Source organism: the organism of the source record quoted next, unplaced genomic scaffold (genome assembly GCF_019419815.1).
Source record: "Pyrus x bretschneideri cultivar Hongxiangsu unplaced genomic scaffold, Pyrus_bretschneideri_v1 Contig14, whole genome shotgun sequence".
Taxonomy (NCBI): Eukaryota; Viridiplantae; Streptophyta; class Magnoliopsida; order Rosales; family Rosaceae; genus Pyrus; species Pyrus x bretschneideri.
In genome coordinates, this window is record NW_025999435.1 from 2,266,791 (window position 1) to 2,552,339 (window position 285,549).

Here is a 285,549-nt window from a genome sequence, read left to right on the forward strand (position 1 = left end):
TCGATGACCATTTGATCTACGCAGCCGCAAAAACCCCTTGCCTCAGACAACTTGTTCTACCAACCTAGAACCCGATTGCAGTGATTGGATTTGAACAAGCCTCATGGCTCAAGCCAATTTGGCAAGATGTCGAGAATGGCACAAAGGTCGAACATAAAAGCAAAGAACAAGAGTGATTACAAAGCAATATGAATTGCAATGCATAGTGATTTGAGGAAGACTGAATGTGCGTGGATTGGCAATAACATTGAATAGATTTATATAGAATTACCATCAAATACGTTTAAGGCACACGTGTTATATGCGGATTGGCAGTAACACGTCAATATCTTTTATAGTATTTGTCCATGTGGTGTATGCAGATTGGCAGTAACACGTCAATATCTCTTATAGTGTTTGTCTATGTGGTGTATGTAGATTGGCAATAACACGTGATATTCCTCAAAATATTTGTCCATGTGGCACATTTAGACAACGGTCATATTTAAATTGGAACCAGCGCACAATGTCAGTAATTTTTGTTTTAAGTGACGTTGTAGGATTTTATTACTTACTTAAAATTCAAATGAATTTGCATTTAAAATGTATCCTAAATTCATTTTGGCCGGGTTTATATCTTTTTTATTTATATTATTTGTTGTTTTACACATAATCCACTTGGCATTACGTAATTGGCTTTGCGGGCCTTATATGGGTGCCCCATCATACACTACCGGATTTCATTAACAAGGTAAGATGGAATGACAACATTGACGACCAAAGCAAGAGATGAAGAACGAAATTGATGAGTTTAGAACATAAAGGACCAAACTAATAAGTTGACATAATATAATGGACCATTTGGGATAAAAACACTAGCATTTGAAAATTCCAACTTTTTTGTTTGTCAAAACTAGAATGCCTTATGATTGGCTTTACAAGTGGATACAGGGAGTGAGAGTGGTTGTTTATTGTTTCAGAATTTTAAATTATTTTAAAAAAAGAAGGATTAGTCACTTAGTATTACAGTTTGGTGTTATTCAACTTCATTTGTAATTGAGAAGTCTTATGTTTGATTCTTGCCAACGGTGAATTTGAATAACATTATTATGACTAGTCCACTTCCCCACCTCTTTAGTATAGAAAATATCGTTTGTTTAAAAAAAAAAAAACACGAATGATTAGTCCATATGGCATCATTATGATTGGCTTTATAGGCCCCTATGGGTCCCACACATCACACTGATCAATTGGAGTAACAGATAAATGACGAAATTGATGAGTTGAAATATAAGGGACCAAATTGATGCATTGACAAAATATAAAGTACCATTTGTGATAAAACTCAAAGAAAAAAAAAATATATATATATAATAAAAGAATGAGGTTGCTAATGATATTCTAACTTTGCTAGGTCTTAATCTGATCTGATTCGATGCTAAATGGGATATGGATTGACAAGTTAGATCTAATGATTTGAATCCATTAATTTGATTATAAATGGATCTGGATATGAATTAAGTTTGATCTGATCCGAATTCGGTCTGTTGATAGTTTTATTTTGTAGTTTTGAGTTCAAATCCCATTGAAGACATTTTGAAATCATGTTTTCTTTCAAAATGGTTTAGGATTGATCTACTGGTCACCAGTCACTGGATAGTTGACCAATCGATCACCGAAAAAGTCGAATGTTGCCATAAAAGTCACCTGAAAGTTGATTGGCCGGCCATGAGTTACCAAAAAAATTAGTGAGATTGAGTAGCAATCATTCCATTATTTTGAAGTACAGTGATATTTATAAGATGATTGGATTGATTTTTCAATTGGTACCTAAACTAAAAATATCCTTTTTTTTTTTGAAGTTTTTCTTAGAAATGGTAATTACACTACAAAGCTCCTAAAAATACTATAAAATGTGTGGAGTCAGTTGGAGTAAAATTGTGAATGAACAAATTTTAGTCGTCAAACCGCGACATAGTTCAACAAACTTATATTTGAAGAGTTACATTTAGAAAACTGTTGGAAATGCTCTACAGTGCAAAATGTTGTTAACCGTTAAATATTTAAGTGATTTTAAATAAAGCATTTAAAGAGCTTGTTTGGATGTACTTTTAAAATGATTGAAAACATTTTTTGAAACAACTCTTAATAAAAATGCTAATAAATCTTGAAAAAAAATACTTAAATATTTCTTGGAAGAAGGATCAGAAATTTCTTTAAAACCGATTTCAGTCAATTTTAAAGACACAGTGTTTTGCTTCCAAATACATGTAAAAGCGCTTTTTAGTCTTTTCAAAACCAGTTTTAAACCCGGCCTGAAAACAAAACCCCAGCATAAACCCTGAAAACAATCACCCGCTCCAAGCTTCTCGCAGCTCAAAAATGAGCAGAAGGCGGTTGAAAACTCTCCTCTGGCAATCAATTTCCGCCATATCTCCGTCCCCTCTGAAGCCCAACCCATTTTTCTCCACAAACCCATCACAACCATTCCCTTCTCCATCCAAATCCTCCCACCAAAGTCTAAAGCTTTGCTTCCCCAGATTACTTTGCGCTTCTTCGCAGGACAATCTCGATGGTCTGGTCGATCCCAACTATTTGTTCAAGCCGGAGAGTTCTGGAGTTGAGTCTATTTCGGCAGAGGAATTCGCCTCTCTGCGCGATTCGGTGTTGGATACCAGTGCTGGTGGTGGGTCTTCGATACCAAAATTTGAATCCGCTAAGTTTTCTAACAATGCCATTTTGATTTCGAATGCTATCAGGAATAATAATGATGAGTTTGATGAACGAAGAAGTTTCTTAGGAAGTTTAGGGATAATCTGAATGAAACTCTGGTGGTGGAGGTGTTGAAGCTTATACAAAATCCTGAATTGGGTGTGAAATTTTTCATATGTGCAGGTAAACAAATTGGGTATAGTCACACTGCTCCCTTGTACAACGCGTTGTTAGAGTTATTGGAGTGTGGTAATAAGAGGGTAGCGGAATATTTTCTGCAAGAAATTAAGGGTGATGATAGAGAGGTGCTTAGGAAGTTGCTTAATGTGTTGATTCGGAAGTACTGCCGAAATGGGTTGTGGAATGTAGCTTTGGAAGAGCTGGGGAGGCTTAAGGATATCGGATACAAGCCAACTCAAGCAACTTACAATGCTTTAGTTCAAGTGTTTCTAGAAGCAGATAAGTTGGACACAGCACACTTGGTCCATGTGGAGATCTTGGATTCAGGGTTTAAGATGGATGAGTATACATTTGGTTCATTTGTTCACACCCTTTGCAAAGCTGGGAGGTGGAAGGAAGCTCTTGCATTGGTTGAGAAGGAAGAGTTTGTGCCCAATACTATTCTTTACACGAAGATGATATCTGGGTTGTGTGAAGCTTCACTTTTTGAGGAAGCTATGGATTTTTTGAACAGAATGTGATGCGATTCTTGCATTCCTAATGTTGTGACCTATTGGACTTTGCTTTGTGGGTGTTTGAAGAAAAGACAGCTCGGTAGGTGCAAGAGAATTCTTAGTATGATGATCACAGAAGGTCGTATTCCAAGCCCTCAGATATTTAGTTCTCTTGTACATGCTTATTGGAGGTCCGGAGATTACTCTTAGGCTCATAAGTTACTTAAGAAAATGGTAAGATGTGAGTGCCAGACAGGCTACGTGGTTTACAATATCTTGATGGATGGTATATGTGGAAACAAGGAATTACCAGGCCCAAATATGTTAGATTTGTCTGAAAAAGCTTATGGTGAGATGCTTGATGCAGGGGTTATGCTAAGTAAGGTCAATGTGAGCAATTTTGCATGGTGTCTTTGCGGTGCTGGAAAATTTAAGAAAGCCTATAAGGTTGTCAGCGAAATGATGAACAGGGGTTTTGTTCCTGACACTAGTACGTATGCTAATGTTATTGGCTTTTTGTGTAATGCCTCCAAGGTAGAACAAGCATTTTTGTTGTTTAAAGAAATGAAAAGGAATAGTATTGTTCCTGATGTCTATACCTATACTATTTTAATTGGTAGTTTTTGTAAAGCTGGTCTTATTGAACAATCTCGGAGCTGGTTTAATGAAATGATACGAAATGGTTGTGCTCCAAACGTGGTGACATGTACTGATCTTATACATGCATACCTTAAAGCAAAGAAGGTGTCTGTTGCTGATCAACTCTTTGAGATGATGTTGACTGAAGGTTGCAGTCCTAATGTTATTACTTATACTGCTTTAATTGATGGTCATTGTAAAGCTGGTAGAATTGAAAAGGCTTGCCAGATATATGAGAGAATGAGAGGTAATGTGGACGTCCCTGATGTTGATAAGTATATTGGAAGTGATGATCAGAGTATTAGACAACCTAATGTCTATACTTATGGGGCTTTGGTGGATAGTTTATGCAAAGCACACAAGGTTAAAGAGGCCCGTGATTTATTGCATGCTATGTCAGAAGAAGGTTGTGAACCTAACCATATTATTATGATGCTCTTATAGATGGATTTTGCAAGTATGGGAAGCTAGATGAAGCACAAGAGGTGTTTGCTAAGATGTCAGAGCAAGGGTACAGTCCAAATGTGTATACGTACAGTTCTTTGATTGATAGGTTGTTTAAGGATAAAAGACTGGATCTCGCTTTAAAAGTCTTGTCCAAAATGTTAGAAAACTCTTGTGCACCAAATGTTGTTATCTACACAGAGATGATTGATGCCCTGTGTAAAGTTGGAAAAACAGATGAAGCCTATAAGCTTGTGCTGATGATGGAAGAAAAAGGGTGTTATCCGAATGTTGTGACTTATACTGCAATGATAGATGGCTTTGGGAAAGCAGGTAATATCGAAAAGTGTGTTGAGCTTTTTAAACAAATGAGCTCTAAGGGTTGTGCTCCAAATTTTATCTCCTACGGGGTTTTGATAAATCATTGCTGTTCAACTGGACTACTGGATGAAGCTCATAAGCTTTTGGATCAAATGAAACAAACACATTGGCCTAAGCATATGGTAGGCTACCGTAATGTTGTTGAAGGTTACAATAGAGAGTTCATGACCTCTCTTGGGCTTTTAAATGAGATGAGTGAATGTGACACAGTGCCAATTACTCACATATACGAAGTTCTGATTGATAATTTTGTAAAGGCTGGAAGGTTGGAAGTGGCTCTTGAGCTGCTTAAAGAGATTTCGTCATCTTCACCGTTTACATCTGTGAACAAGAATATGTACACTTCATTGATTGAGAGTCTTTCACATGCAAATAAGGTCGGTAAGGCACTGGAGATGTTTGCAGACATGATGAGGCATGGTGGTTTTCCAGAGCTGGATACATTCTTTCATCTTATTAAAGGGCTTATTAAAGCTAACAAGTGGGATGAAGCTCTTCAACTACAGATAGCATATGCCACATGGTTTGTCTCTCTAATTCGTCTTTTCTTCCGTACTGTAGTTTTCAACCATTTCTTTTACATGAAAATGTCTTTTTCCTCATTATGTATATTTTCAATCATTTCTTTTCTTTATTTGGTTCTATCTTTTAGGTGGGAATATGATACATTTAATGCCCTAGAAAATGAAAAAAAAAAAAAAAAAAATTCCTATGGCTTTTATTTCTTAGGCCTTTACCTTTATATCCCTAAGCCCCACAATCAAACCCTAACCAAATAAACCTCAATCCAGTGCTCATAAAGAATTGTGCATAGAGAACATCTAATTTGCATTTAAGAAATATTGCATAGATAAAACGTTGAACTACTTCTTCTATACTGGTTTTAATTTGGGAAGTGTGAATTAATGTGACATTTTGTGTGTGCGAGCACATGCACAATTAAGGAGCACGGTAACAAGTCTATTTGTTCTGTATCAGCATGTAAATTTATGAGTGCCATGCATTTTTACATCTGTGCATGGACCTTAAGCATTATTGACTATTAAAGAATGAATTAAGAAAATGTGACAATATTGGAACTCATGGACAACTACTGAATGAATGTTTGTTGTGTATCTTATGTTGAATGGTTTGGCCGACTTGTCTGTAGGAGTCAACCCACTGTCCGGGAGTTCCTCATCATGATGCCCTCTATTTCTTGGAAGCGAATTTTCTTTGTTGTAAAGATCAGGTGGTTACTTGAACAATCTTCATCAGCAGTTTTGTTCTTATCTCTCAACTTTGCCTTACTGTCTCGGTAGCATTTCACATAAGTGCCTTCTGATTTGTTGTGGATGACCTATCTTACTTTGCTGCAGTAATTTACAGTATCTACCTATAAGTTGTCTTTTGTGTTTTTTTTTTTAAGGTTTGTAGAGACCCTTTCTGTAGCATTTAGAGGTTAGTCCAGAATTTTAGATTCATTTTGGAAAGATCTTTGAAACATAATGATCACACAGATCTTTGATACCACAGTAGTAGCCAGTAGGATTGCTTCTGCTCTCTAGTTCTTACGTTGGCTTCTTGTTTTCCTTTTTTTTTTTTTTTAAATAAAAAACAGAACAATTTTTTTTTTCTCCCAAAATTTCTATTTAATGACTTAGATAATATGCTTTATTTATTTTGTTTTATCAAATTTTAAAACTATTATCAAGAGGTAATCTATGCTTGTTTGGTGCAAACTTCAAAAGTATGGGAAGCTGTAATCTGAAACAGTTGGTGTTGCTGATATCTAATTGCCTCTGCTTGTCACTGTAAATTATTTGTTTTTGTTTTTTATTGTTCTTATATATCTCAATTATTTGCACAGGATATCCATTGGCATATGCAAGAAGAGACATCTGACAGAAATTAGTGTGTTTTCTAGACCATCATTGTTTGTTACTCATGCACCATCTGATGACTCACTGGACCTGGTGACCTGGTTGACGGTTCTATTGAGGAGTGGAGCGCATTTCTATCACAGTCCGTGTGCGAGTATATGCAACATGAGGATGTGAATGACTGTTGCTTGCTTAATGAAGTGACTACATTTTTACTCCACTTTGTGAAGCGGCCAGAAATTCAAGAAAACTAGAACTTTTATCTCCTACCTATTCAAAGGAGGTAAGTCATCTTATATAATTTCGTAGCATGGTTACCCCAAAAATCTTGAGAATGCAGGATCCAATACCAATGCATCCCCATGATGCCTTGATGGATATCAGATATTCCAAATCTGTATCTTGTTAATTTCTTGGAAATTTTGATTTTTGGGTATGGGATGGATATGTGTGAGACATATACGATGGATACACAAGGGATACAACCAAGAGTAGAAGGGGTTATTTGTAAAATTTCTATAGAAGAAATGGGGGGTAGGATTGAAAAAGGGCATCTTGGTGGGCATTTTAAGATGTTAAATAAGTTAATATGAAAACAAAACAATTCGTTAGAATCTTATTTGATTGTAATATTCCTTGTGGTCTTCATATCTAGTTTTTGGAAAATTGTGATTTTGCAGTATCAACTCACATTTCCTAAATTGTATCCATACGACATAGTTTCGATGTTCTGCACCAAGGCTTTCAGATGATGCTGCTTAATGAGAATATGCAGCAGGTCTCTGCTGCTAGAATTTTTTTACTGCTCCAAAGCCATTTTCATGGTGAATCATCAGAAGGTCAGAAATTCAGGTTTTTATTATTCATATCTCTGCACTTGTTTAAATGCATCGTTGTTCACATACTTATGTACTAGGTACAGATAATTCACTATGTTATATGGTACTTCAACATGGCAAGAATGATATTGCGCAGGTCTATTACTTACTGCTGTTGTTGCTCGTTGAGTGAGCAGGTTGGTGACGTGGAATTGAGTTCATGGGAAGTTGTATTTGATTTCCAATCAACCATGTCAAGGTAGTAGTGTTATTAAAATATCCATTTCGCAGTTTGTTGGTATCTAGGATATGCATGAAAACAAAACAGTATTGTTCGAAAAACAGTTTACAGGATGAAATTTCTGTATGAGCTTGAACTTATTTTGCTTAGTTACTCTTACAGCAATTACTTATGAGTTATGAATTGAGTGTAATGAGGATTATGTGATCAGAGCTGCGTTTGGAAATTCTCCACAAGATCTCATAGGGTGTCTAATTTCAAATTGCAGGCATTATACAGATGCGAGAAGCTCCAGTCAAACTTCCTCATAATGACAACAATGCCAGAAAAGTATGTCTGGGTGTGTTTGGTGATTATTAAGTGTGCTGGAATTGTATTGAAGATGTTGAAATTGTGAACTTGAATGCAGATAGAGCATGTCTTACCAGCAGGGCTATCAGTTCGATTATATGGCGGATGAAGGGGACATGTCTGATTTTGTCGAGGATGTGGAGGAAGAAAATCAAGGTGGAGATATGGGTCTTGATGAGTATGACATGGTTTGTTTCCATCAACTCTTGGCTCCTATTGTTCAATCCTTTGTTTTTTCCTGTTGTACTAAATGGACTTGAAATCCCTTGTTCTTGAGTTTGAGCAGCTTACCAAAGTGTCAGATACGTCATCTGCACAAGCGAGAAAGGGAAAGGACATTCAAGGTATTCCATGGGACAGATTGAACATAACAAGGGAAAAATACAGATTGACGAGGCTAGAACAGTACAGGAATTATGAGAACATCCCTTTATCTGGGGAAGCTGTGGACAAGGTTTTCTTCTTGTTCTCGAGCATTTTCTTCATTTCATTTCATTTCCCCAATTAGCAAGTCATTATTGAAGTTAGCAGACGTCACTGATAATATGTGTTAACTTTGACCAGGAGTGCAAACAAATGCAGAAAGGTGGAAACTACTATGACTTCTTCCATAATACAAGACTGGTTAAACCTACAATCCTTCATTTCCAGGTTTGTGGACTTGCAATGCCATAACTGTTTATTAGTTTTACATTTTTTGAAGGTATACTTCACCACTATTCCCGCTCTCTTTCTCTCTCTCTCTCTCATGGGTTTTGTGTGTATGAACTTATTGCCTCAGATAATTTTGCTTTAGTTAAATGATACTTTTTTTAATTCTAACAAGATAAAGTTATCCACTCCTTTTAGCTGTTTTCGCAGCTAATGTTCATAAACTTTTGCACGATAATGTTCATGAAGTTTACCTTATATCCTACTTGACATTCTTTATTGATTTTACATGCAGCTGAGAAATTTGGTTTGGACCACTTCAAAGCATGATGTCTACCTCATGTCCAACTTTTCAGTCATGCATTGGTCTTCTCTATCTGGGAATTTGTCTGAGGTTCTCAATTTTGCAGGACATGTTGCCCCAACAGAGGTAGTACAACCTCCTGTACATAATTTGTATGATCTAGTTTCTTTGAAAGAAAATAAAGTAATCAAATGGATTGTTTTTCATTTTTTTCAGCTTTTGTTGGTTTATGCTCTCTCCTTCCCCCTCCCAATTATGTTACATACGTTGTAGTGTTCCTTATAATTGCTATTTGTCCTCTACTTATGTCCATAGTTTAAGTTTGCCAAGTTCTATGGTCTTGCAGAAACATGCAGGAAGTTTGTTGGAGGGTTTTATGCAGACTCAGATAAGCACACTGGCAGTCAAGGACAATTTTCTTGTTGCTGGTGGCTTTCAAGGAGAGCTTACTTGTAAAGTGAGTTTCTAATGTTTACATCTCAATAGCGTGTTGACGGTGCATGGCTGTTTGATGAGAGTTAAGTATTTCCACATTAGACGTATTGTTTGGTAAATCTGACAATTAGACTTGTCTGGGATCCTGCCATTCTGATGATTTTGCTTTGCCATTGACTTGTCAAGAAAAGAGCTAATGCCATTAGCTGGCTGGAAATTTGGTTACCGTATTTGATCTTGGAAAATTACTTCTTTTTGGGGTAGAGATATGACCTCGCTGCCAGAGTTTTAACTCCAGTTTTGTTTGTCCTTTACCAATCAGAACAACTGGCAATAGCGGCTTTCAGGGGAGTCAGACATGAATAGCTTGGTTTTTATATTATGAGCTATGTTGTGTGGTGCTTGTAATTTCTGTCTTGAAATTAATACTTTCTACCTAGGAAAACAAAAATGAATTTTGTAATAATATTATTAACTTTTGTGAAGGGGGTGGTTAATATTTATTTTTTAAACGTTGTATTGAGTGTGAGTACCATTTTGTACACAAGATTGTTGCATGTAGAAGCTGAGATTCTAGTATGGACAGGGAATTGTCTAAATATCTTGTAAAATGTTTGACTGAATTTAAGTTAAATGAAATGTAAGAACCGACTAATATTGGATATCAGTGACAGTGTGCCAGTAAGTGGTGGTTGAAGTATGTGAAAACTTTTTGGAATAGTCTTGAGGTTGAGGGTAATGGAAGCTGTTCTTGGATAGGCAACTTAAGAGACACCTTCCGGACTTGAACCTGGAACAAATGCTGGTTAGGAATTAGATTAGGAAAGTGCATAACTAATCCGGTGTACTAGGATCCGCACTGAGCTCAGTTTTTGGATAAGGAAAGTGGTTTTATTGCTCTTTTGTTGTACTACTACTAAGAATGGTTTGACCTAATCCGTGCATTCATATCTTTGGTTTCCGCAATGGTTTGTTAATGAAATGATTAAGTTCAACTGATGTGGTAGCTACTGATGGCATTTTAGGCGCTCATTTCTTGTTGGATGTAATTTGTTTCTTGTAATTCTATATTTGTCATTATCAAATGCAAACTAGCGCTTTAGTCTGTTAAAGGATTATTTTTCTGGTTAATGTTCAGTTAAGTATTAAATCATATTTTTCTGTCTTCATCTGCAGTCTCTTGATAAACAAGGAGTAAGCCATCACAAATATAGGATAGATTGGGGTATTTTAGCTAGTTCTGAAAATCTGTTCGTCTGAATTTTTTCTTTTAATAAAACACAACTTGATATAGAAACACTTTTTCAGGGGTGGAATGCATTTCATGGCATCCAATAATGACTGCGCATAAGAGAATATAACATGGAGAAGTTTCAGCTTTTGAATCACTTTCGTTTCCTTTGGCCAGTGAATGTGAGTCATCCTAAGACTTAATCATATTGATGGTTTCGGTCAGATAAACTCTACTGCGTTTTCTATTTCTATACTAAGAATCTACATATTTGTCTTTACACTTTCACTTTCTGTGATTTTCATTGACTCCAACCTCCCTAGATATTAATCTTAGGAAGGCTAAGTTGTGCATTGAAGAGTATTATTTCTGATATATTGGAAATTGTTGAGATGTCAATAGGAAGTCAAGCTTTCAAATCAGTTTTATTTTGTTCAATTGGTTGTGCTGAGGACAAGGACAAATTTTAAAATAAAAGGAAAATGGTGACTGGTGTAGGTCACAGACTAATTTCATATTTTGGTTTAGCTTGATGGACATTTCGTTCTTTTATAGATAAATTGAAGCAATTTTCCTTTTCAGCTAATGACATAGGAACAATTTTCCTCTCCAACTAAGGTCGATACCACTTGCCAAAAAATTTCTTCATTGACCGTCTCCTTAAAAGCACCAAATGTTGATTGAGCCAATCCTAGTATTGAAAATATTTTGCAGACTTCAAACAAATTACCTCTTTGAAATAGAAGAGTGCAATATACTTAAGTGCTTGTAAACTGCAAGTGATCTGCAATTGCTTAAACTGGAAGTGATCCGCAATTGCTTAATGTGTTGGTTTCTGTGGTTATTCCTCCCATAACTCTTTTTCTTAACGTGGAGCTGACCTTTTTTGCAGCATACATCAATAAGCCCAGATTGTAGGCTTGTTGCGGTTGTTGGTGATCAAGTAGATGCATTGCTCATGGATTTGCAGAATGGGAAGGTACCAAGATCTTTTTCCTGATCATGATACTCTTGTCTGCAACTTATTTTGTTGCGTTTTTTTCCATAGAAATATTATTGCTAATAAGATGAGGTAAACTGTTTGAAAATTGAACGCGAGACATGTAGACTTTGAGGAAATGGTTAATGGTGGAAAAATACCAATACAAGTGTTATCTTTAATACGATAACAGATTTTTGTTTACACAGTTGTTTTTATAATTTTTCAGCATAGAGATGTCTACCTTATGTTTATTTTTTAGTGTACCTTAACTTCGTGTTAGTAGAGCAGTTGTGCTTCTAAATTCCCAATTTACATCTAAAAACATTTTCCAGGTTTTATTTTCAAAATGGGAACCGTTTACTAACTATATACAACTCTGGTTTTTGTTTTTTTTTTTTTTTTTTTTTTTTTTTTTGTCATTCCGGACTATTGCTAAGGTCGTTGGTCATCTGGATTACTCTTTTGCGTCAGCATGGCATCCTGATGGTCGCATATTTGCCACCGGAAACCAGGACAAAACTTCCCGAGTCTGGGACATAAGAAATCTTTCATTGCCAGTTGCCGTTCTGAAGAATAACTTTGGTGCTGCTAGGTCAATTCGCTTTTCATCAGATGGTCAGTTCATGGTGGTCGCGGAACCTGCATATTTTGTGCATATATATAAGCACAAAGGCAGATTACAAAGTGCGGCAAGGGATTGATTTCTTTGGGGAGATATCCGGTGCATCAATGAGTCCCGATGATGAGTCTCTGTATATAGGAATCTGGGACCGAACATACGCCAGCTTGCTACAGTATAACAGAAGGCATACGTACGGATATCTGGATTCCTATTTTTGATCCTTTTGGCGAAGGGCTGTCCATCAGTGTTGGCAATGTGATTTTCTCAGAAGTTAAAAGCAGAAAGAGTGCTCTGAGGTTGCAGTTTACGAACTCTTTGTTTTTAACTTTTTTTTGTGTGTAGGTTAGTTTGATAAACCAAGTTTAAAGTTGGAATAAGCCACTGATTGATTAGAATTTAGAATTTGTACAGTGATGTGAAACCCTTGTTTGTTAAACCATTTCCTGATGAACCCATTTTTTGCTTTTTCCTAATCTTTTCTTCTTTTTTTTTCGCTCTTCCTTGTGCCTTTTTCTCTCCTGTAGCAGAGTGAAATACAACAATTTTGTTCAATAGTTCCGGACCGCTTAGTAGTCTAGGAAATAAGCGTGAAGGGTTACTTTAAGAAATCTTTTTCATCTTTGTCGTTCATTTTCCGGACTACTCAGTAGTCTCCAATTATTGAAGACAAGCCCGAAATACAGTATGTGATATTGTCAAGTATGTTTGTTAACTGTTTTTGTTTTTATTTTTTATTTTTTGTACTATATATATGAAACATTTTTTGTACTTTTAAGTGTTTTTGTTACAGTGTTTTCAATTATTTAAAAAACACTTCCAAACGAGCTCTTAATCTCAAATGCTTCATGCTCTTAATTTTATACTCTCTTTTTTTATCATTTGTAATAACTAATCATGAATGATTAGAGTTCTACAGTATAATTCTTGGATTGCATTGTTTAAAAGCATTTCCAAGAGAAGCTCTAGATTTTTGTTAAACAAGCTAATGAACAATGTTAAAAAATTAATTTAGCTACCCTACTCAACTTTTCAATTATAGCAACACTCTCTATATTTTAACGAACTTTGAATATTTTACTATTAACAATTCAAACTCAACCCACTTATTTTCGAAAACAGTCTTCTTTCTCTTTCTTTTCTCCTAACTCAAGGCTAGAGTCTTATTATTTTTTTAATATTTAGCTGATGAACGGTTACTCTATAAATTTAAAGAGTGACTGTTCAGTTTGCCATAAGAGAGATTCTTTTATGAAGTTATGTGTTTTTTTTAATTTTGACTCTTTAATTTAAACCACATAACTCCTCCACCCTTCTTAGTGTAGATGCTATATCGTTTGTTCCAAAAAATAGAATTTTGGTTATTTTGCAGCATCTCTTCAAGATGCACTGACACTGAATTTGGACTCGTCTAATTATCATGGTGCAGTCATCATATTTAATTTAAAGATGGTTCATATTTTCATTTAAGTTCATGATTAGTCTTACATTAAGTTTATGCTTAGTAACCTCTTCATGGAAGATAGAAGGTTGTTCCATGCCTAACTATTTAAAACCACTACTTATGTATGGAAATACAATTATTCAGAAATTAAGAATTACTTTTCAACTTGGTTTAGTGAAGAGTGTTTTTCTTCGTATCCATAAACTCTTATCTCTTTGGTGGATTCCTTAGAGTGGCGAGTTGTTTATCTTCGAGTATTCACTTGTGGTTTCTCTTTGATCTCCGTTATCCGGTGTCATGCTCTAATTCATCTGTGGTGCCAATGAACTGTAAAAAGGGTAAGGTTATGAAATTGATGGAACTGCAAATCTATCTGTAAGAGTAAGACTAGTGTGAGTCATCTCTGCACTGTCACAATGGAACTGGAAGCCAAGGTTCTCTTGTAGTAAAAAGACAGAGGAACCCCACTGCTCCAATATCTAGTTAAGACTGTCGGTGGAACAAAAATTCTTGGATGTTACTCCGAATGTTTTACCATTAGATCTTGATTTACTCCTTCCCTCGGCCGTGACACTGACAGCGATGCAAAGTGAGGAGGCGAGTGGGCTGCTTTTGTCTTTGCCCGTGACATGTTTGCTAGCTGCCAAGGGCGTCCCCGTGAACCATACGTTGGTCCATGTGAGTGAGCCCTGCCGGTGTCTTTCTCTCAAGTCACAACCCACCATGCATGCATATGTGTTTCGATTTACTCAATTGCCTACTTGCCTATAGATTCTTCTCATTTCTTTCCCCTTATGTTGGTTGTTAGGTTTGAAATTATTAATACGAGCTCGCACACCAAACGTGTCGATATTCTGCTCAATTTAATCACACTGGTATGAGGTGTTATATGATCGTTTAGACATTTTCTAAATTTTGGAGTTTATTTCCTCACTTTTTTCTTCTTCGTTCGTAGTTAGGTTTGTAAAATTATCATGAATCGGTTTAAGCATTACCTAATTATCTATATACCAATTGTTGGTTCCTGGTAGATTTCAGGAGTGAATGTTTTGTATTTGCTAATTCCCTTATATGTTGTTGGGTTTGAGGGAGTATGATTTTCTCCTCTTCAAATTCTCCTCCTCTCCCCTCATTTCTCATTTGAACAGTCACAATTAAGCCACGTCAACATCTTTGTTGATTGTTTATAGAGAGAGAGAAAGACGAAGAAAAAAGTGAGAGCGAAGAGGAGAGGGGATTGGAGGAGAGAAAGCCCTACTTCGAGTTTGAACAACATTTCAAAATTTCAAATCCAAAAGGTGTTGGGGTCGAAAGTGGCAGAAAGAGGAGAGACAAGAATGTTTTTTATTTAATCATAAACTGTTAAACTTAGGTTCGAAGGACACAAGAAAATGAATAAATCTGTCGTTTGTGTTTCATTAAAATTTAAAAGATGCTTAGAGTGCAGAAAATATTCACTAAAAGTAGGAATTCCTCCTAATATTTTATCAGGCCAAAACAACACACATTCGAAAGGAATCCTCGACCGGTTACGGTTTGATTGAAATTTGGGAATTCAAAGGTAGTAAAAATGACAAATGAATACAAACAAAGAAACAATTATATACAAAATTAGGTAAAACATGAAAATAATGGATTACTAGCTAGCTTTTGGAACTCCTGAAACATGCAAACACAACATATATTTAGTCTCAATCTGGGTTTTATTTTTTATTTTTATTTTTTATTTTATAATACAAGCTACACTAAAGGATGAAGGAATTGAACACAAAATCTTGGGTCCAGACAATGATGCCGGAAAATTTTGGGTGGGTTTGAGCCATTGTGGATGAGGTTCGGGTGGTAATGGAGGTTGGTTGCTGCCTAAAGGGCTTTCCACGGATGCACTCAAGCCACTCTCTAGTTTCATGGCATGAATGCAATCATGTAGCCGTTCCCAGCATATACTTTCCACTACTTAAGTTACAAATACCATTTATATTAATACGTGTTTTTCAAGCATGCAATATTATATTCTTGCATAAAAAGGACTCAAAAGGGGAATATTTTACTACTCACAATGTAATATTTTTATCAAATCGTTCAATCTGCTGATATGCAAACAAGATTATTAGAGTTGGAATTATTATGTCTGAGATTATTAACTCTACCAAGTGGCAAGTGCAAGTGGTACTCAAAGTCTTTGTATTTTTCATCAAAAATATGTTTTTGCATGTATGCAAATTCACTTTCCTTAGCAATAATAGTAAAAAATCATCTTCTGTGGAAAAAATGGATTGCATGCAGATGCAGCTGGTCCTGCATTTGCATTATTAGATATTATTTGGAAACGGAAAGTGAAGTAACGAGGCAACAAAGAAGCTGAAGCAAGCGACAAAGATAAAGAAAATTTGACTTGGTATTCGGTTGGCAGGCACATGTAATTAGAAGGAACCCTTAGACCCACGTTATGGACCCAAACTGTCGTAACCTTGGGGCTTCAAATTTTCAATCTCTTAGGCCATCTCCAACCGGTGGCTGACCAGTTTTAGCTCTCTGACCTTCTAAGATTCTCCAAGATATTAATATTTTAATGAACAGTACAGGGCCATATTTGTCTCCGTCTCCAACCGAGGGCCAGAGGGCCAGATGGCTCGTTTTAGCCCTGTCACAAAAAACCGTCTCCAACCGAGGGCTAAATGGCCATAGGGCCAAACATAATTTATTATTTAAAAACTACAACTTAAATGTTGTTTAAGTTTCATGTTGTTAAATGTTTTTTTTTATGTTGTATAATTTTTATGTTGGTTAATGTTATTAATATTGTTTAATGTTGTTTCATGTTACTTAATTTAATTTAATGTTGTATAATGGCTTAGGAGGTTATAGAAAAAAATAGAATTAAAAAAAAATATGAAACAAATTTTGTGAAATAGAAGTTATAGGAAAAAATGAAATTTAAAAAAAAATATGAAACAAATTTGTAAAATAAAAGTTATAGGAAAAAAAATAGAATTAAAAAAAATATATGAAAAATAGAAGTTATAGGAAAATTTTTGTAAATAAAAAAAAATAATAAAACTGTTAAAAAAAATATTCAAAGAATTCCTGTCGGTTATAACCGACAGGAAATCCAACATAAGCAAAAAAAAAAAGGCTGGCTGGCTGGCTAGCTGCATGCAACCAGCCCTCTAGCCCTCTAGCCCTCTCCGATTCCATGGGGCCCTCTCAGATTCCAGAGCCCTCTGGCCTAGCCCTCGGTTGGAGACGGTTTTTGGATTATTTTCGGCTCTCTGGACCCTTCGGTTGGAGATGGTCTTATCTCTCATCCAACACTTTCTTCTTTCACGTTTAGGGAAATGTAAGATGATTCTGTTGTTAAATGTGTGAATCTTGATTATTAGTAAGACATACTTTTAGATATGTCAATACACTCGACGTAAAATCGCACCTTACCCTCCAATACTCTACTGTGTCTTACTTTACTCCTTGTGCGGTTGTCCTCCATGTCCTATAATATTACTTCATTTCGTCAACGGGTGGAGAGAAAAGTTGGTTTCAGTTTCGTTGATGTGATAAGGGTTGTGTAGTCTTTTTAAGCCGTTAATTTAGGAGTAGATTAATGAAATTGTGTGTTTCAATAACAATCTTGAGAAATTGAGCTATTTAGGGTTGCTAATAATGAAATTTGGGGTAATTATTCTTCTAAAAGTGTTTTGTACGATTTCAGATGTTTTAAATGTGAAAATGAATTAAAAAAACAAAAGAGTCACTCCCACGTAAGTGGAACCAGCAATTCTTTAACCGTGGACGGAATGGGATCATAAATGAGACACAAATAATGAGTGTAAGGGTTAAAGTCAGAGAGAATCAAGTGTAAAGAGTAAAATGTTAGGAATACCATGTTTTTAGACCATAATTTGTAGACCAGATGATGTGTTCGTTAATGGTAAGATACATTCTTTAATAATTTAAATAAATAATCCAACTATCAACCACCATTTCATATAATTTGTAAAATATGATTCAAAATTTCAAATAATGATCTTTCTAGTATCACCTTATTAATAATGTAATTATGCGTGTAAATCTTAGGTGGTACTTCGCACCTCCATTTCTCTCCCAACCAATATTGGTTAAAAATTCCAAAAAATACATGCAATAGTTTTAGCAAAATATAACTAAAAATGTTTTTTTCCCATGGAAATCAAATGCTAACTCAGTTCATGTTAGTTCTTCTTTAAATTTAAGTCGTAAATTCATAGTCTAATAACAAAATACATGTTTTTTTTTTTACCCAAAGCTACACGTCTTCTGAAAATGATGGTAGAAGAATATTATTTTTCACAGTTTTGCCTGCTCACCCACCATTTTCATCTCTTGGGCCTTCACAAGGGACCATACAAACCCTATTTGGTGACGCAAGAAAATACTCTCTCTCTCTCTCTCTCTCTCTCTCTCTCTCTGACGACGACCAGTTTACTCAAAAGTCCCAGTTTCACACTCACATTCTCCCCTTTTCCCCATTTTGGCCTTTACAAAGCAACCATTACGCACTCCATTTGGTATTTGACAACTCTCTCTCTCTCTCTCTCTCGTGAGTTCACAGTAACTAATAATGCAATCGAACAGTCTTTCATGGCGGATTTTTCGTGAAGTACGTACGGTGTTCCACAAGTAAAAGCATCACTCTTTCCCCAACTTCTGAAACCATCAGCATTAGAAACTGTATTCTCGTCAACAATGGCTTCTCTCGGATTCCTCCAACATATGCTGCCATCAATATTGATATTAGCATCTCTTCACGCCTGCATGGGAGACGCCACAGTTCCTTCACAGCTCAACAGCGACGTTCTAGGCCTACTTGTCTTCAAATCCGACATCCATGATCCTTCCTCGTACCTCGCTTCATGGAACGAAGATGAGAACTCCCCTTGTTCTTGGGAATATGTACAATGCAATCCAGCCACCGGAAGAGTCTCTCAGCTGTCACTCGAAGGCCTAGGCCTAAGGGGAAAAATCGGAAAAGGGCTTCAGAACTTGCAAAATTTGAAGGTACTTTCTTTGTCAAGCAACAATTTCAGCGGAGATATTAGTCCGGAGAAGCTTGCTCTGCCTTCGAATCTCGAAAAGCTCAATTTAAGCCACAACAGTTTATCAGGATAATTCCCACTAATCTTTTCAACATGAGCTCCATCAAATTTCTTGATCTTTCCGAGAACTCACTCTCAGGGCCACTCCCTGATAACCTGTTTGATAACTGCTTTTCGCTTCGCTATCTTTCGTTATCTGGTAACTTGCTTGAAGGTCCTTTGCCTAGCACACTGCCTAGATGCTCTTCTTTGAACGGTCTCAATCTCTCAAACAACCATTTCTCCGGTAACCCTGATTTCGCTTCTGGGATTTGGTCTTTGGCAAGATTGCGCACTCTAGATCTTTCGAACAATGCCTTTTCCGGGTCTGTGTCACAAGGGATATCAGCCGTACATAACTTGAAAGAGCTTCTGTTACAAAGCAATCACTTTTCGGGATCTTTGCCGGCAGATATAGGACTATGTCCTCACTTAGAGAAGATTGATTTGAGCTATAATATGTTCACTGATGCATTACAAGACTCACTTCAGAGGTTGAATTCTTTGACATTTTTCAGTCTATCAGATAACATGTTCTCTGGTGATTTCCCTCAGTGGATTGGTAGCATGAGCAGCCTCAAATATTTGGATTTTTCGAACAATGGCTTCACCGGAAGCCTCCCACCTTCAATGAGTGACCTCAGATCACTCAATTATTTGAGTTTGTCAAACAACAAACTTGTTGGTACTATTCCAACTTCTCTTGCATACTGCAATGATTTGTTGGTGATTCGGTTGAGGGGTAACACTTTCACTGGAAGCATACCAGAGGGCTTGTTTAATCTGGGATTGGAGGAAATTGACTTCTCCCACATGGGACTTACAGGTTCTATTCCTCCGGGCTCCAGTAGACTCTTCGAATCTTTAAGGATGTTGGATTTGTCAAGCAACAATCTCAAAGGAAATATTCCAGCAGAAGTGGGACTTTTCTCCAACTTGAGGTACTTGAATTTGTCATGGAACAACCTTCAGTCAAGGATGCCTCCAGAGCTCGGCTTCTTTCAGAACTTAACGGTGCTAGATCTTCGAAACAGCGCCTTGTTCGGTTCTATCCCAGAGGATGTATGTGATTCAGGAAGCCTGGCAATTCTCCAATTGGATGGAAACTCATTGACTGGCTCAATTCCTGATGAAATTGGCAACTGCTCATCTCTCTATTTGATGTAAGTCTATGATCCCATTTTTTTCCCTAAATTTTTCCCATTTGCCTTTTTAATTACTTATGAATTTGAACTAAAAGAAATGTCACATTGTTTTGTTTCAGGAGCTTGTCACATAACAATTTAAGTGGTACTATTCCGAAATCCATTTCAAAGCTAAATAAGCTCAAGATTCTTAAATTGGAGTTCAATGAGTTGAGTGGAGAGATACCCCAAGAACTTGGAAAACTAGAAAATCTACTTGCTGTGAACATATCATATAACAGGTTGGTAGGGAGGCTTCCTGCTGGGAGCGTATTTCAGAGCTTGGATCAAACTGCGCTGCAAGGAAATTTGGGAATTTGCTCACCATTGTTACAGGGACCGTGTACGCTGAATGTGCCTAAGCCTCTTGTTCTTGATCCAACTGCGTACAACAACCAAATGGGCGGTCATAGACACCATAACAAATCTGCAACATCCACAAAAGACCAGCGCCACACCTTCCTTAGCTTATCCGCCATTGTGGCAATTTCAGCAGCTAGCCTGATTGTTTTGGGAGTGATTGTTATAAGTCTTCTGAATGCATCCGCAAGGAGGAGGCCTGCATTTGTGGAAACTGCCTTGGAGAGCATGTGTTCGAGCTCTTCACGATCAGGTAGTTTGGCATCGGGGAAGCTCATTCTCTTCGATTCAAGGTCATCCCCGGAATGGATTAGCAGTCCTGAATCCCTACTCAACAAGGCCTCAGAGATCGGCGAGGGAGTCTTTGGAACAGTTTACAAAATTCCACTTGGAGCTCAAGGAAGAGTAGTTGCTATCAAGAAGCTGGTCACATCAAATATAATCCAGTGCCTCGAAGATTTTGATAGAGAGGTTAGAATTCTGGGGAAAGCAAGACACCCGAATCTAATCGCTCTAAAAGGGTACTATTGGACTCCACGGATGCAGCTGTTGGTAACAGAGTTTGCCACCAATGGCAGCCTTCAATCCAAACTCCATGAAAGACCTCATTCAAGTCCACCTCTTTCATGGGCTAATAGGTTCAAAATCTTGCTTGGAACAGCAAAGGGACTTGCTCATTTGCACCACTCATACCGCCCACCAATCATCCACTACAACATCAAACCTAGTAACATCTTGCTCGATGAGAGTTACAACGCAAAGATATCAGACTTTGCACTGGCAAGGCTCCTGACAAAGATAGACCGGCATGTAGTGAGTAACAGATTTCAGAGTGCACTAGGTTATGTGGCGCCGGAACTGGCATGCCAGAGCCTAAGGGTGAATGAAAAATGTGATGTGTATGGTTTCGGCGTGTTGATTCTTGAGATCGTGACTGGGAGGAGGCCTGTGGAGTATGGGGAGGACAATGTGGTAATACTGAATGACCATGTTAGGGTTTTGCTTGAGCAAGGGAATGCGTTGGGGTGCATTGATGTTAGCATGGGTGACTACCCAGAGGATGAAGTCCTACCAGTGCTTAAGTTGGCTTTGGTTTGCACCTCACAGATTCCATCCTGCAGGCCTACCATGGCAGAAGTTGTTCAAATTATGCAGATTATCAAGACCCCAATTCCACAAACAATGGAGGCTTACTGATTCGAACATGGACGCATGGGTAGAAACCTAACATCTTATCCACTAGGATATTGGACCATATGCAATGTTTGTTTTTTCTTTTGTTTTTTCTGTGTATTTAATGAGTTTTTTCTAAGCTTGAATTGATCTTCCATATGTTTTCAATGTGAATGGTTAGTGTCATTGCAATGTTAACTTTTAAAATCGGTTTAGGAATCTTTTGCCTTGGCGTAGCGGAAAGGTTGCCTCTTTGTGACCGAAAGGTTATGGGTTCAAGTCATGGAAATAGCCTTTTTGCAAAGCAAATATATGACTGCATACGATAGACGTTCCTCTCACCTCCGACCCTTGCTGGGAGCCTTGTTGGCTTGGAGTTTAGGAATCTTGCACCTCAAGGAATTGTAGCACCAGAGGAAGAAATGAAAGTTTTATGTCCATTACATTTGATGGGTTTGTTAGCTGAACTAGACTAGATTTTACCATTCAAGACAGGATATCCGATACAAGATAAAATGCTCTGAACTATGATAGCTACGAGTCTCTTGTATTAAACTAAGACTTGTTTGGTAAAATGTAGTAAAGTGCACTCTTGCACCATTCGGATTTTTTTAAACTCGTTAGCACGATCAAGTTATGACTAATCTTAACCATCGTAAAATTTAGAGTGTTTACTTCAGTTTCATATGATGAGGGACAATCAAGTTTAGTTCAATACAATTCAAAATTTTAGAAAGTGAAACTTCATTTATTTTTTTAATGAACAATTCAATTACACTAAATTCATTTAAACTACAAGAATAAGTTTCAAATTATTGTACTTGTAACATTCGGAGCATCTCCATGATTCATCCACTAGAATTGTAACGCTAAAGACTTGTTCACGGGGTTTATACTGTTATACACGAACATGAGAGAGAGAGAAAGAGAGAGGGAGAGAGGGAGAGAGAGAAGGTTATCACAATGAAAGTGTGAATTTGGTAGATAAAAACAAAATTACATGTCAATATTTGGACGCGTTCGTTGTGGATGTGGGGTAGCCGACATAACGTTTTCTTCACGGGTGACGTTACAGAAATCAATTTATATTATTATATGTTATCATGTGGTATAAAACGACATGAAGCTGTGTATAATCAAGGAATCTTGCATCATCGTTTCATCCCCCGATACAAAAGGAAGAAGATTCTCTATCCTCTATTTTTATACCCTTCCATCATTTCTTCTCACATATTATTTTTTTGTTTTATTATCTTTATAAATAAAAAAAACTAATAAGAAATGTTGACGTGATTTAACCGTAACCGTTCAAATAGGAGGGAATGAAATGGTAGAGAGATTAGGAGGGTAGGAAATCCTCCTCCAATAAAAAACGGAGAACAAGTTGAGCCAATTTGCTTACGTGGCTCGCTCGTGATTATTTTTCATTATTTTCTTTTAGGTAATGTTAAGGCGATTAAATTTGTAAACAAAATTTTAGAAATTAAAGAACGTGAAAGTCGATGATTGGTTTATTACCTAAGTGTTGATACATGTGTTCCTTCCTATTAGTGACATATCATTTAGTTAACAAATTATGTCTTCAAATTTAATTTCCCTAACATTACCCCTTTTCTTTTCTCCATAAAATACTCCAAATATATATCGATGGGTGCAATAATGTGTAGGAGGATTCTCTCCCCTTCTAATCTTTCTTCTCTTCTCTTCCCTCCTACTTGAACGGTTACGGTTAAATCATGTCAACATCTTATATTGATTTTTTTATAGAGACAATAAGACAAAAAGCAATGTGGGAGAGGAGGGGAGGAAAGAGGATAGGAATAGGAGAGGAGAAAATCCTACTCCTAGTAATGTCGTGCCAAAAATGGGTGATAAATAAACATGTCGGTTGCAAGGCACTAATGTCCTGTTTGGTGGGCTGGATGGAACAAGTAGTGACTAAGTTAAGTGAACTTGTGTCTAGTTCATTGTTTGTTATGTCAAAATGTGAAATATACGCACTAGACATAATGTATTATGAATACACAATTGAGTGAGTTATAGCTGCAAGCAATAGGATTTTCCTAATCCTCGGAATAACATGAAATTCTTTTTCCTTTCCTTAGAAACCAGGAGATTGGATCTAGCTATAAGAAGAATGCTTGACTAATAACTAACACACTTCTTGGTCTTTGACCCCCTCAGTCGCTACGAAATGTCCCCGAACAATGCAATGGGATGGGTATTTATCTATCTCATAACTTGAAATAGGAGCAAGTTTGAAAAAGGATCTTAAAGTGTTAGGGTTGAGCCACGAGGGTCTCTTAACGCCCTTTAACGCCCTCTTTTTTCTCCTCATCAGAATTATTTCACAGAGACTTGTCATGGTCAGAACGAAGATAGGAACAAGCACACTTGCAAAACACAGTACAACGGAGATTTGTATGCTACATTCGGGAATGATGAATCACTCCGAAAAGGGTCTCTTTAACCTATTCTCGTACATGAATTACAAGTCTTGTTTGACAAGTTCCTACAAATCTAACCACCCCTAAGGCCCAATCCCATCTAACCCACCAAACCGGCCGATCAAGTTTAAGAATCAGTTTAGTATTGTTGTGGTTTTATAAAAAATAATGCAACGATTAATTTGCAATTACAAACAATTTTCAGAGTAAAGGAAACGGAATCAGATAGAAAACGACCAGCATCATCTTACATCCGGGTTTAAAGGCATAAATATTGCTCAAAACTTGACTGATTCGTAAAATTGAATTCAAGAAAATCTCTAAATGTTCATCATCTTATACAGGTAGAACAACAGAACAGGAAAGTTAATTCTCCTTACGACTAACATTTGAAACACTGCATTACTTCAATTCTCGTGCAACGCCTTCGTCAAATATAATCTGCTGAAGCTCTGGCCAGTAACCCTGTAAATTGCACAATACGTGTTAGAATTGCCAGAAGAAATACTACCATTAAGAATCATGTGTAGTTATGAAAGTGCCATGCAAAACCGCTTCCCCCCTGCCTAAAAATACAAGAGGATAGCATCTGCTTGCAACATACCCATTAATTTGGTTGCAGTAGTTTGAGATCTGATTTGTTATGAGAAAGCTATCCAAACGTGAAGGCTCGGGTAATGGCTTGAAAACGGGGTTTGAAGGATCCTCTCAGGTAGAGGTTCATCTCCTGCGGCCTTTCGTGCCATATTCTCCACTCTATGAAACACAGAAGAGGAAACTGAATGACTAACACAGAAGAGGAAACTACTAGTACACAAAAAACTGTAAAGCCAACGAACACATGCCAATCACATATAATAAAACCATTAAAGAGCAGTGTTGACTGCCAATCAACATGTAAAATCCCAAAAAAAAAAAAGGAAACCAAACACCATAATAACAAATCTATCAAATATCATGAATAAAAGAATCCATTTCAAATGAAATATATTACCTTCTCTTTTGGATCCATGCTTGCTGTTGGGCTTGCTGACGTGACAGGTTCCTGTAATAGTATTGGAACTGGAAGACAAGACACAAATTAAGACATGCAAATGAGCAATCATAACATGAGATCACTCAGATAAGGAGAAGACAAACCTTCTGCTGTTCCATTGACAAATCATCCATGCATTCAATGAGAAATTCCATATTCCTCTCCAGAAATGGGCTTGTGGATAATTGCAGGCGGTCGTAATCACACTAAAACAGCAAATATATATAATTACTAAGATAATTTCAAGACTCATATAGAATTTCTCATAAAAATATCATATACAAACCTGGACAACAGGTGTATCAGCTTCCAGCTCAGTCATAAAGGCACTGATAAGTGCAGAATTTGAAACTTTGATCTGCCAAGTCCAAGCAGCATAAATATCAAAAGAAAATGGTAAATCCGTACACAACCTTCAGACAAACATCAGGCAAAAAAAATAAAGGAAAAAAGAGGCACCAAAAATCACCACCTTTTATTGGGAAAACTGAAGAGCATGAAATATTCATGTTAGACCACATACTTGATAACAAACAATGAACAAATCTGAGATCTTTATTCTGGTTTTTTAAGAGTAGCCCAATAGCGCATCATCCCTTTTTGGTCCTTAAAGTTTTCAATAACTTAAAGAAAAAATTTCTTGGACCCATAACAAGTTCATTTTTTAAAAGCTAAAAGATATGCCAGACCTAACATACTTAAAAAGAACTACTTCTCTTATCAAAAAGAAAAAGTACTACTTCTAACAATTATCTGACTACTTTTCCAGTACAGGTGACTGGCATGACCATCAATAAGTGTCTCTGATTACTAGTTCCGCATATTGAATAAATGATAGGTTAACTGTGATTCATTCAAAAGTTGAAAAGTGATATCATAGAGAAATTATACAAATAGGTCTTGATATAAAACAAAGGATCTATAGACTGTATTATCCTAGTGCACGAAATAATCCAGTTCAACAAACTTACAGGTATTTCTTCAAAAATATCCACCCATGATAGGTTTTTCTCCCTCAACCTAATGCCACAAAACAAATAACAAAATGAGTTTTCATCCATTCGTATAGGTTTGTATAATAGCACTGAAACAAAATGATACCATACTTCTCTCCCATAAAATTGTTAGTGCGGTAGAGATCCATGAATGAATCAGAAAGCTTCAGTGCCTTGAGTGCTAAAACACCTTGATTGGACTTCAATGGATCATAAATTATGCACACACAACGTCTAATATTTTCCTTCAAACACAAAAAATTTATGGAAAGACATAAGTAATTAAGTGAAACAACAGCCATGTTAAAGAAAAAAATACAAAAAGTACGCAGTAGAAACTAAAGCACGCATAATCACTTTTAGCTGCGTTCTTTTTTGGAAGCCCAAGGCTACAGCAGTGCTTATTACAATGCCAAAACAAGAGGTTTGGCCAAAAAAACAAGTCTCCATGATAGAGTTTTTCCAATATTGATATTTTAGTCAAACGCTCTAATTGACTTTCATTCAATGGAGTATGGTATCATTTTCGTACCTAACAAATTTCAAACAAGATCGAAACCAAATTTACATTAGGTTAAAACTAGGGGTATCACATTATAAACTCAAAATATACCAATTAGTATTTAATATGCATATAGGAAACTGTTGAAGTGCAAGAATCAGTGAGCAGATCTGTGATAGGGCTTTCAAATGCTCATACATGAGCATTCAAACTGCCTCACATGTCTGCCTGCATCACACGTTCACCAAAACTGGCTTTATGTGTGTGTTGCATAAAGCCAGTCACACACATAAAGCCAGTTTTGGTGAACATGAGTCACATCAAAGATCTGTTGTCCCTCGTACAAACATACATGAGCATTCAAAGTGCCTCACATGTCTGCCTGCATCACACGTTCACCAAAACTGGCTTTATGTGTGTGTTGCATAAAGCCAGTTTTGTTGAATGTGAGTCACATCAAAGATCTGTTGTCCCTCGTACAAACATACATGAGCATTCAAACTGCCTCACATGTCTGCCTGCATCACACGTTCACCAAAACTGACTTTATGTGTGTGTTGCATAAAGACAGTTTTGGTGAAGATGAGTCGCATCAAAGATCTGTGTCCCTCAAACAAACATCCTTGGATCGTGAGGTTGCTCCTTCACACCACTACCACCCTTATTTCCAATGCCTTGGACATTGCTCATGAAATTAAGACTAGACAAATGGGCTGAAACGTAACAGCAACGAGCCAATTTTTTTTACAAAGGCAGATAACAATCAAACTTTTGATAGCAACAACCACCTCAATACAATCAAAATCTGCAAACAACCAACCAGTCCATTTTCAGAACCTCGCAACATTATTTGGATGCCAAAATAGAGAAACCATCCAACCCCATGGAACTTTTTATTTCTATCACCTAAGCTCCTCCTCAAAGATTACCTCTTCTCCCTACTTTATTCTATTAAAGTCTTTTGGTTTGTTAAAGGCTACTTAGCAGTGTGGCTACTGGGTAGCACTACACTCTTCCTGTCTCTTCTAAAAAAAGAGCAAATGCATTTCACAAGCTTGTCAAAAAATTTCTTCTTTGTCATTTTGCATTCTCAATACCCTATATTCTTCTATATTGAACATCCTCTGATGCAAACTTTCGAAGACTCTACCAGTACAAAATAAAAATAAACTGGCTTTGCTGCTGAATCCTTAACCGGATACAACAAAACCACCTTCAATTCATATGACTGGCCCACGCATCCATGCAAAAATTAACTTACAAATCCTAAAATCCTCCTACAACTAAATGGTTTTAAAACCATCATCAGACTTGAAATCCAACCACAAAAACACTTGGAGGCAGATTTCTAAATCACATAGATGTGCAGCTTCTTAAATTTCAGTAACTCAAATTAGCCATAAACTCTTTTCTGTGGGGTTATGACTGCCACAAACAATGTGAGTAAATGAAAGATGTGAATGTACATACAACTAAAATAATAATTGCAAAATCATTACCTGGTAGTTCATGAATGTCTCAATCAGCTCCACTGTTTGAAAAGAACCCAACAACGTAGACTGGTACCTGAAAAACATCAGTAAAGAGAATTATATATTGCAGAGGACAATAAGAGAATGAGAACCTTATGACCAATATCTTCCCTTTTCACACTTGACTCTGAATACTCAGAGCTTCATACATCACAATGTATACTATACACATGTCGGAGATGAATATTACAAAACACAAAATTTGACCCCTTTTGGCATGCTTTGCTTCTTTAATGAAGTAATAATTTGACAAATCAAAACTACTTACCATCCAACAGTGTTGTTGTCAACATTAACCTCTCTCAAACATCTCATCATCTCAAGCTGGTAATTGGCACCATCGGCTTCAATTTCTTCATCCTCCTCTCTAACCTGAATAAAAAAGTTACACATACAGATATAGCGGCATATTTTGATAACAAGAGAGGAGCGAGAAAGCCATTCAGATATCACAAAAAAAGAAGCTCCTGCATCTACATACCGGGAAGGGGAAACAATTGGTAACTTCGAGAACGCTGCCAACATCTAACCCAAGAAGTTGCCCCGTGACCAAAGCCGGCGAAAACTCCTTGCAGTGTTTGATTATCTTCAAGATAACCTGTTTTTCGAAAAAACCAAAAACCACATTAAACCCAACAATCAGGCAATCCACCAAGTCCAGTTCCAGTAGCAACCAACAGGGATTTCACACAACAAATATTATCTCAAAAATTGACCAATTCGAATGATATTAACAAAATTTGAGCTGGGTTTTTTATTTTTCCCTAAAAATTACAAACAAATTCGATATCATTATTCTATAGCAGTACAGTAGCAGAAGAACAATAAAAAGTCGGAAGCCGTAGAGAGTTACCAGTCCCTCGATCTGAACGACTCTGAGAGGAGAAGCAACCTCTTCTGTCGCCGCCACCTGAAGAAACGATCTTGCCGCCGCTGTACAAATCAACAAAAACCAAACCCAAAATTTACACATACAGCAGAGAAAACAGACATTGAAATTTACAGATAAAATACAGATGGGGAATTGTACTTACGGGTCGCCATGTTGTTAAGTCGCGGAGGCAGCAGAAGAAGCGAAGAGAGCCGGAGACAACGGAGCAGTAAGAAGATGGGAAGCCTTGTGTCTCTCTCTCAAGCGCGGAGGAACCTCTATGTAAATTGAATGTGATATCGAAACCCTAGCTGTCGACGGATTATATTATTGGGCCTTCCTTGCCCATAGGGCCTAATGGGCTCCGAGAAGTCCAAACTCCCATATTGCGATTTTAGTTAATTATTCAACTTATGTATTTTGTAATCAACTTTTGTATTTTATTGTTAGTTTTAGTGACTAACTGTTCATTTTTTATATATATTAATTAAACATACTTGTATAATAAAAATGATAAACATGCTAGTATACCACATAATTAAGCAAATTTACACATAACATACCAAATATTAACAAAGAACAATAAATTGCATGTAAAAAAGTTCGAAAATATTCATAAAACCTATCAAATAAATGAATTCCTTAATTATGTTTCGAAATTTTTGAGATTACTCTAATTTTGAAAATTGTAATATGCATCTAATCCGATCTGATTTCGAAATTTTGGAATGGAAATCTTATCCATCTGAAAATGATATTATTGACCGCTGCCTTCTTAGACCTTTCCCAAGCCATGGAAGATTTTGCATACATAGATACGGACCTCCCAGTTGCCAGCTAAATCCTCCTCACCAACCAAAATGACGCCTAATATAGTGATCACGGCTTGCCGACATGAAGATTCAGTAACTCATGCAGGATTGTCCTTCCTGACCGCTGCAAAACCACCAAGACTATTTGCTCACCGTTTATCCAGCCTCACGCTTCACATGCCCAAGTCACACACCAATCACAAATTCAACTTGGCTACCTTGTTCTTCTCACAATCGATGTATCTTCGAAGCAAAGTAAAGATGATCAGCAATCAACATCATTATGCCAACACAAGGTGCATAATTTGGGAAGCAGAGCATGAAGATTATTGAGTACAAAGTCAACACGAACCTATAGACCTGACAGTTCACTACTTTCCTGTTTCCCACTGATCATTGGGAAAGGGCCACATAAAAATTAAAAAAAAAAAATACCCATGCTTGCACAAGTTGGGGGCAGGTCATAGGTAACAACTCATCCCTAATTTTACAATTTTATTAATTTTATGGAGTGAATTGACGAAAATGCCCTTAATATGAGTTTGTTGATTTTCGTTGACCGTTATTTCATGACACATACGAGCTACTATTTTTTCCGTATTTTTGAAGTACTCGATGGTACAAACATGTAGGCTCAAGCGGAATCGAAATCGGAGCTACAATTAAAATTTTACGAAACTATAATCGTAAAAGGCGTTTTAGTAATTTCACGTTTATGGGAGATAATTTGATTTTTTTTTTTTTTTTGGCCTTGGGCTATGTACCACGTAGGGTTTACACCCCGCATTCATCCCTCACTCATGTGTCTTCCAACTCTCCCAGGCGTCTTACTCTTTCTCTCTCTCTTCTAACTCTCTTTTTCCTTCATCGTTGATTCTCCTCCACATCTTTCTTTCTCAGCCCTCACCATAACTCTCTTTCTCAAACCTTCTCTATCACTCTCCCTATCTACAAATGCAAAGTCGCCGAAGTACCACGACCCTATCAACGTCACGGCAGATCACCACCCATCTGTGAAGTTAAAACCGAAGGGACATAGCCTTGAGCTCGCTCATCTCTCTCTCCTTCTCGTCTCTACACTCTCTATGAATTGTAGTCCTGAACCGCCATCAGTCGTCGACTCCAATGAGCCAAACTATCAAATCACCACCACACCTTGTTATTCCTCATTGGTGTTAAGTTCACACCATGAACATCAAACCCAGACGTGGAACTTGCACTGCACAGTGCATTGCCATTGCCACTGTTCATCATCTTCTTTGATGAGTTATCGTCAATTATGACTAAGGTAAGGTCCGAGAACATTAGATTTAACATCTCTCATTGAAATTATGGATGTGTGACTTAGTTTAGGCATTTTGGTGAAGGGTTGACGTTGAAATACCTCAGAAGAAGAAAATTCTGCAATTTTTCCAACAAGGATCTATGACCATCTGACCACCTTTAGAACATTTTTCTAATCAAGGCCGACCATAGCTTGGCCCTATTTTGGTATGGTTTTGTACATTTCTAGCTTCATATTGACTTTTAAATCATCGAATTTGGTTAAGAATCGATCTCAAAATGAGCTCTAAAAGTTGGGAAGAAAATCTGCAAAATCTGGAAACCACGAAAAAGGTGCATGGTGACCGGCACGTAGCGTGTGTGATGGCCAACGCGTGGCTGCCTGTGCAGCCATCTTGTGGCTACATGTGGAGGAACTCGAGGTCCCTCCTTAAGTTTCTCAACGTGCCGAATCCGAATCTGCCCTCCATTTTTTGAAATTTGATTGTTTTAAAATAGTTCATTAATTAGTTGTACTTTGTACAAAAAACGCGTTTATATGCTAGTACATTATATTTATGTAAATGATTTCATTTCTAGGTGGCGGGTTCGACCCGACGACATGATTTGTGAGTGGATCTTTTCTTTTATGTAGTATTTATTATTTGTTGGTTTCCATTTATATATTTCATAAAGAATTTGCTATGATACACCTAGATTAGCTTAACGTTTATAAGATTTAGCGTGTTGATAGAAACTATGAAATTATTATGAATCATGGGGGATGCATAGGTATGCATACTATTATGGGTTGTCTTAATTATATTTGCAGACATGAATAATATTATGTTGACTAGACTTATCGAATCATTGTGGCATGATTATATTTACGCTATATGCTCATCGTTGCTGCACCAGTGTTAGTACTCGCTCGGGGCCAAGGCTAGTCTTTCACATGTATGTTCACATCGCACCGTACGCTCACTTTGGATCCACTGAAAGTGTCGGTCCTGTCCTAGATTGCCATAGGCAATTAGGACTCGTATGTGATACGCATAACATCAGTCTTCACGTGGTTGTAGTACTAGAATGTATATCATTATTACACACAGTCATGTTCATGTCAGGATATCTTTGCATGAACTCGTGTGTCAGCATGTGTCGATGAGCACTCGATATGATATGTTTGCTTATGTGACATTATGTGATTATGGACGTCATGTTTTATTTATGAAATATTATGACGTATTGAATTCTTGAGATATTGCATGCTACGGTAAGTATTTTCTTACTGTATGTAATATGTATATTTTGAAAACTATACTTGTTTTACGACGATAGGTTTTTACAAAGATTTATTTTTAGGGCCACTCACCCTTATTTTTAGTGCTGAGCTTTCATGTCGAAGATGATTCTTGGAAAATCTTGGTATAGGTGGTTACCTTCAATAGTATGATTCTCATCCTACTTTACTATATTTTACTTATGCTCTGACATCATGTGTGAAATGGGTTCATTCTCGCTCACAAGTGCACTCTTATATTTAGGCACTTTTAGGTTTAAATTTATTCACATTTTCCATGTCACTACACTTTATGGCTTCGTCACCCTCTTAGTATCGGCCAGCACAACTCGATTCGGAGTCTAGGTGGACATTCTGAGTCGAGGTGTGTCATCATATGACTCCATGTGTACAAGGCCCAACAACCATCTATGTTTGCAAAGCTCCTCTAAGCACTTAGAGACATATGCGCCACTTTTCATACTTGAAGTCATGAAGTCCTCGCTCTTTGTAGCTCGATGCAATTCTTTGAGTTTCTTGGTCACCTTAGCACATAGCACGCCAGTCAGCATGCCCACACACCCAACAGACAACATACCAACACTGTGCCTAAACATGCCATGACAATGGACTTACTCACTTTGCTGCTCTAGAAGAAAAGGTGGGCCATGCCCAAAATGAAGGAAAAACTTTATTAAATTAAGATCATTTGAGCAACATATGCATTAAAATTAGTACTAGAGCAAAATTAATGAAAGTATGAACTCAAAATCCAATCGTTATCCCATTGAAAATTCAAAAGTCTAGTGAAACGTAAACCAAAACTAAACACAAATTGAAAGGATAAATGATTGAGCTTCAACAGACTTCTTTCCTTCCTCCTTGGATAGATTTGTTGAATGAGATCTCCAAGTTCTTGGAGCCTCTAAGTTTCCCCACCAAGGTGAAGAAGAGATGGACGATCTAGAAGTGATTTGATGCTAGTGAAATCACCTCTAGGCGGCCGACTATTAGAGAGGATAGGGAGAGAGTTTGGTTTTCTCCTATTTCTTTCTCACAAAGCCCTAATGATGCTTATGCCTTAGTTCTTTGTTTATACCCTCTCTAATTTTGAGTGGTTAAAATTTTCCTTATGTGCGGCGGGCTAACCGCATTGTAGCTCTTATATGTTGACACATATTTTTGATGGCTCGCTTTGTTATGTGTCACGTGTATTTTATGAGACTAGTGGAGAGGTTGAATAGACTTGAGAAGTATGAGACTAATGGTAGATAGAGAGAAGTAAGAAGTAAAGAAAGACAACGAAATTTGCTTTCAGAGCTTATGATCTTAATCATGCAGGTGAGGCTTTCCTTTTACGTTACAGTAATGATGACATGAATGTGAAATGTCAAAGTTGACAAACGTTTAGAAAGGTTATTGGTTACATACACCTAGGAGGCCATAAGTTACATGCAGGTTATACATGAATACTAAAGGATAAAAAGCAAATAAGCAAAACTTTGAACATTATCTCCATTTTTTTCAATATTGAAAATTTAGACTAGTCTTATTTTTCGGAACGTGGGATACCTCGAACTTTGGCAAAAAAAGAAAATTAAGATCTATATTTTAGAAAGGGAATTGTTATTAGCTCTCTAAAAATCTCATCCTACACTCCTCACAAGTGTATTTTTCTTTCTAATTATAGAAAGTTTGGAGTGCTAAATGAGATTTTTTTAGTGCTAATAACAATTCCCTTTAGAAAAAGGAGCATATGTAGTGAAATTAAGTTTCATTTTGCAAAACAAATAAGTAAGAAACACTTTGAACATTATCTTTTTTTTTTTGTCATTCTACATATTTACATCTCTTCTACTTCCACCTTTTTCATTTAACGAATTTTTTCTATATAGATTACATAATTAGAAACGTTCATCTCCTAAATCATCATCATTTCAAGATCATCTTTATAAAAAAAAATCAGCCGAACTCAAAATTGTTTAATCATTTATATGTATAAATTCAATGGAAAGTTCACTATGACGATCTTAATCGTTACCAAAACCATTTATTTGTTTAATACATACATATTACTAAATTATCACTATGTATTTGAAGTTTGCATAGGTAATCTTGAAATGATGATCTAGGAGCTGACCAGTTTCGAATATAACATATGCATAAGAAAATTCGTTAAATAAAATGGGTAGAATGAGGAGGTTTCACCGAGGGCGAGACACAAGTATTATTCAAAATTTAATAAGCACATTGACAGCGCTTTGTGTCGAAGTGCATTTACAGACTTAGTTTGTCAAACATGTAATTGATTTATTTCACACCTAATTATTCTCACGGCACATCAAAACTACTTTTTTTAACCCACAACAATGCCAAACATGTCCTTGTAGGCTTGTAGCCATGGCCATTTCTCCCCCTCTAGAAGTCATTTTTGCCCATTTCGATCTAAATTAACCTCCTTTTAAACCTGCTTTCTTCTAGAAAAACCATATGCTAGATCTCATTCTTCACGATCTCTTGCACTGATGCGGATGAAGTTTGATACCCATTTTCCTAATTTTTTTTAGCCAGTCTAGACATGCATTAGAACCATTTATGTCAAAAAGTAGATGCAGCAATTAAATATGCAGTGCATAAAAGGCACAAACCCTCAGTAGAATCAATTATGCTCTCCAGATCTCCCTAAGTCCGGAGCACGCGGATTAAAAAATTCGGGCCGTTTAAAAAATAAGAGAGAGATTTGAATCCTTAGTTTGTGTGAGGTGAGCCGATGAAATAAACAAATAGACACCGTAGGGTTTTAAATGATTGGTCTGGATTTCTCGGTCCTCGATCCGGACACAAAGATCCGGAGAGGATCTCAACTCCCCACAATTTCCATAAAAATAAGTAGATATCGTAGAATATTTGCTACGCGTTCTAGGCAATATGAATGGTATCATATGTTTTTCTTCTCCAAGCTGCAAGGGGAATGAAGGTTGTTTGGCAGTCGCATCTGGTTCGTTTGGAATCAACTTCCCCTACATATTCTCAGTTAGGTCTTGTCTCATTTTTCAAATAAAAACGTTTTATGGAGGGAAAGGGTAGGCCATGTCACAATTTGATACCTTAATTCGTTTCACATCTTTTTTATTTTTTATTTTTTTGGCATCGTTTTCCTACAAAACTCACTAGTTTATGGAATTCGATTTTAAACAAAAAAGTTATTAGTATTAAGGAGGGAAGAAGGGTTCGAAACTATTACAAAGAGGGAATTTCAAACTCAGGATGCATGAATGGAAACTCAACATCACCATTACAAGAGTTTGGAACCTGTAATGCATGAGTGAAAATCCAATCTGAGATTCATGGGTAGAAATCCAACACACTAGTTATACAATTCGTTATACTTTAAAGATAGCAAACGAATATATACATTGTGAGAATAATGAGTATGAGAAAATTCGCATTCAGCCATACATAGGATTTCTGACTTGAAATTTACCGAAGCTATTGTGTCATCATATTCTTGGTGCTGATGTGAAGGTGCTGATGTGAAGGTACTTGGTGTTGCATGGGACCTAAGGTTTTCAGCCGTTTATGTTATCCCTTGACAATGCTAGTAATGAGTTGCAGCTAGATTGATATAGTCTTCAACTTAAATATGAAAAAAAAAAAATAATGGAATTGTTATTAGCACTCCAAAAATCTCATTTGGCACTCCAAACTTTCTATAATTAAAAAGAAAAATACACTTGTAACGGAGTGTAGAATAAGATTTTTGGAGTGCTAATAACATTTCCTAAAAAAAAAAAAATGTTCATTCATTTAGGTGTAGCGCCTGAGATGCCAATGCAATACACCGAAATTGTATTTGAACTTTGGGCTCGTTTGAAAGTGTTTTTCAAATGACTAAAAACGATTTTGGGGAAAGTGTTTTTTATCAGCTCCAAAAGTACTTAAAGTGCTTCATGCAGGAAGCACCAGTTATGTGCTTCTTGCATGAAGTACTTCAAGTGTTTTTCTATAATTCACTTGCATTTTTACTAAAAATTGGTTTCAAAACACCATCATCAAAAGCGCTTCAATTATTTTAAAAGTACTTTTAAACGAATCCTTAAACACCAAATTAAAAGTACTCATGTATAGATTTCATCATATCTAGGCCGAAAAAGATATTCCACCTGATAACCAATTATTAACGTGGGAAATTTTGTTTGATTCACTTAATTCATGTTGTTAAATTTTTAGTGGAGAATTAACGTTGTGTCTAGCTTTTTCGTTTTCTCTTCTAACGCTATCAACCTTTGAGTAAGATTGTTGTATCGTACATGTTACGCCGGTTCGTGATGTTGCCAAATTGCAAAGGGATTAATTCCTTAATTAAAGGGAGTTAGCTCCTTAATTAAAGGGAGTTAGCCTCGGCATACGAATAATTGTCTATGTGCTTTTTAGGTGCACTTTTCCCGCCAATTAATTGCCGAAATTCAATTTTAATACATGAGTGAAGCACCTTGATCATGATTCACATGCATTCGGTAGATTTGGGAATAGTTATAAGGTCAAGTTGGTTGCGTTAGCAAATTATGTAAGAATGTGAGAATAAAGTTTCACATCGGTGAAGCACCAAACCATGTTAGGGCTTGCAAGATATTGAGCTACTTCTCATTCTCATATTGTTAATTGGTTTTAAAGTGAAACTTCAACTTTCTTTATGGCACGTGCTCCACGTTACCTTGTTTGTGTTGTCCACGTATTAGGCATGAAAATCCTTCACAAATGAGGAAGCTTGTGAGAATGTGAGGATAAAGTCCCACATCGGTGAAGAACCAAAACATGCGAGGGTTTATAAGAGATAGTACTACTCCCCATATCACCAACTTGTTTTATGGTGGAACGTCAACTTTTTTCAAATTGTTCCCTTTGCCAACTTTCCCATTAGCATCAACCTGGTGGACGCCACCAAATTAATTAACTCTCTCTGGGTATCTACCAGGTGAGACATCTTCAAAATTTTAAAGTCAGATTCTAATTGCAAATCGTAATTAAAAATTTAAAGTATACCTGTATAAATTTCATTTTGTTATAAAAATATACCCACTCTTATTCCTCTAGATTTGGAAGATCGCAAACATTTATACATCTTACTTGCTTCTTTCAGATAGTAGTGAGCAGTATAGTACTGTAGGAATATTGCTTCTGTTCATGCATGTGTATATATACCACCCTTTCACTTCTTGTACGAAGCATTCACCAAGTATCTCTTAGCTAGAACCTTTTATTTGCTTAGCTAGAACATGAACATGTGGAACAAATTGTTCGGAACGTCAAGATCAAACTGCCTCCCACACCAGAATCAAGTTCTTGAGAGCGACGCAGTGCAGCGTGCGAATCTGAGCTGCAACGTTTGTCTGGAGGAAAACAAAGTATGTACGTGTGACCAAAGCTTCGAGAGCGGCAAGAGAGTCACGGGTGTTGTTGAGCACCATGCAGAGGCCAACAATTCAGTTATTCAGTCTGTTGTCAACATGAGTGGGATGCTCATAGGTAATGAATTTTTCATGAACTAGAGTTATTTGATCAAAAGGTCTAAGATGTGCATGTAACTTCAGTGCTTAGCTTTGTTTTTGGTTTCGGTTGTGTGTTTATATATACAAGATCGCTTAAGCTTTCTAGGTTATACTAGGGATGTCAACTTGAGAAAGTTGGTACAATTGCCGGGGTACAATCCAAGGACCGTTTATTTTTTAGATACTCTTTCATGCCACAAATTCGCTTAATCAACAATATCTTAGTCATTAAATTGACTGCATTTTCATTTCCACTTTATCTAACAACCCAAAGCTTTTTATTTATTTATTTTTTTTTTTTTGCAAAGATAATCCTTGATCGAGATCGTTATATATATCATTTAGCTTTTCACACCAGTTACACTACAAAAAAAAAAAAAAAAATATTAACTTCAACTTCAACAAATATGTTGTAAATTAATTAGTTTTTGCATACGTTTTGGGTTGCAGGTTTGGGACAGTTATCAACTCCATATGCCTTAGAAAATGGGGGTTGGTCTTCTGCATTCCTATTGATAGGACTTGGGGTGATATGTGCATATTGTTCCCATCTCCTTGGAAAATGTCTGGACAAACATCCCAAGTCAAGAAGCTACACAGATATTGGATACAATGCATTTGGATCCAGAGGAAAAATTATAGCAGCATCCTTCATTTACGTGGAGATTTTCATGGCCCTTGTGTCCTACACCATCGCTCTGCATGACAATCTAGCCACAGTGCTCTCCGGGATTCAACTCAAGATTTCGTGGGCTAAGTTACAGAAATCTCAGCTCTTAACCTTGATTGCTGTCTTCGTAGCTCTCCCTAGTCTTTGGTTGAGAGATCTCTCTTCCATATCTTTCCTTTCCTTCGGCGGAGTTCTCATGTCACTCGTCATTTTTATATCAGTGGCATGCACCGCCATTTTCGGAGGGGTGAAATTGAACCACACCATACCTGCCCTCCAGATTCATAACATTCCTGCAATATCTGGCCTTTATAGCTTCAGCTTTGCAGGACATGTTGTTTTCCCCAATTTATACAAGGCCATGAAAGACCCATCCAAGTTCACCAAGGTATACTTTTTATAGTCTCTCCAATCATATAGATAATAAGTTAATTAACTAATTTCTCCAGTCTATGTAGTACTCCTTCATTCTCTATCTATATTTAGAACATGGTACATAAATAAACTATCATTCCCAATCTCTTGATCGCAGTTAACCATGAAGAAAAATTCAGATCACACAACTGTTGGATAACAATCTAATTACGATGTGAACAAAACTTCAGTAGAAATCATTCTATTTTGATTGAAACTCGGTGATCATGGACTTAAGTTGTTAGAGTATGAGCACAATCTAACCTAAAATGAAATAGTTATGGAACCGCTAGATAACGGTATTGGTAGGTGGGGATTTGGACTAAGTAATAACCCAATGAGCCAATAATAATTAGGTATCGAACTTAAACTACCGAAAGTCAGCAATGACCGAACTAAATACGACCTATATTTTTACTTTGTTTTCTCCAAATTTAACCCTTTATATGTTTTAAATTCTTGCAGGTATCAATAATAAGCTTCACTCTAGTGACAATACTTTACGCATCCCTAGGATTCACGGGAGCCAAGTTGTTTGGTCCTCAGGTGAATCCTCAAATCACTCTGAGCATGCCTCCACATCTTATAGTGACAAAGATTGCACTGTGGGCAACTGTGCTGACACCAATGACCAAATATGCTCTTGAATTTGCACCAATGGCTATCCAGCTTGAGCATAACCTTCCTCCCTCTTTGAGCTCCAGAGCAAAGTTTCTCATCCGGGGCAGCGTCGGTTCAGTCCTACTTCTGGTGATTCTAGCACTAGCTCTCTCTGTTCCGTATTTTGGGTATGTTCTCAGCCTCACTGGATCACTTGTGAGTGTTGGCATTTGTATCATTTTGCCCTGTGCCTTCTACCTCAAGATATGCTGGGGTCAAATTTCAAGGCCTCTCATGGTCCTCAACCTCACCTTAATTGCTTTTGGCACCCTTCTTGGGATAGCTGGAACGATTTCCTCATCAAGGTTGCTCTTTAAAAGCCTGAGCAGAGCTCACTCGGCCTGAAAAAAATGAGCCAACCATCTCACTTTTCTATTCAAATAAAACTATTTACATTTTCATCGTGGGATGGGTGCTGGATCTATATTTTATCCTCTGATTATTTTTTTGGTGTTTTTTTTTTTTTTTTTTTTTTTTTGTAATATTTTTGAGGTCTAAAGCTCTATGGACGTGTTACGTGTATGTATCTGCGGTTGTCATCATATGAATAAAGCTTTTTGAATCAGCTGTTCTTCTTCTCTTCGTTGTATGTTGCCTCCAAAGCTTTTAGAACAAAATAATAAATAAAAAGCCAATGGCTTGGGAATAAAATTGAAATTCTATTCACATGTTTGATAAATACAATAATGGGAAGGCTAATCACGGTTCATGGTATAAAAATTAAAATCACTCATCATGAAACGGGACTAATTTATAAGCTGAGATGTACTTTAATTTGAAAATCGGAAACCATGAGAGTCAAAAGAATATGAGTGCAAAGAAGCAAAAACTTTCAGCGGAGGTGAGTCATGCCACACCAAGGTTTAGGAAGATAAGTTCATGTTAGCAAAGCTATCAATTAATATGAGAGTAATAAAAATTCATCTATCGGATGCTAGTCAAACAAATAAACCAAAGTGTACGACTAGGAGAAGGAGTAACGGAGTTTGAAACTCCAATAGAGAAAGAAGTCCGAAACCTTTGGAGCCCCTTAGTTTGCTTTCCCACACTTGAAAACATTTTAGTTTTGAAATTTATTATGACTAAGTTACCCACATTGCAAACTAAATATAATAATTTTATAAGTAAGTTACCCACATTGAAAACTAAATATTATAATTTTATAAGTGGTGAATTATTCTAGTGATTAGGGTCTTCCTTTTTAGCTTCCTACATTCCTAGTTCAAAGCATCCTCCTCCTTTCCCTTACTATAGATTAGTGTAGACTATCGATTCTACTAAAAAAAACACTAAATATTATAACTTTTGTTTTATCTCTAGCTTATCCATGAACAAAAAGTTAAAAGTTATGAAGTCATATTTGATTCCAAATGTGGTGGTGTAAGTTTAACATCTTATGCATACAGAGTTAAATTTGACTTTTAACTTTTAACTCTTATACATTAGAGAATTATTAAAGTCTTAAATATAACTTTTGAATCTTCTAAAGTGGAGGTCCTACTTTTAACTCTAGAGTAATATCCAAATAAAATATGACTTTGCATATACATAGCACCAAAGTCATATGTTAGGACATAAAATATCTCGACTTGTTAGAGTACATCATGTGTATTATCAGCTCAATATGATTGTCCTTCCCTTGACGGACCATGCAGATGTTATCCGTACCTTGAAGGGCTTACGAGACTCTATTTGGCATAGCGCCTAAAAAGTCTACAATCATTAGGCCCCAAGGCTCATCTCGCTGCCAAGTGGCCTTAACGCGAACAACTTTGATATACTATCAGCGTACCTGTTTTTCCCTGTGGTTAGCGGAACCGCCAAAGCGTACTTAGAAATGAATTAAGTCAAATTTAGATACAAATATAACTTCTAAGTACAAATATTTTTCTCCATTGAAGATAATCTAAAGGTGTGTAAGAAAGAAGTATAGCTATATAAAAATTTCTAGTGGATTTATGATAAGTTCATTTTGTCACTTGAGCTGGATAAATCAATATTATCTATTAAATTATTTACTTAGAAAACGACTTAATTCTTAATATCGATTTATATCTATCAAAAGAAGAATAAAAATGTTATTCTTATTATGTCTGTGGACCTGATCACTATTAGAAAAGTGGTATAACTGTTGTATGAAAAATGTGATAAGTGTTGCATTCCTTAAAAAAAATGACAAGGCTAGCTAGAAAAGGAATGAGAGCAAGGAGAGGTGGCTTGGTCTCAAAGAGAGGCAAGTAAGGAGTGCCCACCATAAAATGATCAAGGTATAATTATTATTATTATAGGAACAGTTGAAAGGTTGGTTTGTGGACCAATCCTACAAATTGGACTTGCTATCACCACAAAAGTAGGTTAAGTTGCAGTTTAACCAACAACTCTAGCACCCACTCCACAATAATCATAACTTTGTTATATATTTTCCTCTTCACGCATCAAACTAGAGCAACAACAACAATATATAAGGTGGATCAATCAAACATTCCACATTTGCATCATTCTATCTTGTTCATAAAGTCAACACCAACTGATCGATATAATAACACCATTACGTTGTTCTTCCATGGTTTGTAAGTCCCACAACAAAACAAAAAAGCTTAGGCTTTGTAGTTTTGTGTCCGAAGGGATGAGGGATCGAATGGAGAGATTTGTTGTTCTTCCTTTTGGCATTGGCTGCGCTTCTCAGTCCAGCGTTGCTATTGGCGCAGCAGCAAGTGCTGATCATCAACAAAGAAAACCTAAAGCACCACCTCCACATACAGCAAGTATATCTCTCTCTCTCTCTCTCTCTCTCTCTCTCTCTCTCTCTCTGTGTCACAAATTAATTAGCTAGTTGGTATTTATTGGGTTTTTTTGATAATGGAAGATGATCCAAAAGCACAAGGAGAAAAAATGAAGAGTGGTACTTTTCACTTCCTGACTCTTAAGAGGACTCAAATATCCAGTGGGATGCAGAGATTGATCAGAAGCATAAAAAGCTTCTCCCAAATATTCGGTAAGTGGATCAATATTTCACTGCCTATAATCCTTATATATGTACATATATATATATATATATATGCATGCTCAAATAGTGAATACAAACCCTAAAATAATGTACCACTAACTGAATTCTTGATGCATGCATGATCAGATAGTGCCCATTTACATTAGTATGATCTTGCAATGAATCAAATCTAGATCTTTTTTGGTCAAATTGTGATTAGATCAACGCATAATTGATAACAGTGTTATCTTACGTGATTCTGATCAAGAGTGGAACGAGGAATTTTTAATGGGGTGGTTAGCTCACTTTTTTGCAAGTGAGATCGGGCTTAGAATATTTTAATTAGTTGATCAAATACTTTAGCGTTGCTATTAGGCGGGCTACTCGGTGGCTTTTTTTTTGAAAAAAAATGCTAGGTTGGTGGGCGGCCACTAAGAAAATTTGAGTGTCAAATACTTGAAAGAGAAACTTGGTTCTGGTCCTTGGTTAACCAAAATGTATAGGATGTTGTTATTCATATACTTATTTTTATTTCTCACATTTTTTAATTTCTGACCTGTCTGATTGAATAAATTAAAAAAAATCAATAGACAAAAATTAACAAGGATATTTAAGAGATAAAAATGAGTGTGAATAGCACTAAACCAAATGATGTGGTTGTTGATGATTGAATTATTCTTTAAGTGTTGATTAACGTACTTATTTCATATTGGTAACACATAATTTGATTTGCAAATTTGATTTAACTTTTGATTCACCTAGTATTATCCTAGTAAAAATGTACAAACGTTGTCTTTAAAAGAGTATACGTTATATGTTGATACGCATATATAAATAGAAATATAAAAAAGGGAATTGGGTTGTTTACCAAGAAGATCCTTTTGTCCCATACCAAGAAAAACTTAATTGTGGTGAATGATATATCTATAAAGATTAAAAAACATATGTTCTTTCTAATTAGTTTTTAATATCTGTACGTTTATGCTTTTGGTAATCCTCTATATGTTTATTTTTTAGTTTACAAGGAAGAGATTGAGGAAGAGGATGAGGAAGGAGAGATGGAAATTGGATTGCCGACGGACGTGAAGCATGTGACACACATAGGACTGGATGGGTCTGCCACTACCAATACCACCGCAAACCCTTAAAAGCTAGCAGCTGGGAAAATAATTTCAACACTCCAGAAATACTTTCTTTCCCTTCAATTTCTTTAAAGCAGTTTGAGCTTGCCATGGCTGCACAGACCACCCACCAACCTGAGCAGCAGCAGCAGCTCGTTGTTGATCTCAAGACGCTGGAAGATCCCAAAGATCTTAGCTAGTTAATATAGTAATTGAAGCTACCTGGTCCGTTTTATCTTTGATCATCCTATATCATGATGTTAATGCCTCTTAACCACAGATTATGCATGCATGCATGCATATAGCTAGGATTTTGAGTTTGAGGAGGTGGCCGGTGGGTGAATTGGTTTACCATGCTGATATATTGATTGAATTGGCGCAAAACCAAGTGCAATGACATTGTAGAATTCATGCACTCAACCCCACTTAGTGAGTAAGATTTGATTATTGTTGTTGTTATTTGTTGTTGCTGATCGATTGAATTGGTGTCATATGTGTTTTAAGTGGTTTGTAGTGGTACTACTATATATATGTAGCAATTTGGTTATTGAGTGGTAGTGCATTTTTTGGAATATAATTTTCTAATGAACAATCTCTCTATATACTACAACTAATCAGTTCTATTTTACACCGAGATTTTTGTGATAAAACTTGCACAATCAAGTTTGATATTATACGAAATGAATGGCCTCGTTAGATAACGACATAAATCTATGATCCAAATTATTCACCAATATATAAAGTAAATGGAAGTTATCAATAACACTAATCATCCAACGTTTATTATTGTTACTTTTTGTATAAACATTCATTGGATGAAAATATTCTATACTCTACTGCACTTTTATCTATGTTCTAATACTGCATGTATTGTAAATTGTAATAGAGATTCATCCCACACTGCGCACTTCAATATAATTTAATTTCACGCTTCAGTTTTAATTTATTCGTATTTTTTACGTATCACTTGCATATTATGGTTTCATCACCTTTTAAGTGTTGGCCAATATACCTCAATTTTAATGTTTACTTAGATATTGTGGTTGGCGTGTGTCATGTTATCCTTGCCCTAAAATCATACCACCTTATAAAAACTATTGTTTGTTAACCCTACCAGTTTTTGTGTTAACCCATTTCTCTGGACGGTAATATTTCAAATCTTAAAAATGTTTTGATTGTTCAAAACATGTTTACTTACAAGGAATGAGATTGAAATCATTTTGATTAGCTTACTTCAAAACTTTCTCTGTGTTTATTGGCACTTAAGAAATCAGAAAAAAAAAAAATATTATGGCATGTTTGGTACTCTATTTGAATCCAACTTTTTAAACTCAAAAACAAATTTCAAGTTTTAGACTTTAAAAACTTGTTTGGTAGGATTATTTTTAAAAACAGAACTCAAGACTAACTAAAAAATATAGTCTATTATCTAAAAACATAAAAAGAGAGTTTTTAGAGATTTTAAACTTACTCATTTCTTTTCTCCCCCATCCCCTCTTACTCCAAATCTATCTCTCTCTTTTCTTCTTTCTCTCTTCTTTTTTTTTTTTTTAACCTTTTTCGTCTCTCTTCCAATCGTTCTATTCATTCTCTCAGTTCTTTCTCTTTCCTTCATTCATCTTTTACTTTCTTTCCTCCTCTCTCCTCTTTCTCCCTCTTCTACGATCCCCTATTTTTAGATATCTTTGTCTAGTTTAAGTCATAATATTTAAAATTTTTAAATTGCAAACCAATCAAGTTTTTAAGTCTTACAGAGAATTGTTTTCAATAAATGTTTTGAGAAATGATAAAAAATTTCAAATAGGATACCAAATAGACCCTTAACTTTACTTTAAATTTGTAGTCCAAAACCTAAGTATCATGGAAAGGCCAGTTGATTTGATTTTCTTTCTGTAAATTTTTATTTTTAAATTGTTACATTCCTACCCTATTTCATTTCTGTCAAGTAAACATAGTACATATGCAAATATAAGAATCTCAGGATAAAAGGTCTTGCATTGCCGATAACCGAATAATAAGCATGTAAGAAAATGTTGGGCTTTTTTTGGGCTTCTTTGAGGTCTAACAGGGAAATTTAGAAAATAAAAGGCCCAATATAACATGCAAGAGGCCCGATAAGGAGCCCAGAGTACAAAAAGTTTAACAAAATAATTATGGTAACTTTAACGAAAATCTCATAGTACTATTCACTTTAACAAAAATAACATTTTACACTAAAAAATCAATCATGATACTATTCACTTTACCCTTTATTTTACCTTAAAACTCCAAATTTTCAAATTTTTTTCGTTAGTTTTCCTAATTATTGAACACATATGGTTGGTAATACCTCCAACGTCAGCCTATGTGCACATCCTCATCGTACGGAATCATCACATGCGTAAAAGATTCGTTGCGTGTGCATACAACGAGATTGATACGGGACTTCAGCTAAATTATAATATGGGTCTAAATCGATTTTACGATTTAATGGTTTTGTATGGAAATATTTTTAAAATAGTAGGTAACATTTTGGTGAAATGTTTATGCAACCGATCTTAATAAAAGTGCACGTGAATTTAAAAAAAAATACTTGAAATGTTTCCTTCAATAAGTACGTAATCAGGACTCCTTATATAAAAATGCTTTTGAAGTCCTAAAATATTTTCTTAAATAATAATTTCAATCATTTTATAAGCACTTATAAACGAGCTCTTAAACTAGTTGAATTTGAAAGGTACTCCTAACCATATTTTATCAAACAAATAGCTTAATAATTGATTTTATTAATTTTTAAGGCCACCGCAAAAGCAAAAGCAGCACGCACTTCCACTTTTCGTTGGAGTAATAGTGTGCACATGTTGCTCATTTTAGGGCTCAGATTTTGGTACCTGCTGGATCCCTCAGAACGTGCTTCATGTTGTAATATAATATGTGTATGATCCACATGAGTAGTTTATTATTATTCATCTGAAGAAAAATCAGATGAATTATTATTCATACGAAGGGATGGATTTCTATTCATGCACAATATTTTACTATTCATTTGGGGAAAGTTTGTAAAGTGAAGGAAGGAAGAGGTGAGAAGAAGAAGAAAGAGATGAGAGAAAAACATACAGGGGAAAGAAAGAGGAGCTATGGAGGAAAGAAGAGAGATGCGGAAGAAATTATCAGTGAGCCAAACTATAGAGAAAATAAAAAATAGTGAGAGTTATTTTGTACTCCTATTATTTCAGATAATGAAAGAAAGTATTACTGCTGTCTCGAGGACATAAGCACCATTGCCGAACCTTGTAAATATTATGTCTTATTTACTTTATATTTTACTGCACACATATTGTCGACTTTACAATACTTAATTTTATATATATACACACACACACACATATATATATATAGTCACTCATGGTGCAGTTAATTTTTTTTTTTTTAGATAAATATGGTACAGTTACTAAATTTGACCAAACCCCTCCTTAAAAAATTTGAACAAAATCAACATGTGCATCTCAAACTCTAAAGGAGATGTCAAATTCTCAAGTGTTACTGTTCATTTTTACATTAAAAAATCCTTCTAACTATATGTCATTTGCTGGATTTGAAACCTTTGTGATTAGAAATCAAATTTAACAATGATGTCAAATTTATTTTTAATTAATTTTAATAGTGAGTGACTTATTCCACTAATATTTCAACAAATAAAAATTTGTTTCAACAACTCCTTAATGAATACAACCATTTAAAATTCTATATTAATAACAAAATAACATTTAACAATTCGGCCAAAGAAGTACAAAAAATATGACATAAGACTTCAAATTATCACATTAGCTATTAATTACAATTTGACTGTTATAATTTGACATTTTCTTTAGAGATGATCTTAAAATTATGAATTACTTCCAAGTTGAAATAACTAGGAATTAATGACTAGGAGATCAACTTTCTCGTCTATAGTCTAAACATTGTATTACAAAAAGCAATCTACTTGTGCATCCTAATGCGAATTTTATCTCGACTAATTATTCCCCTTTTAATAACTAATAAGTTAACCCATTAAAATTATCGCTAACAAATATTAGGGGACAGTTTCAATACCGAAAGTTGAAACTTTATAACTCATGCGAAAAGATCCAGAACCATCCATTTAACTTGATTAGTTGATAAGACTAAACCCCCTACTTGAAGTTTATCCAATATAGAAGGCGGCTGCCGGCCATATAAGTATATTACATCATCTCGCTAATTTTTTGGATTTCGTTGTCTGACAACTAATTAATCGATCTATTAAACTAATATTAAAATAAAAAAAATCAGATAAACTATAATCCATATTCCTAATAATAATTAGGCTAATTGCCACATCCAATCCAATTGGCACTTGCTCATGCATGGTGCGGCCAACCTACACCGAAACATCCCTTTCATTTTAAATCAAAGTTTTTGTGAGTCACCATATATGTTACGTGAATAAGTTCGTACTAAATATTTCATTTATTATACTCGAACTTAAAACTTCACATGGTCGTGTCGTTACATTGTAGGTTTTCTTCATCAAAGTTTTCATTTGATTTTTGGTTTGTTTGATATTTTAGGACCTAAAGTCGTATTTTTAATTTAAATATTTAAATCAACAATTTTAATCGAATCCCATTTGCGCCGTGGATGAAGATTATTGGGTGAAATTGGGTTCATTTTTGCTCAGCATTTTTAAGTTTGTGGTAATGCTCATCACCCTACTTCCTACTATTTGATGAATTTATATTTTAAAATTTGTATTTATCAACTGCACCATACGAAATTAGAATTTATTTAACGTTTATAAATAAGTCGGTGAAAATTGAGTGCCAATAAAGCTATATTTTTAGTAAAGCAATAGTGTTTATGAGTTAAATTGTTAGTTGTTAAAAAAAGAACCAGATAAATAAAACTCATAACAAATGTAAAAACAATTAAACATAATAATTATTAATAAAAATTGAGTAATATTAAAATGCGTCAGCAATAAAGAATAAACACGGTAATTAAGACTTATAATCTGATAATTAAGGGATCGTTTAGATGTGCTTTTAAAATCTTGAAGAAAATGTTTTTGAGTTCCAAAAACACTTTAAGTGCTTCTTACAAGAAGCACCAGTTATATGTTTTTTTCCGTGACGTACTTTAAGTGATTTTTCAGGATTTACTTGCATTTTTATTAAGGATTGTTTTAAAAAATATTTTCACCAAAATTACTTTTAGTCATTTTAAAAGTATATTCAAACGAGCTATAATAAACACGCTTTTAACAAAAATGTTTTTTTGAACCTTGTAAAATTTTAAAAAATAAAAATAAAAATCGAAAAGGTCCAAGTGAGAAGCAGTCGTAAAAGTATTGCTATTTCAACGTCCGTCAGCCATTGGGGATAAAATACAAAACAAAGAACAGAAAGCTTCTCTCCTCTCCCTCTCTCTCCTCTCTCTCTCTCTCTCTCTCTCTCTCTCTGTCAGAAAATCAGAATCAAAGGTGGTTGCTTTCGCCTGATCAAAGTCTTCTCTGCCGTTTCCGTCAACACCAAATTGGTAATTTCGCATAAACGATTATCCTTTTCTTTTTCTCTTGGTCCAAATTCAATCGAATTATCAAATTATCCGTATAAATTCGAGTAATTTGACATTTGGATTTGATTTGGGAACTGACAGCAGTGACTCAGATTTATCCATTATCCTCGAAATCCCCGAAATTCAATTCCAAAAACCACGACGGATCCGACGGCGGAGACACGGAGGGGCCCCGACTGTATGGTGGGGCTGGAGTGCTTTCTGGACGTCGTCAGGGCCCTCGGCATGGGCTCCTGCCTCTCTGCTGATGGCAGCGCTGCCGCCTACGGCTCCGTCCCTTCATCCGACAGCAAGAGGCGGATGAGGAGGGTGGCTGCGATTTCCTCCCCGTCCTCAACGACACCGTCAGCCGATAACGTGGAGATGTGGCTGCACAGAGTCCATGACAGGAAGTTCTTGAATGGGTCCTCTGACTTTACTTCCTTGTTCAGCAAGCAAGGCAAGAAAGGGGTCAATCAGGACGCCATGATTGCTTGGGAGGTGCTTTGCTTTTTCTCTCTACTCAAATGTTTATCCAATCATAATTGTATAGAAATAGATATTTTATCCGACAGTCTGGATTTTAATGTTGCCGGTCTATGATGTTATTGCATGTTATGTTGTCTGCCTATGATATTATGTTGTCAAACTGCGAATCTGGACCATTGATTGCTGCAAAACTGAATATCTTTGTGGTGTTTCGACAGAATTTCGGTTCGGCGGATACCACTTTCTGTGGTGTTTTTGATGGGCATGGTCCTTTTGGCCATGTGGTTGCAAAGAAGGTGAGGGATGCTCTACCTTTGCGGCTGACTTCACAGTGGGTATTGAATGGTAATGCCAGGAACGGGCCTGCTGATGATTCGAGCGAGGCTGTTGCATATCACGAAGGCAAGGATGAGGAGCGCTGTGATCTTTTTATGACATTGAAAGATTCATTTTTGAAGGCTTTTAAGGTCATGGACAAGGAGCTCAAATTACACCCCCGTATTGATTGTTATTGCAGCGGGACAACTGCTGTCACCTTGGTCAAGCAGGTAGTTTTTTTGCGTAGCGTCACAAGATCCTTGTATTAATCTAATAACATTTCAGTTTTCGGATGAAATACAGGCATTAAGATGCTCAGTAGATCGGCTTCTTTTTATTATCTTCGACAAATTGCATCGCAATAGTCCGTATCTGATCCAAGAGCTCAGATGCTATTACTTAAGTTTTGGTACATCAAGAGTGCACCTGTAAAATTTTCTTTTAAATACTTACGGGTGTTTACAGGGTCAGGATCTTGTTATTGCAAATGTTGGGGACTCTAGAGCTGTATTGGGCACAAGAGATAAAGATGGTTCCCTCGTTGCTGTTCAGTTGACTGTAGACCTCAAACCAAATCTTCCAAGTCTCTTTCTTTCTCTCACTCTTTCTAGTCTAGAGTTAAAAGTTAAATAATATGAAGAATTGAACTTTATATTTAACCGCTGCATTTGATTACCGCTTGTCAAATGCACACGTTACTCATAATATCAGTCTCATATTCCTTAAATTGATTATGAACCATTAAATTATTACAATGGGATCCAGATGACGATTTCTATCTTTGATAGTTTCTATAAATCAAGAGCAGTGACCCAATTATAGATTCTGATTTGTCATATATAATTCATTGTGACAACTGAATCCTGATGCACAAAATAAAATATCTCTAATATTAATCTGAAAAGTGACGCGATTTAGGAGTTAGGACTGAATAGTTGTGCTGTGGAAACTTCTGTAGTAAGGGAATGAAAGCCCGCATCCATATCGAAGGCTGAAAAGCCTTAGCTGCATAGTGCTTTACAAGGTCTTTCCTTTGCAGAGGACCATGGTCAATATGTCCTCTTAGATGTTATCTATTGTCTCAGCATGTCATGTTTACTCCATTTCTTGGTAGTTGAGTGCAAATTTGTTTTGAAATGGTTGGGTGCATGGATACAGCTTGTTTGTTTGAATTGGATTATGAAAGTAAGTTCACATGCTGACATGAACACTTGCAGCACCCACCTACACATGGGCATGTGCTCATGCATACACACTTAAAATTTTGGTGTTGCAGTAGTTGATATGGTCAATATACTATTACTACTTGTAGCTTAATTGGTGTTTTAACGTAATCATTCTTTATCATACAATTATAAATCCTGGATTAATAATATGGGGTCATTAAAGTTAGTTTTGAATCCAATTTTTTTGTATCCATCTAGGGGAAGCAGAGAGGATCAGGCTATGCAAGGGACGAGTATTTGCTCTCCAAAATGAGCCTGAGATCGCTCGAGTTTGGTTGCCCAACTGTAATTCACCTGGCCTGGCCATGGCACGGGCTTTTGGAGATTTCTGCCTAAAGGACTTTGGCTTAATCTCTGTCCCTGATTTATCTTATCGTCGCCTCACTGAGAAGGATGAATTTGTAGTGTTAGCTACAGATGGGGTAAGAAATCTCTTTCCTTATATGTTGTGGCCTACAGCTTTTTGTATAGATGCAATTTACCAGCATATATTTTTCTTTTGAGTGTCACACTTATTATGGTCTTTAGTGGAAAACTATAATGCCAATGTATTTATTTATTTTGGTTAGTGGTGGATTAAGCAGTAAACTAAAATTGGACAGAACGGAGACTGTAAGTTCAAAATAAATGCAAGCGGGGGAAGGGATACGACCGGACCCCTCAAATAAAGACGAACCCATCTAGAGGCAAGAAGTCGGAACCATCCAAAGGCCTAAGCTAATACAGATAATGGGAAGAGTATCCACTCAAGGAGCGAATGTATAGGATCAGCAGGCCTCAAAGAAATGGTAGTGGGATGGAACTTTTGAGTATTCACTAGGATAGTATTTGACTTCTTCCATCGCCAATGGAGAAGCAAACACTAATATACTAACCATAACAACTAGAAACTTCAAAGCTGTAAGCACATAAAAACTTAAACCCCAGTGTACCATTTCATAGGCTTTTATCAGGTAAACCTTAAGGAAACATTTTCAGGGTGCCAAGGGTGTTATGCAATTCGTCGTGAGCTTCTAAACTAGGAAGATGTTGTCCCCTATCCTTCTTCAAGCAACAAAGGCATGTTGATTAGCGCTAATAAGGTTGAAGTGCGACAGATTCACCGTTTAGCAATAATCTCTGCATGGTAATAGTGTTAGAACATATGAGGAAGGTTTGACATGTCAAGTCATGCACATAGGGGTATCGGAGCAAGAATGGTGGAATTAATCTGCATAAGAGTGTTCTGTTTAAGCGTTTGAGTCCTGCGCTGGAATTGTAAAAAAGCTTCTATCTTTACCTTTTTTTTTTCCTTGCCAGCAACGAAAAAATTATTTTCGTGTTTGTACATTCTCTCTATAATATTCCTGCTTAGCCTCATCCATTGGAGTCTTAATTTCAGTCTTTAATTCGTCCATTTGTGTAGTTAATCTTCCACCTCTCTAAGCATTCTTCTATTCTTTTTCTTTCTTTGAATTAAAGTACCATGTTCTTGGTCTGGAAAACATGAAAATCCAAAACTCTGAGGTTTCTAACTTTATCTACAATGAAACTGGCTTTGATTACCGGGCAGATGTGTTTTATTTCGTTTGGGGGCAGAAGTGCTGTTTATTTGATCCGCTAGTGGAGATATCTTGATAATTTTTACAAGTCGACTTAACTTAAAAAAACCATATAAATCCAACTGACGTCATAGATTCAAATATGCACATGAAAAGTGTCACTGTACAGATGGTTTAGTATTGGCTTACATGTATTTACTTAGATATTGTCTCCTGTCCTCTGCAGATATGGGATGTCCTCTCAAATGAGGAAGTAGTGGATATAGTAGCATTAGCTCCACGACCATCTGCTGCTCGAGCCCTGGTAGAGTCAGCAACTCGTGCTTGGAGGATAAAATATCCGTATGCCAAGGTTGATGATTGTGCTGTGGTTTGCCTCTTCCTCAACTCCAATTCATCAAACACTACTTCCCATTTCTCGCCAACCGGAGAGGAAATGAGCTCTGGAAAATCGCCTGCAGTATCCGGAAGGGAGTTAGTACAAAAACCAACAGCAGCAGTGGCACACTTTTTTCGACTTGCCTGCTCCTGTGCCTTCTTGATTGTAGGGTGATTAATTTTCTTGTCATTGTCTATATCTCTTTTCATTGTTATAGTGATTGGTTGATTTTTTTTTCTATTTTTCACATAAATCTCGGCGAAAAAAAAAGGATTTCAGGTTCTATTTTCAGATTTGTTTGAAGGGAGACGCGGTATTACATTGTCTCTCTTTAGCGTCGTCGATCTGGGATTTCTGTAAATACAAGTCTTGAACCTGAAGCCTTGTGGTTGTTCAGGCTGCCTTGATTTTGTATGTTGGTGAGTGGTCGGAAATGTTCTCCTTGGGTGAGTATGTTTCTGCTCGTCTTCTTATTTTGTGCTTTTTCTTGTAATCCAAGCTGTCTTTTCTTTCCTGGTTGCCTTGCATTTGATTTCTAATTGCTTTATTAGGCCCTCCAATGGCTTTTTAATGCCTTGCAAAACACGAAATTTTGTCTTTGATGGATGAAAATGCTGGATATAATCAAATTATGTGACGGAAATCCATGAGTAGTACGTATCGTGTTTCATGATATGATAATGATAGGACACACTCGGTAGACTGCATCGATGAGGGATTAACTTGGCTCCTCGAATGAGTAGGAGTTCCGGTATTTGAATAATTCCTCCTCAATTCACTATGTGGCTGATTCACAGAACTTCACTTACGATCCGAATTGTTCATGTGAGAAATACTAAGAAGATTCTTAAAAGTGGGACTCTCCATAGGGATTCTTTGTCATCTCATGTTTTTGCATAATGTTTTATAATGTTAGCAATGCTAATTATGAGTTTCACTTTGAAAAAATCTTCTTAGCATTTATGTTGCTCATATTATAAATTAAAATGTAAAGATCATCTCTCCAAAAAATCAATTAAATATGGGATCGTTTGGTCATCAAACTGTATAAAAACAGGTAAACAAATTCGATAAATGAATTACGAACTGTCTATTTGCATGCTACAATTGTCACATCCCGGCCCGGGCGGGACCACTTCTCGGGCCCGCTCTACCACTGTAGCATGATATTGTCCGTTTTGAGTTTACCATTCCCTCACGATTTTGTTTTTGAGAACTCACGAGCAACTTCCCAGTGGGTCACCCATCATGAGATTGTTCTAGCCCCCCTCTCGCTTAACTTCGAAGTTCCTACGGAACCCGAAGTCAGTGAGCTCCTAAAAGGCCTCGCGCTAGGTAGGGATAGGAATATACATTTAAGGATCACTCCCCTGGGCGATGTGGGATGTCACAATCCACCCCCCTTAGGGGCCCGACGTCCTTGTCGGCATACACGCGACCAGAGTTAGGCTTTGATACCAAATTGTCACATCCCGGCCCGGGCGGGACCACTTCCTGGGCCCGCTCCACACCGTAGCACGATATTGTCTGCTTTGGGCTTACCATTCCATCACGGTTTTGTTTTTGGGAACTCACGAGCAACTTCCCAGTTGGTCACCCATCATAGGATTGTTCTAGCCCCCTTCTCGCTTAACTTCGGAGTTCCTACGGAACCCAAAGCCAGTGAGCTCCCAAAAGGCTTCGCGCTAGGTAGGGATGAGAATATACATTTAAGGATCACTCCTCTAGGCGATGTGGGATGTCACAACAATTGATTGACTAAACGTTAATTTTAATTGTTTTTTATAAAAATAATTTATAGGAAGAGGTGCCGATTTAGTCATTGAATTATCATCTCTATGAAAATTAGGTTCCTAAATTATATTTTAGGTAAATAAGTGCCTAAATTCATTAAAAACTGCTAATTTCATCCCTACTATCAAAGCTATTTTATTCAATTTTTCGTCAACTTAAGTCACTTGACACACTTTAAAGTGTAATACCGTTATTTTTTCGCCTATAAGCCCTTAACATTTCATCGAACCTAACGTCTAAGTTATTATCCAAAGTTAACTTCATAAACTATTTCTTTATAAATAAAAAATTATCAATCTACCCTCTAATGTGTATCACATACAAATAACGTGACTTAAATTGAGAGAAATTGATTATAGTAGCTTCAAATATAATATTAAGGATGTAATTAGCAGAATTTCATAATTTAATGACTAATTTTTTAGGAAAAAAAAAAGTATTGAGATTTAATTTTCACTCCGTGATAATTTAAGAACTAAATTGACAATTCACTCTAATTTATAATTGAATAATTTTAATCACAAGCCCGTGAATCCATATACCCACCAAGTACTAAATTAACAATTCATCCTAATTTATAATTGAACGATTTTAATCATAAACCGGTGAATCCGCCACCTCAACATCCATCCTCACCCCTCAAGTACGAGGAATGAACGACTGAAGAGAACAAAAGTACCATCAGTCCAAAACCTCCACCCAAAAGCATAACTTCCTCCAGATACTCCTTTCCCTCCCTCTTCCCACCAACCTTCCATCTTCTTCCATCCCTTCTTTCTTCTCTCTGTAATCTGTAACAGTTAACAATCACAGGCAGTTCAGATTCCTACTCCTCCACTTTCAATGGCCTCCTCCTCCTCCACGTTTGTCCTCTCAACCATCTTCTCTTCCTGTCCTCCCCAATCCCTAAACCCAAACAAGCCCAAGACCCCCTCCTTTTCATCCACCCGCCAAACCCTCAAAGCTTCTACCTTTCTGAAAGCCAACCAACAACCCACTTTCCACCCCATCCCTCGCAACCAAATTCACTTGTCCCGCAAATTTCGCACCTTCATCACCGTCAGAGACGGCAGCGACGGCGACGGCGACGAGCAGCCGGTGGTGGGGGAGGACTCGGCTGAGTTTGTGTTGTCGAAGCAGAAGCTGTCCTCGTGGATTTATTTCACTGCAATTCTGGGTACTGTTCTGTTCATACTCAATGTTGCTTGGCTGGATAATTCCACCGGACTCGGAAAGCCCTTCGTCGATGCGGTTTCGGAACTTTCCGATAGCCCTGAGGTAAATTTTGTTTCTCAATCTCATTGTGGTAATTTTGATTGAGTACAAATTATTGAGTTAAAAGCTGGTGTCAGGTTGTTTGTATGTTGAGGAATTTAATTAAAGCTATTAATAACATCATTAATCATTCATTAGGGTGTTACTAATTGCTTGTGTGTTGTTATTAAGGAAACAAAGAATTGGATTGAATTAGGATGAAAACGAAATGGGATGATACACCAATATGTTCAAATCAGAATGTAGGTTCGAAACAGCATTACAGTGATGTCTTCTGTTAATTCTCGAGAATAATTACACTAACAGTGGAAGTGAAAAAGGGAAGGGGATGTGTGGTCAGTATGTGGATAGTAAAATTTGTGAATGTTTAGTTGGGAATTGCGGTAAAAGGAATCGTGTTTAAACTTTTAAATGTTGAATACTGTTTATGGAAGCTATGGTATCAATTGTGTTGCTTTTATAATGACGAGGATAATGGGGGTGACAATGTCCATACAGGGCGGTCGTATTTAAATCTGGTTTAACAGTTGTTTCCTGAAAATAGGATAGACTCGATAGAGTGTTCGTTTGGTTGAATTTTTGGAACAAGAGCGTGTGCAACTTCCATTCTGGTTTCCTCTTAGGTGCTTCGCGTGCATTGATTGGGTGCATGCTTCTTTTTAGTGGAATAAATAAATTCCCTTGTGTTTTGGTTTTCTTTTGATCAATTGCTGTATTGAGAGCTGTAAAATGTGATAAGGGTTTTGGTTATAAAATCTGAGGTTTGAAATGGTATTCTGCAGGTTGTGATGTTGATCCTGATTCTAATATTTGCCATTTTCCATAGTGGTTTGGCTAGTCTACGTGATGCAGGTGAGAAACTTATTGGTGAACGTGCTTTCCGTGTTTTGTTTGCGGGGACATCTTTACCACTGGCTGTTACAACTGTTGTGAGTTCCTCACTCTCTATAAGGAACTCTATCCTTCCTTTTCTATATCTAACTTCATTCGCTGCTACTTTTTCTGCGTTAAATTCTTTGTTCGACGGTGTGGAGGGAATTGACTTCTGAGGGTTTGTGATTCAGGTGTTCTTTATTAACCACAGGTACGATGGACTACAGTTATGGGATGTGAAGAATGTATTTGGTGTCCATGAACTTGTGTGGCTCTCAAATTTCGTTTCGTTCTTATTCCTTTATCCCTCAACTTTCAATCTACTAGAGGTAGCAGCCGTTGACAAGCCCAAAATGCATCTTTGGGAAACTGGGATTATGAGAATAACCAGGCATCCACAGGTAACAAGTTCATTTACTGGCATTCGGTTGCCCTTTGGGTCTTTGAATGAACGCTGGTGTCAGTTCTACCATTGAATTGTACAAAATGTGTTATGAACATTTTCAAGTTTCGATGCAATATGATGCCTTCGATTTTTCCAAAATCACCAGGCTGTTGTCAGTTTTTCTTAGGGTTTATTTGCTATTTTGATTATTCTCTAACTAGCATATGGGCACACACAAAGTGTGAGAAAAATTTTTATTTTTGTTTTTGAAATAGAAGGAGAGAGGAAGGGAGTGATAGACAATGTGGGAGTGGGAAGTGTTTTTTTTTTTTTAATTAGAAATATGTTAGGATTACATGTAGGTGAGGCTTTGAAAAAAAAAACAACAAAATTTGATTGTGTAAAATTACATTTCTGCCTCATATTTTTTATTCATGTTATGTTTTAATTAGAGGTTAAACTGATAATTTTATAGGATTTTGGTTGACTGTGAGTATTTTATTAATTAGTAGAGATATAATAATGGTGTTTTATGTTTGCCTGCACCTTCTGTCCTCTTTTCCTTTCTCTTTCTCCCCCTCATTTCTGATTTGTTAAGACAATTTGGTAATGGTTTTGTATTTCCCTTAGCTGGCCGGACAGGTAATATGGTGCCTGGCTCACACGATTTGGATAGGGAACTCCGTGGCGGTGGCAGCTTCTCTTGGTTTAATCGGACACCACCTGTTTGGTGCTTGGAATGGTGACAGGAGATTAGCTGTAAGATACGGGGAGGCCTTTGAAGTTGTTAAGAAACGAACAAGTATCATACCATTTGCAGCGATTCTTGATGGCCGACAAAAGTTGCCCAAAGATTACTACAAGGAATTTATTCGGTTGCCATATTTGTCAATCACTGCGTTGACGTTAGGTGCATACTTTGCACACCCCCTTATGCAGGCAGCCAGTTTTCGGCTCCATTGGTAGGAACAAGATACAAATGCATATGATTTGTACCGGACTGCGAACGGGAAGCTGGAACTGTATATAAACTGTGCAAGAGAGACAGGTTAGGTTCCTCGAGACGTGCTAATCATAGCCACTAGTCGCAAGCATGTTGTATGTCCCTGATATGCACTGGTATCATTAATCAATTTATCAAGAAATTGAGTATATAACATGTTTTATGTACGGGATAAGGCTTCAATGCTACGTATCAGTCAATGTTACAGGTATTTTAAGCCGTTAGATTTGATTTCCACCACTATTTAGATCGTTTTTTTTTTTTTTTTTAATCCTAGCCATTCATTTTCCGTATCCTCTAATACTACCAACAAAAGATTCGGATGACCTGAATGATGGACATAATAGGGGCTCGAAACACGATGGGAAAGAGGAAGAAAAACGAAAATTTCAATGGTGCAGGAAAAACCTACTCTGATGCCATCGTAAAAGATGGGAAATTTCTTATATCATTGATAGGGAATTACGTACGGGCAACGGTTATGGCTGGAGAGTAATCACGGTTATTTATTCATTACTGTTTAAATTATTACCCGCATAACCGTTTATTCGTTGGATAGTTCTGTAAACGAGTATACCAATAACCATAATCGTTTATGAACGAGTAAATGTATCTGTAACCGTGTCTTCGTTTACTTATTTACTGGTTTTTTAAGAAGTTGAAAATCAAAATAGAATTTTTCATAATTTTGTTTAAATTCCATAATTGTATTTTCATTTTTTTTCAACTATTTTCATTTTCAAACTAAAGTATATTATGCAACATACTTTTCAGCTAAATCCAAGGAAGTTTTTAATTAAAACATCTAGACCAAGATTAAAATAAAATCAAAATGTATATGATTACAAAGTTGAAGCTTCCAATCTAAAAGATTCAAAGCTTCAAAAATTAGCCAATCTTGTATGGTTCTGTAAACGAGTATATCAATCTTGTATACTAGAAGATTCAAAGCTTCAAAAATTAGCCTAATCTCCAACACATACCCAAAACTAACCTTCGAACACTCTAATGCTTTGGCATGTTTAATCACAAAGTCTCGTGACTCATTATCACAACAAGAGGCCTACAAAAGAAATGGACCAATTGAATTAGTATCCCAATCAATCAACAACAGCCAAAAAATAAAAAACAAAAATTAAAAGTTATCTTTACCACATTCACATCAGTATCGTCACCAAACGAAAAATCTTCAACACGAATAGTAGAGTTTGAACTTGATTCCACAATAAAAGTTAAAATTAGGCCCAGACGGTAAGTTATGGATATATATATAGATATATACTCCATAACTTACTATATATATATAATGTTTACACAATAAAAGTTAAAATATTAAACTAATATTTTAATATTTTAACCAAAATGTCTCGGATAATAATGTGGGTTAATAATCCTATCACCAGTGCTAAATGAAGTCGACTATAATGTGGGTTAATAATACTATCACCAATGCTAAATGTAGCCTACTATGGATATAAGAATAGCCAAAATGTCTCGGGTTATCTAATGTAAAATAGGGTATTTAATCTTATTTGTCCTCCACCATGACAATATATCAAAATCTTGAGCCTTGCTAAAGACTTTTTCCTCCAAGTACAAGTCTAAATTAAGAACCCCTCAATTTTGAGGAGCCAAGCCTTGCTCTTGTCCATAACTAAAACATATATTTCAATTAAAGATATAGATTTCACCTCATAATTCTTAATATTCATGAAATCAGTTTCAATCCCGCAAACCAAGTCCTTTTTTTTTTTTTTTTTTTTTTTTTTTTTATAGAAGCGATAGAGTTTCGTTATCATAAACAACCAATTACAAGGGTGGCAAATGGGTACATATGCTCCAGTGATCTTTTTTTTTCTTGTTTTTTTTGTTAAACGATAAATTTTGTTAAATAATGTTAGGTTAGCTACCGATACGGTTTGAACCCACGCCGTCATGCAAGGGTTCAACACCTTTTCACCACTGTAGTAAAGGGCCACTTGCTCTAGTGATCAATTTCTTGATCTAGAGGTAATTAGAACGAAACGCAAATAATTTAAAACTCCTATACAGCCACCCCACAAACCACACACTAGAATGAGGAGTCCCAAAGCAGATATGCCACATAGACGAGATGTGACATACCAAGTCTTCTTCTCTTAGACATAAGACTTAGACGCGTATTGTGTAGTCTTAGATGACACACCCTGACCAAAATCAAGGTGTGTTGGCGATTGTCACATCCTCGCCCGGGCCCCCACCACATCCCAGGTTCGACTCTACCGTAGCACGATATTGTCCACTTTGAGCCCCGACCACAGCCTCACGATTTGTTTATGGGAACTCACACGAGAACTTCCAAGTGGGTCACCTATCATGGGATTGCTCTCGCACGCTAGTCGTTTAACTTCGGAGTTCTGATAGAACTCAAAGCAGTGAGCTCCTAAAAGGCATCGTGATAGATAGAGATGGGAATACACATATAAGGCTTCTAGGATCCACTCCCGTGGCCGATGTGAGATGTTACAATTTCCCAAAAACAAAACCGTGAGTGTGTGGTAGGGGCCCAAAGCGGACAATATCGTGTTACGGTGGAGTAGAGCTCGGGATGTGGTGAGGGCCCGGGTCGGGACGTGACATTAGAAATAAGTCAAATTTTCAAAATATATTCTATAGATATCAACCAGCCAACGACAAAAGGCAAAACAGTAATTGTCATTTGAATAGTCTTTGTGGTACATCTAGGGGTTTAAATTTTACATAATTGAAGATAACTTACGTGCAACTAAAATCAAATGTCGCGATATTTCAAACTTATCTTACATTTGTCATATACTTTGTATTTAAAATATCAAATAAAGATAGAAATATCGATATACAAATTTATGAAAATATCGACAGATATATCAATATCAATTGTGTTTGACAGAAATTATAAAATTTACAATGGAATGAGTATATCAACTCATTCAGATTAAGTCGAAATTAGAGAAAAAATAAAAAATAATTCAAAATTTCAAAATTTGCAATGAATTCCGACAAATTTCTGTAGTTAATCGATAAATATCATTAAAATTCATTGATTTTTCTATATTTCGCCAGTATACAATGAAATTTCCATGGTAGTTGATATCGCGTGATTGATATCGAATCCCATCACCTTTGAATACTTGTTCCATGTAAATTCCTCAAGAAGAGGTGAATAGTAATTTAGAAAAAAACTAATAAAAAAAGCTTCAAATCTTTTTTTTTTTTTAAATAAAAAACCATTCAATAATTTTATTTAATAATAAGAAAAAAAAATACATTAAATTGTGAAAATTTTGTGGTGTTGTTTTCCAATAGTAGTCAAGATGACAAGAGATTTTCAATGTGCTCGAAATATAGGGTGGTACACCACGTGTTTATATACAAGTTGCGAAAATTTTATCCAAGATGATGCCAAAGCTTAAGAAATTGGATGGAGAGCTACATTTATTATTGTAGGTATATAAAAAATATGAGAAAATTTAATTTGGTAATTGAAAACTTTTTAAATATAATTACAGAGAACATAATCTTCTAAAGGTTTTGATCTATAGGGTCACTTCTGGGTTTATCGTTTTCAGCGTAATGGGTGCTTTTACAGTACCAAAAATTGTCTAAGTTTCAAATCTTATGAAAGTAAACCAAGAATTAAACATTATTTATAAAACTTGTCCAATAAGTAGACGCTATTCATGAAACTAGACCAATAAGTAAACACTATTTATGAAATTGAACCAATAAGTAGACACTATTTATGAAACGAAAACAAAAATTAGGCACTATTTCCAAAACTAAACCAATAGGTGAAAACTATTTATGAAACTGAAATATACACTATTTATGAAAATGAACCAATAACTATGTACTATTTACGAAACTGGACTAAAAAAGATACATTATTTATGAAACTGCATCAATTACTATATGTTATTGGACAAAAAGTTAGGCACTATGAAAGTCTACTAATAACTAGGCACTATTTACAAACTAGACCAAGAAAGATACACTATTTATGAAACTGCATCAATTACAATATGTTATTTAGGAAACTAGACCTAATAACTAGACACTATTTATGAATATGACCAAGAACTAGACAATATTTTGAAAGTGGAAAAAAAGTTAGACACTATTTATGAAATTGGACCAGTAAATAGTGTAGTATCGTTCAGTGTCTGTGATAGATGCATGAGTCTCGCGCGTCAAGTTTATTTATTTATTTATTAAAATTGTGTCATTTTTATTAGAATTTAAGTTCTTTTGTCATTTTTACTAAAATTTAAGAATTTTCATTAATTTTTAATTTTTTTATTAAATAAAATTATTAGATAATTTTTTATTAAAATAAATTTAGCTCAAATGAAAGTGCCTAAGAATTTAGTTGCGAGCAGAAGGTAAATTACAAAAAAGGATCATGGGAAATGGGTAAATTTGAATTTTCAAATGCCAAACAAAGGACAAGAAAGAAATGAATACAAGGGGAGGCAGTTATTCGTTGGTTTCGCGACTTATACAGTACGCGAGTGGGTGTGGGTCCCACCACTGCTCCTCCCACCAACTTGACTCTCGGCCAACAACGAAACCAAAAAGGCTATACAAATTCCCCCTTCCTTTCTTCTTTCTCGCTTCTGGCCTCTCCGGGTCTCCTCCTCCATGCCATTGCCACCCAACAAGCCATGGCTTCAACGACGGTGTCGATCATGACCGCGGCGGCCACTCTGAGAGGCTCGTGCGCCAGCTTCTCCCTGCTATTCCTGCTCCTGATTTCAACAAAAATCACCACCGCCTTCGCTCTCAACAACGCCTTTCTCAGCGTCAAGTACAAGTACGCCGGCCGCGAGCCTTCCTTGAGCGCCCTTAAAGCTCACGATATCCAGCGGACTCTTCGATTTCTCGCCGACGTTGACCTCCCCTTGGGCGGCTCTGGCCGCCCTGATGCCGTTGGGTACCCATTTCTTCTCTCCCCACCGCAATTCTTCATGTATATTTATATTCCGTGTTGCTTTGAATTGGGTAATTATTAATATGTTTTGCTTGTTTTGGAATTTGTAGTTTATACTATGCCAAAATTGGAATTGGAACACCTACCAAGGACTACTATGTACAAGTTGATACAGGCAGTGATATTATGTGGGTCAACTGTATCCAATGCAGAGATTGCCCAAAGAGAAGCACACTTGGGGTATGAGATTGAGACCTCTCCATCTGATTCTTTGCATCGTTTTCTTTTCGGGTTTTCGTTATTGTTTTGCCCCATGAATTGGTTGTGTTTTGCTTATTTGGGTTGTTTGGCTATGGCAGATTGATCTTACTCTATATGATTTTAAGCAGTCTTCCACTGGTAAATTGGTTCCTTGTAATCAAGATTTTTGCTTGGACGTAAATGACGGTCCGCTGTCTGGATGTACGGCTAATATGACATGCCCTTACCTGCAAATATATGGGGATGGCAGCTCCACTGCCGGTTACTTTGTCAAGGATATTGTGTTTTATGATCGAGTGTCCGGTGATCTTGAAACTACGTCTGCCAATGGGAGCATCATTTTTGGGTAATTTCTTCCTACTTGGTATGATATTTTGTACTTGATTGGAATAAATGCTTCATTGAGACTAATGCTTGGTAAGTTACATGTAACTGTTTGGGGACAAACAAGTCCTCAAATCAGTACTAATTCAGCCATGTTGAGAAGATTAGTGGTCAAAATAGTGATAGGAAACTTGTTCTGTGCATAAAAGACAAAGATATGCAATTTTCAGCTGTAACTATGGACCGATTCTAAATTATGGTACGAGGATAATTTAGTTCAAGGGTGGGAGGGTTGTAAGTTCGGGAAAAAATGGACGGGATAAAACATAATTTTGGGTTAGACTGATGATAAATGAGCTCTTAGTGGATAATTCAATGATATGGTCATCCAAAATCTTCAAGAATTTTGTTCTTCCAACTTAACAAAGTCCTCCTCCCCTAACAAGGAAGTTAGGTTAACTGCTTGAACTTTCCTTTTCTCCTTTTCTGTTCATTTCCCCCATTTAATTCAGCTGAAGTTTTCGTAACTCCTATATGTGTGCAAAACTAAATACTTTTATCATCACAAAAATGGTCAAAGTAAACCATCAGTTGTTATTTTGCATTGAACTGTGTAATTTTGACAGCGTGGTATTTTGTTCTTCTTATAAATTTTGGATGGACTGCTTGTCCCTTGCTGAACAATGATATTCCACCTACTTGCTTGTTGTCATAAATTACTTTTTATTAAAGGAAAAGAAAGTGAATGAACAGTTGCTGATTGATAGGAGAAAACAATCTAACAGTTGTTGATTGATAGGAGAAAACAATCTCTCTCTCTCTCTCTCTCTCTCTCTCGATTGTGAGCCCATATACATGTGCATGTATATGTGTAATATGGTTACCATTCGTATGGTTGTATTGACGTTTGTGAATAGGTGTGGTGCTACACAATCTGGTGACCTAGGCTCATCTGGGGAAGGAGCACTTGATGGAATACTTGGTTTTGGCAAATCAAATTCCTCAATTATTTCACAGCTAGCTTCATCTGGGAAAGTGAAGAAGATGTTTGCTCATTGCTTAGATGGCAAGAATGGAGGTGGTATCTTTGCTATTGGGCGTGTTGTACAACCAAAAGTTAACATGACTCCCTTGGTACCAAACCAGTATGTATTCTATTCTGCATTTTGATATTGTAATGTTTTCATTCATCTGTTTTATGTGCATTTAAGTGGTATTTTGTGGTCGTTTTCTTGCTTGATAAAACTGGTGTTTCATTTTAGTACTTTTTATTCCCATAATTTAGTGGTATTATATGTTTTAATTTTTTTCTTTGCTTGTTAGGTATGTATAAAACTAGACGAGAATCATCGGCTTATAATATGACTCAGATTAAAAGCCAAGCTTCCCAAGAAGTCAAGCAAGCAATGCAAACATTTATTCTTATTAAGTTTTCAAACTTGTAAATAAACTGTAACAGCCATTCGATTCAACCATTCTCTTAGATTGTTGAAGATAATTTTTGATTTTATAGTAATTCAAAAGCAATAAAACAAAGAAGACTGAAAAGGGATAGAAAAACTTATCTATGTACTATATCTTATTCATATTTTCTTTTGAAACATGTCTAGTATCTTCTTATCTTTTGGATTACGACTTTTAACATTATGTTATCCCTGCCTTTTCTTTTCTAAAAATGCTTTCAAGGACCTTATAAGAAGTACCAAATATTATTACTTCTATATTTTCTCAAATGCAGAAGATAATCTAATAATTTCCTATATTTTCGTGCATAAAATTTGCTGTTTCTTTTGCATCTATGAGAATGTCACCAGAAAAAAAAATGCTCTTCTTTTGTTGGAAAATTAAGCTGCAATTTGTTATAAAAATTTAGGTCGCACTACAACGTCAACATGAAAGCAGTTCAAGTTGGCCGTTCTTTTCTAAGTCTTCCAACAGATGTATTTGAATCGGGAGATAGAAAAGGGACAATAATTGACAGTGGTACGACATTGGCTTATCTTCCAGATGTGATTTATCAGCCCTTAGTAAGTAAGGTATGTGCTATGCAATTACTTTCTCTTCTGGAGATTGTCATTAATTTTTTCCATTCATAAATATGATTTTTATTATTATTTTTAATCTGTGAATATTTACGTCAGTATTGAATGAAATGCTTTCTTATTAGATTATCGCTCAGCAGAATGATTTGAATGTTCAAACTGTTCACGGAGAGTATACATGCTTCCAGTATCCAGGAAGGTATGGTGTATTCCGTTGTGAATTTTCTTTTAGGAGTAATAGCAGATAAGAAAGTTTTATATTATTGAATTTTGATTATTTATAATATCTTGAATGTTTGAGTCATTAGATTAAGATTTGTCTGGAGTGATATATTATTCCAGAGAGAAAATGCTGATTGGATCTCTATATAAGGTGCTTAAATGCTAACTGGAATCAGATAAGACGAGCAATCATTGTAAGTTTAGAAGGGATGCAACAGCCGTAAATGTTAAAATGGATATAAGTACATCTGTTTTTGTGTAGATGTAAATCAATATATTCGTTATCTTGAACTTGTTCATTTGGAACAGATATAATTTGGTAAGCGACTGGCAGTTTTTAGCTTTTATATAATGCTTGTCCATTATGTTTGTGTTTCTTATTCAAAATAAATAAATTGTATAGTGCAGGACGCTTCCCTGATATTTGTACCTTTTGCTTTTTATTGCAGTGTTGATGATGGGTTTCCTGTGGTCACCTTTTACTTTGAAAATTCACTTTCTTTGAAGGTTTATCCACATGACTATTTGTTCACTTACGTAAGTATATTAAACTGAATTTTTTTTCAGGCTTTATTGATGAGTTGTTCTTAATTCTTATTCAGGTTTACCCGTATTACTAGCTTGTTTTTGCTTTCATATCTTTGCCAACTAATTGGCTTTGGATTTTAGAATTCTGTGTGTTTATTTATGGGCCCAGCTAGCATACTTATTCCCGTGGTACCAATTATCAAATTTATTGTTATTAATTTATTTCTAAGAAACTGCAATCCTGTAAAAGAAAAGAGTAAAAGGATGCTGAGGAAAACGGACAAGTAGTCCATCTAAGGGAGAGTCCAACTAAAAAATTAAAAAAGGCCAACAATTACTATATTTCTTCAGTTGCTACTATTTTTGTTTTTTAAAATATGATAAATATTGGTTGAGCTATTAATGCAAGTATTGTTACCCTCTCATTTTGATAATTTTTTTATTTCTGTTCCACTATAATCTATTATTCTACAGGAAGGCTTTTGGTGTATTGGTTGGCAAAACAGTGGGATACAATCAAGGGATAGGAAGAACTTGACTCTTTTGGGAGGTAATGTCTCATTCTTAGTTTGTGTTGAGGAGTGACTTTTCAGTTTCTTGAGTAAATATATAACTTCCAAAATATAAGGTCTAGAATCGTTATAGCATATACTCCGAAGTTCAAGGCAAGACTTTCTTAGGTATTGTAAGTAATTGTAATATCAATTCTTCTTTTAAAGATTTATAGTCACGAGAAATCTAGTAAATAGAGGAGCTACGTAGGGGTGTCTTGATATTTTGCTTTTTGATAAGAAACAAATACTTGTTTCGAAAGGGGAATGTAAAAGGAAGGATGGAGAAAAACAAAGTGCCTATAGAAAAAAAAACTTATGAGGAAAATATGGAAATTTTCTCTTTGAAACTTAAGGACTGTAATACAGTTCATGCTGACTCACACCGTTGCTCTAGTATTCATTGATACTTGTGATTCTCATTGTAACATTTACTTTAGGTTAAGATGAGATCATAGATTCAGTGTTGGGATGCCTATGAGGAATTGAGGAGTCTAATGGAACAATTGAACCAAATGTACTATTTAGACCGTATGTCCATTTTTTTAATTTGATGTAAAATTTCGCTTAATAAAGAATAATATTTGGGTTTAGCTCTATACTACGATTCCATGTATCATAAATATAGCCAACTTTCCCACACTTATTGTGTGTGGTATTATAAGTAGTTATGGTTAATATTCAGTATAAGCGACCATAGTCATGTGGCATCAATCTTCAAATGCAACTAAAGACTGGGTAAGCATAGCTATATAAAGTTTAAATGACATGATACATGAGATGAGCAAGACACAAGAGAGTTGCATGAAATTCCTGGTGGACTTGATCATTTAAAGTGTTTCTTGCAGATTTGGTACTTTCAAACAAGCTAGTCCTGTATGATCTTGAGAATCAAGTCATTGGATGGACCGAGTATAACTGTGAGTGTCATGTTATTTTCTGTTCTTAATGTCTGTGTGTTCAAGTAATATGAGTACATCCTAATTAGGCTTACCGGTTACTTACCAGAGACGGTTTTAGACACTTTTCAAATGTGAGTTTCTCTTCTTTTTACTAATCTGAACTTTTCTATGGTCAATTTCAGGCTCATCGAGTATTAAAGTACAGGATGAACAGAGTGGAACAGTGCACTTAGTAGGTTCCCACTATATTTCTTCCTCTTCTGCTTCCTATTTGAATACCCGATGGGCTATAATCTTCGTGTTGCTAACCATGCTGCTGCACAGAGTTTAGTGAAGAGGACAGCTAAAACAAAATACTGACAGCCAGATTTCAAGGTAAAGAAAGAAAATTAAAAAAAATAGAGAAAATACTATGAAAACGGTTTTTGACATGGTGTATAGAAAGGTTGTGATTTTGCGGGTCTATATTAACACCGAAGGTGAAAACACAAGCTAGGATAGACTTATGGTTTTGAAGCTTCGCTATGGGTTTATATTTTTCTGCCCGTTGTGAATTTCTGAAGATTTCTGAGAATATTGTATATGGTTTTCAAGTCTTGAATTGTCTCAACTTAGGTCCTGACATAATTGTACATAAGATCGTTAGTATATGTGTCCTCTGTGGCTCGATCCAGTGGTTCGATGGCTGCGCCTTTGAACTTCACAGTTATCGCCTCGTTGTTTGTATTGCACAGATGAATTGCCCACATATCTAATTTCATCAGCACATACAAGATGCATGTTAAATTTCACATCATCATATGTTGCGTTACAGTTGCGAAAACTTTACCGGAGCTAATGTAAGATCTAAAGTTTTACATTTTGGCTATCCTTTTTTACCTCATGCACTTCTTCTTAATCGTATTCCTCGATTTTCTTTTCTTTTGATTTGTTCCATTCAACGGCCAGATTAAAACAGAGTTAGGTGCAGTAAGTGACGCGCACCCGACAACGTTTTAATCGAAAGAAATGTGACAGCTTTCTAGACTAGGAAGATAATACCATGGAAAAGCAAAGTTGGTTGGGAGAGGAGAACAATTGAGTTGTCGATGACAAATTTGCAGCGTTTGTCCAGAGAAGGAAATGAGGGCATGTTATGGCAAAACCAAGGATTAGGTTCAAGCTGCTCCAAGCCAATGATAAAGCCCAACACTAGACAAAGATGTGGCCCAAGCTAAACTTTGCGCCCATGTTTTGACATAAGGAAAAGGATTTTCTCGCCAGATCCTTTTCTTAGGGATTCATCAATCGTGATCGTTCATCATACATCATATAGTTAGTTTTCCTTAAGTACTATTTATATTTAATTTTAAATTTTAAATTTTAAAATGATTTCTAATTGCACGATGTATGATAAACGGTCACGGTCATGGGATCCTTAGGAAAAGCATCCGGCAAGGATCTTTTTCGTTGACATAATAATTTGGATGGATCGTGCAACAGGTGAAAAAGGATGCGCATTATTGACGCTAATGAAACAATTTTAGCCGTGATACAAACGATATTCTATAGTAAATTCATCTTACGTTTGGTTGTGATCATGTCCGTTCGAACTTGGGTTCAAGGGGAGGAGCATCCAAAACTCGGCTTTTTAGCCAAATTTGGTTGTTGAATTTGGTCTCTTGAGATTTGAAATCAATAGAACTAATTTTTGAATTTGTCCACTGTTAATAGTTTGGTCATTCTTTGAAAAACCACAGTTAAATAAGTACCAAAATGACAAAAATACCCTCAATTTAATAAATAATGGATCAAAATGATTTTACAAAATTTGAGGGTATTTTTGTCATTTTACCTTTATTTAAAGGAGAATCTTCACGAATAACCAAATTTTTTACGTTGGACAAACTCAACAAACTCAATGACCAATTTTATCGATTTTAAATTTTATGGACCAAAGTGAGAAGTTCTGTCAATCTCAATGATCATTTTGGCTTAAAAAAACCCCCAATTTTTATCCTAAATTCTGAGTTACATAGCAAGTTTAAAGCTTCTATCATCAATTTGGTTTCGTTGGATCAACAAATACTGTTTTGATCCATTTAATGTAATCCCCTACTAGCTCCATGCAGATGAGCTTAATGAAGAACAATTCACATGAACTAACAAATTGTACTAAAAGCAAAGGAAATTAGTGTCTGCTAATTAATTACTTAATTACATCAAATCACTCACATTGAAAGTACCAAATCTTAGGATACATGAGATACTTTGGGTGAGAGTAATTGAAGGAAAACGTCTGCAGAGGTGCCAACGGCAACCCGCCGTTGACTACACAATCATCGACGGCAAGCACCTTGAGCTGCCGGGGATTCACCAGAGCTTGAGGAAAGCTTCCACACTTCAAATGGACGTTGATGATTGGGCACATTGGGCACTTGTTATTCACTTGTACCATGAATTTTGGAGAGCTTCCAAACTCCACCTGGGTCTGTTGCACTGTTGGAGCTTCCTCATTGGTACTGCATTTTGCTCCCCATCCTGCAACATATATATACACATATATGTATCAAAATTAACCAAGTTAATTAAAACCCAAGTAAATTTTAGAGGAGGAGGAGGGAGGGAGGGAGGGAGGGAGGGAGGGAGGGAGAGGGGGAGAGAGAGAGAGACCGTAGGGGAAAAGAGAAGCAAGTGTAAGAGAAGTGCAGAGAAGAAGCATGAAAGCTGGTTGGCAAAGCATTGTTGCTCTTTCGACTGTAAGATTATCAAGTGAGAAGGTGGTTAAAGTGGTTGGATCCAGACTTTCAGCGTCTGGTTTATATAGAGACAATTAGGAGTGGAAGGATGGGGTGGAGTGAGTAGCAAGCTTTTTATGTGGTTGGTGTTGCGATACTTGCGGAAGAGAACAACTTAGATGACACGTGTTATGACGTACCATATCAATGATAACGTTATATGGACTGAAACAAACATATATTTGTATTATTAGTACTAGCCGCTATAATAACAGTGTACCCATGAAATCGATGAATCTCTTTGCTTGTTAGTTGTTAGAGAGCGGAGGGAGTCACATGCAATCGGGAGGAAAAAAGGGCATTTGGAAAAGGAACTTGGGGCCAGTATTTGTACGTACAATGCTTCCCTTACATACAAGCTGACTCACATGGCCAACGTCAGTGCCCCAAAAAGCTGACAACAATTCCAAGTTTTCTGTGTGTGTTGATCATATTGCTCTCTCTCTCTCTCTCTCTCTCTCACAGAGACATCGAAGTCAGACCAATCACATGCATGAATATTTCATACAGTAGCGCGGGTTTGTCTGCGCCAACTAATTATGCATGTGGCATGCTGCCAACCTCAATCATTCAATCGTTAAGTATTATTATCATGACTTACAGCAAGAAGGCTAGTAATCTTTTCATTTGAAATCAGATCTTTTCGTTCTGTCTTTTCAGTTTAATTTTGTAATGTTGCTTGATGATCGGACCGTCTATTAAAAATCAACTATTTAGGAATAATTTCTATGTTGAGATAAAAAAAATTTGATCCTAACTTAAACCAGTTATATGTGTATGAATAAATTTCATACTATGCCAAAGTATATTTCATGTTGTAAAAAACTCGCCTCTATATAGTAATAATTGTTATTAAGTCCAAAAAAATGCAATACCACGGTGATAAAAATTAAGATGAAGTAAAATATTGTTTTATTAGGATAAAGTAAAATATTGTTTTATGTGGCTTATGTGATAGAGGTATTGTAGTCATTTTGAACATATGGAGGGCCTCTGTTGGACAACATCTTACATGGCATAGGTTAACCGTCACCGTGACATACAAGTCCAATAATGCATTGATATGTGAAAAAAAGCTTACATATGATAATACATTATTGAATATGTGCTCCCCAGAGCGTTGAGTCCTGTTCCATTTAAGTCTTTATCCCTTTTTGGATTGTCACATGGCATGGTGGGGCCTCTCTCTTCGTCTTTTTTTTTTTCTTTCTTCCTCTTGAGTGGTTCTATCGACTCCCCGCAATTTGTTGAACACAACTTTTCACTAAAAACACCATCCACATGCTTGTTGGTTAACATAATATCCTAGAACTAACTTTACCCAAACCACCCTCATACCCTCCCCTCCCACAGAATTACAAAAGTGTTGTTGCACATGCCCATAGCTTCCACTTTATTACTAAAAAGAGTAGTTAAACGTAAATTAGCACAGCAAGTACAACCTCAGATGCATAACTCAAATAAAATTCGTACTGCTACTTCCAGCTTTTTTGCACATTTTCTATCAGAGTAACGGAGACTAATGAAAAGACATTAGAACAACGTAAAGTAATCCCGTTTTGGGTAAATTTTTACAAACGAATCATCACATTCTGTAGAAACTATTTAGCAACGGTTCGATGATGCTTTTCTTCGCCTTGAAATTATTTCCTAGACCATCTGAACTCATATCCCTGATCAAGTCCACGTAGCTCGTTCCCCGGCCAAGTCCCCTACAATGTGAAAGCACATAAAACATCATGTTTGCGTAGTTGGCTAAGCTTAATATCTAGCCTTGCATCGATGAACATAAAACGATTTTCCTTGCATCTGTCATCAGAGTTTGATCAATTAAGATTGATCATACTATTTCAGATCTGCAAAAGTTTAAGTATCATTCTATTTTTCTACAATAACAAGATCATATTGTTAAACACGTCCGTTACCAACTACTCCGTTCAAAAATGAAGATCGCAAACACATGAACCCACCCACGTATATATGACTAGTATGCAGGTATGTGTGCTTGCAGGAAACTTTTGTTTAAGTACATTAACAGAACATTCACAGTTCGCGTTTGAAGCAGATCCGGATGAGTTTTTTGCCTCGACTGCCAAGGAAGAATAAAAAAAATTCAGTGAACAATTAAAAGAAGAGGGACTTACATGAGGCTCCATGAAAAGCAGCCTTAAGACTATTGGACTACTGAACCTGTAAAACAGAAAAAACAATGCACAGAACGGAACAATCTTGACTGTAAATTCAGGAAAACTTCCAAGCTTACATGGAACAGGTTAACCGTCACCGTGACATCCAAATCCAATAATGTATTGACATGTGAAGAAAAACTTACACATGACACTACGTTATTGGACTAGTGCTCCGTGGGGCGTTCAATCTGTTCCATGTATGTCTTTATTGTTGTACATGCCCATAGCTTCCACTTTATTAATTAAAAAAGTAGTAAAACGTAAACTAACACAGCAAGTATTGTAGTAAGAGATTGAGTACAAAAAATTACGGTAAGAAAATTGCACTGCAGGCCAAAAACAGAAAGTCCCTCATCTAATATAGACAAGTTGTTGCTAAGGTATCAAGACTAAAAATTCAAGAGAGAAACATACGTTCGAGCAAAAGCCATAGAAGCAGTGGCAAGAAATGTCCTCATCACCAACAAAATTAACAACACCTTCACAAAGCGAAGAAGAATGGGAAACATGAAAGGAAAACTAAACACGACATTCTGACATCAAAATGCAAGTGTAATAAACAGAACACGCACACGCTCACACGACCACACATACAGAGGGAGTAATTCAAAGGAACAGAAAGTATCAATCTGAATTTCAAATAAAAAGAGATTGAGTATGGTAATCGAAATCACCAACCTTGATACCTTCTGGCAGTAGAAATAAACAGAAAGTAAGAACATTGGGCAGAAGAGAATTGTAATATAAGCTTTCAGTGCATTAAAATTGGCACTGATCCTAGAAACACATACATACACAGTGGAAACTGATCATCCAAGGGGTCACTAGCTTCACCGTTCAACCACTTCCCAGAAAAACTAGAATTTACTTAAGGACATGTGTCCTTCGGTACATGAATGGGAGAACACAGTAGACCCGTTGGCTGCAAAATGAAGAGGCATGCAATGGATCAGTAAGGCAGAGAAGAAGCCAAGGAAAACACCTACACCAAATTTCTCAATTAACTAAAGAACCAAACAAAATAAAATGTATACTAAGAAAGACGATTAAAGTTTGTCATGATCAAAAACTGTGCTTCTGACGCTGTGGAAATTAGACAGCTGCCGTCCCTTCTACATCTCCTCTATTGATCATTCGCAGAATCGCTCATCCACAAGCAGTCCGTCCAGTATTTGATTCCATCCGACGGTTGGCTGCATTCGTCAATTTGAGGATGTTCTTGTGGTGATTCACCTTCAACCGTTCCCAACCATTGGTCAAAGCCTAGAAGAAATTCTCAGCATGTAAAATAATTTCTTCATCGCTAGTGGTACCACCACCTTCACCGCCCAAGCATATTGGATCAGAATAAACATCACTCATCAGCGGCACATAATCATGAACAGAAAAATTGGTCATCTTCGCATTGCCATGAATGTTGCTTATGCACTCCTGATCATTATTGGCAGTCTCACTAATCATCCTATTTCCTTCATCAGGACTACTGCTTGTACTAGGGCAGTCTTGTAGTTCACCAATGGTGACCACACTCGCACTAGTATTTGTTTGTGATCCCACTTCTTTTTTTTCTTCCTTCACTGACGGCTTCTCATTCAATTCCTCTGTTCTTGCTCTCTTTCTCTTAACCGGCGGCTTCTCATTCAATACTTGTTTTCCTGCCCTCTTGACTGGTGGCTTCTCATTGAATTCAGGAGTTGGAACTGAGGAATCCATCTTGTTTCCACACCTAGACCTCGGATTCCTTTTAAGTCGAGAAAGAACCACCTTTGCGCCAGCAACTGCGCTAGGAAGAAGACTGTACTCTTCCAAGAGCCAGTCGCCATTGTTCTCAGAGCCTTTGTTTGTATACTTGAAGTGCCGTTTTTCCCCGATTTGATTTCCATCCAAGCCTAAAACTTTGTCGGAGGATGTTCCGCTCCAAGTGCCTCCAGCTTCGATCTGGCGTTTGCTGCGGCTGCCGCTAGAACGCAGCTCGTAGAAGAAGAACAAGTCCTGATCGAGGAGGGAATTCCCGCCGAAGTTTTCCCAAATCACCCAGGGTGGTGTTTGGCCAAAGAGATTGTACTCGTAAATAAAGGGAATTCCCAACGGCTTTCCGGCGATAGCTCTGACGCGAAGATAGGAAGCGACCAATTCTTGATCAGTTGGATGAAACCGGCAACCCAACGGCGCACCCCAATAACCCAACGGCATTCTCATTTTCAAACGGGATTTCAAATTCAAATCAAGAAACAAAACCCTAACTTTTCCGTACGGTGCAGTGCAAATTAAGCCAGAAAATAGAGAAAGCATAAGCCAGAAATTAAAGGAAGAAAAAGGGAACCTGGAAGTTGATTTCGATTTCGATTTCGCTCGCTCGTTAGTCGTTAGGGTTCCTCCGATCCCAGAACAGATGGAAGCTCGTCGCCCAAAAAACCAAACCCGGGATTTGATCGCGCTGAAAAATTCGACCTGAGAGAGAGAGAGAGAGAGAGAGAGAGAGAGAGAGAGAGATGGGATTTGAAATTTGAATAAAAGCAAAGAGACGACCGTTTGTATTTGATGTTAACGTTGCAGGACTCATCACCGCCTTAACGCGGTTATTTGCTTTTAATCATGGGCTGGGCTCATCATATTTTGTTGGGTTTGGGCTTGGTCTTGGGCTTGGGTCCAGTTTATTGCAGTATGAAAAATCTCTGGCCCAAAAATCTCTTGTCGTAAACAAAATCCAGACCTTACGTTTTCGACACGCAAGTTTCATCTTCATCTCTTATGCCCCTCTAAACTTTCAATTTCTACTAATTCCCCCCTCCCCAACAATCGACATCTGGGCTCTAGCTATGGTAATTATTATGTAAAGTGAGAGTTATTTTCGCCTTAATTCTAGACTTGAGGCAAAAGTGACCATAATGGAAGATTCTCCACATAACGTGACGGTTGATGGTTGGACTCCCTCTTTAACCGTAATGAGCAAGAGATCATAACATTTATACGGATTTTGTGTCCTAGCCAAGCATCTATGGAGTTTTCCGTAGTACATGGCATGTGGTGTTTGTCATTGTGGCATCATTCGACACTTTAGAATGGGGCAACGATAGATTAAGATTTCGGTCCTATTCCATTAGCTTTCACAAACAACGTAATAAGAACAACGACAGTCGTGGACAATGTCTTTCATACTCAGATGCAATTCTTGAATTTATCAAGAACGAACAGTTGAGAAAGAACTTTCCTGAGATGTTTGCAATAATCGAGCGAATTTTTCGGGAATGTTTTCATTAATCTAGCAAATGTTCCGAAAGCACCTGCGAGTTGTTTCGAATAAAAGCTCTTACGAGTGTATATTGGCGTTTCTTACAAAAGCAATCTCAAACGAGCCGATATACAAAAATTCAATTAGCGAAAAAGACCAACAATCTCTTTAGATGGAACCCTGCAGATTTATGCAAAGAAAATGCCGGTAAGGCAGCTAAACAGGAAGGGAATCATCAAAAACTTGGAAACCAAGGTGAGATTATACCCACCAAATTACCTTCCATTCATAAAGTCTCTACTTATTTTCCACAAAGTTTGATGTACTTTAATGAACAATTACAATTAACCAAGTAAAACTGACCTTTGCTATGGATCTCGATGACATCTTCAAATTTACATCTCCGAACCAAGAAGAGGATCAGCTTCCGAGAAAATTAAAAAAAAAAATTGCAGAATCGCTAGTTTTTTTTTTTTTTTTTGTCATGTAAAAACAAGAGAACCGGGGACTCCATCTGCCTTGAGAGAATAGACAGTTAAAGCAGATTGTTGGGAGAAATCCGTCGCGGGATCTTGAATGAACATATTTTACAACAAGACATTTCTGCACAAACAAAAACGGAGGGTACAATCAGCACAAGGAAAACGTTATCAATGCAAACGGCATGGGACATTGACAAAGAACACCAAATTAGTCATGTGATATTGACAGCGAAGAGAAAAATGAGCACAGCGACTTAGAGGCAGAAGTGTGAGACGACACTGAAAAAAAAAATACAGAGCAGATACCAAAATATTAATATTGGGGGAAAGGAGGTAGGTTTTGGGGCATTGCAGATGCAACGCGTTGGTTACTAACAAACATCAACTTTCAAGGTAAAACGTCTATTTATATATCTCACTGAAAATCTTCAGCTTACATATATCTTGGAGTAATATTTTAGAAAGTGCGCTACTGTTCACCTACCTTTTATCATTCACCACTCCAATCTATTAACTCGCTGCGAGGGGCACAAAGCTTGGTTGCTCGCTCTTCGGATTCAACATCATTAACCACCCCCCGACATCTTGGGAAACCACAATAACATGCTAGCTGTTCATCTATTGAAAAGAATCTGCGATATTAAGAAGAAATTAGCACCTGAAATGAATAAAAAGGAAAAATTGCATACAGCCAGAATTGAGGATAACCTATAATCATATGTAAGTTCTTCCCATCGTTTAATGTCTCTCTTTGCAAATATAATTATATGCTCATCGTTATTAACACTTATGACTCTTGAGTAGCAATTTGGCTGCACACCAGAAAGGTAAACGTCAGCAAGTATAAAGTTAAATAAACAAATAAAAAGCTCGTGCAGAAGCCATTCAATACAAATTCAGTAATCACAAAAGCATGCGCAATATTAAAAATATATATTATATGATTTCAACCATATCTAAAAAATGCCAATAAAAACCTGTGTAAAATGTTAAAAAGGAACACAAAATTAGAAGCCTCTACGACTACCATATTACTTGAGAACAAACACTTTGCTCTCTTCTCAATGAATCTTTGTTTCGGAAAAATCGATAGGAATAAGAAAACTTCTAATCAGTTAATTCATTCATTAACTCGTTTCTTATTAAACAGAGGCATCATTCTCCCATAATTCATTCATTAACTCGTTTCTTATTAATTCATTTAGCTTGTTGCTTCAATGAAAACGATATCAAGTCAATCTACATTATGACTCCCAGAATCTTGTGATGCATTACTTTATGAGAAGCGCAAAGGGATGCTTACTCATCATGAATGAAAAAGTGGGTCCCCTGTTGAACTTAGGTATGCCATTCCAAATAAGTAAGCATGCCCTAAGTTTCTAGAGGGAGAAAAAGAGACTTGGTGCTTGGTTGATGTGCCGTGCTGGCAATATTTAATTTGAGTTCTTAAATGGAGCATAGGAGATTTTGCTGCGGGTGGTGGGCATGTATTTATGGGAGAGTTTGATTCTGCACATCCTTGAGAAGTTCAGTTTCTTCTGGATTATGTTCAGTACAAAGACAATTCAAGATGATAGATACTTCACAAAATTAAAATTAAATAAGCAGTCAAGAGTCAGATAATACGCACTTCACAAGAGTGATTAATAAGGTGTGCAATGCTTCCAGCTCTTGTGGCATCAATGACTCGTTCATCATCAATCCGGAACATATAAGTCCCAGCCCCCTGCATGCAAAAAGGTAAAGCTTTAGAGAGCCATTTCTTTCTCATTTCATACGCAAGCATCAACAAATGTACAAGTTTCTAAAATGGAGATACATATGATGTATACAGAACTAATAATAGATGAGCATGATGAAATCTAAAATAATAGATGCCTAAGCGCATGATTAGTGAACTAAAATTTAGGATAGGATGTATGCAACTATAGCCAAGCTTATCCATGTGAATAGAATTGAATAAAGTATAAATCTATTAATACAGCTAGGGCTTGCATCTACGGCTCACATTGCTTTTGACACTTTTAATAGTTTACACTTAAAGACCAACAAGATCAAGGGAAGATAGCAACATCGATTTCCATCTAGCTAATTCGTTATCCATGAACAATTTTGATACCTACTTCTGACGTGATTTGTCCGGCAACATAAAATGCATGCAAGAATAACAAAGCCTAACTTACCACCAATGAATTATATATGAAATGCTCCCTCCTGTCAGCTACAGGAGGTCTAACAAGTTCACCCGTGTACTCAATCACCTACAAGAGATATGATCAGTCTTCAAAGTAATCTTTTACAAGTCAAAATTTACTTAAGAACATTAGTTTACCATGTCCCCTGCTCGATGTGGGTGTTTTGCAAAGATACCAAAACCATGAATTCCCGATTTTCCTGCAGTTAAAAGAAAAGGAAGTTCCAAAAGACAAAACTCAGAAGAACAACAGTAAGAGTAAAATATAACACTGAATGACGTGACCGAACTACACAACCAAGGTCATGCAAAACATCTATGATATGAAAACTACTGGAAGAACTAATAAAACTCTGGGATACCAGCATACACTGCTAGCTTCAAAGAAGAAACACAATATTGTTACAAAAATTAAATAGAAAGTAAAAGAACCAGATAGGAGATTGGTGAAGATAACCAAACTGAACACAAATAGGAGAAGCTAGATTTACATACAACATTCTTAAATGTTTCAAGGAAATTCAGGTAACCATATGAGTAAGAAAACTATATCTTACCAAATGCTAGTCTTTTTCGAAAGGTGTCCCTCATGTATTTATACTTCTCAGCCATAGACAGTATGTCATTAGGAGCATCAAGCTGGGAGGCTTTCAGCCTCTGAAGGCTAGAGCAGAACTTAGAGCCATTTGGAGGCTGTGAATTACTTGACAGTTGGTGTTGGCTGTACCCACCAACTAAGTAAGGCTGGTTTTCGACAAACAAACGCTTTAAGGATGCAGCAGCTATGGCTTCAGGTTCTTTTCTCCCTCTTCTACAAAAATAGTTGTATGGCTCTGCCCAAGGGTTGAAAGGAGCACAAAACTAATGAATTTCAAAATAATAAATTCAACTAACTGAGTGTCTAATATCTATATCAATGATTCATAGTAAAAATACACCATACAAGCATTCATAAAATAAGATCACAAACTCTACCGAATCTCATTAATTAAACAGAAAAGATAAACATGCACTTGATTGTTTGGAATTAAGTATCTACCCCATAAAGCGTTGAACCATCTTTTAGTATGATCCCAAAAAAGAAGTAAAGTGATGATGGCAGGAAAGACCAAAAGAGTAAATGAGAGTGAGATAATGAGGGATGGTAGGAGATGTAGAAAGTTATACTGAAGATGGAGTCAAGTTCAGGGTGTCAAACCTAGTAAGTTTGGAACATGTTGCAGAAGACAAACAAGCAGTATAACTCATAATCAACTTTGACTCTCAGTAAATGGAGGCTGGCAACCTCAAATATTCATGGCTTCATAGTACAATTTTCCTTAAAAGGATGCAATATTGCAATGACCACCTGTGCAAAAACTACGAATACTTCAAGAAAGACAAATCTTCCTATTATATGGGGGACTGGAACCAGTACATAAGCAAAGCATGCAAAAATAAGTGGAGAGACATTATGATTTATAACATCATATCTGTCAAGTGTACCAAAAGCGCCGTAGAGATGTAAACAAACTTGTGAGGTAATTTGCAGCAGGATTATAAAATTTCACTCTTAAGTAAACTCTACTCTAAAGTAGACTGATTATGCATTTACTTACCAGTCCGAGCACAACCAGATGGATTGGACGGTGGAATGTATTCTGAGCATCGGCGCACCGTTCGGCTAATACGGTTATCAGCAGCTGAACGGTCATTTGTTGGCTGCCTATGCTTCTTGCAGAAGGAAAGAAGACGAATGCACTGCTCTACTTCATCATCATCTACGGATAGTAGATGTAGTCTGTCCTCATCCTCAAGCTTCGTAGTAATAAATATAGAATACAAAAACAAATAGCAAATAATTAAGAACTACCTCGGGCAAAAAATCTATCAAAATCATTCAGCAATGCATCCAGCAAATTATTGAAAAAAAATAGAGAGTAACATAAAACCAATGATGCAAGTAAAATGAAAAAAAATCAACTACCTCAACACATAGACCAGCAGCCCGTGCACAAAGTGGGTGATATGCCACACAACACGTATGGTTTGAACACTGGAAGGGGCAAAAAATCAGACAGGTTATTATCAATGAATTTTGACCAACAACATTTATACAGTTAAGAAAGAAAAAAAAATCAGGGAAGATACAAAGATGGATATTATTTATATATAAATAGATTATATCATATGAAAATAAGTAAAGAACATATGAAAACCAACCAATTTCTACATAGATACAACAATCATGTACGGGGCAAAAAGAATACAAATTTAAAGTTTTTCACATGATATTCTAAGATGGATTAAAAGTATATTTTTCTTTAAGACACGTTAAACATTTTTTTCAAGAAATGTAACACCAAATAAAGAAGATTGGTAACCAGCATTATAGCATAAGAGTAAAAGATTCTGGAACATTTATTATGTTAATTATTCTACTTGGATCGGGTACCCTTTTTTCTTCAAAAATGCAATAAACAAAAAAGATTGATAACAATCATACAAGTAAAACATTCTAGAAAACCCTCAATATGAATCATTCATTCTGTGAGTTTTTAAACAGACGAGAAAACATTCAACAAAACCTCTTCCCCACAAGTTGCAACAAAATATTCAGCCAGTTTGACATCACGATACATGTTAAAAATTCAACAAATTGACAAGCCGTTGGCTGTTATTGGAATATAAATGAACTTACCTGAATGCAGGCTCCATATGAAACCCCACAGATACTACATAATAGCTTCCAACGGTCCTGTCACAAAACAGAAGATTAGTGGAAGCGGGAAAACCTTGACAGTAAGGTTTTTAGCCATTTCGATCCGAAATGATCAAAAGTATATGAGACCACTGCAACACACAAATCCTCACAAGATAAACATACAAAAGGTGACACATGTCAAAGACAAAGGGGAGTGGTGCGAACAAAAGAAGGCGGCCATATGGTGTGGAAACATACAAGTGAACAAGGAAATACCTTGTTGATTCTACTAAGCCCATCAATTGGCTCCATTCTCTTAACATCAGATAGGCAGGTTTCTGATACATTTTCAAAGCATTAACAGAAAAATAAATAAATATTCAATGACCAAAAAAGGAAACTGTATTTTCATGAACCTGGTATCCATATGGCACAAGCCAGATGAGCCCAGCACCCATCAGTTGTAGGCTTCATTGCACCCCCTGGAGGAAAATCAGTTCAATAATTTAATGATCTGAAATCCATGGCGTTACAAAGGTCAAAGATTAATTGAATTATAAGCACCTATTACAGGACAAAGGTAGCAAGGGGGTGGAGGTTCAGGTGCCCCAGGCCGACATAAGTTGCATAACCATAGTACCCCACCAACAGGTTCCAATTCTCCATAGCATCTTGCATGGACCTACGAAAACATTACTACTGATTAAACAAGGAACCAACCAGGAAACACACACGACAAAGTGGAGAACAAAGCATTCCAAATAGCCTTGAAAAAGAAACTTGGTTGACTAAACCAAATACGACAAAATCTATCTTGAATTTAGTAGTTTAACCACCATTAGCAGTAATGTCATCCCCAATATCAGAAAAGACCCTTACCATCATTCTGCATTTGTCACACTGCAGGAACAGGTTGTTTTCGTACTCCTATGAACAAACACCGCTTAGCAAACCAATAGGGAAAAAAGTTTAAACAAACTCCCACTTAATAAATAAAACACTGCAACTTGCAGAAATGAAAGAAAAAAGTAATATATATATAGTAGACCTTTTAAAGTAAAGAAACAAGATGAAATAAATACAGAAAACCAACAGACAACTATTATGCAGAAGAAAAGAATGTCACTGATATGGGGAAATGCTTCAGTGTCCACCTCATCCATGTGGCAAACACTGCATTTATCAAGGTCCTTCCAGTCCACACGAACAGGTCTGTAACCAACAGGAGCATCTCGATATCTCCTAGAGGCTAACTTGCACTTGGGTAATTTTGAAGAAAGCCTGGATTTTGATAACCTCTGCCAATACCCCAGATATTTATATTAGGCTAGAAATCAAGGAATACGGGCAGAAGCAAAAATTTGTGTAGCATCTCAAAATGGAATGGGCTTCAACAATTTACAACATGTCACCAAAACAAATATTAGTCAAGAACCATTAACTAAGCAACAGAAAAGATTCCATATATTCAACAGAGAAGTGTATCGTCAAAATTAAATAATAAAGAATAAGCATATGTGTGTGCACTGCACATATACATATATACAAACAAACATATGCATTTACATTTATATTATATCTTCGTGGTTGATATGGCATTTATTCTATATCCAACCCAAGAGTACAGTAGTTCGGCCTGATTCCCAATTCCTTAATTTGATTCTATTCATTAGAGAGGTGCAGTACAAAACAGTTGAACATGCTTAAGTTACAAGTTATAACAATCGTTATTACAAAAATAAATAAATACTACTTGACAGAACAAATAAATAAAACTTGGCATCAAAGCCCAAGAAAAAAAAAGGATCACATTTTATTCATAAATACATTAACGGCAGAAGAAATTTAAATAGTGCTAATGCACAACTCAGCTTAGGTACCTGAATACGTTTAGCAACTTCCGGTATAGAGAAACCAAACATATGAGAACCAGATTTATAGGTCCTTTCTAATCTGCCTTCAGCATTAGCATTAGAACCACCAAATGAATTGTTTTGTGCTTTCCTTATCCTTTTGTATATTTTATTCCAGCAACCTGATGGTGTAGATCCCTTGAACTAGAAGAGATGAGCAGAAAGGAAAATGAATAACAGAACATCCGCAGATATTCATTCCAGATACTTTTTTGTGCATCATACTCCTGTACTCAATAAAGGAATCACAAATAGAAGATGAAACATATAACAAGACAATACGACCTTTTATTGTGTACTGCCTAGGCAGTGCATCATAATTATAAAGAGAGCACACACAGCTGTCATCGCTATTAAAATTAGTGAAAATAACACAATAGATACGTATTCTGGACTGTAAATAGATATGTTTTCTGGATTGTAATTGTAGACCATTTAAGGGATTTAAAGTTTAAACTAAGCAATGATAAGTTACTAAACCTTTAATCAGATGCCTAACATGTTTATATACATTAGGATTAAAACGGAGGAGAATATACAAGTCCATTTACTATATAATTCAAGAAGATTATTAGCAAGAAAACCACCGTGGAAGTAAGAGGTATAAGTACAGCTTAACAGGTAAGAGGTATAAGTACAGCTTAACAGGTGGTGAAGCTATACACATTAATACATCTGGAAAAGAAGTACACGGACAAGATCCACATAAACATAAAACAATAGAGGAAAACTGGTTATTCACTTCCCAAACAACAGATGAAACTAACCACCTATATTGATTTTAGATTTTGATAAATGTAAGATCCAAGATTAAGTATCAGAGTGATCCAGGAACTGCACCCTTTTGGAAGACAACAAGGTAAGAAGCAACACTTTCGAATTCAGAGTCATCAAGCTAGTCAGGAAAGTTATTACTCTGAGCTAGGCCTATAAGAAAGTAAGGAGGAGAAAGAAAAGCAAAATTGACAATTCTTCAAGGCAACAGTGTTAATCTATGGGTGCCAAGTTCCAATCCCAAATACTACCTAAAAATCTCTCTGCTAAAATGGGATTTACCAGATGGCATGATCAGGACTGATAAATATACGCATATTATAAGCACTCGAGTATTACTCAGACATCTGAGATATCATAAGTGATGAATAACATATGAGTCAACAAGAATAGAAGTATATTATTGAGGCACAAACTGATAAACTGGATGAAGGAAGTTAAAGAGACAATCACATACTATACAAACTGATAAACTGGTGAGGAAGTTCAAGAGACAATCACATACTTTCAAATGTACTCAAAACTGAAACTGGAGAAAGCCTAACCTGCTCTCCTGTATCTAATGACACTTTGAACAGAGGTCGAATATTTGATTCGGTATCTCTCAGCACCTCCATCTTATATAAGGCAAGTACACTCGGATCTGATCCAAATATTTATCAGAAGCAAGATCATTACAATACTAATATCATTGCAATAAAGATGGCATTAACCTAATAAATAAAAATAACTTTATTATGAAAAACCTGTCTATAAAAAAGAGAGAATTCCACCTGTAATTGAAGTAAACTTCCTCAAGGCAGTATAGCCTTCAGGCCAAATGTACTTCTCATCCTGAAAACATTCTGAGTCCCTGACAATCTTTCCTGCAAGAAATTTCCATATGGCGCTGAGTAGGATGAAAGTCTCAAGAACCAACTGGATATACTTTGTTTCTTATATATGTATGTATAGAAAACAGGCACTTATTAAAATACAGAAGGTACAAGAAAAGTGGAGTCCACAACGGAAAATACTAAATTTAAAGTATCAGCCTTAAACTAATGAAAAAAATAAGACTACAGAGAAGACTGCATATTACAGAACACCTGCTCTTTAAACAAAACAAATAACAGAAAAAGATAACTCTCTGGACTTTGATGCAGTAGATGCCCACAAAGAAGACTAAAATCAAATTCTACCATATAAACAACCCAGCTCCTCAATGGAAACAACCTTGAAACACTCCTATTCTCTATAATTGTCGTTTAAGCACAACTTCAGAGGTCAATAATTAATGAAGTACCATTTATTGAACAATTTCTATAAACTACCAGATGTTAAAGAATAATTGTATAGAAACTATTGAATTTAATCCATATTTCTTGGCAGAATATCTCTAAATCAATTAAATACTAAAAACATTAAATAAAAAAAATGCTGGCAATCAGCACCCGGCATCCTTTTCTCATACATTCTTTTTCTCAAAACGTGTGGTCTACAAAATAGAAATAACATTCCCTCTCCCAACCCCCCCGCCGCATGGATTGAACCCAATACCCTCCCTTTGATGGGGGGAGGTACAACTTTGGCTACAAGACTAGTGGTGTTTCCTCACACAGTTGGGATTCAGAAAAATCTAGCTTTGAAGAATGAAAATGTCTTCCAACAATTATAACATCAAAATTTGGACAACGCATGGGAACCATCCAGCTTATATTATATAATGTCTACAAGAGTATAAAGAATTACCTAGGTTTATAATCTGTAAATCTCCGATCACAAAGGGAGAAGTTCCAAGGTAATCCAGTGTCCTTGGAATCCCTGCATCATCAAAACATCCCTCACCGGAATCTGCACTCACTTCATCCTCTCCACTTATGCTTTCACATTCATCAATGTTAATTCCATTTTGCAGCCTTCGCATTGTTCTTGGAAGCTTTTGTTCATTGAGATACCTGATGAAAACAAAAGATTACCCAGTTATGCTATAATAAAAAAGGTCTTCATATTGCACTGAGAAACAAATTTAATCAGGTTAGAGCCTGTATCTTATAAATGATCAGTAAAATTTGAATGGGTACAAACTACAAACAAAAGGAATTACAGAAGAATAAGAAAAAACCACAATGCAGTCATTACCAATTAAAGCCACGTAGGGTGATGGATTCACATAGCCTCCTTGATAATGTCTCAAAGACATAATAGTTTTGCGCATGAATATTAATTAAAGTGAATGCACACATTGTCTCATCAAAACTTGCCTCTTAGCGTATTAGGTCATTATATACTTGCACAACATATTCAGAGCATGCAGAGTTAGGGTCAGAACTACAATAATCTCAAAATGCCCGATTTGTGAAAGATGCAATGCCATGTTAAAAAAATACATTATGATGCAACAGGTTATATTAACAAATGAGAACAAATGCATGGATTTTAAATTCATGAGTTTAGCACCATGAATAAACTCATAAATGAAAAGGTCTTGTAAAAAACTATAAAAGATTACATTTTTGCTTCTTCCAAGCTTTTGATGAATCCAGGCTTCTTGCACTTTAAATGGAATGAAGAAAGAAGCCCTTTGAGAAATGAGATTGCTTGTTTCACTTTAATCCTGTATAAATAACAACAGGAAAACGATGTCATTTAAAATAAAATGGAAATTTCAGGTATAATATGTAATTAAGTGCACAAAATATACATAAAAGTTCCATAGATGTCAAAGGATCCCAAACCTTGCAAAGTCATGGGTACCAAAAAACTGCACTGGAACTGATATTCCTCCCAAAGTTTTGCTTAAGCCTTTACGATCACCAATAAGGGATTCATCCACAACAATCGCTGGCCACATAGCATAACCTGCACTACAGCAGTTGAAAGAAGTTTGAGTGAAATCCAATAACTGAAATCACCAGTTGGTGCAAACTCCAATGAATAAAAAACAGATGTATAATGGTGGAAGAAACTCACAACACAAGTAACTGAATATTTATATCTATGATTCATGAAACCTAATAAATCCTCATATAGTCGGACAACAGTCAGGGAAGATGAAATGATCAAACTGCCATAGTTTTACACTTTCAATTAAAAACAAAGCAAGAGAAATTAGATTCTGCAGATATTTGGACACATCACTATTAACAATTCCGATCTAGTTTTGAGTTCAATGTGATATGATATATATTTCATGATTCTGATTTTGATTTTGATGAACACCGTTGACTCTTTCCCTTCTTTCTTTTCAATAAAAGTTTGTGTTCTTGTCCACGAAAAAAATATCATATCAAGAAACCGCAGCGATAATTAACATCAATATCTACAGTGGTTAACATAGCAGAAGGAAAGGAGCCACTCAGGCCGCCTAACACAATCAGAGCCCTACTACTGCTCCTAAACCATAACCAAACAGAAAAACATGTTCAGTTGGGTCAATATACTCTTAACATAAAACTGGTATCTAGTTTCTACGGAGGAGCCTCTGAATCATCTAGGACAAAAACCATCTGGTTTGTGTAGGCGCCTGAAAGGCCCAAGAAACAATTTGTTTTTTCCAATACAAATGGATTACCTTGTTATTTGTTATCATATGTGACCCTCCTCTCACTCAAAAGTCATACGAAATATAATAACAAGTAAAAGCAAAATCAAAACAGTAGATTAATCACACACCAGTAAGCTTGGCCCATATAATATCCCCAGGCTCTAGTTCTTGGCAGTCATCCAAACTCGCAGCCAACACAACCATCTCATTATAATCATAGACATCACTATTTGTACTCTTGGGACTGCAACTCAAATTCAAACTTTCCATTTCTTCTCGAGAGATATAAAACTTGATTCTCTCACTTGATAGAAGCAAATCTTCCTCATCAGCATCTTCATATTCAATCTACATTGCAAAATTCATAAGTTATTGCTCCAACGACTTTTTATGCCTTAACTTTCACAAATTGTCTCGGGCGCCCAGAACAACATAAAAATGATTAAACAAAGCAGAGAGAATGAAGATGATAGAGCAATACATGATGTCTATTAGTGTCAGAGTTATAACCCACAATGCGGCCCGAATACCAATCAGCATCCAATGGCCAATAGACCTGTACTGAACAAAGCAAATGTTCAGAATTTCCAACAAGCACAGCAATGCTATGCTCCTCACATCCTCAAAACAGAGCAAACTTGTAACAATTGTCAAAAATAGCTTACAGAGAGCTTGCCTTGCATTGTAATCCAATAAAAGTTTTGGGATTCACATCTTTGAAACTCAACCTGTCGAAAACAACCATTAACACTTTCTCAATAATCATTCAAACATATTAGAATTGAAACCTTTTCTACGAAATAACAAAAAGACAGAGAATTGAAACTCTAAACTAACACATACCCGACCCATTTCTTCACAGAAGGCGAATCCAAAAGAATTTTCTCGCAGTTAGCAGAAGAATTTCGCTTCTTGAGGCGCAATTTATCTCCTTTTTTACTGCCATCGAGCTTCAGATTGCTGCGAGAATCCCTCAATCGAGGCCCCTCCATACTACACAAAATACTAGAATCAACCCCCAATTTGAGTAACTCGTTAAACCCGAGCTTCCTCTTCTTCTTCGTCTCCGAAACCCTCTTGAATTCACCATCGACATCATCAATCTCAACCTCCTCAATCTTCACCTCCGCCGGCTCGTTCCGGGCAAGCAAAGCATCGAAGAATGAGGAGCAATGGCGAGGCCGCTTGGCACGGCGCGAGTAGACATTGACAATTGAGGGTTTGGGAGAGGGCTTCAGTAGATTCTGATCGCCGCCACTGCCATTGCCATCGTCGAAGTCGTCGAGCTTGCGAGCCTTGACCTTCTTGGACATGACGTTGGAGGACCCACTGGCGCTGACGCAAGGAGAGGTGGCGGAATAGACGTGGTTCAGAGATAGGTAGCGGAGGGGCGTTAAGGCGTCGTCGTTTTGGTGCTTGAGGGGAAATGCCATGGAGAGAGAGAGCAAAAGAGGGGAGCTTTCTCGCTTTTGCTCTCTCTTTCTCTCTCTAAATCTCTCCTTCTCACTCTCTCTCTCTCTAAATCTGGGGATTTGTGGGTTCGAGTGGATTAGGGTTGGGGATTTAAGGAAAGAAGAAAGAAGAAGAGAGACGCCTTCTGACAGGTGTCTGCGGTTTTTGGGTGGGAGGGTTTTGTTCCCAAATATCAGTTTCCCGCCTGCAGTAAGAGAGATGAGAGAGAGAGAGAGATGGAACCACTGAAACTCGTGTTAAAAGGGTGGGACATTTGATCTTGTGTACCCAATCCTCACAACTGGATGGAGCATCTTCAAAGAAGATGTTAAATTGTTCAAATTAGCAACAATAATAACAAAAGACATCATTAATGTTTTCCAACCGAGAAGTCAAATCTGATGTGGTATGACATGAATTGACATCTCTTCCTATTGTTGCCAAATTTGACAGCATCTTCAGATTTTTTTAATTAATTATTAAATGCTTTTTATTAATTTTTTTTTGGTTTAAAACATTATTATTTTGTTTATTTTCATTTCCAATGCAAAAAAAATACATATAAATTATTATTTTATGTTTAAAATTTGACATATCGTTTGAATAGCAAAAATTTAAAAGATGTCAAAATGCCACGTAAGCCTTCAAATTTAAATTTTAAGTTTAAAATTTGACATCTCCTTTGAAGATAAATGTTTACTTTACTTGCCAAGTGCCCGGCTAGAAATATACATCGACTCGAAAAATAACTTTCGCACTCTGTTTTTTATTAGTACGCACTGACATGTTTTGTTTAGGTTTTTTATTGAATAAATTAAGGAAAATTCAACTAATAGAAACAAAGAGACGGTCAGAAAGAGAAATTAGAAGTGCGTCAATTATTTCCCGTAGAAGATAAATGCAGATTGACAAAACAAAAGTGCATCAATCATTTTCATGAAAGATAGTGCATAAGCGGAAAACAGATGGTGAAGAAGGAGAGACATAATGCATCAATCTTTACCTTTTATCATGAAAGATAGTGTAGAAGGACAAAGCAGGGAGGGTAAAATTATTTCATGAAGGATAGTGCAAAAGCAAAAACCGAAAGGTGCATAAGGAGAAGATACAATGCAGTTAATCATCTTCCATGGAAGAGGGTGTAGAAGGAGAAAATAGAGTGCGGCAAACACTATCCTCTACATAATCGTTTTTTGAAATATTTCCTTATGTAGCATATATAAAACAAGTGTATAACGGCTTTATCACATTTTTTTTCTAACTGCACGCCTTCTCTTCCATCATCTTCTCCCTCCACTCGAGCAATCCTTCAAACCCCCAAATTTGGAAATCTATTATCATATCTCACAAAACTAATTCCATCACATCCCTCTCACCCTTTTACCTCTCATCTCTATGACATGCCTTGTCATCTTTCACAAATTCTAAAATCCTTAGTTGAAGGAAATTCTAAAATCCCAATGATTTATCATCTTTTTGGGCCTCAAATTATTCGCCTTATATTTTCAAGCCAACAACACCATCGGTAATCTCTCAGTCACATGTACCTTATGTGATATCTTGTCCTAATATTGGTGGATGTATGCCCTAAAAGTAATTAAAGGGTTAATAAACCTGTTTAGAGGGATTTATCCATAATATATTAATGTGAGCAAGCCCACTAAAGCTAATTGTAACCACATCCAATATGAGAACGTTACGTGGACACTAGAACTCTAAGGGCCTGACATCCGTCTACCCTATAGATCTTGGGCCTTTGGGCCCACACACATATCAAGGTGTCCATCGGACCCATGATATCTCACTCCTGCCACCGTGTCCTCTCACCCAAGGAGGTAGGAGTTGACTATTCAATGTCTTTTTTGGGTGCCCTACACTACGGTGTCACTACCTACCAAAGGCCTTTGAGAAACTTCATGTATCTGCATGCGGAGATTGGTTTGTATCATACAGCAGAACATAACGATATACCCTGTATGCCCTACAGCCTCCCTTCCAGCTACATGCAAGGATGTAAAAACCTAAATTCTTATATTAGTATTAATATTTGATTATTTGTTGGATTAATTGGTTTTTTTTTTTTTTATGTAAATAGTTATTCAAGACTTCTAGCGTGAAAACAGAGAACACAACATGTTGTCTTCTCATTGTATCAAATTGGAGCTCATTCAATTCATCATTATATATAGAACTGAGGAGCTTGTGAGCAATCTATGAGGATTTGTTGGAGGTCTCGTTGCATATGAGATGTCCCTGAATTAAGATGCAGCTTCATCACTTCAAGATGCAATTATTGAGATGGGAATGCTACGTATGTATTATACTCTATAAATGTAAATGCAAGTGACCTTACATTGTCTGCAATGTCAATTTGAAATATCTCATAGGAGATTGATATTTGGATAAGATAGGGAGTACAACGATTACATATGTGGTACCATAGTTGCTCAAAGAGGGGAACAACCTTGGCCAGTTGGTGAAGGATTTGCTCAAGGATTATCAGAATTAGGGATGGGCAAATACCCATTGGTTATGGGTAACTAAGGTTATCCGCCTATTTAAATTTGACAGGTTACGGTTATGGGTAACCGTTTAGATAAATAAACGATTATGAGTATAACCATTTACCCGTGAAATTTAAATGGACGGTTATGGGTATTACCCGCAGTTATAAACGGGTATCCATTTAACCTTTTATTTTAATATATGTAAAACTAAAAAAATAAATAATAAATAATAAATAAATAAATTAGTTTCTAACTAGGTTTAGTATCCCGAGATATATTTGGTTATAAAGGACCATATAATATATATATATATATATATTTTATTTATGCCTCACTTGAGAGAAAAATATAGTTAATAGAACGGGCTAATGTTTAATATATGTGATTGAATGTGCTACAGCATTAGAGTGTTTGACATTTTTGTTTTGGAATCTTTTGGAGCTTTGACCAATTCAAGATAATGATTACCTTTAGCATTTAGAAACATGTTATTATCAGATGATGCGTACCTATATATATTATCAGAGTTGTTAGAGATTGAAGTGAAACGGATGCCATGTATTATTCTGTTTATTTTCTTCACTAGTATCAGATAAGATAAATGAACAGAGAGAGGGACAAATGAGGAAAACATGATTATTACTTTCTGCTTTTCATCTTTTTGTACTACCCAGTACAATACAAGTATACGTCTATTTTAATGCATGTATCAGACTTACACACCAAAACAATAAAAACCAAACTTCTACTATTTAAGCAATATAATTTTGACTTCTATTCTTCCACTTTCCACCATTAGCCATATGTGGTTGTTTTCTTTATGTGGGCATTCATACCAATTTCACAACAGAAATCATTACTTGAGTATTTATAGTCTTAACAACTATTAATGTTAATGAGAAACAATTCAAGAATTAATTGCAAAAAACAAAAAGGCACAACTTTGTATTACTTGAAGGGCAAGTAACCCCATTATTTTTCTTTAAAAAGGCACAAGGTACGGAGAAATATCATCAAAGTAACTCCCAAGCCTATCTTTTCTCTTTATGCAGCTGCATCCCTCTCTCTCTCCTTTATTTAAATTTAGGCCACAACTCATTGTTAATACACTCCTGACACTGAGCTAAGGAACTGAATGCTTGCTTACTACAAGGCCGTTCACAATATTCATCAAGCAATCCAAGTAATCTATAAAACATAGCTTCAATATCGATATTTTTTCAGCAATGATTGCATGAAACAGTCACCATGAAGCATGAACTCTAATTTTACGGTTTTTTTTTTTAAATTATAAATTTAGCTTAAATTTATTGTTCTTATAATTGTGGTGAATTGAATATGCGTGAATAAGAGAAGAAAAAAAATGGGATTTTTCAAACCCTACACGCATGGGAGTCGCAGCCTGAAGCCGCGCTACCCGAGCCACCAAGTCGTTCCTGCTTCAAAACTCTAAGGTCCAAAACAAAGCTGTTTGCATTATCTTTCTTACGGACCTGGGCTGTATGTAGTCGACTCACAACTCAATTGGGCATATGCACCAAACTGTCCCACTTGTTTTTTTTTTCTTTTGGGCCTTGTTTTTTCTTTGGCTCGTATGAAATAACAAGCCCACGGGTTAGGTCTTGTTTTTCACTTTTCCTTCTTAGCCCAATAATTGGGTATATAATCTGTTAACGCATTTATTTCTCTTTTGTTACCCAGAAACCCAACAACCATTATTTTGGGCCTGCAAGCCACGACAGCCCCATATTTTGGGTTGTCACTCATTCTTTTCACACATAGGTTCCGAAGCTATTCCCGTTCACTACATATGTATATTGTGTTTGTTTGCAGGTATCATGAACGTAGAGCTCGTACTTAAACTCGAATTTGAAGTTTTGAAAATAAGTACGATAGAAATTCGAAGTTTCATAAAACAATACTCCCATAAAAATCCGGAGTTCTTGTAGGTGATTTGTTAGGATTAGGTGATTTGTTAGGATTATATGTAGATGATACTTTTAAAAACAATTGTAAAATTTTTGTTTGTATTGTCCATAATTTTAATTTGTGATAGGAGACAAAAATATTTTTTCACCCTCTTATAGTTGACAAAAAGAGTTTCATTAATATGTGGTTTAAATTAACTTATTCCTTACAAATCTGTTATGTGTAAATAAACTAACTTGAAATAGGTCCAATTTTATGGAAAGAAATCTTTTCCAGATCCCTTCCACCAAATCCACCTAATCAATCAATACAGGCCCTTGAAATTTGATCCAACGGCTACAAACAGGAGGCCCCTTTAAAAGTTATAACTACTTTAGCAGTTGGACTAAATTTCAAGGGTCCGAATTAGGTGATTGGGTGGATTTGGTGGAAAGATCTGGAAATTATCCATTTCCCAATTTTATGGCCTAACAATTAAATTAGTCCAATTTTTAGTTATTTTTTTTATTTAGGTCCATGAATATGACTCCATGTGTCAGCACTTTTTGTTGTTAGGTAGATACTTTGCATTGTAATTACTATTTTACTCTACTATAGCTATTCAATGGAAAAAGAAAAAAAAAATGATACGATCGGTACTTTGCTAGCTATTCTTGTCGAGAATAATCGCTAGAAAGCTAGCGACTAGTAAGGAAAAACGTCGCTATCTTCTTACCGATCCTACCCTTTTCAATTTTTTTTTTCAGTTTTTAATTTTTAATTTTTATTTTGTTAATGTTTATTATATTTCTATTATCATAACAACAAACTATCATATTCGTGTTTTTCAAAATATATTATAATTCATTTTTAAACACTTGTAATCAATGATTTAAAACCTAAATTGAAAGATATTTTTATATTTTCTCACTTTAAGAATCAATAAAAAATAGTTTCAAGACCTAATAATCGGTAAGATTACATCTAAAGGTTTTGCAATATTTTCCTTAACTCCAGTGCAAAATATTTCTTAAAGCTAAAAATTTCAATTTTTTTTCGCAAAAAACTGTGTGCTATGAGTGTGACAGCCAATCTCGAATTATTCGTAAAGTATATGTAAATGACGATTTTGGCCTTGGTGGGTATTTGTCATTTTGGGATGTTGTTTAATTGTTTTTAGGGGTTGATTCTACAGGACCACACACCTACACCCACATCATCTTCTCCCGTGTTCTCTCTCTATCGCAGACTTTCTCTCTCCTTCTTACTTGTACGGACGAGACTCAAAACCTGTTGCAAACGTGACGAATCGAAGTGGAAAATGGTACCTTTGTGTTCATGAGAATCATACAGGTTTAACCATACCAATTTCAGGTAAGGAATCATTTGATTTCACATCGAACCAGGAACCTCCGATTTTGTCACTGTTCATGCACACGTGAAATTTTTTTTTCCAGGGAATTTGAAGCTTATAGGAAGTTTAGTGAGGTCTTTAGGAAGCTCGGGATGGTTCGTTGAATGGAATTGGACGTCGAGAAAGCTAGTTTTGAAGTTAGCCAATTTCTCTCGAATTTCTCCGAGGATATCCTGTGATCTTTGAGGTTTCAAACAGGTATAACGTTGTTCTACTCATCTCCAACTTTCCATTGGTGCAAATTTCAAAGAAATTGGTGAAGAAACGAGTGAGAACAAATGGTTTAAAGTTTTTCCAGGTTTCTGGCGACCGGCGACTCGTCTGAGAAGAAGTCGGAATATTTTGTCAGTTTGGACGGAATATTCTGACGCCGTCAGTCAGATTTAACGGAATACATTAGGGTTTAACGGAATAGTCCTAACGGCGTTAACTGACATCGTCAGTGTGACTGGCACGTGTCTGCACCTGGGGGGCGCGTAAGTCCGTCCACTCGCCCTCTCAGAAAATTATTTTAAAAATATGGAGATGTTCGTGAGGTTGAGTACATCACGTTGGTATATCCAAACACCTCACTTGAGCATTGTATGAGAAGTTATTACCTAGTTTTGATTCTGTGCTTTAATTGACGTTTTTATAATTGTTTCACATATAGGTGAGACTTATCCCGAGAATGAGCGCAGTCACACAAGGTTCGGGGGTTACGACCCTTCCACATACTAGCGAGTGGGCTTTTGGTTTTCCCTATATACCTATATACTTGAGAATTTTCCCAGGAAATGAAATTGAACGTTTATATGTTTTAAATGTCATGCATAGTCTTTGCCTATTTTAATTATGCATTAGTAGTTGCATATATTTATGATTGATATTGCGGACGCACAGGTAAATGTCAGGTAAGATTACAGATTATGGTTGTGAATTAGTAGTTATGTGAGATGCATAGAGAGCTCATAACCTGCACCTCTGGTCTTACTGCTCCCGCCTAGAGTAGGGCACAATCCTTCACGTGATATTCACCTCTCGCACCACACTCTCATCTTGGATTCAAGTTAGGTGCACAGTCCTATCGTACAAACCACTTTAGGTGGTTCCGACTCGTAGGTGACCCGCGATTATTCGCACAGGTCTTCACGTGATCGTAACACTTGAGCGTATTTATTTACACTCAGTCCTGTCGTATAGACCACTTTAGGTGATTCTGACTCGTGTGCATGTGTAGTGATTGAGTTGTAGATTTGAGCTCTAGATTCAACCGTATAGGTCACGTTAGGTGACTCCAGCTGACATATTTTCTGCATTGATTGACATTACCTGGATTACTTACATTATATGTTGAGTTAGTTGACATGACTTACATACATACATATTTGTGAATGTTGCTACTCTGAGTATAGTTGTGATATATTTATATATTCTATTTTTTTGGAAAATTATACAGGTTTTACGGAGAGGGGTTAGAACTTTTGAGAATGAAGTGATTTTGAAAAACTTTATTTTTGCCCACTCACAATTTCTGTTTTGCGCCCCTTCAGGTTCTAGCTAGAAGCAGCTTTGGTGGTTCACGAGGACTTGACGATGGTTCTGATAGAACATCATAAATGTAGGATCACCTTTGGGCGTTGTGTAATTGGTATTCGTTCTTCTGGACTTCACTTAGGCTTTCTGTGGTCTGATACCAAACTCAACCAAAATCAAGGCGTGACGTCCAGCACGCATTGATTTCGGTTGGGATGTGTCAATGAGCCAAAGTTAGAGTTATTCTATTCGCATTGCACCACATATTTCCTAAAATTAATTTAGGACATTTCCAAAATTTCGGACACCTATAAATCTATTGGGGGGGCTCGCTATTAGTTATATTTTTTTTCTATTTTGTTTTTTAACTTAGGTACCCTATTAGTCGGCATAAACTTAGATTTCAGCTGATCTTTTACAATCTAAACTATCTATCATATAAGTATTTTAATAGTCTAAACTACATGCCATATAAGTAGTTATACAAGCTAAACTACCTATCATATTATAATATTAGTTGGCATAAACTTAGATTTCAACTGATCTTTTATAATCTAAACTACCTATTATATAAGTACTTTTATAGTCTGAACTACATGTCATATAAGTACTTGTACAAGCTAAACTACCTATCATATTGTAACTACCTATCATGGTGGAATAAGTAATTTAACATGTTATAACAGTAAGATGTTGTCCTTCATCTGGTAATGTTAAAAGCCCCTGAAACTAACACAATCAATGTCAAAAGCCTCTTGAGCAATTACTTACATAAGACAATCAATGTATAATACTCGCGAATCGTGTAGACTAGAATCATGTAACAAATATCAGCAAAAATAAAGCTTACTGTTGTAAACGACTCAATGAAAACATGTAAAATTACTTGTAGTTCTCGTAGCTTCATGCAAATTCAAATTCAAATTTGGATACTAATATGTAAGAATCACGAGGAAAATTCAAAATAGGAGTTGGATAGAGTTTTTGATGAAATGACAATATTTGATGAGTAACTTTTTTTTTTTTTTTAATACAACAATATATTTTACATTAAAAATATGAGATTTTTTTTTATAAAATGATAAGATTTAATGTGTAACTTAAAGTTCCATGTTAATTATGGAAGAGTCATGATAAAACATTCAACGACAATCGGTGCAATTTTGTTTTCAAATTATGGACACTTTAATTGCTCTATTTATTAGACCCTACCTATGATTGTGCAATACATTAGATCCATATCAAAACATGAGGATCAAGATCCTTTCCTACGCAAATGGTGAAGATCCTCCTGACCAAACTCATCGGGCCGTTGAAATTTTATCCAATGGCTACAAACAGGATACCCCTCTAAAAGTTATAATAATTGTAGCCGTTGGATAAAATTTTAATGGCCCAATGGGCTTAGTCAGGAGGATCCTCACTAGGGATGGGTAACTGCGGTTATCCGCCCATTTAAATTTGACGGTTACGGTTATGGGTAACCGTTTAGATAAATAAATCGTTATGGGTATAAGCGTTTACCGTGAAATTTAAATAGACGGTTATGGGTATTACCCGCAGTTATAAACAGGTACCCATGTAGCCGTTTATTTTAATATATGTAAAACTAAAAAAAAATATAATAATTTGTTTGTAACTAAGTTTAGTATCCCGAGATATATTTGGTTATAAAGGGCCATTATATATATATATATATTTATGCCTCACTTGAGAGAAAAATATAGTTGATAGAACAAATTAATATTTAAAATATGTAATTAAACGTGCTAAAACATTAGTGTTCACTAGTTTTATTTTGAAGTCTTTTAGAGTTTTGACAAATTCAAGATAATGATTACCTTGAGTATTTAGAAACATATTATTATTAGATGATGCGTAACTATATATATATTTAATTGACCTCGAGTTTTCAATAAATATTTGACCCCAAAATTAGAAATCAATTAAATGACTTGGATCAATGAACATATGTTTCTAAATAAAAATCCAAATATTTATCAAATTAGCCTATTAGCAGACTGATGCGTACTTACACACACACACACACACACACACACACACGTATATATGTATATATGTATACAAAAATATCAATTAACCTACAACTATGCATGATTCTTGTAATAGATTGACCGTCAAATAATTGGGAGACATCGCATATATTCATAAATAATATTGCCGTTAATATAAAAATACATGTTAAATGTACTTATAACGGTATTTAATAGTTAGAAAAAAGAAAATTATGACAAAATTCTTTTTAAATTTCAAGTTGTTAAAAAAATAGGTAGACAGGTAAAAAAAAAAAAAAAGTAAACGGGTACGCGGTTATGAGTATGTGTATACCCGTTTATGTAAATACTCAACGAGTAAACGGTTATGTGAGTAAAAGCTTAAGCAGTTATGGTAAATAACCGTGATTACCTGCCTGCCATAACCATTGCTCATCTCTAATCGGAATAGTGGGTTGGTGGTGTAAAGGAGTACATCGGCCGGCTTGGAAGTGGCAGGATTTTGATTTCGGTAGCCACCACGGTGGTGGCATTTGTCGACGCCAACAACTACACCGTTGTCCCCATTGTACTGGCTCTGGCATCAGAATGATAGGATTGGTCCATTCAAAGAGAAGAAGAGGGAAGAGAAAATACAAAGAGAGAGGAAATATACTTAAATTCATTAATAACCATATATATATGTATATATATATTTTTTTAGTATATCGATATTTTTACATTAAGGAGAGGAAGTTCGGCTAAGCCACAGAATAGACCTTAATTTGGTATCAAATTCATCATCCACAAAGATTCGAACTTAAGACCTCTCAATTCTAAGTAAAGAGGAATACCACTAGACTTATAGTACTGAGTGACAATTTCTTAATAACCAATTTTGACCCAAAAAAGAGAGAAGGATAACTGGTGGTAAGTCAGGGTTATACACTCATTTCGGGGCAGGAAAGATTCATAGAGAGATTTCAGCCTCAGAAAAAAAAAAAAAAAAAAAAAAAAAGATATTAGTACAGCTCGGAAAAGACTAACGAAATACATAAGAAATACGAAGGAAATACGGTAAGATATGGAGGACCACAGTTGGGCCTCAGCTTGGGCTTCGTAAAAGCGTTCTAATTGTAATTGGGTCTCATAGTCCCCAAATCAATTGATAGTTGAAACCCTAGAATCCCAAATTGGCCCCAAATTCCGTTAGTCTGATACATCTTACTGAGAATTGTTCTTCAACTCCATAACGAAGAGGTAGAGAGAGCTTGCGGGGATGAGAGGGATACGAAGATTGCTTGGACGAAGTCTTTCGTCTCACACAAGATGCCAACCTCCTCGGCATCGCAATGGCACCCAGTTCATCTCTCGCCGAACCTATTTCCTATCTGCTTATTCAGCTCCCACGACGTCGTACCTGGCTCACAACAACTCCCCCTTTTCCGATGCATCTCCTTTCAATTCTCTGAAATGGGGCCTTCTCGGCGGTTAGTTTCCTATATGTTACAATTTTCAATTGAAATTCCGATTTTTAATTCACTTTTTTTGTACCCTTTCCTCGAATCGCTTGGAAAATGAAGGAAATGAAACGATTATGGCTTTGTAATGTTTACTTTTATAATCTGCCATTTACCCATGATTACTCATAATTTTGTATCATTCATAATTTTTACCTTTTTTTTTCTTTTTTCGAACAATAGATTTTGTTAGATTAGATGTTAGAATAGCCATCAACGGGGTTTGAACCTACGCCGTCATGCAAGAGCTCAACTATTTTTCCATCGCTGTGGTAAAGGGCCACTTGCATAATTTTTACCCAATTAACATCAACAAAAAGTAGTTGTAGTTTCAGATTTATGTTTAGTGTTTAAATTACATTAAGTTGCTGTTTTTTCACAGGGCAGAAGAGAAGCATGTTTATCCAAACTCAATCCACACCCAACCCTGCATCTCTAATGTTTTATCCTGGGAAGCCCGTTATGGAAGTTGGCAGTGCAGACTTCCCGAATGCTCGTTCGGCCATGAATTCACCACTTGCCAAAGCCCTTTATGGAATTGATGGTAAGATTGTTGTCGCCATTACTTTACAAGTATGCATGGTCATCCTATTTCTTCGTCTTCATGAGAACGATTGCCTGCATGTTTGTGTATTTAAGATTAGTGCTTATGAAAATGTAACACTTGATTTTTGGTTTTGGATTGCCTTCAAGGATGGTAATCATTTTTTTGGTTATATCTATGACTCTGAGCCTTTAGTTTTCTACTTTTGTTGTGTAAGATTTATTTTTTCTCTGAATAGTGAATGAATATTATTGTGGTTTTAGCTTGTTTATGATTCATGAGAACATGTGGATAGGGAAAAAAAAAAGAAGCAGATTTCAGTGCAGGCTAGAAGCGTGAAATGGAGGTTATAGAAGTAACTCTCAAATGTGCCATAAAAATTCTTTCAAAATATGGTTTAATTGCTATGTGGGCAAACTTTGCACTTTGTTGTTAGCCACTCTAGTTACTATTTGACTTCTCCCCACCCCAATCCCCATGCACCCTTCCATTGGATTGAGTGTTAGTCGATTCTGTCTGAATCCTTTGAAATTAAAAGAGTCATCATTTTCACAATTTTTTCCAGTTGCTGCAGACTTTATTACTTACTAGTTTTCTTCCACTCATTGAACCTTGTTATTTCAGGTTTAATTTATCTTTTTCTTCTTCTTTTATTCTAAACATGTAATTGCTTAGTAATGTTTTGTTTGACGAAGTAATAAATCTAACCTGGGATCCTAATACAGGAGTCACTCGAGTGTTTTATGGATCAGATTTCGTTACTGTAACAAAATCTGAAGATACTTCTTGGGATCTATTGAAGCCTGAAATCTTTGCTGCAATCATGGATTTTTATTCTTCTGGGCAGCCACTCTTTCTAGACGAAAAAACTGCATCAGCAATGGACACAGCTATTCAAGAAGTATGTCATCAAATTTCTCTCTGTGAACTTTATAAGTTTTGGGGCCAACATGTTAACAGAGCGATTAGATCAATGTTTTACCTTTGCTTTGAAGATATTTTCATTTTTCTTTAGTAATTAAATAGCATTTTATTATAATTAGATTGTACTTTCATAGACTGGATATGCTAGTATTAAGTCACCCCAAGTGGAACTGTGGGAGTATACAATCTAGTGTAGGAAACTCCTAGGTGTTGGTCAAGGTGTAGGATTAGTCTTTTGTGAAGTCTTATTAGGATGAGTGTGCAATAGACATTGGGGAGCATCAAAGAGGAACCTTGTGTTGTGTATCTTTTGTTTGAGGCACGGTCACAAGTAACTAATGTCGTGGTTTCACTTTGTAACCATTATCAGTGTTTTGATAATCTTACTGTTAGAAGTTTGTGCAGCTTCATATTAAATCTCTATTATTTTACAGTATCTCTTGTATTAAATACTAAGAATGTAATCTCTGAAGTCTGAAGCAGGATTTACTACCTTAGCAAACCCACCAACACAGCTTGTAGCCAATCATTCCTCAATTGTTATTGATTCTGCTACACCGGTTGCCTATTTTAGTGCCATGGTACTGCCAAGTTTACAGATCCTAAAAGAATCTCAAATATTTCGAGGAGCAGGATAACTTATCTATTAGAAAAAGAAACCTTTAAAGAATGTGCAGCGCTTTAGAGTTAGAAGGAAACGGAAATTACTTTCAACTACAGTGACAAAACTTGCACTTATGCAGCATTTGATTCTTTTTGGTCTTGTCATGAAATCATGGTCTGAGTTCATCATTATGTCTGCCTTTCAAAATTGTGTTTGTGTGTGCGTGGTTGCTTCCTATTAACTACCAATGCTGCCTTACTAGCTCCACTAGGGGGTCTCCTCTTCTGGATTGTATTTTTGTATTTCTTCTTAAGTTTTTTTGTATGCTTGAAAGATGTGGGATTGCTTTGGCAAGCAATCATCCGTGCTTGAGTTTACAGATGATACTGTTTGGTTATTGTTATGGGCTATGATTACTAGGCTATAATGGACATGCAAGATGATTCATTAAACTCTGTACAGTGATGTGATATTCTGTTATTTACTGGGATGTGGCTCGGATGAACAGAGTCATCTGTCAGTATGAAAGAGCAGAAATGAGAAGGAATTTTGGTTATGTTATTAATTTCTTTTGTGCATAAATCTGAGATATAACTATTTCGGTGGTTGCTTTGCAGGATGATTCAGAAATCGTTGCAATGATAAAAGAATTGTTGGAGACTCGCATTCGACCAGCAGTGCAAGATGATGGTGGGGACATTGAGTATAGGGGATTTGATCCGTAAGTTGTTCTCCTTCATTTGATATACTGTTTTTAATTTTAATATTGGAAAATGCCTGAATTCTTTTCATTTTCGTTGTCGTTTTTATTTCTGGGCGCGTGGCTTCTCTCTCTTTTTTTTGGTGTTTTTTTTAACTTTTCGTAAACTGTGTTTAGAGAAACTGGAACAGTGAAATTGAGAATGCAAGGAGCGTGTAGTGGCTGCCCAAGCTCATCAGTCACCCTGAAATCTGGAATTGAGAATATGCTCATGCACTATGTACCTGAGGTAACAAATGCCAACCATTTTCTTGCATTTTCAAGAATGTATGTATTTCTTTGTCTTCGAATCTGTCTGTACATGATTAATCACCCATTAGAGGGAATGTAGACCCTAAAATAATTAAACAGACAAGTCTTCCAAAACACAAAATTTCTCCTCTCCCATCCCTGTTATCTTTGAAATTCTGTTGTTATCTTTGAAGATGAATCTTGTTGAAAATACTGCCAATCCTGCAATTAATTAGTCAGGTTGTTTCCAGTACCACTTTATATCGTATTAAACAGTTTCATGGCGTTATTTTGATTCATTTATAGTTAGGTTTTATTGTTCAAGAAACTTTTTCTTTTGGTGCCCGTCTTAAGATAACCTCCTTCAGTCCTCAAAGCTTCACTTATGCCTCGTGCCTTTACTAGATTACCAATTTCTTTGATTTTATTTACAATGGCATTTCTCCTTCAGTACATGTTGAGACCTCTATATCAGTATAACTGCAGCTTTTAGAATATAAGATGATAAGGATGGACTTTTTGTACTTTTTTACACTTCTTAACGAGCACAAGAACTATAAGAAAACCGAGTGACAAGTTCTTCCAAAATCTTTCTAAAATTTGTATTGTTTATTAGAGGAGTGAAACCATGAGTGATTCTCTCTCTGATACTCTTCCTGAATAGATGCTGACAAAATATGACCATTTTATTTGTGTTTATCTGACATAGATGTCTGCATTTGTAGGTCAAAAGTGTAGAGGAAGAGCTAGATCCTGATGACGAAAATGCAGCTCTAACAGGTCAGATGGAGTAGGAGTTTAAAATTTTGTGCTCGAGCGGTAAATGGTGAGCTAAAGCAGGGACTTCGGGTGCACTTTCCTCTGTACATAAGCAAATAAATAAGCTGTTATACTCAATTTATTGATTGTTTGCCTCTTATGGAATCATCAATGTAGTAAAATGCATATTAAAATAAATTTTGAGCTTTGTAAGAACATTGTATAACGGGAACAATGATTCGTCCACTGTTACCGGTTAAATTTTCCTGCTCTTTAGAAGGCTACTAACATTCAGATTGTCTGTATATCTGCCACTAATCAGTCATGTTTCCGACAGCGTTTCAGTGTACCATACTGATTTGCTTTTATGCAAATAAACCATCTTATGCTCTTCTGTAGTAAAATAAAGGCATTCCTATTGATCATGTGTCGAATATTACAATTTGTATTGGATGTTTACAGTGCGATCCATTCCTTTACTGATACAGGGAGCTGTTATTGCGTTCGGAGATAATTTGCGTTGCCTACTCGATGCTATCATTCTGGTCCCTACTTGAGCGATCGTTCCGGTCCCTACTTGAGATTCTATCGTCGTTTCCTAATGTGCCGAGGTTGGGGTTCGGTGATGGAGCGAAGAAGGGGTGCTGGCAGTGGTTTGATCACGGCTGAGGGCTGGGGCAGTGCGGGAGTTTAGGGTACCTTTACAACTTTTAAACAGAAAATTAAGACGGAATATGATGGGTGCGGCAAATTTCTCTTTTTTTGTTTCTCTATGCATGAATGTTCCATCATTCCCGCATCTGTTCTTGTTAATCCACACACCAAAACACACGAGCCTCGCACGTCCTGTACCGTGCCTTGGCCTCGAGTGTGTCTTGTTATACGAATTACCACCCATGACACATTCGTTCACGTGCCATCGTTATCATAATTTTCATTCCAATCCATACGATACAACCCCATGTAACTCACACGACTCATGCCTCTCATAATTGCAATGCATGATATGAATTCCATCTTGTATACGTATAACATCCAACCACATTTATCAATGAACGAGTTATTAACGCAAAAGTTCACCACCGTGGTCAAAGCAAATCACTAAATCAACACCAACAGATTCAAATAGTCATATGGTTGGTGTAAAATGCCAAGTCATCATAAAAGAAACGTACGTTTGACTATGTTTGGAAAAAACAAGAGAAGATGCAGTCAAATAAAATCCATGGGGATAAGCTCGTTACAAACTTCAGCGTATAGATTGTATATGAAAAATCTCGATTGAATACGTTACAGATGTACATGAAAAATCTCGATTGAATCCACACATGCATCCAACTGTCTTTTCATGATTGATCCACGAAAAGGGATCCTCTTCAAATTCCTTCCACCAAATCCAAGGGAGGGATCCACCAATCCGAACCCTTGAAATTTGATCCAATGGCTAAAAATAGGGGTCTACTTTAAAATGATCAAATTTCAAGAGTCTGGATTGGTGGATCCCTAGGATTTGGTGGAATAGATTCTGAGAGGATCCATTTCCTTGATCCACATAGACACTCAATTAACTCTCTCATGTATATCATAAAATAATAGGGCTAGTAGGCTAGCAGAAATCACAACATTCCTTATTCCAGATGCACTTATGGAATCAAATAACGGAAGGGGTGTGATATCCACACACCCCATTTTACTTCTCACACATTTTTTTTTTTATTTTCGACCGTCGGATAGGATGAATTGAAGAAGATCAACAGACATAAATTATCAAAGGGATGTGTACGAAATAAAATGAGGTGTGTGGATAGCACACCCCATAACGAAAATACATAGACATTGGATTTCATACTTTCTCGTGGCAGTCTGATAACATAAATATATAGATATTGCATTCCAGAAGGCAACCCGAGCATAGTTTTTTGTCCTAGACTTTCTCATGGCAACTAAAAGAATTCTAGGCCTAGACTTTCTCATGGCATACCTAGAATGAATGTATTCGCATGAGTCTCAAATCAACTCATGAAACCAGAAAGAAAGATATAAATCTAGGGTTCCAAACCTACACATGGAGCCAGAATAAAAAGTATACAACGATAAGAGTTATCTGCTAGGCCTCTCAGTTTGCAATCATTTCAAACATACATATATATCATTTTACAAAGCAGATTGATGACTAGGTAATAACATATTTGTAAACCCATGCTATACACACAAAGTATACAACAAAGAAACCTTTTCATATGCAAAATAGTTTATCACATAATATTATAGTCCATTCACCTCAAGTCTTGTGCACTTCTAGAATAACCATAACAAAAGCGTCATGCAAACTAATGTGCACGCAAAATCATGTGCATGTCATTGAGACATCTCATATACTAGATGAGCCAACAAGACTCCGGTAGAACGTAATATTGTACACGACACTCCACTTAGGAATCTTTTCAAAATTGACACGCAAAACGAGTCATAGTGCTCGAGACGCACGTTAATTGGGGACTATACATCATCGTGATGAGGTAACTAAGCTCCATCAAGCCTCTACAACACACTAAAAAAGTCAATCGTCGCTCAGAGTAGGACCTGTTAGAGTCAACAATCTAAGATTCCCAAAATCCAGAACATCAGGTTTCTAATCCACAAGTTCTCAAATGTTTGAATATTAATAAATAGCAGGATCACAAAATTGTACAACAATCTAACGGTCGGATTGTCGTTAATTTTGAAAATCGTACAATTGTACAATTATCCCAAAAATCAAATAATCGTACTTTGTCCAAAAATGGATGGAAGACGTCCAATTTTACCAATAAAAGTCGCAGGTGCAATAAATTTCATGGTGTTGAGTTGCTACCTACAATGGTCTAATAAGGCCTAGGTTGGTTTGGTTTTACTCTAGGGATGTTGGGCTACAAGACCCAGATCCAAGAGGTGGTGTCGGTCGTTGCTTTGTAGATTTGCCGATCAATGGATAAAAGCCACAGGAACGATTAGAAATGCTAGAACTTCACGTCCTAGCACCGCCGTGTGTGGTGGTTCTTGGGTGGGGCTTGTAGGGGGAGTGAGAGCTTCAATTTGGTAGTAGTGGCGTCAACCAATTATGTTGAATATGGCTGGAATTTGAGTCAAAAAATCGCAATGGGAACGGGTCATGGCTCCCGCCACAGGTCGGTGGCTCTGGGTGATTTTTCTGAAATTATAAAGTTTTTTATGGCAAGTTTTCAAAAACAAAAAGTTACTACTTGTAGTAAGTCCAAAATATCAAAACGTTTGTCACTTTCGATGCTAGTAACTTCTTCGTCTGTCACACCCAATGCTTGTAACTTCTTCGCCTAATGCTTGTAAGATCAGGATCGGGCTCTTTCCACCCATTCTAAACTCACCTCCAAACACCAAAGTGAAATTTAAAATGACCAAATCGCTATTCAAATCGTTTTTTCCAAAATTGTAAAATAAATAAATAATAAATTTTGAGATGGGATATTGCAATTGTGACACTGCTTTTCCTGCTCATAACAATGTTAAAAATTACAAATTTACAACATATTATTCTCAAGGTACATTAAAAGCTATTTATATAAAAAGGAAGATCAAATTGCCTAAACGAGTGCCAATAACCTTTTTTCATACATCAATATATTTATAATAAAAAATGTGAAATAAATTAATATTCAACACGTCAATTCATAACATTTGAAAATAAAACTCGTCATATTTGTATTTTCAGCTATCATTTTTGACCCAAAATAACCACTACATCTAAATCAAATAGTATTTTCATATGTGCTATTTACACATCTATTTTTATTTATTATACACTTTTGTTAATTTTTACTATTAATCTTCTTCAATTTATTTAATAAGACGATCGAAAATTAAGAAAAAAGAATTAAAATGAGTGTACGGATTTCATATGATGGTAAGTGAGTTCAACGGCCGCAAAACCCTAGTGGTTTAAATAGCAGCACACTCCGTGGCTGTCTCTCTCCTCATGTCTGTCTAAACCCTAGTAAGTCGTCAACACTCTCTCTCCCCATTCCCATCCGCATATCATATGCCTTTTCCCCTCGAGGGTTTTGGATTGATTCGCATCAATTTCTGATCGTCGAATTTTGATCCGAATTGGTGCTCCGATTGTCAGCTATGGATCTTCCCAGCCTCGCTGTAATACTACAGGCTGCTCTCAGTACCAATCCCGATGAGCGGAAAGCCGCCGAGCAGAGCCTCAATCAGGTACATACATCATTTGGTTGGCTTAAATTCCCACTTGTACTGAAGCTGTTCGCCATTTTTCGATTAATTGGGTGTAATTTTGATGCAAAGTTGGGATTTTTGTGATGAGAATTGAGCTTGATTGTGCAATTCGATACCTTCACTTGCTTTTGAGTACTGAGGTGAAGTGGTCCTGAGAAATTATTAGAGAGAACGATTTACTTCGGATTTATATTTGGTTTTGAGCTGTATATTGACTTTTTGATTGGGAAGAAAACAAAATCCCACACGTAATCAATGCATCTGTCCATACAAACAGAGCTTAGTTGCTGAGAAACCATTTCTTCTTTTTTCCGTTTTATAAGATTACGAGTTGGAGAAAGACACTTCAATTCCACTAATTAGATAAACACCTTTTTTACTTTGCAATGGGAGAAGGGCTCCAAAGTAATTTTGCAACTGAAGCGGATAGTTAAGGATTTTTTTTATTATTTTTTTAAATTTACTGCTGTATCTTCGTCGACGGAGTTGTTAATATTGGGGTTTTGTGTATTGCAGTTTCAGTGTACACCACAGCATTTGGTGAGAATGTTGCAAATTATAGTGGACAGCAATTGTGACATGGCTGTGCGGCAAGTTGGCAGCATCCATTTCAAGAATTTCATTGCAAAGAACTGGTCACCTCTTGATCCTGGTATGCAATGATTGTGTGGAATTTAGCTAGTATTGAATGCCCACTGGTGATTCGATCCAGTTGGCTGTTGCTTATTCTTTGCGTGTTGATGTAGATGTGCAGCAGAAGATATCACAGAGTGATAAAGACGTGGTGAGGGATCACATTCTAGTCTTTGTCACACAGGTTCCCCCATTATTAAGGTACTTGCTATTTTGTTCACTGTTTTCAGTTACTTAAGTTGAGATGTGTGCATAGCTAGGTCGATGAAACCACTATGTCTGCGAGTGCACAGACATAAAATTTCTCAGTAGTTTTAATTTGTTAGCTCCTTTGTAATATTATGTGCTGTAGAATAATATTTGGCTTTATCTTCTTATTTGCTGGCAATGTCAAGTCTCAAAGTCATTTTGTACAGGGTACAGCTAGGTGAGTGCCTGAAGACAATTATTCATGCTGATTACCCCGAGCAGTGGCCACGCCTTTTAGACTGGGTGAAGCATAACTTACAAGATCAACAAGTCTATGGAGCTTTGTTTGTTTTGCGGATTCTGTCTAGAAAATATGAGTATGCTAAGTTATTTCTGCTATTATTTTGAAATAATTCCTAGTTTAATGGCTATTATGTACAGCTGCATTGCCTTCTGAAAAAAAGCTACAAGCTTAGTTAGTTTTGCTATGTGATGCATGCTAATGGTTTTGAACTTGTAGTTTGTTTGTGACATATATAATTGACTCACTTTGTTCTCCTATATTGTGTGCTTCGTATCTACTGTTCATTAGAAAAAATATAGGATTCAAATTTTCCCAAATTTATTTAGTTACATGATGACTATTTCATAAGTTCCTTGTTGTTCTTGTAACCATGTTTGTGGGTGTGTGGTCTATGCACGTATCTTGATGTGCAAAGTGATGCATGGACATTGTGAAATTGTCACTGCTGTGATCAAAGTTTGGAGTTGATTCAGTCCACCCAAACTTTAAAAATATAGGATTAGGGGAGCATGTTGGTTAGGGTTTATGAATATAAACTAGGCCAATATTATTTCATTCCAAATTCTGAGCATTGCCTGTCATTCTTTCATCTAGTTCTATTAATTCACCTTGCATTACTTCAGCAAGACTATAAGTACGCTCAATGACATAACCTACATGAAGTACAGGATCAGTTTATTATATCATTACTTCTCTATTGTATTGCTTTTTACTTGGTGCAATTACAGTTTATATTACTAATTTGATCTGCTCAAAATGAATAGAATGAGTATCAAAGTTGCATAGTGCATATATTTTATGCAATGCAGAATTCTAATATTTCAGGACATAATATCCAAGTTTTACTTGCTATGCAGATCAGAAGTTCTGTACTGCTGAAAAATTCACAAGTTCTCACTTTTTAAGTTTTTTCTTCATTTCTTCTGTGTTGAAGTTATATTCTTAATCTAGTTTGTTTAGTGGGTAGCTGTAACTTGAAACCACTGTCTGTCTGTAAGTAAACAGACCTTCAAATTGATCTGTAGTTTTACATAACATGGTATCGTTGTGGAGAACTGTTGCGTTGATGAAGTTGTCATCTTTCTAGTATTTTGAATTGATGAAATAACTAACAGAAAGCCTTGACTTTCTATATTTGTGTAATATGTATCTTCAGAGTTACTTTTGAAGTTTAACTAGTGATTTTATATTCTTAGGTTCAAATCTGATGAGGAGAGGACACCGGTTTATCGCATTGTTGAGGAAACATTCCCAGCTCTGCTAAATATATTCAACAGGCTTGTCCAAATTCCCAACCCATCACTGGAAGTAGCAGATTTGATCAAGCTTATCTGTAAAATTTTCTGGTCATCCATATATGTACGTTCTGGACATAAAGGTTGAAGGAATCGTGATATGTTCACTAGAATAAAATAAATATTAGACTAACTTTTATATGTATCATTTTTTGGTGCCTTTTCTCAGCTGGAGATTCCAAAGCAACTATTTGATGCAAACGTGTTTAATGCTTGGATGATGCTTTTCTTAAACATATTGGAGAGGCCTGTTCCTTCTGAAGGTCAGCCTTCAGATCCCGATCTTAGAAAAGCATGGGGGTGGTGGAAAGTGAAGAAATGGACTGTTCACATTTTGAATCGGCTGTTTACTCGGTAAATTTTTAGATAAGTTTCTTCTAGAATAAGTTTTAGATCAAATTAAAACTGAACAAGAAATAGGGATCACGATGTAACCATATTTCTGACGTTGCATCACATTTTCTATTGTTGTTTCTAGGTTTGGAGATTTAAAAATTCAACAACCAGAAAACAAAGCATTTGCTCAAATGTTTCAGAAGAATTATGCAGGGAAGATTCTGGAGTGTCACTTAAATTTGTTGAATGTGATCCGAACTGGTGGCTACTTACCTGACAGAGTTATCAATCTTGTTCTTCAGTATTTAAGCAATAGGTGGGCAATATTTTTTTTCCTCATGGTTTAAGTCCTATTTGATTGCATTTTATTTGTCTGGTGGTGTATTTATTCTTTTATTGGAAATTTAATGATCTTTTTTTTTTTGTTAAATTTCATTTAATGGATAGGAAGGTGGCCAAAACTTAAACGGAGTTGACCAATTATTTTCTGTGATTTATATAGTCCCAAATGTGTAATGAATTTCTATTTGATACGGAGAACTCATGCACAAGGGAGATCACTGGTAGTTCTGACTATGCGTGAAGCCCAACTTTGGGTTATTGAGCATGAGGTTTTGATGTATGATGCGGAAATGTTACTTGTTTTCGGTAATTTATTGTTTTTTGTTACACCTCTGAACATTTGAAAAATTGGATGCTTTTTGTGTGTCCAATACAAATTCAATGAACTCCAACAGGATTGATATCTCTTGACTAAAATAAATTTTCATGTCAAAATTGGAACTTTTAATGTACTAGATTTTGTGAGCATGGTTCCATAATGTTATGGAAAACTTCAAAGTTGTGCTAATAGGTCCTGATTGTACTTATAGCCTACTATGTAGAGCATAGCACGGAAGGCTAGAGAGAGGAGTAATTCGTGAGTTTAGAGAGAGGGAAAGCTTAGAGAAGAAGAAATGTAAAATTCTGATACATTTCCCTTAATGAGAAAGTCATTACAATTACTCACTTATTTAATCTAACAATACAATAATATAACAACTCTCTAATAAACTAACTATAACTCCTCTCCTAATCAGTTGACACTTCGCATGGTGCATGCATTTGTATCCTCTAACAGAGAACCTTAGCACCACCACTTCATTGCTTATTATTCCTTGATGCACTTTAGCATATTATTCTTGAATTTCTGAAAATATGACTTGATTGTTTACTTTTCCATTTTATTATCCCCTTTTAATTTTGAAATTACTGTGATCCTATGAATATTGAATGTACTTGAATTTTTCATGATGTTGCACTAAGAAAGAAAACCTAATTTTTGAAGTGAGCTTATTTCGTGTGACTAATTACTAATGTATAACCTCTAAAGAAAAAAATTTGTTAATACTTATATTGTTGAATGGTTTCTGTTGTATTGGATCTGTCAACCTTCAATATGAATTCTCTGTATAAGACGATGTTCTTTGTGTTAATTAACTTATGATTTGCTCCAATGGTGGAGATGTACGGAACATTTTTGTATCTCCCTAACCTCCTTTCATTTGTTTATATATGCAGTATCTCAAAGAATAGCATGTATAATCTGATGCAACCTCGACTTAATGTTCTTCTTTTCGAGATTGTTTTTCCCCTTATGTGTTTCAATGATAATGATCTAAGGCTTTGGGATGAAGACCCGCATGAATATGTGAGGAAGGGTTATGGTCAGTTTTCAAACTCTTGTTTTATTACTTGCAGATCTCTGCTTCATTGGTGGTTTATTCGTTTTCTTGTTGGTGCAGATATCATTGAAGACTTATACAGTCCAAGGACAGCTTCCATGGATTTTGTGAGTGAGTTGGTTAGAAAACGTGGAAAGGAAAATCTTCACAAGTTCATTCAATTCATTGTGGAGATTTTTAAGAGGTAGCTTTTCGTTATCTTTTGAATATGATACGTATGAATTGGTGACTTAACATTGACCATTTTTTTCCTCTTAAATTTTTTATTTCTTGATCCAGGTATGATGAAGCACCAGTGGAATATAAGCCATATCGACAGAAAGATGGTGCTCTTCTTGCTATTGGATCACTTTGCGACAAACTGAAACAAACTGAACCCTACAAGTCTGAACTTGAGCGTATGTTGGTGCAACATGTATTCCCCGAGTTTAGCAGTCCTGTTGGCCATCTTAGAGCTAAGGTTTGCTACGTGAAATTCCTTTACTGTATTTCTTACAATAAATGTGTTTGTTTTTATTTTTCTGGCTATGTTGCACCACCTCCATGATATTCTATAGATCTTTATTAAGACTTTCCACTTGTTGCACCCGTGCAAGAAATTATTGCATATGAAAATAAGGTGGACAGTGACATGCTAGTGTTCTTGAAACACCGACCCTAAAGATCCTTGAACTGACATCTGATCTTTCCATAATCAAGAATCTTTTATTTCTCTTTATCCATAAAATCTCAAAAGAGGCCCACATGGTATTAGAAATTGGCGTACGCTAGAGTGTTGCACAACGACAGACAAGAACCTGTCAACACTTGCTACTTTGTCCAGATGAAACTCGAAATATACATCCTTCGCACACAAATCAATATATTAGAAAGGTGCTCATACAATGCATGTGCATCATAGAGGGAGTTATTGGTAGATCGATTTTAAATGAAAATAGTAATTTGATTTTAAGTAAACCATAGAACATTCTCTGTTTCTCAGTCTATTATCAAAAGTTGGTGGTGAAAATGTTGGAGCCTCTTTGTCCAGCAAGGGAGAGTGAGCTTTTAATAATGGTAACAACAATGCTTGTCAGTCGTGATAATTTCTGTGCAACAGTCTTTGGTTTTCCTTGTTTCATTTTCACAAATGTTCTTAATGTTTTGTTGAACCCTTTGTAAATTAATGGAGGAGAGTAGATGCTCAGTTTTTATTTATTCTTACACTAGGCAGCAGTTTTGACTTTAATATGTACTTTATTCTTCTTCCCTTTTGTAGAGTTCTATATGCATTCATTGTACCTTTCCGTTTTCTGTTAAAAAGGTATACTTATCCTTCATTATGAAATGAATATTAGGCAGCCTGGGTTGCGGGACAGTATGCTCATATTAGCTTCTCGGATTCGAACAATTTTCGTAAGGCATTGCATAGTGTTGTCTCGGGGATGCGAGATCCAGAACTTCCTGTTCGAGTTGACTCAGTATTTGCATTGCGCTCTTTTGTTGAAGCTTGCAGTGGTACATAGCTACATCTCTCTCTCTCTCTCTCTCTCACGCATTCATGTAGTCGTCTTTTTGTGTGTGAATTTTTTTTTGTATGCTGTGCAGATTTGAATGAGATTCGGCCGATTCTTCCGCAGCTTCTTGATGGTATGTGGGATAGAAAACATTGTTTGCGTCATTAACAATCATCTTGAGACTTACCCAATGTGTAATTTTTCTGTTCAGAGTTTTTCAAGCTCATGAATGAGGTTGAAAATGAGGATCTTGTCTTTACTCTGGAGACAATAGTGGACAAGTTTGGGGAGGAAATGGCACCTTATGCTCTTGGTCTGTGCCAAAATCTGGTAATATTTACTTATTGGTGTTTTTGAGAGTACTTCTGCTTCATCTTCAAATGTGCTTGCATAATTCTGTTGTTTACTTGTTTGCAGGCAGCTGCATTTTGGAGGTGTATGAATACAGCTGAAGCTGATGATGATGTTGATGATCCTGGTGCTTTGGCAGCAGTTGGTTGTTTGCGTGCTATTAGCACCATTCTTGAGTCAGTGAGCCGGCTTCCTCACCTTTTCGTTCAAGTTGAACCAACTTTGCTTCCCATAATGCGCAGGATGTTGACAACTGATGGCCAAGGTTTGAATGACACTTGTTTTCCTTTGTCTCGTATATCTAGTACTTCTGTTTACTCCATTTCAAAAAGTGTATGTTTCACTGCTTTCAATAGGGTTGAGGTCACTGTTATATAAAACAGAACACTGCTTGATGGGTGTATCCTTCATCCTGAACTTCGTCAATGCTTTATATGGCAGTTTTTAACTACTAGTAAAAAAGCTCTTGGGTATTCTGTTCTGTTAAAATCCCCTCAAGTCATAAAATAAAAACTTTGTTTCTCTGAGGTCCAATTTGATTTATACCTCTCCTTTGAAATTTTTTACAATTCAAGAAACTTACAATGTACGTTTCTAGATTAGTTTAATTATCTTTGTTATAACAGTTCAAAGCACTTGTAAGATCTTACGTGATTAAGAAACCTGATTTCTCTTTCTTTGGTGTTATGCACATTGTTGATTAAGACTAACAGATCTACACCCCTCTTATGATTTCCCTTGCAGAGGTTTTTGAAGAAGTGTTGGAAATTGTTTCATATATGACATTTTTCTCACCAACAATATCTTTAGATATGTGGAGTCTCTGGCCATTGATGATGGAAGCATTGGCAGAATGGGCTATTGATTTCTTTCCAAGTTAGTCTCATATTTTCAAGATCTATGCATTAAAACTTCAATTCTGCATGAAACAAAAGCACAAGACAAATAGTATCATTCCATGATTCCCTGCTTCATGTTCTATAATTTTGTTATTTACTGTGATAATTATCTCATCTTAGGATATTCTGGGCAGAAGCTATTGTTTTTGGGCTTGCAGTTCCTTTTGCAGTATGCTATAGTGTATAATTCGCAACCTACCATTTCTTCTTGATGCAAACAATAAAAAAAGCAATTAAAGAAACCTTAGGAGAAACTTGAACCTGTAAAATGATACAATGCCACTGTACATAATGCTTAACATGGATGTACAACATTGATTTTTTATTTTTTATTTTTTTTATTTTTTATTTTTTGTTTTTGGGGGGCGGGGGGGGGGGGGGGGATGGGTTGTGATAGAAAAAATCATTATGCAAGTGGAAATTTTGATGGTTCATGCAATTATGCACTCATGTACTCTTTTTCTTTCCCATACACTACTCATATTATTTGTTCCTTTGCAGATATTCTGGTTCCTTTGGATAACTACATATCCAGGGGGACAGCACAGTTCCTCACTTGTAAAGAACCAGACTACCAGCAAAGCCTTTGGAATATGATTGCAGCTGTGAGTTCCCTTTATGTTACCAAGTTTTTATATTCTTGTTAGACTGAAGAATACATATAGAATATGTCTCGTGCACTTTATTTCTATATTATTTAAGCAACCATCTAGTGAATGGAACAGTTCATAAATTTATAAAACACTAGATGGTAACCCACGAACTGTCCCAATTAAGAAGATATTCGATCATTAATCCTGTCCAATTGACTTTAATAAGTTGCTTGAGTTAATGTGATAATTAAGTTAGTGATTTCATATAGTTAGATCCTATTGTGAATTTCAGTTGGTCTAACAGATATTTATTGGCAACCAAGCAGACCCTTAATATCTCTGGTGATTGCAATTTATAGTAATACGGTCTCTATGCTCTTGTTGATGAGATTTGTGCATTCTCCTTGTTCTGTTCAGATCATGGCAGATAAAAATATGGAAGACGGTGATATTGAGCCTGCTCCAAAGCTCATTCAAGTAGTTTTTCAGAACTGCAGAGGGCAGGTTGATCAATGGGTTGAACCATACCTTAGAATTACAGTTGAGCGGTTACGCCGATCTGAGAAGCCGTACTTGAAATGCCTTCTCATTGAAGTTGTAAGTAGCCAGACATCAACTCTGTATTTCTCATTTTAAATCTTCTCTAAAGTCTTATGTCTGCCTAGTGGATCTGTGCCTTAGAGGAAAGTGGACATTCTAGATTATTTCTGTCATCATAGCTATTAGCCATATCAATTTTTCCCCTGGACCCAGTCTATTAGTTCGATAAAATTGGTGCTTTTCGCCACCTAGGACATTTTCGGACATTTTCTTATTTTGTTTGGTTTTTTATTACTGCAGTCTCAACCCATCTGTAACATGGATTTATATTATCATGGACCTAGAAACTGTTATATTAGTCCACTAAAATAGTGAAGCCACTGAATGTTTGTTGGAACCTTACATGATATGTATTGCTCTCACAATAAGGACATGTCTACAGAAAGTGGTTTTAATTGTCAATGGACAATGTTTCAATGGCTTTACTGTTTCTCTAAAAAATTTCTTAACAAATTGACATAATTAAAAGAAGCTTCTCTGCAGTTTCTACATGAGCAAGATGTAGCCTTTTCCTTTTATTGTATGACTGCAATGCCAGAAGCGATGGTGATACGCATTCAGAACTTTCTATTATACATGACTTTGTAAACTGACCATTTAAAGCTTTTATAATGACAACTGTCGGAGCCTTTGTATATATGTTTTTAATCGTTTTATTTTTCTGCTGGCAGATTGCGGATGCGCTGTACTATAATGCAGCTTTGGCGCTCAGCATATTGCAGAACCTGGGTGTTGCAACAGAGATCTTTAATCTTTGGTTCCAGATGCTGCAACAGGTCAAGAAAAGTGGTGTGCGTGCCAATTTTAAGAGGTAATTTGTGAAGTTTGTTTCACATTGTGTTGCCCCACGAACTGAGTTTGTTTCCATGTGCTTACCTGTCTTGTATGTGAAAGCTCACATTGGTATTGCGAAGTTTGTTTCACATATTGTTGCCCCACGAACTGAGTTTGTTTCCATGTGCTTGCTGGTCTTGTATGTGAATGCTCACATTGGTATTGCTCCTTCTGGAAGTGTATGTTGTAGAGCGTGATTGAGTTTTTCATTGCAGGGAGCATGACAAAAAAGTATGCTGTCTGGGTTTGACATCATTAATGACACTCCCAGCTGAACAGTTGCCTGGGGAGGCATTGGGCCGTGTTTTCAGGGCTGCCCTTGATCTCCTAGTTGCGTACAAGGAACAAGTTGCAGGTCTGTTCTCCCTCTTAACTATATAGATTATATACTAATACAGGCCTCCATTTTTTTCATTGTGAGCTTTTGTCCTTCATATGCACTTAATTTCTTTTAATCCTCCATTTTTCTTCCTTGGACTTGTCCACAATAAATCGCTCTTTTTTTCACTTGAAATTTTAATGAATATAACTGTTAGATTATCACTTTTATAATTGTTATGAAAAACATGTAAGCTTGAGGCCACTTACTTTTCTTTTCATAATTTTTCTGTCCTTATTCTCTCCCATCCCTATTGTTATCTTAGTCTTATTGTTAATTTCACTCCATTTTGTTATGCGTTTTATTTACTCTCTAGTTGCATCTCCACTTCGATTAAATATCCTTGAAACAAATAACGTATGAGAGGAATGTGTGACAGTGATTTAATTCGACGAATGGGAATATTTAGATTTATAACGTGAATCAATTCAGATTTAGAAATGAGAGTGTTTATACATTTCATTGTAGCTGGTAAAATATGTTACTTCTACATTTTAATTTGTAACTTTTGTTTGCATGGCTCATGCACTTAAGTTTTTTACTATCAGTTTTAGATACTCATTAATGTTGTGTTGGCAGAAGCTGCAAAGGAGGAAGAACCAGAGGATGACGATGAAATGGATGGTTTCCCAACTGATGATGATGATGAATATGGTGATGGATCTGACAAGGAAATGGGACTTGATGCCGAGGATGGCGATGAAGTTGATAGCGTTAAACTTCAAAAGTTAGCTGCACAGGTGTGCCCTGTTTTCTTATTAGAATTTTTTTAGAGAGAATACTCGTTATTCTATGGTGGTCATCTTTTATGATCTTTTGAGAGTAAGGGTGAAGTTAAACATTCTGTGTAGTGTTGTCACATTATACTGGTTTGTGATGCATAATATTGACTGAACAATTCACCTTTCTAACTTATCCCAAAATTTGAATTTCTTTTCCCCTTTTTTCGTTATGATACTAAAATTACATCACAACAAGTTAGTCAGGCTTTCAGGTGATTCTCGATGCTTGATGTTTGTTCAAGTTCAATTTCTTTAAATTATTTTAGTCCTTGTGAGTTGTGCTGTGAAAGGCCAGCCCGGTGCTTGCCCAGGTACTAAGTCAATAAAGATGCCTAACAGTCCCATAGGACCCTTATGCATGCAATTTAATGACGCGCTTCGTCCCCTGCATCCCTTGAGAGATTGTCGCGAGCTTTTTTATTTTTTGTTCAAGTGATTGTATTTTCTTTTACTGCATGTTTTCACATTATTCTTTCTTGCTATGTATCCTCTGCCGGCTAATTAATTGTTGTTTGCGGGGTGCTACAGGCAAAGTCTTTCCGCCCTAGTGATGAATATGACTCAGACTCGGACGATGATTTCAGTGATGATGAGGAATTACAGTCACCAATTGATGATGTGGACCCTTTTATCTTTTTTGTTGATGCAGTCAAAGGTATGTGGACAAACTTTCCTGTGTTAGCTGTTGAATAACTTTTAAATTTATGGCATTTCTGACATGTTTCCTTATTTCCTATGCGTTGCTTGTGAAGCCATGCAAGCATCGGATCCGTTGAGAGTTCACAGCCTTATGCAGACTCTGGACTTCCAGTATCAGGCTCTTGCAAATGGGGTTGCACAGCATGCTGAACAGAGGAGAGCAGAGATTGAAAAAGAGAAGATGGAGAAGGCAGCAGCTGCCACAGCTTCATGATTTTACTTCTCTCGTTGTGGCTTCAATTTTGCCTTGCTCTTCTTTGCCTCTTCCATTCATGTAGTTACGGGAATATAGAGAAACAAAGTCGTTGACAGTCCAATCAGAGTATTTGGTTGCTTTGGTGGTCGCAGTTGTCGGTGAGTCTCAAGGACTTTTCATTTTGAAGTACTTGGAGCAGTTGTCTGATGAGTTCCAACAATATGCAAAATTTTGGGGAACTCTGGAGCTGGTACGTCAATTCTGGGTTTGGCTTTTAGTCATTGTCCTGGTGAGTCAGGCCATTCTGTGGTAGGATATGCCTTTCTCCACGGGTTTGTGTTGTCCTTTTCTTGTTTCTTCTTTTTTCGTTCACGTGTCTCCTGTGGTTTAGGCATACCATTTATTCAGGTTGAGATTCTCTTCTACAGAGTATTGTTGATTTAGATCCGATACGTTATTATTGTGCATACCAGCGAGGGTTCAATGCACTCCGGGTCTGTAATATTTTCAATGTTGGCCATTAGATGGGGTGTTTTAATGGCTGTTTTCTTGTTAAGTCTGCAATTCTTTCCCTGTGTTCCTCATCTTGTTTTGGTATATATAGCAAAAAAAAAGGTCAGCGGTATCGGTTTATTGGGTTGGGAGTTTTGACATGAACGCAGAGAGCTCCAAGGGTTGCTTGCTGCTTATTGTAAAAACTCTGATGGATCTATTTTTTCGCAGATTGGTTAATTGGAAATGGTGGGTTTATTTATTTTCTGGACTTCTGCGTTGTTTATGTTATTAAATCGAAACCTTATGCAAGAACTGTAACCTTGTCTTTATTTTTGTTTGTTTATTTGATCACCATAGCACCTACTTTGGTGAATGCTTCATGCAATAGAGGCCGGAAAAATATCAAAATTTGAATTTGTGTTTTAGACTTTACTTGCCTTGTTGCTTGAATATTGTGAGCGGGTTTGTAGAAGAATTGCTTTCAATTGCGGGTTTTCATCTTTAATGCATTGTATTACGTCCGACCTTTGACATTGAAGAATGAGTAGCAAGTATATCAATTTAATAAAAGAACAAGTTAATCAGAATAATAATAATATGAAAGCAATATTCTCCTAATTGAAGACGTTCAATGGTTGTTAAAAGAGGTGGACTCCTTTGGCATAACATTTTGGAGACTGGATCATTGATTTTGCAAGTCATGTGGGTGATGGAGAAGTGCTTGAAGCAAAGCTACGTTGGACATTGTTAGGATGGTTACGAAGCACGTCCTAATTCCTAAGATGGATTACCAATGCATCTCAGAGTGGGTGTATTTAATTGGAATTTTAATGGATTATAAGAGTTTAAATACATGGGGTTTTAGATTCGATTCTTGTCAAAGGCGAATTTGAACTCACTGTTCTAAAAATCATCGCCTAGCACTATCTAGGCTGTTAGCCACTGTCTCGATTAATACCTAGACATTTGAAAATTAAGAAATGGCGCTTGCATAAACCGTCTAGGCACTTGCCTAGCCCGCCCAGACTCGCCTAGGCACTTGCCTAAGTTGCGACTCACTTTGATAGAAAATAGATAACTTTAATTTTGCATTTTATTTTTTTTCAATAAATTGTAAGAGACTTGTTGAATACTTAAATGAACACATATTATATGCTTGTTTCCCATGTTTTCATTATGTTTCAATACTTCATAATATATGTCATTCTATTTTATAGTTTATGATGCAATTATATATATTCAAGTATAAGCAGACACTTATTTATACGAAATATAATAGATTTACTTAAATTCGCCTAGACCCCGCCTAACCGTTTAGGCGCTAAGCTCTAGCCTGCCGCCCCGACTAGCCCCTAACATTTTTTAGAACCTTTTGAACCACATTATTGATAGTCTATTGTGAGACTTAGTCCACTGTTCATCCCTTAGTGTAGATAATTTCGTTTGTTCACAAAAAAAAAAAAAAAAAAAAAAAAAACAAACAAACAAACATTTGTATTCAAACAAGATTTTAAGGAGTTCATAATGACTTTTTGGTAACGTTTTACAAAACAACTTTTGAAGAACTGTTTTGTAAAACCAGCAACACACACAAAATATTTATTTTTATGGTTTGAGAATCATCTAGTAGTTTAATCCGAGAATGATTTTTGAGAATGAAAACATTGTAAACGCGTTTGATATCAATATATAAAATGTTAAAATAAATAATGTAAATTTGTATTTGGTAGTAATTGTGGAGACATAATAACTACATCCAGTAGAAGATGGACATGTAGACAATATGCTCAATATGTGCTCTTACCAATAAGGACCGTAAGAACTACTAGTTGGCAGGACTGTGGATATTGGCTTGCATCATCAGGGACTGCCTAGTATGCCTTGCAGTCTCCCCTCCCAGCTGCCTGCTAGGATTATTCCCTATAAATAGGCAGGTAAAATAGAGGAAACCATAATCGTCACTTACTACTAAGAACTCTCTCAAGTTCTCTTTTCTATCCACTACTTTTTGACTTAGGCATGAGATGCCCTTCGATACACCCTCACCCAAATATCCATGTGGACCTAAAAATCAAGGCATGCTAACCATCACCTGGAGGGTCACGAAGCCATAATATATAAGCGATGTGTAAAAGTACAGATACATTAAAACCAAAGTCTAACTAAAAGTTTTAGTGCGCATTGTAGGATGAACCCTTATTACAAAGCGTGCAGTGTCAGAGCATAAATAAAAGTGTAACACAATTAAAGAATATTGTCATTTGGATAGGATGGATATTTGTACAAAATAACATAAACTAACTTTTTACGTAATCGGAAGTGGATGTCAGCAAGTATCAATGATCCTCGTCTACACCAGAATACAACTACTAAGTCCTAGAGGGCGCAAAACAAAAAATATAAGTGAGCAAAAATATAAAGATTTTCTAAAACCTTTGTTTCTTGGAATATAGTAACCCCTCACACCCTATCCACTATTATACTGGATCACATGTTAGATTTTGATAGAGTGGACTTTTTAGTTAGTGCGGATCTTGTTCGCGTTTAGCCTTTTAGGTGTTTTTACAGTTTTGTTGGGATTTGTATCTTGTACATGTCTCTAATTTATTGTTGAAATTGTTTTAATGAATATCACTATTTTTTAAAAACATTAAAACAATTTCACATGAGAAAATTCAATTTAATAAAATTGTTAAGGAGACTTTCTCAAAGTAAGACTCTTCATGGGCTTCAACCACCTTATACTTTTGACACATTATTTTATAATATTGGCACGAGAATTGTGCCAAAAACATGAAATAACGGAGAGTCAAAAGTGAGGGAATCTCCTTAGCATTTATAATTTGAACATATAACATTTTCCAATAAAGTAGAGATCAAATAAGTATTGGCAAGTCCTTATAGATTTTAAACCTAAGCACTCTTTTCGTAAGCATTTGACATGCTTCGTTTTTCTAAAAAGATTAATTTAAGGACGACTATCATTTTTTTTTTTTTTTTGAGATCAAGAAGGAGGATCTTTAAGATTTCTGAACTCCACTTAAACAATTAATTACACTTAAATTCAAATTAAATCTCTCTGTCATTTAATCCAAGTGGCTTTGAGAAGCATGTGGATTCGACACCTAGATGATTCTTTCCAAATCATAAAAGTCAAAGAGAGTTTTGTCTAGTTGTTCATTTGATTTGATTTCTCTTGTCCCTTTTTACATTATTGAGTTTTTCTAGGGCCCCATATACGTATTTCAATACATATAACAACCATTCGACTTCTGACGCATGTATACCTCCAACCCTTTTGGTATGGAAATGACATAGTATATAGTCCCATATATTGCATTATTAGGTTAAGCTGAGTCACTAAACCATAGTTATCGCTTCAATCTTAAAGAGGGGTTGGATTAGCCTAATTGTGTTTTTGTAGTGGCACCTTAATTATATATATTGAGAAATGCTAAGGACACTCTCAAGTGAGACTTTTTATGGACTTTCTGTCACTTTATAGTTTAACATTAATTTTCGTGTCAACATTATAAAACATTGTACAAAAAACATGAGGTAACGAAAAGTCCATAGAGAGTCCTAAACATAAGGGTTTTTATCACAAATGGTTTCTGAAATTGACCCTCACCATCAAGATGGTCCATGAAATTGAAAATCAATTAATGTAGTCCCTAAAAATAGGTGTCGTAAATCAATGTGGTCATTCTAACACAATTCTGTTAAGTGTTGATGTGGCACATAAATGGGCCCTACAAGTCTTTTTTTTTTTTCCTTACAAATGGTCCTTGAAATTGACCCATGACATCAAAATGGTCCCTGAAATTGAAAATTGATCAATGTAGTTCCGCAAGTAAGTGTCTCAAATCAATGTAGTCATTCTGTCACAATTCTGTCAAAAATTATGTTATGTGCTGATGTGACACATAAATGGGTCACACAAGTCTAATTAAATTTTAAAAAATTACAAATAGGCTTAATAATTTAATAGTTAATAAAAAAATTGTCAACCTAAGAACCTAGTCTTGCAATCACCTCCGATCCTAGTTCACATTTCTCTACCTCTTTCGCTCTCTATTCTCTAAAAAAAAAAAAAAAATTCTCAATACACCCATCTTTACACACTTCGACTTTACCGAATTGAACCTGAATTGAGACTACCTTTGGTGATGGCTTGGCCCATCGACAACGACTATTGGGACATCACCGTTAACATTTAGGCGATCAACATTCTCACAACTTAATCTTGGAGAGCTTGTTCAGCGCTTCCCTAGTGGTCTGGTGATGCAAAGAACAGCGAGGCCTGCCTTAAGATAATGAGGTTATAACTGAGGTGCATCCATTGTTGGTTTAAAACTATTTCCACACCTCCTCTTAGGCCTTGGTTAAGCCTTGTGCCTTTGAGAATTTATGGAAGGGATTTCTCTTCGGAGTAGGCCCTAATATAAGGAAAAGAAAATCGGTTGTGCAAAAAGGTTCTTAGACAATTTTTTTTTAAAATTTTCAGGAACTATATTGATTGATTTTTAATTTCAGAGACAATCTTAACTGATGAGGGTCAATTTCATGAACCATTTGTAATAAAAACCCTAAACATAATGTGTTTCGTAGTGCACTTTATATATACTTTTCCCTCAATTATTTGTTCTCTTTTAAGCTGTTTATTGTGATGCTACCCTTCCATCTATCACGACATCCATATATTTATGTTTTTGGATTGAATAATCTTTTCTTTTCTCTTCTCAAGTCAATTTTCTAATAGCTGTATTTGCAATGGATTGACATCTACAGCTCTAACTAGAAACTGCTTTGAGGAAATAAATATGCTCAATATCTACAGGTTGATCAGTTTAAGGATAGATGAGTTCGGATAAGATGTTGATATTATACTAATTATTTCTCAAAAAGCATTGTCTTCGGCTGACAATAATGCTAGAAAGATATATTTAAGCTGAGTTTGATACCTAATTGTAAGCTTACTTGTAGTGATATAACTTTATTGTAAGTGAATTATCCTGTTTTGAAAGTATCGTAGCTTTGTAAATATACTATCATAACCTTGTGATCTAGTGATCATTGCCGGAAATCTAAAGTCATGTCATGTGGATGTGAAGAAGGTATATATTTGTTGCGAGTTCGATAATCGGTTTTGGCTAGCTTGTTCACTAGATTATTAATTAGTTGGTATTGATTAAACACATTTTTTGAGTTTTTATTTTAATTTAACGATATATTTATATTAATGGGTGGTGATTTTGGGCTAGACTACAAAGTGGGCATGCAATAATACTTTAGTATCGAACTTCATCCACTGAAATTAAAGCAAAATCTCTTATACGTAGAGAAAAATACTATTTGACCATAGACTACTAAATGACATTTTCAAAGTTTTAAAACACAGAGCGCTTAAAATCTTGTGTACAAAATGATGGACAATCTTCGTATGCATGACGTTTAACCATCATATATGCATGGGTTTGGGATGCTCTGAAAGTAACAACCTTAGTTATATACATGCATATATATTTTCCTTTACGACGTACATGCATACACAGTTATTACCAGGTGAAGCAATTTTAGAACGACATTTAGCCTGGAAATGATGAGATTTATATCTGAGGGCACAAAAATGTTGCCCTTTATGTAATAAATAAATTTCTGGTATTTGTAGTACTGTTTAAAGTCTAAAGAACACAGGCAACCACACACTTTATAGTCAGCGATTGTTAATCAATTAGAAGAACAACTAGATTATAAAGATGATATAGATAAGGAAGGGTGGCTTTTCCTTTTGAGTGCAACTTTGTACCAAACATATACATTAAAAAGAATTATGTTAAAGCTGATATAGAATAAGCTGTTGGCATCTCCTTTTCCCATTATTATTGGATGAATTGATATATATATATATATATATATATATATATATTCTTGAGTATATTACATAAAACTACCTCAATTATTGGGTTAGTCACAATTTTATATCTCATATTTAAAACATCTCAATGTTATACCTCATCTTACGAATTTGTTACAATTTCATACATTCTGTCAATTTGTCTGTCAATTCTTTCATTAAATAGTGATGTGGCTTGAGACGGGACCCACTTTCTATTAAAAAATTAATTAAATATTAAAAACTAAAAAAAAAATATTAATAATTTTTTTTTGCATGGGGGACCCACCCCATATCCCCCTCACCCTTCTTCCCCGCTCTCATCTTCCCCAACCCAAAACCAGAACCACCCTAAACCTAGATGCCAAAAATGGCGACATGGGTTTTGTTCATTTGGTATTTTTCTTTGACCCTTTTTAATATTTTCAGGTGCAGAGCTCGTCCCCAAGGTGGGTGTGAACTACGGCCATCTGGGCAACAACCTCCCACCACCGTCGCAATTGGTGAAGCTCATCTAGTTTCTCAAGGCCAAGCAGGTCAAGCTCTATAACGCCAACCCCAAAATTCGCTCTACCCTCCGTAACACTGACCTCCAGGTCTCCATCGTGGTCCCTAACGAGCTCATCAACAACATCTCCTCCAATTAGACGTTCACCCACCATTGGGTCCACACCAACGTCGTCCTCTTTTACCCATAGAGACTCTGATTCGGTACCTCCTCATTGGGAATGACATCCTTAGCCAACTTGATAAACATATCTGGTATAAGTCTCGTACCCGCAATGCGAACACCAAACCGGGTCCTAGCACAGATAGGAATTTCGAGTTGCATGTGTACTCGATTGACTTGAACGAGAAGATGCTTTTGTCAGAATACTTGCCATTGTTGGCGGCGACGAATAACAAGCCATATAAGGGGCTGATTTGGTGCATGGTGGTGAAGGGAGCGAATATGAGTGCGGTGGCGTCAATTCTATCATACGCCTGCTCGTGAATAGGGCCGCGGTCGCCACGTTGAGGCATGGGGGGAAGCAGCGCGGTTGAAGAAGGTGGAGGAGCAGGAGAAGAAGCTGGAAGTGAAGGAGGCGAAGGCAGAAGCAGATGAGAAGCTGGAGTGGAGAAGGCGAATGCGGGTCGGATCTGGGTTTGGGGTGGTTTTGGTTTTGGGTTGAGGGAAGACGGGAGCGGGGAAGAAAGGTGAGGGGGATAAAAGGTGGGTCCCGCATGATTTTTTTTTTTTAGTTTTTAATATTTAATTAATTTTTAAATAGAGAGTGGGCCCGTCTCAAGCCACGTCACTATTTAACAGAAGAATTGACATACAAACTGACGGAAGGTATGAAATTGTAACAAATTCATAAGATGAGGTATGATATTGAAATGTTTTAAAGATGGGGTATGCAATTGTGATTGACTCACTAGTTGATGTAGTTTTATGTAATTTACTCATTTTTATAAAGCCAACAAGTCCAATGAATATTGTTTTTTGGTTCACAAGCTTTGCCAAAAAAAAAGAAGAAGAGGACAAAAATGCCCCTCAAACAAAAAAACTTCAAAAGCAACCCAAAATAATGCATCAAATATGACAGGGGTATTTTCATCATTTTCATAGTATTTTTTAATGATTAATTTTTTTTGTACTGTTTTTTTTTTAATTAGTAACTCACAATATACTAGCCATAATGTGATTCAATCAGCTGTTCATTAAATATTATTTTCTCTATTTTTAAACACGTTCAAAACATCTTAAGAGGCATGCAATGCCGATTATAAAAAAGGTTTTTCGCACGCGAATAATAATGTGATTAAATAGTTGTCAAATGATTGTTTATTTTTTTTAACAAACAATATTATCTACACTAAGGCCATCACTAACCGAAGGGTCCAGAGGGCCAGAGGGCTGAAAATAGCTCGAAAACCGTCTCCAACCGAGGGCAAGGCCAGATGGCTCGTGGAATCTGAGAAGGCCCCACGGAATCTGAAAGGGCTGGAGGGTTGGCTGCGAGCAACTAGCCAGCCCGGTCGGGGCTGACCAGAAAACTGATTAATCATGTCGATTATAATCGACAGGAATTCTTAAAAAGAATTTTGAATCCAACGGCTAGTTGACGTCAACTAGCCGTTGCTAGCTAGCGCCAGTTACCGTTGGATTCTTTTTTATTTTTTTAATTCTATTTTTTTTCCTATAAATTCCTCACAAAATTTTCACCATTCCTACACCATTTCAATTCTCATATTTTCCTTCCTCTTTCAAAAATCTATCCTTCAATTTTTTTAATAATTTTGAAATGGCCTCGTCTGCAATGAAAGGTAGGGATTGGACCCGAAAAGAAGATGAAGCTCTTTGCAAGGCTTATAGATGGGTGTCGGATGATAATGTGAGGGAGAATTATCAAACAAATGACGATGTTTGGACTCGTGTGTCCAAAAAATACTTAGAGTTCTATGAAGGCACCGCTCCAGTGAATATTCGAAACCATGAAAGTTGTTCTTCAAGATGGAAGAAACATCTTCAGCCAAGTTTAAACAAATGGCATCAAGTATTGTTAGCAGCCGCAAGTAGACATAAAAGCGGCGCTAATTACTACGATGAAGTAAGTGTTTTCACAATTTATTTTAAATATTTAATTATATTACATTTAATTTCATAAATTAATTTCCTTTAATTTTTTTCTAGGTACGTCAGGCGGAGGAATTGTATATGGACAGCAGCTCGAAACCCTTTTAGTTTCACAGTTGTTGGGAAATTTGTAAAGGGTGGGTGTTATTTGAAGATCCACCACAGAGAGCTCCTACGTCGGTGTTCGGAACTGCATCCTCAGCTGCAGATATGGATGAAGATGGATCTCTAACCATTCAACAAACAAGGGTAGAAAATCCATCTTCGAGTGAAGGTTCCATACCTAGGGTTATGGGATGAAACAAGGCTTGAAGGTTGAACGAAAAGGGCAAGGCAAATGATGATTACGCCGCTCAACATGAAGTAGTGGCCTCATTGCGATTATTGGTGGAGCAAAATGCCCTTGAGGCGGAAGAAAGGAAGTGTAGGCATGAAGAACGGGCCAAACAAATACAAGAAGAGATGAATGATAAGAATATGGAAATGAACACTTCGAATTACACTCCAATTAGTAAGACCTATTTTGATAGGAAAAAAAAAGAAGAAATTATAAGTCGGCGGCAGTTGTTTACCTCTGACTATACTCCTACGATGACGGATGATGAAGATGATGTTGATTATGGATATTAAATTTAAGTTGTAGTAGTTTTTAAATTTAATTTTTCTTTTTTAAATTTTAGTTGTAGTTTTTAAATATAAGTTGTTGTTTTTAAATTTAAGTTGTTGTAGTTTTTAAATTTAAATAATAAATTATGTTTGGTCCTATGGCCCTCTGTTGGAGACGTTTTTTGTGACAGGGCTAAAATGAGTTGTTTGGCCCTTTGGCCCTCGGTTAGAGACGGAGGCAAATATGACCCTGTACTGTTCATTAAAATATTAATATCTTGGAGGGCCAAATGGCTAAAATGAGCCCTCTGGCCAGCCCTCGGATGGAGATGGTCTAAGGGGGAGGGGGTGGATTTAGTCTTACAATGGGCTAGCAATAATGTGATTCAATTAGTTGTTTATTAAATATTATTTTCTCTATTCTTAATGTAAATTCTATAGAGATCGATTTTATTATGTGGATTCAACTCCTTTAATTAGTTTATGAGGGATTTCTTCTAGCATGATCTAAGATTATTCATTTACTTTAAATATTTGACTTTCCTTTTGTTAATTTACGCATATAAATACATTTAAAATGTGTAAGTCACGCGTAGCACACCGTAATTCAAAAAATGCCTTCTACACTATGAAAAAAATGTGCATAACTTGATTAAGAAAAAAAATCACCCTTTCACTCCCTGCCGACAGTGTATGCTGATACATACATGCTTTATTCTCTAATTCCTAACTTATCTATCATAGATTGCAACCAGCAACTACAAAGTATAGCTATTTTTTTTTTCTAGAAAAAGATGTCATCCGCCACCCTTTATATCCCTTTCAACCTAATTAACTTAATCTGAAATCCGGATCGTTTAAATTTGATTCAACGGTTACAGTTATTATTATTTTAAAGGAGCTCCTTATTTGAAATCGTTGGATCGAATTTTAACGGTCCGAATCTTGAACTAAGTGGATTAAGTTGAAAGAGATCCGGAAAGGATGCCTTTCCCCTTTTATATATATCATTTCAAGTTGCAAATTTTGACAGTGACATTGCGTTACAGTACTAGCTAGTGGATGTGTTTGATTTGACGTAGTAGAGAAATACTGCCACAACTAATTTTAAGGCTAGTTTTAAGTACAATTAAGGCTACTTTATGGGATGAAAATTATGTAATTGACATTTTGGCCTTAATCTTGTACTTAAACGTACGTCGATTTTTTGGAATTTCATATTATAACCTTCTCAAAGAAATTCAAGGTTCAAAATTCTGGACCCAAATCGACATACTTATGGACATAACCGTAGGCCTTATATCCACTGGTCTTTATGCATGCGATAAACTGTGTGCGGAAGGTTGTCAAATAATTTTTTTTTTTTAACAAACAATATTATCTACACTAAAAATAAGGGGATAAGCTTAGTCTCACAATAGGCTAGCAATAATGTGATTCAATCAATTATTTATTAAATATTATTTTTTCTATTCTTAATGTAAATTTCATAAAGATCGATTTTATTATGTGAATTCAACTATTTTAATTGGTTTATGAAATTTTTTTTTCTAACATAATATAAGATTATTTGTTTACTTTAACTATTTAACTTTCATTTTATCAATTTACGTGCATGCCTATATGTGTGTGTGTGTATATATATATATAAAAGACTTAATTATCGTGCAGGAGTGATTAGTGTAGTATTGATTAGTAATTACTTAACCAGCAAGCAAGGAGCCTTGTATGTCTGCAGGTACATTACGTATACCAAGCGATAGTCACATCGAGCTTTGATTTGATAAACTGAACTTTCAAGAAAGACTATGGAGACTTTTTCAAAACGAAGTTCTCTCGTAGCATGATTTTTCATGAATTCATTGTTATTTTATAATTTAATATCAATTATTATATTAATATTATAAAATATTATGTAAAAAATATGAGGTAGCAGATCTATTGAATTCCCCTTAACATTTCTCTTGAACTTTCCCTGTTTAAGCTCTGTCATTTAGGAAATTTAGCTGACGTAGTGACATTTGAAGTGCTCGCCACGAGGCAATTATATAGACTTCCAAGTAGGGATGATTATTGGTCCAAGAGGTGATAGGTATGCCATTTTTAGCTCTGCCTCTGAGTACATAGGAAAATAGGGTTTTGTTAGAGAGTACATGGATTGACTTGTCATTTGTCTCTCGAAGATTCTCTACCCTTTCTATTCTCATTCATTTTCATCTTCTTCTCTTACATATTATTTTTTATCTTATTATCTTTATAAAGAAATCAATATAAGATGTTGACATAACTTAATCGTGACCGTTCAAATAAAAAGGCATGCAAGGATAGAAAGATTAAGAGGATAGAGAATCCTCCTCCTTCTCTATAGAGAGCTTAATTGAAATCTCTTCCCTCTCTATAGAGAGCTTAATTGAAATCGATCAAAATTTTGAAAGTAACTTGAAAATGAATATAGATTATAAAAGCACTTTTTGGTGCTCCATCTGTTCTTCGTAGAGGATGTGGATCATCATTGGATTCTTCTTTTTGTGGGAATCCTATAAATCTTTATATTATAATCATTTATCGTACATGTCCGTTAAGTAATGTTTATATTTAATTTTAAATAAAAAATTTAAATAATTTTTGACCGCACGATATATACTGAATGACTAAGATGTGAGGATTCTTAAAATCTCTACAATTTGAATCCGAATAAGATCCAATTCCCTCCATAAAGCTTTTTCAAATTGTGATGAGCTTATAAAAAACAATTTATCATACAAAACAGTCGCAAACAACTATTTGTGACTGTAACCCAACATATTAAAATTGGAGTAGGATTCTTTCTCTTCTTTTTTTCCTTTCCTTTCCCTCTTCTCCTATTTGAATGGTTACGGTTAAACCATGTCAACATCTTATATTAATTTTTTATAGCAAGAAAAAGACAAAATAAGAGAATGTTATAGGAGGAGATGAAAGGGGATGAAAAGAGGAGGGAAAAGAATTCTAGTCCATTAAAATTTTGTATAGTACATGTACATGTATTTCAAGGAGCTATTATTGCCACTTTATGCAAAATCATCATATAGTAATCCCTGCTTGTAGAAAAAAAAAAACAAAAGCAAAAAAGTGTATGATAATTATATTGGAATGTGGGCAACAATTTCTCTATTTGAAATATAAATATAAAATCATTGAAATTATAATACCGTGTACCCATCATACTTGAAGGATAGTATATTATTCATATATTCATTTTATCTCTCATACACCCTTATTAATATTTTACCATTGATCTTCTTCAATTCTTTCGATATGATGATAAGAAATTAAGAAGAATGCGTGAGAAGTAAAAATAAATGTGGATATCACTATCCTACTTAAAAATTACTTGGAGAAGGCCAGCCTAGCAGATGCTAAAGATGATCTCATGGGTCTTATAATTTTATTTTGCAAACTAAAAAAAGAAAAGAAAAAAATGAAGATATACGTTCTCTGTATAATCAACTATGACCAAGAAATCAGAGATTCTATTATATTACGGCATCTCTATTGGAAGATGAAAAATTGAGATGGAAAAGTTACATTTACATCTTATTTTACATTTTCAAGAGATGTATAATTTAGGATCTCATTTATTTTTCTCTCTTTAAATGACGGGTTTCACCTCCAAAAGATGTTAAATGTGTAAGTTTTCATTTTATTACATCTTCTGGCCAATATTGGTGTTTTACAGATCACCCGTTGGAGATCAAAGCATATAAATGTCAATTTCAAAGCATTTTGCACCTTCCATTGGAGATGCTCTTATATATTAATTAAAAATCAATATTGTCATGAGAAGATTCTGCCAGTGCTAAAACCTTAAAGCAAGCGTTAAGAGGTGGATTATCTATTTTGGTGTAACTAATCTTTCTTCTGCAGCTTAATCTGATATTAACGACATAATCGTACGCAGTGATTAGAAAACCTTGGTAGCTAGCTAGCAGCCTGTGCCAACCTGCTTAATTAGAATCCAAATCTACTTAATCTGGTTATGGTTATATATAATAATGATTAGAGAAGTTTGTACGTAGGCAGTAATCAAAACCTACTCCACTCCACTTGCATGGAAGAATTAAATACTGAAAACCCTAAATATTACATAAATATTTGTAACAAAAAAAAAAAATGCATGCAAGTTTTAGTTCCTTAGTTCGTAACAAACTGATCAAGTACTAGTGATAAATTAATACGCAAATTATATTAATTAACTTCATTGTTCACTAAATTTTTTTTCCATCATTTGGTTACATGCATAAATTAAGTTGGTATATGTACATATATGTGTAGGGACCCAAATACAAGATAGCGTTGCTTCTCAGCAATATATTAGGAATTAGTGATCAATAATGGTGACAACAATCACATTTAGAGTATACAGCTACCAAAGTCACCTTTATTTTTGTTGAAGAATGCAATTTCAAGTCAAAAACTTGAATAAACTAGTAGAACGTGATAATAAATGATTTCACTGTTGATTGTATTAAGATATTTTTGTGATAAAACTCAACATCGATTAAACTATACAATTAGTTAAGTTGGGGCAATATTTGATTGTATTGTAGTGTGCTAGGGTGCACAGGTAATTAAGTTGAAACAAAATTGATTTAATTAGTGGTCAACCTTTAACTGAACACTGAAATGAAAGCCCGTACATATTCCCGAACAAGTCATAAGGTGGCATGAAACTAAAGGCCCTATTGTGTATATATAAGTAACCAAGCTAAGTGCTCACATACGTACAACTCTCTCTAGATTCTCTAATCTGTGTCCGTCTCTCTCATTTAAGCATGTTTACAATACTGAGTTCCTCCAATATTGGAGAAGACAGAAGCAAAACACACACTTTCTTTCTAAGCATGTTCTTGATCATACAAATCTTGCTGCTATCAGCAGAAGCTAATCAGGCTTCTTCACCATCCCTTTTCTCCAAATTCTCCAGAGCAGGACCATCCAAAGAAGCCAACAATATTGTATCTTTTTGCAAACATACCCCTCACCAAGCAGCTTGTGAATCCATTTTCATCTCCAAAACAAGTAATATTACTACAATTACTAAACCACCCCCTCAAACCCTTGAAGGCCTCTTTGTCCACTCAGTCGACTTCAGCATTATCAAGGCTAGTTTGGTTCGCGCTCTTGCCTATAATCTTACCATTTCCCACCGTCAAACCTCTCATCAAACACACTCACTTGGCGTTATCAACGACTGCCTCGAGCTGGTCGAGGACAGTATCGATTTACTCGATAATGTCATACTCAAATACGACAGTACCAAAAGCGCCTATAGCCATGCTGACGACGATATCCAAAGCTGGCTCAGTGCTGCTCTAACCAATCAAGAAACTTGTCTAGACAGCCTTGCGAGTGATAAGTCAATGGTAGACAAGGGCTCTATGGAGACTTCAGCTCAAAATATCAACCAATTCATAAGTAACTCTTTGTCACTTTTCATGCTCACTAGTAGGTCACCAAAGCAGGCCCAAAAGAAAAACCCTAGTAACAATGTCGGTGGCCGGAGGCTGTTGTCGGATGATTTTCCCAGTTGGGTGTCCGGCGCTGAGAGAAAGCTTCTAGAAGCTTCTGTGGGTGACTTAGAAGCACATGCTGTGGTGGCTTTGGATGGGAGTGGTACGCACAAGAGTATCGGCGAAGCACTTGGGTTGGTGGCCTCATTGGCTGAGAGTGGAGATGGCGGCAGGTCTGTAATTCATGTAAAAGCTGGGACTTATCATGAATATATTAAAATACCAACGAAGCAGAAAAACGTTATGTTAATTGGTGATGGTTTGGGGGCGACGATTATTGTGGGCGATAGGAACTCTGAGGATGGTTGGACCACTTTCCAGTCTGCCACAGTTGGTAAGAACATATCAAATTTCCCTCTTTTTTAGGTTTTTTTGTTTCTAATTAATATAAGAGAATTTCCTCTTCTTTTTCTTCATTTAAAATATATGGCTTTTTTATTTTGTCAAATTGTAAAATATGTAAATTACCTGTTAACAAAATCTTTTTTGTTATAAAGAATGGTGAAAAAACAATTTGGTCATATATCAAAAAATAAAATCATAACAAGTAATGTCTCGCACAAGTTCAAAACTTCTCACTTTTTTAATTATTGTAATCTTTTTGAACCTCCTTAATAATAATAACTTTTGTTAAAAAAAAAAATCAAAACTGTTAGAGAAAAACTAATATTTAATGACTGGTGCTATTGTCACTCACCAAAATTATTTACAAAACTCACTTTTAAAAGAAAATTATTATGATTTTATACTCGTTGAAGATAATATTAAAAATAAAATTATAAAGAAAAAATTATAGGGTTTGCTACCACTCATGTTATTAGAACTTTGACAATTGAGATTAACCGGTGTCCCATCACTGAGAGGCCAACTTTGGGTTGTCTTGTAATGTCAGTGAGGGAGCAATGGTAGCAATGGTCTCGATCGTAGCTCCCGCGTTACAGTGGGAGACCAATTAACGTTAGTTAGTCAGCTAAATATTACATCTAATCATTCTCTTTATCATCATTTAAAAATTATATCTGTAAAAAAACTATTCAATCTAATATCATTTAGTCATTCATATGTGTCAAACTAATCAACGATTTTGATAACAAGTAACATCGTTGTGATGAACCGTCAATTTATTTGATGCATATGAACAATTTCGATTATGAAGTCCGTACATCAAAAATACATTAATTATAAATGGAGAATGAGTAGATTCTCTGTGGAGGAAAAACAAGCATTATTATCCATAAAAAAATAAATAAAAAAAAGACAAGAAAATATGAAAACAGTTCACATTTCTATACACTAACATCAACATCAACATCAAATAGAAAAGAAATGAAATCATAAAGGGAATAGTTGGTTCTATTAAAATTCTTTCTTTTCTTGCTTTAGTCCACCACCTTTCTTCGATATCCATTTCCCTAAATTATAATGTTAGACGTGATGCTCATAAAGGATGATCAAGGTTTTAATTTCGTAGGTTTTTTTTTTTTGACAAAAAGAGTTAAGAAGGAAACTTTTCTCTTACCTAATAAAAATTGCATGTCCTCATGGCACATAGTAACATGCAAACAACCCTGTTTTCAGCTGCTATGGGAGACGGATTTATAGCTCGTGACATAACGTTTGAGAATAATGCCGGTCCATCAAAGCACCAAGCGGTTGCCCTCCGAGTCGGCGCTGACAAGTCAGTGATTTTCCGATGCTCCATCGTCGGCTACCAAGACACCCTCTACACTCTCTCCAAGCGCCAGTTCTACAGAGACACCCAAATCTACGGAACAGTTGATTTCATATTTGGAAACTCAGCAGCAGTTTTCCAGAACTGCAACATTTACGCAAGAAAACCAGCTTCGACCGGTCTCAAAAACTTTGTCACAGCACAAGGCAGAACCAGCCCGGATCAGAACACTGGAATTTCGATTCACAACTGCAAAATTTCGGCTGCTTCGGATCTTGCTCCGGTGAAATCCAAGTACGAGACGTATCTTGGAAGGCCATGGAAGCAGCACTCAAGAACAGTTATCATGCAGTCTTACTTGGATGACTCAATTAGTAGGGCTGGTTGGTCACCTTGGTCTGGTGGGTTTGCTCTAAATACATTGTATTATGGTGAGTATTCAAATTATGGGCCTGGGGCTTCAACTTTGGGTCGGGTCCGGTGGCCGGGGTATCATGCGTCACTTACACCGGTTGCTGCACAAGCCTTCACTGTTGGTGGTTTCATCTCTGGGAACCTTTGGTTGCCTTCCACTGGGGTTTCTTTTGATTCGGGACTCATTAAATGATCGCAATAGCGGTTTTCGCTCTCTCAGTTTAACTTCTGACACTTTGGTTGTGATGTGAACGTACAAAGTACATAACATACACAATTTAAGTGCGAGAAGCTAAACTAAGAGTGCCAAAATTACTACCTTTTGAAGACGTTGTGCATTTGTATAAAGTTGTATTTGTGTTTGGTTTGATGTGATCTGAAACCAAGGAGCTTATGTGATCGCAGGCCTATTGTAGTTATGTTGTGTGATAGTGTTTTTGGCCTTCGATCCCCTTGAAACAAGCAATAGTTGTGTTACTATTCTATAAGTTTAAAAATCCAGTTGAATAGATTGGAAGCTTATGTAACTTGTGTTGCTTTTGGTGAATGCAAATTCGCCTACGAATAACAACGGTCTTCATCGTATAAATTTTACAATTAGAACTGTTACATAATAGGAGTCTAAATTGTGGGTGCAAAGAAATTTCTCAATAACCAAAACGACAATTTCCTCAATGTTGTGAAATCTTTAGATAAATGTCTTATATTTATGGTACGAGTAAGTACAGATATATGTGTGTTGTGATTGATGAATCCTCCACTAATCACCATTTGTCAATCTTAATCTAGAGTTTACAAATAAATTAGTGGTGACTAGTGACCAATAATTCCATAAACAAAACTACAAACAATCAAATGAACAATTTGTAATATATATATTGACGCTAACCTAGTTTTTAATGCCAAAAAAAACTACAAACAATCAAATAAACAGTACTGTTTAATGATGATAGTGAGACAAATAATTTAAAGCTGCATAATCACATCCACGTTAATTTGCCAACAAAGGCATAAATGTCAATTTACATACTCGGAGAGAAATTACATAGAAAATTAGAGACGGATCGTCACACTAATCACCATTTGTCAATCTTAATCTAGAGTTTATAAATAAATTAGTGGTGACTAGGGACCAATAATTCCACAAACACAACTACAAACAATCCAATAAACAATTTGCATGGTTGATGATGACCTAGTTTTTAATACAAAAAAAAAATCACATAAAAAATATAAACTTAAAGATTTGACTCCGCCTTGAGTCCTGATTGATCAGAACGTGGCACCATAAAAGGGAGACACGTGTCTTTTTAACTCTCCAAATTCCTTAACCAACCTTGCATTGTTTTTTTTTTTTTTTTTTTTGAAAATTCATTCTTTGTTTTGATATCAACCAGAAAAAAAAAACTGAAAACTTCCTGTCAAATACAAAAAGGCAAAAAAGAGGATGAAAGGTAGATAGGGATGGAAGGCCAAGACCAAGAGCACATTGTGATGCTGCCATTCATGGCTCAGGGCCATCTCATACCATTCCTGCAACTTGCAAGAAATCTCCAACAGAGAAAAAGCTTGATCACTGTCACCGTCGCAAGCACCGCCCTCAACATCGACTACCTCCGCACAACGATCGCCTCCAACTCAAGCTCCCAATCTGACTCCAACATCCGCTTGGCTGAGCTATCATTCTGCGGCACAGACCACGGCTTGCCGCCGAACGGCGAGAACACGGAGAACTTGCCTCTCAGCAAAATAGGAAACCTAGTTGCTGCATCAACGAGTCTTGAAGCTCCTGCTCGCCGCCTTATCTCGGATATCATCGAAAAGGAAGGCCGCCCGCCGCTTTGTATTATCTCTGACATGTACTTTGGATGGGCTGCTAATCTTGCAAACAGCTTTGGAACTGCGCATGTGACTTTCACCACAGGTGGTGCCTATGGCACTGCAGCTTTGGTGTCTATTTGGCTTAACCTCCCACACCGTTCTACAGCTTCGGATGAGTTCCCGGTGCCGGGGTTTCCTGAGAGTTACCGCTTCCATATATCTCAGCTGAATCCATACTTAAGAGCTGCAGATGGTACTGACTTCGGGTCAAGAATTTTTCAACCTCAGCTTTCGCTTTCAACGAAATCCTTTGGTTGGTTGTGTAGTACTGTTGAGGAGATTGAGCCAGTTGGATTGAAGATCTTGAGGAACTACTTGGGGCGTCCTGTATGGTCCATCGGACCACTTCTTCCTTTAGAAGCACTCAACAAATCATCTACGTTGCGCTTAAGTGTTTCAAGGCAACGCGCCGGAAAAGAGTTCGGCATACCTCCTGAAGCATGCCTCGAATGGCTTGACTCACAAGGTTCGGATTCGGTTGTTTACGTCTCATTTGGTTCTCAAAACAGTATAAGTTCAAACCAGATGATGGAATTAGCTCTTGGGTTGGAAGAAAGTGGAAGGCCTTTTATTTGGGTAATAAGGCCTCCGATTGGATATGACATGAAGGGTGAGTTCCGAGCAGAGTGGTTGCCCGAGGGGTTCGAAGATCGAATGAGTAAAGGAAGACAAGGGTTGGTGGTGCACAATTGGGCACCCCAGTTGGAGATATTGTCACACAAGTCGACGGGTGTGTTCGTTAGCCACTGCGGATGGAATTCAGTGATGGAGAGCTTAAGCCAGGGGGTGCCAATGATAGGGTGGCCGTTGGCGTCCGAGCAGGCATTGAACTCGAAGATGTTGGCGGAGGAGATGGGCGTGAGCGTCGAACTTACAAGGGGATCACAGAGTGTTATTGTTGGGAAGGAGGTGAAGAGACTGATAGATTTGGTAATGGAGAAAAGTGGCAAAGGAGGAGAAATGAGGAAAAAAGCTGGTGATATTGGGGAGCAGATAAGAGCAGCAGTGAGGGATGAGGCAGAAGACAGGGGATCGTTTGTTTTGGAAATGGATGATTTTCTTGGCACCATTTTAGCAACTAGAAGAAAAAATTAGCACAAATAAGTTACGTAGTTCCTAAACCCTAAAGTGAAGGTTTCTTAGAGCATGTAACTTGATAAAAATAAATGGGTATGAAAATTATTTCACTCACACACACTTTGTAATCAGCGGATAAAAATTTCTTGGGATAACGGGCTGATCTACCCCGAGAGCTCACAGCAACAGGAAGATTTGGCACCTTGATGTCAGCTCTTCACCACCTGGGGCTATAGTATGTTCCAAGGGTTGGGCTGTTTGCCCGGTACGTGAGCTGATTTCATAATGTCAATCCATAGAGAATTAGACGTGTGAATTTCCTCTTGTATGCCGTAATCAAATGCCTAACAGGAATAAGATAACGTACTTTGTCGAAATAAAAAATAAAGCAAGAATTTGCCATATACTGATGAAACTTTGCACTCAAATTTAGTTGTCCATAACAGATATACGAGAACAAAACGGTTCATATATTACATATAACAAATTACACAGACGACGCATTTCGACATTGGAAACAAATGGAATTCAAAACCCAGAGAGAAAATAACTTAAGTATGGCAACAAATCAATCAACAGTTCACACATTCTCACAGATATGCATCTTCACGCGCGAAATTCCAAATAATCTATCAACATCTAGCTTCGACGCCTTTTTATTAATACTTCACCTTGTAAAGAAGAAGATGCGTTTCAATTTTCCTTTTGAATTTCTAAGCTGATGGGAGAAGAAGATGGCTTTGATAGGGCAGGCAACCTAACACGATATAGATCTCAAGATGATGCAGTAACAGCAGGCTGGATTGGGTTAAATGCAACCTGCTCGGCACAAGTTAACACGTCATGAGGCCCTGCCTCGTCTCGACCGACACCCATAAGGTCAAGGTAGTACTGGTAATGTGAGACGATGTTGTTCATGGCATCAATGTCACCCTTGCCACAAACTGATTCCCCATAAAGAATATTCATTGTAGTGCCAAATCCAGGAAACCGCTTACTCAATGTATCGTTCTTGGTAGGCTTCCAGTCTCCGACAAATGCTTCGTGGGCTGAGGGTTGTGACTTCTTGATAGGGGTCATCCACCTCCATACTGCAGCTTGGAAGGCAAGAGTAGCATTCTGCTCAATGTATTCTGGATGGTTCAACAGATCCACCTTCAAAGCGTCTCCAGCTGCACCGTAATTGTAGTTCCTAGATGGTAGAACGGCCAATGTTAAATTAGTAACATTGTCTATTCAAAGAACTCAAACTACATCCTAATATATCTTCTAGAACGTCAGATGTCACTAGATTTGAGGCAAAAACATAAATGTGACAATAGCTAGACTACGGAACAAACTGACAGACAACAACAAAGGCTTATCCCACTAAGTGGCGTCCTACTGTATGAAGACAAATATGTCTGACCGACAAAACAACTCTATCTAGTTTCTGCCACAAGTAAATTACTAGCTTGCAGTATGTATCATCTAATTTCTGAACTTGATAAGATGGCATTATACGAGTAGACCAACGAATTAATCTAATCTAACAATAGCTCGCTCTACTTTACAACACAACTGACATCATCTTTGGTTAATTTATTTGGTAAACGAAAGCTCAGAAATATGAATATTATGAAAGGAAATCGACATAAACCAATGATAAAATAGATGGAATACAAACCAGTAGATAGGCAAAGCACCACGGCCATAGTATTCAGCTCCAGGACTGCAGGGATATGTGTACTTGTAATAGTCATCACAGTATGACTGCATGGGACTCATTTCCCTGTTGTAGCAAAGCCCCCAAGCGAATGGTCCTCCGGTGGCCACACCGTAACCACCTGGAACAATCATCCCCATCGCCGTCAACAACCATAAGAACACCGGTATACATATGTGAAGTACAGCAAAAGCTTACTGTATTTTATCAAGGGTTAAAAACCCTTTTCGTCACTGTATTTATGGTCACTGCGTTTTCAATTTAGCCAATTCGGTCACTGTGTTTTACAAAATTTGCAATCTTCGTCACTTCTCGTAACTTTATGTTAAAAAATTATTAATTTTTTCATTTTTTGACCAAATTAGCTAAAATCGAAAACACAGCGACCAAATTGGGAAAATCGAAAACACAGTGACCAAAATTGTATGAAATCCAAGTTTTTTCCCTCAAAATCGAGGTTGTTCATAAACCCAATTCACTAAAACTCAACAAATCTCAATCAAACATTACTAATTATAAAAACAAGAGCTACCCAAAATAGCAATTCTATGCACAAACAAGAGTGGTGACTTACAAGAGGTTTTGCTGCCGACATGTCCAAGAAAGGCGGCGATCTCCTTCATCTGCATAAGCTTCCCACCGGTGGTCCCAAACCCAAGAGGCTCGAAAAGCGCGGCGGCAGTGATAAACGCCTGGTAATCCCAAAACCCAACGGCATGCGCCACCGGCGTGTTTCTCTTGGAGAACAGATTCTCAAACTGGTAAGTCTGGAAGTAATCGGAGATGGTGAGATTGCAACAGTACTTTGACCACCCTTTACATTCCCACCCTTTGTCGCACAGCTTCTTCCCCCTTACAATCTTCACTTTCGCGACGGTGGACGAGTAATCGCCGTCGCTGCTGGCACACAGGACAACACTCAGCGCCACCACCGCCACCAATGCAGAAGCGGAGATCTTCATGGTTGGATGCGGAAGAACAAATGGGTTTGCTTCGGCTCTCGGCAACCGGGAGTTAATAGCTAGCTTTTGGTGAGGTAAGCGTTCGACGGGTGTCGTTGGAGGTAGATGCGAGTGTCGGTGGTTAAATGGCGTGCAAGTTGAGGGGAAATGGACGGTGGATGATGAGTTGATTGGGAGCTAAGGTCTTGAAGGTGTTCGAGGTTTAATGGGAGGAACAGGCTGGAATAACGTTGGAGGGGGGCTGACCCACGAAGCTCCACCGACAGCGGCTGACGTGGTGTGAAGTCTCAGTACTACCTTCTTGCCACTTGGCAGAATAAGCAAAGGAGAAAATGGGAATTGAATACGGATCGACACAGAGAATCCTCACCCCTTTTACTGCCTCGAATGGAGGGAAGAGGATCCGATCCAAATCTATCACATCAAAATCAATAATCAAGTGATCCGAATCGTTAAAATTTGATCAAACGGTTACAATTATTATAATTTTATAAGAGTCCTTATTTGTCGCCGTTGAATCAAATTTCAACGGTCCGAATCACTTGATATTGGGCCTTTGATGGGAGAGATCTGGTTCGGATCCTCTTCCCAAATGAAGTAATGCTAGGAAGATCAATGCTGATTATCGTGTTTATTTTTTATTGGTAACACATTATTTAATTTAAATTTTTGATTTATAGATATGTTATGGGACACAGACAACTACAAAAAATAATATTTACATCATAGTGCAAAAAGAGAAAAATAAGGTCTGAAAATCATATCATTTCTTCATTTTTTATATTATTAAGTGAAGGAGGTCAAGGCTATTACAATAATTTACAGAAGTAGAATTTTTGAACCTCAAATGCGTGGATTGAACTCCAACATCATGTCCATTAGAATATTTGACCACATGTAAAAATATAAGTCATTTCCCATTTGTTGTTTGGGTGTTTTGTGATGTGTGTATTAGTATAAAAATTACGATACCAAACTCACGAGAGATTTTTCAATGTGTCGGAAATAGGTGACGGTATCTCATATGTTATTATACAAGCGAAGAAAACTTTTTTTTTTTTTACAAATGTCCCTCTACTTATATGATAACATAAGACATATGTACCGTATTCCTGCCATACTAACTGTCCAACCCCACAACGTCTCAGGCAAAGCCTACTCCAATAAAAGACCATGTGTGGCCTTGGTAGGCTAATATGACAAGAAACACAATAGAGTTGAAGGTTTACCTAATAACACGAGGAATAATCAAAAGATTCTTGATTTCTTTAACCCATCCCAGGTTGACAAATTATCAATATCAGTATAAATAATGTATTCCTAGCTAGCATTTTTACTTCTTCACATTTTTCTCAATTTTTAGACGTTAAATTGAATAAATTACAAAATACCTTAGATAAAAAAACTATCAAATAATGTGCAAATAATAAAAAAAAATGTACGAAAATCATCATTTTTCAAAATTTTCATCACCGACAAGATACAATGTCGTGGCAGGTGCAATCTTCGAGGGTGAAAGTCGATAATTTTTAGCACCGACAAGATAAATGTGGAATGCACCAGAGAACGCAAAAAATATTATGTTCTTTAGTGTACATGCACTTAAGGTTCATATTTGAGTGAGAAATTTGTAAATGCATGTAAGCAGATTAGTTAAGAATTCCCTTTAATTTGTTAGTAATTTACAAATCTATCTCCCATGCTTTTCCGATGTTCTTGAAATGCGTTTCGGTTCGGTTCATTTCATCTAACATTTTGTAGTACCTTCTTTACTCAGCCTCAATTCTTTTAGATCGCCATCCTAATGTCCTATCATGGGTCATTCTCACAATATCGTTTTTCTAGATTTAGTTTTGCGATCAAGGGGATATTTTATCAGTTTCGCAATCAAGATTTAATCATTTATCGTTTTAGTCAATTGCCCATATTTCTTTGCCAACCACTATTAACTAATTAATTTCCTACTATTCCCCTATCTACATTTCCTAATATATTTTTTTCTTTACTTCCAAAGTAAATTTTCTATTATTTCTCTACTTTCCAAGCCAAGGCTATCTCACACAACTTTGTACGAAATATCTTAGTACTGGTATTATTTTAAAGCGGTGCTATACACATTTTTTTTTTTTTTACATTTCATATATCATCACAATTTTCGACTATCAGATCGAATGAATTGAAAAACGTTAAAGAATATAAATTAACATAAAATATATGAACAATAAAAAATAAAGTGTTGATAGTACCACCCACTCTTTAATACAACAACAAATATGTGTAGCGCTTTAGTTTTGACACGTAGAAAGACAAACAACATCACGTGAAGAGATAACTTAAGGAAAACAGGTCATGACCCAAAAAATAGAATAATTAACCCTTCTTGTCAAGAAATTAGATATTCCACACTTTCACTGGGCAAATGATTTCTGCACTTCTTTTTACGCTTTCTCCTTTATTTTTTCATCTTTTTCGTAGCATTTGAATTGAGTAGATCAAATAGAAATCAACGGACATAAATATAGGAGAGAAGTGTGGGGAAAAAAAAACCAGTAGCGTGAAAATCACTAACGTATCCAGAATTATAATAACCAGGGCAAGTAATACTAATAACAAGGGCAAGAACAAAAGAAGAAGAAAAGACGAGTAGGTTAGAAATTTAAAACTTGCAGACAAAAACAAGTGCGTCGAACTTATCTGCATCACAAGTACAGATCCCGTGACACCACAGCATGGCCAACTTTTGGGTTCACGGGACCACCGTCAGCAAGCAGTACCGCTCCTCCCATACCTTCCCACCACCACCAATAATATTCCTTTGCTTCTCATTCCCCTATAAAACCCACCAACTTTGGAGCTCCAAAATCCACAACCTTAACGCACCAAACAATTCCTATGAGAAAAGATATGGAAGGTGCTCGTCAAAAGCTGGTCGTAGTTTTGGCTGCTGTGGTTTTGGTTGCAATTGCAGGCAATGGCGGTTTTGTTCATGTTGTTAATGCTCAGAACATATGCAATGTCTCTGTCAGCGATTTGATGTCTTGCAGGCCGGCTGTGACTTCTCCGAATCCGGCACCGCCTACAAAAGCCTGCTGCGCGGCGCTGTCGCATGCCAACCTGAGCTGCCTTTGCTCCTACAAGAACTCCAGTGTCTTGCCTTCTCTGGGGATTGACCCTAACCTTGCCCTACAGCTTCCCGCCAAGTGCAAGCTTCCCCATCCTGCCAATTGCTAGACAGAGCGACGTACACAAAGGTCTAATCAACAAACATGATTTAGTTACGATTAAGATATGGTTAATCGTGCAATCATACACAACTTTGGATAATTAATATGCTTTCCTATATGTAATGTAAGCATGTTTAGTTTGGATGTGTGCGTTTCTTTTGTCGTTCTAGTTCAATTTGCTATCATGTTTTCGATATCGAATATGTAATATTATTAATAATACAAATCTTGGTTTTTTTTCTTATTTTTTTCTGTAACAAGCCTCTTTGAATACAAATTTTAGGGACGGGACTTACCACAAGTCTCTTTCAATACAAATCTCGGTTTTCACATAAGTGGTTATGTTCAAATTATGGAATATATAATTAAGATTGCAGTCATGTATTTCGCATATAACTCTAGTTTTTTTATATGGTTTTCGAGAGAAAAGAAATTTATTAAGCTTAATAGGCTCCAGCAAGTGAGGAATATCTCCCATCAAAATTTCACAAGTATTATAATTATTAAGATGATTAAGATCTAAAGATTCCTAATTCTTCAACAATACATACATACATACATACATACATACATATATATATATATATATATATGAAACACCATCTCCAATGGTTTCCTAATCCTTCACCAATATATACACATACATACATACATACATATATATATATATATATATATATATATATGAAATACCATCACCATTGGGCTAAAAGTCAAAATTTTTAGTTCAGAAACAGCTTTTCTACTCTAACCGTTATAGCCTAAAATTTTAGCCCGGGATTATTAAAGAATGAACTTAATCTATTTTTTTCTTAAATTAATTTTTTTAAATGAATATGTAGACTATCGTAAATTAATTTTATGAACATTTTAATCTAAAAAAATTTAAATTCTGATAAATATTGAAAAATCACTAAATTTTCCACAAAGCAAGCCTTCAACTTTCACTAATCTTTCAACCCTGGGCTAACTTTCAATTCACCAACCGTTCAACACCAAATTTTCAATTCACCAACCGTTAAACATCAAACTTTCAACTTTCATCAACCGTTCAACACCAAACTTTCAACTTTCACCAACCGTTCAACTTTCATCAATCATCCTCTATATAAACATATGCCCAATAATTGTTGATCACACAACCTTTCAACCTTCAATCATCCTCTATATTCACCAATCTTTCAACTTTCAAAGAGTTTTTGTTTCCTAAAAATCCTCAATATCTCATCAATGGGTGATAGAAGAAGGCGTAGCATGGCAATGCAGATGGCAGGTGTAGCATGGCAATGCAGATGACACAATACCAAGCAAGGATTGAGATTGAGGATGCAGAATTGTTCAACGCCGAAACTGAACTTGTCAACTCGTTTGGCGTTCATATGTGCAGCGTGATAGAGAAGAGTGTCATGTCCGAATGATGAAGATTATTTCATCGGGCGTTCGATATTTCTTGCTCATGATTTTCGGAGGTGATTTTAGATGAGGAGAGAGCTTTTTGAAAAATCTTGAACGCAGTTGTCAATCATGACCACTACTTTGCATGGAGGCTAGATGTCGCAGGTCGACAAGGTCTATCACCTCATCAAAAGCTCACATCTGCTTTTCGCATGCTAGCTAATGGGTGCTCTGCAGACTTAACTAACGAGTATTGCCGACTTGCAGAAAGTACTGCTATTGAGAACCTAAAGTGCTTCTGTAAGGCAATTGAAGGTATATATGGAGCCACATACATCCGCAACCCAAATCGTGAAGACTTGAAAAAGCTTTTACACAAGGCAGACAAAAGAGGCTTCCCTGGCATGATATGAAGTCTTGATTGTATGCATTGGGAGTAGAAGAATTGTCCTATTGCTTGGGTTGGCCAATTCAAAGGCTGTCATAACAAGCCAACCATCATGCTTGAGGTTGTGGCATTTTACAACACATGGATTTGGCATGCTTTCTTCGGCGCTCCTGGATCAAACAATGATGTCAACGTTCTTTGGTCTTCTCCTCTATTCAATAATGTTGTCAATGGATGGGCACTAGAATTTCAGTAAAAGGTAAATGGTAATAGGTATAAGCTAGGTTACTACCTAACTGATGGTATTTATCCTAGTTGGTCTACCTTTGTCAAAAGTTTTTCTCATCCAGATAGTGCAAAGAAGAAATTATTTTCGCAGAGGCAAGAGTCTTACAGGAAGGATGTGGAGATAACGTTCGAGATCCTACAAGCTCGATGAGCCATTATTAGAAGGCTTGCACGATTTTGGCAGACCGAAGACCTCCATTCAATCATGATGACGTGCATAATTTTGCACAACATGATTGTGGAAGATGAGTACATCGAATTTGAAGAAGATTCAGATGAAGATGTGGATGATGATCAACCAACACATGCGAGAGCTATTGCAAGAGATGTTGAATGTCTCGCTCCAACCACATATGAGACCCAACAAGATAGGGTCACCTTGAGTGAGTATATGAGACGTTTAAATAGAATTCAAGCTCTTCAATGTCATGATACACTCTGCAAGGATTTGGTTGAGCATGTATGGCGCCGAGAAAGTGAACGTTGATGATGTTGGTTAAGTATTTATATAATAATTTTAAGTGTACTATGTTGTTATTTATAGAGTTTTTATGTGGATGATTGAACAAATACATAGGTATTTATAGAGTTTTTGGGTGAATTTTGAGTTAAATAATTTTTTTTTAATTATTTTAGCCGTTGGATTTAAATTTGGGTAGTTAGATCTTCTTTTAGATTTGATTATATTCGATCTCAGCCATTGGATTCAATAATATATAAATATAAAAACAAAAAAAAAATTGAATCTAGGCCGTTGGATTAACCAACGGCTTAATGATCACGACCGTTGGATGCAAGGCGGAATGTGGCCAACAGGCCCATATGGGTGGGTCCTTTGCGGTCGGAAGGCTTGCGCATTAGGCGCATTAGGGGTTGGGTTGGGTTGCGTTTGGCGCCCAAACGCTGAAAAGCAAACATTTCGGTGAGGCCCACACCCACTTTTGGGCTAAATTTTGGGCAGAATCTGGCCTCACTTCCCCATTTAGCTTTTAGCCCAAAGTTTCTCCTTAGGTTGGACTGAGTTAGGGGGAAACGGCCTGATGATCACGATCATTGGATGCAAGGCAGAACGTGGCCGACAGGCCCACGTGGGTGGGTCCCTCGCGGTCGGAAGGCTCGCACGTTAGGCACATTGGGGGTTGGGTTGGGCTGAATCTGGCCTCACTTCCCTATTTAGCTTTTAGCCCAAAGTTTCCCCTTGGGTTGGACTGAGTTTAGGGGAAAATTTTGGGGGGAAATTTAGTCCATAGGCCACCATTGGAGTGAATATTAAGGGAAGGATCCCCATTTTTTTTTTATAAAAATGAGGATTAGTTATAAGGTTCACACTGCATCGAACTTTAACGATCCAAACCGTCTATTTTTCAAGTTGCACCTCATAGATCATTCTTGCAAAATATTAGCCAAATCCAAAATGTTTAAGACATCTAATTGAGATCAAAGAAATTAACGAATACTTTATTATATAAGAAACAATGAAATTTTATCTTACTTACAAAATAGACAGTTATATATATATATGTATGTATGTATGTATGTATGTATGTATGTATGTATATATCTGGGAGCAAAGTTGCATTTGATCGAATGAAATTACCGGAACATCCTCACAAAAAACACAGAAGTTAGGCTATGATAGTTTGAGAGGCTAATTCTAAAATAATTAGGGAGAAATTAATTAAAATTGGAGACCGTTTAGTCAGTCAACATAAGCAAATAGAGAAACGGCCTACCAACTCCAACCATCTACTTCAACCTCAAATTTTATAATTCATTGCAAAATTGATTTTTGTATGGTGAATTATAATATGAACGGTTCCAATAACTGAACAACACTTTGGTTCCGCATTAATTTGTAAGGAAATTCCTTCAAAATATTGTGAAGCCAAAAAAAGTTGCTCTTAAAATTATTCGTCGTCCAAATCTGCTGATGCATCAACACAATTTAAGAAATTCATAGGCAATTTTAAGTCCCACGTTAAATATCCAAGGGTTAAAATATATTTTTGAGTTTTACTATGAACTCTTGGATAATATAATATATACACGAATGCATTTTGAGTTGAGCATAATTCTTGTACAAAATAAACAAATGAACCTCTTATACCATAAGCTTTTATGGAGAAGATAAGCATCATCTCCAATAATATATGTACATAAAAACGGGGGCCGTCAGACCGATCTAGCTACTGGCGTCTACGGACGGTTCAACGCTCGATGGGGATACCTCTGCGCCGTCATCCCAGAGTTGTTTCAGCTCACGCCTTATCAATCCCAAAATCACTGTAACACCTGGTGACCAGGGCAGGAATAGGAAGGCAAAGTAAAACATCTGCAAATTCTATCGGCCTAAAATTGGAAAAACGCGTCTAGAAAACCAAACAGAAGATGTAAGATCAATGCGCTGGAAACGGAATAACGTTCCATTAGTACCACATGAAGACAATATGAACATGTTTAGTTCGATCATGCTGCAGTCTGCTATTAAAAGTAAATGAAATAAATACAGGAGCGTGAAAATCACTACCGTATCCAGAATTATAATAACTAGGGCAAGTAATACTAATAATTAGGGCAAGAACAAAAGAAGAAGAAAACACGATTTGGTTAGAAACTTAAAATATGCAGACAAAAACAAGTGCGTTGAACTTATCTGTATCACAAGTATAGATCCCGTGACACCACAGCATGGCCAACTTTTCGGTTCACGGGACCTCTGTCTGCATGCAGTACTGCTCCTCCCATTCCTTCCTACCACCACCAATAATATCCTTTGCTTCTCATTCCCCCTATAAAACCTAACAACTTTGGAGCTCCAAAATCCACAACCTTAACGCACCAAACAATTCCTATAAGAAAAGATATGGAGGGCGCTCGTCAAAAGCTGGTCGTAGTTTTGGCTGCTGTGGTTTTGGTTGCAATTGCAGGCAATGGCGGTTTTGTTCAGGTTGCTAATGCTCAGAACATATGCAACGTCTCTGTCACCGGTTTGATGACTTGCAGGCCGGCTGTGACTTCTCCGAATCCGGCACCGCCTACAAAAGCCTGCTGCGCGGCGCTGTCGCACGCCAACGTGAGCTGCCTTTGCTCCTACAAGAACTCCAGTGTCTTGCCTTCTCTGGGGATTGACCCTAACCTTGCCCTACAGCTTCCCGCCAAGTGCAAGCTTCCCCATCCTGCCAATTGCTAGACAGAGCTACGCACACACTGGTGCAATAAACAAACATGATTTGGTTACGATTAAGATATGATTAATCGTGCAATCATGCCCAACTTTGGATAATTAATATGCTTTCCTATATGTAATGTAAGCATGTTTATAGTTTGGATGTGTGCGTTTCTTTTGTCGTTCTAGTTCAATTTGCCATCATGTTTTCGATACCGAATATGTAATATTATTAATAATACAAATCTCGGTTTTCTTTTTCTTTTTTTTTTATAGCCTCTTTGAATACAAATCTCGGTTCTCACATAAGTGGTTACGTTCAAATTATGGAATGTATAATTAAGATTGCAGTCACATTTTTCACATATAACTCTAGTTTTTTTGTATGGTTTTCGAGAGAAATGGAATTTATTTAGCTAATAGGCTCCAGCGAGTGAGGAATATCTCCCATCAAAATTTCACGAGTGTGGATGTAAATTTTCGCCTCCTTCTTCTTGGACAAAATTGCACCTACAAAACAATTAACACATTAGGGACTTTGGCCGAAGAACCTCCGATGCCAAAGTTAGAATTTAGAGAGAAAAGTGTTTAGAGAGTTTTTGGAGTTTTGCAAGAGTGTGGACTTAGCTTTTTAGAGAAAATGGGGTCCAATTTATAGAGCATGGTCGGCCCTCTTTGGGAGAGAGAGTGGCTGGCATTTGGATGTTTTTTGGGGTGTAATGCGTGATTTATTAGCAATTAATGGATTAATTAGGTAATAAATCCATTAATTGGCCAATTAACTCAATTTATATGGAATATTTTGAAGGTTATGGAGTAAATACCTTGTAGGGAATATAAGATGAGAATGGATGAAATAATTTTGAATTTGTTACCTATTTTGGGCACTTTTGGCTTGGTTAAGGGATGCTTGCCCGCTGCTCGCGTGTAGGAAACCTGGTGTGCCTCGAGGGTAATTTTGTCCCTTTTTACCCAAAAATCCACATGTCGCCTCTTGCTATTTTTGGTTCCACAAATACCCCTACACCTGCTGGGTTGCTCGTAGGAAAGGGCAGCAGGTGTAGATATCTTGCTTTAGGAAACTTAGGATTGCTTCCTATTTTGATGTAGATTCCCTCTTTAATATGAAATTAGATCCTTCTAGGAAAAGGAAATAAATTCCTCTCAAAGTCTATTTAAGTCCACCTTAAGTGGGTTGTTAAATCAACTTTGGAGAGCGATTTATTCTACCCTACAAGAGAGAGAAAGCTTAGAGGATATTTGTTCCCCCCTCCTCTAGCAATCTTCTACATCTTGCCCGTGCAAAAGATCATCTTTCGTTGCTTGCTTCGTCTTCGTGCCGCACCAATGTAAAAAATTTAATTTTCCTTGTCTTCTTCTTGGATAATGTTGTCGCCGTGCAGCCGTTAGGGTGATGCGGCACGTCGGCTGATAGGGGCCAGGAGTCGGCTTGGCATGAGCCAAGGAGGTGGTGTGGCAGGGGCCATTGTTTGTGCTGCTCAACTTGATTGAAGCCAAGGATTGGCTCGGCATTGGCCGAGGAAGTGGCATGGCATGGGCAACAATTTGGGCTGCCATGTCTGGGCTGCTTGCCAAAAATGACGAGACTGCTTAAGCTTGATTTCTCAGCTGCCGTAGATGGAGCAATCAAGGATGGAGCTGCCAAGATCGGAGTTGTTGAAGATGAAGTGTCGGATGAGCGAAATGTTAAGTGTAAAAGTGGTTGCTACCCCCTAACCATTTGTTGCCTAATTGATCTTCAAGCATTCGATCTTTTGAACTATGTGGCTTTCTCGCACTGGAGAGTTTACCCAGATGGGTGTCGGGGAATTGGTTTACCTTCTCACACTAGAGAGCAATTAGTTTATCCTCTCGTACTGGAGAACAGATCCATATAGGTGTCGGGGAATTGGTTTACCTTCTCGCACTGGAGAGCAATTAGTTTATCCTTTCGCACTGGAGAGCAGACCCATATGGGTGTTAGGGAATTGGTTTACCCTCTCGTACTGGAGAGCAGACCCATATAGGTGTCCAGGAATTGGTTTACCCTCTCGCACTGGAGAGCAATTAGTTTATCCTCTCGCATTGGAGAGCAGACCCATATGGGTGTTGGGGAATTGGTTTACCCTCTCGCACTGGAAAGCAATTAGTTTATCCTCTTGCATTTGAGAGCATGGAAATCATTGTCGTGAGTGCAACTGAGGAAAGCTGGACTACTGGGACAACCGAATAATCCTTAGCCTGCCCCCGGTTCTTGGTAGTTGGGCTGGTGTGTCCTTCTGGTACTTATCTGCCCCCGGCGTGCCATTGGGCTGAGCTACTACATTTGTCAGAACATAAGTAGTCTTTATATCCAGCAATCTATATGGGGTAGTCTCATCTGCTCGACCTTGTCATTAAAAGATGACTCGCTCATGTTGGTCATGTCTCATCGAAGCGCCTTGTCAATAGCTTCGTTGTGCAGGAAATTACGCAGTCGCTCAGTCAGGAACCTTTCTACTTCTTCTTGAATTTGCCTTTGTTGGGGGTGGTAGAGCTCTCAGCTGCCCCGGGTCGTGACCTTTTGGTCTAGGATGCTCTTCCATGTGTTCAGCTCGTTTATGTCGCAGCTGTGGTGGGTATGGTATGTTCATAGCAGGCGAGCGGGCAACTCGCAAGCTGCTGGTTGAACTTGAGTTGAATTGAGAAACTGTTTCTCTCAGTCCGCTATGTTGCCTACTCTGATGTGAGGTGGAAGATGCTCTTTGTGGGTCTTGTCGCGAATGAACACTTCACTTGGAAGGTTACTCATGTTAATTATCAGAATGTGGCCCCTATCGTGAGTGTATGTTTGTCCGTGGGCCTAACTGAAAGTGCACACTCCTCCACACTCTAAGATGGAAGTATATGCTATCTCGGAAGTCCAGTCGGGAGTGTACTCTGTTAGAACGCTCTGTTAGTGATTGGTTAAGTGGCTGCTTGTCGGGACGCTGGTGGAGATATTCGTCTGCCCTTGTCCTTCTTCGGGACACCTCATCAGGGGCACATTGGATCTCGGTGCGTTGCAAGAGTTGATTCACCAAGGTTGTTTGTTGTGCAAGGGCGCTCGTCAACTCTATGACTTGTCAAGACAGGTGTTGCTCGCCATTTGGATTGGAAGAACTTGGAAGGAGTATGCTTCCTTAAGCAGTGGAAGTGTGGTATGCTCCAGGCACGAGATTTGAATTGGGAATTGCCAAATCTGGGAGAAACGTGGTGAAAATGCCCCCGGCTCAATGGTTGGTCCGGATGGTTAAGATAGTCTTGGGCCGATTTGGGCTACTTGAAATGTCGCGGGAGCAGGCTGGGCCACAGGAGCATGCTGGGCCACGAGAGTGGGCTGCTCAGTGAGAGCAAGCTGGGCCATGAGAGTGGGTTGCTCGGCAGGAGCAGGCTAGGCCATGGGAGTGGGCTGCTCAGCGTATGATGCACGTGGGTACTCGGCTTGGCAACGTGTTGGGCTCGTGTTGGGCATGGAGTGACATAGCTTGGGTCGTGGCCTTAGTGTTGTGAACCACCTTGGATGGCACGGCTTGGGCCATGGTGGTGACACCATGGACCTCGCCACAGCTGGTTACCGTGGTAGCCACTGCGTTGGTTCGTATGGTGGAAACTCGTGGTGGTGGTGCCGCTTCACCTTTTGTCACATTTAGCCTCGTGGATTGTCGTGGTCCCATCTCTTGAATGTTGAAATTTTCATTCGTTGAATTTTCTAAATTTCTATCATTGTATTTTTGAGAGTCTTTTACGAGTGTGAGACTTAACTTTCAATGAAAGCACCAATTTGTGGATGCAAATTTTCGCCTCCTTCTTGGACAAAATTGCACCTACAAAACAAGTAACACCTTAGGGTCAAGACCAAGAGCCTCACGAACCCACGATGAATGGAGGGGGGCTTTGGTCAAAGAACCTCCGATGCCAAAGTTATAATTTAGAGAGAAAAGTGTTTAGAGAGTATTTGGAGTCTTGCAAGAATGTGGACTTAACTTTTTAGAGAAAATGGGGTCCAATTTATAGAGCATGGCCGGCCTTATTTGGGAGAGAGAGTGGCCGGCCTTTGGGTGTTTTTGGGGGTGTAATGGGTGAGTTATTTGTCAATTAATGGATTAATTATGTAATAAATCCATTAATTGGCCAATTAACTCAATTTATATGGAATGCTTTGAAGGTTATGGAGTAAATACCTTGTAGGGAATATGAGAATTGATGAAATAATTTTTGGGCACTTTTGGCTTGGTTGATGGATTCTAAAATAATTAGGGAGAAATTAATTAAAACTGGAGACCGTTTAGTTAGTCAAACATAAACAAAAAGATAAACGGCCTACCAACTCAAACCATCTATTCTAACCTCAAAATTTATAATTCATTGCAAAATTGATTTTTGTATAGTGAATTATAATATGAATGGTTTCAATAACTGAACAACACTTTGGTTCCGCATTAATTTGTAAAGAAATTCCTTCACAATTTTGTGAAGCCAAAAAATTGTTCTTAAAATGATTCGTCGTCCAAATGTGCTGATGCATCAACACAATTTACGAAATTAATTGGCAATTTTAAGTCTCACGTTAAATATCCAAAGGTATAAAATATATTTTTGAGTTTTACTATGAACTCTTAGATAATATATACATGAATGCATTTGAGTTGAGCATAATTCTTGTACAAAATAAACAAATGAACCTCTTATACCATAAGCTTTTATGGAGAAGACGAGCATCATCTCCAATAATGTACATACAAACGGGGCCTTCAGACCGATCTACTGGCGTCTACGGATGGTTCAACGCTCGATGGAGATACCTCTGCGCCGTAATCCCAGAGTTGTTTCAGCTCGTGCCTTATCAGTCCCAAAATCACTGTAACACCTGGTGACCAGAGAAGGAATACGAAGGCAAAGTAAAACATCTGCAAATTTTATCGGCCTAAAATTGGAAAAACGCGTCCAGAAAACCAAACAGAAGATGTAAGATCAATGCGCCGGAGATTACCTAGTGTACATGGAACAAGATATAGGAGTGCAGGCTGACCGTTGCCATTCATGAGATACAAACCCAGGTAAGTAAGACCGAGTCCTGGAAAAGGAAGAACGTTCCATAAGTACCACATGAAGACAATATGAACATGTTTAGTTCGATCATGCTGCAGTCTGCTATTAAAAGGAAATGAAATAAATACACTTGATTTATGAGCAAGAACTTACAATCTTATATAAACAAACGCGAAATGGATTTTACCATGACAGAGCAGAAAATGAAAATATATAACACAATGCTTTCCCCGAGCAAGGTAGGCATAATTTTTGTAATTCATGTATATCGTAGGAGGGGAAAGAATTTTTTATTTTTTTAAATAAAAACAAATTAGATGTTGCAAGAGCACTCACCAATTCCATAGCCAATTAACAACCACGGAAAATATCCGTTAAACGCACTCTTCTTATTTTCTTTGTCAAACCTGAGACAGCCAAACCAGGAAAAGATCAAAAACGGGGGAAAGATATACAGAAAATCAAATGTAAAACAAAATACTCAGAAATAGAAAATCAATAACAATTTAACACTCAAGTTCAATATTTGTATGGCATTCATTATCAATATATCACCCAATTGACTTTAAGTATTTTGGCCATCCAGCAACAATTTTTATATGGACCTTTTGGGTTCATCAGCAGAAACTGAGCAAAGCATGAGTCCAGCATGCAAATAACAGAGAAAGGAATCACGTTATCTTTAATCTCTCACCCCAACCCTCTATTGCCTGGAACCAAAATCAGCCAAAGTGTTCCATATAATGTCTCGTCTGGACTTCATTACATAGACGACTAAGGAAAAATTATAGGACTTGATAACAAGAAATATATATGTGAAAGGCGTTAAGTTTCCTCTTTCATTGTCGAGGGAGCGAGAGAGTTCTGATACAGATAAAAAATCAATGTTGGAGCTGATTTCCCATTCATAATCCAATTGTTCACCATCATGACAATGTATCTATCCCAAAGACAGGTGCATTACCATGATGCAACATAATTGAAATTTTCACATAAAACATCCCTCCCTTGAGTTCGTACACGATTTTCGTATGCTTTCTAAATATGCAAATGTATGAAAATTGATAGGTTAGGTGCACTTCTGAGTGTAATAACTGTTAATTGTGGTATGGGGATCTGGGAACATATGTTATATACTAATTAAAACCTCATTTAATCCGGAGAGAATCATATTTAACTAAGGACTTCTTTTCAATTAATCAACTAGCTCAAGAACTTAATCCAAAAAGGAAATGTTGTACTATCTCTTTAAAAAATAGAGACATTAACTGAAAGAAGTCAGTACCTGTAAGTAAATACAATAAGCAAACCAGGAAACAGAACGTCCCCGAAGCCAATCATATTCACACCACCCCAGGGGTCAAAAAAGCGAGGGATTCTCAAAAGCATTGGTAGGGCTTCACCACTGCTGTCACCCTTAGCAACCTATAAGCAAAAGCAAATTGTAACATTTTAGTTTCTCTAATAGAATTTTAAATGAGGATTTCCAAACAAAAAAAAAAAAGGGCTAAAGTGTACAAGCTAATACTCTAGTAAAGCACATCTCACATCCATGAATCAATTTCCCAACATGTACATGATATCGATACACAAGCATCATACATGCACACACAAGATTTACTTAAACGGGGATCATGGGACATAAGCCAAAGATGTCAGGCACATTTATGCTTGCATACTTTTGTTGGTGAATTCATTGACCATAACACATTACTAAAACTGAGCCCAGAAAATAGAAGGACTAATTATTTCTGACGAAACATGGATGTGAACCAGAACAAGTATTTTCCTGAGGTTGGGGAAAATTGCCATGATATAAGCAATGCTTTTATTACCTACAGAAATACATGTCGATGTACATATGCCCTCTACGTATGTAAAGACACACAAAGACTCCTTGCGTCTTAAGATTCAAACAAGCCAATGAGTCAAACCTTTTGAAGGGATCTACTCTCCCAGTTTGGCAAATGACCAGGCTATTTACCAGGTGGACAGCTGGGCATAGTCAAGCTGAAGTTAGACAACTAATAATCTTTACACCTTAACACTGGACCACCACCTAGACTGCTAATAACATTTTAAAATTACTACTTTTATGCATTACAACATTAGTATGCTAACTACTGTAATTTTATAGTTATAAATTTATGAAAAAAATATAAAATGGATGTCAAAACTCCACATGTAGGTATATTTATTTGTTTCTATTACCATTTCATCCACAAATTACACATCATATTTTTGACAGATTGTGATGGCAAGGTGGGTTGCAAAAATCTAAAAGTATGACTAACAGCTTGAAACCCTGTCCTTATCTTTTCGCTATCAATGTTCCAGCCCAGGTTTTATTAGTACAGTTGATGTAGGTTTCATGTGTAACGAAAAGAAATAAATGAACACAAATTAGGGATATATGTATTTGCATATGATTGGACAATGGACAACTAAAAATCAACATGAAGGAGTATACACGTATAAGCATACTTGTTCAAACACTCAACACTCTTTCAGTAAAGACTTTCTGAGATGAAAAAATCAAAATTGTATTATTTCTTAATTCTTTTTAAAATATCAGAAAATATTGAATAAGAAAAAAAATGAGTTACAAATAAAAAGGACTAGGTGTCCATCAATAACATATGTAGAATCATTTTGAACAACAGTGAGCCTTCATCAAATAAACACATGCAATACACCTCAATACTCCAATCGATGCATTTCAGACGAAAACCTATGCACTTTTCGATACAAGGTATCTAATAAACTGAGAAAAAAAGAAGAAAAAGAAGCTGAGATCAGAACGTACCGTAACCATGACACTATCTTTGAATATTAAGGGTGACAGGAATACCCAAAAGATATCATAGACAAATGCACAACAAAGTAGTACGGTAGCAACCTGAGACATGTCAGAATTATGCGACAAAAACACTTGTTAGAATTATGAGACAAAAACATACGTTAGAATTATGAGAGAAAAACACATGTTAGAATTATGAGACAAAAACTTGATACATTAATTAAATGAAAGAAAGAACTGGTACCTTTATATTAGGCAATCGAGCAATTTGCAAGACCGTTATCATCAAGCAGATACCCTGTCAAAAAATTATAATTTTAACTCGCTGATATGAACAAAAGGATAGACGGATGTAGAAAATCATGTAGAGAAAAACCCAAAGATTAAAAATGGTAGAATAATGATAACGATATGGCACAAACGTCATAAATTTTTAGGTTTCTTTGCAATATTATATCAGCAGTCCATACAGAACCCTCAAACCGCTCAACTTAGGTTGATAGAAGATCTTTGGGTGACTAGCTTACAACAACAACAAAGCCTTATCCCACTAAGTGGGGTTGGCTATTTGGGTGACTAGCTTAACAAAAAATATAAGCAAGAAATAGATTTTTTCCAATTTGCTATACTGTATGCATGACCCCCAGCAATTCAATTTTGAAGGTAAGTAAGAACTTTCTTTCAGGTATGACCATTAGAAATGTTCTAAGATATTACAATAGAACATCTCCAATTACTCTGTTACCAAGTATTCAGAATTTGAAAAAAAAAAGTTCAAATTTCTGAAACTGCATAAATTTGCTGAATGCATAGTATACTCAGCCTAGCACACATATCAAAACACGAAACTTACAAGAACATCTTGGCCAATCCATGAATATGATGCCCGCCGGGTAACAACCCAGAAAACTGCAAATGCCGCACAGAAAGCCAATACAACAAGCGAGAGAATAGAAACCTCATCCAGAAGAGGCAAAGTTATCGTCTTCTGTCCACCACTTCTCCATTTTCTATTCAACAAGTAAATAAAGACATTAAGGAACATGGGTAATAGGTTCAGTAGAAACAGGAAAAATAATATCAAATGTACCTCAAAATCAGGCTCAGAACACAATTATGCATTCCCTGAAAACAAAAGATACATCAGCTAGTATGACACACAAGTCAACTGACAGAAGATTCACGAGTAGCAGATCAAACACATTTAAGAGAACAATTCAAAAGGATGTCCTCATTTAAGAAAGTTATGGACATCCTATTTCCAGGATGTGATTCAATGATGGAAACCATTCAGTTTTTAGATTCTCATTCAAGGATTATCCATGCCAAAAATCAGTTATATCAGAAAATGTTTAGCTGTTTGATTATCCACAATTTCATCTCAGCTTTATGTAGCAAGCCATGTTGCTTTGCACATTTTAGATGACCAAACACTTTAGGATTTGGATATTTTTTACAGTGTTGAAATGATGATCTAAGATATAGATGGTTCCAATCGTTGAAAAACATTATGGGTAGACCTGGGAAGGATGTCCATAACTTTCTTACAATAAGGACATCCATAACTTTCTTAATATTACTGGTATGCTTCTAGTTTCCTATTTAATGTTGTTAGTAGGATTTTAGGTTAGTTGACATCTTGTCCTTAATTTGTATGAATTAGTTTTTATTAATAAAAGTTGTTTCTTATTTAAAAAAAATGCATTCTTTAGCATTCTTTAGATTGTAATGCACAGTTCTATTCAGTTTAATTCCCATATAGGTACAAAAACTGCCATGAACTCTGTTTATAGTCAATTTTGTTTACTTTGCAAGCAAATTAATAAATAAAAGAATAAATAGTAGAATTAATCACTGTACCTCAATACCACCAATGCAGAAAAGTACAATCAGCACCCAGATAAACCAAGTAGACATAAAGAAATATAGTAGCAACAGAAAAGTGGATGCTGTTATGACGAAACACACAGCGCCTGCCACACTAAGATTCATGACTTCGTCCTCAGAATCATCTTTGGCTGTTCCAGCATTAGATTCCTATCCAATCAAAGATGATATAAATACTATTTCCCATAACTACAACACATTATAAAGTAACAGGAGGGCTGAGAAGAAAATATCAGCCGTGATGGAAATATCTCTACTCAAATTATGGAGGATGTTTCGGTTTCCATATCAATATCAGTGACTGTCAACAGGTTGAGGTATATTTTCTTTGAAAATGAAAGTTTTGAATGAAACTTCAGTGAAAGTGAATTCAATCATTATCCGTTGTGTTGACAGTCACCAATATCAAAACATCCACCAATATTTCCTTTCATAATGAAATATGCAGCCCTGATAACCACACAATATTTCATGTAAAAAAAACGTTCAAGTGAATTAAAATTAAGACATATATACGAGAAAAGCATTTAGAGAACAAACAAGTAATGTGAAGACAGTGAATTGAGGCTTGCATGTACAAACCTTTTCTGCTAGTTCATTATAATTCTCATCAGACTTCTCAGGAGCAGTAATCTTTGACCAAAATGAGGCAACTATTATTGTTCCAACAGCCATCAGCCACAGGAACACAACTGAGTAGTCCACCACTGGACGCTTGGGAGAATATAATAGAAGCTCCACTGCAATAAGTTAATAGAATTATCCATATATTATCACATCAAATCAACTTTAGAATTGAAAAATGCAAGCACATTAGCTAACCTATGGATGTAAACAAAGATGGAAAGCAAACTCTTAATCTATATATATGGAAACCTATATGTCCAACCTTGAAAACCCTAATTCAACTGACGCCTGAAAAAGCTATCTATCATCTGTTCTGCCTCTGAAACTTCAATTAATTCAAGCCCTTTTTCTATGAAATGCCCTTTATAAAAGCCCTAAATCAGACCTCCCAAACTGTCCCACATCAGCATGCTATCTTCCTATTACGTTATATTATTACTATTAATCACATTCAAGGAAGTAAAGAATTTGACGAAACAGTAAACATCAGAAGTTGACCTTTCTTTCCATCTTCAATAGATTTCTTGAGAGCTTCTCCATCTGACTTCGGAACCATTACGACAAAAATTGAAATATTCAAAGAAGTGCTATTATCAGGACAAGCCATCTTGGCAAGATCTGAAACAATAGGGAGAAAACGTTAGAATTTAGTATTTAAGGGGAAAAAGAGTGTGCTGCAGGTCTTTCCTGTGTTGCATCAAGTCCCTAAACTTGCCAACAGACACAAGTTCACTTGCAAGTCCCAACACATAATAATTTGTCTCACAACAAAACAGGAACCCTAGCCAAGGAAACTATAAAATCACAATGGGATGTGGTAAGTGCATTGAGATTTCAACCTTCTTCATTATTTATCACCACGAGCGCCTTAGCACCTCCTGACTGTGCAACTTCTGCCTTTATGGAGAAGTCACAATCACCACGAGTGGACAAGGCAATAGCTCCAGATAACTGCAAAGAGGAAAAAGGGACTGTAAATACTTCAGAAAACCAAATATGGGTTTATCTTATACAGTGAACTCCAAAGAGACAGTGATGCTTGATCATATCCTAGAACCTCAAGGCACACTTTGCTTCTACATTTTAAGTGTTTAGATGAGATGATTTCAGTCCACATTTAAAGTGACAACAAAACAAATTAAGCTTCCATTTAAGAAGGTAAAAAACGAAGTTACACCTTCGAAGATGACGCTGAACAACCATTTAAGGGATTCGAGATAACAACGGGCAATTTGACGGCTTTTTCTTCTTTGGAAGGCAATAAAGCCCCAAACTTTGCACCTGCCCCTTCAATAGTTTCTCCTTCATGGCCATTAACCCAATTCTTAACCTTTGCCTGAGAGATTAGATAAACCAGTAAAAAAAGGTTTTTAGCAGGAAAACAATGACAGTATCAAATTAAATTCCAGAAAAATCCCAACTCAATGTAATTTAAATTCTCAGCAAAAAAACCCCCCAAAAAAAAAAAAAAAAAAAGAACATGCATTTTCTCATAAAATTGAATCCCCATTTAACAAAATTAAGAACTCAATTTCTTGAAATAAAAAATGCAAAAATGTACGAAAAAAGAAGGGAATTTTACCATTAGGTAAGGGTTGCTGCAGGAAGGAGTGTCGGGGGTGGAATCCACATCCAAAACCATGTCCTTTTCACCACGGCCAAAGAAAGAGCAATCAGAGATAACAGAAACACAAGGCGGAGGAGACCCGACGCCATTGCCATTGGACACCACCACCACTCGAAGATTCAATCTCCTCTTCCTCCTCCAACACTTTGTGATTTTTAATCCAAGCTATCAACCCCAATTCAATCAATCCAATGTCGAGCGAGGGAGAAAAGAAAGGGAAGAGAATTGATTTATTTACTTTTTCAATTGTTTTTTTAATTTTTAATTTTAATTTTTCTTTCTTCGTCTCTCTGCTCCTGAGAAAAACAAAATAAAAAAAGAAAGCTGGAAATGGCTGAAATATTGAATTATTTATTTGTTTGTAGTTGTATATCAGCCTGACGTGATACCGAAGACTGGTGGGTGGATAGAAGAGAGAATGTGATGGCAAAAGTAGGGAAAACATGTCAACAACTACAAGGAAAATTACTCAACCACCGTGCCATCCGATAACAATACGACTCAACCAATTCATTGTTATTCTGTTATTCTGGTAATAAGTATAATAATACGATGGATTTACCGTCGTTCTGATATTCTAGTAATAATACGATGTCAATTTTAAATTTTTGAATATAAAATGAATATAACGATGAATCAGTTTTATATAAGGTGCTCTTGAATTTTACGTCCAAAACAAATTCATCCCAATTTTGTAGATTTAAAATTTAACCCTGCAACAATATTAAATGTCAAATAACTACTTTAACCTCAAATCAAAATTCAGCAGGTGCAATATAGCGTGACTTGACTATAACTTTGCACTCGTACGTGTCTAGTGTGGTCAATTCACCCATGGTGAGCTTGGATGAGGGAATTTAAAGTTCTTAGCGTTTAGGCTATATTTCTTTGTAATGCAGTACACAAATTAGATAGAGGAACATGAGAATAAAACGCAATACATGTGAGAGAACTTTCAAATAACACATTAAAAGAATAATTCATTTCAGTGTTTTAATAGTGGCTTTGTATCGTTTGAGTAGTTCGCTGGTAGTATTTTTGTAGTGCATTTTTAATAATCGAGTATAAATTCTCTTTATACTTTCAAATCCCTCGTAAACGAGAGTTTTTTCAATGTACTTGAAATACGCAATGGTACACAATGTATCATTATATAAGTGAAAGGGTACTTAAAAATAAAAAAATAAAAAAAAACTTCCCTCGATATATGTAGCATAAATTTAATTCAATAAGAATATTCATAGTTTAATATAGGAGTAGTAATCATTTAGATCTCCATTACTTATTAATTTGTTTGAGATGCAATTTTTCATCTATTCTCACCATACTAATCACTAAATCTCATGTTCCATCCCGAACAACACTTGTTTGAAAGACAAAACACCATAACCCTCGACCTAAACGCGTACCCTTATCGATCCACAATTGTATTGAAATAAGTCTCGAGGTCCTTGGCAAACGGATTTTGAGACTTCAACATATTTTTGACACGCCCGGTGAGACCTTGTATAATCTGCCAAGAAAATGCCTACTTTTGTCTCAATATTTCTCTTTAGCTCTATTTAAGTATGGAATTAATTTTCCTTTGCTTGAGATAAGGAATATATGTTTCATCCATTTTTTGGGAAACCAAAATTCCTTGACATTCCAGCAGAAGATGAAAGGCCACCCTACTGAGAACTGTAAATATAAAGAATCGTTTGGAAGTATTTTTAAAATGTTTGAAAGCGCTTTTAATGAGAATGGTTTTGGAACCAATTCTTAGTAAAAATGCAAATGAATCTTGAAAAAGTATTTGAAGTGCTTCATGCAAGAAGCACATAACTAATGTTGCTTGCATGAAGCACTAAAATGCTTTTGGAACCCAAAAACACTTTCACCAAAAGCAATTTCAGTCATTTTAAAAACACTTTCCAAACAAATCCTAAATGTCATGCCATACATGTCTCATGCATACAAAATAAATAAAAGGCAAAAGAAGATTTTCATAAAAGTACTTTATTTGGTAACTCAACAACACAGATTATCGTCAGAGCTCTTTTCTGCAGCAGGTATTCGACATCATAAGTCACATTTTTCGCTTTCTAAGATCGATACAGAGAGGGTTCAACTCAACTATTAGATTCTGATGGGTAATACCACCACTACCTACGCTGAGGCTGTATGATGCTGCTGTCGATGTATCACATTTCCGACGAGCTGATATGCTTCATGTTCATCTTGGTTTCGGAATCTGCTGTACCTAAACACTACAGGATCACTAAGCTACACATGTTGTAAACCCCCTAGTAAAATCTCCAAACTTCTTACAATCTAAGAGGTACGTTTTTGCCTCATCCATTTTGTAGCCGACCACTTTTCCCCGGATAGTACCTCACACCCTCCATGTATGCTCGTCGGATCCTCTTTCCTTCAAGATTCTGAAAGACGCAGGTAAAATAAAATTCACATGGATAAGAGGCCAGACTCTGTTAGAAAGCTAGAAACTTCGAAATTGCATTTCACAACTGTACTAAAGGCAAACTATCATTTCGTTTTCAGCAATGCAAACATAGAATTTTACATATCTTAAAAATGGTCAAGGGACCGAAGGCACACCCGGAAAATAGTATAAGAAATTAAGGAACCTTACCATGCTCCAAAAAAGTACTGCATCCCCTTTAGTTGGCTTCACAGACAAACCTGTGACAGCTCTTCCACCGCAGGTACATTTACCTGAACTAGCCTGAAATTCCACACAAGTTAAAACATAGATTGGCAATGCGATATTCTACATGCATTACGTGCAAAACTGACGGTAGAAAGACAGACTACAAAAGAAATAGATCGAAAGACAACTAATGATTTGCATAATTATATACTTAAATCCCACGTTTTTAAGTCCCTGATGTAATATAAAAAAATAAAAGTAACAATGTCAGGTACAGTAAACTTCTCTTTCCAGAAAGATGCTTGATAAAATGCCCTGAATAAACAATTCATAAGCAAAGTGAACACCTTGGTGCACACAGCACCGTACCCTGTTCTCCCCTCCAAACCATGTTCCAGTACTCCCAAATAATTGTAGCAAGTATATTTGCCTCTTTTAGCCCTTGTAATTTTAGCATCAAAATCTATACCTATCGAAGATAACATCAAAATATAGCATCAAATCAAAAGATAGATTACCATAGGGAAAATGGTTTCTCCGCCCTCAACATTATCACTCAAATACATCAGAATTGTTGCTACTCGCTGACCACCACGTTTCAAGTTAAACTGTCAGCAAAAAATCAACGAATATTTAGATTCCTAATGTTGTAACATTAAAAAATTGAAGGATTGGCAGCAATTACGGGATACTAATTCTTACAAATGCAGGGTAAAGAAACTTACAGTGTCAGAGAAGTAGTCATGGTGAGGCTTGTAATACTGATCCTTTTCGTACCTGTGCTGCTCCAGATGTTAGTCTTGTTACTAAATATATTGCTCAACATTTTCATCAAACTTACCACATCTTATACCCACCTTAAAACTTGAATGAGCTCCCCATTTTCTATTGGCACTTGAGAAAACACAGCAATACGCTTTTCAATTGCCTAATGACGAAATAGAAAAAGAGGACAGTTAGATGGAGTTCTGTTTTCTGCTTTACCACAAAGAACAATGGTGACCTAAATGCTGAAAAGTGGACATCACAGATACTTCACACACACACACATATGCACACAAGGAAACAAATGCCTGACACATATGGAGGGTTTCCCAAGTAATATGTGTTGGCGGGCAGAGGCTGTGGATGTTATTCATACGAATTGTTCAAGTTTTTGGCAGATCAATCATATAAAACAACAACTTCCATATCTTCATCCCAAGAACTCACTGGTACTCCTCAAAGAATGAGGCCCAGATATCATATGTACACAGAAACCTCTGGATTTCTTGTCAATTGCTCATTGTTGTATGGTCATGTTAAATAGTCGCCACTTTGGTACAAAAAGGGCTCTTGGATACCAAGAGAAACGCTCCTGGAACAAATTATGTAAGGCCTTATGCATCCATTTAGAAATTAGAACCGACTATCAAGATTAAAAAATTAAGAGCTTGTGATAGCATTCCTTTACATTCAACAAGATTTTTTTTAACTGCCTCCATTTTGAACAACGCAAAAATGACTAAATTTAATTTCCATCTTAATGCTTAAAACTTCCTCGTCATAACATCATTGTACGTTCTACATACATCACAAATGAATAAGCGTGTATGCTGTAGTCGGTGAATTTGAAAAAGATAAAACGAACACACAAAAGAAGATCGCAATTTGGATGCTTTTCCAATAAGAAATGAGATTTGTATATTATTCACAGGATGAAGGTATGAATTTAAAACTAGCCTACAGACCAACAATGATAAACAAAATATTCAAATCAAATAATGAATAAACACCCTGAACTTGGAACCTTTAAGAAAACAAAAATAACATTTAGTATCTTCTGAAGTATAAAATTATAAATATGAATCTGAATGCCAAATGGAAGAGAGCTGAACTTAAAACAAAAATTAACCTGTATCATCGGGTACTTTTTCTCTTCGGGACTCAAGAACATACCAGAACTTGTGCGAACATTACTCTTTATTCCCTGAAAAAATGGTACATAATATGATCAATTATGCACTTAAATGAACAGGAAGAATATCAAACAATAATATATATATATATATGTATGTCTGTGTATTCGATTATAGTTTGATATACAAAAGATTCCATAAGAAATTTAGAGATCACTCTGCTATCTTGTTGATGAAAAGTAATGACATTTTCATCAGGTTCTCTATCCAAATAACACATTTTATTGAATAGATAAACAGAAAGATATCATACAGAAGTCAATTGTACGTAACTATATCAAAGCATTGTCCTTTTCTATCCAAAATAGTAAAGTTGTGGCTATTCTAATAAAGCATGCATAAAACTGGAAAAAAGACTAACAAGTAAGCCCGTGAAATTGAGTGAAGTCATGCCCTAAGATAGAGAGTTATCTGATACCGAGGTGTATGATAATTCGTAGGGCATCCTGCGTACCTTTCCTGTTCTTACGTCCACTACAGTGGAGACTTGAAGGCGAGGGGAGGCAAGAGTTCTAAGGTAGTCACATTCCTGAAATGGCCATAAAAACTTTCACTTTCAATTAACTATATAAAGGAGCTTCTTTTTAGAAGAAAAAACCAAAGCTGCTCAATAATAATGCAAGAACCTCATAATTGCACCAGAAGTCAAATTTAATGTGCTACCAAACAACATAGATCAGCCAGCAATTGACAGCTTAAGACTAATAAGCAATTACCGAAAATTCTATCAGAACTTGGGAATTCTAACTATGGTACTAATACTTTTTGGGGTCATTAATCATTACCCCCCTTTTCATTACTTCATTATGTCTTTACTACCCGGTTCTGTTCTTTTTTTTATCTTCCCCCGCCAACAATTTGACACGCACAGAATCACGAGCCAACACAATTACATCCAAGTACGTTTCCTGCTGAGCTTCAAAGAAGCGTACTTTTTTGTTTTAAATAATATTTTGAAATCCAATGTAGCCCACCTCCAAACTACAATGAAAATAATTTTAAATTTCTTTTATTATTATTATTATTTTGTCCAATTCACTTTAAGTTAGTGTTTTTTTAAAGGTTAGTAAAGATCATTTTAAGTTAGTACAGTCCCTTTCAAAAATAAAATACAGACTTAAACAATTACACAATTGCACGATTACAAACTTGCACGATTACAGACTTACACAATGACCCTATTACACCATTACTGTAAACACTACTTGCATATTCTCACCAAACAATTATTGTTGGGTAACCCTGAAAACAATTCCAGTTTTCACTATAGACAATTACAGTTAGTTACTCCTGCAAACAATTACAGAAAAGCTACCCTTAAAAATAATTACGGTAATCACATGTCCAACAAAAAATTACAAATAGTTAGAACTTAAATGGTGGAGTGTTCTCTTTTACTGCAGAACGAAAGTGGATACGAGACCCTTATGGTTGCTAACAACAAAGGTTCTAATCAGTATTTTCATTTAAGTGAACTTCATTGACTTGTGGGTCCAACTTAATGCATCCCATGTACTTGGGCATGGTAGAATATTGTAAGAGTTAAGAAACATCATGCCACACGAATAGAGGCAATTCTGTTATAAGATATAAGCATACCTCCATGCTCAAGAACTTATGAAGTACAATTATTCGAGGCTCCCAGCTGATTACTTCAGGTTTGACCTACATTGAGAGAATAAGAAAAGAAAAATCAAATTCTATTTGCTAGAAATTATAATGAGGTATATTAGTCTGGCTTCATGTTGAGATAGAGATGCATCTCAGATGTGTTCTGCCTTTATTTTTCTTGCAATAGGAAACTGAAGAAATACACAGATGTGTTATGCCTTTATTTTTCTTGCGATAAGAAACTGAAGACATACGCAGATAGGGAATTAACACAGGGAAAGTGGTTAACTACAACATTCTAGGTACTGGAAAACATGACAGACCCATCAACCGGTGTCGACACTAGTTTAAAAGCTACTAATATCATTAACCTTACTAACCTACAATTGTACAAGATTTTTTGGACTACATTACTGCCTGCAATAACAGATATAGCTGTACTTGTATCTAGATTGTTTCAGAAACTTTGTCCAACACCCTGTCATTGGATTAAATACCAATACTCACTTCTACGTGCACAAATCATTACAGCACCGTACAACTCCAGGCGGTAGACTATGACTAGAAGGTTCAGACCTAATAGACCTAAGCAACAACGAATTATTTTAAGACATAGATTGCACTAAGTGTGTCATATGCATATCACACATACTACCCCCAATTATGAATTGAAGGTACTCAAATGTCCAATTTTCATTGTCCTGTACGTCAAATGATGCATGATATTTACTTTTAATCTTCTTTTCCAGCAGGCAGGGATTATCTCAAGTACTTGAATAAAAAAATTAAAGCTAAACTTGCAAACATACATATCCCAGGCGTAAAATTTCTGCTTCTTTATCATTGCTCCAATGAGCACCTGAGAATTCAAAACAGAGGAAAGCAAATTAGATTAAAAAAAATATTTGTAACTTAAGCAACAAATGTGGTCTATCTACCAAACTAAACATGATAAGAACCATACCAACCTCCGGGCAACTGACGATAACCATCATTTAGACTTCTACGCACTTTTCTAGGAGATGGAAACTCAGAGCCTACAAAAGACCAAATTTTAAAGCAAAAATCATCTAACACATTAACGATACAATAAGCATGATATCCACTTGCAAACAACCGTAAAATAAATATGACATAACTTACAATAAAGCAATACAAAGAAATTGTTCTAGATAATAATTTAATCAACAATAAACAGGCTTTAAAAATACAAGATTGCAAGAATTATGCAACTAAACATATCAGTTCCATTGGTGTCCAATGGACCAAAGAAGAGAAAAACCATAAAACATTTAATTGATGAAATAATTCCAACGATACATACCTTAACTGAGAAATATGAGCATAACAAAGGTGGAAAAAGAAACATTTAGAGACAGAATAAACCATGCAAGACAAACACTCAAATTATTAGAACCAAAAGTCAAATATTTTTTATAAGGGAATAAACTACAGATGCCAAAATTTCTGCAAACATTTTTCGTTTCCCTCAATCAAAGCCTCTGAGGAACTTTATACGAAACCTAGTGTTATACTCTTGTAGGATCTCAGCTGGTCACTTTTATGACTAGATCTAGAATCACCATGGACTGTCAAGAACTACAGATTGAATGAGATAACATGTTTCACACAAAATCTAACGTGCCTATATCTGTAAATGCTGTAGTTTGATTCCAAGGAGCACCTGTCAATCAGTAAAAATCTGATAGCCTTAATTATCCCGAATCTCCTTTAGTTGCATTGCTTTTTTTATTTATTTAAAATCTATCCATAATTTCATGGCTTAACTGCATTAAGAGTTGCATCACTAATCCACAACCCAATGCATCAACTCTTAGTAATGGTTGTCCCAGCTTGACAATTTTGTTTTGCAAAGAAAAATGATATAACTAGATGAAAAGGGATTCACACTATTCTGTCAAAAAGACACTTTCAATCTGATCCATGTTAATCTGACCAAAAATCTTGATCCAGATTATAGTAGGCAAAGCGGGAAAGAAAAAAGGAACCAAGAATTTCTAACATATACATAGTAAGAGCTTCACCAAATGGCTGTGTCACAAAACGTCTTCTACTTAGTGTAGAAGAAGGATACATCAAAAAGGCATAACAAAATCACAACCATGAATTTAACATGCAAGGAAGACGGGGAATTACAAGAAAATATATTTGTATAAGAATAAAGAACTAAAAGATACCATATGAGTCTTCTAATCTTCGTATAAATGCCAATTGAAGCAAAGCACCTGTGAGTTAAACAAAAAAGGAATTCAGTAGAATGCTTGTTTATTGAAAACAGAGTAGCACAATCAATTTAACATCATTGTAGTGAAAGGATTCATGTGCTGATGATCTTCAAATGCTTAGCTTATAGCAAACTAAACTTAGCATATTATACAATACAATACAATACAACGCAGAGCAAATAGAAGGTAGAGGTTGTCAAAAGACACAATGAAGATAGTTGATAATAAAAAGGCCGGAAAATTCCCCAGACGGCATCTCTGTGTTCTGCATAATTCGTAGTACTAGGATATGGTGTGGTGCCAGTGGCCCACATGTCTCCCTGCTATTGCAAATTCCTGTTTAGAAGAAGGATATCAAATCTTTCTTTATGTAAATTCTTTCATTTCTTTCTTACTTCTAAACCCTCTGTGTCCGAAATGGGAGTTTCTTTTAGCAAAACTATGACACCAACATATTAGACACACATACCTCTACAAATTTAGTGCTACTACTATGTAATACCATACTTTCCGGCACGCGTAGCCAGCAATCAATGCAGCACATCCCAAGCAACTCCAGAGCTAGGGTAATCCGATAAATCTCAACCAAATATATAAGCATTTTTCACTCAAAAATATTACATCGAATACTATGCTAGTATTGACTTACAACAACAACAAACCAAGCCTTATCCCACAAAGTGGGGCCAGCTGTATGAATCTTAGAACGCCGCTAAGCTCGGTTTATGCTAGCATTGACTATAATTTGAAAACCATTTTTGGCCAGGAGCCATTACGATTTGCCCTAAGAATCCAAGTCAAAGGAAGCTTCTGACGGAGCTGGTAAAATTATGAATCCGAAGACTTGTTTGATTACAAACCTTAAAGTATCCAATACCAAGATCAAACCCAGACAGGAGCTTTCGTTTGGTTCCCGAAAAACACGGGAAAATCGAAAGTACTAACATAGGACCAAACTCCTACAGTTTTCTGGGTAATCGCAGAATCCACATATGCACAAATCAATCAAATGTATATGCATGTATATAATCAAGACAACAGAAATTGCTTCGATGGTTTGATTTTACCTATGATCATTCCGACAGTGACAAAGGTTAGCAGCCCGAATACAAACTTCATCGGAGCAGCCATGGTTTCCGGTGAGAGAGAGAAAGAGATTGCAATCAGGAAAATGAGTAAAATGTAGGAAAATTAAAATACTAAGAAGTATTCTGCACTCTTAAACAGTTGCCAGCACAAGGACCGGCCATTTGTTGAAAAGTCATGTCCCAGCGTTAGTCAATTACTTTCTCTTTTTTCCTTCTTTTTTTTTTTTTTTTTTTTTTGCGCCGTTTTCAGTCTTATTTTCTGACATGATTTTTTTGGTCAATTTTCCTAACCAACGACCAACGAACGGGGATGAATTTCTCTCGTCCACTACGGCTTGGAGCGCACGATACGAAAGTCTGTTCCCATTTTTGTTCGGGATTGGGATGCATATTATATGATTTTAAGTGAAATTAGTTCCGATTGTCGTGGTAGTAATTGATAGGAAATCCTTATGAGAAATAGATGTGGTGATGACGATAATTTAGATAAGGTTTTTTTATTTTTATTTTTTTTTTCTGAACAAACGATATTATCTATACTAAGGAGAGTGAGTGAGCTTATCATTATAATAAACTAGTAATAATGTGGTTCAAGTTCATCATTGACGAGGATCAAACTTAAAACATCTTACTTGCAAGTAAAAAAAAAATCACTAAACTGTAGTATTACGTAACAAATAATATATTTTTTTGTTCTTGTGAAAGTAGATAAATACTAAATTGGACTAGGGTTTTACACTGTTTAGGACCTCAGTTTGTTTGGCCTCCTTAGCTAGGATTGGACTAGCTAGAACTAATAACCTATGTTTGGTATGACAAGAGACTAAGTTAAATGGGATTAGCCCGGACTCTGGACCAACTAGGACTAACAATCCATGTTTGGTATGGCTAGGACTAAGTTAAATGGATTAGACTCGTGAACTTCGGACCTCGCTAAGTCGCCTAAATTAGTCCCGAGCAAGGTATTGCTAAGAACCTCACTACGCCGCCTTCTCTCACTTTCTCTCACTACGCCTCCTCTTACTACGACTTCATCAAAGCCATCGATCATTGAGTGAGCTTTATCCAGAACAAGTATCCCCCCTCTCTCTATATGGGAATTGGGAGAATTGGGTGCTTCGAAGAGAATGCTGGAAGAAGAGGAATCGCGGTTGCTAAATCGTGGGTGGAGGAGGAGGGTGGGCGTCGTGGCTTGCTTCGAATCTGCAGATTGGTAGGAGAAAACAGGTCTGCAACTATTTGTTTTCATAATTGGGATGATGATGGGATTAGCAAAGCTATGGCAGATGAAGAGAGATGGAGAGGCGTGAAGAAGAGAAATTGATGAACTTAATTATTATTTTTTTTTTTTGTAATATATTAGAATTACCATGATTATCTTGAAGTTCATCAATTTAAAAAGTAAAAGAAAAAAAGAATTTGGAAGGGAACTAAATTTAATTATTTAGATCAGAATGTGAAATTTAGTTTTTATAATTAAATTTAAAAAATCAAAATTTAGTCCTAATCCGACACCACGAAAGTTTCACAATTTTAATACTGCTTGATCCAAGTTAAGTCAGTCTAGTTTAATCTATAAAACTAGTTCAGTGCAACAAAGGCACCAATCTCCTAAAGGATAGTGAATTAAATCTCATCCCCTAAAACTCCTCTAACATATCACTTAGTACTATTCTTTTTTACTTGTAAGAGAGGTTTTAGGTTTGATTCTCGTTAAAGGTATTTGAAGCACATTATTATAACAAGCTTATCGGAAGGCTTAACCCGCTTCCTACTCCCTTAGTATATATACTATCGGTTGTTCAGAAAAAACCTCTCTAACCGTTTCCAATTCACTTGGCCCTAAGTAGCTCAGTTGCTCACCTAGGCAAAAATCAACTACCCCAGGGCCTAGACCATGTGGCACAAGGTTGACGTCAATATGACGAAAGCACGATTAAAAGTTATAAATAATTAATTAAAAATACAAAAAATAAATATTTTATGTTTTATAAAAAATTTCATATAAATACTTAAGTATGTTCTTCCACTTTATATCATATTTCATTATTTTCAAATACTTTCAATCAATTTTTTTTTTATTATCCGAAATTAAAAATATTTTTTTATAGTTTTATAAATAAAATAATAACAATATTTTAACACTAATAGCCTAGGTTATTCAGTTTAGGAATGAAGATGGACTTTAGCATTTATTATTCACTTAGGAGGTTAAATTGACTATTGCCTAGCAGCTTTTTAAGAGTGCAAGTGCTCTAAACTTTGGCTCAATTGGCAGGGACGGTATTGAGATTTTTGAAGCCTGGGGCAACACAAAAAATGTGCCCTTTAAATTATTTTCATTAAAAAACCAAAAACGAAAAGCAACCACTTAGTACTACAATTAGTGATATTTTTTTTTCACTTATAAGGTTGGATTATCTCCAAATATAAATATAAACTGCATTATTACTAGCCCATTGTGAGACTTAGCCCACTCCCCCACCCCATGTAGATAATATTATTTGTTTTCCTGTCACCTTTGTCATTTTGTCAGTTAGTATTATGGTCTAGTTGTATTTATTTTCATTTGTAAGTGAGAGGTCTTATGTTCGATTATTGTCAAAGGTGAATTTGAACCATATTTTTACTAGCCCAATGTGAGGTTAAGCCCACTTATTTACCTTTAATGTAAATAATTTCGTTTGTTAAAAAAAAAAAAAAAAAAAAAAAAAAAGCTGGAGATCCTCTTATGCCAATAGAGTTAGTTACTTTTATACCAAATTTACCATAGCAATCAGCCCCATTATTTTTTACTGCGTTCCTATTTTTTTACCCAAAAAGGCAGCCACCAACGGCCCATTTGTTCCTCAACCCAAAACACCCGCTTCTCTCTCTCACTAGGGTTTTAGACTTTGGAGGTTTTGCCACTCGAAACCCTCCAGTTGCAGGCTTCTCGTTCTGATTTGATCGGAATCCTCGAGAGCCATTCTTCTTCTCTCCGAGTATTGTTGCCGACGGAAGGCAGAGCACAAGCAATGGCGGGCCTTGTTCCTCCTCCTCCTCCAACCGCCGCGGCTGATACTATTCCGAAGCCGAAGGAGGATGAGAAAGTGGATTACTTGAATCTTCCTTGCCCTATTCCCTATGAGGAGATCCACCGTGAAGCTCTCAGTCAGTCTCTCTCTCTCTCTCTCTCTCTCTCTCTCTCTCTCTCTCTCTCGTTCTCGCTCTCGCTCTTCCTCCATTATTTTCATATTTCATTATCTTTCTAGTTTATCTTGCTTTGTTTTTTGATGTGCAAATTATGGAGATTTGTGTTTATTCTTGTTAATATTTAAAGTTTAAACATTTGCTCTTCTGGGTTTTTCTTTTACATGTAATTCATGAAAGTTTTATTGTGAATTAATCTGTTATATAACTTATATTTGAATTATGAATTATTGGAGAAATACAAACGTATTACGTCTTTTAGCTACCATTGTGGTGGCTCATGTTGCGCTACCCGATTTTAGAAATCAAAGGGAATGACATTTTATTTTTGGGTTTACTTGGAAAGGAAAGAAGTGCACTTTGAGTGCCAGAGTCTAAGGCGAGATTATTTTGTATGTGTATGCAGTGTCTTTAAAGCCGGAACTGTTTGAGGGGATGCGCTTTGATTTCACCAAAGGACTCAATCAGAGGTTCTCACTCAGTCACAGGTCTGATCAGACTTTCAATTCACCCATCATCATTATGTTTAATTCTTATTATTTCGATACTGATCTGAATTGTAACACTCCTTTGCCAACCAACAATCAGCGTGTTCATGGGACCTACCGAGGTTCCTTCACAATCTCCCGAAACTATTAAAATTCCCACTGCTCACTATGAGTTTGGTGCCAACTTTATAGATCCAAAGGTAACTAACTGTCGTATGAAATTGATCTTTTTGGCATACTTTTCTGTGGCAATATGAATTTAAACTCTCATTTAAACATATGGTAACATGCAGTTGATGCTTTTTGGGAGAATCATGACTGATGGGAGGCTTAATGCAAGAGTAAAGTGTGATTTATCTGAGAATCTTACTTTGAAGGCCAATTCTCAGGTGATTTGGAAGACTGTTGAAGCGCTTTATCCCCTTTTTTATTAGCAAAGTTGGTGCAGACAATCTGTAATGTCTAAGTTAGTTAGTTAACTTTTCTGTGCTTCTTTCCAGCTTACCAACGAGCCTCACATGTCGCATGGCATGGTCAATTTTGATTACAAGGTATGGTGCTGACTTTGAAATATCTTTCAGTTAATTTTCTTTTATATAATGGTGTTGCTACCAAGACGAGGTTAAACTTCTCTCATGGCAGTGATCATGAAAGAACTTTCATATGGCTATTTTAATTCTAAGTACTTGTTTGGCACAACCTTTTCAGCAATGTAAGAGTTTTGCTGTTGTAAAGGCGCTTTTCTTTGTTTACCTATGTCGCTTCACAGCACTTGAAATGAAACTTCATGTTAGGTTCATGCAAAAGTTAAAAATGCTTTATGTGTCATAGAAATGAGACAATTGTATCAAATCAAGCTAAGAACTGTTTGTGGAGAAGCTCTAAGTTGTAGCTTTTCCAATAGCTAAGAAACATCTTATGCTGGAAGCAGTTGCCCTCTTTAATTATTTCTTCTGTGATTGACAAAGTTAACCTTGTAACTTTCATCAATGCCCTTTTCACTCTTGAAAATTAATCAGTAATACGGCTTGCTAGTTGGTTGGTTCAAAAATTGTTTCATGGTTGCTTATTGGGTCGAATAAGTTTTTATATTGTTGTTGTCTGGTAATTTGTAGAGTGGATAGAATGAGAGTTGGGGTGGGAGATGTTTTTTTAAAGCTTGCCTTCTTGGTTGTTTACTGTTATTGATGTCCAGGTACCATAATGGAACCATTTACTGGCTTCATTTGATTCGGGTGAATTGGGATTTTGGTTGTAGACATTTAGGAGGTGCTTAAATGAGGTAGTACTGAAATGAGCAGATTTCAAGAAGTTTGAAGCTGGAGTCTTCAGCATCCTACTTGTATGTCTTATTTGAAACTTACGTTTCACTTTGACACAGTTCTAGAATTTCTACCACCATGAAGGGGAAGCTTCTTGCGTGGATTTTGCTCATGGTAGGGCTAACATGTGCAATTTGATACAAAGACAAGCAAATTGGTGTATTTCAATTTTCGCCTCATTGGTGCATTTTGTATAAGCAGGGGGAGGTGTTCAGATTATATATCTGTGCATTTTCCAATATCTCTACATTATGGTAGAATTTATGCACGGAGGTCAGTGAGTCGGGTGGTTACGCATCCACTGGTAAGTGATAAGCCTTTTGGTGATGGGAACAAGGCTAAAGTAAAGCCCTTTGAGAATTTACCTTTTGGTGATGGGAATAAGGCTAAAGCCCCTTGAGAATTTATTGTGCTGGCAAGTCGAGGAGTATGTAGGGGTTTGGGAATGACCTGCTAGTCTAGAGTTAGGTTTTGGGCTTTGATTTGGTCATCTGTTTCTGTGGAATTTAGGGGATGTTCCGTTTGTACTGTTCTAGATTGTAAGGCATTTGTGTCTTAATTGTTTCTTAATGAAGTTTTATAGTAAAGTAGGTCTGTGGTGTTTTGGCTTCAATTTGGACTCCTTGTCCACTGTATTGAAAAAAAAAACCACGATATTATGTATAGGCTGTTAGGATCGATTGGATTGATCTTGATCTGCTTTAGAGATTAAGAACAAGAGCTTTGGAAGAAGAGATTTAGACTCCCCTCCTCCCATCTATATTTTTTTTCCTAATTTTTTCAACAACTGGAACCCAAAAGGATAACACAGTTATTGATTTTTGTTATGTATTTTGAGCTAACCACTTTGTAATTAATTTTCGAATCATTTTTTTGTACTTATGCCCAACATTGACTTCCTCTGCACAGGGAAAAGATTACAGGTCACAGTTTCAACTAGGAAATGGTGCACTGTTTGGAGCAAACTACATTCAGGTAAAATATTGGACAGCATATTCTGTGTTTAACCGTTTCATTAGCTTATGACAAAGGTAAAGTTTCATATCATGATAGCTTACTTATTGTTGGCTAATCTATATATATTAATTATTGCCAAATGGATTCTACAAGGTTTCCTTAATGTAAGAGGGTCCATTTTTTGTTCTCCTTCTGGGCTTCTGTATCTTTGGAGTCTGAAGAGTTTTTTTTCTTGTAAATCTGTGTTAATTGGCAAAGCTGCTGTAATTTGCTATTTGATAGGTTTGTTTTTATGTAATTTTGCTATTTGATAGGTTTGTTTGTTTTGTTTTGTTTCATGTAATTGCTATTTGATATGTTTTTTTGTTGTCACCTGTCAAGGAAGAAAAAAGTTTCTTATATATATAGTTTATATGGATTGTGTATTTCACAACGTTTTGGGAAAGCACTTAATACAAAAAGGCAGAAATGTAAAAATCTGTATTAATGTAATCATGTTGGAGATCAACGCTGGTATTTGATTACCATATTTAACCCAGTAAGATTTTCTTGTTCTTCCCCTGACCATATTTAACCATGGTGATGACCATGTTTTTTTGCCAATTATTAATAACTGCTTGTTTACTTGCTTTTATTTATCATTTTCTTTCGTTTTCCCAGCTTTTATCATTTCTATAAATCTATTAAGATGTGGAAGCTGTTATTGGCACTCCAAAAAGGTCATCCTGCAATCCAAGGGAGACATTGCACTTCAAGTGCAGGATGACTTTTTAGTGCGCCAATAATAGTTCCCTAAGATTTTGCCAAAACCTTTTAGCCATTAAAGCACTTTGATTTTAATTTGAGCATGAACCAAAGGTAATTGGAGCAATAAACGTAAGTATATAAGATAATTACAGTATTGACTAAAAATTTGTCATCTTCCAATTGGTCGTGGCACGTATTAGGATTTATACTGGCAGTTATTATGTATTCTGGATTGTTTTTCTCTGTAATTGATTGTTCCATTTAAATTCTTAGTGATAAGCATATTTTGTTGCCTTCATGCCAATGGCACATCTTCTTCTCTCTGTGAAAGTTTGAAAGTGGGATTTTTTATTGATTTACCTAGTGCATTTCACCAATCTTTTGAGTGCTTATTAATTTTCAGAGTGTGACCCCCCATCTCGCTTTGGGCGGTGAAGTGTTCTGGGCTGGTCAGCATCGGAAGTCTGGTATTGGCTATGCTGCTCGGTATAACACAGAAAAGATGGTATACTTCTTGAACCCTTAAATTATAACTTCCTGAATATGCGACATAATGCTTTCATTGATTCCCACTGTTGTTTACTCATTAATTCTTATATTGCAAATAAGATATTAATTTGTTACATTCTGGCTCCAGAAGGGGCATGCATCAAGATTCATATATCTAAAATGTATATCGGTAGTTAACTGCATGCTTTCTCACTATTGTTTCTTTTTCCAAATACCTTCTTTGTTTTAGATGAATGCCACAATTGTTTAGGTAAAGCTATAAAACATCATGAAAATTTTTTCATTTTTCAGATTTAAAGTTGATTTTGTTAAGTTCAATGTATGCAGTTAACTAAAGGGAATAAAGAAGGAAGAGTTGTAGCTCATTTTGATTGCAATGTTAGTTTTCAAAATTAATTTTATAAAACTCTTAAGGTCGTAAGAGTTGGTTAAAACAATGATATGCTGAAATAATTGGTAATATTAAATAAGGGAAACTAACTAGTTGTCAAGTAATAGTAGGATGTCCATGTTGCAGCCTCATGGTCTCTATTCTAGACGAAAAGCGGCAAATATCCCGCACATTAAAACTAATGCTAATATTTTCATGTAGTTCAAATCAGCATTACACTTTAGTTCAAACTTTTGAGTACCACAGGGTCTGGCTGTCCATATGGGAAAAGCATTGAGGTTGAAGTAGAATAAAAAGTGGGGTGTGATATCTACACACCCCTTTTTACTTTTCACACATCCTTTTAATTTTTGGCCGTGAGATCGGATGAAATGAAAAAGATCAACAGACAGAAATTGACAAGGGGTGTGTGGATAGCACACCCCTAAAAAGTTATATATATTGCTTACCTCATATTCCACACATTTTCGATTTGCATTTGCTTGAGACCTTAATAATTTTATTTTTGATTTTGGGTAAATCACATTTCCCCCCCCCCCCCCCCCCCTTTCTCCCTCTTTTTTCAACTTTTTGTCCAATTTCAATTTCATACGTCTTTCAATTTTTTTAATTTCATACAATGTCTCACGTACCAATGTCATACATCTGTCTTAACTTCTGTTAGTTTGACTGTTATCTCCTCATGTGGACCTTGCAGGCCCCACAAAATTTGTGCCACATGGATAAAAAACAAGTAGTCCACTCCTGAAAGAAAAAAAAAAAAAAAAACTCAAAATTGCAGCAACACCCTAATTCTTGGAGGAAAATTCAAAACAAAACAGAAAGCAAAGAATTACAAAACAACTTGAGACCAAATATTACTAATTGGTCTTCATAATCATCTTTGGTACTTCATGAATCTTATAAATGGATTTCAGCTTCTTAGCTGCTTTATTAGTTGTTAAGGGCACATGGCCAACATTTTTCCATGGGAGTAACCAATGTCCATCTCCAGTGAGGCCTTTTCTATTAACAAAGGTGATTTAGGGTCATAAGATTTTAAAGCCCAAGCTGTAGAACCTTGGAAGGTGAACCTATACTAAATGAACCTAAGTAGGAGTATTCCAACTGTTGTACGACTGAGCAGCTCCAGAACATATTCCACAGGATTTTGTTATATACTTCCTGGCTGATTGTTTTAATAGGAGATTTTGACTCGAGTAACTGTTATGTGAACCAAACCTTAATCCAACTTGTCTTTGCACCCCCAGGTTGCCACAGGGCAAGTCGCTAGCACTGGTATGGTTGCTCTTAGCTATGTACAAAAGGTTTCTGATAAGGTGAGCAAAGTTGATATATGGTTGAACATATTTAACTTTTTATGTTGTTGGAGTATCTTTCTGCAGTTTTTTTTTCATGATTTATCCGAGCTCTTTCTTATAGTGTTTCTTCCTTATAGGTTTCTCTCGCATCAGATTTCATGTACAACTACATGTCAAGAGATGTCACAGCTAGTTTTGGTTATGATTACATTCTTCGACAGGTAGCTTTCGAATTGTTAATGTTCAAATATTTCATTGAAATAAATAGACGTTCTCTTTTTCTTCTTCTTAGTTTGTATGTTGTGGTCTTACTATATGCATAGTATGGTACGATTACACAACCAGTGGTATCTGATTGCTGTTGGAGGATGTGACCACCTATTCGGTGAACAATTTCATGAAGCATGATTTCTCAGACATTATGGCCTGTTGATTCTATGCAGACCTTGATCCCCGATTCAGATTCTGTCTGGCTACATAATTTTTTTATGTACATATGCAGTCCATGCATGTAAAACTCACTATACACTGCCTTGTCGACCGTAAACCATAATCACTTCCTATTCATCTAGAACCTGGAAGCCTTAACAGATTGGGTTATTTCTCTTTTTCTTTCGAATAGTGGTTTCTTAGATATGAATTTGTAAGTATTGCCCGCTCTTCCTGACTAATTTTTTTTTTTAATTGTTGCAGTGCCGTCTTAGAGGAAAGATTGATTCCAATGGCACCGTAGCTGCATTTTTGGAAGAGCGACTAAATATGGGTCTTAATTTTGTTCTTTCTGCAGAGGTGAGGATTTAGCAACGTTTTCTTTTTCTTATCAGTTAACGAAACCCTGCTTTGCCAGTTCTCTCTTGACAAGTACTAAAATATACGCCTCGCAGATTGATCACAGAAAGAAAGACTACAAATTCGGGTTTGGGTTGACTGTCGGAGAGTAGAATGCAGGACCAATGCTGTTTCATCATTCTTGCCGGCAAGATACTCTCTCTTTATTTTTCCATTCGAGTTGAACTAGAGATCCCTGTATACTTAATCTCGGGTAACATTATCGCAGGGCGGCATCGGTTTAGCCAGTTTTAGTAGCCGGTATCCTTTTGGAGTTCCCTTTGTTCAGTTAAGAGATGTAGAATAAGATTTTGGAATAATTCAAATTGAATTCCTAGTCACAACATCAACCTTTGCCCGAAAAGAAAAAAAAAAAAACTCGATTTCTTGTCGGTTTGGTCATTCCTGCTCGTACATCAAAGTATTTGGAAGCTAAAACTTCCCCGGTTCCCTTGATTTTCCGGTCGACCTCTCCTCGTTCTTGTGATCTTGAGCTTGGGGAGCAAGTGTTGCTCCAGAAGCCTTCAAGAGTTGCATTAATCGCCCCCAGTCTGGTTACGACCGGAATTCCTCCTACGCGTCGAACCTAAAAATAACAGTTGCTTCACGAGGATAAGGAGAGCTTGTGAAGAGGACGATGAGTAAGAGGACTTGAAGCTGCATGTTTCCGGAAATTGGTCACTGGGTTTTGAAGAACTCGTGGATTCCTCCCGCTTTTCTGGGTTTTCAACTCGCCCGAAATAGGCCAATTTTAAGGATAATTTGAGATGAAAACTTTTAATATCACCAGTTACTCGATCAACATTCAACCACTGCAACTTCAAAATCATAAATTTTCATCAACTAACAATAACATCACCAAAAGTTTAATTGACATTTTGACTTCAACAAGGTGGCATCTATGTTGACAAAGTATTACATACCTGCAAACCAAAAGACGACAACTTTAAAAACTAAAGCGTTGTTCCAAAAAACTTTACAAAAATATTTTAGTTCATCGTAAACTTTTATTTGTGATATTACATATTTTTGTACTTATTAACAATTATACCGTGTACTTTTATTCAGTCGTAAGGGCGTAGACTGCGGTGCCCCAATAAACAAAAAAAATGTGGAAGTTCCAGAGTTCAATGCTCTAAGCTGGTGAGTCTGCTTGACTGTTGCCATAAACAAAATAAAATTTCCCATAGCCTCTCTGCCTTTTTGGCCCTGAAAGAAGTGGATAATCGTGGCTTGCCACCAGTTGTCTTCCTTTTAAAGGAAAAAAAACAATGATTACAGTGTGGGGTCGTGTTTATTCCTTTATAGAATATTACCGAGAGGTTTTGCTCTACTTCCTTCTTGCTAAAATGTGACGTGAACATTGCCACTACGCATACATGGATAATGGATTAGTATGACACAAGTACTCTCAGTAATATTTGATAACCATAATACAATAATATGTGTTAGTTTATCTCTTTGCGTTCTTCTATCATTGATAATAGGACGTCACCTTAATACAAGAATTAGTATGATCCAAGTATATTTTTACGATGATATTTCATATCAATAATACAAAAATACGTGTTAGTTTATCTTCCCGTATTCTTTGATCATTGATAATCAGACGTTAGTAATAGCCTCTCCGTAACATACAAGTTGCTCTAAACAATGAGTGTGTGTCGTCATAATTTATAACGCCTTTGATAACTTTGAACACGCACAGAGACACAGCCACAAGCCATTGAAATGAATCTGCTGCATCAGGTGTTGCGTAGCAGAAACTGCAGCAGCACCGTCTCTCTTCTTACCCACAATTCCTCCTCCTCTTTCAATCCCACCACCACATCTTCAAATCTCCCATTTGGGTCATCGTCAGCCCTCCAGTTCAATCAACAGCGACCACTTTCACTGCCCCACAAGTTCAAACACACCACTTTCACTGCCAAAGGGGCGGCCCTCCAAACCATCGCAGCTTACTCCGGAGGAGACAGAGAAATGGCCCCCGAGTCTCCGGCCAAAGAGCTCCGCCGGATTCTGGAGTTGCCGGGGGTTGTCCAGGCCCCTGCTTGCTTTGATGCTCTGAGTGCCAAGCTTGTGGAAAGAGCTGGCTTTCAGTGCTGCTTCACTAGTGGTATATGATGTTTTATTTATTTATTCAGTTTGTTGATGTGGGTCTTCTTCCTTTCTTGTAGATGTTGACATAATTACATCGTTTGATAGTAGTGACTTTAGTTTGAAGCAGTTTTTGATGTGGGTTTGGCTTGACATGTTTCTTGTGAGACTCTGGGAGTTGTCTTGATTGTATATACTCGTTGTTATTGATACCATTACTTGTAAAAGGTTTGGGAGGGTGGAGTTGCAAGGTATATTGAAATGAAAAATTTTCAGCATTGGTGAACCGAGTAGTATTACATCGATCCAGCTAACATGAAGAAATTGAAATGAAAGTTGTTTAATCAAAGAAGAAAAATGGTAAGATTCTAAAGTATTTCAAACATAAAAATCATAAGTCATATTTCGTTATTCGTGTGAGTTTACAGACTGTTGTTTCTTAAGATGTTATCTATTCTAGATATTTGGTAATTATCTGTTGTGCAATACGTGGATAGCAATTTGTTCCCTGTGGATGTTCTTGTTTTTATGTTTGTATGCTCTTTATAAAAAATGTAGTGCATGTGATTGCGGTTGTGTTACTGCATCCCTTTGTCGTTTTTCTGGTATATCTTCTTGCCTAAGTGTATCAAACACTAAAGCAAGCTTATTAATGCCATTTGTTCTTCCATTAGGATTTTCAATATCAGCTGCTAGATTAGCGTTGCCAGATACAGGTTTTATATCCTATGGAGAAATGGTGGATCAGGGGCAACAAATTACCCAAGCTGTGTCAATTCCTGTTATTGGTGACGGTGATAATGGATATGGGAATGCAATGAATGTGAAGAGAACTGTCAAGGGATACATTAAAGCTGGTTTTGCTGGGATTTTGCTTGAAGATCAGGTTATAGTTATACTATTGAATTGAACTTTTGCATCCATGAATATTTCCTGTTTTCTTCATCATCTCTCTCTCTCTCTCTCTCTCACTCTCAATAACTGTTGCTGTTACTTTTTTAAATTAACCAATGGTGGAACTGGCAAGGAACTTTGGGATAGGGAGGAGGTGGGAGTAGATTGGAGAGTAATTAAGGTTTAAATTGGGTTTGCTTCTTTTTATGGAAATTTCTTCATGTTTCCCAATCCTACGTTTATAGTCATGTCTACCCAAAGATTTTATAGTTACTGATTTTTTGTCTTCTTAAGCCTGATTTATTTATTTTCCTTATAGTGGATATTTACAAAGAATAAAACCCTACTGTCCATCAAAGAAATTGGATTAGAATTCTGCTAACAGAATAGAAAATTGAATCTTTTGTTGAAAAGCAAGTGTAAAGCTTTTATTTTTATTACTTTACTCAAGTGGCCGGGTTAAAATGAATAAACAGTATCTCGTATCTATCTATAAGTTATACTAAAACTTTGGTCCAACTAAGTAGGAATTTTTTTTTATAAAATAGTTTCTTCCTCGTACATTCCTTTTTGTTTCCTCAGTTAATCTTTAGAGAAGCATTACAAGCATAATATTAGGTTTAAAATATTGAAACTGTTGATTGTCCAAGAGATCTTTTATGGAATCGGTGTCCTCTACGAGACAGGGTAACTTGATGGTCGGAATGACAAAAAACATGTGTTTGATTCCCATTGGTCTACATGATGTGATTTCATATTGGTATGCGAAGTATGTTACTTCGTATTTCTTTGTGGTTGGTTTGATCTATTTGAAACACCTTATCACCATTTGCTTAAATTTGTAATTGACTAGCTTTTTACTTATTTTGCTAGGTATTATAAATTCATTCTTGTCCCTGTTTGAGACAATTATCACTGACAAAACTGTCGTCTTTAGGTCTCTCCAAAAGCTTGTGGTCATACGCAAGGAAGGAAAGTGGTGTCAAGAGAGGAGGCTGTAATGCGGATAAGAGCAGCTGTTGATGCTCGGAAAGAGAGCAGCTCTGACATTGTCATTGTAGCAAGAACTGATTCTCGTCAAGCAGTGTCTTTGGATGAAGCACTCTGGAGGTCAAGGGCATTTGCTGATGCTGGTGCAGATGTTCTTTTCATTGACGCACTTGCTTCTAAAGAAGAGATGAAGGCTTTCTGTGGGATATCTCCCTTAGTTCCAAAAATGGTACATTACATTTGTCAAAGACTTGGATTTCGTCACGTTTCTTTTTCTACATTTGTATACGCAATATGTCTAGCCGTAGATTAGTTATTCTTGTGCATGATCCTGAGTTCATCTGAGGATAAGCTGTTTGTAGTAGGTTGTATTTTGTTGGTGAAGTCAGAAACTGTCCTCAGTAATGGTATAGTAAACCCTTAAAATTTGCAGAATATAAACCTCAATTATATCTATAATTGAAAATTTTCTTTGTTAATAAAAACAAAAAGTTACAGCTTTTGTTTAATGAATCCAAGTTATATTTCATAACATGTAATTTGACAAAGACTCTGAGTTATGTTCTGACTGGAGCCCTCATGTAAGTAGAAGGATATCAGTCGCCTGGTGCTTTATGCGTATGAAAGATGTAGAATTTGATGGTTGTGTACTAAGGTGTCACTCTGCTTCCTAGTATACTTATTCTTTGGTCTTTGATTTCTGTTTATTAGTTGTTTATATGGTGTCAAAACTCAAAACTGATGGGATGCCACATGTTCACGAGTTGTGATACTACTGTGGTTGAAATTTCTGGTTTGGCAGTGAATATCTGACTACGGCCACTTTCATTACTCTTTTTGGTCTACGACTCTATTTATTATTATTTTTAATAGCAGAACGTAATTGAACATTTTTTGTGCAGATAGTATGGTTAAGTGCCACACAGGTATTGTATGAGATATTGCCTATAGCATGAACGAGAGTTCTTTGTAGAGGTCTTTTCCATTTATGGTACTAGAAACAGCATTTAGTTCTATATATGTTGCACTGCATGGAGATGGATATATGTGATATATGCATATCATGGTATGTCAATTGATAATCTAAGAATCATGTGGCTCAATTTGTAACTTCAGAGTCAGAGGCATTGTTGAAAATGGAGAATAATTTGGTGTGATTGATGAATCTCCATGTTCTATCAGGCTAATATGCTTGAAGGAGGAGGCAAAACGCCAATACTCAATCCACTTGAACTTGAGGATGTTGGGTATAAAATTGTGGCTTATCCGCTTTCCTTGATTGGGGTATCTATTCAAGCAATGCAGGTAGCGTGCCTACACCTTTTTCTTTTAAATAAAGTTCAGCATGAAGAGAAAAGGTCATTTATCTTAACACCCTATAATTATGCTGCTGTAAAAGATTTGATATAGTTATGACTATTGATCTCTCCGCTATTGCATGAGTTAATGATATGATTCAAGAATCAGAACCGAAAACACATCAGCAGCCAACAAAGACATTTCTCATTGTAAACTCGTAGTTCCTGAAAATTGAATAGAAAAGAAACTTTTTACAATATAATGTTGGATTTACCCTTTTTTTTGTTACAATCCCTAAGAATATCAAGGGAATTTTCACCATTCTGTCAACAATCTAAGTTAAAGCAAACATTGTGTTTCCCTACACTTTTTAGAAGTGTTACTTGCCTAGGATTCATTAATTTAGAATACTATTTAAGGAAGGAACTTATATATATCAATTGCAGGTAGCACTGGCTGGTCTCAAAGGAGGCCGCATCCCTCCTCCTGGAAGCATGCCATCCTTCGAAGAGCTTAAGGAGATTCTAGGTTTCAACAGTTATTATGAAGAAGAAAAACAGTATTCTACCAGCAGCAGTCAGCTATCTCCAGAAAGATGTGAGTAACTTGTATAGTCACATGAGTTGTAGATATGTCATTATTGCTTACCCTGATGATAATTTGTTATCAAATGGCCTCTACCGTCTTTCCCCCCATTTTGATGAAAGTTGATTACTTTTATCAAAACTGGGTTAAAATTGGACTAACATAACAAATTGGGTTACATCTGAATACTGTAAAAGGACAAATGGCTCTATGCAAGATAAATTTCAACTTGTTTCCATTCAATTTTTTGTGTACCAACCAAAATTTTATAGATATAGATGAGCATTTTCGTTTCATAGTGCTTATACATGAAGGTTATTTTCCAGTGACCAGTAGTGTATACAGTCTCCAAAGGACTGCTAGAGATGGTGGAGAGCAGAAAGATCAGAATCCTCAAGATCCCGTTGTTGAAGTTATAACACCTGACGTGTACAATAACTATGATGCAGATGGTTCCAGGGGTCCATTTTCTGGGATCTGGTCTCGGACGTTGAGGGTCAAAATAACTGGAAGGGATGGCTTTGAGAGACTTGATGTTCGGATTCCTGTAAGTCTTCTATTCTTTATGGGCATAGCATTCCATTCACAGTGCTTCCACTGTTATCCAGGAGAAAAGATTGTAAAACTCTTGGAATAGGTGCCCCACCAACCTTATTGAAAATCCTAAGTTTGTCTTCATTCTTAATTGTTAGAAATCCCTACGGTGTTGTGATGATAGGTTCGCAAGGAAAGAATTGGTAAACAGATAGTGTTAAAGAGTTCCGAAAATAATACCCTCCCAAAAATTTCGTGAACAGATGGTGATATATCAGCAGAGATTCACCTTATGTTACAATATGATTAGAGAGTTACCATTTCACAGATGGTATTGTGCTAAATATGTGACCAGGCAGTTACTGGAGCGAGACAGCATGGTCGCAATGCTGTTATGAGTATTCATGAAAGAAGGAAAAAAAACACTTGAGCATGTGAAATTCACTTCATTTCGTCTGTCTCTTCATCTGGGATCGTCTTTGATATGATTGTATATCTTCGTCATTTACATGTTAGTCATGTTATTTCAGACTTACGACAACCTGCTTTCATGTTTTGGTTATAAATTTTTACAGGCTGGATTCTTGGATGGAATCACAAATATAGTTCCAGGTATTATTCATGTTCTCTCCAAACTTACTGAAATAGGTAATTGCTCCAGACCGGTAGTCCCTTGTAGTGTAATTAAAACTCCACATGTTTTTCCAACAGCTCTCGGGGGTGTGAACATCAAACAACTGCTAAACGAGGCAACTGATGAAATGGGAGGGAAGCTGCTGCTAGATTTTAATGACACAATTGGTGATAGGATTCAAGTTTTTCTAGAGTGAATCCAAGAAGTAGAAGTCTTACAAGCATAATGCTAAAAGGTATGTTGACCAAAAAAATTGCTCAAGGTACTCTCTGTAACATGAACGATCCTCAGACGCTTGATTGCATATTCTCTGAAAGAAAATACCAAATGCTCATGTAACAAGTGTTTCTACTTCCATGATTGATGCAGGGGTAAGGCCAACAAAAACTGAAACTCGGCCAAAGAAATCGGCGGTGATGTACAAAGTTTGATCAATTTAATAGGACGAATGGTTTCTTTTCGATAGATTGTAAATTAAAGTTACGATATGATTACTTTTGATATGTTGTGCGCATTTCTTCTACCTTTTAGTACAAACAAATACAATTTGGGGTTTGGACTCCGTTTTTCAGAGTCGATTGATAATGGCTTTGTTTACAAACTGATTTGTTTGGTTGTTTCAACCAGTGCTTTTATGGTTTTCTTAGAACTCGTTTGATAAACGTTTCGTGAACTACTAAAAAGGTACATCACGCTCACTAACACGTCGTTTTAGTCAATGATCACTGCAATTACGCAGATTGCCTTCTTCGGAACATGATTACGTGACAGAGACCTTCATTTCGGCTTCAATGTACCGCCGAGACCAAGGGGAGGACATTGTTTTCGAAGTTTCTAACGTTGAGCAAATTGACAGAGGTTGATTCGTACTAGGTTGTTTCATTGTTCCCATGAACTCTTGTTCGACCATTTCGGATTTTGTGCGTTTTTCCTTTCCAACGTCGTCAATCACAACTCTTCTGTTTTGCTCGTACCGGCATACAAACTGAGAAAGTTGTAGAATGAATCAAAACCTTATTCGTTTGTGTTTGTAGCCAAACATCGCGATAAATGTTACACAATCTGGCAAAAAGAATATATATCTCCGATAAAAAAGGACCGAAACGATAACCTGAGACGGGTTATCCCCAACACTACACAAACAAGACAACAGCTGCTCAAACCAGCTAGGCAATGCACCTATAGAGAACACACTCTTGTGACCCATACGAAATGCGGAGTTACAGAGATACATCACATCCCCACATAAAAATTACACGACTTTGTTTCAAAATACAACCTTCGCGTTCCAACCTTATCGACCTCAAATCAAATATGTATCGACTTGCTTCCATCAATTTCACCGGTAGCCACCGCCATATGGCTGCTGAGGATAACCACCTGCGCCCATCATGGGGTTATAGCCAGGAGGCATGTTTGCACCAGGAGGTAATCCGGTTTGCCCTTGCATCCCCATGCCCATATTCATTCCCATTCCCATGTTCATCCCCATCCCCATACCCATGGGTTGATTCGTGCCACCGTAGCCACCCATGCCCATACCTCCACCTGGACCCCCACCCATACCCATAGCCATTCCCATGCCCGGACCCATCCCCCCGCCCATACCTGAACCCATCATAGCGTTTGGTGGAGCCCTAAGAACACTTGCACCTGCACGGCCAATTCCAGAACCAGATCCCATGGCTTTACCCATGTTAATAGTAGATGTTGCAGGAGTTGCCGGCTGCTTCTCCATCCTCTTTTCCTTCCGATTAATGGAATCAAAGTCAATTCCAATATCATTCAATGGATTAATTTTAGCTGCACATGAAAAAAAAAAAAGGGAAATAAAAGCCGTTATAAAACCCTCAAAAAACATAGATCGTTGATAAACAAGTTGAAGAAGAGACATAGCACTCACCTCCAGATATATTTAAATTAACTAGGCCTCTGCTGAGTGTATCAGCCCAAACTGCTGACTTCGGTTCAAACTTGCTGTCTTTAGGTGGTTGAGCAACTATAGCAAGTGCCCCTGTTGACGATGACAGCGGTTGCTGGGAACCCATTGAGGTGTTTGGTCCTTTTTGTGAAAAAAGGTTGCCCAGAACATCACTATTATGTTGCAAACCTGGTCCAGGTGGAACTTGAGGAGTGGCCTGTGAAGCTACTGGGCTGACAGAACCTTGTGGATGGAAGTTCCCTTGTTGTGGATGGAAGTTCCCACCATTAAGCTGTGCAGCTGGTCCATTATGAGCATGAGGAGCCATGTAACCTCCCTGTTGTGAAAAATAGTTTCCGCTGTTGGGAGCTGAAAATCCACCTTGTTGTGGAATGAAATTTCCATTGTTAAACTGTGCAGTAGGCCCTGTTGGAGTTTGAGGAGCCCCATGTGAAGTGATGGGAGCTGTAGGCCCTCCCTGTGACGGAAAACCCCCACCGCTGTATTGTCCAGCAAATCCCGTTTGATCATGAGGGGACTACAGATCCTGGCTGCACATGAAAATTCCCGTACATATTAGCACTTGGCTGTGGATGCTGACCTGTTGGACCTGGAAAGGACTGCTGTGAAGGTCCAGTAGGTGGCAAAATATCAGCAAGAATATCCATGTTGTTTTCAGTAGACTGTTCTTGAGACAGTAAATTGTGAGTTTGTTGGAGTTTGAACACTGGAAACACCAGATGACGAATAATTTGCAGCAGAAAATGAATCCCCAAAGGGAAAGTTGGAAGCTGTATCTGCACTCTGGTTCACGGTTGGTGGGAAAGAGTCTGTGGACGTGGAAGTGTGTGGTTGAGGTTGGACCGTCTCACTGGAAGGGAGAGCCTTGAAGGGGGAGTCACCGAATGGATCTTCAAATGACTGCATTGAAGGAGAACACTTTTAATCCAAGAAGGATGTCACTTGAGAAATTCTTTTAATAGCAAAAAATGCCTACCTGATTCATAACATTAGATGCTGGTGGAGTTGCTGTAAATGTGGTTGCAGAACTAGAGTTTGCATGGGGTTCGACTTCAAATGTAGCAGTAGAAGGTGTAGTCGGTACAATGGCCAATGCATTTGAAGAGAATGAGTCTGACAGGGAACCTAGTAAGTCCATCTCAACGTTTGAGGTAACCGGGGCTGCTTGGACAGCTGGGGCAGCTTGGGGAGCTGGGGCAGCTTGGGGAGCTGGGGCAGCTGGGCAGCTGGGGCAGCTGTTAAAGGAAAGACAACGTGAGTTTCTCATAGTGCTGCTTTTCAATCACAAACATAAATGCAACTAAAATCTTGCAGATAGTCCCTGAAAGGCCAAAGAACAACTGTATCGAAACAACCTGCTTGCAAAAGGGTACCAAGAAAGTAAATGATCTTTTTTTCAGGGACAACATATAAGAATTTTATACTCAGGAGCATAAACTAACATAAAAACACTATGTTGTTACACGAGATCTTCATTCTCTGTATCAACAGGGTGTACATAGAAACCTAAACTGCCTTCCACTCAACAGTATTAGGATGTTAAAGACAACCAGTACAAATTGCACCCCAGACATACTAGCTAAAAAAGATGCTAAAACCCTACTTAATATTAAACTAAGAGGAGGCTGTCAACAATAATTCCACAATCCAATGTCATTTGAATGGGACCCTCAGACATTCAAATACACCCGTCCTGACATTTGCAACAAACAATTCACAATAAAGAAATTTTGAGTTATAATCATTATAAACACAACGATAACACATTCCTCAGCTGTTCGTACTGGACTAAAGCATAATCATGCCTACGGTACTTACTAACCTGAAACAGAACCACGTGGATCAAATTCATCTGAAGGCTCCACTTCCTGTTTTGCAGGTGATGCAGAAGCAACATGAACACTGGTTGCTTGGCTTGGATTAGATGCAGAAGCAACATGAACACTGGTTGCTTGGCTTGGATTATTGCTTGAAGGTGGAGATGAAGCTCTAGGAGCAGAAGTTGTTGGAGTTTCACCACCCCTGTAATCAAGAAGAAATATTAAATGATTTAGCTAATGCTTAAAATAGGAAAACAAAATAAAGGGTGATCAAATTCTTTATTACAGACAAATTAATACCTTTCGCTGTGAACAGGGCTTCGAGATTCACTTACAACCTCCTCATAACTAGGAGGAGCCCCAATGTTTTGTTCAGAAAATTTCCTACTTAGCCTGCCAAAGATGAATAATATTGTTATTGAGAAGTGGCAGTCTTCTGGAATGCTCTGATAAAAATACCATATTCCTGAAATTTACTATATTATCATCATTACTTTGTTTCTGTTACCGAAATCTTTAATATGAGGCGTATCTATATACAGATCCATATACCCATAATGAAATCAATACATTGCAATGAACATAAAGATCTTTAAAATGGCCCAATACTAAAACAATCCTTCCATACACATAAAGTTTCTCTCAACCTTAAAATATTTGAAATTTAATCATATGTTTTATGTGATTTACTTCTTATTCGATAAAATTTTCCAAGGGATCAGCATGTAGTTCAAGTGATAGTATTAGGATCTTAATTATATCAACTGATTCCTATCCAACTTTAATCACTTATATTCATGTCCAACAGCCAGACTTAAGAATATATTTCAAGCACACGTCACTGAAGATTTACCTTCCATCCTGGGATTGGTCATCAGCTTTAGCACCACTACCACTGCAATGAGGACACATAAAGACTTAACAGTAAGTTTCCAATTTAGGTTTAAGTAATAAGTAAAAAATAAAGACATCAGACTACAGCCTCAACTATTACAAATATTTAAAAAATAAAACAAAATATGTAAAAGCATCCAAAAAATTTTGGCATGTACATATATGCACTTCCACTTTTAATGCATTAAGATGGAAAAGTTATCTTTAGTACTTCCTGCTGAAAACATATATTTTTAACAGTAATATTTTCTACAGTCAAACCATCACAGAAATGAATAAATTATATAACATAGAAACAAGAGAATAAAATTGTTAAATAACAAATCTGCCTTCTCAATGTTCAAGAAGATAACTAAGTTGACTTCCTGAAAATAGTCTCTAAAATAACCTAAACAGAATACATGCCACCAATAAAATCAAAATACTTCTTAATCACATACTAGTAATGATTCAAAATTATCAACAGAACAAAACCATTACCGAGAGGAATATTGACCATCATCATCAACTGAACGCTCCCTCTCTCTATCAGAGCTTCTACTTCTAGAGCCATGAGGGTAATCATCAACACTATGACTTCTTCCTCGGTAATCATCATCCCTGTAACCTTCTCTCCCGTTGCGTTCATCATATTCTCTACCATAACGATCTCCGTCACGACTGTACCGGTCATCATCCCTATAGCCCCATTCTCTTTCCCTCCCATAGCCATTCCTATCTTCATCCCTGCCTCCATAGCGGCCTTCGTAACGATCATCGTCATATTTGTCACCATATCCTCCTGTACTTGAATGGGAACCGGGCCTATACATTCCACCTGTTGATGCTGTATTACGGAACCTGTTGGGATATAGAAATCAGTCAGAAACCACTTTCATTATAATTTCCTGTAGATGATGAACTGGGCATAGTTCTACAACACTACTCTTGCTTTTCTTATACATATAGATCTAGACTTTTTTTTCTCTTAAACCTAGCTCCGGAATCCAATAAGGCAAAAAACTAACTCTTTTGAAGTATTACAGCCACTACTAAAATAACAGTTAATGCTGTAAAGCAATAAAGAAACTTCAATATAAGACTTCAGAAAATTAACTTTTTCAAGTGGAGAAACTTCATTCATAATGGCATGGGATGCTTATATAAATACTAAAATTAAAATAAGAAAAAAAGAATTCAAGAAAAGTAAAAGATAGTTATGAAAACAAAGCCCTTTCTGAGAGAATGCTTACTTGTCCCTGTTAGCAGCTGCTTTCTGTCTAACCTCAATTATCCTTTCTTTATCATTGACAAGAGCCACAAGACTTTGAGACTTCTTTCTGACATTACTTCCCTGGTCCCTTCCACTGGAATCAATGTATTGAAAATTGGACAATGTCTGTATCAAGGAAAAAGTACTGGTTCAGTTAGCTCGATAAACAAGTCTGGTAGCTAATCCAATGGGGCTGGCCCAGGTGGTGTGTGGTAAGTAAAAGGGTTATTATTATGATATGCCAAGGGTTCCATCCCTTCCCAATGCACCAAAAAGAAGCAACTATGTCATGTTCTTTGCGATTCTCAGAAAAATGAATAAATAAATAGTTAATATGAATCTTAGAAACAAAGGGCGGAAATTACCGATATTTGATAAGCATGCTCCTTTATATCATCGATGACACGTTCTGACCCGTTAGCCACCATGTATTCCAAGACAATTAAAGCCTGATTTGAAGCACAAAATATATTATGAACCACATGTCAACACAGAAGTAAACAAAACCTCACCATATTACTAGCTGCATCATGAAGCTAAAAATAAAAAAGATACAGTGACAGTAATAATAGGATTTACTCATACATTACATGGAGATAGAAGGGGACAGGGCAGAGGGAGAGAGACAGAGAGACAGACAGAGAGATAGAAATAAAGAGAGAGAATCCTAAACTATGCGTATCTGAAAGTTACTAGATGACAAACCTTGTAAACATGCCTCCAGTTCTTTCCAGTATCACTTAACCGCTTCCAAATGACAGCCATTATCATTTGGTATTCATGACTGCACAATTGTTCTGAAATGAATATCTTTCGAAGATAATATGTGACACAAAGAAATCATAAAAAGAAACTGTCAAACTTACTAGTTTCGGGTTGCCTGTGCAATTTCGGCAAGAAGTGATCCATGAGGACCCCAGGGCTCATTACTAGTAGCATCAAGAACCTAAAAAGAAGAGGGTGTGTGTGAGTTGATGAGAGAGAGAGTACATCCAAGGCAGGTATGCCTAGCCACTGATGACTATCAACCAACCTACTTTTGCATACAAAATTATAAACATAGATGCAGAGCTGACTAAGAAGAAAACTACCTTCTGTTCTATTCCAGGAACTTTCAGCACTTTCTTGTTCACCTCTCTCTTTCTGCAACAACACAATAAACCACATCAGTTTAGCGGTTTTGGATACAATCCGTACGAAAAAAAAAAGAACTTTCTTTATCAACCGGGTCACAAAAAAATACAGAATTTGTAATGAAGTACCAAAAAAGATTACATTTTTTCCCTTCAAAATACTCTTAAAGTAACAAGTAATAGGAAGATAATTATCTAAGCACTACAAAATCGATAAAAACATAGTAAACAATTTAAAGTGATTAACACAATTCAAGACTTACAAGTCCCTAACAGTTTGATCAAAGACTTTCTTCATAGTAACACGATTTCCGAATCAATAGCAATCGACAACAGCAGCAAAACCCACGATCCAATCAAACGAATATCGCCTCTTAGGGAACCTTGACCTGCAAGAAGCATCAATACCGTTTAAAGAAGACACGATCAAATCAAAATCCTTGCTTCCCAAAAACAGAATATTTAAAATTAAATTAAATCATGAAAAATGATACAAAAATGCCTCAGATCAATCAAAATTGAAACCCAAATCTCAAGGAAATTCAAAACTTGTTGGCAAATGTGAATCACATGTTATGTGTTGCAAATGAACATACATATATAAACAACGAATGAATATATTGAATCGAGTATTGAAAAACCCAGATGCTAATTTGACCCATAAAAAATTATAAATTGGGTAAAAAATAGAATTTGAAATCAAATGTCCAAATTAGCGCAGCTGAATTAAAGCAAACACGCAGAAAGGAAATGAATTAGATCTGAAAACTGAAGAAATTTAAGAAAACCCAGATCTAAAATGACATGAAACCTACCTGTTCCAATTCAAGCGATTATTGGGTCCCCCAAAAAATTGTGAAAAAGAATGAGAAATGGATCTGGTACAGACAGAGGGAGGTGAAGGAGGAGGAGGAGGAGGAGGAGGAGAGAGAGAGAGAGAGAGAGAAGAGCTCCTTAATTCCCTGAGCTGTTTCTGGTGATTGTCTTCCTCTTTGAACAAAATAAGAGTATAGCCAAGAGGGAGAAGAGGTCTTTGGCTTTGGCTTTTGGTTTTTTGGTTTTTATATTTATTTTTTATTTGTTTTATTTTTATTTTTTTAATTACTACTCAATATTTCTATTTTAAACTACAATAAATAAATAAATCCATAATAAAGAAGAGGAGTCGAAATTTTTAGGGAATTTTGGTTGAAACTTCAAAAATTTCATGTTACACTTAAAATTTTTTATATTTAGGAAAGTGATGAATTTTCAATTTAGTTCTTGAATTATCATCTGAGTGAAAATTAAGTTCCTGAATTATTTCTTCGGTAAAATAAGTCTCTAAATTCATTATAAATTGCTAATTTTATCCCTAAAATTATACTCAAAATTATTTTATTCAATTTTTCATCAACTTAATTCACCTAACACTTTTTAGATGATATTGCCACCATTTTCTTGCCTATAAGCTCTTAATGTTGCATATACGTTGCGAATTTAACGTTTAATTTATCATTCATAGTAATCTCTATAAACTATTTCTTCGAAGGAAATAAGTCCTTAAAATATGAAAAACTAGCAATTTACTCTCTAAATTATATTACATGCAAGTCACTTGACTTAAATTGACAAAAAATTGAATAGAATAGCTTTGAATCTGATACTATAGATGTAATTGACAAATTTTATTAGTTTGGGGACTGATTTTTCCGAAAAATTAATTCAATGACCTAATTTCACTGAAGTGATAATTTTGAAACTAAATCTAATACTTGTAAATAGTGCAAAATAAAATTTTAACGTGTCAATAACAATTCTATATTTTTATTTTAAATTTCACTAAAGATGAGAAATAATTTGGATTCCGAAATACAGTATGTAAAAAGAGTTTAATCCACCGCAACAATCAACCACTTACGGTTATAAAAAAAAAAATATTTTGTCCACCGCAACAATCAACCACTTACAGTTAATTATTTTTATTTTCTCTCTATCTAACTTTATTTCTTAAATTTTAATTGTGATTAAAGACTTTTTTATTGGTGTGTTATAGTTTTCTTCTTCTTTATGATTTTTTTAAGAGTTTATACTTTTTCCTTCATTTTTCTTTCATTTGGAGTTTGCAATAACGTAATAACATTGAAAGATGGGTCCCTTTCTTACCAAAAACACAGTGAGAGGTGTTTTGGGTGGTAGGTGTAGGTGTAGGTGGACAATTCAACCAATTTTGTTGTCATATCAAGTTTGATTCTCATTTCATAGGAGTTAAATTGTTATAGTAGGTCGAAAATTTAATCTTATCATTCATGAGATAAATAAATTTGAAATTTAGACAAATATCAAATTTTATAAATTAGCGTGCAATAATCGCTTATTTAGATTCATAAACATAAATAATTATTATTCATATTTTCATGAGTAAGAATTTTAAAATATGACGCAATGCCACGTTAATGGAATTCAACATTAACTATGCATAAAAGAGGAAAGCAACGCCATCTCTTAGAGAATCTCCGACTTTTTTTATAAGACAAATGAATAGTTAACATGCCACATAAACATGCATAATACAATTTTAACTACTTGGTTTTGCTTGTATACATAGAGATTCTCTTATCTCCATGCCTCAATGCTCATCATCCCCTTTGTAGCAAATAACAATTTTTGGAGTTTCTTAACAAAGCAATGATGGCATGGGAGTTCCATGATGAAGAAAAAGACACTTTATTTTTCTTTAGTGTTTAATTCATTTAAGATGCTAAAGCAACTGGCATAACATGAACATAAAGCTCGTCTAAAAATATTTTAAGAGAAAATGTTTTTAAATTCAAAATGTTTACTAAAAGAAACACAATAAATGACACTTTACTTTTGTTTATTGTTTAATTTATTTGAGATGCCGAAGCAACTCCCATAATATAAACACAAGGCTCATATGAAAGTTCTTTTAAAATGTCTAAAAACAGCTTTCAGAAAAAATATTTTTGGGTTTAAAGTGCTTTTTGTAAGAAGCATTACGTGCTTCTTCCTAGAAACACTTAAGTGTTATTCCATAATTTACTTACATTTTACTAAGAATTTGTTCAAAAAATAATTTCACAAAAAACATTTTCAACTATTTTAAAAATACTTTTTTAAACGAAATCATAAAAGCCTTTTTATAATATACTTTAGTAACTTTACCAATTTCCATGTTAACCTGAAAGGCGGCCAAAAGGAAAAACCAAAAAAAGCAGTCAAGCCTCCTTTTATTTTTAGGAACACCGACGAAACAAATATCTAAAAAATTAAAAAAATAAAATCAGCGAGAGCTGTAACAGCAACCTCCAGTCGAGCAAAAGCCACACGGTTAACGCGGTTTCCATATTTGCCAAAATGGAATAGGAAGCAGAGTTTCTAGAAACATTCCCAACTATCCTATAGAGAGTTCATATTTTCTCTTTTATTGTGAGCGCGTCAAAATTACGAGACTGACTACAATGCTTATACTATTTAACTGTTGAGATAGTGATTGTATTTAATTTATATAAGTATTGTAGTCAAATCTTGAAAGTATTTCCAATATAAACACTGATTTTGAAATAATTTTTTTTAAAGAATTTTAAGGAAGAAGTTTGTAATTTCCTTTTAGACTGAAAGAAAATTCTCGAACCTCAAAATTTTGCTTCTTTTTATTATACGAATTTTTCTTCAATGGTACAATAGTGTTGAGTGGTATGAGAAATGAATGGTTGGAATTAAAAATAAAATATCTATGACTGAAAAGTAATATTAGAGAGACCACATATTTATACCATATTTGTGTACTATCTCATGTGACACGTGATGCATACAATAAACATCTAATCAAAGTTATGACTATATACACATCACTTATCACATGAGATGAACACAAGTATAGTCTCCCTATCAATTTCCAAAGCTAAAACACCCGCAACAATAAGAGTGTTACGTAGCATTGAAGCTACACCCCTTTCAATCGTCTTACTATCCAATTTTTGCACATTTTTTCACCTTATGCACACCCGCGCCCTTTTTCTATATTTTAGATTGAACAAATACAGTAAAATCTCTATATAGTCAGTGTTGGGCCTTAAGCAATTTTAATACTATAAGAAAGTTATTACTTAATAAAGTTGTAGCTAAAAAATATTATTGTTTTATTTTATCTTTAATGAAAGTCATATGGACAAAGAACTGTATTAGTAGTGGAGTATGTCAATTTCCAAAATATAACATCGAAAGAAGAGTGACATCTAATCTCTAAAAGCATACCAAAAGTTTTAGGCCAAGCAGTGAACATGCTTGAAAATCTTTGAAACATTTTGACCTCAACAAAAAAGTGTTCATATTAACGAGGTATTATGTACCCGCATCAACTTTAAAAAATAACAACTCCCAAACAACTGTACATAAATATTTCACTTCACTTGAACTCTAATTTCCGGAATCACAATTTTTCAAACTTGTTAACAATTATTGTTATGCGAAGGCAAGTTTACTTAAGACGGGACCAGAAAAATTATAACATACCAAGGTAGAAAGTTTTATCCCTATATAAACGTCCGGATCTTTTTCATCAAAGCCTTCAGATCAAGTGATCCGGATCCTTAAAATTTGATCCAACCTCTAAAATTATTATAACTTTTAAAATGGACCTCTATTTTTAGCCGTTGGATTAAATTTCAAGGATCCAGACCACTTGATCCTTGAGCTTTGATGGAAGATATCCTGAGGATCTCTTCCATATAAACCGCCCCAAGTTGGAACGAAATTTGTATTAATATATTATTTTATGAGAATCAAAGGTCATACCTAAATAAAAAAATACTTAATTTGATGGTGCTCTTCATATTCATATTCCACAACTAATCAATTTCACATGTGCTTTTTCCATCTTTTTCTCAATCAAAGTAGCCAAAAAATTGCTTTATTATCCAACAAACAGGAACCCTCAACGACAGCTTGGCCACCGCACGATGAAACGAAAAGCTTTGATGGCTTCTTCCTTCAGGCTTCAGCCCTCCGTTGAAGACCACTTTGCAAATCACAACCACTAATTATTTGATTATTTGATCAAACATTATAATCAAGATGTGATGTGAACACAACAACTTCAACAAACTGTGGCATTTCGAAGAAACGCTCGTGTTTATGTGTCGTAGACTCGTAATACAATTTCAATTTTTCGGTTTCAAGCCATCGGACAGACCGCAAGAACACTAATTATACAGTTAAAATAAACCATACTCCTCTCAACTAGGGGTACCCGTACCCTGGCCTTTGTCTCGATATGCAGCCTCTAAACATTCCTTGGCCCTGTGAACTTTTGACTGAAGGTAGAAGGTCCCGTTCTTCGCGTTGTTTTCAAATAGAGTGTCGTATCTCTGCTCGGGTTTAAGAAACATGTTTTAGAAACTCCATTCACAACGAATATATAGGGCCAGAGAGGGTAACCAAAGATGAAAATGTTTGAAATATTTACCTTCAGAACTTCCTCCCAAGTGGTCGTCTCTGAGACATTAAGAATCTGCCTTGCTTCCTGCTCTGTCATGACCTTGCTACTTCTACGGACCTGCGTTCTGTAATGTTTCTTGGGCGACACCAGTCTTTGAGGCATCTGCAAAATACCGCACATGGTTAAACAAGAGCCTGCCTAGACATCTAAAGTTGGTAAAATCTTTACGGGGGTAAGAATAGCAACCAATCAGATCTAAGCTGTGAGACAGATATCTCCAGAAACTATTTTCTATTTAATTATATGCATAACACCACTCTAACCCAGGTCATGACATCAAACAGACAGAAGGAAGGCGCAGAAAACTGACTAAAAAAATACCATAGGACAAATAGCACCCAAATACATCATTGCAAAAGTTGCCTAAACCCACAATTACTAATCACTATCATCTGTTATACATGTACAACAATACCAAGTACAATTTCGTTGGCCAAGTACTTATTTGAGCTGAACCTTGTTTCTCCTTAGGGATGGAGGTCAATCTTGAAAGAGGATTTTATTTGAAGTTCCACCAAACCATTACAAAAGCTTGCCCTCCATTTCTCCCCTACCTCGCGGGAAACTTTACAGCCAACGGATATTGAACTTAAAAAGTATATCCTAAACACAGTTTATAATCAATTACACAAAACCTCCACTTGGATAAGGTGTATATCTTCCACTAATATAGGTTAATCCCATATATTTTTTCATTGCGTGCCCCATTTCACCTTCCTCCTCTATCATTATCTCATGCTCAACCAGAACAAAAAATTGACAAGTGTTGTATTAGTAGAGATTATTGTTTTATGAGGTACAGATTTTGTTAACCTTTTTCTTGGGAAGATCGCAATTAAATTGAAGTCTTAGAAACTGAACATCTCTTCTTCAGTGATTCAATGAAATAATGATTTAAGAACTGGTTATATCTACTTTCTATGCAAAGCAGTGATTATAAACAACTGAGGTAAGTACGTAAAAAAATTACAGATGCTGAGGACAGCACTAGCAAGCACAGGCACATAACTGGGAGCAGATGTGAATGCCAGGTAGGGTTAGAGCATTGGTTTGGAAGTTAATAATGGTACTAGGTCTAAGTGAGACAACATAATCAAATTCCAGAAAAATCAGAAAGCTTTTCATCTACTTGGGCTATAGGGACACTAGACAACCTGACATATACTAAATTTGTAAAATCAAGATAAAGAACTATTTTGGAACCATATTGTTAGATGAGCCAGAACTTTAAACAAAAATGATTACATGAGCCAGACTCCTCCTCAACACTAACCTACCAAAGCAGCATTAAAGAATTATAAAAGGATCAACTACCAAAGCAGCCACATATTATTGCTAGGAAAAAAAACTATGCCTAGAACTGCAGGGATCTCAAGACGAAAGAAGACTTACTTGTAAGTGCCTGACGATATGCTTGAACTAGAGCCCTTGCCACTATACCAGTTCCCATCACAATTAAGTTAGCAAGAATCTTTGCAGCCTGCACAAATGTATGAGGCAAATGGGATAAGCAAGAAGATCTAATGACACAAGAAGTCAAGAGAAATTAAAGTCATTTCCAAAGGCTATGCTTCCTACATTAATGTTATTTCTAAATCACGTTTCCTACCTCACACACGCACACACACACACACAGATGTGTACATTCAATCATGCACACACCAAACTTGAAGAACACAATAAAATGAAATCAATCTGTTATGCTTAACTCTATCTTCCGATGTATAACTGAACTTTTTGTTTCATCTATTCCTATCACGTCACTAAACAATCTTCAAAATGCTTATGAAAAAAAAATAAAATGCATATGAAAGGAACCGGTGACATTTTCACCTCACCTATGCTCATCTATGAAACTATTTTTGCTTGGAAGCTTATAAAGTAAAATAACCAAAATGGGCTTAGATGGCATCCACATAAAATAAACTTTTTTTTTTTTTTCAATAATGAGAACACAGATTTTTAGAACTTCTGAAAATCAACCGTGCATACTACATGACATTGTGAACAAGCTTTCCACTGGGACGCATCAAGATGCGTGAACCAAAAACCACAAAAAACCTTACTAAAATTCAAAAAGCTAAGCTAACATAAAATGAGTTTAAAATATCGGGGTCTTCCAATCTGCATGAATGAGGAAAAAAAAGTATACTCAAAACTCTGAGATCAGTGAAGCAAGTATAGCCCTTTACTCTGAGGTCAGTGAAGCCCACAAAGTATAGCCCTTTCACTTCCACCCCCTAGTGTCTTCAAGAATCCATTTTTTTCACTCCATTTACACTACTAATAGACATCATGCAGCTCATCCACAAGGTTTTGGGTCCACTTTTCCCCTCAAAAAAAAACCAAAACACTTCTCAACAATTAAAAAAATGCATAATTTGGGTAGCTAATGAACTTCAAACAAAATACAAGACAAACCACAACCAAATATTTAAAAAAAGTCATAATCTTGATTCAATAATGGATTTCCGTATTGCAAGTTTTAACTCATGACTTGTTATTAATAGATAGTTCTGGGAAGATCATCAAAACTCATTTATTTTAAGCGATCCATTATTCAAGCGCTATTTTCTGGGAAGACCACAGCCCAACAACCTTTTACTACATTATAATATTCTTTTGTAACTGACCCTTTAACCAATACATCTTAGACTGGTAACCTCGCTAAAAATCTTAAGAATGAATAATGATATTCAAAATACTCAAGTGCAATCAGACAAATAGTTCGCTGTCAGCATTTGCCAAGGTCTTTCCAAATTACTGGAAAATTTCTGAAGGGATTTCACTTAGAAATCAAATGATTATAATTAGAACCATTGCAAAAGAAGTAAAGCCAGTAGCACTTCAACATGGCCTGGAAATAAGAAGAATTATATTTTCCTTATATTTGAAGCTTGACATCTTTCAAGGAAGAAAAGAACCTACACATTTGCATACATTAAACTTCGTCCTTAAACACCATATACATGAATTCTGCTAACAGGTCTCTAACAGACATATAGGTACTGAATTCACTTGTGTACATAAAGTAGAAAATAGAGATCAATTACGTGCATCAAATCGTCCAGTAAACAAAATATGGGAAATGAAACTGAAAATCATAGAACTTTAAATCTTATAACCTTTGAAGGCATGCACACAGTAAGAACATTCAATCATTTCTTCTAATGTCTAATTTGTCGGATAAATATTCGAAAGTACAGCAATATCTTACAAGTGGATAACAAAACAAATACAATTTTTTATCTCAAATTGAACGCAAATACACACAACAGGTTGTCAACATTTTTGCAAATCATATGCAATCATTTCCAAAATTTGAAAATTCTCACAACCAAAAAAAAACCCACCCCAAGAAAAAAAAAAATTCTAAAATGATAAAATCATTTGCTTCCGCCATAAATTCTTTAATTTAAGATTTCACAGTTTAAGAATGAGCAAAACTTGAGTTTTCCATTTTACCCAAAAAAAAAAAAAATTCGGCTTTCCAATGCTGCCACCCATGAGCTACTTCAAGGATTAAATACAAACATACAAGACGTCGATGCGAACAAACATAAGCTTAAATTTCCCCACTTTTCTTCCCTATTGCCCAGTTTTTATCGGCAACCAAACAGAAAATTAACCCAAAAACCATGAAATTAGAAAGAAGAGAAAGGGGAAATGGAGCATACCATAGCTAATTAATACCAAATCGATCACTCTGTATTCTCCTCGCCGTACAAATTAGGGTTTGTAATTTCTTCTTCTTCTTCAGGATTTGGTATTTGTTGTTTTATTGGTATTTGTTTGGTTGATGGATTTGCGCAGCGGAAGCGAAACTCGTCGGGAGGGGTTCCAGTCTTCCAGAGAAAAAGGCTATGTAACGTAGGATTAGGATCTTCTCCGGATCCTTCACTCTGGAATCTGTCCGAAACTCTTAATCCTAGCCGTTCACGAAGATCGTGCGGCTAGTGTCCATTTTAATTTTATTACGCAAAATATATATAGTTGTGATTTTTTTAATAGGTACAGGATCGTTTCCGGATCCCTTTCACCAAATCCATCAAGTCCACCCATCCAGACCCTTGAAATTCGATTAAACATCTACAAACAGGGGGTCTCTTTAAAAGTTATAATAACTTTAGTCGTTATATCAAATTTCAAGGGTTCGGATGGGTGGACTTGATGGACTTGGTGGAAGGGATCCAGAGAGAGGATCCTTTTCCTTTTAATAGGACATTTCTATTTAAATAGTTTGCACCCAATTTTGAACCTCTCGTAGAATGCTTTGATCGTTTTTAAACGTTCTTCTAAAAAATTTCGCCTAGGCCACACTTAAGTGTTAAGTGGCTAGTTACCGTTCTGATTAAATTCTAAACATTTGAAAATTAAGAAGGTTTGCCTAGACAATCTATATGCCCGTCTAGCCCGTTCAGACCAGGCTAAATAGCGACTCTCACTTAGGCATAAAGTAGATAATTTCATTTTGCATTTTATTTTTTCAATAAATTGTAAGAGACTTATTAAATACTATGAACACAAATATATGTTTGTTCACTATATTTTTATTATGTTCTAATATTTTATAATTTTTATGTTATTCTCTTTTATAATTTATGTATTTCAATGCAATTACGTATTTTTAAGTGTAAGCATCTACTTATTTATACGATATACAACAAATTTACTTAAATACACCTAAACTTCGCCTAACCGTTCAGACGCTAGGTCCCAACCCGCTCTTCGTCTAGATTGGCGTCTTTATAACCTTGCTTTTAAAGGCATATTTTCATAACGAAAATGAAAATGGGGAGAATGAGAGGCGTTCATATTTCGGACCCTTTTACTTACTCAAAGAAGTATGAAAAGTACTTGGGGCCTCATAAAAAAAAGGGAAGTGGGTGGGAGAAATTTGAGTAACCAAACATGCTTATAAAATCCACATCGCAATGCCCAGCTTTGAACAAATCACCTTTAGGCCTATAATTAATTAATTTTTTTTTAAATTTGGCCCCAAAAAAAAAAATCAAATATAACAGCTAGTTGATGTCAGTTAGCCGTTGCATTCAATTTTTTGGCCCCGCCTGGGGCTGGCTGACTGGGTTGGGCTAGCCAGTTGGCCTTTTTTTTGTCCAGTGGGGCCCAAGAGCCCTAGCCCTCAATTGGAGACAGTTTTTGAGCTATTTTCGGCCCTCTGGCCGTCTAAACCCTTCAGTTGGAGATGGCCTAAAAGGCCTGTTTGTTGGGTTGGTTAGGATAGATTGTGACCAATTAAAATATAGGGTAAATTGTATAAAACTACCTCAACTATTGGGTCATTAACAGTTTTATACCTCATCTTTAAAAAGTTTCAATGTCATACCTTATCTTTGAATTTATTTTCAGTTGTCTGTCAATTATTCTGTTAAATGCTGCTGTGGATTAAAAAAATTAAAATACAATTATTTAAATATTTTTATAAAAAGGTGGGACCCACCCACCTTTTTCCCTCCCACCCATCTTCCCCCCATACACTTCCTTCCTTCACTCCAGAACCAAACCCCCCCCCCCCCCCGCGCGCTTTCTTCCCCTTTCTCTCTCGGTCTCCCCCCCTCCCCCACCTTCTTCATATCTCCTTCTCGTTCATCAACCATAATTTCATGCGCTCCCTAAAACAATCAAGGGCAAGTGTTATCTTCCCGATCTCCGCCTTTCTTTCTCGGTCTCGGCGTCAACTTGTAAATCTACGTCCAGAGCTCTCTCCCTTTGTCTTCCTTTTTCACATCGTCCGTTTTTTATTATCACACCCAGATTTTCACTAATTGTTGCCGTCGTCCGTCGATTTTTTGATTATTTTGTTGAACGATATGAGGAGGGTGGGAAGGAGGGAGTCGAACGATGGCATGGTGTCTTGCTGGTTTTGGGTTCGGGGAAGACGATGGGCAGCGGCGATGGGGTGGTGAAGGACAGGAGCAGGGAAGAAGGGGGGTGGGGTTTAGGTTTGGTTTTGGGGAAGATAGAGAGAGAAATAGGGAAAGGGCGTGGGGGGTTCTGGAGTGAAGGGAGGAAGGGTAGGGGGGAGACGAGTGGGAAGGAAGAAGGTGTGTGGGTCCCACCTTCTTTTTATAAAAATATTTAAATAATTGTATTTTAATTTTTTTAATATTTAATTTATTTTTTAATAAAAAGTGGACCCCGCCTCAAGGCCACGTTAGCATTTAATAGAATAATTGACAGAAGATATGATATTGCAACAAATTCGAAGATAAGGTATGACATTGCAACTTTTTAAAGATGAGGTATGAAACTGTTAATGACTCAATAGTTGAGGTAGTTTTATGTAATTTACCCTAAAATATACTTAAGTCTAGCCCATTGTTTATTGTGTCAAAGTATGAGATGACAAGATTGGACATGATAAGTTATGAATCCACTAGCCATTTGGCTTGGGGCTTGGGGCTTGGGGCTTGGGGCTTGGGGCTAGCTGGCTGGGTTAGGCCAGCCGGTTGGCCCTTTGGCCCTTTTTTGTCCAGTGGGGCTCATGAGCCATTTGGCCAAGCCCTCAGTTGGAGACAGTTTTCAGGCTATTTTCGGCCCTCTAGACCCTTTAGTTGGAGATGGCCTAAATGGCCTATTTTGTGGGCTGGTTAGGATAGATTGTGACCAATTAAAATATACTTAAGTCTAGTCCATTGTTTATTATGTCATAGTGTGAGATGGACATGATGAATTATGAATTCATTATAGAGTGGGTTATCTAACATATTCTTATATGTGAGTTACAAGTCTTGTCTTACAAGTCTCTACTAATCCAATTCTATCCCTAAGGCCCAACCCTATCCAACTCGCTAAACGGTCCCAACAAGATTCATTTATTTTTTAATTACTATTCAACACCACATATAATCAATCCAAACAAATAAAACAACCATAAATTTAATAATAAGAAAGTCATATTAAGATACATATGTAAAGTCATCCAAGAAAGTACCCAAACAAAGTCCAAATTAAAATGACAACCTAATCAAAGTGAAAATTCTCAAAATTTAACTAGAAAATGTAATAAAGTCAAAATTAAAATGCAACCTCAACAAAACTATAATTCTTAAAAATCCAACTAGAAAAAGATAACAAGCAAATGCAAAAAATCAAACTACATATAAATCATGCTCTCTATGATCGATCTTCAACGAGCGTCCTCACATACTCGAACCTATCCTCACATACTCGAACCTATCCTCACCTTCATCTAGTGTCTTGAACACGCGCACTTTAACCGGATATGTAAACAAGATAAATTAGGTAATCCAATCCACAATAAATACCACATCTTTTTTAGCTCTTCTCCCACAAACTTATGGTTATCATCCTTTGCTACGCTCCTTCAAACCATCAACTAGCTTTAGCACTAGCTCTTCTCCATCATATTCTCAAGTGCACTAGCAATTTGTTTCAGATCATCAAAAATTTTGTTCGGCCTTTCCCTTTTCCTGCTTGCAGTTGCGATCGATGAATCAAATTAAGTTTGAGTTACTACTTTAGTTTGATGACTCCCTTCTAACCCAATGTGAGTCTCAGATGCCTCCACCTCTTCATTATCATCATCATCCATAACCATCTTCGAATGAGCTAAACAGCTTGTTCAAGTTGCACGATCCTGGCCAAATGTATATGGAAACCTTTCAAACCTTGGAAAAGGTCTACCCCTCCATCCATTAGCATCTTTATTTAACTATAATAAATAAAAATAATAATAAATCCAATGGATCTCTACCTCCTTCCTTGTTTGCACGTTTTAATTTTATTTTTAACTTTCTTCCAGATTTTTAGCTTTTCAATTTTATTACTTCTCTTTAATATTAGTTATAATACTAAATCTAAACCCTCTTTGTCAACCAAAAAAGGGTGAAAGACTATTTAACAAAACAAAATTTTGCTATCTTTTGTTTCAGCCTCACCTACATGTGATTTAAAAAAAAAAAAAAAAAGACTAAATATGTGACATCCCGTCCCGGAATTATTGAAACGTACGTGTGAAATTACCATTTTACCCCTAGTTTGTTTTTGTTATGTTTTGGTTGTTTTGTGTGGTGTTGGCCAGAGTTGGACCACACACACACACACCTTGTCCCTATCCCTTTCTCAGTCTCTTTCCCTGTCCCTCTCTCTCTCTCCCGAGTCTCTATCCTTCCTCTTCCTTTTGAAAGTGTACGGACAAACACACAACTACCCTAAAACATCACAGATCGAGGGATCCAAGACCACCATCGTGCTTGTGAGGCTGAGAGGAGTCCAGTGGTGCCATTTTCAGGTAAGAACTTCGACGTTTTCACGTCGAAATCGCCATGTCCGTTTTAGCTACTGTTCATGCAAGATTAATTTAGTGAGTTTTTGGACATTTGAAGCTTATAGTTGTGTTTGTGAGGTTCCCAGGAGCTTGGGAGTGCTTCGTTGGACAAATTGGGACGTCGGGAAAGCTTGGTTCGAAGTTGGCCGAGTTTTGGAGTTTTGGACAGGTATAATCTTGTAGTTTTAGGCCTTAAAACTTGTAGGATCGTATTCTACTAGCTCTAAGGTTGATTTTGGTGCAAGAAACGTGAAAAAAGGTGGAAAAACGAGCGAGTTATGGCGAGTTGCAGGTTTTCCGGCGACGGCGCCGGCGAGGGGGACTGGCCGGAGAAGAAAGGGGAATATTCCGTTGAGTTTAACGGAATATTCCTAACAGACGTTGACGGCGTCAGTTTAGGGTTAACGGAATATTCCGTCAGTTCAACGGAATATTCCTGACGGCGTCACTTGACGCCGTCAGTGTGCCTGGCACGTGGCCGCGCGTGGGGGCGCGTGGGTCCGTGCCTGTTTTGGCGCGTGAGGGCGCGTGGGAGGTCCAAAAATTATTTTAAAAATATGGGTGTGATCGTGAGGTTGTGTAGATCACGTTGGTATATTCATTTGTCCATTTTGAGCAATGTATGAGAAGTTATTTTGAACGGACGGTTATGTGCTTTAAAGTTAACGTTTTTATAGTTAATTTGCATATAGGTGACACGTTTCCCGAGGACGAGCGTGCACACTCGAGGCAGGGGGGCTACGACCCTTCCACATACCAGTGAGTGGGCTTTTGTTTTCCGTATATACCTATATACATATTATTTCCTAGAAATTAGTATAACTGCTTCGTTTTATGCCATTCTTTTTATATGATTGATGGTTATGCATGATTAGTGGCATATACGTTTAATTATATATTCGATTATATTGTCATATATATATATTTGTTGGTGCTGTGGAGGCATAGGTAAGTGCCAGGTAAGCGTTATTTAACGATTGCATTAAATAGTGGTTAGAGATGCTTAGAGAGCTCATAACCTGCACCCCCGGTGTTAGTGCTCCTGCCCAGAGTAGGGCACAGTCCTTCACTTGTCACCTCCCGCACCACACGCTCAGCTTGAATCCAAGTTAGGTGCACAGTCATGTCGTACAGACCACTATCGGTGGTTCCGACTCGTAGGTGACCCGCGATTATTCGCACAGCCTTCACGTGATCGTAGCACTAGAGCGTTCATATGTATTACACCCAGGCCTGTCGTACAGACCACTATAGGTGGTTTCGACTCGTGGGCAGGTTTAGTGATTTAGTGGAGATTTGAGCTCTAGATTCAGCCGTACAGGTCACTTAGGGGACTCCGGCTGCCAGTTTATTATGCTATTGATGTGATTTATACCTGAGCACATGCATGATATTATGAGGTTTTGTGATGGCATACCTGTGAGCATGATTGGCATACCCTTGAGCATGACTTGGCATATCTACGTATATGTGTTTATTTTCTGGGAAGTATACAGGTTTTACGGCGAGGGGTTAGAATGTATTTTATGAATTGGTTTTCAAAGAATTTGTTTTTGCCCACTCACGCTTTTGTTTTGCGCCCCTCCAGGTTCTAGTAGCTTAGCGGGTTTGGTGGTTTTCCCGAAGGATGTCCCGGCATTCTGACAGACACTCACCTACGTAGGGTCACCTTCGGGTGCACTATTGTTGTATCGTTTCTTTTGGACTGCTGTAGGCTTAAAGCTCTGAATTCAGCGTCTTACTTTTGCTAGCACATACTTTATCACATTATATTTGCTAGTTTTAAATTATTCGTACTTTTACATTACTGTTTTTAGCTTCCGCACTGTGCACATGGCTACGTCACTTCCACGTGACGGCCAGCATGCCCTGATCTCGGTTGGGGTGTGTCAAAATATACATTTTAACATCTGTATATTGTTTGCTTATTTATTTACTTTTCTACTTAAGTAGTCTACTAAATATACACTTGTAGCTCAATAAATCGTAAAACCGCTTCTAAATACATTATACAGATTTCCTTAGTGCTTACGAAAAATATTTCTAAAAAAATAAAATTTGCATTTTTTAAGAAAAAACATGGATTAACACACACGGTTTTCAGTCGGTTTTGCAAATTTGTACATAAATCACCGTTCAATATATTTATATTCACCTTTGCCTCACTATGAAGTTTTGAAAATTAAGGTGAGACTTTCCGTTGAGATTCTTGAGTATCGAACACCATTTGACAATGTTATGGGCCTCACCACTATGTTTTTCACTTATTTTTTTAGTTTTCGGCTCAAATATTCTACTAAATATACATTTCTTGCCCAATAAACTGTAAACTACTCCCAAATTCTTTAAAAAATTTAACTTAATGCTCAGGAAAAATATTTTAAGAAAAGAAAAAAATTTTGCGTTTTTTAGGTAAAAACATGGGTGTCAGGCGGAATCGATGCTCGCAAGTGCAAGCAGATGAGACAAACCATGGCACACAAAACAAGGCGGGCTCTGCTCATAGAAAACTAGTCAAGCTTCTGGCAAGAAAAACGAGGCGAGATTCATCGCATAAATCGAGACCAGCCTCGCACATGTCAAGCTGAGTGCACACCAAAACGACAAGGGCTCCGTGGACGTAAAAAAGGGTGGGTTTCTGGCACGCAAAATGATGTAGAAACCTTACATGTAGAATGAGGCGAACCCAGACACATAAGACGAGGTCGGCTGTGCACGCAGGACTAGGCAAACTCCCGAGTGCTCAGAAAACAAGTCAGGCTCCACGCAAAGAAAAATATATTTTAAAAAACATTAATATGGTAGTTTGTTGTAGTGGTAAGAGAAATAAAAGAAAGATGGACAAAAATGCACAAAAATGATGCTTTCTGCCACCCTGGAATTTAAATCTTTCTTGCACTACTTTTCTTTTATTTCTCTTACCATCTTCAAAATATACTTTTCCATACAAAATCTATTATAATTCGTATTTAAACACTTGTTGTAACATCCCACATCACCCAGGGGTATGGATCCTCTATGCCTTGTATGTATATTCTCATCTCTACCTAGCATGAGGCCTTTTGGGAGCTCACTGGCTTCGGGTTCAGTAGAAACTCCAAAGTTAAGCGAGTTTGCGCGAAAGCAATCCAAGGATGGGTGACCCCTTGGGAAGTTGCTCATGAGTTCCCAGAAACAAAATCGTGAGGGAGTGGTCAAGGCCCAAAGCGGACAATATCGTGCTACGGTGGATTCGAGCCTGGGATGTGGTGGGAGCCCGGGCCGTGATGTGACACTTGTGATCAACGATTTAAAACCTAAATTTAAAGATATTTGAACCTTTTTTTTTTTTTTTTTTTTTTTCCTTTTGTTAATTTTTCTTTTATCTAAATCTAATATACATATTAATAGAACCCATTTTGTCAACAAAAAGAGGGTGAAAGACTATTTAACAAAATAAAATTTTGCTATTTTTTGTTTAAGCCTCACTTCCAAGTGATTTAAAAAATAATTAAAAAATATAAACTAAATATACATTTGAACATCTCTATATTGTTTGCTTTTTTTTTTTAACTTTTTGGCTTAAATATTATACTAAATGTACATTTGTTGCTCAATAAATCGTCAATCTGCTTCCAAATACATTATAAAAGTTTCCTTAGTGCTCACGGAAAATATTTTGAGAAAATAAAAAATTTGCATTTGTTTACAAAAAAACGTTTATTAACACTCTCGGTTTTGCAAATTCGTACATAAATCACCGTTCAATCTATTTATTTTCACCTTCGCCTCATTGTGAAGTTTTGGAAATCATGGTGGGACTTTCTGTCGAGATTCTTGAGTGTCGAACCCCATTTGACAATGTTTCTGGCCTCACTATTATGTTTTTCACTTATTTTTTTAGTTTTTAGCTCAAATATTCTACAAAATATAGATTTGTTGCTCAATAAATTGTAAAATTGCTTCCAAATTCCTTAAAAAGTTCAACTTAATGCTTAGAAAAAATATTTTGGGAAAATAAAGAAATTTTGCATTTTTGTGAAAAAACATGAGTGTTAGGCGGGTTCGACACAAGCAAAACGTGGCGGCTCACGCAAAATGAGGCAAACCATGACATGTAAAACAAGGCATGATCTATTAATTGCAAGTAGGTTGGGCCTCTAGCATGCAAAACTAGGTAAGCTTAATGCACGAAAAAGGAGGTGGGATACGTCGCACAAATCGAGGCTAGGTCAACCCTACACATGGAAGATGAGGCTAGCTTCCTGCACATCAAAACGACGCGGGCGCCTTGGACACAGAAAGGGGCGGGCTTCTGGCATGCAAAACGATGCGAACACCACACATGGCACACCCCGACTCGGAAAGTCCACTTAGACTCCTAATCGAGTTGTGTTGGCCGACACCTAGAGGGTGATGAAGCCATAAAGTGTAGTGTAGTGGAAAAAGAATGTGGATAAATTTAAACTTAAAAATGCCTAAACAAAAGAGTGCGCGAGTGAGCGAATTTGCACTCATTTCACACGTGATGGTAGAGCATAAGAACAATATAGTAATTAGGGTGAGGGTTATAACACTAAAGATACCCATCTACTGAGATTTGCCAAAATCCTCATTTACACGTAAGCACAACTACTAAACCTGGAGGGGCAAAAAACAAAGTTGAGTGGGTCAGTAAAACAACGTTTTGTAAAAACCTTTATTTTCGAATATACTAACCACTCGCTGTAAAACAAGTATAGTTTCCTTAAAACATACTACGTAAGTATGTAAACAATAATACAACAACATTATAACCAGAAATATGCCAAGTTATGATATATCAATGCCACAATAATAAAATCATGTGATAATCAAGTATAGCTAAGCGCTCATCTAAGCTGATATACGAGTTCGAATAGATAATTTCTGATACGAACAAGACTGGGTGTAATCAATACGCTCTAGTACTATAATCACGTGAAGGCTGGTGCAGAAGCATGATCACATGCTGGTGCAGAAGCATAATCACATACAAGTCGGATTGCCTAATGCAATCTGCCTGACAAGACTGGCACCTAACTTGGATCCAAGGCGAGCGAACTGTGTGATGTGAACATACATGTGAAGGATTGGCCCTGGCCCCGGGGATAGTACTAACATTGGTGCAACAAGATGAGTATGTACAGATATGTATGAATGTCATGACAGTAATATCCCAACCATATAGCAACATTTATCACAATTAATATCCCAATAACGAATGCTTGGCAATATAAGTGTGAAAGTGAAGTAACCACGCATTTAGGAAAACTATAAATATTTATAGGTATAAAATAAACTGCCCATTCACCTGGTGTCCGCGCTATAACTCCCTAGCACGAATATCAAGGCATCACGAACAATCGTCGCCTAGAACAATTATCAAAACACAACTCAGGATTCTTATCGATAGAACACACAACTCACGTAAAACACATCCCTAAGGATGTTCTAGAATGATTTGAAACCCATTGACCAAAAGTCAACCGTCAGTCAAAGGTCGACGGTAGGGTCCACAATCCTATGTAATTCGATCCAGAAGATCTGTACCTCGGATTTCTGATCCATAAGTTCCTACGGTCCTTAAATATTACGTACTATAAGGTATGAAGGTTTGGTGACGATCCAATAGTCGGATCATCAATTCATGCAAGGACCCCGTGAAAGCCAACTAGGTAGTCAACTGCGAGATTACATTAAAACATCGTAATTTCACTAAACGGATGTCAAATATGGAATCGAGGCTTCAAAATTAGCCTAAGATGGTCAGGTGGGGTAACGGCCCACATATCGCCAAACGCACCACCGCGCGTGGTGGCCGGCCGCCATGGTTCGCCAGAAAATTTTACTATTTCTAAAAATTCTCAAATTTCACAGAAATGAAGATCTCAAAGAGAAGAATAACTTTTATACCTGCCACGAAGTCCAAAAGTGGACGAAAGATGGTCAATTTTGCCCACAAAGCTGATGGGTGCCTAAAGCTTCCCAGCGTCGATTCGTTGTTTATAGTGGTCCAACGGGGTCAAGGTTGATCAAGATTTTCTCCTGGGATGACGGGCTACAAAGCCCAAGTGGTGGCATCGCCCATTGCTTTGCCGATTCGCCGGAAAATTGAAAAGAGTGGTCGGAGTACTATTGATTTTCGTCGACTTTCGTGGCCTCAAACCGCTATATACCGTGGTTTATCAAGGTGGTTATTGGGTGGGTTTTGTAGAGGGGAATGAGGGCTTCAAGATGGTGGTGGTGGCGAAAAAAAAATCCACTGGAGTTGGCCGGAATCGACATTGGAAAATGGGAGTTCGTGGAGGTGTGGGTCGACGGGAAGGAGAAGCTGGGAGCTTCTCTCCCTCTTCCTGATTGGCCCATTTTTTTTCCACTTTTCTGATTGGTTCTCAAAAGAAATAATATGATTGGTCAGTCTTCCCACAAGGTGGGAGTTTAATTTAATTTAAAACTTAACTTTAAATAACCAATTTCAAACATCTGTAACTATACCATTAGAATCCGGACTGACAAATGGCTTTCGCCTATGCGTTCGTACCAACGAGTACTACGAGGGTACGCTAAAAGAATAAGTTCTACGTTTCTCTAGACGATGGTCAATGGAAGTCAAGGTCCTTGCCTTTAGGGCATTTTCATAAATTCATGCTTTTAGATTAATAAAAACTTAAAATTAAGGACGGGTTGTCACAACACATACATAAGGAGGCAAACCGAAGCATACAAGACGAGGCGGGCTCCACGCACGCAGAATGAGGCGAACTCCTGGGTGCTCAGAAAACAAGTCTAGCTCCACACATAGAACAATGTAGTTTGTAGAACATGAATATGATAGTTTGTTGTAGCGGTAAGAGAAATAAAAGGAAGATTAACAAAAATGATCCAAATTCCTGGGTGGCAGAAAGTCCAAGTCACATGTGACTTTCTGCTTGTTGCTCAATAAATCGTCAATCCACTTCCAAATACATTATAAAGATTTTCTTAGTACTTATGGAAAATATTTTGAGAAAATAAAAAATTTGCATTTTTTACAAAAAACGTGAATTAAAACTCACGGCCTTTAGTCGGTTCTGCAAATTCGTACATAAATTACCGTTTTAATCTATTTATTTTCACCTTCGCCTCACTGTGAAGTTTTGGAAATTAAGGTGAGACTTTCGTTGGGGTTCTTGAGTGTCGAACCTCATTTGACAATATTCTGGGCCTCACTACTACGACTTTCACCTTTTTTTTTTTAGTTTTCGGCTCAAATATTCTACTAAATATACAGTTATTGCTCAATAAACTGTAAACCTGCTTCCAAATTCCTTAACAAGTTTAACTTCAAGCTGATGAAAAATGTTTTGCGAAAATAAAAAAAATATTTGCATTTTGTGAGGAAAAAACATAGGTGTTAAGCAGGCTCAATGCACGAAAAAATGAGGTGGCACACACAGAACGAGGCAAACTATGGCAAGCAAAATAAGGTAGGCTCCGCTCACAGAAAACTGGTCGGGCTTATAGCACGCAAAATGAGGCAAGCTCTGTACATGGAAAACGAGGTTGGCTCCATGCACACCAAAACGACGCGAGTTCCGTGGATGCAAAAAAGGATGGGCTTCTAGCACGCAAAACGATGTGGACACCTCACATAAGACAAGGCGGGCCGCGCATGTAAAATGAGACGAACTCTTGGGTGCTAAAAAAATGAGTCTTGCTCCATGCACAGAAAAATATATTTTGCATGGTAGTTTGTTGTAGTGGTAAGAGAAATAAAAGAAGGAAGAACAAAAATGATCCAAATTCCTTGGGTGGCAGAAAGCTTGTTGCTCAATAAATTCTCAATTCACTTCCAAATGCATTATAAAGATTTCCTTAGTGCTCACGGAAAATATTTTGAGAAAATAAAAAATTTGCATTTTTTACAAAAAACGTGGATTAACACTCACGACTTTTAGTTTGTTTTGCAAATTCGTACATAAATCACAGTTCAATCTATTTATTTTCACCTTCGCCTCACTGTGAAGTTTTGGAAATTAAGGTGAGACTTTCGTTGAGGTTCTTGAGTGTCGAACCCCATTTGACAATATTCTGGGCCTCACTACTACGACTTTCACCTTTTTTTTAGCTTTCAACTCAAATATTCTACTAAATATACATTTGTTGCTCAATAAACTGTAAAACTGTTTCCAAATTCCTTAACAAGTTTAACTTAATGCTTAGGAAAAATATTTTATGAAAATAAAAAAAAATTGCATTTTTGTAAAAAAAACATGAGTGTTAGGCGAGCTCGACGCATGCAAAAACGAGGTGGCACATGCAGAACGAGGTGAACGATGGCAAGCGAAACAAGGCGGGGTCTGCTCATGGAAAACCGGTTGGGCTTATGGCATGCAAAATGACACGAACTCCGCAAACAGAAAACAAGGCTGGCTCCATGCTTGCCAAAGCGATGCATGCTCCGTGGACTAAAAAGGGGGTGGGCTTCTGGCATGCAAAATGATGCATACATCTCACATGCAGAACGAGGCGAACCTAGACACACAAGACGAGGCGGGCTGTGAATGTAGAACGAGGCGAACTCCCAGGTGCTTAGAAAATGAGTTAGGCTCCATGCACAGAAAAATATATTTTGAAAAACATTAATATGGTAGTTTATTGTAGTGGTAAGAGAAATAAAGGAAAGATGAACAAAATTGTACAAAAGTGATCCAAACTCATGGGGTGGCAAAAAGTCATGCGCCGCTTCCGGAATTTGAATCATTTTTGTACATTTTTCTTTTATTTCTCTTACCATCTTCAAAATACACTTTTCTGTACAAAATCTATTATAATTCGTATTTAAACACTTGTGATCAATGATTTAAAACCTAAATTTAAAGATATTTGAACATTTTTTTTTCCTTTGGTTAATTTTCTTTTATCTAAATCTAATCTACATATTAATAAAACCCTATTTATCAACCAAAAAAGGGTGAAAGACTATTTAACAAAACAAAATTTTGCTATTTTTTGTTTTAGCCTCACCTACAAGTGATTTAAAAAACAATTAAAGAATATAAACTAAATATACATTTGAACATCTATATATTGTTAACTTATTTTTTAACTTTTTGGCTTATATATTCTATTAAATATAAATTTGTTGCTCAATAAATTGTCAATCTGCTTCCAAATACATTATAAAGATTTCCTTAGTGTTCAAGGAAAAAATTTCGAGAAAATAAAAAGTTTAATTTTTTTGCAAAAAACGTGTATCAACAATCTTGGTTTTGCAAATTCTTACATAAATCATCATTCAATCTATTTATTTCCACCTTCGCCTCATTGTTAAGTTTTGGAAATCAAGGTGGGACTTTCCGTTGAGACTCTTGAGTGTCGAACCCCATTTGAAAATGTTCTAGGCCTCACTATTATGTTTTTCACTTTTTTTTTTTTTTTAGTTTTCGGCTCAAATATTCTACCAAATATATATTTGTTGCTCAATAAATTGTAAAATTGCTTCCAAATTCTTAAAAAGTTTAACTTAATACTCAGGAAAAATATTTTGAGAAAATAAAGAAATTTTGCATTTTTGTGAAAAAACATGAGTGTTAGGAGGGCTCGACACATGCAAAATGTGGCGGCGCATGTAGAACGAGGCAAATCATAACACGTAAAACAAGGTAGGCTCTGCTCATTGAAAATAGGTCGAGCCTCTGGCACGTAAAACTAGGCTAGCTTAATGCACGAAAAATGAGACGAGATACGTTGCACAAATCAAGGCCAGCCCCGTGCACGAAAAATGAGGCTAGCTCCATGCAAATCAAAACGACGCGAATGCCATAGACACAAGAAGGGGGGGCTTCTGGCATGCGAATTGAAGTAGACACACCACATGCAGAATGAGACGAATGCAAGCACATAAGACGAGGCGGGCTCCGTGCATGCAGAACGAGACAAACTGCCGAGTGCTCAGAAAACGAGTCAGACTCCATGCACAGAACAATATATTTTGAAGAACTTGAATATGATAGTTTGTTGTCGTGGTAAGAGAAATAAAAGAAAGATTAACAAAAATGTACAAAACTGATCCAAATTCCTGGGGTGGCAGAAAGGCACACGTGACGTTTTGGCTACCATAAAGTCATTCGTGATTTTTTGCCACCCACGGAATTTGAATCATTTTTTTATTTTTTGGCCTTCTTTTAATTTTTCTTTTAACTACATCTAAGCTATATATTAATAGAACCATCATTGTCAACTAAAAGAGGGTGAAAGACTGTTTAACAAAACAAAATTTTGCTATTTTTTGTTTAAGCCTCACCTACAAGTGAGTTAAAAAAACAATTAAAAAATATAAACTAAACATACATTTTAATGTCTCAATATTGTTCACTTATTTTTAAACTTTTTGGCTTAAATATTCTACTAAATATACACTCGTTGCTCAATAAATCGTCAACCTGCTTGCAAATATATTATCAAGATTTTATTAGTGCTCACGGAAAATATTTCGAGAGAAAAAAATTTGCATTTTTTTACAAAAACGTGGATTAACTCATGGCTTTTAGTCGGTTTTGCAAATTTGTACATAAATCACATTTCATTCTATTTATTTTCATCTTCGCCTCACTATGAAATTTTGAAAATTAAGGTGAGACTTTCCGTTGAGATTCTTGAGTGTCAAACCCCATTTGACAATGTTTTGGGCCTCACTACTATGTTTTTCACTTATTTTTTAGTTTTCGGCTCAAATATTCTACTAAATATACATTTGTTGCTTAATAAACTGTAAAGCTGCTTCCCAATTCCTTAAACTTAATGCTCAGGAAAAATATTTTACGAAAAAAATTGCATTTTTTTGAAAAAAAACATGGTTGTTAGGCGGGCCTGACGCACGCAAAAATGAGGCAGCTCACGTAGAACGAGGTAAACTATGGCACGCTAAACAATGCAGGCTCCACTCATTTTTTTTATAAAAATAGGGATTAATTATGGAGCCCACACCACATCGTATTTTATCGATCTGAACCGTCTATTTTTCAAATTGCACCTACTCTTGCAAAGTATTAGCCAAATCGAAAATATTTTAGACATCTAATTGGTTTAAAAAAAAGTTAACGAATATTTTTTTTTATATAAAAAACAATGAAATTTTATCTTGATAATTAAATAGAAAAATAGTTTCAGATTGAATTGAATTTTTGCAAGGATGATTTGTGAATCAAGATTTACAATAGAGACGGTTTAGATCGTTGAAGTTCGATATAGATTGGGCCCCACACCTAATCCCTAATTTTTGAAAAAAACAAAAATGGAAATCCTTTTGCATAAAAGGCCTATATATATATATATATATATATATATATATATATATTGCATGCAAACTTGTTTAAAAAAATACACGGAATTATTCAAATCAAAGAACTAAAAGCTTTAGTGTCATCCAAACCTCTCCATGGAAAGAAGACTTTTGCTCTAACAATGTATGCAAGAAAAGAACTTGTAACTATGATCTAAAAATTAGTTACTGACTTAAGCATTAAAAGTTGAATCAATTAGGTCTCCGGTAACACAATTTGAGCTCAATATGAATTAATTGTTAGTGAGTGCCAATGATATCAAGTTAATTATCAACATCCACTCTTCTAAAAATCACCGTTTGGCGCATCCAAGCGCTAGCTGGCTGGCCAACGCCCGATAATTCTTAAGCGTTTGAAAATTACGAAATGGCACCTAGACCTGCCTAAGCGTCCGCTTGGGAACCCGCCTAAATCGTGGCTCTCACTTAAATAGAAAATATATAACTTTCATTTTAAATTTTATTTTTCAATAAATTACAAGAGACTTGTTAAATACTTGGATTAATACTCATTATATGCTTGTTTCTCATGTTTTTAATATGTTCTAATACTTTATAATTTATATATCATTTTATTTTACAATTTATGTATATCAATACAATTGTGTATTTTTTAAATATAAGACATTTATCTATATATTATATAGTAAATTTAATTAAAATTAAAAAAAGAACCTATGCCTCACTTAGATGCCCAGACGCTAAACTCCCACCCTGCTGGCCGACTAAGAAAGTACATGCAATCCCACCTTGACCTATGAAAGATGCTATTTGGATAAAACAAAGTACGAAAAGCCATTTGAAATTGCGAAATGAGGGAAAATATGAAGGTGGGGAATGCAACATTTGATTTATGAGATTGTGATGCAAATGAATGGAGCAGGTGGTGACGAGTGGACTTTCTAGCTGTAATTACTGATCTCAATTCACCTACTCTTCTCATGGTCGGACGCACGTTATGACAAGGGTGGTGAAGTTGCCCATCCTGCCACCTGTAAAATCCCTTCAGCGAAGCCCATTTTACCATCCAGAGTGGCTGAAGTCGCCTTGTGAGGAAGGGCAAAAGCAGAGCAGCACTGGCTGCTAGGTTAGGCGGAGGAAGAAGCAACTTTTTAAAGGTTTTTTTAGCCAAAATGGTCTCTGAAATTGAAAATCAATAGAAATTGTCCCTGAGATTGTCCATCATCCATTATTTTGGTCATTTTGTTAAAAACTCCGTTAATGTCCCTGAGCTCTTGGCCAAAAGTTTGGGCAATTTTCAAAGTTTCGTAACTCAATCGTTTCTTAACCACATTCGACCCATAATATATCAAAATAAAGATAGAAAAGTGTAGAACAAGGTTATACCTATTTGGAAGCCCAATGGTTGACAGAGATTGCCAGAAAATAGCCTGAAAGGTGACTGGCCTGCAGCAAAACTAGAAAACTCGTCAAAAACTGAGTAAAATTTAAGCGTTAATAACTTCTTCAATACTCAATGAAATCGAGTGATTCAAAAATGAAAATCATACTTATTGATGAGAAAAAGAGAATGATACCTTTTTAGACGGCTAAATCGCTGTGGTTTGGCCGGCAAATGACTCGAAATTGGCTGTCTTGGTTTCGAGTTAGCCACTTTCGAGTCATTTTTCGTCCAAAACATGGTGATTTAGCTGTCAACAAAGGTACCATTCTCTTTGTCTCATTGAGAAGAATGATTTTTGTTTTTGAATCACTCGATTTCGTTGAGTATTGAAGAAGTTATGAACGTTTAAAGTTTACCCAGTTTCTGGCGAGTTCCCGCGGACCAGTCACCTTTCAGGCTATTTTCCGGCAATCTCCAGCAACCATTGGGTTTCCAAATAGGTATAATCTTGTTCTACACTTTCCTATCTTCATTTTGATATATTATGGATCGAATTTGGTTTAGAAACGATTGAGTTACGAGGCTTTGAAAATTGCCCAAACTTCCGATCAAGCGCTCTGGGACACTTAACGGAGTTTTTAACGGAATGACCAAAATAATGGATGGTGGACAATCTCATGGACCATTTATTTTTATTTTCAATATTAGGGATAAAAATGATGTGTTATGCAAATCTCAGAGACTATTTTGGCTAAAAAGCCTTTTTTAAAACAAATCTTAGACCCAAAGGAAGTCATTTAGGCCATCTTCAACCGAAGGTTGGCCAGAGGGATTGTTTTAACCCTTTAGCCATCCAAGAAACAGTACATGACCATATTTGCCTCCATCTCTAACCGATGGCCAAAGGGCCGTAGGGCTCATTTTAGCCCTGTCACAAAAAACCGTCTCCAACCGAAAGCCAAAGGACCATAGGGCCAAATATAATTTATTATTTAAAAACTACAACTTAAATTTAAATCCAACGACTAAGTGGCATCAGCTAGCCGTTGGATTTGAATTTTTTTTGCTATAAATAGGGTGGATATTGGGCTATAATTCACACAGCTTTAATTCAATCTATTTGAATTCAATCTCTTTCAATTCAAGTTTGCAATGAATTCCAACTTTGGATCCTCTTCGGATTCCAACTGGGGGTCATCATCCAATTCCAAATTAGAAGAAAAATGGGTGCAAATGAGACGAGAAGATGAGGAGTCTGATGAACAAGTTCAAGTAAGGTGCAACAAACAAAACAGAGTAACAGCCATGGTGTGTTAGCCAACTGAGGAACAACCTCAATAGGGTGGCTCTGTTGCTGGTCGCTCTTACAAACCACGAAACAGAGTGATGACACATGCTAATCTAATGAACAACTACTTCAACCCCAACTCGGTGTACACAGAAGAGGATTTCAGACTTCGCTTCCGGATGAGGCGTCATGTCTTCGAGTGTTTACTTCTTGATGTCCAGCAGGTCAATCCATACTTTCGACAAAAACGGGACAGAACAGGCCGCCTTGGTTTTTCACCTCATCAGAAGGTTACTGTTGCACTCTGAATGATGGCTTATAGCTCCCCAACTAATTCGATGGATGAAACCTATGGTATGTCTAAGTCTACATGCCTTGATACTCTTGAACAATTCTGTGACATTATTATTCAGGTTTACAAAGACTAGTACCTCCGCGAGCCAAATCAAGAAGATCTGAATCGACTCCTTCACAAAGCTGAAGACCGTGGGTTTCCGAGCATGATAGGGCCATTAGATTGCATGCATTGGGATTGGAAGAATTGTCCCACCGAATGGCAAAGAGGCTTCTGCGAAAGGTCAAGAAAGCCAACTGTTGTGTTAGAGGCGGTTGCCTCATATGACACATGGATCTGGCATGCTTTCTTTGGAGTCTTTGGATCCCAAAATGACATTACAGTTCTTGGGCGTTCACCTCTCTTCAATCGCCTGACGGAAGGTAAAGCACCTCAACTTGACTACTACATCAACGACCATTAATACAATATAAGGTATTACTTGGCAAATGACATCTACCCAAAGTGGGTGACACTTGTCCAAGCAATCCCAAACCTTAGGAATGACGCAGAAAAGTTGTTTACCTTACACCAAGAGGCATACCGAAAAGATGTTGAGAAAGCTTTCGGTATTCTACAAGCACGGTGGAAGATCATCAGTGAACCGACAAGAGGATAGAGTCGAGAAAATTTGGACTCCATCATGATGTCTTGCAGCATATTACACAATATGATAGTGGAGGATGAGCGAGATGGGTATTTTGATGGAGAGTTCGATGATGACTCAAAAAGGCTCGTGCAAAAATATATGATGGGCCTAATTTGCCTTTCAATCCAAGAACTGGTAATATCTCTATAAATGAGTACATGAGGCGCTATAGAATGATACGTTCCCCTCCCACAAACAAGTACCTACAACAAGATCTTGGTGTACATCTTTAGGCCAAAAATAGCATGGAGTAGGCGTTTAAGTTTTATGTTGTATAATTTTTAGGCTGGTTAATGTTATTTAATGTTGTTTCATGTTACTTAATTTAATTTAATGTTGTATAATGGCTTAAGAAGTTATAGGAAAAAAATAGAATTTTAAAAATATATGAAACAAATTTTGTAAAATAGAAGTTATAGAAAAAAAAATAGAATTTTAAAAAATATGAAACATAGAAGTTATGGGAAAAAAAAAATAATTTAGAAAAAATATAAAACAAATTTTGTAAAATAGAAGTTATAGGAAAAAAAATAGAATTTAAAAAAAATATGAAACATAGAAGTTATGGGAAAAAAAAAATAATTTAGAAAAAATATAAAACAAATTTTGTAAAATAGAAGTTATAGGAAGTTATAGAAAAAAAAAAAAGAAGTTATAGGAAAAAAATTGTGTAAAAAAATAAAATAAAATAAAACTGTAAAAAAAAAAAAAATAACGGCTAGTTGACGTCAGTTAGCTGTTGCATTTGAAATTTCGCCTAGAATTCTTGTCGGTTATATCCGACAGGAATGCTAGAATTTATGACCCAACCCGGGATTGGCTGGCTGGTTGGATTGGGCCAGCTGGTTGGCCCTTTCAGATTCCATGGGACCCACGAGCCCACTGGCCTAGCCCTCGTTTAGAGACGGTGTTTAGGTTATTTTTGGCCCTTTAAACCCTTCGGTTGGAGATGACCTTAGTTCAGCACTTAAAGTGGACAATCTCGTTTTATTTAAATAGAACAAATCCTTTTACCTTTATGGCCCACATGTCATATCAACCCAAGCATCTCGAATTGATTTTTGAGAAATCTGAAAGACTCTCGCAAAATTAGACTCTTTATGGATTCGCCACTTCATTGTTTTAGTACAATATTTTATAATTTTAGCATTAGAGTTAATATTAAACTATTAGTTGAAAGAGCGTCTCACCTTGAAAGACTCTTCTTAGCATTTCTCTTATCTTGATTTTTATTCGTTTTGTTTGATGTTTTATTTGTTTTTTCCTTTTATGAACCTAGGTATATATAATATAATGATCATACTTATCGTTTTTTTTTTTTTTGATAAAATCTTTATCATACTTATCCTAAATATATGATTAAGCACACTGTTTGACAACTATAATACCTGCAATATTGTAGTGATTATGACATTTCTCTTCAACTTTTGCAGATTCACTCATTCTTTTATTGTTAATTAATAATGACTATCACTTATAATAAAAATAATACTTATAATTGTAAAAATAAAAACACAATTCTACAAGAGAAAACTAAAAATGAAATGTTAGTATAAAAGTTGCAATTGTGTACATGAAATGTTGTTTTTAATTTCAAGAATGTACAAGAAAATATGGTAATTGCGACACTTTTTTTACGACGTGTGATGCGGCCCTCGCAATAACTATTAAATTTCATTATTTTCTGCGCGAAAACCTTTGGCGCTCTGTTGTGGATAAGTAAAAGGAAAAAAAAAACATAACTGCACGCTCTCATCTCCCTCTCGCTCTTTGCCTCTCTCTTTCTTGTTTGCCACCTATCTCCCTGTCTTCAAAGCATAGATCTTTCTTTGTCACTCTTGCCGCAACCACTGATCCTGAGACACAATTGAACCAAGTAAGGATTTATGTTTCTTCTTCCTCTCTCAAATCTTCCATTTCCCTAACCCTAATATTTTTTGTCATCTCTCAGTTTTTTCTTTTTGCTGCTAGAAATTCGAATTCAACCTCATCCCTTCTCATTTGGTAAGATTATTTGAGAAATTATCTTATAATTTGTTTTTATTCCAGTCTTATCTATTCTCCATTGGTTCTCCCATTGTTTAGGGTTTTTTTTTTTTTTTTTTTTGGTCTTTTCTATGTTCAATTTCATCACTAATTGCTATTATTGTTGGACCATTTTATTTTATTTTTTTAATTAGAGCTAGTCAAAGAAGTTTGCTCGCTTGGTTTTGTTTATTTATTCTTTAATGGCACCAGTGACTCAATTAGCAAGAGAAGCAGAGATTTGGGGGTGGATTAATTGGGGAAAGATCAGGAAGAAAGCATTGATGAATGCAGAGACAATGGTGGTGCTTTTGTGAAGAAGCACGGATTGGTCAGAAAAATGTGAGATTTGTAGAGGAAATGGGAAGAACTAATTGGAAAGGAATGGTGAATGATGAGTCGAAATCAGAGCAAGACGGAGGAGAATATGGAAAGCGGACCTCTAAGAAAAGTGAGAATGGGGTGTAGTTTAAAGGTCGAAGATGAAGTGGGGCATTCTAATGACATCGATACAGAGAAAGGTTTGCGAAGAAGAAAGAGAGTAGGTTATTTTCTTGGGGCCATAAAGGATCATACGAAGCAGGAAGAAAGAAAAGTAAATAAGCAGTCCAAGAAAGTAAGTAATTTGTAAATTCTATGTTTATGTCATTTGTTGTCAATGTTGTGATTTATAATGTAATTGATCTAGTATGCATACAGAACTGGTATTCTATGTTTATGTTGTCATTTGTTGTGACTGTTATATAAAATCTATGTTTATGTCATTAGTTAATGAAATTGCTCAAGTTCGCCGCAAAGAGTGTAAGAAGAAACGATTATGTATTCCTTGCATACATAAATGCCATGCATTAATTTGCTCTGTATCTTTTAATATTTCTGATTAATAACTTTGTTGGGTTAATTGAGTTCATTTTGTTAGAATGGCCTGTTAGAGTATGAGTGTGATTCTCACAGTTTAGTAATAATCATTGTTGTTTTAGATTGGTATAAAGAGGTCTTAATGTGTTTATAAGAGTTAATTCAACTTTGGTTTGGATTGAAACTCTATTGTTGGCTTGAGAATAGAACTCATACTTGTACAAGGATTTGGTCTTGTATTCCTTATAGGATTATTATAGGGTAATCCAGATTTTGTAGTATAAAAACCACAAGCCCCTGCTCTCACAAAAATACGCTCTTATTGTTCCAATTACCTATAACTTGGAGAGCATTGAGTTTTGCAGAGAGGAGAAGGTTGTGTGTAGATTTCTCTAATGGCTCTTAATCCTAATTTGTTGAACATAGTTATGATATGGTGTCTAGCACTATTCTTTCCTTTGATCAATGCCGTAAAGAACATGTGTGTTGCTGCCGATGCTTGTCGGGCTCAGGACAGATGAGGGAGGAAACACGATAGCCTTGCGTTGGTACAGAAACAAATCCAATCTTCACCATGTGTGGGATAGGGAGATCATACAACAAATTATGAAGGACTATTATGACAGAACACACGGGAAAGACTTCGGCAAACAGTTTTGCTGGTATGTGTTGCAGATATTACTTCAGTATTTGCATATACATAATATTTGGAGTGATGATTGTGATTTAGTTAGTTAAATCTTATGTTCTTGGCTAGTTTGTTATAGAGCTTATATGGTTGCTCTTACATGGCCACCACCTTTTGAAGTGAGTTGTCCGAGTAGAATCCAGTAAACGCTGTTTGATTTGGTCTGGATATGGTTTAAATATTTGTATGTTAGACCATTAATTCTATTATTACATTAAGAATTACTCCACTATTTATCTTTAAGAAATGTAGCTAATTTCGTGTTGTTTTGCTGTAATAACTTGGTCTGTATAAAAGGCCGATCTATGTTATAAATTGGTGTCTTACTATTCCCCTCCATCTTTGTTTCTTGTGTTTTTCCCCTTATTTTGTTCCTATTTCCTTGGAAATTGGCTTGGTTGGGTAAAAGCTACTGCTAAGGTCGAGTGAAATCAGATGTTGCTGGGATGAGTTGCATCAAAATTCCACTATAACAAATAATGCATAAAATTTCTAGGTTGAGTTCCATTTCTTGATATCACATCTGGTTATAAGCTCAGTTATCGTTGTATCAGTGGTACTGAAATTGTTCTTATGAAAGTAACTATACAAATGTTGGCGTTGTGCCGTTTGTTATAGTTGTATCAGTGGTCTGCAAGTCACTTTTGTTCCTTTGTCATTATTGATATCATTTTTGTGGCAGTAAATTCTTGTCAACTACAGAGACTGGAAGATGAAGAGGAGACGCGTAAAGTTTAGAAGGAAAAACACTCAAGGGGATATCTTGCTAGGTCCGACAGAGAAGCACTGGTCTGATGTAGTATTATAGACTATATAAATGTCTAATCATGTATATATATTTAATTACTCCAAATGAAATACATTACAATCTCAAAGATTCCAAATAAGGGTTTTTCATTTTGTAAATTATGAATTGTAACATTGATTTGAATTTCACTTTTGTTTGGAACTTGTAGTGCAATCTCACATGAAATTTTTTTGTTGAAGCTATTAAAAATAATGTCATTGGCGTCCAATTTGACGCCCAATATTTTTTTTAAAACTTGGTGACAATTATTTGCGACGTGTTACTTGCCGTCATAAGCTCGTAGTAAATAGTATTTGCAACGCGCTCGCATCGCATATAATCGACCAACATTTACGACGCATGGTTATTGCAACGCGTTATTTGCCGTCATAAAAGGCCTATTGCGACACTTTTGGCAGATTTTGCGACGCGTTTTTACCATCCCAAAAGGTCTTTTTTTGGTAGTTTAAAGAATTTTTGTTATCTAAAATAACTTGTAAGCTTTTGATAAAAAAAAAAAAAAAAAAAAAAAAACTACTTGTAAACGTTTACACTTCGCCCACCCAAAGAAAAATTCTTAACCCGCCACTAGCTCTTCCTCCCCTAGAAGAAGCTCATGACATAGATTCCGTCATTTTCCCAAATCCTTTCAGTATCTTTTTATGTTCCTGTTTACCAAATCCTTCTAGCTACTATTTAAGTTATGAAGGAAAACGGCATACACATTTTTTATTAGCAGAAAACAATTATGTAATACTAAATAAATGTTAACACCTAAAACCTAATAATTTTGTGCAACTTAGATGGATCGGGGGCAATATATAACTCACGGATTTCTTTAGAGATGGAACAACATGCATGGGCCACGGGTTACAACCTCATTGTCTTCTATATATATATATGTGTGTGTGTGTGTGCAATGTGTGTTTATTTGTTTATATAGGAGTGGCAGCCCAAGTTGAAGTAATGGAGCTTGGAATAATAGTTGTTGGCAAGGCTGCTTCCAGGTAATCGACGAGTCGTGTGGATCCCACAATCCCACTACTACCGACTCTCGCAGATATCATTGATCTCGTGCAACTTTCAAACCTGGCACTGGCTGCAGCCTGGTATCCAATACCATCAGGCTCGGAGGACCAGAAGTCTGCATAAGCAGCAGCACTAACCAAAAAGCCTGACAGGCCACTACAGTCTATACATATATCCGTCGCTTTTGGCAATAGAGCAACCTCTGATTTGTTGGCACTTTTGATCCTCCATTTGTTTGGCATTTCTGGAATGTCTCCTTACTAGGGATTGAGGAAACAATGGAATTATGTGTCATCAGTATCTTTTTCTCTGTTCGCAGTTGGAAATGGAAGGTTTTATTCCTTGTGTTCATGACAAGTTGAGGGAGTGATGAACGAAAAAAAAAAAGAACATTTCAAGTTTTTCTACATACCATAGTCCATGCAAGGGAAACAAAAAGAGAAAGTAGACGTAAGAGTCTTCTTTTATTGCTAAGAAGCCAATTATACAATCAAAAGGCCACGGCACTCGCTATACATTCATAAATAAGACCCCAAGAGGGAGAATTGAAAAATGAAACTGTGACAACCAAGCCAATTCCAAGCCCCTGATGCTGATTATAAATTAAACTTCCAATTAATATTTGCTTATTTTTCTCCAAAACTTGCTTTCCCGACATGGATAATATAGTAGCAGCATGTGCAAGATGGCTACCAAAGAAGTAGATAAATTATGGGTTGAATCACTAATGTTGTAGCTCGATGAATTTTCTGACAGACCCTTATTGAATGGACTTGGATTGAAAGCTTGATGTCTCAACTTTCCACTAATGGAGCCTTCATTTATTTCACTGTATAAATTAAAACCTGCAATATTTGGAATAACCCAGAAATAAGATTAGTTCCTTAATTTGGTAATAATTGGAAATGCGATTGATGCCAAGAAAAAAAAAGCAATGAACCTTTTGACTTACATGATTTATATCTGCTTAATAATGAATTGGAGGTGGGGGAGATCCATAAATGTAAACCGGCGGTGGTGTTTCTACCGGAGGTGGAGGGGACTTGTAGATGTAAGGTGGAGGAGGAGAGGGTGATGGTGGTGGTGGGGAGTTGTATTTGTATGGTGGAGGAGGTGATGGGGAAGGTGGGGGTGGGGAATTGTATTTGTATGGTGGAGGAGGAGATGAGGAAGGTGGTGGTGGAGAGTTGTATTTGTATGGCGGTGGAGGAGATGAGGAAGGTGGTGGTGGGGAGTTGTATTTGTATGGTGGTGGTGGAGATGAAGAAGGTGGTGGTGGAGACTTGTAGATGTAAGGGGGAGGAGGGGAGGGTGAAGGTGGTGGTGGTGATTTGTAGTAGTAAGGTGGAGGAGGTGAAGAAGAAGGAGGTGGCGGGGATTTGTAGTAGTATGGTGGTGGTGGTGAGTATTCTGGAGGTGGTGGAGATTTGTAGATGTAAGGGGAAGGAGGAGACGGTGATGGTGGAGGTGGAGATTTGTAGTAGTATGGTGGTGGTGGTGAGTATTCTGGGGGTGGTGGAGATTTGTAAATGTAAGGGGGAGGAGGAGAAGGTGATGGTGGAGGTGGAGATTTGTAGTAGTATGGTGGTGGTGGTGAGTATTCTGGGGGTGGTGGAGATTTGTAGATGTAAGGGGGAGGATGGGAGGGTGATGGTGGAGGTGGAGATTTGTAGTAGTAGGGTGGTGGGGGAGACGGTGAGGGTGGAGGAGGGGACTTGTAGTAGTATGGAGGAGGGGAGAAGGTGAAGGTGGTGGGGGAGACTTGTAATAGTAAGGGGGTGGAGGTGAAGGTGATGGTGGTGGTGGTGATTTGTAGTAGTAAGGTGGAGGAGGTGAAAAAGAAGGAGGAGGTGGGATTTGTAATATTATGGTGGTGGTGGGGGGTATTTGGGGGTGGTGGAGACTTGTAGTAATAAGGGGGTGGGGGAGAAGGAGACGGTGGTGGAGGAGACTTGTAGTAGTATGGTGTGAGGAGAAGGTGTGGTGTGGTGGTGATTGGTTAGTAGTACGAGGTGGGAGAAGGAGACGGTGGTGGAGGAGACTTGTAGTAGTATGTCGGTGGATTGTGGTGGGTGGGGGTGATTGATCGTGGTGAGGGACTGTGTGGTAGGGGTGGTGTTTTGGGGATGGGGGTGGTGGGGATTTGTAGTAGTAGTATGGTGCTGGTGGTTTTGGAGATGGTGGGGGAGGAGACTTGTAGTAGTATGGGGTTGGAGGTTTTGGCGATGGTGGCGGTGGGGATTTGTAGTAGTATGGAGTAGGTGGCTCGGGTGATGGTGGAGGAGGAGACTTGTAGTAGTATGGAGTAGGAGTTGGTGGCTTAGGTGATGGTGGAGGAGGAGACTTGTAGTAGTATGGAGTTGGTGGCTTGGGTGATGGTGGCGGAGGAGACTTGTAGTAGTATGGCGTTGGTGGTTTTGGTGATGGTGGTGGTGGAGATTTGTAGTAGTATGGGGTTGGTGGCTTGGGTGATGGGGGAGGAGGAGATTTATAGTAGTATGGAGTTGGTGGTTTGGGCGATGGTGGTGGTGGGGATGTGTAGTAGTATGGGGTTGGTGGCTTGGGTGATGGCGGAGGAGGAGATTTGTAGTAGTATGGGGTTGGTGGCTTGGGCGTTGGTGGTGGTGGGGATTTGTAGTAGTATGGAGTTGGTGGTTTGGGCGATGGTGGTGGTGGGGATTTGTAGTAATATGGGGTTGGTGGCTTGGGTGATGGGGGAGGAGGAGACTTGTAGTAGTATGGGGTTGGCGGCTTGGGTGATGGTGGTGGAGGAGACTTGTAGTAATATGGGGTTGGCGGCTTGGGTGATGGTGGTGGTGGTGACTTGTAAACGTATGCCGGAGGTGGTGGTGACTTGTAGTAGTACTTGGGTGGCGGTGGTGACTTGTAGTAGTACTTGGGTGGCGGTGGAGGTGGTGACTTGTAGACGTAAGTAGGCGTAGGTGGTGGCGGTGACTTGTAAACGTAAGGAGGAGGATATTGGGGCTTGGACTTTTCACACTCCTCGTACGGAGTCTTGGAAGCATAAGCAAATTTGTCAGCCTTGAGCACAACTTCATATTTAGTCTTGGATTTCACTTTGAGTTTGGCACCCTTGTTGCCCCCGTTTAGCTTAGTGGGAACGTTGCATTTCGAACCCTTTGGTGCTGCGTAGAGCTTAGCCGTGCAAGCCTTGGCTCCATATTTGCCATACTCAAAGCCAGGGATAACTACGCTGAATTTCCCATTGTTCTTAGTTTTACCGTAGGCCTTGATTTCCTTCTTGCCATTCCAGCAAGTTACCACAACAACGGAGCCTGCGGTGCACAAATAATAAAAGGTATTGGAACTTTCTCTTTATGAGATACAGCACTCGTTTTCCGACAACAATAACAACAAAAAATTATATACTAATTAGTTAATTAATCAAATGATTAGTCATGTTCCACTAACTAGGTGTGATGCATTTCAATATATACCAAATCCCTGAGTTGAAAAGGACTATGCAGACTTTGGACACGACCTGTTGGGTAGCGAAAACACGGAGTTGTTCTTATATATTATTTGTAGCACGTTACATTTTCTTTAGTAAATTAAAATGGGACAAATTAAGCACTGTTGATTAATATTTACGACATTAATTTGAAACCATGGTGTTTCCATACTTTTAGCAAATATTACGTAAATTAATTTTTATAACTCAAAGAAATAAAATAAAATAAAACGGGATCACTATTTTTTTTCCTTCATCTCAAGGAAAGATTAAACCGCAACATGTGTGACTATATTATTATATGCCTCTATTTATCAAAAGTGAACCATCCGATTGGAAGGATCACATATACAGTATACTACCCAAATAACTCATTGGGACCAGCAGAGTTGTAAAACATCAAGGACCAAGATTTGGAAAATAAACAAAGATATGATACGAAAGATTAAAGCCAATATTTAAATAAATTTTGAGAAAATGAATTTTGAGAAAAGTACCTGTGGAGTGCTTCTTGTCGTGTGACTTCGATGGATTCTTCCAGTCATAGCATCTGTAGCAGTAGACCCTTCCGACAACCTTCACCAATGGCGGCTTCGGATAGTAAGGAACTGGTGGTGGCGGAGAAGTGTAGTAGTAAGGGGTTGGTGGTGGTGGAGACTTGTAGTAGTAAGGAGGAGGAGGATACAGTGAGGGTGGAGGAGGAGACTTGTAATAGTATGGGGTTGGGGGTTTTGGGGATGGTGGTGGTGGTGATTTGTAATAGTATGGAGTTGGTGGTTTGGGTGAAGGTGGTGGTGGTGGTGGTGGAGACTTGTAGTAGTATGGGGTTGGTGGTTTTGGTGATGGTGGGGGTGGGGATTTATGGTAGTAAGGTGGAGGAGGTGAAGGAGAAGGAGGTGGTGGGGATTTGTAGTAGTATGGTGGTGGTGGGGAGTATTCTGGGGGTGGCGGAGACTTGTAGTAGTACGGGGTTGGTGGTTTTGGTGATGGTGGGGGTGGCGATTTGTAGTAGTAAGGGGGAGGAGGTGAAGGAGAAGGAGGTGGTGGGGATTTGTAGTAGTATGGTGGTGGTGGGGAGTACTCTGGGGGTGGTGGAGACTTGTAGTAGTAAGGAGGAGGTGGAGAGGGAGAAGGTGGCGGTGGAGACTTGTAGTAATATGGTGGTAGTGGTGAGGGAGAAGGTGGTGGTGGAGACTTGTAAACATATGGTGGTGGTGGGGAGGGTGATGGAGGAGGTGGTGATTTGTACTCATACGGTGGTGGGGGAGACAGTGATGGTGGTGGTGGAGACTTGTACTCATATGGTGGTGGTGGAGACGGTGATGGTGGTGGTGGAGACTTGTACTCATATGGTGGTGGAGGAGAGGGAGAAGGTGGTGGTGGAGACTTGTAGACATAAGGCGGTGGTGGTGATGGTGATGGAGGTGGCGGAGACTTGTAGACATAAGGCGGTGGCGGTGAAGGTGATGGTGGTGGTGGAGACTTGTAGACATATGGTGGTGGTGGTGGTGAGCTGTAAACGTAAGGTGGTGGTGGTGGTGGTGAAGAGTAGGGATAAGCACTTGCTTCTACTAAATCCACATTGCTTGAAATCACCACCAGTGTGGCAGCTAAAGCCACTGCCATTTGAGGCCAAAGCCGACCCCAAGAGGGGCCGCCGCCCACACTCCTCATGGGTGTTGCTACAATTTTCTTACCACCTCTGGTCAATGTGGTTAGTTTCACAAATTTTCTCGGGAAAATGGGGAAATGAAGAGAGAAAATATGCTGAAGGCCAGAGAAGCCTTGAGCTGTTTAGGTTTGGAGTGATGACTTGGTAGATGCATGGTATATTGTGTTTTATAGGAAGTGCGAGTCGTTGAGAGAGAGCTGTCACAAAGGACCAATTCTAATGTACTCTTTGATTTAATGCATCAAATGGGGTCACCCTAGCTGGCCTTATCTATTTTGCAATACACTGTTTGAATCACTTGGGGCTCCCCCAGTTGAGATTTAAGAAGCAATGATAATACTACAATATTAAAACAGTAAATTTTAATAATTCCACTTCTTGAGCTCGTTCTCTTTGTCTACAATTTTATTCTATTTTCTCTTTTTAAAAAAATCAATGCACTAAAATGTATAATAGTGTTTTAGTAGTGCTATTCACACTCATTTAATTCCTTACACATTTGTTTCAATTTTCGATCATTGGATCAAATAAAATGAAGAAAATGGTAAAAACTTAACAAAAGTATACGAAAAGTAAAATAAATGTGTGAATAACACTTTCTATAGCGTTTACATGGCCACAATGGTGCACAATGGTTGGAAATTTTTGTTTTTCTTTGGGCAGATAGATATTTGGCAAATGTTTGGGTCAACGTTTCTAAAAGATAATTAAATATGAGGAAATTGTGAGATCTGATACGTGGCTAGAAATGCCATGTGAAAGCTTCCATATGGCACATGTATATATTATTGTCAGTTTTTCTCTTACTTTTCAATTGTTTGTTCCATATTTGTTAATTACAATCTAAAAACTAATTATTAGTCTAAAGTTGTTTAAGCAAAAGAAATCCAAAAGGTTAAAGTCAATTAAAAAGGGTAATAATGAAGGTCCTAATAACAAAGTTGGTGGCCGGTAGAGGAAAAAGATTCGTGCAGGGCAGAAGGTTTAGTGGCAAATAAACAAAAGCAAAACAAACAGAATATTGCACGTTCATTGGCCTCCCTATAATACTAGCTCAAAGAGCTGAGGATTTGGGTATATTTATTTTCAAATGCATGTTTTTTTATTAGGAGATGAGTTTCATCATAAAATCAATGACATATAAGGAGTAGTTTAACATTTTATAAGTTATTGTAAAGTTTTTCTTTTTATCGATATGAGATTCTTTTATCTTTACATCATCATATGTCTTTTTACATGTGGCAAATTTGTAAGCCAAATACGTGGACAACAAGAATTGGGTGACATGAAGCACTTGAGGCTTAGTTGTTGGGCTCACACGTGGGTCACCCTACTCTGATACCATAAAATAAATAAGATTCTACCATAAAATAAATTGACAATATGAAGAGTAGTCTAATTTTTTATAAGTTTTTACAAGATTTTTTCTTTCACCTAGTGGAGACTGTTTTCCTTTAAATTCAAACAACACCATGTGAAAATTCAATCAAGTGGTTTCTGCAGCTTTTGCAGGTGATTACAACCAAAGAGTGTAAAAGAAAAAGAAAAAGAAAAAAGGGACCGAGTAGCAGAAATAATAATGCATGTTTCCTTTGAACATACTGGACCATCCTCGTACGATGTTCCTTTGCTGTACAATTAGGCCACCTTCCTCATACGGTGTTCCTTTGCTGCACACACCGGCTACCCCATACTCATCATACTATGATTTGAACTCTCAGCTTTTTTTCTTTCTCTTTTCCTTTGTCTCAGAATAGGATCATTTGGCTGACTTTGCCTTTCAGTAATATCCCACTCATCCATTTGATGGATTGAAATTTTCTTTTGGTAAATTTGAAATATAAAGTAATTTATTTATTTATTATATATAAACACGATATTACTACATGAGTCTCTAATTTAGACATAAAAAGAAAATATTTGAACACGAAACGCAATGGTTTAAAAAGTTTGAAACTCTTCAAAATTAAAGTTAAAAAATTCACGTAATGAAGGGCTCGGGACAGTAAATTTTTTAATGTTATTACCTAACATGCCCCGTAAACCCTAAACCCTAATTGGATGGTACGAGGCACATTGCTAAACTCTATTGAGATCGCAGGACAAAACCCTAAGCATCCATCCAATTGCACCGTAGCCACAAGGTCCGTGACCACAGTGGATCAGATTTGGGGGCGGTGAGTAATTAAAATTTAAAACAGTGGTTAGAACAGCCAACCCAGAAGTCCACATGGGATTAGTAACATACTAACATACAACTGTTTCCAATTTACTTACAAGTCAAGCTTTCAATTATATTTCAAAGGGAACAAATAACATTAAATAATGTATTTAAATTGTTACTAAATTATTCCACTTCTTCTGCATGATAAAATAGAAATACCAGTACCATGTCACTTTTGTTGGTGCATTGCTTCAATCAGTTCACTAAAATTAGATATACTTCTGCTCAAAAATTATGTTTAGGGTTAATGGACTGCCCCTATAAGATTCAAGCAAATTTGTAAAAGTTTAAACATACTCCTTTCACTCTTTTTGACTATCAATGCCGTGCCATCAAGCAACTCTGCAAGTCTAAATAAGCCAATAATCAAGATATATAGCTAGGGTGAGTTGCTGAGGCTAAGGACATATTACAGCAACACTTTTTTTTATTAATTTTTTTAAATGCTCGCTCTTTTGTTATGACAACTGACTTACATGAAATGTGTTCACTGTCACCGTAGCATTCAAAACTAAGAATACAAATGTTATATATTATATTTGACACCGATACCAAACTAACTTTACCACCTGCCCAATCCTCAGGTTAAGTTTTTATCACAAAAAGTCTCGGTGTTAATTACAGTGAGGCAATTCTATTTAAATGGATCTTTCTTCTTCCCTCTATCTGATGTGGGACAAACTGTGTTTCAACAATATTATTGAATCAGGAGGCTTGTAGTGGTAAACCCATTCTATGCAACTTGTTTAAAGTGAAAGTAATGCATGAAAATTTGGAATTAGAATATTAAGACTAGAAGAAAACAAAACAAACAAAAATAGGAGTCCCTACCAAATGGGCCAATGGTCATGATGTTGAAATCATGGAGTAAATGAGAGGCACATGTAAAGAAAGACTTACCAATTTTGAGTAGGAAATTATGTTAAGATCATTAAAGGACCACATCATCCGCCCACCTGCTCTTATTTCCAATAAAAAAAACCAGTTTAGGTATATGGTGGCACGGATTGACTAAAGATATAGGCTATGTGTTCACCTAACATTGCAACCCTTTTTTGTCTGTCTTTTTGCTATTTCCGCAATTTAATTGGCAGAAATCAACATAAATTGGCCTTGTATTAGCATTTCTTTTCTCTTCTCTTTTCTTTAGTTAATGTTTTTGATAGTTGGTTATACTAGACAATTTGATTTCACAACTATGTAAGTCAAGCTCAATACAAAACTCAAACAACTACGTAAATCTCTACAATTTTTTTTTTTCATGTTAACATCCGTTAATTAGAACATAAACTCAAACGACTACATATATCTAGATACTATACATTTCTAGATATTGTTAAACTTCAATATTGGGTCAATAATTTTTACTACGTATGTCAATGTGTAAATTAACAATCAACAAGTCCGATCTATTTGTATTGTGATGTGGCTCATTGTTTGTCTTACTCTCTATATCGCATCTTTTGTGTTTTGCTCCAAGCTTTGGGTTAATACTGTACAGAGATACATATAGTATAGTTATTGAAAATTTATTGACACGTGGTACCAATCAAGGGAATGCGTCAAGGTTTTAACACAGTTGTGATGTTGTACTAATAGATTTTCAAACTTTGGATGGTGAGTCATTAGAGAGTTGAATGTGTCTAACATTTTATTATTCAAACTATTTAGCATGGTTTGTCACATTGCTCATCTAAATGAAAGTTTAATTGATCAATAGTCAAGATTGATAGTTTTACCATATAAGAATGCATCCAATTTCCATTTTAAGAATACCATTTAATAATAGATCAGTGGCATAAAATATGAAAATTCAACAATTTTTTTGTTTTATTAATTGGCCATATAGCTTATGTAGCTTTCAAGAAAGTTTTAGATCTGTCGAATATCCGAAACTGTGCCAGTATAATCCATTTCTCCGATAAAAGTCTTACACTTTTTATTTTTTTAACAAACGATATTATCTATACTAAGGAAGAGGGGTGGACCTTGCCTCACAATGAGTTAGCAATAATGTAGTTCAAATTCTCCTTTGGTGAGAATCGAACCTAAGACCTCTCACTTACAAACGAAGAGGAATATCACTACACCGTTGTACAAAGTGGCAACCCTTCACTCTTATAAGCCAACACAAAACTTAATCCCAATAACAACACCTGTGTTGTGGCCTATTTTATCGAAGGTAGAGAGAGAGAGAGGGTGCAGCAGAGAGAAAGATGGAAAATGTGTGTTATTCCCTCATACCTAGTGATTTTATTTATGGTAAACTAGATAGAATTCCTTACCTTGCAAATTAATATCACAACCACCTGGTCATTATACGATATAATAAAAAAAACTTCAAGTTGCTCTCAATTTTTTTCCGGTAACATGGAAGAAGAGAACAAAAAAAAAACACTAAGGAACAACTAGTCTAGCTCTAGAGATTACAGAATAGTCATCAAAATGAGTTTAAACTAAACATGGGGGAGGCTGCACAAGTTCCTCTCATTCATTATTTTTGTAATTAGTAAATTGTTAAGGATAATTTAAGATACATAACTATTTTCATTGGTATATTTATATTGCAATGTTTGAAGAGAAACAGTTTAAAACAAATCCGTTAGGTCGGTATATATATATATATATTGCAATGTTTAAAGAAAAAGAGTTTAAAACAAATCCGACCTAACAGATTCGAAGAATCAGCAACTGAGCCAATTCTGGGCTGTGTATTGTTTTGCCCAATCGAAAATGCCACCACTAATTTGGTTTGGTAGATAGTGGTTGAAGCAAATCCTTAATTTTATTCCAGTTCAACAAAATAATTCAAGAAATTTAAGTAGGTCCTCTTGTTCATTAACTGTAAAGAAAGCATATGTTTGATTTAATATTACTTGTTATTTGAACTGAAAAGAATATTAGATTTCATGTGCGATCTGTCCAAACAGAAAAGAACACATATGCTGCTTCTTAATACGCCTTCTTCTTCCTCTAGTTCATAAACACGCAAGGAGAAATGCGTAACTAATATTCGTTTCCAAACTTGGAGCCCATAGTTTTCTCTTAATTAACTACTGAACTTTTTTGTTCTTTTATCATGATTAAGCTAACAATTTTCACTAATTCGCATTATATTATTGTATATACGAACAAAACTTTGACCTATATATCTAAACCGGATGATGAATGAAACATATTTGGAGGGGGAGAAGAGTTCGTGTTCTTGTAAAACCGTCCTTTCTTTGGCAGAGGATAAATGAATAACAGAAGCTAGGTTCGAAGATAAACGAAGAGAAAATTAGAATTAGATGCCTTATTTTAAACTTTTGTAGACTAAACATTTATGCATTAAACTTTTGAAACATTTGATTAAGATACTCAGACTTAAACTACTTTAGATTAATTGAAATTAATTTACATTTAACTATCTGCTATATATTTTAAATAAATTCAACTATATTTAACTCTAAAAATTTAAACTTTTCAAATCTAAATGTACACTCATGCCAAATGGAAACATACCAACATTAAATGAAAACGTACCAACGTCAAACGAAAACGTACTAACCCCGAATTAAAATGTACCCAATTATAAACTATATTAAAATGAATATTCATCTTTTTGGAATTTTTAAAAATATGTTTGATTCATACACAATGTTCTAGATAGTCTTGTTTTTTTGTAGATAAGTCTCTGGAACAACTTTTAGTTGATCGGAGATAGTCCTTATTATTGTAGATAATGCTAAATAATAACGATAAATCATATAATTTTGAATTAACAAAAAGGCTATTGTCCGTTGATTAATGATTCTTTCTATAAAAAAAAAAATTAATTTAAGTAATTTAAACTTTTACATTGTTAACAACTCTTTCTATAAAAAAAATAATTAATTAAAGTAATTCCTTATTATTAGGACAAAAAGTAATAAAGCTTATGTTTTGAAAACAAACGTACCAAAAATTCAAATGTACCAAGAAACCAAATGGACCAAAAATTCAAATGTACCAAGTAACTAAATATACCATTATAATCAAACGTATTGATATAACCAAATGTACCTAACAACAAGTTTTGTTACATTCTATTTAATTTACTAAAATAAATATTTTAATAAAAAATAAAAAATCTTAAATCATCATAATATGAGATGCATAAAAATAGGAAGAAAAAAGGGAATGCTAACGTGAATAGACTTCTAATGCAATAAAATTAAAGTACCAAAATTGTAGGGAAAATGTTTAATCAAATTTGCAAAAGGAATAGATGTTTAGTCTATAACATTTAAAAATGAGGCGTCTATATCAAAACATCCCATAAATGAATAACAGAAGCTTGGTTCGAACTCTACACTTTGTTTTTTTTTTTTTTTTTTTTTTGTGTCAAATGGAGAAAAATTAGGTGAGATTAGTTCTTCAGCAATAGTCGTGTGAGCCGCCGTGAGGCACCTACCCTTCACGAAGAGATGAGGACCATTACCCTCCTCCCAAAGGGGGACTATGCCAAGACTCGCAAAAACAAAAATGATAGTAAAGACAAAACGAAATGTCACGAGCTTAAGTAGATGCTACAAAATTTGAAACTATAGACCATCAATAATAAGTATAACTATCTAGCCGAGATGAAGCTCAAGCATTTGTAACCTGATTTCCTTTTCTATAAATATGTGTACATTACAAATAATTATTAACATCGTTGGGTCATCGATGCGAGGAAATATATGGTACTATATTCATGAGCATCTCCCCTTTTTAGCTTATTTACTCAGTTTTATATTTTTAAAAGTCATTACAAATATAGTCTAAATTTATTTAATCCTCGTTAATATATGCGTGCTGGCATCTCATCACTAATTAATGATCGAAATGATCGAAATTTTGATACCCTCTCATACGTCTCACATGAACAATTATGTATCAAGGAATTAGAATAAGAAATTTTGATAAGGATACTCCTAAATAATACTTTTACAACAAGCGGTAACTAAGCCATAAAGTCACAGTGGACCAAAACTAAAACTACGTATTGAACACTACAATTTTAGTCGAGCTTAAGGCTCTCCAACCATGGGAAAGCTAAATGTCTTTTAGGCCAGTCATTGGGTTCCTTTAAATCGAATTCATTGAAATTCCGTCTGGTAAAATAAACTAATTATGAACCTTAAAAATAACAAATAGGAATATCATGAATAGAATCATTGTGAGACCCATCGAAAGAGTTTCTCCATCCAAGAGCCATTTTACCATATTCTAAATTAAATGGTTTCAATGAACTCTGTGCATTAGTTCGTTTTGGGAGAACATATATTTGGATTGAGAAGACCATAAATTTATAAAGTTTGCCTATGCTAGAATGTCTATAATTAACTTTAGCATGATATTGGATAGGATATTGGGTTTCCACTCATATGTTCAGGGTTAGAAATTATTCCTCTTCTAAATTATCGTAATAGTTTTGAATCCTCTCTCCTCCCTTAATAATAATAAATTTATAAAAAAAAAATTTGAACTCCCGAAGACAAAGTATGATGATCACTGTCTTGTAGAAGAGGACATACAAATTCGACACCCATCACAACAATTAACTCCTTAATTTAAGGATACTTTTGGTACATGTTGTGAACACGTACTCCATTCCATTGTCTACCATGGCCTAATATCCTTTTAGAAAAGAAGAGTAGCAATACCTTTTAAGTTGAACGATGATTTTGTAGTGTAATCATGTTTACACATAATAATTTACTTTAATTGCGTAATATCATATCCACTATATCAACACTAACCTTGTTACACTAATAAGAATAACATTACATTTTTTTGTAATTAAGACGTTTAATGTTATTGTCATTTTATATCACAGTTAAATATAAAGATTCATGAAAGTCCAAAAGTAAATAACGATTCTCCACTAATAATTTATTAAAACATAAAATACAAATAACATTTTGATTCTTAATAGGTACCCTAAATTATCCTAAATTATTATATTTTCGAATGATGAGATTCAAATTTAAAATCTCTTAATTATTATAGAAAAAAAAATATTATTAAACCGTAGTACTAAGTAACCTTCTTAATCATTTTGTACATCAACTTATATATTTCTAGTACATAACTATTGCATCCACTTATATATATATATATATATATATATATTTGTAGTACACTAGTACTAACCTTGTTAATCATTATGTACATCAACTTATATATTTCAAGTACATAACTATTGCATCCACTTATATATATATATATATATATATATATATATATATATATATATATATATTTGTAGTACACATGTATTGAATGAGAGACCAAACTTTAGTGTAACAAACAGCGATCGATCTTATCATTAATGAGTACTGAATCATACAAGTAGTTATGGTGTTATAATATTCATCATCACTATTATATATATAAATACCTGTACAGATCGAGTTTGAATTTGTATGGATCCGATCCCAAGCTTGCAAAGTCAACTCCATATATATATATATATATATATATATATATATATATCCTTAATTGATTGGTATTTGGTAGAGCGGGCGGAAGGAAAAGAAAAGAAATAGAGTAAGTGAGGAAGGCATCATCTGCAAAGTTTTTATTTATTCTTTAATGTTGCAGCTCAAGCTAGATAAGCGGGCATGTCAGTGTAATGTAATAGGTCGGTTGCATGGTGTGAGATACGTCTTCTATGCTGTTTTAAAAGATTTATGTTTTGCTTGGTTCTTATGAAATTATCTTTTCAACAAAAAATGAAAATAAAAGAGAAGTCTTCGTTTAAATACAATAGCCAATTAGGTTGAATGAGCTCAACATTTGTATAAATTAATTGTGGTATATAGTTAATTGAATAAAAAACATCAAATATGTTTTGTACATGAAAGGTGAAAAGTCAAGCAACTTAAATTTGTTCTTATTGACTTGAAAAACAAAAATATTTACTTCTTTTGTTACACTTCCTAGACTTCTAGACACCAAACCCTAAACGGCTAAAGCCTTTGGCCTTTGTCGCATTCCCCAAACAAACACCAAACTCTAAGTCCCCCTTTGCAAGCTCCCCCTAGAGCTCCCAAATTCTCAGGGTCGGTTATGTTGCAAGGAGTTTATAACTTAAATGGTTAAGAATTTGTACGTGATGTTCTACGTTTCATTGCCCTTCCCCCAAAGGGTAATGCTAGGGAGACCATCTTTTTAGAACATATTTTTGTAGACCATATGATCTGGGGGCTGATAATGAATTCCTTCTTTAAATCATTAAAAATAAAATTCAACCATCAACTGTCATATCATGTGATTTATAAAATATAGTCTAAAGAAATAATTTCCCGAACATTTAAAAAAAAAAAAAAACTAGAGAAAACAAAATACTAAACCCTAGAGAAGTCATACGCTATAGGGGAGGGGGAAGAACAAGTCTCCTTCTCTCCTTTCATTGTTTTATATTGGGGTGTGCTATCCACACACCCCATTTTACTTCTCACACACCCCTTGATAATTTATGTCCATTGATCTTCAATTCATCCGATCCGATGACCGAAAATTAAAAAGGTGTGTGAGAAGTAAAATAGAGTACTCAAATCAGAGCATTACTCAAAAAGAGTGCTCATCCTTCGTTCCAATCCTTCCCCCAAACTCTTTCTTTAAACTTTCCATTTTCCTTAACTTTATCTCTACTCTAGATTTCAAGGCCTTTGTTACGATTCCCCCATGTGCTTTTAATCAACTCAAGACCCTCACTCGTTATTGTGCTATTTTTAATCACCATTCTACGCTATTAGATCATTGTGGTTCCCCTAGCTCGACACATTGTTCTATAGATTGTTCTTGGTTAGATGGGTTAAATGTGCTGGGTTGATTGGCGGAGTGGCTCCGATTCATGGTGGTAATTATGATTTAGGCTTATGGTTTAATTTGAATTTTTCGTTGTTTTGAGCAGCATGAGCTTGGATACGAATTATGCTAGATTGTGGTGTTGTTTGTTTTTAGTTGTTAGTGTAGATTTTGTCACTTTTAATTTGGGTATGTGCATGGCTTTTGCAGTCATATTAAGGTTCGTATGTTGTACACGTTATCTTAATGAATATTGTTGCTTTGTCTAAAATAAAAAAACTTAATGTATAATCTGAAATTTAAATGTACTCGTCCAACAAGTGAAACGAAATATATATATACATTTTCTTTTATTAAAGGGTATCGAGACACAAATTTATAAGATCTTTTTCAACATTAATTAAACAAAAACAGTACTAGATCATAAACTAGTCGATAGGCAGGGATACAAAATTTCTCTACTCATCAAGCAAAGCATCTCTAGATCAGTCATCACTAGTTAATATGTTATTCGTAATTAATTATTGTTAATACGACTTGTTTTGAAGCATCACATGGTCATTAAAAATGAAAACGCACAAGTCCCAAAATCAGTTGACATACATATGATTTTGTTGTTAGGTAAGGTGATTCAAATTTCAACAATACAATATAAAGAATCAGACAACAAACGATAATTGTGCAAAATTGACATTTTGTCACTGCTTGTTTGTTAGAGCATATCTCAATCCTAATAAAATTCACTAAGCTTCCACCCTATACACTTCTCATTCGTTACTATTATATATTGTGTATGTCGTTACTTGCAATCCTATCCTATATAACAGATCTTGGACTCTACTTACTCACCATATTGTAAGCCTCACCATTAGCAAAGGGTGGACCACATTCAAAAATAACTACTAAGAAGTGGAAGAAGTAGGGTAGAGGAATTGGTTTACTCATCACGCTCATGACGTGAAGACTGTAGGTTCGGATCCTGTCCTGCCCAACTCAAATTACTTGAGGGTCGGTTGGTGTATTTCTACAATTGGGGAAGAGTATGGCGGATTTATCACCTTTGTATGGAAGTAGGTTTTATTTGTGACAACTTTCGTCACCATCTTTCTTATACTGCTGGATTCACTACAACAAAATTGGTCTTTTGCGGCGCACAAAGGGCGCCGTAAATGGTTATTCACGGCATGAGCCCCCAAGCAGTAAAAGCCCCTGTCGTAAAAGATGTTTTGTCAAATACGACACACCTTAATAATCGTGAATAATTTAAGCAAAACATGTCGTAAATGCTCTTTAAGGCATGCCTTACGCGCCTTAATTAGTATTAGATACATCGTTAATGGAGTGTCGTAATACTGCATAAGCAATTACGGCATACATGTGTGCCGTAATTTATATTTGATACATCGCTTGTTGAGTGTCGTAATACTGTTAAAGCAATTACGGCACACATTGTACATCGTACAAAAAAAGACTACCATCAACAATTACTACTAATTTTGCAGCTTTAATTTACATTTATTTTTATTTTTAACAATTCATTTTAGACAAACCTAACTTCGTAACATCTAAATTAATATTGTAAGGAACACAATAGAAAGATAACAACAATCACCACAAACACATTAAACTCCAAATACTTAAATTAATTAGTAGAAATTGTCAATTACAGTGCAATTGGAAGTTTTGACACAAACAAAAAATGTTGGGTAAATTACACTTTACCACCTCAGGTTTGAGGTTGATTTCAATTCCTTACAATATCTTTAAAATATTTCACTTTCATACCTCAAGTACTATTTTATTTCAATATAATACATCCGTTACATTTTCTATCTATTGATCCGTTAAAAGTTGACGTGGCAGCCAAATTTATGCCACATGATAAAAAAATTGAAAACCCAGTCCATTGCCCATAGAGCATCCAATTTAATTACAAAAGAGCACCATACGAACAAAAAACAAAGCAATTCCTTAAGAAGTGCTGGGCTAATTCTCAAATATGTAGGACCACAATATAATAACTACATAAAAAAATCATGGATTCAAATATTACAAGTAGTTTAGGACACTAAAGCTAACAACAAAACCAATGAGTTATGCTAAGAAATACCAAACTATCCATGAAGCACCAAACAAGCCTCCAATAACAAGGACATTGTCACTTGAAGACTTCACATTTCTTTGAACACCTTAAACGAAAGGACTTTGAGAGTTAAATATTGACCCTAATGCTTGAGCCTCAACAGTTCTTGCCTCTCTCTATGTGCATAGACATAAGCACATGGATCAAAAGAAGAAAGTTTTGCACTCTCGTAGATAGAAATACATCTGATCTCCCGATCAATTGCTTACACATTCAGGTTATCTAATGCACAAAAACCAAACATGATACATATTTACTCCATTAACCACCACAAATATATGAAATGTCTCTGTCGTTGTAATCAACCATTTCCTAACCGAGAAATGGTGATTTAAGACGGGAAATCATTCGTTCCCACAATGCAATTGATCGAACTCATAACTGGAAAGATAATCATCACAAAGCCGGGTAAAAACACAACCATATGATTTTATCTACCAAAAATCATAGCAAAATTACTTTCATTTTTTTAAGCATTAACTACCACAAATCAACCATTTATCATGTCCCATAATTTGTAATTGATTAATTGAAAAATGAAGAATTGAAAACAGGCTTCTAAAAGTGTATGCAGACAAGGCGAAGAAGGTGCAGGGGAGCCAGATTGCACAGAGAGAAAATGGGTTTGGGGTCGGAGTTGAAGAATAAGAGAGATCGAGCAAGGGGTGGGGAGTTTTGCAAACGTTGAAATTTTGGGGAGGGGAGTCTTGCAATAATTAGTTGATGGGATGGGATAAGCCAATAAATGAATTTTAGCTTCTTTATATTTTGAGAAGTTTTCGAGAGTTGTGAAATTTTCAAATTTTACAAATGTTTGAAATTTGGCAAAATTTTTGTGTCCCGCCTCCTCAAAAATTTTTAGTTAAGCATGTATGATTCTACCACAAATTATGTCTGTGGTAGACAATAAAAAGGCACTGTGGATGTTAACAATATTGTTGACCACGAGCATTGTATGTGGTGGCATGGTATATTTACAATGCGCAAATTTGCATGTGATTGTTTGCAGCTATTTTACAACAAGCTACAATTTGCTTTTGATAAAAATTGTTATTTACTACGTGCTTATTATACCCGTGGTAAAATGGTACTTTTGATAACGAGCTCATAAAGTCCGTGGTAATATTGTTGTGGTAAATGAGTTGTTTTGTTCTAGTGACAACTGTAGCCACGCCCAGTTGCTCAATCTTCCGCTGATTGTAGTTGAGCGAGCTCATGACACCGGCGATATGCTTCTGAACAAGTACACGATTCCACATAGGACTGCCCCACGTTGCGACCGAAAAAACGAATGAGAAGGGGAAGGGAGTGAATATCTAGTCTAGTGCAAAGGGAAAAGAAGAGAGTGAAAGAGGTGAATATTGAGTCTGGCGCAAAGGGAAGAGAAGAGAGGGAATTTTTAGGGGTTTTTTTTTTTTTTTTTTTTTTTATTTAAAAAAATTTAGGAAAGAGTAAAGTGAAGAGAATGGAATTGGGTTAGTAGCCAATTAAGCGCTTTTTTTTTTTCTTTTTTAATTTTACAGAAAGCGTCAATTGTTTTGAATTTTCATTTAGTGCTGATGTTTTTTAGCTTTTTTTGGGGGCTTGTAGAAGAACGTTGCAATTGATGATGCCTGCACACATCTCTTTGTAAATATGAAAGATTTAAAAAGAAAAAAAATATATGGAAGAGGGCGAAGTTTGAGAAAAATGTTAGGTGTGGAGTGGGAAAGTTTAGGCGTGAAGCTAGAAGTTATTATTTACATGTCATTCGTGCCATAAAAGATGGGGACCCAAATATATAGAAAATTCACTTTACGACATAATGCGATGTCTTAAAAGAGAAGGAAAGTACGTCGTGTAAATTGTCAAATACAACAAACAACGCTTAAGCCGTAAATATTTTTATTTAATGACTTGCACAAAAGTGATGCTGTGAATGCTAGATTATGTGCAAGTATTAGGACATGAACTTTATGAATGTCGTGAATAATATCATTTAAGGCATGCCAGTATTGTACACCATATATTTCAAGTCCTAAAAGACCCAAACTATTGTAGTGATTGAAGGTAGTTTACTTGCTTGTTAATGTACTTAACCGGTATCCTAAACCGGCAAGGGAAGCTACTTGCAACCCATCTCCTTCCCATTGACTTGTTAAGACACATTATTGGAGATGGCCATGACCGAAGTCGTTACCTTAGCATCAAGGTGGGAAGGGGGAAGCCGAAGGCATGGCTAGTGACTAGAGTGAAGTCGTACAAGGTAGCCTTGGGTGAGAATATATAGTATTGAATTTGTCATTCAAACATTCACAAAATTCAAACTTAAGACCTCACTTATAAGTGAAAAGAAATATACTAGAACCTAGTATAAAGCGCTAAAGCTAAGTTGATTTTAATTTAACTAGCCTTCACGCGCGCGCAGAAGGCATTTTTTGAATCACGGCATGCTATGCGCGACTTACACGTTTTAAATGTATTTATATGTGTAAATTGACAAAAGGAAAGTTAAATATTTGAAGTAAATGGATAATTTTAGATCATGCTAGAAGAAACCCCTCATAAACCAATTAAAGCAGCTGAATTCACATAATAATATCGGTTTCTATAGAATTTACATTAAGAATAGAGAAAATAATATTTAATAAACAATTGATTGAATCACATTATTGCTAGCCCATTGTGAGGCTAAGCCCACTTTCTCCCCCTTAGTGTAGATAATATCGTTTGTTAAAAAAAAAAACAATCATTTAACAATTAATTTAATTACATTATTATCCGCGTGTTAAAGACCTTTTTATAAAGAAAATAATATTTAATAAATAACTGATTGAATAATATTATTGCTAACCTATTGTAAGGTACTGATTTTAAAAAATAAAAAATAAAAAAAAACTTTACTAATTTATCACCGGCACTGTGCGCCTCTTAAGATGTTTTGAACACAATATTTATCATTTTCCTTTTTTATTATTATTATTTTTCCCCTTCACTTGGGCACCCTATCAACTTTCACTTCTCTCTTTCCACTTATATTTATATTATATTTTATGATGACCAAATTACCCCTGCATTATTTGATATATTATATTGGGCTACTTTTGGATTTTTTTGGTTGAGGGGCAATTTTGTCCTAATATTTTTGTCAAATGCATGACCCCAAAGTTTTTGTCGGCATGCATGACCCCAAATTAAGGCTCTCGCTTTCTATTATTGTTTGGGCCCGAAATAATATTGTTGGGCCGAGCAGAAGGTTGTGCTCGGCCCAAGGCTGTGTCAAATACTATGGGCCGAGTGATAAATTTCGGGCCGGTTAACAGGGTCGGTCGAGTCTTATCCTAAGAGGGAGTAGTCCAGTTGGACAGAAAGGGTCGAGGAAGTCCTGGTGCAACCAGGATTCCCTGCCGACAGAGAATGAAGCCTCAGAAGAGGGGAAAATTCAAAGTCCTAGTGGGGGTAGGTTTGTTCGAAGTAAAGTTGGAACGGGACAAGGACTCCTAATCCAGATAAGGGTGCGATTCGGTCTCAAGGAATGGGGGCTATAAATACAAGAAATCATGCAATGCAAAGGACCTTTAATTCAACATACAATTGCCCTGCGCAAAGCCTCTCATACATCTTGAGATTTTTTCCTTTTCTTTTCCGCCAACACACCTTCAGTTTGGATAAACAGCACTGTGGAGGCACCCGGCGAACACCTTCAGTTTGGATAAACAGCACTGTTGCCGCAGAATCAGCCGATCGAGAGGCACCTTCAGTTTGGATAAACAGCACTGCGTCAAGGCCGACTGGTTACCTATATAAGTCTCGGCCGAGAAGGGTTTTCGAACCCTTGTTGGTAGAGGTCACCTTGCTAGCCTTCTCGGCATAGTAAGGTGTTACGAATTACGCTATTCGGCATACTGGACGCCGAGTGATTTTATGATTGGATACTCACAAGTGAGTTACAGAGTTCGGCATTCCGATGGCCGAACCATATTCACCATCAAGACATACATCACATTTGAGTACCTGTGTCCATATAGTTTGGTGTCGATTCGACATGCCTATACTCTTACGAATATAATCACAGTGACTGAATCGGGCGCCGACGATTTGTGAACTTCGCAAAATTAGTAGCCTTGTCTTCAGGCTCTAGAACCCAAAGACCGAGAGCGTTCCTTCTCGGTCGCAGTCGCAAGATAAAGAAGTCAACAACGCGCTCAACGCGACATCAACGAATTTTACTCCTCGGCCAAGCTCGGCTGACGAGTTGGCACGCCCCGCATTCAACCGAAGGACATAGTTAGCTTATTAGTTACTCGGCCTGCGCGCCACGTAGGTTTTGTAATTTTTAGAGTCAACAATTATATAGATAATATCTATCTTGCTCAAATTTTTGGACTAAGCACGTACGATCACTAAACTCTACAAGAATATTAAGAACAATGATCATCATATGTTTTCTTTCCTAAGTATGTATGCCATGGGTAGCTAAATACCTTAACCGCTATACAATACGACGATTTAGTCTTATTCATTTATAAGTAAGAGGTTTAATTAACTTTAGCACCCATATTATTGGTAGTTCGATACCAAATTATCATGATTAACTTGTTGTGTAGGGTTGTCCAAACCTCTTGTCCCTGAATGTAGATACTTTGTTGTAAAAATAATTACAACAAAAACCACTTTGTTGTACTAATCAAGGTGGAATAAGGGCTTAAGAATTAATGATGTTAGCGCTCGGGGGCTCCTATAAGTATATTATTAAAACTTGTAACAATGTATAATGTAAAACATGCATTTGTCCCATTTCAGAAACCTCCAAGATATTATAGCTAGGTCTACGTTGCCGCTGAATTTTCTCCAGCGACATATACCTATGTTGAGGTACTATCTGATGCTAAATCTTACGCACTGACCTTGTACAAAAAAATATTTCATTGCTTATTGTTAATTTGTTTGATGTTCTGTAATGCCTAACAGAGGATCCACACAGGCTAGCAGTGGGTAGAGAAAACAACAAACATTCCATCACTCAGGGCCATTCTCTACCCACACCAGATGACCATGAGATGAACTTTCTCTATGACAATAGCATATTAGGATGGGCTGTCTTGTGTTGACAAGTCACTTGTGTCTATTGCCTTTCTCATGACTTTTTTTTTTTTTTTTTTTGACAAACTACAAGGTTAGTGGAGTTAAATTGTGAATTATTAGGAGAACGGAGAACGATGAGTATCAAACACGCACCAAGTTACATAGGTATAATTGTTTTTTACTAATGCGGTTAAGCTGTCTATTTCCTTTCTCATGACTTGTGTGATTTGCATCTTCTGCGACATTTTCTTTTGCCACTAATTAAACTGAAGTGGACGAACTAATCAGAAAACATTAATAATAAAATACAGATATGACATATGCTCGATGGCTGCTCTTATCCACCTCCTAATCCTACAACTCTACAAGCTATGTTCTTGAACATGACTTGTAAATCAACACTTTACATTTAAAATAACACGAATATTAATAACTTAAACATTTGTTAAATCATCTCTCACCTACTGCAGCAGGACATCTGTGTTATTTTAAACACAAGTAACGGTTACAATCAATGGCGGAGTCAGGAATTTAAAATGATGGGGTCAAAAAATAACTTTAAAAAATCGATCATACTTTCAATTATAATTGTCCATGACGTGTTCTTATATTTTGGAAACATTGTATCACAACATCATTATCAATGGAATCAAATACATATTTCTTAATGTCTACGATCAAACTATCATTGAGATATTGGTCACCATTTTATTAAGATGTGGATTCTTCACAATTTTCATCATTGGAAAAACTCTTTCAAGTGAAGCAATCGTAACAGGTAAAATCAATGTTAATGTCACTAGCAAGTACACCAACGAATATTGTCTATCCCTCTTTGTCTCCACCAACTTTTATGCAAGACTACTAATTCCTTTCAACCTAGAAAATTCATTATGCAAACGCACGTCAAAAATATAATTCTTAAGTTCATCTTCAAGAAGTGTGAGCTCCATACTAGAAAAATCAGTTGGATAAAATTGAGCAAGATGAACCATCTTTTGGATATAGCGCCTGTGTTGTGGTGGAGGAGTCATGCACAGATGAAACCCAAAAAGCGTGCTTGTGCTGTGGTAGAGAAGCAGCGTGTAAGTTCATGTTTCCTTTTTAAAGTGAAAAGGAAAAACGACGTAGCTTGGTTAAATGAAAAAAATATTACTTACAAATCATTTTATTTCTTAAGGATAAGTTCATAAAGGTATAAGTTTGCCAAGTTATTGGGGATAAAGCTTGCAGAACCAGTGTGCGTGCTGCTTGCTGCAGTGTTGCGGTGCTGTTATTGGGGACATATTTACATGTTAATGCAGTGCTGCTATAGGGGTCAAAATTTTTGAAGTAAGGATAAGTTTACAAGGTCACTAGGATCAAGGAATGTCAATGACCCATATTGGCTTCACCACTAGTTACAGTGGACTATACATATTAACAAATACTACAAACCCTAGCTTTGTGTTACGCACGTTAATGGTATGTTGTAGGTGGCAACTCACGGGCCTTCTATTCCTTTGCATTTTACCCCAAAATTACAATTATTCTTCTCTTTTTCGTTTTGGCCGATGAGAATTTTACGACAAAGTCCAAAAGAACAGTACAAAGACACCACCGATGGAGACACCCACTCAATGACTCCAAAGTCTCCATCAATGACAAATGTTGTTATTTCCTCTGGATACTTTGGATCTTTATACAAAGACACAGTCTTTGTACAAAGACTCCAGAAACTTTAGATCTTTTCGCTGGACGTCTCCATCAATGACAACTATTGTTATTTCCTCACCCTATAATAGATCAGTTAATTTTAACACAATAAAATAGGCTAATAATAATAGAGAAAAACATTATATTCGGAATGTCACAAAAGATGGTACTTGGTCAATAATGGCGGCAAATGGATTATACTTTTATCATGCATGAACGTACTACTACGTGATCCACTGATGATTAGGCCACGAAATGCTTTTTACCAAAAGAAAAATGAGGCAGTATTCGGTTGGGAATATTTTTGAACCGAGGTAAGCAAGAGTCGAAATCAAACATTTTCATTAGAGATGTGATATCCACACATTTTATTTTATTTCTCATATTTCTTTTTAATTTTCAGCTATCTGATCGGATGAATTGAAAAAGATCAATGAACAGAAATTATCAAGAAGTGTGTGAGAAATCATAATGAAATAAAACTGATTCCTTTATAACTTTTTACAATTGTCCAGAATAGGAATAAAAACTAATTGAGTAATGATATTCTTACCATAATTTTATACCATCTTAGGTGGCAGATGAGTTGGACAAGTTACATCATTTAATTTCAATCTTTTTGTTAATTAAAACACTTAAACAATCTTAGGTGGAAGAAGGAGACTCCTCGTATACTACAATCATCATTTAATTAACAATCTTTTTGATCATTATTGATTAACATTTTGAAATTAAAATTCTAATTAATTTAGATGATGTGGATGTCCACATCAAATGCCACCTAAGGTGATATACAATTGTGGTACAAAAATATGTGAATGAAAATTTAGATGATTACCTAAATGCCCTTGTACCAAACAATTCTATGATCTTTTACTTTTTTTGTCAATAAATTTAAACTATTTACACAATTTTCATTTGATAAATAACCAAAATAATGTTTTTCAAATTTTTGCTTCTGTTTATCTCCTCTTCGTGTTTTGCACGACACACTTGAATTCAACCAAGCTGGTAGAAGAAAAAAAAAAGTAAAGAAGAAAAAGAGGGAGCAACCGTCTTGTCCTTTTCTCCAAGCAAAAAGGGTATTTTCGTGATTTAAAAAATAATATGTGAGGATAGTTTGAGTACGAAAATTTTCATTCCCATTCCACCTTGCCCGACCTGACCTCTCCCATCGTAATTCAATTCCTTGAATATCAGAAATGTGATTCCTGATTTCGGTTGGTACCCGCAACACTTTTCATTCCTTTTGGGTAAGTAAACAAAAGATTTATCAGCTACTCAGTATTACGGTTTGGTGGTATTCTTCATCACTTAAAAGTGAGAGGTCTTAGATTCGAATATTGTGAATGAGAAGTTTGATACCAAATTAAGTTGTTCATTGTGTGGCTTAACCGAACTTCCCCTTCTTTAGTGTAAAAATATCAATGTACTAAAAAATATCGATGTATTAAAAAAAAAAAGGGAAGGATTTATCAGACATGGGAATAACTTTCATTGTCCACATTCTCATTCTCCTTATGTGTATGGGATCAAGTGAATGAAATATTCCCTGATGATGCAATGATTAGCTAGCAGAGGACATCCAGCAAAATTATAGAAAAATTGTCTCTATGCTGCCCCTCCTTTCTTCTTCTTCCTCCTCAAAAGTTCCAGATCAAGTAATATTAAAAAACTTCATCAAAGTTGATATCAAAACTTTAACATTGGTATTAAGAGTCTGTTGTACTTTTATACACAAACATAAGTGAATTCTAACAAAGTATCAAATATCAGCATTGTAGCGAAAACGAAGAAACAACAAATCTCAAAATAAGAATATAAGAAATTAAAGTGACTCAACGTAAAATCTACAAAAAATTTAATCTAATTCCAAGCTCAAACACGTTAAAAGCTAAATTTCAAGCCCAATATCTCCTTGGCGCATTTTCCTTCTGTCCCTCTTTTTTTATTCGATTGTGCATCAAGCCCAATTGCCTCGATTTCAGAGCCTCGTCGCCATCTCCCTCACCAACCTCTCCTTCCGCGGCTCCATCTCCCCCTTCGTTGACCTCTCCTCAAACTTCCTTACCGGCCCCATCACCTCTGACCTCCACTACCTTGTCAACCTCTCCTCCAACTAATAATCCACCCAATTTCGTCGCACCTCATATTGTGCGCCTACCTCAACATCATCGACCTTCACGACAACTCCCTCATCGGCCCCATCCCCCAGCAATTGGGCTCCTCGTCCGCATGTCCTCCTTTGGCGTCTCCAACAACAGAACCTGGATCGAAAACATCGAACCGAAGTAAAACCGAATTGAAAAAACCAAACAGAACCGAACTGTAATTTCAGTTTGCTTTTAGTTTTGGCAAAAAACCAAATCGATTAAAACCGAACCCACTTCTACTGGGAGGAAAAAAAAAGTACTAAAATAATCAAAATATTACCGTGCTTATTTAAGTAAATACAAGCAAAGATGTCAGCGCTTTGTTGCGGGTTTTGAAACCGTACCACAATTTAAAACACTCATCTCCAAATAATTTAAAAACCAATCGAAGCAGTTGAACCCAAATGGTAGAAATAAATCTTCACTTTATATGTATGTTCTATTGAATTTACATTAAGAGATTATATACAACTAAAATGATAGCTTTCTAAGTACAAATCACAGAGTAAATAAATTGTTCCCATCATCAATTTGCACCTGATTATACTAACTTTATATTAACAACCTATGTACAACAAAAATGATTCACATGCTTTACTTCTCAGGACTTAATCTCTTACTTCACTGTTCTCGGGGCTCATCCCATTCTTCTCTCGTCTTGCATTCAAAAACACTTTGAAACTTCCTTTTAAAATTGTGAAGACGCAAATTTGATCAATTAAATACAAATATATTGAAACACTGAGAAGTAGAAACAATATTGAGACGTAAAGAGTTCATGGAAAGATCAACAGTGAACAAATCACGATTTTTTTTTAATTATTTAGAAAACATACTAACGAACAACTAAATGAGTATCGACTAAAGCCCTTAAACCATTGTGATAGAAATAAAGAGAAATACTTTAGAATAAAGTTGAGATAATTACGTAATGAAATAACTGATTGAATTGGAAGCCATTAAATCCAAAATCTAGCCTCTTCTTCAACACCATATCTCAAGCATATATGGCAATTTACAGTCATCAAACACAGAAAAGAGTTGATCAGCAATTAGCGGGTGGACAGTCCTTGGTTTAACTAAAGACTTGAAGACGCTGACCTTGATTGAAATATTCTCCTTGCGCTTTTTCAAGATGTCTTGAAGCACCCGCGTCCAAAGTCTCCAAACTCAAACACCATAAAACACATCATTGAAAAAATCACAACTTAAAAATGGATTATACTTTTATCATGCATGGATGCACTACTACGTGAGCCACTGATGATTAGGCCACCAAATGCTTTTTACCAAAAGAAAACTGAGGCAGCATTCGGTTGGGAATATTTTTGAATCGAGGTAAGCAAGAGTCGAAATCAAACATTTTTATTAGAGGTGTGATATCCACATATCCCATTTTACTTCTTACATTTCTTTTTAATTTTTGGCCATCTGATCAGATGAATTGAAGAAAATCAACAGACAAAAATTATCAAAGGTGTGTGAGAAATAAAATGGGATGTGGGGATATCACACCCTTTTTATTAAACTATTTACTAACTGTTAGGAATCAAAATGAAATAAAACTGATTCCTTTATAACTTTTTACAATTGTCCATAATAGGAATCAAAACCAATTGAGTAATGTTATTCTTACCATAATTTTATATCATATTTTTTTTACTATCTTAGGTGGCAGATGAGTTGGACAAGCTACATCATTTATTTTCAATCTTTTTGTTAATTAAAACACTTAAACAATCTTAGGTGGAAGAAGAAGACTTCTCGTATACTACAATTATCATTTAATTAACAATCTTTTTATTCATTATTGATTAACATTTTGAAATTAAATGTTAATTAATTTAGATGATGTGGTTGTCCGCATCAGATGTCATCTAAAGTGATATACAATTGTGGTACAAAAATATGTGAATGAAAATTTAGATGATTACCTAAATGCCCTTGTGCCAAACAATTCTATAATCTTTTATTTTTTTTTGTCAATAAATTTTAACTATTTACACAATTTTCATTTGATAAATAGCCAAAATAATGTTTTTCAAATTTTTTCTTCTGTTTATCTCCTCTTCGTGTTTTGCACGACACAATTGAATTCAACCAAGCTGGTTGAAGAAAAAAAAAAGTAAAGAAGAAAAAGAGGGAGCAACCGTCTTGTCCTTTTCTCCAAGCAGAAAGGGTATTCTCGTGATTTAAAAAAATATGTGAGGGTAGTTTGAGTACGAAAATTTTCATTCCCATTCCACCTTGCCCGACCTGACCTCTCCCATCGTAATCCAATTCCTTGAATATCAGAAATGTGATTCCTGATTTCGGATGGTATCCGCAACACTTTTCATTCCTTTTGGGTAAGTAAACGAAATATTTATCAGACACTCAGTATTACGATTTAGTAGTATTCTTTTTCACTTGAAAATGAATGATAGGTCTTAAGTTCGAATATTGTGGATGACAAATTCGATACCAAATTAAGTTGTTCATTGTGTGGCTTAACTGAACTCTCCATTCCTTATTGTAAAAATATTGGTATACTAAAAAAAATGATTTATTATGGGAATAACTTTTCATAGCCTTGGATGAATGAGTTTTTCTCTCTTTTGGTTATGAAGGTTGAATAGGTTAAGGAATATGTTAATTTTAACTTAAATCTTAATGGAGTTCACCACGAGGATTTAAATCCTAATTTTTTTATCACGATACTCTCTCATCACGGAAACCATTAATCCAATTTAGCCCGACGTAAAACCTACAATATCTCCCTGGCGCACCTTTCTTCTGTCCTTTTTTTTTTTTTTTTTTTTTTTTTTTCCATAGTGCATCAAGCCCAATTGCCTCGATTTCAGAACCTCCTCGCCATCTCCCTCACTAACCTCTCCTTTCGCGGCTCCATCTCCCCCTTCCTCTCCTCAAACTTCCTTACCGGCCCCATCACCTCTGACCTCCACTACCTTGTCAACCTCACCGTCCTCAACCTCTCCTATCCGCCCAATTTCGTCGCACCTCATATTGTGCGCCTACCTCAACATCATTGACCTCCACGACAACTCCCTCATCGGCCCCATCCCCCAGTAATTGGGCCTCCTCGTCCGCATGTCCACCTTTGGCGTCTCCAACAACAGAACCGAAGTCAAACTGGATCGAAAAAATCGAACCGAAGTAAAACCGAATTTAAAAAACCGAACTGTAATTTCAGTTTGCTTTTAGTTTTGTTAAAAAACCGAATCGATTGAAACTGAGCCCACTTCTAGTGGGAGGAAAAAAAGTATCAAAAAATTATTGTGCTTATTTAAGTAAATACAAGCAAAGATAATCCCACTTTGCTACAGGTTTTGAAACTGTACTCATAATTTAAAACATCCATCTTCAAATAATTTAGAAACCGATCAAAGCAGTTGAACTCAAATGGTAGAAATAAGTCTTCACTTTGTTTGTATGTTTTATTGAATTTACATTAAGGGACTATGTACAACTAAAATGACAGTTGTCTAAGTACAAATCAAATAGTAAATAAATCGATCCCATCATCAATTTGCACATGATTATACTAAATTTATATTAACAACCTATGTACAATAAAAATTATTCACCTGATTATACTAACTTTATATTAACAACCTATGTACAATCAAATAGTAAATAAATTGATCCCATCATCAATTTGCACCTGACTATACTAACTTTATATTAACAACCCGTTTCACCCGTTAACCTCTCTTTTTTCTTCTTTTCTTTTTTTCCACATACATTTCATCCAAATCAATTACACCCGTTCTTAGCATCCTAGTGCTTGTGCTAGCCACCTCCTTCCTTCATCTGGTTTCTGTGCATATGCAAGTCATGGAATGATTTGATGAACACCTGAAGCTTTATTACGATGCACAAGAATACAAGATTGGGAATGTCGCAAAACATGTTTATGCCTGTCATGTCTACTTTGTCTCAAGAACTAAATGAAACAACTACAACCACGACCCATGGTTGCAACAAGCATTGCTGATCAATAAACCAAGGGGTTGCCGCATATAAACTTCATCACTCAAAGAACCATGTAGAAACACATTTTGAACATCAAGTTGATTAGTAGGCCAATTAAAATGGATAAAACTGATTAAATTAAAACATAGATCAATTACATGTGTCTCAGAATCTTAACATAGATCAGGAAATTGTTTAAGTAAACCACAGTAATTCTCTTTCCCAACTCTCAATCAATGTCTCACTACAGAGTCTACAGTGGCTCTATTTTTCTTGCATTGCATGATTGCATTCTCTGCTACTTTTTTGCCAACCTTCTTCTTGCATTGCATCCTCTGCTTCTTTTTTGCCCTTAACATTCACCTTAAGTGAAATTTCCTTGACAAGTGAAATTTCCATTAGTAAGAAGCTTGTCACAATAAAAGTAAGCATTAATCTTGCACAATCCATCCTAATCATTAAACATCACAGAAAAATATCTTTAAAAGAACAAGTTAAAATACATACCATGCTTAATCAAGACTAATACTATTGGAGCATTGTCCCGAGTTTTCGTTAAGGCTCATGTCAAAAATTTCTTCAGTGAGTTCTTCTAAGTCAGCACCCTCTTTCTCTAAAGCTAAACATAAAAGGAAAAAAATGAAAACAATTATAACCTATTATATGAGGAAAAAAGTACAAAGTAATATAAAATTTACCTTCTTTGCCAAAAAACCAATCTCTAGTACATAGCAAGGCTTGAACGGTTTTAGGCAACAAAAAACTTCGATATTGATCAAGCACCCTACCACTAATACTAAATGCTGATTCCGAGGCAACAGTTGAGATAGGAATTGTTAAGACATCAGAAGCCATACGAGATAACGAAATTGCTCCAGTTTCCACCATGAAAGAATATCCAACTCTTGTTTTCTATCGAGTCTCTTTTCTTCAAGATATAGATGTAATTCAATTTTTTCAACTGAACTTGACCCATCTTGGTAAATATTATCAAATTCCTACATATAAAAATAAAATATAAATAAAGGCATCAACGTACATGCATATAAAAAGTATAAAAAGAGGAATAACTTAGATTTTTCAAACAAAGTCCAAATACAGGATCTCTTTTGACGTATCTTACCTACTCGTATACCTTTAGCCTTTCTCTTTGAAAGACTTGGTGCACTTGTTGTACCTTGTGTATCACTTAGATTGATTGTAGCCTCATTGTTCTCTTCATCAATATCCATCTGCACTAACCATAAATGAATAAACTGTGTGAATACCAACAACACAATGATGAAAATTACTTCTCTCAAATCAGCATATGACTACTAACAAGCTGAGATGCAATTTGAGAGTAGAAAAGAAAACACTAACTAATGAATTTCCAAACAAAGCAAAGAAATCAAAATTTTGTAATCAAAACTAACTAACGAGTCATATCGAGACATCTTTGTTTGGTGTGTGGCAATGCTCTAACCCACTATGGGTTTTAAATTATTCTATCCAGTTACAGTGATGGGGTTTCACTGCCAGTTGACGACAAATAGAAAAACCAAATTTAATAAAAAGGTTCATCCAAGAACAGAAAATGTGAAAAAAATAAGGGAAAAGGAGAACCCCAAACTATATACCTAAAACAGAGCCACAATGAAAAGAATAGCACAAGAGCAACCAAAAATGTGTAACCATCTTTCTAATAAAACAAACTCCAATTGTTTAACCATCTTCAATGAAAGGCCAACTTTAATTTTTCATTCCCCCAATTAAACCGTTAAACTCATAGAACCTGGGTTTTAAACCAACCTAAGCACATAATGAAACCATTATGCAAAAACAGCAAGCAATGCAAACCATTAAGTGTATATGCAATTTATATACGCAATACCTACTTACACATTATTATGAATGTCCGTTGCATGGTTTAGTTCAAATCCTCTAGCCTCATACACAACCCATAAGAGCCATTCGGAAATCAAACCACCCCCTACCCTTTTGCAATTTAGCTCACAAACCCAATTGAATCAAAACAAATTCAATCAGGAAACAAAAAGTTAAGAACAACCTTAATTAACTGAGTATACCAAAGAATCAAATTAAACACAAATTCTTAAAGCTTGGCATCCCAATAATCAAATAAGGAAAAACAACAATGTGTGCGAGTGCATGTGCTGCATAAGTGTGTAAGCGTATATTGTATTGCTGAGGAAAAACAACAAAATCTTCCAAGTGATAAAAAAAGTTCAATGTAATAGAGGAAAACAATAAACATCCAACCCAAACTCCAGAGTCTCAAGTCTGGGTAATTCACTACAGAGTCTCAAGTCTCAATCAAATTAATTACTAAGCAGTAAGCACCTATAAATATAAGAAGCACCTAAAAGGGAAACATTTCGAAGGCCAGGAGAAAAATAGAAGGAAATATATAAGTATGAGCAATAGAGCAGGATGCCTACACAGGGAGGATATAGAAACTTACTGAGCACTTAGCAGTAACTTATGTTGTTCGTATCAATTTCAGTAAAACCAAATAACAACAACCCAATTCCAATCCAAAAACCAACCAAAACAAAGCAAACTCAATACTTTTAACTTCATGAGCCTCGGAATCGCAAAACATGAGCCTTAACAAATTACACACCTCGGCATTAACAAATCGCAAAACATTTCCTCTTTTGTCATCTAAATTACACACCTCGGCATTAATGAATCGCAAACTCAATACTTTTAACTTCATGAGCCTTAACGAATCGCAAAACATTTCTTCTTTCGTCATCCATTACTTTTAATCGATGTGAAGAAATAGGTAAATTAACAGCTCCAAATTACCCAAAAATGGAAATTTTAATCAGAGAATATACAAATGAACAAATTTTACACAAAACCCATGAACAAAAAGCAAAACCCATTATCCAAAACACAACCAAAAAACTAAAAAAAAAAAAAAAAAAGAAAAAAGAAAAACCAAAGGTGGAAGGGAAGGAGCACAACCTATGTACAAATTTCAGTATGTATATTGTTACGCATGAAAGAAGAGGTGGAACTGTGGAAGGGAATCGGAGCTTACCAGAGAGATAGAGTGGTGGAGTCGGAAGGGAAGGAGCACAGTGATGGCCAATGAAGTCTCAGAGAGCAAAGTCGTGCGACAGTGCGAGAGAGACGTGAGGAACCTGAGCCCTGAGGGTTTTCTATTAGGACTGTTGAAATTACACAAAAGTCCTCAATAACGGGCCTTAATGGGTGGTTAACAGGTTTTACGGGGTCATCCAAAATGACCCGTTATTTAACGGGTGATTAATGAATTGACCCGTTTATCACCCGTCTGAATACTAATTTTAATGAATCGGGTTAACGGTCCGAAAAATGCTAGGTCTACCTCCGAATCTGCACAAAACCTGTAGACTCCGGCAAATATAACCTACTGATTATTATCCCAACTATTCCTCCACTCCGTCTGTGAAGCCATAACCTTCATAAGCTTTCCTCCGGTCAGGAAACAGAAGAAAAGGATAAATCTTGGAGCTATCCTCCTCTCCAAATCACCGTTGTTCATACCCAACATAGGTCTTCTCTCTCTCTCTCTCTCTCTCTCTCTCTCTCTCTTTCAAAGTTCCTTCATTTGGGTTTCTGTTGATGTCGTAGTTTCATTGGGTTCTTGTATTCTTAACATACAAATTGCAGTTTGTGGTTTTCGATTGAACCCATCAATTAGAAGTTGCCCGGAGATGGCTTATGAATTGAGTGAACAGAAAAGTAAGAATTGTTTTTGTTTTGGATTTTCAAATTTTGGATCAAAGAAAATGATCTGGGTGGCTCATAACCTTAAGAGTTTTGGTTGAACTTTGCAGAGGTTGGGTTGGGTCTTCTTGGCTTTGGCATCCTTTTCACATTTCTGGGTGTGATGCTTTTCTTCGACAGAGGCCTGCTTGCTCTAGGGAATGTAAGGGGTTTCCATAATTTCCAATCCTTCTTTCAGGCATATGTATATGTATATGTGTATCTACATATATGTGTGTGGAATTGGACTAGTGTTTTATTTTCTTGTATTTTGTTGTATGATTGTATCTGCCTTTTCAGATATTTTGGTTGACTGGGGTGGCCCTTTTACTTGGTTGGCGTTCTACATGGAATCTCTTCACTAGCAAAGCAAACTTAAAGGTATGAGAAATTAGCAGCTTTCACTGAATCATTTATTAGGATGCTCATTTTTTGTTTTCGTTTCTTTTCATAAATGATTTGGTTTTGGTAGCGTGGTTATGTTAGAGTAGCGGTATCAGTGACGGATCATTGTTGTTCTTTAATGAGTGAAGTTTTAGTACTGAGTAAATTTTTGGCCTATTTTGCAGTAGGTACTTATAAACAGAACTTTATCAGCATTTGTTTTTTGCATTTAACTGGTATTCTACAATTCAGTGAAGATTAGACCAACAAAATTATTTGTTAGTGTGAATAACTTAAACTCTAAACCCATATACCCTAAACGCTAGTAAAATAAACCCGAAATATAACTGATTAAGAATTCCATGATTTTTACAAATTAGTTTCCTTTTTATTTTGTTTTTGGAATCCATTATGGGATTAGGGCTTCCTATCCCTAGTGTCCTAAACCCTAAGCCTAAACCCCACCAAACCCTACTCTGAGACACCAGCAACCAAAGGGGGTATTTTAGAGCATGAATGTGCACTCATGGAAAGGTATCTAATTAAAGGCAACTTGTAATAGCATTTACTTAATGAAACCCTAGTATACAAGGCATAGACATCCCTAAAACATTCAGAACATCAACTAACGTGTTGGAAGTTCGTAACCAAGTAGAAATTGTCTAAAATATTAAGTATAAAATCCTGATGCAATTTTCATCAGCTGAAACTTGTAACTAACAGGATAACTCTCTGGGTAATTGAAACCAAACAATAGTAGGGCTAATTGGCAGCTCCCCCAATACTGGATCAGTTTGCCATTCTAGTTCTGTCAGAAATCAGAACTTTCAAGTAGTGTAAAACATCATTGAGTACCTCGAATGGTCGACTAGGTATCATGACCAGTTAACATTCTACAGAAACACACTTTTCTGATATTTTGATTCGATAACATGTTTTCTGATGCTTTAAATCAAACAACCTAAAAAATATATTCTGAAATATACAAGCGACAACCAACGACCTAAATGCATAATATGAGGTTTCTAAGTTCAGTTTTTAAATGAGGATTTAGAACTTTATACCTTTGACTTACTCGAGCATGCATTTTAAACTGTAGTGTTTTTTTTTTAATTTTTTTATTCTTGAGATACAATCTTTACTCGTTGTTGGTCAAATCTCTGTTCCATATGTGATTGTCCTTAACATAGCCATTAGTTGTTTGGGGGAATAGAGTAGTGAGTCTAGTGACAATCTGATTTGTTGTCCTTAATTTATTTACAAAATTAAGCATTGATGAGCTTTGAATACTAACTGATTATGCATTTTTTAATGAGGAAGAACTGGATATGTGTTGAACAAATATAACTTATCTATTATGAGTTAGATCTAATGTTGATTTTTTCCTACAGGGCTCTGTATCTTTTTTTCTTGGTCTCTTTTTCCTTTTCGTTCGGTGGCCAATAGTTGGTATAATCTTGGAAATATATGGCTGCCTTAATTTGTTCAGGTTAGTTTCTGCTCTTAACATTGTGCTCTGCTCTGAATAATATCTCAGTCTGTAGTATATCTAGACTGTCGTGGGTTTTGATGGAATTAACAAAACTCTCTAGTTACCTAGAGTTAGTGAAATCATCACAGGCCTGTTAGGATTTGTATTAAGAGATATAGTTTGAGTTTACCGGTGGAAGTACAAAATACAAACTTAAAATGCTTGATATACAAGCCAGCATCTTGATTTCATGGTTATTGTTCTTGGGATTCTGTTCAAGTTTTTCATGGGCTGTAGAATAATCACCTGCAGTCTGCAAGGATTTTTTGGAATGAAGAATTGAAAAAATATTATTACAACTTATTGTTTAGCTATTACAGTGTACATATAATATATAAATACTGTTTGACAGAAGAACTGATTGTATTTCATTCATATTGAGTGAGAATCTTGTTTCTGGCTCAAACTAACTTGCTTAAATATGAACATGCCATGGCGGAGTTGTTGTTTGGAGATAAGTTGTCTTTGTTTTATTCATACAAGTAGCTAGGAGATCTTTATTGAACAACTTTGGAATCACAATAACTTATTTATACAAACCGAATAGTAAGTTGTTGACAAAGGTGTTAAGATTATGTTATAGTGTTTCCTAGGCTTCTTGGTTTGCACTGATAGTTGATGGTCCTGCACACATGTTCAGTTTGTAGGTCTTATGTTTAGAAGCTTTCAACCTGATGGCACAGTCAACAAATTTATAATGTATATGTCTAATGGAACTGGGTTATCAAGTGATTGTTATCCCCCTATATCTTGTTCATTGTGGAGTATGTAAGGAAGATTTTGCAATGGAAATCAAATCATCATTGTGTGTTATGCCGTTTGGGAAAACGGGTACAGCCAATTGGAATATAGAATTTGAAGACATTTTAGTTGATGGATGGTATATTTCTTTTGAAAGCTATGTTCTTGTTAGTTTTCTCAATTGGTATATTATTTTTATTTTAATAACAATTGTTATATATGCATGTTTGTATTATGTGTTTTTTGAATGTTATGTATTCATGGATACTAATTATCCCGTGAGTACTAGTTTTTCTTATATGGAATTGACCCTTATGAGTTTATTTTATGTTTTATTAATTGTATAAACCCTAAATCTTCCTCAAGAGTCCCTATAATCCATGCAAGAAGTTTGTTGAACTTTGTCATACTCAATATATAACTGTGTAGACGTGTCTCACTCAACTTTATGGAATCTGCAAGTCGTTAAACTGTCGTTAAGTTTGCCAGAGTCAACCTACTTAATTAATGAACTCTTCAAGTATATACACTATACAGAAATTGAATCAACTGCATCCTCTATATTTGATATTTAATTTTGTTGTATTGACCTTTTCTTGTTTTCTTGCAGTCGTTTTTGGCCATCTGTGAAGGCGTTCCTCTATGAAGTTCCCATGTTGGGATGGATCATAAGGTTTCTATTCTGGTGAGTTGAACTCGTCTTGTTTTTTTGTTCAAGATGTTTAATGCTTCAAACCGTTTATTTGAAATGGTTGTTCTGACATCGCACCATAGTTCAATTGTTACCCTGTAAAAGAATTGTTTGTAGCTTCACTTGGTGACAGCTGAGACTCGCAAATACTTCCTTCTCTCTCTCCCACTCACTACACATGAAAAATGAAAATCTTTGTGTGTCTACTTGTTCTTGTGGAAAATATTTTGTGACAAAAGTTATTTCAGAATTGTTATGGACCAACAGGTACGTAAATTTATGTTGGTCACGTACTCACGATTCCTAATAGTGAATACATTGTAAGGCGATGGAGGTTACGAATCAATGGAGTTCTACTCCTTTCTTGTTTGCAGGCTTATATGGTTTCTTTCATCTAATTTTATTTTCAATTTTCTTTTAGATTTTATTATTATTTTTTTTTCAGTTTTATTTTTATCTTTAACATTAGATAAAATCCACATAAGCATCCATATCTTTTAATGAATAAATAAGAACCCTTGGATGTTATGTAATCTAAGTGCGTAAAAAACGTGTAAAAGTATTTGTCAAAATGTCTGGCCCTTGATCATATCCCATATATTATATATATATATATATATATATATATGTATGTATGGTTGAAGATTGAAAGCCTTGTATGATCAGGCAGAGAATCCAATCCGAAAAGTTTGTGGATGGGAATTGCCATGAACTTAATATCATCTTCTAATGTGTTGCAGATTCTTGATCAACTTCAGGGCAGTGATGCTTGACGTCTACTTATATAACGGCTCGTGTCTCATAGGGTTTCTTGATTCTTCAGAAGCCGAACGAGGTCTAAGCAGTTGGCTTCTCGTGGGTTTGAGATTCCATCATCAGATGAGTGAAAGAGAAGAAAGAGACTAGTAGTACTAGGTTGCATATCATCCATCACACTTAAAATGTTGTGTAACAAAATAAGTTTTTAAATGCATATGAATTCAGATTCTGTTGGTAATAGTTGTAAATGAGAGATGAGGAAATGAGATGGATTATTTGATGTCTTTACCAAAAACAAAAAACGAAAATGTTAGCGCAAAGATGGATACAGACAAGCAATTTTTAAGTGTAGTTAGATTACCATCACGTGTCGTTACTATTTTACATGTCCTAATACAAGTGGATGACATGGTTTGTATGTGTCCCACTTCTAGTAACGCTACGCGGTGGTGTTCCAACTTCCGAGTTCACTACTCTCGATAGAGAGATGGTATGTGTAGATTGACCCTTAAATGCTGGTAGAGAGAGAGAGTTGGATTTTGATGCATTAAAAGTGATATCTACTTGCTACCTTTAAATGATTGCCTGTCTTCCTCCTTTTAATGAATGTACGTTTGGTCAGGGCAATTTAAGAGCACTCTTTACGTAGAGAAGCACCTTTTGCATGACTCCTGCAATCCAGATAGGTAGAGAGAGCAATACTTTGCCCTACACACTCCACCTCTTTTCTTGTGATATCAAATCCCAGGTTTTTCTAAGACGGCGACCTCAACCTAGCAAGGCTTCCCGCTCTGTGAAGTTTCCAGAAAATGGAAATTCCAGAGCTCTATTTATGTCCAACACAGTTGGGTTTTAATAAAAGTAGTAGTAGTAGCAGTAGTCCAGTGGAATCTGCAGAAAGCAATGGTACTTGTAGGAAGAGGAAGTTTTTCCAAGACTTCAAACAAGCGTTGATCTTCAACTTAAAGACCCCCTTCCATTGGAATGGGAACAGTGCCTTGATCTTGAGGTCTCTCTCTCTCTCTCTTTCATATATTTTTTATTAGGGAAACTTTGGTTCCGACCTCTTTGATTGAGCAATAATCTTAGACTGAAATCTTATTAGTTTGAGTATTTTGATTTGAAGAGAAATATTAAATCTCAGATTAAGAAATTTAATATTATTGTTTGCTGCAGTAATGCAAAGATTAATAGCTAGTAGAAAGTTTTTTCTCATAATTGAATAGTGTGATAGAGGGCGAGTCTTGACGCAACAGAAATATTGATCCTTTGTGATTGAAAGGTCACGAATTCGAGTCATGGAAAGACCTACTTGCAAAGTAAGGGTAATGTTGTATATAGTAGACGCTTCTTGACACTTGCAAAACGATGAGCTTTTTTGGCTGGGGTGACCTTTAGTCATTTTAAACAGTAATGTACATGCAAGAGAGTATGTCTGATTATGATCTATTTATTTTCCACCAATAACACATATTCTTAATTAACCAAGGTTAAGATATTGTTTTGTCTTAATTATTTGTCGTAATTGATATTATTGTCTGGTACGTACTTGTTTGGTGCAGTCCGGGAAAATGTACTACCTGAACAGAAAGACCTAGAGAAAGAGTTGGAAATGGCCTATGAACCAGATATCTGTGAACCTTGAGCTCAACATCTCAACGCTCTCGGGTTCAAGTTCTGGTTCGCGATTCAACCGAAGCTCCGAGACAATCGAAGAGGCCAAGAACAACAACTGCCAAGTATGATGGCAGCAGAGACAGTAGTAATAACAATAACACGGTAGCTTTGGCTGCAGGAAATGCCATCTCCTTCTTGTTCTTTCCAGGTCTTCTCCACTCACTTTAAACTTAATTCCAACCAACTATTGGAAAGTAAGGATTAGGCTGCGTACGATAGACATTCTTCCCCTGATCCTCACAAAACGACGGAGAGTTTTGTTTGCTTGGAGTCACTCTTTTATGTTTTGTCTTTAATATCCTAAAAAACTGAACGTCTACAAATTCGGCCATGCAAAAGCCTTATGCCATGTTTGGTTTTCATTGGTGCTGTAATTTAGATAAGTAAATACGATATCTAAGTGTGAAACCGTTATTGTGTAATTTTAAGTTTTAGTTTTGGTTATGAGTGATCTTTGTTTGGGAGAAATGCATTAGAGAGATGACCTTAGCATTGGATAGAGTGTCGGTGTATATGGATAAGATAAATGCTAAAGAGACTCTTTAGAGCAACTTCACTCCTAAAATATATCGGGCTATTACTGTCCACGTTATTGAGCAAGGCAATTATTATTTTTAGTGAACAGTAATTGTTCAAGTGTATGTCCACCTTTAATAGCTCAAACAATCCGTATTAAAATGTTATTACTATTTTTATAAAATAATTATTTTATTTTATTTTTGGATAGGATTTTAGCCAATCTCGTTACGTCACGTGTCATTATCCAAAAGTATAATTTTTGTAGATTGTCTAATAGTGACATTGACTAATTTATATATATATATATTTAATAATCTTTCAGTAATTTTTGTTAACTTAATTAATATGGACGTTGAATTATAAAAAGATATTGTAAACTAACAGCCCAGATTTTGACACATATGCCAATGCTAACACTTGAAATTTTTCTGATTTTTTAGGCCAAATAATCTAGACCGTTGATCAGAAAACCAACGATTCAAAAGTTGACACGTGGTTGCAAAAAACTAGATGGATGAGTGCGCCTGTTCGGCCCCAGCCCTAATTTCTATCGGGCGACGCGCCTTAGATCATGCATGTATTTCACGCACTTGGCGCAAAAAAAAAAAAAAAAAAAAGTTGAACGTGGCTGACATCAGTCACCTAGTCAGTGGGTCAAGTAATTGGAGCCTGGGTGGTGCTCTCCTGGAACCCCAATGGATTGGGTAGGGCTGGACTAATTTCTTAGTGTGGACTTACTTTCATGGAATTCTTCATCTGTCACCTCATAATTTTAACGTCAATTTCTATTATTATAAAGATTGTGAAAATATATAAGGCGAGAATGTAGGCATTGTGTCACCTTGAGTCAGCATTTCTCCATGGACTAAACTTGCGTATCCAACTTGGGAATTTCAGCCCGCCCAAACACCTGCGTTGGGTTGTGTGTTTTCGGGGCTAAAAACCAAACCATTGGCACATTTTCGTAAATCAAATTACAATCCAAAATCCAACGTTTCTAGTGATGGTGCTATTCGATTGCAAGTTTGCAACTTTGCTTTAATTTCTCAAATTCGCTTCAATCGGAGGGCGATGTGGGTCTCAAAGTTCAAGAACCTGCGATGGGCCGCCGTCGTCCTGGGCGTCGCCAACGCCGTGGTTTTCCTTCTCGGTTGCTTCTTTCTCTTCATGGCTTTGCCTTCCTGTGACCACCACGTCATCATTCCTCTCATGGCCGTTCCTTTTTTGGCCGCTGTAAGAATTGTCACCATGGTCAACACTGGCCTCGCCCAGGAAGCCACCGCCATGACCATTCTCGAGCATTCTCCCGCGAATAGCCCCGCCGCCGTCGACGCCGCTTTTCGCCACGAGACGCGGGTATGTATTGGTAATTGTACCATTTCATTTCCCCCGTTTGGGTTTTGTTTATCTACTTGTTCTTGTTTGGTTGCCGAGAAAGTGAAACGAATTGAATGCGTGCTTGGGGATAAGGTCTGATGAAAACGTATTCTCTAGCTACATTTCCGAACATTGCGTAGTCTTATAGTGTTCAAGGAGAAGGATACAACAACAACCAAGCCTTATCCCACTAAGTGGAGTCGGCTATATGAATCCTAGAACACCACGGTTTTGCGCCAAATCTTCCTTTAGCTAAGGAGGAGGATACATACTTCAAAATATCATTAGCAGTTTTTTTCAAATTTCGGGAAGGGTGAAATTAGTCAAGGAATTTTATGGTTTTACAGGAAGCTCTATACATTGCCTAATCCTTGTTCTTGATCTAACGTGGAGGATAGAGAGTGTCTCGATAGGCTTATGAAGAGGAAGAGGAAGAGGTTTTGGCAGGAAGTAGTGGAAATAAGGCTCTTGGATAAAGATGATTTCTTGACGACAATTCTTACAAACTAGATGGATGTGAGTTAGGAATATGATGGTTACTTATACCAGATTATTATACTTTTGCTTCACATGTTGATGTAGGGCAGAGTAGGGCAGCAGAACTTAGAAAGATTAGTGGAAGCGTAAACACAGAAAACTGGAATTGCTCTAGGGGCCTCACATCCGTTCTTGGCCTCACACCAACAATTGAAATTTGGAATCACTCCAAACAAATTAACACCACCTTCTGCTTCCTAATGGGTGAATTGGAGTGCGCCATCAGAACCTTATGGATATGGTTGAGGTGTGCCACCTGATGCTTGGTGCCACTACCTTGTCAAATTCCATTTCACGTCATCCTTAACGTTAACTAGATGAGTTAGCACTAGGGCTCCGAATTATAATCCCAAGTACTGAGCTAGAGAAAGAATCCAGCTTCATCTCATCTTCTTTGGAAGTTTTTATAAGTTTCTTGATTTACTTTCTATTTTCATTTTTCCTAATCTGCTACACTCCTTGCATACATGGGCTCTATGTCTTTCAATGAAATAGTTTGTGAATGTTATGTAAGCTTCAAGAAGATATGCAAGTGGATTTACAATTGCCCTATATAATATAATATATGCATGTGATTTATTTTCTTAGTTTTACACCTCTTTGTATCACAATGCTTGTATTAACAGTGAAAAAAAAAAAAAAAAAACATTCTGAATGAACAGGTTAGGTACAAAAAATGGCTTTGGTGGACTCGGTTTGCCACAGTTATTACAGTACTGCAATTTATTGGTGCATCTTACCTTCTGTACAATATGGCTAGCCATATGTCTGACAATGGAACATCAAGTCATTGCAATTTTGGTAAGGTGTCTTCCTCCTTGTATTCACAATTCATTCATGTTCTAGACATATTCCTTCTTTTTGTTAAATGACAAGGATTTCCATTTTAAGGTTATAAATAAAATTTTGAACAGAAAAAGCTAATGCGAAGTTTTCCTCTTCTTTTTCGTGGGCAATATAAAACTTTCCTCATACACCGGTTTTTCAAGAATTCTTCATAGTCCTGATTTTGTGTGGAATTTCACAAGTTTTGTAATGCTTATAATGCAGGGTCAACTTCAAACAATATTTCGTGGAAGCAACATATACTGGGCTTTTTTTTGCTCACGGTGTGTTTTGCTGCACTGCTACAGTGTTTCACAGGAACTGATATTTTAAGATGGAGATCTTTTTATGCAACTGAAGATGATGCATGGAAAGCTCATTACAGGGAGGTATTTGATCATGGCCTTCGTGAGGCTTTGTGCTGTATGGGACGCGTCAAATACTTGTACGTCCTGCATATTTAGTTGAATACATGATACTTAACAAACACGGACAGTAACATGCTTATTTTTATATCTAAAAATAAATATCTACTTGTTTTTAATTTTGCTTGTCTCTCATAAATCCAGGAGTGTATTGGAAGAAGATGAGGTTTTCTCAGTAGCTCGATTACTCGGTGATCTTGTTGCCTATCGTGCAGCAGGCACAGGACATCTGGAACTCATGGCAGGTTTGTTCTGATAGTTTCACTTGTTAATTCATCTATACTTGATTGTACCCTACCTTACTCTTTCCCGTTTCATTTTCATGTTTTTTGTTTGGCATGCATGACGCTGCTATAATTTTTCCAGGTCTAGCACTATTGAGGAACCAGACACAATCACCCAAATCCTTTGAAGATTGCATGGATATACCTGAAGAGAAGATCAGGGAGGCTGCTGATCTTCATAAATTCGCAGAAGCTGCATACACGGTATTATGACAAAGTACTTTCTTAAGTAGCTTTACTTTTTCCTCTTTTTTGATTGGGTTCATTATTCAAAGGTTTTTATATTTATAGGCACTGCATGCTGCAGGGACCATTACTTGATTTTGGAAGAAATCCTTTTTTATTTCCATGTGCGTGGCTTTATAGGCAAGGGATTTTGACCCCATGGACTCGTAACAGGTCGTTAGTTAATCGGGTATCTTACTCATGCACATGTATAATAGATATACACCATTTTTTCTGCAAATATAATTGTAGACATTTGGAATTTTTGAGTTGATGAAAAGTTTAAAAAAAAAAAAAAAAAAAATAGAACATAGTTTTGCTGCCATTTAATCTTACTTAGTAATTATGTTTTTCTCTTTTGTAGGCGACCCGTACTTGATGGTGATAATTGGTTGCGAGGTCATGCAGCAGCTTTTCTAAAATATGTTAAGTTGTCACCAGAGGTACTTAGGAAAGGGCGTGTTAACCAGGTGAGATCAACCTAATGGCATTGCTTGAACATATTAGATTAATGAACTTACATCATGAGATTAGATCAAGAGGTTTTGGTTGATTTTAATAAAATAGCTTATGAATTATAAACTCACATGAAAATTAGGATCTATACGAGATGAAGGGAAGAAAGAGTTCTTTCCCTTAAAGAACATATTTGACCAATGGATTTCAACTTTCAAGAGATACATAGTTTTAGTAATTTTAAACCTAAAAGGTTATATTGTATCTAGGTGTCTTTAATACCTTAAAATGCATCATGTGCAGTGAGTTTTATGGTACCTCCAACCGATCCTATACAGTAAAAGAAAAAAGAGCAATTAGCTACAATAAACATATTTTGGCATTGTTTTGCAGCAATGATAACTGTTTATTATGTTGTCATTGTATCATCCTTGTGTTGTCGTTATGTCATCGTCGTGTCATCGATATATGATCAATACATTATCGCATTTCTGTAAACTAAATATCAAAATATGTTTATTGCATCTATTTTCCCAAGAAAAAAATGACCATTCCAAAGCTATACCCCATTTTGTAGCCATGGGTCTTGCATAAATAGCACATATCATCTTCTCTTTGTATGCAACAAAAGAATGTTCCATCGCCACAAACTTTAAATAAAGGAATATGGGGTATAGAGCATATGCTAATAATCTAAAAATCTCTCATATATAGTATATACTTTCTGTCTCAGGCAAAGTGTAAAGCTGCATACTTTGTTCTTGTGCTGCATCATCTAAGATCTGTGGTGATTGCTGTTCGGGGAACTGAGACCCCAGAAGATCTAATAACCGACAGTTTATGTAGGGAATGTGCTCTGTCTGTAGAAGACTTGGGTGGATTGATAAAGTATCTCTCTCTCTCGGTTATTTTTATGTGTGCTATGGTCTGATAATTTGGTGCTTCTTAGAGTCTGAAAACTTTATCATGGAAGTTCCACTATAAACTACAGTGTTGAAAAGTCTATAACGCAAACCCTGCTTTCCCTTCCACCGGGCCACGCCCCCACCTCTTCAAAAAAAAAAAAAAAAAAAAAAAGAGAAAAGAAAACATGTCAATGAAGATAAAGTAATAACATCTCCTTAGTACTTGGAACTCTGTTTTGTCTGTTTATACCACTAACTTGTGTTTACTGCTTCTTTCCCTCACCATCAACATTGTATTTGCATTTGGCACTCAGATTTTTAATATCTATTGTGTTGTTTGCAGTAGCACTAATATTCATCCTCAAGTGAGGCAAGCTGTGATTTCATCTTTCCCGCACCATGGGCACTCTGGTATTGTTGAGGCTGCTAGAGATCTTTTCATGCAAATTGAAGTCAGCCCTAGAGATGATGGTAATTAGATGACCTTCTTGTTTTTTCTCCCTTTCGAACTTATTGGGCTATTTTGAATTCTGTTTTAGTATACGCACATCTAACTTCTATTATCTTTTATTGATATCTATTTATTAGTTTTTAGAATATTGTCTTTGAGTTCTTTATGCTTTTGTTTTGACAGCACCGTCCTTTATGTCTAAATCAAATGAGCTGAGGGATAAGATGTTTCCCAATAGACTTAAGCACAATAAGCTTTAGATAAGTTGGTCTCCACATCAATTTCTATTATCAATGAGCGACACAATTTGGCAATTCAGTTTTTTGATATGTAGGCCCACTTGTGACACTGCTGAAACTTTTTTATTTATTATTTTTTGTTTATTTATCTCTTTTATGTCACTCGTTATGTAGATATTGGAGCTTTTGTGTGCTGCAGGAACACTAGAATTTAAAGATATATTAGAAAACCTGGGAAATGTTCCCTTGCTAGATTATGAATGTAGGTCATTGGTTAGGTGATTCTTTGCTTGAATGCGTGGTCCAGATTCAGTCTGCAAACTAAGTATCCGCCAACAAAATTCGGACAAGTGGACATTACACTATAAAAATCTTTGAAACCTTTTTGTTTGTTAATTTTACTCCTACATATTGTTAAGAGCAGTGTTCATAGATACTGATACAGGATAGAGGATACTTAATGCAAACACCGTAGCATACAACGATACAAGAACTCTCCAAGAAAGTGGATTGAAAAAAATTGTAAGTTATGTATTTTAGAGAGGTTGAAGAGTGGGCGTTTCCAAACTGTGAAAAGTGCAGACTTTCACTGTTCGGTTGCCTGAAGCTTAATGATTGGAACGATCCGTCTTTTAGGTCCCTGAAGCATTGCCCTCGCAAAAGCAAAACAAAAATCATTGAAAACTGTTTCATCATCTATATTATGAAGCGAAATGTGGTTTGTTGGATAAAATATTAATGATGATGCTGGTAATCAAATGGCTAAATGATTCTTAGTCTGGCTGATCTTTTGTGGAGATGATCCCTAAAAGGTGACCTATAAAACTTAGACCGAAGGTTGGATGATGAACATCCACAATTGATCTTTTATGTTATTTGTATCTATTCCTTTTTATTTTTTCACGAGTGCATTTTTGCTCACCACCCTATTAATTACCGTTGCGTTACTTTAATTCTAGAGAATCGAGATTTGTGTAGTAGATAGATTAAATCAAACTCATCCAACAGTAATCAATAAGGTGGTGAGCATCACCATCACCTTAGGGTGGTGAGCAAAAATATTTCCTTTTTCGCTGCCATTCTCTTTTTTAGATTACAACCAGGAAGAGCATAGCTCCTCTGCTGCTGTTTTTCATAGCAAGTAAAGAAGAGAGTGTTTACTTTCTGACTCTTCCTTTCTGTTATGTCCTTTTTGTTTTATTTTTATTTTGACCTTTATGTTTTCAAAATTACAAACGGTTCCCATGTTGGCATGTCCTTTCGGTTCTGAAAGTCAAAACGAAAAGTGATCAGGAGTGTTGGATATGCATTCAGGTGTTCTGGGGGCACATCAGTATCCGATACTCCATATTTCAAGTGTTTGAAGTAAATGATTTTCATAGTCAGGAGTTTATGCAGATGAATTTTGGAATTAGGGCAAATTATACACTTGCTTACAATGTCAATATTGATGGAATTGCAGGATCTGGTTCAAGTGGCCTTCTTTCTTCTTTGCTTGGAGTTGGATGTGAGTGTGAGGGGTACAGCATACGCATAGTAGGCCATTCCCTAGGAGGTGCTATTGCTGCATTGCTTGGGCTCAGAGTATGTCATTTCTTACTGGGAATGTACTCTGATTGTTTTCCTTTTCCTGTATGCAATTATATTATTGTTTTCCTTTTCCTGTATACAAGTATAATGTGACTGTTTATTCATTTCTTTGATATACTATTTCTAGTTAGTGGCTGAAGGATTTGAAAATCCATATAGGTGAGTCGTAGTGTTCATGAGCTCCATGGGCTGTCATGAGAGTGCTGTAGATAATCTACCACTCTTCGATAATATTGATGGATGCTCACATGAACTGTGACAAATAGACAAGCTGATGCAATTAGAGTATCTATACGAGTCATTTTTCTTTTACTTGCTTCATTCTCAATTTTATCCATTTTGATTTTGATGAAAATCTTGTCTGTGATTTTAATCTCAAAATATGTGTAGCTATATCACCGATACCCAGATATGCATGTCTATACATATGGGGCCCTTCCATGTGTGGACTCAGTTGTAGCAAATGCATGTTCTGAATTTGTTACAAGGTAAATTTGCTTCTCGCTCACACCACTGATAGTTTGATTTTTAAAGAAAAAAAAAAATAAAACAGAGTGACTTGTTTTCATATTTTTATATTGTCCTCTCTACTTAATAAGTCGTTGACTTCTCTGCAGCATTGTATACAACAATGAATTCTCAGCACGCTTATCAGTTGGATCAATCATGCGGCTTCGTGCAGCTGCAATTACATCAATGTCACAAGATTCAGAAACTGATACGGCTATGATATTAAGGCTTGCGCGCCATTTCCTTCATGTAAACAAGTGCCAGCAAGATGGGACTGATGTAAAGGATTCATCTTCAGATGAAAAACTAAACCACCAAATATATGAAAATCAGTATGAGGATGATGTGGCAGGTATCGACTTTTTTAGTATCATGAGGTTAAAATATTTTCTGACAAAGACCCGCATGACTTATGTTATCATATAATCATGGGCATGACTCCTGTCATGAAGCGGATGAAGGATCTTGAAAAAAATTACTTTTCTATTGCAGCTTGTCAGGAACAGCATCAAGATTTCATCCTGTGGAATGATGCTGACATGGAGGAAAGAGTTCTTGAAAGTGATCAAGATCAATTTACCAACCCTTTTGCTAGTGACGTTATTTCAGACCATGACCCTGTGTCCCAATTTATGGAAAGTGTCCCAAAATCTGGAAGTTTGACAGCTAGGGATCCCCCGGAGATGTATCTGCCAGGCCTTGTAATTCATATAGTACCACAACCAAGAAGATTCAATATGTCTTCATCTAAAAGCCAGAGAGTTCACGAAAAGACACACTGTCATAAGGCTTATGTTGCAAACAGAGAAAGCTTCAAAGATATTATTGTGTCACCATCAATGTTTCTTGACCATCTTCCTTGGAGGTATCCAAATACAGTTACCTTGAAGTTATCTTCCTCTTTGAGTTCTTATTGGAGAAGAAGTTGCGTCTCATGTCCTTGTTTTGTTTGTGTATTTTCAGATGTCACGATGCAATGAAAAAGTTGTTGCAAGCTCAAAGTTCCCAGGTCCAAAGCTCACCAGTTTGAAGTTCCCAGGTTCTTCCTAATCAATCTTCTGAGACTGGTTTATGTGCCCCGAGATTACACATAAGGCTCCCTTTTGTCAGTGGAGTTTATTTTCTTAACTGGAACTGGCATGGCTATATCTTGATCACTGTTGTTACAAACCAGTCATGTCTCCTGATCATCTATTTGAACTGGGCTGTTCATACCTCAACTCAACGGCGCCTGAACCAATAATTTTTGCTTCGCATCCAAAAATCTTCTGGGGGCTTGGATATCTCGTAGCTTTGACTATTTAGCTTTTGCAGCATTGGAGCTAGAGGCAGCCGAAACTCATTTTATTGAAAATCGAAGAAGCTTGATTGACAGTAGTATTAGACATTGGACGCAGAGACTCATTTTTTCCTGTTTCTTTCGTCATTAAGCTGCTTGTTTTACAGCTTAACGACACAGGTTTGCTACTTGTAAATATTGCGACCCAAAAAATTTGGATGTGTTACAAATAACGTTAACTTTAAATTAATTTTAAAAATTCGGGGATTTGCTCGTCAGTGTGGCTACGTGCACGTCTGAAACATCAACTGAACTTTATGATTCTCTCAGCGTGCACCACCCTTCTATCGACTCAACAAAGTCGGTTAAAACTATGCTTGTTTGCGGTGTTATTAGTCGTTTCATCTACAGAATCAGAAACCATAATGTTCTTCCTTTTCTCTCAAAACTTGATCTGTATTTACTTTCGTGAGCTTTGATTGCAAGTTAACAACATGCATGTCGTCACCTAGCAAACCCTAATACCTCCTACACCTGCATGGCCATGGGGGATGAAACTCATGTCATGTCGTCACCTACTTTTTCTTCTACTTCTAATTTGAGTTCACATATAGGAGGAATCTGACGATGATTGTTCCTCATGCTTCAACCGCTGCTTCTAAAGATGTTAGCCGGCCGGCCGGTCAATGCCCAAAATATCAGAATACAGAAGCCTGGACAAGATCGATAAACCACAAATAACTAAATCGATGAACTGACAACAAAAATCAGAAGAAAAACTAACCAGCAGCAGCGAAGAAGATGGCTTCATCTCTTTGCATTGAGACATACTCCATAATCATATTCCAGCACAAAAGACCCACTCGGCAAACTTCTTTTTGGCCGGCAGGTCCATCCTATGTTGTTGTCCTTTCGTCTGCAGCTGGCAAAGCCAAACTCAGAGTTGAGACAAATATAGTCTCCTCCTTCTGAGGGAGGTTGCACTTACTGTGGAGCTCTAAAGTATGGATGCGATTCTTGCTTTAAATTGCATGGATATCCAAAATGGTGGAAAAACTTAAAATTGAAGAAACGATGCTTATAAGCATATGCAAGGTCCATTTTCCTATTAATGTGGGATTTATTCTCAACACAATCCATAATATGTGACAAATTTTCAAGCCTAACACGTGCACAACACAAATGGGATGACGTAGAATGTGTGTAGTTGTTTGGCTTCACACGCCAAACAACCTGCTCTGATACCATAAAGAAAGTTGAGGTTTCAAAATAAAACCAATTAGCAATATGGGAGTTGTCGAATTATTATTTATAAACAGATGCAAAGTCTATACTCTCGTCAATGTGAAATTCATTCTGAACATAATTAACTATTTCAAGTTATGGTGGCTATGCCATATATAATTCTACTGTAACGAATGCGGATGATATTCTATCCCTGATCAGTGAAACTAGCACTGTGTGACTCCTAAATATGTCTCTATAACATTCATTTATGTATGGAAGTAAATATGCATGCAAATTAGATTTAACCACATTCATATATAATTTAGTAGCTCATACGTTCCCCAAAAAAGCACTACAAATCATTCTCAAAAAAATATCATACGAGTTCAATAATTACCAGGAGCCTAAAGTATCATGCCACACTCTTTTAGGTGATGGTAACGTTCACAACTAGCTAGTAAGGGTGGTAAGAAAATTCGATCTCCTAAATTTAAACCCTAGCATGTTTCTAGTTCACATTCAACATGTTATTATGCATGCAGATTATTGTGTCCTGTATTACAGCACTATGAGTTCTAGATCAATGCTTTCTGTTCGTTTAGTTAAGCTGAAATACGTTCGTTGTAAGTGGGTGATGACTTCAAATAAGATATTAAGGACTTACACTTTTACAGCATTTACCTACGATATTGCTTTGGTCATATTGCAACAAAACTAGTTAATTAAGCAAGTGTTTGGGTCCAGTACGTATATATAAGTCAAGTTGCCTGGTAATGTAAAACCAGTGACCAAGTCGCCGGCTCTTGCACTAATAACCTTAACAAAATTTATATAGGAAAGAACAAGGAAAGGGAAGAAGGAGCAAAAGCAAGTAATAAAGCCATTAAAATTCTAACTTCCATCTTAATACTGCGGTGGACCATGCATGCATACTGAAAAAACAAAGAAAAAGTAGAAAGAAATGCATGGAACCTACGAATTCCATCGTCAACTGGGAAAAAAAAAAGCAATACTAAGGAGGCTACATCCAGAGAAGTAAAGCCATTGTCTTTGCGGAGTTCAATTCAAGGCTACATATTCAATAAATATCTTCATAAATTTAGGTCAAAGTACGTAGTTCTTTGTTTAGGTTTTAAGCTACTTAATCCAAAAGCAAAACAGATACCAAATTGAAGTCCAAGACTTTGGTATTGGAAGACCAGGATTTGCATTCAAAAAAGAGCTCTTGACATACAGCAGCGAATCAGCATTTGTTTTCGAACTTCAAAATGTGTCAACATATTTACAGCTTGCATGGCTACTTTAGTTGTGGAAACTTTGCGGCATATACATTAGGGAAAAATATTAGTCAATTGTACTAATATATATGTACGAATTGAGAAGCGTCATCATGTAGCTCAAAGCCATATCCAACACACATCATAATTGATTGATTTCTGGCCTAACCAACTAGCACCCCTCCACCTGAATTAAAAATCGGCAATCAAGAAAAAAAAAATTAGACTATTCAATAGCAAATAGCAATATAATAGCAAGATCACAACTAGAACAGATGACGGCCAGCACAAAATCTTTAACAAAGCAAACCAGCACAATTAAAACTAGACTATTCGATGTATAGCAAATTGCATAATTATGCAACTAGAGAAGCCAATACATATCAACCAGAAGAAGATTGCATATAACAAGTATAACGAGGCCAGATTACAAGGATGATATTTTAGATGTTTTTCAAAAGAAATTGGTCGACAGATAAAGCTAATTTATTTCCTTCAAGCTTACGAGCTCCAGGTCAATGAATATAATTGGCAGTTGTGCATGATTGCATGGAAAGCTCAGCATCATTCAAAATAATTAACAAGTTGTTGGGCTATCATTTTTCGTTCCCACATCATCGGATAATAAAGAAATTAATTGTATCTTAATTTCAGATATGGTACTAAACAATTGTATAAATGTAACTCTCATTAAAATGACCAAAGGTTCTAAAAAAATAAGAAGTGGATTTGATATCAATAATATATATGCAATTTAATTCATAAATAAGTGCAATTAGAGATCTTCAAGTATATATAATGATGTGAATATCTCAGTGACTAATCAATATTATGCATGTCGTCGTTTATGTCCATGGATTCAAGATTAGTTAACTATCACATTTGGTAAAATCTCACGATTCACGAGTGTTGAGACATCCCCAGCTGCTTGACACTTTTTTTTCTTTTTACATCATGTAAAGAGAAACAAATTTTGACCGCAATGTCGTGCCTCGGCCATGCAAAACCCTAATATTCCATGTTTGACAAGAAAAATAAACCCTAGTCAATGTTTATATATTCCGCATAAACCCTAATTTTCAAGTCGTAGGTGAATTTTCTGCAGCTTTGTTGACAAGAAACACTCTTGATTCATATCATAATTGTCAAAATGCATATATTTTCATTCAGCCAAGGCCACATAAAAAACAAAATCAACAGATCTGCCACCAAATTTCCATTTTTTCATGCACAAGTTGTGTTTATACTCGATAATCTGCCAGCAGATAATGCCACTCATGCCACTTGTGTGTGTGGCATGCATATACAGAATTATTGCAGATACAGGTGACATATTTGCTTTTTTATTTTTTGCTGGAAGACATATATATATATATATTATGGGTAGTGTTATTTACACACCCCTTTTTACCTCCTGCACATCTTTGTTAATTTTTGTCATTTAATTTTTTTTCAATTCATCTACAAACAAGTAAAAATGGATGTGTGGATTACATCATCTTATATTATTTGATTCATTTTGGGAAACTAATAGGTTTAGTGGCATCACTTACACCCCAACAAAACCAAGATTGGTATTTGACATTTTGGCCTTTCTTTCTTTAAATGATGATAATAATTTTAAATATATAATTATGTATCATGATAATATCTTTGAGTTTGCCAAAGCTTACTTCCTTGATATAGGGAATATTTATTTGAAAATCTTTATTTCAAAATACAAAACCAACTAAGGATGAAGCACCAAATGTTATGGAAGTCGACTCATATTTTGATAATCCTTGTCATATCGTTACACTCGCAATGCCCCAACTTTCCTCTGACAATCTCTAAAGCCCATATTTTTTCTTTTCTAATAGTTTCTTTTAATTATGTATAAAAGAGTATAGTAGTAATTTTATGAATTTTTTTTTAACAAACAGAGTTTTATAAATCTGTGGATAATTGCTCTTATGCATAAGCTAGAAATATGTAGACTTGTAAAAATAGATGGTTCGGATAGTTGAAGATCCATGTGGAGTAGGTCCCACAACTAATTTCTAATTTTTTGAAAAAAATAGAGATCACTTCCCTTATAGAGCCGGTATATATGTGTGTGTGTTAACAATATCCACACCAAACTTATATGACTATATTCAATATATATGTCCAAATATTTTCCACGGAAATTTGTATAAGACTATTCAATAATCCAATATAATGGAGAATGGACTTCTGCTTTAGATGTTGAAATTCCATTTAACAGCCTGTCCATGTTTATAAATACATAAAAAAAAATCTCTCCCCAACATATTTGACCTTAGGGGACGTGAAGAGGAGCCTTGAGTAGACCTGGTAGTTTTTTATAAGACACGGTGATACAACACGAAAACGACATGAAAATAACGGATTTCGATGATAACTAATTGGGTCATTATGGGATGACCCGTTAAGGGGTCATTATGGGATGACCCGTTAAGAACCCGTTAATAACAGGTTCTTAACGGGTATACACGTGGGTAACACGTAGGTAACCTGTTTCGACCCGTTAGGAAAAAAAATATTTTGACAATTTTAAAGTTTAATTACTAAAAGATTTATTATAAAATACAATAGCCATATTAATATATACAATATATTCTATATTAAATATATAGTTTTGTATTATTATTATATATAAGTTACAAAAAAAAAAAAGTTTTAGTCATTATTTATTTTTATTATGAGAGTTCCTTATTATCATTCCTAAGATAAATTTTACTTAACATGTTGTTGTCCAAAATTAAAATAAACTAGTATAATATTTGTATAGGTAAGAACAAAGAAGACATACATATAAGTATGAAAAATGTGAAAGAATATATAAACACTCGTGATTCATCATTATTCTTCCACGAGTAGATAATGGTTACACTTACATTATCGTTTAGATTTTTAAAATCCTCCAAACCCTCATGAATAATGTTTTTAATTTGAGGGCAAAATTAATAAAATTAATAATAATCATTGTAGA

General features: G+C 36.3%; 27 protein-coding genes, 2 long non-coding RNA genes and 2 pseudogenes across 47 annotated transcripts; 20 read left to right on the plus strand and 11 right to left on the minus strand.

The window, feature by feature from the left end:
* Nucleotides 1–2,266: 2,266 nt before the first annotated feature.
* Nucleotides 2,267–6,723, plus strand: LOC125475201 (annotated as a pseudogene).
* Nucleotides 2,362–3,392, plus strand: LOC125475300 (pentatricopeptide repeat-containing protein At1g06710, mitochondrial-like). Its single transcript, XM_048580014.1, has 2 exons — nt 2,362–2,770; nt 2,875–3,392. The coding sequence occupies exons 1-2, from the start codon at nt 2,362–2,364 to the stop codon at nt 3,390–3,392; spliced, it is 927 nt and encodes a 308-aa protein (XP_048435971.1).
* A 979-nt stretch (nt 6,724–7,702) lies between the features above and the next one.
* LOC103960387 lies at nt 7,703–12,815 on the plus strand (annotated as a pseudogene).
* Nucleotides 12,816–18,205: 5,390 nt separating this feature from the next.
* On the plus strand, nt 18,206–21,787 carry LOC103960400 (probably inactive leucine-rich repeat receptor-like protein kinase At3g28040). Its single transcript, XM_009372873.3, is given in 3 exon segments — nt 18,206–18,907; nt 18,910–20,041; nt 20,143–21,787. Coding segments are annotated over 3 exon segments (3,027 nt in total). The 5' UTR covers nt 18,206–18,489; the 3' UTR covers nt 21,620–21,787.
* Nucleotides 21,788–24,249: 2,462 nt separating this feature from the next.
* Nucleotides 24,250–29,298, minus strand: LOC103960401 (eukaryotic translation initiation factor 3 subunit H). Its single transcript, XM_009372874.3, is given in 13 exon segments — nt 24,250–24,507; nt 24,647–24,752; nt 24,755–24,798; nt 25,037–25,104; nt 25,183–25,284; nt 25,365–25,436; nt 26,050–26,098; nt 26,185–26,318; nt 28,075–28,141; nt 28,376–28,479; nt 28,589–28,705; nt 28,961–29,040; nt 29,142–29,298. Coding segments are annotated over 13 exon segments (1,011 nt in total). The 5' UTR covers nt 29,152–29,298; the 3' UTR covers nt 24,250–24,449.
* An 8,248-nt stretch (nt 29,299–37,546) lies between these two features.
* Nucleotides 37,547–40,417, plus strand: LOC103960402 (amino acid transporter AVT1H). Its single transcript, XM_009372875.3, has 3 exons — nt 37,547–37,861; nt 38,335–38,942; nt 39,434–40,417. The coding sequence occupies exons 1-3, from the start codon at nt 37,612–37,614 to the stop codon at nt 39,971–39,973; spliced, it is 1,398 nt and encodes a 465-aa protein (XP_009371150.2). The 5' UTR covers nt 37,547–37,611; the 3' UTR covers nt 39,974–40,417.
* Nucleotides 40,418–42,119: 1,702 nt separating this feature from the next.
* On the plus strand, nt 42,120–44,292 carry LOC103960403 (CRIB domain-containing protein RIC4). Its single transcript, XM_009372876.3, is given in 4 exon segments — nt 42,120–42,393; nt 42,495–42,623; nt 43,632–43,757; nt 43,760–44,292. Coding segments are annotated over 4 exon segments (633 nt in total). The 5' UTR covers nt 42,120–42,191; the 3' UTR covers nt 43,936–44,292.
* A 4,819-nt stretch (nt 44,293–49,111) lies between these two features.
* LOC103960404 (probable protein phosphatase 2C 33) lies at nt 49,112–53,757 on the plus strand. The gene is given in 7 exon segments (XM_009372877.3): nt 49,112–49,273; nt 49,394–49,792; nt 49,999–50,328; nt 50,564–50,681; nt 51,523–51,746; nt 53,092–53,319; nt 53,321–53,757. Coding segments are annotated over 6 exon segments (1,224 nt in total). The 5' UTR covers nt 49,112–49,273; nt 49,394–49,492; the 3' UTR covers nt 53,345–53,757.
* A 1,943-nt stretch (nt 53,758–55,700) lies between these two features.
* Nucleotides 55,701–58,798, plus strand: LOC103960405 (15-cis-zeta-carotene isomerase, chloroplastic). Its single transcript, XM_048579730.1, has 4 exons — nt 55,701–56,316; nt 57,096–57,242; nt 57,378–57,587; nt 58,202–58,798. Exons 1-4 carry the CDS (start codon nt 55,882–55,884, stop codon nt 58,535–58,537), a joined length of 1,128 nt encoding a protein of 375 aa, XP_048435687.1. The 5' UTR covers nt 55,701–55,881; the 3' UTR covers nt 58,538–58,798.
* Nucleotides 58,799–63,140: 4,342 nt separating this feature from the next.
* Nucleotides 63,141–69,273, plus strand: LOC103960406 (aspartic proteinase 36). 2 transcript variants are annotated; one of them, XM_048579729.1, is made up of 11 exons: nt 63,141–63,525; nt 63,633–63,762; nt 63,882–64,129; nt 65,025–65,252; nt 65,981–66,143; nt 66,275–66,348; nt 66,821–66,908; nt 67,374–67,449; nt 68,299–68,370; nt 68,535–68,727; nt 69,087–69,273. In XM_048579729.1, exons 1-10 carry the CDS (start codon nt 63,257–63,259, stop codon nt 68,681–68,683), a joined length of 1,497 nt encoding a protein of 498 aa, XP_048435686.1. In that variant the 5' UTR covers nt 63,141–63,256; the 3' UTR covers nt 68,684–68,727; nt 69,087–69,273. The 2 variants fall into 2 exon arrangements, with proteins under 2 accessions (XP_048435686.1, XP_048435685.1); XM_048579728.1 differs by lacking the exon at nt 69,087–69,273 and having other exon boundaries at nt 68,535–69,002.
* A 1,216-nt stretch (nt 69,274–70,489) lies between these two features.
* On the minus strand, nt 70,490–71,225 carry LOC103932081 (uncharacterized protein At1g05835). Its single transcript, XM_009341631.3, has 2 exons — nt 71,005–71,225; nt 70,490–70,872 (listed from the first exon to the last, which is right to left on the minus strand). Exons 1-2 carry the CDS (start codon nt 71,072–71,074, stop codon nt 70,559–70,561), a joined length of 384 nt encoding a protein of 127 aa, XP_009339906.2. The 5' UTR covers nt 71,075–71,225; the 3' UTR covers nt 70,490–70,558.
* A 1,352-nt stretch (nt 71,226–72,577) lies between these two features.
* On the minus strand, nt 72,578–75,805 carry LOC103932080 (NAC domain-containing protein 41-like). Of its 2 annotated transcripts, XR_007256733.1 has the most exons (3): nt 75,642–75,805; nt 73,274–74,240; nt 72,578–72,841 (listed from the first exon to the last, which is right to left on the minus strand). XR_007256733.1 is itself a non-coding variant. In XM_048580046.1 (2 exons), the coding sequence occupies exon 1, from the start codon at nt 75,608–75,610 to the stop codon at nt 74,582–74,584; it is 1,029 nt and encodes a 342-aa protein (XP_048436003.1). In that variant the 5' UTR covers nt 75,611–75,805; the 3' UTR covers nt 72,578–72,841; nt 73,274–74,581. The 2 variants fall into 2 exon arrangements, 1 of the variants encoding a protein (XP_048436003.1); XM_048580046.1 differs by having other exon boundaries at nt 73,274–75,805.
* A 730-nt stretch (nt 75,806–76,535) lies between these two features.
* LOC103960410 (histone-lysine N-methyltransferase ATX2) lies at nt 76,536–89,674 on the minus strand. Of its 5 annotated transcripts, XR_007256623.1 has the most exons (26): nt 88,966–89,671; nt 88,799–88,850; nt 88,604–88,678; nt 88,251–88,470; nt 87,314–87,437; nt 87,088–87,192; nt 86,328–86,533; nt 85,370–85,462; nt 85,142–85,239; nt 83,790–83,966; nt 83,064–83,207; nt 82,789–82,836; nt 82,474–82,591; nt 82,326–82,391; nt 82,186–82,247; nt 81,907–81,963; nt 81,193–81,261; nt 80,825–81,023; nt 79,784–80,059; nt 79,365–79,426; nt 79,216–79,293; nt 78,663–78,758; nt 77,741–77,844; nt 77,517–77,664; nt 76,914–77,153; nt 76,536–76,730 (listed from the first exon to the last, which is right to left on the minus strand). XR_007256623.1 is itself a non-coding variant. In XM_009372883.3 (25 exons), exons 1-24 carry the CDS (start codon nt 89,553–89,555, stop codon nt 77,523–77,525), a joined length of 3,261 nt encoding a protein of 1,086 aa, XP_009371158.1. In that variant the 5' UTR covers nt 89,556–89,671; the 3' UTR covers nt 76,794–77,153; nt 77,517–77,522. The 5 variants fall into 5 exon arrangements, 2 of the variants coding, with proteins under 2 accessions (XP_009371158.1, XP_009371159.1); XM_009372883.3 differs by lacking the exon at nt 76,536–76,730 and having other exon boundaries at nt 76,794–77,153; XM_009372884.3 differs by lacking the exon at nt 76,536–76,730 and having other exon boundaries at nt 76,794–77,153; nt 88,788–88,850; nt 88,966–89,109.
* Nucleotides 89,675–100,093: 10,419 nt separating this feature from the next.
* Nucleotides 100,094–105,166, plus strand: LOC103932077 (nifU-like protein 4, mitochondrial). Of its 3 annotated transcripts, none has more exons than XR_007256626.1 (7): nt 100,094–100,402; nt 100,815–100,976; nt 101,702–101,877; nt 103,122–103,225; nt 103,382–103,493; nt 104,221–104,344; nt 104,743–105,166. XR_007256626.1 is itself a non-coding variant. In XM_048579731.1 (7 exons), exons 1-6 carry the CDS (start codon nt 100,192–100,194, stop codon nt 104,287–104,289), a joined length of 834 nt encoding a protein of 277 aa, XP_048435688.1. In that variant the 5' UTR covers nt 100,094–100,191; the 3' UTR covers nt 104,290–104,321; nt 104,743–105,166. The 3 variants fall into 3 exon arrangements, 2 of the variants coding, with proteins under 2 accessions (XP_048435688.1, XP_009339902.2); XM_048579731.1 differs by having other exon boundaries at nt 104,221–104,321; XM_009341627.2 differs by lacking the exon at nt 104,743–105,166 and having other exon boundaries at nt 104,221–104,679.
* Nucleotides 105,167–108,282: 3,116 nt separating this feature from the next.
* Nucleotides 108,283–120,572, plus strand: LOC103932076 (importin beta-like SAD2). The gene is made up of 22 exons (XM_009341626.3): nt 108,283–108,487; nt 109,025–109,160; nt 109,255–109,342; nt 109,558–109,707; nt 110,831–110,993; nt 111,099–111,283; nt 111,408–111,581; nt 112,826–112,971; nt 113,050–113,173; nt 113,269–113,449; nt 114,327–114,486; nt 114,577–114,618; nt 114,697–114,815; nt 114,903–115,101; nt 115,581–115,712; nt 116,237–116,340; nt 116,746–116,925; nt 117,600–117,739; nt 117,978–118,117; nt 118,721–118,881; nt 119,452–119,578; nt 119,676–120,572. Exons 1-22 carry the CDS (start codon nt 108,398–108,400, stop codon nt 119,834–119,836), a joined length of 3,102 nt encoding a protein of 1,033 aa, XP_009339901.2. The 5' UTR covers nt 108,283–108,397; the 3' UTR covers nt 119,837–120,572.
* A 13,604-nt stretch (nt 120,573–134,176) lies between these two features.
* On the plus strand, nt 134,177–137,662 carry LOC103932075 (probable pectinesterase/pectinesterase inhibitor 35). The gene is made up of 2 exons (XM_009341625.3): nt 134,177–135,321; nt 136,566–137,662. Exons 1-2 carry the CDS (start codon nt 134,250–134,252, stop codon nt 137,264–137,266), a joined length of 1,773 nt encoding a protein of 590 aa, XP_009339900.2. The 5' UTR covers nt 134,177–134,249; the 3' UTR covers nt 137,267–137,662.
* A 778-nt stretch (nt 137,663–138,440) lies between these two features.
* Nucleotides 138,441–140,145, plus strand: LOC103932073 (UDP-glycosyltransferase 92A1-like). The gene has a single exon (XM_009341624.3). It carries the CDS (start codon nt 138,538–138,540, stop codon nt 140,047–140,049), a length of 1,512 nt encoding a protein of 503 aa, XP_009339899.2. The 5' UTR covers nt 138,441–138,537; the 3' UTR covers nt 140,050–140,145.
* A 290-nt stretch (nt 140,146–140,435) lies between these two features.
* On the minus strand, nt 140,436–143,873 carry LOC103932072 (chitinase-like protein 1). The gene is made up of 5 exons (XM_009341623.2): nt 143,804–143,873; nt 142,973–143,112; nt 142,311–142,875; nt 141,698–141,857; nt 140,436–141,223 (listed from the first exon to the last, which is right to left on the minus strand). The coding sequence occupies exons 1-5, from the start codon at nt 143,871–143,873 to the stop codon at nt 140,806–140,808; spliced, it is 1,353 nt and encodes a 450-aa protein (XP_009339898.2). The 3' UTR covers nt 140,436–140,805.
* A 1,714-nt stretch (nt 143,874–145,587) lies between these two features.
* On the plus strand, nt 145,588–146,166 carry LOC103932071 (putative lipid-transfer protein DIR1). The gene has a single exon (XM_009341622.3). The coding sequence runs from the start codon at nt 145,591–145,593 to the stop codon at nt 145,927–145,929; it is 339 nt and encodes a 112-aa protein (XP_009339897.2). The 5' UTR covers nt 145,588–145,590; the 3' UTR covers nt 145,930–146,166.
* A 4,632-nt stretch (nt 146,167–150,798) lies between these two features.
* LOC103932068 (putative lipid-transfer protein DIR1) lies at nt 150,799–151,420 on the plus strand. Its single transcript, XM_009341618.3, has one exon. It carries the CDS (start codon nt 150,857–150,859, stop codon nt 151,181–151,183), a length of 327 nt encoding a protein of 108 aa, XP_009339893.2. The 5' UTR covers nt 150,799–150,856; the 3' UTR covers nt 151,184–151,420.
* A 4,344-nt stretch (nt 151,421–155,764) lies between these two features.
* Nucleotides 155,765–163,501, minus strand: LOC103932070 (signal peptide peptidase-like 5). Its single transcript, XM_009341620.2, is given in 15 exon segments — nt 155,765–156,047; nt 156,171–156,254; nt 156,566–156,636; nt 157,515–157,654; nt 159,036–159,128; nt 159,274–159,327; nt 159,883–160,039; nt 160,120–160,154; nt 160,890–161,066; nt 161,499–161,656; nt 162,042–162,161; nt 162,383–162,494; nt 162,721–162,879; nt 163,126–163,202; nt 163,205–163,501. Coding segments are annotated over 15 exon segments (1,614 nt in total). The 5' UTR covers nt 163,266–163,501; the 3' UTR covers nt 155,765–155,931.
* A 1,634-nt stretch (nt 163,502–165,135) lies between these two features.
* Nucleotides 165,136–172,908, minus strand: LOC103932066 (prolyl 4-hydroxylase 1). 3 transcript variants are annotated; one of them, XM_048579733.1, is made up of 12 exons: nt 172,703–172,908; nt 171,588–171,635; nt 170,358–170,426; nt 170,199–170,248; nt 169,378–169,443; nt 168,233–168,307; nt 167,715–167,789; nt 166,678–166,748; nt 166,546–166,597; nt 166,339–166,428; nt 165,798–165,895; nt 165,136–165,580 (listed from the first exon to the last, which is right to left on the minus strand). In XM_048579733.1, the coding sequence occupies exons 1-12, from the start codon at nt 172,764–172,766 to the stop codon at nt 165,484–165,486; spliced, it is 855 nt and encodes a 284-aa protein (XP_048435690.1). In that variant the 5' UTR covers nt 172,767–172,908; the 3' UTR covers nt 165,136–165,483. The 3 variants fall into 3 exon arrangements, with proteins under 3 accessions (XP_048435690.1, XP_009339891.2, XP_048435689.1); XM_009341616.3 differs by having other exon boundaries at nt 165,136–165,590; nt 165,803–165,895; nt 172,703–172,896; XM_048579732.1 differs by having other exon boundaries at nt 165,136–165,590; nt 165,803–165,895; nt 170,354–170,426; nt 172,703–172,816.
* A 2,708-nt stretch (nt 172,909–175,616) lies between these two features.
* Nucleotides 175,617–182,809, plus strand: LOC103932065 (mitochondrial import receptor subunit TOM40-1). Of its 2 annotated transcripts, XM_048579734.1 has the most exons (12): nt 175,617–175,876; nt 176,322–176,403; nt 176,504–176,603; nt 176,697–176,792; nt 176,904–176,954; nt 178,635–178,700; nt 179,833–179,934; nt 181,581–181,649; nt 181,769–181,852; nt 182,325–182,420; nt 182,516–182,607; nt 182,689–182,809. In XM_048579734.1, exons 1-11 carry the CDS (start codon nt 175,741–175,743, stop codon nt 182,570–182,572), a joined length of 939 nt encoding a protein of 312 aa, XP_048435691.1. In that variant the 5' UTR covers nt 175,617–175,740; the 3' UTR covers nt 182,573–182,607; nt 182,689–182,809. The 2 variants fall into 2 exon arrangements, with proteins under 2 accessions (XP_048435691.1, XP_009339890.1); XM_009341615.3 differs by having other exon boundaries at nt 182,516–182,809.
* A 1,303-nt stretch (nt 182,810–184,112) lies between these two features.
* LOC103932064 (2,3-dimethylmalate lyase) lies at nt 184,113–190,097 on the plus strand. Of its 2 annotated transcripts, none has more exons than XM_009341614.3 (9): nt 184,113–184,575; nt 185,231–185,442; nt 186,388–186,669; nt 187,623–187,745; nt 188,186–188,336; nt 188,774–188,871; nt 189,434–189,470; nt 189,570–189,727; nt 189,862–190,097. In XM_009341614.3, exons 1-8 carry the CDS (start codon nt 184,191–184,193, stop codon nt 189,686–189,688), a joined length of 1,407 nt encoding a protein of 468 aa, XP_009339889.2. In that variant the 5' UTR covers nt 184,113–184,190; the 3' UTR covers nt 189,689–189,727; nt 189,862–190,097. The 2 variants fall into 2 exon arrangements, with proteins under 2 accessions (XP_009339889.2, XP_009339888.2); XM_009341613.3 differs by having other exon boundaries at nt 184,115–184,575; nt 188,651–188,871.
* A 389-nt stretch (nt 190,098–190,486) lies between these two features.
* On the minus strand, nt 190,487–197,571 carry LOC103932063 (clathrin interactor EPSIN 2). The gene is given in 16 exon segments (XM_048579735.1): nt 190,487–191,295; nt 191,396–191,948; nt 191,950–192,108; nt 192,110–192,334; nt 192,411–192,652; nt 193,257–193,456; nt 193,555–193,647; nt 194,108–194,149; nt 194,629–194,988; nt 195,381–195,526; nt 195,766–195,849; nt 196,106–196,184; nt 196,267–196,346; nt 196,492–196,543; nt 196,797–196,922; nt 197,349–197,571. Coding segments are annotated over 15 exon segments (2,814 nt in total). The 5' UTR covers nt 196,832–196,922; nt 197,349–197,571; the 3' UTR covers nt 190,487–190,831.
* Nucleotides 197,572–201,554: 3,983 nt separating this feature from the next.
* Nucleotides 201,555–205,880, minus strand: LOC103932062 (mitochondrial import inner membrane translocase subunit PAM16 like 2). The gene is given in 5 exon segments (XM_009341611.3): nt 201,555–201,902; nt 202,001–202,090; nt 202,092–202,135; nt 203,426–203,513; nt 205,711–205,880. Coding segments are annotated over 5 exon segments (357 nt in total). The 5' UTR covers nt 205,714–205,880; the 3' UTR covers nt 201,555–201,770.
* Nucleotides 205,881–226,986: 21,106 nt separating this feature from the next.
* Nucleotides 226,987–229,803, plus strand: LOC103932061. 2 transcript variants are annotated; one of them, XR_664914.3, is made up of 5 exons: nt 226,987–227,159; nt 227,235–227,287; nt 227,522–227,924; nt 228,593–228,828; nt 229,537–229,803. It is a non-coding gene; the product is annotated as an uncharacterized LOC103932061 (long non-coding RNA). The 2 variants fall into 2 exon arrangements; XR_007256627.1 differs by having other exon boundaries at nt 228,679–228,828.
* A 1,312-nt stretch (nt 229,804–231,115) lies between these two features.
* LOC103932085 (extensin-2) lies at nt 231,116–235,967 on the minus strand. The gene is made up of 4 exons (XM_048580015.1): nt 234,640–235,967; nt 232,771–233,966; nt 231,623–232,651; nt 231,116–231,515 (listed from the first exon to the last, which is right to left on the minus strand). Exons 1-3 carry the CDS (start codon nt 235,814–235,816, stop codon nt 231,638–231,640), a joined length of 3,387 nt encoding a protein of 1,128 aa, XP_048435972.1. The 5' UTR covers nt 235,817–235,967; the 3' UTR covers nt 231,116–231,515; nt 231,623–231,637.
* A 25,039-nt stretch (nt 235,968–261,006) lies between these two features.
* On the minus strand, nt 261,007–264,091 carry LOC103932060. 4 transcript variants are annotated; one of them, XR_001951767.2, is made up of 5 exons: nt 263,939–264,091; nt 262,010–262,118; nt 261,585–261,884; nt 261,394–261,505; nt 261,007–261,264 (listed from the first exon to the last, which is right to left on the minus strand). It is a non-coding gene; the product is annotated as an uncharacterized LOC103932060 (long non-coding RNA). The 4 variants fall into 4 exon arrangements; XR_007256628.1 differs by having other exon boundaries at nt 262,010–262,123; nt 263,939–264,042; XR_007256629.1 differs by lacking the exon at nt 263,939–264,091 and adding an exon at nt 262,768–263,834.
* Nucleotides 264,092–264,216: 125 nt separating this feature from the next.
* LOC103932059 (vesicle transport protein GOT1) lies at nt 264,217–269,038 on the plus strand. Its single transcript, XM_009341608.3, has 7 exons — nt 264,217–264,435; nt 264,553–264,624; nt 264,720–264,811; nt 264,949–265,029; nt 266,424–266,521; nt 267,915–267,989; nt 268,736–269,038. Coding segments are annotated over exons 2-7 (375 nt in total). The 5' UTR covers nt 264,217–264,435; nt 264,553–264,596; the 3' UTR covers nt 268,737–269,038.
* Nucleotides 269,039–271,796: 2,758 nt separating this feature from the next.
* On the plus strand, nt 271,797–280,331 carry LOC103932058 (diacylglycerol lipase-beta). 3 transcript variants are annotated; one of them, XM_009341606.3, is made up of 14 exons: nt 271,797–272,306; nt 273,527–273,665; nt 273,915–274,134; nt 274,259–274,359; nt 274,481–274,602; nt 274,706–274,797; nt 274,988–275,093; nt 275,813–275,967; nt 276,331–276,455; nt 278,137–278,258; nt 278,655–278,752; nt 278,882–279,126; nt 279,267–279,639; nt 279,738–280,331. In XM_009341606.3, exons 1-14 carry the CDS (start codon nt 272,022–272,024, stop codon nt 279,802–279,804), a joined length of 2,250 nt encoding a protein of 749 aa, XP_009339881.2. In that variant the 5' UTR covers nt 271,797–272,021; the 3' UTR covers nt 279,805–280,331. The 3 variants fall into 3 exon arrangements, with proteins under 3 accessions (XP_009339881.2, XP_009339880.2, XP_048435693.1); XM_009341605.3 differs by having other exon boundaries at nt 271,799–272,306; nt 276,328–276,455; XM_048579736.1 differs by lacking the exon at nt 271,797–272,306 and having other exon boundaries at nt 272,776–273,665; nt 273,998–274,134; nt 276,328–276,455.
* The last annotated feature ends 5,218 nt before the right edge of the window (nt 280,332–285,549 follow it).

Bases quoted from the DNA above. Each gene is read 5' to 3' on its own strand.
- LOC103932064 (XM_009341613.3), top strand. From the start codon at position 184,191: ATGAATCTGCTGCATCAGGTGTTGCGTAGCAGAAACTGCAGCAGCACC. The intron at 187,746-188,185 runs GTAGCGTGCCTA...TATCAATTGCAG, and splicing joins TATCTATTCAAGCAATGCAG to GTAGCACTGGCTGGTCTCAA. The intron at 188,872-189,433 runs GTAAGTCTTCTA...AAATTTTTACAG, and splicing joins GACTTGATGTTCGGATTCCT to GCTGGATTCTTGGATGGAAT.
- LOC103932058 (XM_009341605.3), top strand. From the start codon at position 272,022: ATGTGGGTCTCAAAGTTCAAGAACCTGCGATGGGCCGCCGTCGTCCTG. The intron at 276,456-278,136 runs GTAATTAGATGA...ATGGAATTGCAG, and splicing joins AGTCAGCCCTAGAGATGATG to GATCTGGTTCAAGTGGCCTT. The intron at 278,753-278,881 runs GTAAATTTGCTT...ACTTCTCTGCAG, and splicing joins TGTTCTGAATTTGTTACAAG to CATTGTATACAACAATGAAT.
- LOC103932066 (XM_048579733.1), bottom strand. From the start codon at position 172,766: ATGGCTGCTCCGATGAAGTTTGTATTCGGGCTGCTAACCTTTGTCACT. The intron at 170,249-170,357 runs GTTGGTATGGTT...TTGAATTCTCAG, and splicing joins TTATCGTCAGTTGCCCGGAG to GTGCTCATTGGAGCAATGAT. The intron at 166,598-166,677 runs GTGGGTATAAGA...GGAGCAGCACAG, and splicing joins GAGCTCATTCAAGTTTTAAG to GTACGAAAAGGATCAGTATT.
- LOC103932076 (XM_009341626.3), top strand. From the start codon at position 108,398: ATGGATCTTCCCAGCCTCGCTGTAATACTACAGGCTGCTCTCAGTACC. The intron at 117,740-117,977 runs GTAATTTGTGAA...TTTTCATTGCAG, and splicing joins GTGCGTGCCAATTTTAAGAG to GGAGCATGACAAAAAAGTAT. The intron at 119,579-119,675 runs GTATGTGGACAA...TTGCTTGTGAAG, and splicing joins TTTTGTTGATGCAGTCAAAG to CCATGCAAGCATCGGATCCG.
- LOC103932081 (XM_009341631.3), bottom strand. From the start codon at position 71,074: ATGCTTTGCCAACCAGCTTTCATGCTTCTTCTCTGCACTTCTCTTACA. The intron at 70,873-71,004 runs GTCTCTCTCTCT...TATATGTTGCAG, and splicing joins TGCTTCTCTTTTCCCCTACG to GATGGGGAGCAAAATGCAGT.
- LOC103932072 (XM_009341623.2), bottom strand. From the start codon at position 143,873: ATGGTCTTTTATTGGAGTAGGCTTTGCCTGAGACGTTGTGGGGTTGGA. The intron at 143,113-143,803 runs GTACATATGTCT...TTGATGTGATAG, and splicing joins GTTAGTATGGCAGGAATACG to ATTTGGATCGGATCCTCTTC. The intron at 141,858-142,310 runs GTAAGTCACCAC...TGATTGTTCCAG, and splicing joins TGTCGGCAGCAAAACCTCTT to GTGGTTACGGTGTGGCCACC.
- LOC103932073 (XM_009341624.3), top strand. From the start codon at position 138,538: ATGGAAGGCCAAGACCAAGAGCACATTGTGATGCTGCCATTCATGGCT.
- LOC103932085 (XM_048580015.1), bottom strand. From the start codon at position 235,816: ATGAGGAGTGTGGGCGGCGGCCCCTCTTGGGGTCGGCTTTGGCCTCAA. The intron at 233,967-234,639 runs GTACTTTTCTCA...TGTGCACCGCAG, and splicing joins CGACAAGAAGCACTCCACAG to GCTCCGTTGTTGTGGTAACT. The intron at 232,652-232,770 runs GTCCCTCACCAC...ACCACCACACCA, and splicing joins AACACCACCCCTACCACACA to CACCTTCTCCTCACACCATA.
- LOC103932075 (XM_009341625.3), top strand. From the start codon at position 134,250: ATGTTTACAATACTGAGTTCCTCCAATATTGGAGAAGACAGAAGCAAA. The intron at 135,322-136,565 runs GTAAGAACATAT...CCCTGTTTTCAG, and splicing joins TTTCCAGTCTGCCACAGTTG to CTGCTATGGGAGACGGATTT.
- LOC103960405 (XM_048579730.1), top strand. From the start codon at position 55,882: ATGGCCTCCTCCTCCTCCACGTTTGTCCTCTCAACCATCTTCTCTTCC. The intron at 57,243-57,377 runs GTGAGTTCCTCA...TTTGTGATTCAG, and splicing joins CACTGGCTGTTACAACTGTT to GTGTTCTTTATTAACCACAG. The intron at 57,588-58,201 runs GTAACAAGTTCA...TATTTCCCTTAG, and splicing joins GAATAACCAGGCATCCACAG to CTGGCCGGACAGGTAATATG.
- LOC103932068 (XM_009341618.3), top strand. From the start codon at position 150,857: ATGGAGGGCGCTCGTCAAAAGCTGGTCGTAGTTTTGGCTGCTGTGGTT.
- LOC103932080 (XM_048580046.1), bottom strand. From the start codon at position 75,610: ATGCTTTCTCTATTTTCTGGCTTAATTTGCACTGCACCGTACGGAAAA.
- LOC103960406 (XM_048579729.1), top strand. From the start codon at position 63,257: ATGGCTTCAACGACGGTGTCGATCATGACCGCGGCGGCCACTCTGAGA. The intron at 63,763-63,881 runs GTATGAGATTGA...TGGCTATGGCAG, and splicing joins CAAAGAGAAGCACACTTGGG to ATTGATCTTACTCTATATGA. The intron at 68,371-68,534 runs GTGAGTGTCATG...GGTCAATTTCAG, and splicing joins TGGATGGACCGAGTATAACT to GCTCATCGAGTATTAAAGTA.
- LOC103932059 (XM_009341608.3), top strand. From the start codon at position 264,597: ATGGCTTATGAATTGAGTGAACAGAAAA. The intron at 265,030-266,423 runs GTATGAGAAATT...TTTTTCCTACAG, and splicing joins CTAGCAAAGCAAACTTAAAG to GGCTCTGTATCTTTTTTTCT. The intron at 266,522-267,914 runs GTTAGTTTCTGC...GTTTTCTTGCAG, and splicing joins GGCTGCCTTAATTTGTTCAG to TCGTTTTTGGCCATCTGTGA.
- LOC103960410 (XM_009372883.3), bottom strand. From the start codon at position 89,555: ATGGCATTTCCCCTCAAGCACCAAAACGACGACGCCTTAACGCCCCTC. The intron at 81,024-81,192 runs GTAGTTGATTTT...ATTACTACGAAG, and splicing joins CTGCTGGTCTATGTGTTGAG to CTTGAGGATGAGGACAGACT. The intron at 79,427-79,783 runs GTAAGATATAGT...TTTTAACTGCAG, and splicing joins TCGAAAAAGACTAGCATTTG to GAAAATCGGGAATTCATGGT.
- LOC125475300 (XM_048580014.1), top strand. From the start codon at position 2,362: ATGAGCAGAAGGCGGTTGAAAACTCTCCTCTGGCAATCAATTTCCGCC. The intron at 2,771-2,874 runs GTTTCTTAGGAA...TCATATGTGCAG, and splicing joins TGAGTTTGATGAACGAAGAA to GTAAACAAATTGGGTATAGT.
- LOC103932065 (XM_009341615.3), top strand. From the start codon at position 175,741: ATGGCGGGCCTTGTTCCTCCTCCTCCTCCAACCGCCGCGGCTGATACT. The intron at 176,404-176,503 runs GTCTGATCAGAC...ACCAACAATCAG, and splicing joins AGGTTCTCACTCAGTCACAG to CGTGTTCATGGGACCTACCG. The intron at 181,853-182,324 runs GTAGCTTTCGAA...TAATTGTTGCAG, and splicing joins ATGATTACATTCTTCGACAG to TGCCGTCTTAGAGGAAAGAT.
- LOC103932077 (XM_048579731.1), top strand. From the start codon at position 100,192: ATGAGAGGGATACGAAGATTGCTTGGACGAAGTCTTTCGTCTCACACA. The intron at 100,403-100,814 runs GTTAGTTTCCTA...GTTTTTTCACAG, and splicing joins GAAATGGGGCCTTCTCGGCG to GGCAGAAGAGAAGCATGTTT. The intron at 101,878-103,121 runs GTATGTCATCAA...GTTGCTTTGCAG, and splicing joins TGGACACAGCTATTCAAGAA to GATGATTCAGAAATCGTTGC.
- LOC103960402 (XM_009372875.3), top strand. From the start codon at position 37,612: ATGAACATGTGGAACAAATTGTTCGGAACGTCAAGATCAAACTGCCTC. The intron at 37,862-38,334 runs GTAATGAATTTT...TTTGGGTTGCAG, and splicing joins CATGAGTGGGATGCTCATAG to GTTTGGGACAGTTATCAACT. The intron at 38,943-39,433 runs GTATACTTTTTA...AAATTCTTGCAG, and splicing joins ACCCATCCAAGTTCACCAAG to GTATCAATAATAAGCTTCAC.
- LOC103932071 (XM_009341622.3), top strand. From the start codon at position 145,591: ATGAGAAAAGATATGGAAGGTGCTCGTCAAAAGCTGGTCGTAGTTTTG.